The following is a 243,793-nucleotide window of genomic DNA, read 5'->3' as shown; positions in this document are numbered from 1 at the left end:
TTTTGCTCAAAAATTCAAAATGACCTTTTGTTTTGAATTTTACTTCAATTTCATTTTAAAAGTTTGAACTAAAAATGGAACAAAAAGTTTAGTTTAATCCAAAAGAAAAAAAATTCAGTTTGCCAAAAACCAAAAATTTGTTTCAGGTCATCTGAAAGTGAATTTCTCTTCCCGTTTTTCAGTTTGGTCAGTCAACTGAAAAGTCTGTTATTTGCACAGCTCTGGCATCTATGCCGCAATCGAAGACAGACATTGAAAAAGGGCCTGGATCCAAACTTAAGTCATGGGGGACTCCCCTGGGCTTCAGCGAGCTTTCTTCAAGCCCTAAATCACAACACGGAACCACCTTACAGCTCAATCTATGCATTAGCAGAACTTCATAAGATGACCAAGTTTTAGTTACCCAGAATGACTGAAGTGAGCTGTAAATTCAGGATAACCGAGACCAAATAATTCTGATGTTTTATTTCTTTATATATTATACAACACACACACTTTTAATATTTGGTAAAAAAGTTAACAAAAGTATCTCAGAAGTGACAAAATCCTTTCCCTGTTTAGATTTCAGAAGCTCAAACACTATCTTATTAGACAACTGTTGTTTTATAGCTTTTATGGAGTTTAAAGTGCAAACTACTCACAGATACAACTGGGCAAGAGTACTGTATTCTGATGCGAAAGGTGCAGCATCTAAAATATGTAACATAAAAGCTTCATTGGGTGGCTACAACGACCCTGGGAAGAAGGGGAGCTTCGGAAACTACTTTCTGACTCCTCTGTGCAGAAATATGCTCCAGCCGCTCTGTGTAGAATCCATTAAAATCCAGCCTAGGGGAAAGCAAACACATGTTCAATAGTCTTCCCACAAATGGCCCAGAAGTGTGAAAACAGAGAGAAGTGGTAACAGGCTTCAAATGCTATTCAGGGGTTTCAAAATTCCATAGTAAAAATGAGATTCCTGGGAATACACCTAAAATTCACCAGTTACTATAATTACCATTATTTATGATTTACAGTGTACTTATGGGAGACCTTATAGAGGTAAATTTCAGTTATCTAAATGGCTCAGGGGTGGGAGCATATTGGAATTTCAGAAAATCAGAGTTTGCCAAAACTGGATTTTTTGTTAAGGAAAATGTTGATTCTGAGAGACTGTGTTTAAAACAGAATCATCACAAATATGCCATAAAAGCAAGTTGTAAGGCTTTTTGTCTGGAACTTTCAAAGTACTTTACAAAGGAAGATAGGCAGCATTAGCCCCATTTTACGAATGGAGAAACTGAGGCACAGAAGGCTGGCATGACTTGCACCAGTCCAAATAGCAAATCAGTGGCAGAACTGGGAAAAGATCCCAGATCTCCCAACCTCCACTCTCGACTATGCTATAAAACTGAATGTTACTAATCCAAGTCTCAACTATTATTAGGGAAAAATGATTCTGAAACATCAAGCAAAGCTCTGTGTTTTAGGAAGGGTCTCTGGGTAACAAACGGGTATTATATATTTTGGTTACAAACTACTACTAGCCATTTAAAATTACTTCTATGCGCAATAAACACACTGTCTCCTCAAGGGAAAAAACAAGACTATACACTTTAAAATAAGGATTCTTGCTTTGTGAACCAAAGCTACAGCCTATGGCCCACTGGGGCTGTGCATCTCACACCTGCCCATCAATTCTGTAACTGCAGGTATTTCAACTTAGAAATGTTAATACAAGGAACATTTCCATGCTTTTAAATCCAAGCTGGTAAGTATCCTAGACTGTAACTCCACTGATTTTCCTCCTGTGGCACACCAAATTAGGAATGCCAAGTCTCTCTGCCCCACTCCATCCTCACTCATCCCCTTAACCCTACAGTTGTTTGGTGCCTTAGCTGTGCATTTCCAGATATTAACATATTTGGATTTAATTTTAATTTTCTCTCATAAAAAATAACCCCAGTCCAGTACTGTAAATGGCTTGCCACCAGTGGACATCAATAGCAACAACAGTTTCAGTTCCTCTGGGAAAAAAAATATACTGGCAGGAGTGCATAGAGCGAGAGGCACTTCTGTTTGATGCACTTCACCCAAGCCTCAACTGAGAAGGATTTTCCCAGTGCATACTCTGCGGGGATGAGAAACTGGCAGTGCCTCAGCAGGCCCTACATATTTCACGCAACATAGCTGCGGAGAGATCTTAAAGACCCAGTGTTACTAATAAATAATACCTGGCACTTTTATAGCAGCTGTTCATCTGTAGATCTCAAAGCATTTCAAAGGCAGCACTATTATCCCCATCTTGGAGATGGAGAAACTGAGACGTGGAGTGGGTAGGTCAGTTTCCCAAGAAGTATAGTCATTTCAGTGACACAGGACAAGGCTATGACCAAATACAGTGAGGCTAGCATCATTTACAAAGTCAGATTTTCAATAGCTTAAAAAAGAACCCCCCATTTCCCCAACTTTATGTCTTTTAAAAGTACATTTAAAAAAGCTATTTGCTGAACTACTGACTAAAGCTTCTTGCTATTTCAGTGTTACACTGATAGAACAGCTGGCTGCCATGATACAACAAAAAAGGAATAAAGAACAAACTTCAGCCTGGTCTAGAGTTGGACTTTCCTTCCTGTGCTACTAGGAGACCGTTCCACTCTGCTCACCTGTAGATGATGTTGATCATGCTGTGCTCACAGTCATTGGTGCTGTACACACTCAGCTTATCCAGAAGGTCCAGGAGATGTGTTGAGAAATTGCTGTCAAACTTGTTGATAGTTGCCTCAAAGCCAGATGTTAGTTGGAAGGCGTCTGCATGCTCTGCTAAAAGCTATCAAGAGGAGGCCACAGTAAGTGAGAGTGCTTAGTAAAGCTTTGCGAACTTGCTCCAAGCAACCTTGTTCTCTGGAATTTAGCCATGGAACTTCCAGGCTGTTAAATGAAGGGAACACGGGTTCGGGGGGGAGGGGGGAAGAGCTGACTGTGGTATTACATAAGAGCAGCCATACTGGTTCAGACCAAAGGTCTATCTAGCCCAGTATCCTGTCTTCTGACAGTGGCCAATGCCAGGTGCCCCAGAGGGAATGAACAGACAGATTATCATCAAGTGATCCCTCCCCTGTCGCCCAATCCCAGCTTCTGGCACACAGAGGCTAAGGACACCATCCCTGCCCATCCTGGCTAATAGCCATTGATTGACCTATCCTGCATGAACTTATCTAGTTCTTTTCTGAACCCTATTTTAGTCTTGGCTTTCACAACATCCTCTGGCAAAGAGTTCCGCAGACTGACTGTGCATTGTGTGAAAAAAATACTTCCTTTTGTTTGTTTTAAACCTGCTGCCTATTAATTTCATTTGGTGACCCCCTGTTTCTTGTGTTATGAGGAGTAAATAACACTTCCTTATTTACTTTCTCCACATCAGTCATGATTTTATAGACCTCTATTATATCTCCCCTTAGTCGTCTCTTTTCCAAGATGAAAAGTCCCAGTCGTATTAATCTCTCCTCATACGGAAACTGTTCCATACCCCTAGTCATCTGCCCTTTTCTGAACCTTTTCCAATTCCAATATATCCTTTTTGAGGTGGGGCGACCAAATCTGCACGCAGTATTCAAGATGTGGGCGTACCATGGTTTTATATAGAAGCAATATGATATTTTCTGTCTTATTATCTATCCCTTTCTTAATTATGTCCAACATTGTTTGCTTTTTTGACTGCTGCTGCACATTGAGAGGATGTATTCAGAGAACTATTCACAATGACACCAAGATCTCTTTCTTGAGTGGTAACAGCTAATTTAGACCCCATCATTTTATATGTATAATTGGGATTGTGTTTTCCAATATGCATTACTTTGCATTTATCAACATTGAATTTCATCTGCCATTTTGTTGCCCACTCACCCAGTTTTGAGAGATCCTTTGGTAGCTCTTCACAGTCTGCCTGGGACTTAAATGTCTTGAGTAGTTTTGTATCATCTGCAAATTTTGTCACTTCACTGTTTACCCCTTTTTCCAGATCATTTATGAATATGTTGAATAGGACCGGTCCCAGTACAGACCCCTAGGGGACAACACTATTTGCCTCTCTCCATTCTGAAAACTGACCATTTATTCCTACCCTTTGTTTCCTATCTTTTAACCAGTTACCAATCCACGAGAGGACCTTCCCTCTTATCCTATGACAGCTTACTTTGCTTAAGAGCCTTTGGCAAGGGACCTTGTCAAAAGCTTTCTGAAAATCTAAGTACACTATAGCCACTGGATCCCCTTTGTCCACATACTTGCTGACCTCCTCAAAGAATTCTAGTAGATGGGAGATCATGCCTCACCATTTACAAAAACCATGTTGACTCTTCCCCAATAAATTATGTTCATCTATGTGTATGACAATTTTATTCTTTATTATAGCTTCAACCAGTTTGCCCGGTACCGAAGTCAGGCTTACCAGCCTGTAATTGCCAGGCTCACCTCTGGAGCACTTTTTAAAAGTTGGCATCACATTAGCTATCCTCTGGTCATTTGGTACGGAAGTGGATTTAAATGATAGGTTACGGACTACAGTTAGTAGTTCTGCAATTTCACATTTGAGTTCCTTCAGAACTCTTGGGTGAATATCATCTGGTCCTGGTGACTCATTACTGTTTAGTTTATCAATTTGTCCCAAAATCTCTAATGACTCCTCAATCTGGGACAGTTCCTCAGATATGTCACCTAAAAAGAAGGGCTCAGGTTTGGGAATCTCCCTCACATCCTCTGCCGTGAAGACTGATGCAAAGAATTTATTTAGTTTCTCTGCAATGGCCTTCTCGTCCTTGAGTACTCCTTTAGCATGTTGATTGTCCTGTGGCCCCACTGGTTGTTTAGCAGGCTTTCTGCTTCTGATGTACTTAAATTTTTTTTTTTTTTTTTGCTATTTTTTCTTAAGTCTTTGGCTAGGTGTTCTTCAAATTCTTTTTTTGGCCTTCCTAATTATATTTTTACACTTCATTTGCCAGAATTTATGCTCCTTTCTATTTTCCTCACTAGGATATTAGTTGGGGATTGGTCCTGCTTTGAGCAGGGGGTCGGACTAGATGACCTCCTGAGGACCCTTCCAACCCTGATATTCTATGATATAACTTCCATTTTTTAAAGGATGCCTTTTTGCCTTGCACTACTTCTTTTACTTAATTGTTTAGCCACAGTGGCACTTTTTTGGTTCTCTTACGTTTTTTTAATTTGGTGTATACTTTTAAGTTGAGCCTCTATTAAGGTGTCTAAAAAGTTTCTATGCAGCTTTCAGGGATTTCATTTTTGGTGCTGTACCTTTTAATTTCTGTTTAACTTCCTCTTTTTTGTGTGGTCCTCCTTTCTGAAATTAAATGCTACAATGTTGGGCTGCAGTGGTGTTTTCCCCACCATCGGGATGTTAAATTTAATTATATTATGGTCACTATTACCAAGCAGGTCCAGCTATATTCACCTCTTGGACCAGTTCTTGTGCTCCACTTAGGACTAAATCAAGACTTGCCTCTCCTCTTGTGGGTTCCAGGACTAGCTGCTCTAAGAAGCAGTCATTTAAGATGTCAAGAAACTTTATCTCTCCATCCCGTCCTGAGGTGACATGTACCCAGTCAATATGGGGATAGTTGAAATCCCCCAGTTATTATTGAGCTTTTTATTTTAACAGCCTCTCTAATCTCCCTGAGCATTTCACAGTCACTATCACCATCCTGGTCAGGTGGTTGGTAATATATACCTACTGTTATATTCTTATTATTAGAGCATGGAATTACTATCCATAGAGCATCTATGGTACAGTTTGGTTCATCTAAGATTCTTTCTTCATTTGATTCTATGCTTTCTTTCACATATAGTGCCACTCCCCCACCAGCATGACCTGTTCTGTCCTTTGGATATATTTTGTACCCTGATATTACTGTGTCCCATTGATTATCCTCATTCCACCAAGTTTCTGTGATGCCTATTATATCAATATCCTCATTTAATATGAGGCACTCTAGTTCACTCATCTTATTATTTAGACTTCTAGCATTTATATATAAGCATTTTAAAAACTTGTCACTTTTTAGCGGTCTTCCATTATATAATGTAATTGGATGGGACTTTTTTCATTTGACTGTTTCTCATCAGATCCTATCTGTATTATATCATCTTCCATCCTCTCCTCCTTACTAGGACAGAGAATCTCCATTAATAGATCCTTCCCTAAAGGATGTCTCTGTCCGAACCACGTGCTCCTCCGCACCTGTCGGCTTTCCTCCAGCCCTTAGTTTAAAAACTGCTCTACGATCTTTTTAATTTTAAGTGCCAGCAGTCTGGTTCCACTTTGCTTTAGGTGGAGTCCATCCTTCCTGTATAGGCTCCCCCTTTCCCAAAAGTTTCCCCAGTTCCCAATAAACCTAAACTACTCCTCCCTATACTATTGTCTCATCCATGCATTGAGGCCCTACAGTTCTGTCTAACTGGACCGGCACGTGGAACTGGAAGCATTTCAGAGAATGCTATCATGGAGATCCTGGACGTCAATCTCTTACCTAGCAGCCTAAATTTGGCCTCCAGGACCTCTCTCATATCATTCCCTATGTCATTGGTACCTACATGTACCACGACTACCGGCTTCTCCCCAGCACTACACCTAAGACTATCTAGCTGTCTCAAGAGATCCGCAACCTTTGCGCCAGGCAGGCAAGTCTCACCATGCGGTTCTCCCGGTCATCGCAAACCCAGCTATCTATGTTTCTAATGATCGAATCGCCCAATACGTGTCTCTTCCTAATAACTGGAATTCCTTCCCCCAGAGAGGTATCCTCAGTGCAAGAGGATACCACATCATCATCTGGAAGGAGGGTCCCAACTATGGGATCACTTCCCCCTGCTCCAGTTGGATGTTCTCCTTCCCTGAGACTTTCATCCTCTTCAACAGCACAGAGGCTGTCAGACTGGGGGTGGGACTGTTCTACTATGTCCCGGAAAGTCTCATCTATGTACCTCTCTGTCTCCCTTAGCTCCTCCAGTTCATCCACTCTGGTCTCCAAAGCCCATACACTGTTTCTGAGGGCCAGGAGCTCCTTGCTCATAGGGCAGGTAACCATACATGCTGCATTGGGTGCAATAAACTGGATAGCCCCCAGTCTGTTGCTGGATTTCTGCCTGCATTATCTTTTTATCTATTATCTATTTGAGAGATCAAATCCAGGTGCAATGGAAGTAAAACTGGAGTCACCACTAAGAGATGTGGAGAACCAGTATTGGCGTGGCCATGCCAAGTGGAATTGGGGGTAAAGCATAATAAAGCTTTACCATCCAGGGTAGCAGGAAGGCGTCTGGAATGGAACCCAGACGGCAGCCTTGAAAGGAGAAGAATTGGTGACATTTTCTGTCGTACTTGTTCACATATAGGTCTGTCTGGGAAGTCCCCCACTGCTTGAAAATGCCTCTGGCTACATCTGGGCAAACAGACCACTCGTGCTGACTAAAGAAAGACCTGCTCAGGTGATCTGCTAACTCATTCTGCACCCCTGGAAGATAAGAGGCATCAAGGTAGACTGAATGGGCTATACAAAATTCCTATAGATGAACTGCTTCCTGAAAAAGGAGGGATGAGCAAGCGCCTCCCTTCCTGTGGAGGTAAAACATGGCTGCGGCGTTGTCTGTCAGAACAAATAGGTTTCTCCTTCTGATATGAGGCAGGAATGACTGACAGGCAAGACTAACCACTCTGAGCTCTCTAATGTTGATATGAAGAAAAATCTTTGTCAATGACCAAAGACCTTGAGTTCTGAGGGGCCCCAAGTGAGCTCACTATCCTAGCACTGACGCGTCTGAGACCAGAGTCATTGACGGTCAAGGGTGGATGAAGACCACCAATTCAGAGAAACAAGAAGGAACTGTGAATACAACGTCCAGAGAAAGATGGCTTGGCAAGTACACTGAGACCAGCCAAGTCTGGAAAGGTCTGAGATACAGTCTCACATGTTGTACCACTTATGGGCACGAGACCATGATGTTCAGGAACCTTATACAGTTTCGGGCTGTTGTGATGGGATGACATTTGAGGTGGGTAACTAGAGATTGGACCGACTGGAATTGTAACTTGGGGGGCGGGGGGGACACCCTGGCCTGGATAGAGTACAACACACACCAATAAACACTATCCTCTGTACCAGAGAGAAGGGTAGATTTGGCCTTGAATGTTGATTGGATGAGTCAAACACTGGACACAACCAGAGTCCTGGACCGACCCTTGACTAGTCAGTCATTCAGATAAGGGTAGGCCTGCACTCCTAATCTCCTCAGGAACACTGCCACTATGGCCATACATATTGGGAATACCCGAGGAACTGCAGACAGGCCAAATGGAAGCACAGTGAACTGGTAATGTGACTGCTTCACTACAAACCTGAGGAACCTTCTGTGCCCTCAGTACATTGAGGCATAGAAGGAGGCATCTCTTAAATCAAGGGTGGCGAACTAGTCCCTGGGATGCAATGGTGACCATGCAGAACTTTCTCTTTTTGAAATAGTTGTTAAATTGATGCAGGTCTAAAATAGATCTGAGACTCCCCTTGGCTGTCAGGATTAGGAAATAACAGGAGTAGAAACCCTTCCAGCCTGTGGGAGGATTCTTTTACTACCTCCATCTGTATGCTCAGATTTAAGACTACACTCATTAATAACTCTTGGTGAGCTTTATAGTCATCTGGGGGAGGCAAAATGCCCTCGACTGAGACTGCCTTGTCAGGAGAGGAGGACAGGGAGGCCAGCACTGGTTGTGGATGCTCTTCCTTCCCTTCTTTATCTAGGAGGTCCTGCTGAACCTATTTTTGGAGTCTGGTACTGGGTTCAGTACCAGAGTCGGGAAGAGGTGCTGCCCAGTGGGAAGGTGCAGGGCACCTTTCCGAGGCCACCAAATAGAAGTGCCTGGAATGCGTCCTGGAAACTAGAGGAAAATCCCACAGGTTCCAAAAGGGCCTTTAGACTGGCGTAGGACCCCAGTGACCTCCTGGCCAACCACTTGATGGTGCTCCTGTGACTGGAACCATCGAAGGGTAGAAATGTCTGGAGAATAACAAAAGCAGCTTTGAAACTGGGAAGAGTATGACCCAATCTCTGACTCAGAAGAGGTCAACTCTCATTCCAGTTGCCATGGGAGCGCAGCTCCTGACTGTGCTGGCTATCAGTGCAAAGGTGGAGAGATCTGCAGCGAGGCCAGCATCATGGGTTTCCCCTTTGATGATATCGAAGGGCAAGCTGTCATGGGTATGTGAGACTGGTCCAGTACCACGCGTTGTAATGATCCAGCCAGTTCACCCGTGTCCGCCAGCACTGAACGCGACAACTCTTGTACTGCCAGTGACACCGGTACTGACAGCAAGAGATCACTAGCAGCTACAAACACCTCTGTCACGGTCGGTACTGAGAGTGTCGGTATGGTGCTGTGCTGCAGATATGGGAGCCTCTTCTGGCTCCGGACTCAACAGTACCTGCATAGGTGCTGGCTTCGGTGGTACCAAGGCAGAGGAGTGCTTGGGTTTAGAGTGCAATTTACTCTGATCCCCATGCCTGGCAGACTTCATTGCTGTGAACTGCCCCCTTTCGGCAGTCTGCTTTTTATGCCTCTTCCTAGGCACTAGGATTGGTGCCAGGACTCTGACATGGTAGGATGCCCAAGCACTCGGTGCTGATTCTGACTGGCTGGCTCAGATGGAGGTCTCGGTGCCTCCTCCATGAGCAGAAACTTTAGCCGGGCTTCCTGATCTTTTTTTGTTTGAGACTTAAAGTCCTTGCAAATTTTGCAAAGGTCCCCATATGAGCTTCCCCAAGGCACTTCAAGCAACTTGACTGTGGGTTGCTCAAGAGCATAGACTTATTATAGGAAACACAGGGCTTGAAGCACAGTGACCAAGGCATCTCTTGGCACCAAGGATTGATGGAAAAGCAGATAAACACAGAAAATCTAACTGACTGACTAAACACTAGTAATTTTACTACTAGTGACTAATTATTTACAATATATAAAGAACAAAATCAACTGTGAGAACTTGCAAATGCAAGAAGAATAGTTCCAGAGACCATCGTGGTTGGCAAAAAGAAGCTGAGAGGGCACGGGTTGGCTAGGTGCTTTTTACCAATGCTAGTGGTATGTGGCAGCAGAGGGTGCTCAAGCTTCCCCAGCGGGTACCACTGAGGGAAAAAATTCTGGCGATTTTGCACTGGGCACACACACACCAAGAGTGGAATATATGTGTGCAAGCGCTCAAAGAAGAACACTTGCGGTGAAATGAGAAGGTAAGCATTAGTGGAAATGTGTTGTTCTGAAGTATGCGTAGATTTGTAATTCTGAGTCTGTAAGGATTCTGTATCTCAGCAAGGATCTGCACTAAACAGCTGCTGTGTGGAAGTGGCCCTTACCCAGCAGACCCACTCCATGTGTGTATGTAGAAGCAGATCTGCTGACTTTAGTGACCAAAATAAGCATTCAGTGCTTTTTTATCTGTTGACTGGGCTGGCTCTGTAGGGGTAAGGTTGACAGAAAGCTGGATTCTCTTCCTTTCCTCTAGCATCAGAATTGTGTATTAAGTTCCAGTCAGTTACAGCAATGCAAACCCACTGAAGACAACAGAGCTGCATGGCTATCACTGGAAGCTTGCAGAACCTCTATGAATGATAACCATCCCTGAGAAGAAAAAAGCTCAGCCTGACTGTCAGAGCCTTGGCTGAACTTGTAGTGCTAGCAGTTAGAAAAATATTTTCTTTTTCTCTTGTAACCTGAGCACATTTGTTCTGAATTCACTAAAGGCATGTGTAAGGACATAATAGACATGGAACACTGAGGGGCCATTTCTCAGAACGAAGCCGCTCTTTGAGGAATGATTTGAGTGTATTTATTTACACAAACTTCTAAGTTCACACTTAAAAGGAGCCTGGCTGGTTAGTTTAAAGAACACTTATTCCCTCCTTGTTACCAAACGGGAACAGCACACGCTGCTGGCTGGATGATTGTGAAGTACCTCTATGGCTTTTTCAGTGCAATGGAAGAAAGGTAGAAAGAAAGAGAAACCAGACTTCCAAGGTGCTGTCTGGAAGGAAGAATTAGCCAGTTAAGAACAAGTATATAAATATTCTGAAAAGTGGGTGCCTTACTTTATTAGTTAGCTGCTTCTTCACAACTTCCTCGGCACGCTCCTGCTCTGTTGGTGGGCCCAACATCGTGCCGTGCTCTAATGTAAGCCGGCCCATTTCATTATTCAGCTTCATGCTTTGGGTAAATCTCTGTGAGAAGAGTAGATGATAAAACATTGTAAATGTTAAGCCACTTTTCTATAGTTAAAATGAAGCATAAGAACTGGTTTTAAATTCGGGCAGGACTTTAGAGCTTCAATAGTTCACAAAAGCCTTCTTCCATAGCAGTGGGGTACATACGATCAAACCTTGGTTAAGGCAGCGATGAAGCTGGTGTCTCCCATCAGACTGCCCATACATCACTAAAACAAAACATCATTTTGCATGAGACACCAGTGCTGGGTCATGACAGGCAGACACAACTGTATTACAGGTCAGGATTAAGGTGCATTAGGGGTGCCCACGACTGAACAGTAAAGGGTGCTACAGATCAGTACAGTGGTGCTCTGGCAGAGTTTGGGGAAAGAGGACAGAAAGGAAGAGCCTGGGGTGCTGAGGGTTAGAGCAGAGATGCAATGACAGAGATATACAGGGACCTTGCACAATGCACACCTGAATATTCCTGACTACCAACTCCTCTTCTAACTACTAGGTTAGAAGGCTGGGTTCAAGGAGGAATGGGTCTAGAACAAGGCTGGGAACAAACAGGTGCAGGAACTATTGCAGCTGTGGGTGAATGCTTTGAGCAGTCATTGAATGCTACTGCTGCCGCTGCTGGGCTTAACAGCCAGTCTGCTGACTCTTCCAACCAATCAGGCATAGATGACAAATCTGAGGAACTGTCCCAGACTGAGGTGTTAACAGAGAAGACTGTGGAACAAACTGATAAAATTAAACAGTAAAAAGTCACAAGGACCAGATGGAATTCACCCAAGGGTTCTAAAAGGATTCAAATATGAAATGGCAGAAATACTAATGGGTATGTAACCCATCATTTAAGTCCGGTTATGTACCAGATAACTGGAGGATAGCTAATGTAACGCCAATTTTTTAAAAAGGCTCTAGCAGCAATTCTGGCAACAATAGGCTAGTAAGCCTAACTGCAGTACAAGGCAAACTGGTTGAAACTATAGAAAAGAATAAAATTATCAGGCACACAGATGAACTCGATATGCTGGGGAAGAGTCAACACAGCCTTTGTAAAGGGAAATCACGCCTCACCAATCTATTAGAATTCTATGAGGATGCCAACAAATGTGGACAAGGATGATCCAGTGGACATAGTGTACTTGGCCTTTCAGAAAACCTTTGACAAGGTCCCTCAACAAAGGATCTTAAGCAAAATAAGCAGTCATGGGATAAGAAGGAAGGACTTCTCATTGATCAGTAACTGGTTAAAAGACAGGAGACAAAAGATGGGAATAAATGGTCAGTTTTCAGAAAGGAAAGAAGTAAATAGCAGGTTCCCCAATGATCTTTACTGGGACCAGTGCTGTTCAACATATTCATAAAATGATCTGAAAAAAAGGGTAAACAGCGAGGTGGCAAGTTTGCAGATGATACTAAATTAGTCAAGATAATTAAGTCCAAAGCAGACTGCGAAGAGTTTACAAAGGGGTCTCACAAAACTGGGTAACTAGGCAACAAAATAGCAGATGAAATTCAGTGTTGATAAATGTAAAGTAATGCGCATTGGGAAATATAATCTCATCTATACATACCAAATGATGGGGTCTAAATCAGCTGTTACCACTCCAGAGAGAGATCCTGGAGTCATTGTGGTTAGTCAATGTGCATCAGCAGTCAAAAAAGCCAACAGAATGTTATGAACCATTAGAAAGGGATAGGAACAAAACAGTAAATAGCACAATGCCACTATATAAATCCATGGTACGACCATGCCTTGAATACTGCATGCAGTTCTGGCTGCCCCATCTCAAAAAAGATCTATTAGAATTGGAAAAGGTACAGAGAAAGGCAACAAAAAAGGATTGGTGATATTGAACAGCTTCCATATTAGGAGAGGTTAAAAAGACTATTCAGCTTAGAAGAGAGACAACTAAAGGGAGTATTATAGAGGACAATAAAATCATGAATGATGTGAAGAAAATGAATAAGAAAGTGTTATTTACCCCTTCACAGAACACAAACAAGAGGGTCATCCAATTAAATTAATAGGCATCAGGTTTCAAACAAACAAAAGGAAGTATTTGTTCACATAATATACAGTACACCAGTGGAACTCGTAGTCATGGGACGATGTGAAGGTCAAAAATAGAAGTGGGTTCAAAAAATAATTAGGTCAGTTCATGAAGGATAGGTCCATCGATGGCTAGTAGCCAAGATGGTCAGGGATGCAACCTCCTGCTCCAGATGTCCCTGGGTATCTGACTGCCAGAAGATGGGACTAGATGACAGGGGATGGTTCACTCAGTAATTGCCCTATGCTGTTCATTTCCTCTGAAGCATCTGGTAGTGGCCACTGGCGGAAGACAGGATATTGGACTAAATGGACCATTTATCTGACTAAGTATGCCCATTTTTATATTCTTAACAAGCACTACGAGTCAATTCTCATCAGTACTAAACTCCATCAGTATTCTTGGAAGAAGAACATAAAATCAAACTTTCCCTAGGATGTTTCAGTCATCTTCTTGCCAAAGCAGCTGTCAGAATAGTAAAAAGAAAGCTAAAGAGGCTGCTCACAAGAACAGGAGAGGCCAGTGAAAGAAGCAAAGTATTTCAGAGGGAGGAGAGAGGGGCAAGTCAAAAGAAATGGCACTGTGAGAAGAGGGAAGTGGCATTTTGAGCAGCTGCAAACACTGTGGTGAGTGCTGGGAGGCCCCATACCTGCATACAGTTTGTGAACATGACACAAACAGACATCAGCTTGGAAAAGATCTTCAGCAGCTCAGGATTTGTTAGCATGCAGTCCTTTAGACAGTTATCCAGAAAGCTGGTATGGTGGCTCAGGACATCATCAATATTGGAAGCCTGTTATAAGAAAACACAACAATAAACAACACATCAACCAGTTCCTTACACTAACCTGCTACCAGAGATTTAAAATATCGTTAGTGATGTGAAATAAATTAATGGAAAAAGAAAAAGTAAAATTGCTATGAGATATTGAGAAGATCATAGTGCTTAAAATATAAGGTTAAACTCAGACAGGAAATACATTATGAGAACAAAATGAGATTGAGATACTGTTTCTGTAGGGTTTTACAAGTTTTTAGTTATCTCAACTGATATGACTTCAAGTTTTAACAAGTTTACATTCAGATAAAACTCTGCGCTGACTCAAGATGTGCAGAGATTAAGAACACAAACTGAGTCATGAGAAGGTATTATAGCAAACACATCCAAGACATCTGCTTACACTTCTCAGAGCCAACAAGGGTCAAAAGCACAACCTTTCCCAGAACTAGAATGGAATAGGGATAAACCCCATTCCCCGATGAGTCAGATATGTTGACTATCTTTCCTTATGCCAAGGGGTTCCTTTTCCATTTCAGAGCTCTTTTTTACGACAGTCAACTTGGTGAAAACGGGGGTAGATTGGCACAACGCAGAACATCAGCCTGAAAGGGGCTGCCGTTTCCCGTAATTTCTAAATCTCAGTGATCCTAATTCATGGAATACCAGGTAGGGAAAAACTGGCCCAAACAGTCCCAAAGTGTGATTAAGAGCCAGTTCTGTGCTCCAAACATGTAGTGCAATATATGCCTTATTGAAATCAATGGAAGTTTTTCCCAGATGCTTGGGGAGGTCTAAACCCTTGCTGACAATTCCCTTACAAGACTGTATCATGCCTTTAATAGCAAATTAGTGATTATGATGATTCTGTTTCATAACTGACTGTCATAACAAAAGCAATGTATATGTCACCCAACCTTCCTGACCAAAAGTCTAGTCCTCTGGATCCTCAGGGAGGGTGGAGTGAACATACAAAAGAATTCAGAGAGATCATTAGTCATAGTCACAGTCAGAGAGTCAGCCAAAACTCTGCATCAGTGATTCCTGGGTATGTCTAAAATCTTTGCATCCCAGTACTCTGGGACCATTCTCCCCTTATGCAAAGGAATTGAAATCTTTCTTCTGTTCCTGTTATTTTCTTCTCTCTTGGTAGATGGGATCCAGCCACTGCTGGCACCATGTCACATGGTGGTGTAAGCAGGAGCTGGAGCACAGAGAAAAGTGTGTTTCTAAGAGAGGAAAAGCCTTTCTTAATAATAAAGCTGGAAAGTGAAGAAGAAGAGTCAGCACTACTGTGGTGTGGTCAGACCAACAATTTTAGCCCTGTGTCTGCCTGCACAGCAACAGCCTCTGGAGGAATAAATTTTGGAAAGAAAAAGAGCTACTTTTGTGCGTCTCCCACACCCAAAATTGTGTGTTGCAAACTCTTCTGCAGGAGTTAACTATTCTCCTAGCAGGTTCTGGTGCACAAACACATACAAAAATCAAACTAGCATTGTAAACGTCAATCACTGGAACAGCCAAATGCCAAGGGACAACATTGCTAGGGAAAGTCACTCCAATCTAGACTTCTAAGAAGGCAATAAAATAATGGGGAGTAAGACAAGTGTCCTTCTGGAAAACTCTTGTCTGGAACCAGTATCTTCCCTTAGCTGCCCCTCCTTAAGTCTCTTTCCTTTCTAGGCAGAAGCACTGTCAGGCTTCTGATGTTATCACCACAGGAACAGCACTTAAAGAATTCCCAACAATCTCTTCTGGTGCAGTAAGTTTGGGGAATACAGTAACTGTTTTCCGGAGAACAGTACATTTAAATATTTACTTTAAGTAACTGAAAACTGATTTTTTCTTAAACAAAAGGGATAAGAGTAACAGTTCGGTGACTTGGGACTCTTGTCCAACTGGCCACCGGTCAAATCACTAAACTCACCGATTTCAAGTTTTTCTCAAGGATATGCCATGTAGGTTCCATCACCTCAAACATCATATAATACTGGATATTCTGTACAAAATTCAACATCCGCTGTCGTAGTGTGAAAGCACCAGCAAACCTGAAAGAGGCAACAAGCAGCAAGCTCAGATATGGCAACATCACTGGGAATTGACTTTAGAGAGGCAGGTGAAGCAAAACAGAAGACAACCACCCAGAAGACAGAAAATAAAATGTTTACTCACCTTCTCATAATTTGTTCTTCGAGATGTGTTGCTCACATTCATTCCAATTATGTGTGTGCATGCCGCGTGCACAGTTCGCCAGAAGGTTTTTCCCTTAGCAGCATCCATTGGATTGGCTCTGGAGCCCCCTGGAGTCGCGCCTTCATGGCACCACATGTAGGACCCTGCCAACCCGCTGCCTCTCCAGTTCCTTCTTGCAGGATACTCCGACAGAGGGGAAGGCAGGTGGGACTGGAATGGATATGAGCAACACATCTCAAAGAACAACAATTATGAGAAGGTGAGTAACCATTTTTTCTTCTTCGAGTGCTTGCTCGTATCGATTACAATTAGGTGACTCCCAAGCCTTACGTAGGAGGGGAGGTTGGAGTTTATGGAATCGCTGATTAAATCACAGCCCGGTTGAACACTGCATCGTCCCTGGTGTGCTGGGTGATTGAGTAATGTCAAATGAAGGTGTGGACTGAAGACCACGTAGCCGCTCTACATATCTCCTGGATTGGTCCCCGGGCCAGGAAGGCCAACAAAGATGCCGGAGCTCTGGTGGAGCGTGCAGTCAGAGTGGGGGCAGGGACCTTTGCGAGATTGTAGCAAACCTGGATACGGGATGTGATCCACGACGATATCCTTTGTGTGGACACTGGGAGGCTTTTCACCCTGTCCGCTACCGCAACAAATAGCTGGTTTGACTTGCGGAACTGCTTATTTGTTCAACATAAAAGGCCAATGCATGCCGCACATTCAAGGAATGGAGCTCTGCTCGCGAATACTGGCATGGGGTTTTGGGAAAAAGACCGGAAGGACTATGTCTTGATTGGCATGGAAATTCGAGACCACCTTCAAGAGGAACACCGGATGAGGTCGCAGTTGCACCTTATCTTTGTAAGAAATGGTATATGGGGGGTGGGATGTGAGAGCCTTGAGCTCGGACACCCTTCTGGCTGATGTTATTGCAACCAAAAAGGCCACCTTGTAGGAAAGGTAGAGAAGGGAACAGGTCGCTAGGGGCTCGAATGTGGGCCCCATCAGCCTCGAGAGTACCTAGTTAAGGTCCCACGTGGGAGGTGGGCTGCTGAATATGAGGATATAATCTGTCCAACCCCTTGAGGAACCGCTGCACCATTTGATTAGTGAAGATGGTGCGTCCATGCTCTCCTGGGTGAAAAGCTGAGATGGCAGCCAGGTGAACCTTTATTGAGGAGTGAGACAAGCCCTGCTGTTTCAGCTTTAGGAGGTAGTCCAAGATAAAGGTGACCGATGAGTCTGTTGGAGGGATACAACTCTGCGAGCACCAAATCGCAAATCTCTTCCACTTGGCTAGGTAAGTCACTCTAGTTGAAGGTGTTCTGCTACCCAGAAGAACCTCTCTAATGGGGTCTAAGTATGTGAGCTGTAGCAGGTTCAACCACGACAGACCACTTGTGATTGTGAAATGACCTGCTGAGGTGGTCTGCTAGGTCATTCTGCGACCCTGGAAGACAGGACGCTTCCAAAAGCATGGAGTGTGCTATGCAGAACTCCCAGAGCTTGAGGGCTTCCTGACACAGGGGAGAGGAGTGTGCTCCCCCCATCTGTTGATCTAAAACAGGGGTCGGCAACGTTTGGCATGCGGCTCGCCAGGGTAAGCACCCTGGTGGGCCGGGCCAGTTTATTTACCTGCTGACGCAGCAGGTTCGGCCGATCGCGGCCTCCACTGGCCGCGGTTTGCCGTACTGGGCCAATGGAGGCGGCAGGAAGCCATGGCCAGCACATCCCTCACCCGCGCCGCTTCCCACCGCCCCCATTGGCCTGGGACGGCGAACCGCGGCCAGTGGAGGCCGTGATCGGCCGAACCTGCCGCGTCAGCAGGTAAATAAACTGGTCTGGCAGGCCAGGATGCCAAACGTTGCTGACCCCTGATCTAAAACATCACTGTTGTAGTGTCTGTCGGGGCCAACGTGCATTTGCCCTCCAGGAGAGGCTGAAAGGACTGACATGCCAGTCAGACTGCCTGAGCTTCCTTACATTGATGTGAAGCATCAGTTCCTCCTGAGACCAGAGGCCCTGAGTTCTGTGCTCCCCAAGGTGTTCCCCCTACCCCAGGGTAGAGGCGGTTGTGGTCAGACATAGGGATGGACAAGGTTTGGAAAACACAACCCCTGCACACACCAAGTGCAGGTCGAACCACCAGTGAAGAGACTTGAGAACCTCCGGTGGAAGGGTAACCACCATGTCTAGACTGTGCCTGCTTGGCTGATACACCAATGCTAGCCAAGCTTGGCGAGGTCTGAGTCTGAGCCTCGCATGTTGCACTACATATGTGCAAGATGCAGAGTTTTAAGCAACTCCTTACTGTGGTTATAGGGAATCATTTGAGGTCCTGTATGATGTCGTGAATGGCCTGGAAGCGGGATTGAGACAAGAATGCTCTGGCCTGTGTTGAGTCTAGCACTGCCCCTATGAACTCTATTCTCTGAGGAGGGGTGAGCGATGACTTTTGAGTGTTTAGGAGGAGGCCCAATGCATTGAAGGTGGATCTTATGAGGGAGACATGCTGATCCACTTGTGTTCTGGACTGGCCCTTGACTAGCCAGTCATCTACGTAAGGAAATACATGAACCTGCCTTTTCCGCAGAAAAGCGGCCACGATGGACATACATTTGGTGAACACTCAAGGTGCTGATGATAGGCCGAAAGGTAGTACTGTGAATTGGTAGTGGGAACTCCTGACTGTAAACCTTAAGAAGCACCTGTGGGGCAGGATTACGGAAAGGTGGAAGTATGCGTCCTTCAAAGTCGAGGGCAGCATACCAATCTCCTGGATCCAGGGAGGGGATGATAGTGGCCAAAGAGACCGTTTGAAACTTTAGTTTCTTCATGAACTTGTTGAGACTGTACGGGTCCAAGATGGGTCTGAGGCCCCCTTTTGCTTTCGGTATTAGGAAATACCAGGAGTAAAACCCCTTTCCCCTGAGCTTCAGTGGAACCTCCTCCACAGCCCCCACCGATAGGAGGGTTTGTACCTCCTGGATGAGAAGTTGCTTGTAAGAAGGGTCCCTGAAGAGGGACGGGAAAGGGGGTCAGGAAGGAGGGGGGCGAAGGAAATTTGAGACAATATCCCACTTCTACCATGCAGAGGACCCAATGGTCTGAGGTGATTTGGGACCATACTCGGTAAAAATGGGACAGACGTTCCAAAAACGGGAAAGTGGGATCCAGTTGAGTGGTTGGTATAACGCCCTTGAGCGCATCCTCAAAAGGTCTGCCCAGAGCCTGGGGGCTGCCTGGACAACCCAAATCCCATTATTCGGGAGTTGGGAATGGTGGTTCTGATTTCTGGGATGCCTACGGTTCTGGTCCTGCCTAGACTGCCCCTGGTATGGTCGTGTCGGGGGTTGAAGCCTAAATTGTCTATAATGGGTGGCAGGGGCGTGCAGTCCCAGCGATCTCAGAGTGACTTGGGAATCTTTCAAACTATGGAGTCTCGAGTCCATTTTCTCTGAAAATAATGTGGCCCCCTCAAACAGTAGGTCCTGAATTATCTGTTGGACCTCCCCGGAGAGGCCCAAGACCTGCAGCCATAAGCAAGGACGCATTGCAATGCCCGAAGACGTCGTCTGCGTAGCGGAGTCTATTGAGTCTAATGCCACTCACAGCGACATCCTGGCGACTATCTTGCACTCATCAACGACAGCTGAGAATTCCGGCTTAGAATCCGGACTGAAAATTTGGACATTGCATCCCTTGTCTTAGAGTTATAATGGCTAAGGATCGCTTGTTGGTTTGCGATATGAAGCTGGAACCCTCCGGTGGAATACATCTTCCTCCCGAAGAGGTCCAGCTTCTTTGCGTCCTTAGCTCGAGGGGTAGGCTCTTGCCTCTCCCTCACGTTAATGGCCGCCACTACCAATGAGTCTGGCAGGACGTGGGTAAACAAAGATTCATAGCAAATTACTTTCTCTCAAATGCCTTAGCTGTGGGAGCCAGAGAGGATGGTGTTTGACAAAGTTTTTTTGTTCTCCTGAATGGTCTTTATTAGGGGAAGGGCAACCCTGGTGGGTCCTGCTGGGGATAAAACATCCACCATTGGATCGGACACCTCGGTGACTTCCTCCATCTGTATCCCGAGGTTGAGCGACCCGCCTCAGAAGTTCAAGGTGGGCTCTGCTTTCAGGAAGAGGAGGGCCCGAGGATGTTCTTGCCACTGCCTCATCTGGAGACGATGATGAGGAGTCCTGAACATGGGAGAGGCCCTCCTGTCCACCCGGCTGCTCAAAACACTGTGGCTCCAAGTCAGTGTCCGCCTCGGTGCCAGCGCCAGTACTAGTCGCGGCGGCGGTCACGGTACTGTCCGTGGTACTGAGTGTAGCTGTGGTGCCAGGTACAGTGCAGGCTCTGCTGTCAGTGCCAGGCGCAGTACCAATTGTGGCGCTGGTGGTGGTAGCAGAGGCTGATGCCTGGGAGAAATCCCTGGCCCTAGATTTAGTCCTTCTCTCAGACGCGACCGAAAAGGTGCGTACCGAGGCGGACCCCTGGGAGGGGTGGTAAGTCCATGGGGTCCAGAAGGGCCACTGAGTCAGCATCTGAGCCAGCATCTGAGCCGGTACTTGCCATTGTGTTAGCCACGGTACTGGGGGGGAATGTCTGGGTCATCCCCGCTGTCTGCGAGTGCCGGCAGCTACAGTGTCGACCTCTCCGGGACACATATGAGTAAGTGTCTGATTCGGACTCTGCATGCAGGGACCATGGCAACACTATGCCCGTCGGTGCCAGGGCAATGTGGATCATTGCTGAGTCATAGCCTGCTTGCCTCTGGACTGTGCCAGTGGCCTCTGAGTCTTTTGGGGCCTTGGAACCAGTGCAGTGGCACCGTGGTCGGGGGAGTGTGGACCTGTCAGTGTTCCAGGGCGTGGAAGGGAGGTCCAAACCCTCCACCTGGGTCTCCTCCGGTGGCATCGGACTCAACAATCCCTCCCATGGGCCCAGAGTCAACGGTGCTGGCTGTTGAGCTGGAGGGGAGGTGCGGTCTTGCACCGGTCTCCGTCCCGTGGGTGGTTCACGTTCCTGTGCGTGGGACTTGAATACAAAGAAAACGCTTCAAAACATTTATTTGGTGTCACTATCTTCTAATCTTGGTGGGATAAATCCAGCATGAATTATTGTGCATTTGTTATTAGGATAGAATTTAATAAGATAAGGGAGTAATGTCGGTATGGTAGACTACAAGCATATTACTGGTTCAATGAAGACTTTAAAATATTGTTTTTCGCACCAAAGTAAAACCCTGAGAAATTCAAATACTCGAACAAGTCACTTATGGTGCAGTTATACGCTAAACAAACTAAACCAAAAATAGAACGGTGGGGGTCCATATTCATCCATTTAGAGTAAGTTTGCTCAGGTTGTCTGGAGAAAGGTGGCTTATCTAGCTGTCAGCCCTGCAAACTCCACTTGGGCTCTGAGACTGAAGCTGGGATTTTGCTTGTATTTCATTACCAGTAATAAGTAATCTACAAAGAGAATGTAGTTTACAATTCTGCTGAGGTATAAGCAAGCTTCCTCTACCATAGATATACAGTACTGGCTCTGAAGAACTAACATGAGAAGAGTGGAAATGGTAAAAAATATTTTAGTCAATAGTCAGCAGCTATAATCCTGACTCTGGAAGACAGTATTCACAGGCAAAACAACCACCAGGCATGTCTTTGGACCAGATAAAGGACAAATGCTGTTACCTGGTGTATTTATTTAAGCCTGTCTTTTTGGGAGGACATGTCCATAGGCTCCCAGATAAACAACCAGTGGAGCCATTGGACAATTGAGATGCTAAAGGAGCACTCAAGGACAAGAAGGCCATTGCGGAGAAACTAAATGAATTATTTGCATCGGTTTTCACAGCTGAGGATGTAAGGGATATTGCCAAACCTGAACCATTCTTTTTAGGTGACAAATCTGAAGAACTGTCCCAGATTGAGGTGTCATTAGAAGAGGTTTTGGAACAAATTGATAAACTAAACAGTAATAAATCACCAGGACCAGATGGTATTCATCCAAGAGTTCTGAAGGAACTCAAATGTGAAATTGCAGAACTACTAACTGAAGTCTGTAACCTATCATTTAAATCAGCTTCTGTACTAAATGACTGGAGGATAGCTAATGTGACTCCAATTTTTAAAAAGGGCTCCAGAGGTGATCCCGGCAATTACGGGCCGGTAAACCTGACTCCAGTACCCGGCAAAGCGGTTGAAACTATAGTAAAGAACAAAATTGTCAGACACATAGATAAACATAATTTATTGGGGAAGAGTCAACATGGTCTTTGTAAAGGGAAATCATGCCTCATCAATCTACTAGAATTTTAGTTTTTAGAATGGAGAGAGGTAAATAGTGTTGTCCCCCAGGGGTCTGTATTGAGACCAGTCCTATTCAACTTAGTCATAAATGATCTGGAAAAAGGGGTAAAAGGTGTGGTGGAAATATTTGCAGATGATACAAAACTATTCAAGATAGTTAAGTCCCAGGCAGACTGCAAAGAGCTACAAAAGGGTCTCTCAAAACTGGGTGACTGGGCAACAAAATTGCATTTCTCAACATTGAATTTCATCTGCAAAGTGATGCACATTGGAAAACATAATCCCAACTACACATATAAAATGATGGGGTCTAAATTAGCTGTTACCACTCAAGAAAGAGATCTTGGAGTCTTTGTGGATAGTTCTCTGAAAACATCCACTCAAAAAAGCAGTCAAAAAGCAAACAGAATGTTCAGAATCATTAAGAAAGGGGATAGATAAAAAGACAAATATCATATTGCCTCTATATAAATCCATGGTACGCCCACATCTTGAATACTGCGTGCAGATGTGGTTACCCTGTCTCAAAAAGGATATACTGGAATTGGAAAAGCTTCAGTAAAGGGCAACACAAATAATTAGGTTTAAGGAATGGCATCGGTATGAGGAGAGATTAATAAGGTTGGGACTTTTCAGTTTGGAAAAGAGATGACTAAGGGAGGATGAGATAGAGGTCTATAAAATCATGACTGGTGTGGAGAAAGTAAATAAGGAAGTGTTATTTACTCCTTCTCATAACATAAGAGCCAAGGGTCACCAAATGAAATTAGTAGGCAGCAGGTTTAAAACAAACAAAAGGAAGTATTTCTTCACACAACGCACAGTCAACCTGTGGAACTCTTTGCTAGAGGATGTTGTGAAGGCCAAGACTATAATAGGGTTCAAAAAAGAACTAGATAAATTTATGGAGTATAGGTCCATCAATGGTAATTAGCCAGGATGGGCAGGGATGGCGTCCCTAGCCTCTGTTTGCCAAAAGCTGGGAATGGATGACAGGGAATGGATCACTTGATGATTACCTGTTCTATTCATTCTCTCTGGGGCACCTGGCATTGGCCACTATCAGAAGACAGGATACTGGGCTAGATGGACCTTTGGTCTGACCCAGTATGTTCTTATGTTAATTCAAAAACTCTTCAGAGGTGTATGCTTCAATATAATTGTTAAAGAAGTCTTTACAAAATTATGAATAAGACAGGGCTGGGACTACAGCATGGTTGCCCAGACAGCCTACATTTCCCAGCCTGCTTTGCTCGCCTGCTTCCAAGAGAGAGAAACTGGCTAGAATCACCAGGGGCTACCATGATTTTCCTCACACTGAAGATGAAGGGAGGTTCTAGTCCACCCCGTTCATGGAACTCCAACCATGGAACCAACTGCATGTGCTCCTTCATGATCTCAGGGAGGCACTCTGAAATTCATTTCTGTCCCCTGAGAAAGATCACTAACCATTACACCTGCAAACCTAAGATAAGGCAGTACAGCCAAGGAGAGATCTCATTCGTTTTAAGGCCTAGAGACCATTACAAGGGTACTTTCAGAGAAGCAGAATTACAAGGTACTTTAATTAAATTTCCCTTCTCTAAAGATTCTGAGTTGTCCATGAACTGTGTTTGGTGCAAATCAGAAAGGGGCGTGTTAAGAACCTTAAGCTATCTTAGTACCTTCAGGGTATTCTGAGCTGACCCAGTCTCTGGTGTAAAGTAGGGTAGCCTTATTGCTACCAGCTATCCACGGACCTCAAAGGGCCATTGAAGCAACAGGGAATCACCAAAAGGTTTGTTATTAACTGTAATGGAGGGATAAAGCACCTCCCAAAATCAAAATCCTTAATTGCGACCAGCTCAAATAAGGGACATTGCAAAAGAAATCTTTTTTTAGCAGTGAAAGAGTTTGAGTTCATGTCTTGGAAACAGTTTCTGCAGGACTGACAGACCAAAGCAACAGTTGCTTTGTACATGTATAGAGGAGAGACTATATGTCTGGCTTTCATACGTCTGGAAAAGAAACATTCCTGGGAAAGGCAGACGTGGCCCTTCCTCAGATCAAATGGGCTCTGACATAGGTATCTATGCTTTAGGCCAGCTAGGTCATAGCAATGCAAAATGCATGAGACAACCTTCTAAGATCTGGTCCTCTTAGTGACAAGAAGGAAACCGGATCAAATGAAAGAAGTAGTCATGTGGCCTGTGAAACATTGCAGCCAGGACCGGTAAACCCACCAAGCACGTTAATTCCAGCACGGAGTGCTAGGATGCAGTACCAGAGACTTGGCTGGTTTCCCCTAAACCCTGGCTATCTCCACTACCAAACTCTTGGGTGATGGTGGGAGAGGTAGCCAGAGGAAGAAGGTGTTACTAACTTTGTGGTTCTTTGAGATGAGAGTCCCTAGGCATGTTCCATTGTAGGGGTATCTGCATCCCTGCACTTCTGATCAGAGATTTTAGGTAGCAGTCTCCATTTGGCTCACACTTGCGCTCTCCGTCTTGTGCCTTGTCTTGAGGCTATCTAGTACTGTGCAGGCAAACTGCCCTCAGTTCCTTCTCTCCCCACAGAGCCCTTTATTGAGAACTCCAAAGTAGAGGGGAGAAGGGAGGGTCGTGGAGCACCCATGGGGACACACATCTCGAAGAACCACAGTTACTGTACAAGGTGAGTAACCCATTCTTTCTTCTTTGAGTAGTGTCATTATGGGTGCTCCACTGTGGGTGACTCTACAGCCGTATCCCTGATGGAGGGGTGGGGCTTCAGAGTCGAGTCTATTACTGATGCTAATAATGTGGAGGCAAACATGGCATCACATGCTGAGTCATGGGTAACATTCATAACATTCTGAAAATGTATGAGCGGATGCCCAAGTTGCTGCTCTGCTTATTTCTGTAATGGGAACATTTTCGATGAAGGCTACAGAAGTGGAAACGGATCTCATGGAACGAGTTTGGATTCCAAATGGAGGTTGCAGATTGCGGGCATGACAGCAATAGTTAATGCAGTTCAATATTCATCTGGAGTCTCTGATCTGATATTGCAGATCCCTTTAATCTGTCTGCAATTGAGAGGAATAGATTAGGAGATTTCCTAAAGTCTTTTGTTCTATCCAAATAGAATGCCACAAAGCTTTCCTGACATCAAGTGTATGCAATATTGCTTCTCTGTTGTTAGGGTCAGGCTTTTGGAAGAAGGTGGGAAGGTGAATGAACTGTTTTATATGGAAGGACGAGGCTACTTTGGAGAGGAACTTTGGGTGTGGTCTCAGTGTGACCTTTGCCTTAAAGAAAATTGTGAAGGGAGGGTGTACCATTAGAGCCCCTATTTCCTCGATCCTCTGAGCTGCCATGATGGACACTAGGAATGCTGTTTTCATAGACAGATGCATAAGTGAGTATGTGGCTAGGAGTTCAAAAGGGGGTTTTGTTAGCCCCCTGAAGACCAGATTAATGTCCCATGCTGGTAAAGGACATCTGATTTGTTGGAAGAGGTTACACATACCCTTGAGGAATCTCTTTGCTGTTGAATGAGCGAATACTGAATATCCGCCTATCTTCTGACAAAAACCTGTTATGGCTGCAAGAAGCCGGAGGCAATTTTGCACTGTCACGGTGGGATAAACCTTCAGATCTAAAGCAATGGCCAGCATTGTCTAGAATGGTGTCCCTAGCCTCTGTTTGCCAGAAGCTGGGAATGAGCGACAGGGGATGGATCACTTGATGATTACCTGTTCTGTTCATTCCCGCTGGGGCACCTGGCACTGGCCACTGTCGGAAGACAGGATACTGGGCTAGATGGACCTTTGGTCTGACCCAGTAGGGTCATTCTTATGTTCTTATGTACCTGGGGAAGGAAGGCTTTGCTTTTGGAGAGTCCAAGACTGCTCCTATGAACTCTATTTTTGTACAGGAGATAGGACTGACTTCTATGTGTTGATGCCAAGCGTGTCAAAGGTGGATTGGATCACAATCATGCTGGACAGCACCTGAGCGTTGGACCACCCTCTCACCAACCAGTCATCCAGGTAGGGAACCACTTGAATTCCTGATTTTCTGAGGAAAGGAGCCACTGCTACCATACACTTTTGTATTGCCATATGGAAATGCGCATCTTTTAAGTTGAGTGCAGAATTCCAGTCTCCAGGTACCAAGGGAGGGGATAATGGAAGCCAGCATGGCTGTGCAAAACTTTATCCTTTTTAAATGTTTGTTGAGGTGTCACAGGTCTAGTATGGGTCTGAGGCCTCATTTTGCTTTTGGGATCAGGAAATAGAGGGAATAAGACCCCTTCCCTCTGTGCAACTGCGGATCCTCCTCTATGGCTCTCAACTGTAGGAGACACTGCACCTCCCAAAGGAGAACTTCCTCATGAGAGTGGTCCCCGAAGATGTATAGGGAAGGTAGTGGGAAGGGGGGATAGAAGTGAACTAAAGAGTTTATCCCAATTCCACTGTGCTTCAGACCCACTGGTCTGTGGTGAGTAGGGTGACCAGATGAGATGAAGAAAAGATCAGCAAGCCTCTGAGTGCAACCCCCCCTTATACATTAAAAACACTTTTTTTATAAATTTAACACCATTATAAACGTCGGAGGCAAAGCTGGGTTTGGGTGGAGGCTGACAGCTCGTGACCCCCCCCATGTAATAACCTTGCGACCCCCCGAGGGGTCCTGACCCCCAGTTTGAGAACCCCTGTCCTAGTGGCAAGGTGTGAAAGCAAAATAGCAGTGTGGCTGCTGAGGACAAAACTGCTTTTTCTTTGGGGCGAGATGCTATTCGAGGAAGGACTGCTAGGCAGAGTTGGCGTTCACCTTTCGAGGAGGGAAAAGACCCTATTTGGACACAGACCGGCTAACCTAGTGAGGAGGGCTTTAAACTAGGTTCGACGGGGACAGGTGAGCAAAGCCCACAGGTAAGTGGGGAACATGGAGACCTGGGAGATGGGTCGGAAACGAGAGGGAGTGTGGGCTATATTGGCAGAGAGAAAGGAGGGTCAGGACAAAACTGGGAGGAAAGATCAAACCAGTATCTTAGATGCCTATATACAAATGCGAGAAGTATGGGTTATTACCCATAGCAGGAAGAACTGGAAGTGCTAATAAATAAATACAACTATGACATTGTTGGCATCACTGAAACTTGGTGGGATAATACACATGATTGGAATGTTGGTGTGGATGGGTACAGTTTGCTCAGGAAGGATAGACAGGGGGAAAAGGGAGGAGGTGTTGCCTTATATATTAAAAATTTACACACTTGGACTGAGGTAGAGATGGACATAGGAGATGGAAGTGTTGAGAGTCTCTGGGTTAGGCTAAAAGGGGTAAAAAACAAGTGTGATGTCATGCTAGGAGTCTACTACAGGCCACCTAACCAGGTGGAAGAGGCGGATGAGGCTTTTTTTAAACAACTAACAAAATCATCCAAAGCCATAGATTTGGTGGTGATAGGGGACTTCAACTATATGTTGGGAAAATAACACGGCGGGGCACAGACTATCCAACAAATTCTTGGACTGCATTGCAGACAACTTTTTATTTCAGAAGGTTGAAAAAACTACTAGGGAGGAAGCTGTTCTAGACTTGACTTTAACAAATAGGGAGGAACTTGTTGAGAATTTGAAAGTAGAAGGCAGCTTGGGTGAAAGTGATCATGAAATCAGAGTTTGAAATTCTAAGGAAGGGTAGAAGGGAGAACAGCAAAATAGAGACAATGGATTTCAGGAAGGCGGATTTTGGTAAGCTCAGAGAGCTGATAGATAAGGTCCCATGGGAATCAAGACTGACGGGAAAAACAACTGAGGAGAGTTGGCAGTTTTTCAAAGGGACACTATTAAGGGCCCAAAAGCAAGCTATTCCGCTGGTTAGGAAGGATAGAAAATGTGGCAAAAGACCACCTTGGCTTAACCACGAGATCTTGCATGATCTAAAAAATAAAAAGGAGTCATATAAAAAATGGAAACTAGGACAGATTACAAAGGATGAATACAGGCAAACAACACAGGAATGCAGGGGCAAGATTAGAAAGGCAAAGACACAAAATGAGCTCAAACTAGCTACGGGAACAAAGGGAAACAATACATTAGAAGCAAGAGGAAGACCAAAGACAGGGTAGGCCAACTACTTAGTGAAGAGGGAGAAACAGTAACAGGAAACTTGGAAATGGCAGAGATGCTTAATGACTTCTTTGTTTCTGTCTTCACCGAGAAGTCTGAAGGAATGCCTAACATAGTGAATGCTAATGGCAAGGGGGTAGGTTTAGCAGATAAAATAAAAAAAGAACAAGTTAAAAATCACTTAGAAAAGTTAGATGCCTGCAAGTCACCAGGGCGTGATGAAATGCATCCTAGAATACTCAAGGAGCTAATAGAGGAGGTATCTGAGCCTCTAGCTATTATCTTTGGAAAATCATGGGAGACGAGAGAGATTCCAGAAGACTGGAAAAGGGCAAATATAGTGCCCATCTATAAAAAGGGAAATAAAAACAACCCAGGAAACTACAGACCAGTTAGTTTAACTTCTGTGCCAGGGAAGATAATGGAGCAAGTAATTAAGGAAATCATCTGCAAACACCTGGAAGGTGGTAAGGTGATAGGGAACAGCCAGCATGGATTTGTAAAGAACAAATCATGTCAAACCAATCTGATAGCTTTCTTCGACAGGATAACGAGTCTTGTGGATAAGGGAGAAGCTGTGGATGTGGTATACCTAGACTTTAGTAAGGCATTTGATACGGTCTCGCATGATATTCTTATCGATAAACTAGGCAAATACAATTTAGATGGTGGGTGTATAACTGGCTGGATAACTGTACTCAGAGAGTTGTTATTAATGGTTCCCAATCCTGCTGGAAAGGCATAACGAGTGGGGTTCCGCAGGGGTCTGTTTTGAGACCGGCTCTGTTCAAGATCTTCATTAATGACTTAGATATTGGCATAGAAAATACGCTTATTAAGTTTGTGGATGATACCAAACTGGGAGTGATTGCAACTGCTTTGGAGGACAGGGTCTTAATCCAAAATGAGCTGGACAAATTGGAGAAATGGTCTGAGGTAAACAGGATGAAGTTTAACAAAGACAAATGCAAAGTGCTCCACTTAGGAAGAAAAAATCAGTTTCACACATACAGAATGGCAAGAGACTGTCTAGGAAGGAGTACGGCAGAAAGGGATCTAGGGGTTATAGTGGACCACAAGCTAAATATGAATCAACAGTGTGATGCTGTTGCAAAAAAAGCAAACATGATTCTGGGATGTATTAACAGGTGTGTTGTGAGCAAGACACGAGAAGTCATTCTTCCGCTCTACTCTGCTCTGGTTAGGCCTCAGCTGGAGTATTGTGTCCAGTTCTGGGCACCACATTTCAAGAAAAAGATGTGGAGAAATTGGAAAGGGTCCAGAGAAGAGCAACAAGAATGATTAAAGGTCTTGAAAACATGACCTATGAAGAAAGGCTGAAGGAATTGGGTTTGTTTAGTTTGGAAAAGAGAAGACTGAGAGGGGACATGATAGCAGTTTTCAGGTATCTAAAAGGGTGTCATAAGGAGGAGGGAGAAAACTTGTTCACCTTAGCCTGTAAGGATAGAACAAGAAGCAATGGGCTTAAACTGCAGCAAGGGAGGTCTAGGTTGGACATTAGGAAAAAGTTCCTAACTGTCAGGGTGGTTAAACACTGGAATAAATTGCCTAGGGAGGTTGTGGAATCTCCATCTCTGGAGATATTTAAGAGTAGGTTAGATAAATGTCTATCAGGGATGGTCTAGACAGTATTTGGTCCTGCCATGCGGGCAGGGGACTGGACTCTATGACCTCTCGAGGTCCCTTCCAGTCCTAGAATCTATGCCCAAAGATCTGAGTGTTGACCTGGAGTCTTTCAGAATACGTGGCTTGTCATGTAGTCTGCTTGGAGAAAAACGGATGACCCTTCAAAGGGAAAGTCTGTTGGACCTCTTGAGGGAGACCTAATGACTGGAGCCATGAACACCTGTGCATTGAAATGGCCAATGCCATGCCCTAGCAGCAGAGTCAGCAGCATCCAACCCCACCTGAAATGAGGTTCTAGCCAATAACTTTCCCTCATCTAGCAACCAAGAAATTCTTGTCTTGCATCCTTTGGCAATGTGTCTATAAATTTTAATATATTGTCCCAGAAGTTAAAGTCATAGTGCCCCAGCAATGCCAGCTGGTTAGTGATCTTGAACTGCAGGCCAGCTTTCTGCCAAACAGGTTGAGTGTTTTAGCATACTTTGATTTCGGGGTAGACACCTATTTCCCCGTCATCTTTCTTACTGGGGGCTAAGACCACCAGAGACCTCACCGGGGATGGGTACACTTCACTAATACTTTACTAGCACTAAATTATCTTTAAAGAATAATAACCATTAAGTACAAGGTCTGAATTAATCAGCAGGCTTTCTATCAGATGCTGAAATGCTGCTTAAAACAACTGCAGTTGGCTCTTCGCCTGGCAAAAGCACGTACAATGACTTAGCGAAGGGACCAGAACAAGGGACATTTAAAATGTGTAACCACTAAGAAGAAAAAAAACTTCACAATACTCCAGTGGGAGAAAAAAAGCCATACCACTTAGCTGAATGTAGTGAGTACTCCTTAGCAGCCTTATTGCTGATCCAAACATTGCACAACTGTCTCTCCACGTGCTTGCAATAGAACATGTGTCTGAAAAGCATCTGGTATCTGGTTAAAGCTTTCCTGGAAATAGAACACAGGAAGAACAAAGATAATAAAGATTAAACCCCATTCTAATTAGCAGACAAGATAAGGTTGCTCTATATACCACACATAAGACAAAACCACCAAAGCAAGAAAATAAAAAGCTATGGCGTCTAACATGACATACATTTTACTCCTCCACCCAGAGATGCACTACTCATCACTAAAGCAACCACAATCATAATTGCCCGAGTAGTGATGCCAGCCTTCCAGCACCCCCTCCTCAAACTCTCCAACACCATGAACAGCCAGTCAGACAGCCCCCCCTCCCCCCTCACCTGACTGTTCTGCACAGTTCTGAAAAAGAAACACACTCATGTCTGTCTGGGGAAGGAGTGCTGGAAGGCTGGCAGATGCCAAAGCATGCAGCAGTGCACCAACTACACTAAAAACTAGTGTTAATGCTTCTACTTTTCACCAAGATTTTTAAGAGAAAAAGGAGAAAGACATGGCCAAGGACCAGGCTCTGGACACAGTGACAGTTTCCTCTACTTGCTGTCAATGCACTAAAAGGGGGAACAGAGGTGGGTGGGGCTGGCACTTCTGTTAATATCTTTGGACACCAAACGTTCAGTGTCACAAAAAGGCCCTTGTGCCCCACCCAACAGATGCAGCTTTCTGCAAAGTTCTAAAGCTCTGCAGCAGAGACCTGCATCCCAAAAGCAGAAACATGAGGGGACCATCTCACAGAACATTTGCTTTTTAAGTATAGCCCTCGTAACAGAACAGACTTTAGTCTAGAGCCTCTCCAACGATAAAAGAAAAGGGTCAGACACCTGGAGGCTATGATACTTTTGCTGACAGTACTTCTCCCAAGTACTCAACTCAATGAACTTGTTAGCTAGTATCTAGCTCTCACTTAAGCCTAACCCCCAGAGTATGGACCACACTCACCTTTAGAGAGCAGAAATATTTTCTTATAAGCATGACTTTTTTTTTTTTAAAGTCTCACAAGCCTGTTGATTTTTAAAAGGTGAGGCCCAGATTAAAGAATATACCATTTTGGTCATTTATTAACAGCTAATTGTGGGATCCCAGGTGAACTCATTTTGTTCCTTCCTGTTGAAAGAGCAACCTCCTGTCTGTTTGTGTGTCACAAGCAGGACTGCCAATGTAACACTGACAGACCCCAGTTATCAGGATCGAACCGGGGACCTCTGGAGCTAAATACATGAGCTCTACTGCATGAGCTAAAATCCATATGGCCCTTAGCTAAAGCTGTAGAGCAGACTCAATCTCTCTTTTAGTGGTCTTGGTGCCACTAGCTGGGACAGAGCACCACACCCAGGAGGTGTGGGGGTTACACCAGCACTTGCTAATGAAGGCAGGAGATTGTGCCGCAGCTTAAGTGGAATTTTCAAACTATCGTAAAAGACGGTTACTCACCTTTGTAACTGTTGTTCTTTGAGATGTGTTGCGCTGCGTGCACGATCTTCGGAAGATTTTTACCCTAGCAACACTGAGTGGGTTGGCTGAGGTGCCCCTGGAGTGGCACCCTTATGGAGCCGGATATATGCCCCTGCCAACCCAGCGCCCCCTCAGTTCCTTCTTGCTGGCTACTCCGACAGAGGGGAAGGAGGGTGGGTTTGGAATGGATATGAGCAACACATCTCGAAGAACAACAGTTACAAAGGTGAGTAACCGTCTTTTCTTCTTCGAGTGCTTGCTCATATCGATTCCAATTAGATGACTCCCAAGCCTTACCTAGGCAGATGTCGCAGAGTGAAGGACCGCTGAACAAAATGCGGCATCACCCCTGGACTGCTGCACTATCGCATAGTGGGAAGCAAAGTATGACCAAGCTGCTGCCCTACAGATCTGCTATATGGGTACATGAGCCAGGAAAGCGGAGGACGAAACTTGAGCCCAAGTGGAATGGGCGGTAAGATGCGTAGTTGGGACACCAGCCAAGTCATAGCATGCATAGATGCATGATGTAATCCAGGACGAGATGCGCTGGGTGGAAACCGGAAGGCCCTTCATCCAGTCTGCCACAGCTACGAACAGCTGGGTCATTCTCCTAAAAGGGAGTGCAGCTGTTGTTCTCGTCGAGAAGCGTGAGGCTTCAGATAGAAGACTGGAAGGAAGACTGCCTTCCATGTCTTGGTTGACATGGAAGGCAGACACCACCTTAGGAAGGAAGGCGGGGTATGGTCGTAGCTGTACCTTGTCCTTATGGAACACTGTATACATTGGGTCCGACGTGAGGGCTCGAAGCTCCGACACACGTCTCGCCGAAGTGATGGCGACGAGGAAAGCTGTACAGCAGCGAGCAAGTGGCCATCGGCTTGAACGGGGCACCCATGAGTCTGGATAGGACCAGGCTGAGGTCCCACGTAGGTGCCGGATGCCGAATTTGTGGGTACAGACATTCCAATCCCTTGATGAACCTGCTGATCATGGGATTGGAGAAAACCGAGCGCCCATTTTCGCCTGGCTGGAAGGCCGAAATCGCTGCTAGGTGTACTCTGATGGATGAAACTGCCAGGCCTTGCTGTTTCAAGGACAAGAGATAGCTTAAGATAGTAGGTACTGGTACCTCCAGAGGGGCAGTATTGCTTAGGGCACATCAGCGGGAGAAACGCTTCCACTTGGCCAAATACGTGGACCTAGTAGAGGGCTTTCTGCTACCCAAAAGTACGTGCTGCAACGAGCGGGAGCAACGTAGCTCAGATTGAGTCATGCAGCATCCATGCTGTGAGATGGAGGGATTGCGGGTCCGGATGACATAGTCGGCCGTGTTCCTGAGTGATCAGGTCCGGCCACAACGGGAGTGGAAGTGGGGTGGTCACCAACAGATTGAGGAGAGTGGTATACCAATGTTGCCTGGGCCACGCCAAGGCGATCAAGATTAAGCGGGCCATGTCTCTGCGCAACTTGAGAAGGATTTTGTGGACTAACGGGAATGGAGGAAAGGCGTAGAACAGGTGGTCTTTCCATGGTATCAGGAAGGCCTCCGATAGGGAGCCCGGGGAGTGCCCCTGGAGAGAGCAGAACACCTGGCACTTCCAATTCTCGCGAGAGGCAAAAAGGTCTATTTGGGAAAACCCCCACTTCCGGAAAACAGAATGGATAACGTCCAGGCGAAACGACCACTCATGAGCCAGAAAGGATCTGCTGAGGCGATCTGCCAAGGTGTTTTGGATTCCTGGGAGAAACGACACCACCAGGTCAATCGAGTGGGCTATGCAGAATTCCCACAGGAAAATGGCTTCCCGACAGAGGGGGGGACGATCGCGCTCCCCTTTGTTTGTTGATGTAAAACATGGCCGTTGTGTTGTCTGTGAAAACTGCGACACAATGACCCTGAAGGTGTTTGCGGAACACCTGACACGCCAGGAGTACTGCTCTCAGTTCCTGTACACTGATGTGCAGGGATATCTCTTGTGTGGACCAAAGGCCCTGTGTGCGAAGGTCCGCAAGGTAAGCGCCCCAGCCCAGAGATGATGCGTCTGGGGTTACGACCAGGGAGGACTGTGGGGCATAGAATGGCATCCCCCCGCATACGGAGTTGGGGTTCAGCCACCAGACCAGGGAGGTTAAGATTTCCGTCAGTACTGTGAGCAGGCATGCCCGGGCGAGATTTGAATCCAGGACTGCTCCGATGAAGTCTATTCTTTGGGTCGGCTCCAAAGTGAACTTTTCGACATTGAGCAGCAGGCCCAGCTGTCTGAACAAGCTCATGGTGAACTGAACATGAGATTGCACCTGGAGCTTGGAGCGACCCTGAATGAGCCAGTTGTCGAGGTACGGAAACACTTGGATCCGATGTCGATGGAGTGAGGCAGGTACGAGGGCCGTACACTTTGTAAAGACCTTTGGTGCAGTGGATAGGCCGAAGGGAAGGACAGTAAATTGGAAGTGCTGTTGGTTGACCACAAAGCGAAGGAAGCGCCTGTACAGCGGGTAAATCGCTATGTGGAAGTACGCATCCTTCATGTCAAGAGCGGAGTACCAGGCTCCAGGGAAGGAATAATGGTCCCCAGGGAAACCATGCGGAACTTCAACTTTACCATATATTTGTTGAGTCCACGCAGGTCCAGAATGGGCCGCAGCCCCCACTTCGCCTTGGGGATTAGGAATTAGCAGGAGTAAAACCTACTGCCCCGCAGTTCCTTTGGAACCTCCTCTATAGCTCCGATAGTTAGGAGCATTTGGACCTCCTGTAGGAGGAGTTGCTCGTGAGAAGGGTCCCTGAAGAGGGATGGGGAGGGAGGGTGGGAAGGGGGGGGACGGACAAAACAAATTGAAGGCGGTATCCACTCTCCATCGTGCGTAGGACCCAGCGGTCTGACGTTATGCGGGACCACACAGGGAAGAAATAGGAGAGGCAGTTGGTGAAAGGTAGGGAAGGATCCTGTAAGGAGACTGGTGCTCCGCCCTCGGGCGCACCTTCAAAGGTTTTTTTGGGCCCCGCCGATGGTTTAGGGGGGTCCTGGGTCTGGCCCGTCTGAGGACCAGATTGTCTCCTCCTACCACCCCGGCTACGTCTTCTAGAGAAGTCCTGTCTCGGCCGGGGGTTAGGTTAGGTGCGCTGTGATTGGGGTCGTAAGGGCCTACGTTGCGTCACCAGGGTATGCATGCCCAATGAACGCATGATGGCCCGGTTATCCTTAAGACTCTGGAGTCCGTTCTGTCTGAAAATAGAACATGGCCATCAAAGGGCAGGTCCTGGATAGTTTGCTGCAGTTCCCGGGAAGACCGGACACCTGCAGCCATGAAATGCGGCACATAGCTATGCCCGAGGCTAGAGTCCTAGCTGCCGAGTCTGCCGCATCTATCGAGGCCTGCAAAGATGTCCTGGCTACTTTCTTGCCCTCCTCTAGCAAGGCCCTGAACTCCTCCCTGGACTCCTGAGGAACAAGCTCTTTGAACTTTCCCATCGAGTTCCAGGTATTATAATTATAATGACTCAAGAAGGCCTGCTGGTTAGCCACTCTGAGTTGTAGGCCGCCAGTAGAATAGATCTTGTGGCCGAATAAATCCAGGCGTCTACCATCCTTGGATTTAGAAGCGGGAGCTTGTTGGCTCTTTCCCTCTCATTAATGTACTGTACAACGAGGGAGCACGGTTGGGGGTGAATGTACAAGTACTCATAGTCTTTGGAGGGGACTTCCTCTCCACTCCCTTGGCAGTGGGAGGAATAGACGCCGAAGATTGCCAGATTGTATTGGCATTAGCCTGGATGGTCCGAATAAACGGCAAGGCTATACGTGTCGGGGTATAGGCAGATAAAATGTCCACTACCGGGTCCTCGACCTCCACCACCACCTCCACCTGGAGGTTTATGTTTTGTGCCACCCTGCGAAGTAAGTCTTGGTGTGCATGGAGGTCTACAGGTGGGGGGCCAGAGGAGGATGTACCCGCCACCGCCTTGTCAGGCGAAAACGAGGAGGATACGCCCAGGACTAATGGGTCCTGGGGCAAATCTTGCTGGGGGAGGGGAGTCCGGCTGCTCTAGGTCCACCATGCTAGAGGCATGGGCATGAGCAGAAGGTAGGGCCGTTGCCTCCAAGCCCCCCAGGGGGTGTGTGGAGCAACTGACAGTGGCCTCTGGGACCCGGGGTTCCGAGTGGGCACACCGAGAAGCCCCGAGGGGACACCTTGGGCCTGATGGCATGCTCATGGGGTCCAAAAGGACCATTGTGGGGGTCCCTAAGCAGGATCCTGCCTCTCGTCGTGCCATTGGCTAGCACCGTCCGTGTCTTGGTCATGGACGTGGTAGCCACTTTCTGCGTGGGACGACCTCGAGTTGGGGTGGGACGGCCAAGGTGGAGTTGACCGCTCATGCTGGGTCGCACTGTCCTGCGTTGTTGCCCTGCGCTGCGGAGATGAAGATCAGCGCCGCGGTCTTGAGTGGTACTGCGATCTGGATCGGGACCGACGGTCGTATCGGTGCCGGGAGGCAGATCTGGATCTCGATGAAGATCTACGGGCGGAGCGGTGCCGGGTTCGACTCCGAGTAGATCGGAACTGGGATTGGTGCCGGGAAATGGACTGGTACTGGCTGTAGCAGGACGAAGATCTTCGTGAGGCGGAGCGGTGCCGTGGACGAGACCAACGGCTGGATCGGGACCGTGACCTGGATTGGGACCAAGATCGGTGCTGACACGTCTCGCTCTGCGACGGAGGGCGCATCATGGAGGGCTTCCCTTTCAAGGGAACAGCCTGCACTGGCGGTACTGAAGGTTGCGACAATCCCAGCTCGGTGAGCGCAATCAGATCACGTGCCGTGGAGAAAGTAAAGTCTCCGGGGTGGAAGGTAGACCGAGCTCGACCACGGTATGCACTGGGGAGCTTATGTGCACCGGACTCCACAGCGCTTGTGGCGCCGGAATCGACAGTACTGGAGTTGGAGCCTTCGAGAGGTGGTCCGGCACAGAACGCTGCTCCCAGGGGGGCACAGGCGGTGCCGGCAACTGCATCGGAGCAGCAGGTTGCTTGCGCTGCTTCTTAGATCCCAGAGATAGCGAACAGTGCAGTGCTGGAAGCGGTGCTGGAGACGTCCAGTGCCAGGAGTCTTTGCCGGTGCCGGATCACGAAGCTCTTGTTTCCGGTGCCGGAGGCGCGCTTTGGACCAACGGCCCCAGGTCTCGGCGCGGGGCCGAGGACATTGGGCTAAGTGCCACTTCCATCAGGAGCTGCTTCAAGAGAAAGTCCCGCTCCTTTTTAGTCCAAGGCTTAAATGCCTTACAAATGCTGCACTTATCTGATTGATGGGATTCCTCCAGGGACTTCAAACAGGAGTCGTGGGGGTCTCCCGTAGGCATCGGCTTAAGGCAGGCCGAGCACGGTTTGAAACCCGGAGACCTAGGCATGAGCCCGGGTACCAGGAGGGACGGAAGGGGAGACACCCCTTACCTCCAATTACCATGTACACTAACAACAATAACTACAACTAGAAACTACTAACAACTACTCTACAAATATAAACGAGCTAAGAGCTAGGGAAGTGGAAATCAGCTAAGCCGCGCTCCACAGTTCCAACTACCATCACGGGCGGTCAGAAGGAACTGAGGGGGCGCTGGGTCGGCAGGGGCATATATCCGGCGCCATAAGGGCGCCACTCCAGAGGGTGCCTCAGCTGACCCACCGAGTGTTGCTAGGGTAAAAATCTTCCGACGATTGTGCACGCGGCGCGCATGCATCTAATTGGAATCAATATGAGCAATCACTCGAAGAAGAACTTGGTCAAATAAAAATCAAATTTTCATCACAACACTAAAGGTATTTCTCAATGACAATGGTTTGCTTCATTTTGTTTCAAGAGCTACTACAGAAGTGCCTTTTTTTAAAATAATGATGGAAATGTATTTCCCTAACTCTTTTCTCATTCAAAGAATGGCTGATCCATTTGCTCAAACTTTAAAATAAGAATTCACCTTCAAGCAGAGACTTAACTTGGAATATTTCTGCCTGAAAGGCAACCATTTCAGAAAGCTATGAGTGACTACAATAGGGGACGGTGAGGGTTAGACTGGAAATACATAGGCAATCTTAAGTTATAAAATATGTTGCTAGAATTTCCAGCTAAGTTTTATGTTTTTATATAGTTTAAAACAGAAGCCTGAAATTCTAAAGACGCCTCAGGTATTTTGGTCATATAACCAATAATTTGCCAGTGTTTTAATGCACATAAAGTCATGGTCTAAGGATCTAACAGGCATAGCAATGGAAGTAAATTACCTCAGTACTGCCCTTTTACGTATCACTAACCTAGGTAGTTTACATCTTCCAAGAAAGAGACATTCTGTTGTTTTGTCTTGTTTTTTTAAACTACTGTATGAGTTCTGTGCAGAAGTAGGTTTGCGTTTTTCCTTTGTGGCCTAATACTTTACCTGTTTATAATGAGTGACAGAGGCCATTTGACAATGTAATCAAAAGAAAATGCTTCTAGGCCACTGAGAGTGAGCTCTGTAGGATCAGCATTGATAATAGCCTTTTCCTGTTTCGTTTCAATGGCCAGAACTCTCAAGAGCTGTGTAATGAGATCATGGGGCATCAGGTCAATCTGTAAAGAAACAAAGAGCAGGAAAAAGATGTTGCTGGACATTTTCTATTATTGTTTAGCTGCAGGCATGTGTGGCAAGAGGACTGGTCTGAATGCATTGTACAAAGTGTTGTTAGATTCATTCTCAAGTCTTGAAAACAATACCCAATTAAGTAATAGCGACTTGTACAGTATCCATCATGCTGTTGATGGGCTAATCAGCAGTGTCAGTTCTGGTGACATTAGCGCATGAACAGATAGAAGAATGGTCAATTTGATGTTTTGTGGAGAGATCATTAACCTCAAGACAGCTAAACAAGGGGCAGCAAAGATCCATCTCTGCTGAATGTCAGTTACTACTGGACAGCTAGACCTGAATAAAGCTTCAAGAAGCTCTTGGGACTTTCATGCAAAAGTTTCTGAACATAATAGGTAGACAGACGCTACTAATTGACTCAAACACTTCATTTTATTATTTTGGGCTATGGGGTTCAGAGCTAGAAATAAAAGCGGAAGTACCCACTCAGCAGTACTGCGTCCACCACATCCTTTCAGCACAGGAGTCAATAACGAAGCAGGAATAGAAGTGGAAAGGAGAGTATCCTGAGACAGCTGAAGAGGGCTTTTACTTCCATCTATATTTTCTAGGATTCTTTGCTTTGCTTTTACAATTTTCTTTAAAGCATATGGATTTTTCTAGGACATGGATGGGCCATACTACTCTATTTCAGATTATTTTCTGCTTATATAGACACTTACCTTTAAATCATCTTTAAATGGGTCTGTGTTGGCAGTGCTCATTCTCAAGGCTAATTCAAGCAAAGCTTCTAATCTAGTAGGTATAATGTCATCTACCGGCTTTTTCAGTTCCTCTTCTGTTAGATCCATGAAGTGAACAAAGAAATCTCCTTGGTCCATTAGGAAGTAGTGCTTTATAGACCTGCTTGACAAAATGCAAATACAAAAAAGAAAGGAGTTAGAAAGTAAGTTAAGTTTCAGAGTGTTAGTCTGTATCAGCAAAAAGAACGAGGAGTACTTGTGGAACCTTAGAGACTAGCAAATTTATTTGGGCATAAGCTTTCTTGGGTTAAAACCCACTTCATCAGATGCATGCAGTGGAAAATACAGTAGGAAGAGAACATGAAAAAATGGGGGTTGCCATACCAACTCTAACTGGACTAATTAATTAAGGTTAGTCTATTATCAGCAGGAGAAAAAAAACTTTTGTAGGGATAATCAGGATGGCCCATTTCAAACAGTTGACAAGAAGGTGTGAGTAACAGTAGGGGGAAAAATAGCACGGTGAAACAGTTTTTTGTTTGTGAAATGACCCATCCACTCCCAGTCTTTATTCAAGCCTAATTTAATGGTGTCCAGTTTGCAAATTAATTCCAATTCTGCAGTTTCTCGTTGGAGTCTGTTGTTGAAGAATTGCGACTTTCAGGTCTGTAATTGAGTGTTCAGGGAGGTTGAAGTGTTCTCCGACTGGTTTTTGAATGTTATAATTCTTGATGTCTGATTTGTGTCCATTTATTCTTTTGCGTAGAGACTGTCCGGTTTGGCCAATGTACATGGCAGAGGGGCATTGCTGGCACATGATGGCATTTATCACATTGGTAGATGTGCAGGTGAACAAGCCCCTGATGGTGTGGCTGATGTGATTAAGTCCTAGGATGGTGTCCCTTGAATAGATATATGGACAGAGCTGGCAACGTGCTTTGTTGCAAGGAAAGGTTCCTGGGTTAGTGTTTTTGTTGTGTGGTTGCTGGTGAGTATTTGCTTCAGGTTGGGGGGCTGTCTGTAAGCGAGGACTGGCCTGTCTCCCAAGATCTGTGAGAGTGATGGATTGTCCTTCAGGATAGGTTGTAGTTCCTTGATGATGTGCTGGAGAGGTTTTAGTTGGGGGCTGAAGGTGATGGCTAGTGGCATTCTGTTACTTTCTTTTTTGGGCCTGTCCTGTAGTAGGTGACTTCTGGGTACTCTTCTGGCTCTGTCAATCTGTTTCTTCACTTCAGCAGGTGGGTATTGTAGTTTTAAGAATGCTTGATAGAGATCTTGTAGGTGCTTGTCTCTGTCTGAGGGATTGGAGCAAATGCGGTTGTATCTTAGAGCTTGGCTGTAGACAATGGATCGTGTGATGTGGTCTGGATGAAAGCTGGAGGCATGTAGGTAAGTATAGCGGTCAGTAGGTTTCCGGTATAGGGTGGTGTTTATGTGACCATTGCTTATTAGCACTGTAGTGTCTAGGGAGTGTATCTCGTGTGGACTGGTTCAGGCAGAGATTGATGGGAGGGAAATTGTTGAAATCATGATGGAATTCCTCAAGGGCTTCTTTTCCATGGGTCCAGATTATGAAGATGTCATCAATGTAGCGCAAGTAGAGTAGGGGCATTAGGGGATGAGAGCTGAGGAAGCATTGTTCTAAGTCAGCCATAAAAAAGTTGGCATACTGTGGGGCCATGGGGTACCCATAGCAGTGCCGCTGACCTGAAGGTATATATTGTCCCCAAATGTGAAATAGTTGTGGGTGAAGACAAAGTCATAAAGTTCAGCCACCAGGTTTGCCGTGACATTATCGGGGATACTGTTCCTGACGGCTAAGTAAGTTAACTATCCGTAATGCTAAATGTAGAAAAAAAAAAAAAAAGGAGCAAAAGCCATCAGCTCTCAGTCAGTATGCAGACTCCCATGTAGAGGATGGATTTTCCTGTGACTGGACATACAACTAGAACTATGATGTCTTCCTTTTTCCCCACCCTCAGATCCAGGTGTTTGTGTGTTCAGATTTTTATTAAACATGTGCCCCATTCCTGTGCAAAAATTCTCTTGAAAACATGCATCTTACCTTTGGATCAGAACAATCAGGTAGGGCTCAGCCTAGAGAAGGTTCTGTCCCCAGTGCCTGACAACCTAACCTTGGTCTATCCAACCGCATCACTCCTGTGCAGCATAGCTGTCCTGGAGGATGAGGAGATCTCTAAAGTAGCCAGGACCCAATCCATTCAGAGCTGTCAATTAGGTGCAGTATCTTGAACACTCTAATGTGAAGATGCGAAGTTCACAAAACATGTGTGTGTGATATGTTTGCATAGGCTTTTGCTGCTAATGAGGTGAGCTGCCATGTGGAGTGTCAATTTCAGCCTTCTTGTGATGGCTGTGTTAAGCCCAAGGCACAGTGAACTGCAGTAGTCTAACCTGGGGATAATGAAAATGTAGTTCTTATCTAAACAAGAGGAGGAAGAGGGCCAGAGATGGATGAGGGCATTCCTTGTCCTTTTGGCAATTTTTATGTCCAGGAGCAAAGGTGAGTCCGGCATGACCCTGAAACTGTGTGTCACCTGGACAATCTGATGCCCTTGATCACTGGCAAGTTTAGTGTATGAAGTCACTCAAAATGTGCCCCTTCCTGCTGTCATCATTTTTGTCTCTCTTATATTGAGCTTGAACCAACTACTCTCATCCATCTGCTGCTATCTTCCAGGGGCTGAGACATCTTGATGATGGCAGGAGTCGAATCAGTGAAGGAGACATACAGTTGTGACATCTGCATGTTGCTGACGCACGAGTCTATGGTGTCTCATGATCACTCAGCAAGAACTCAAAATAGGTGTTAAAGAGGGAAAGAGTGGGGGACTCTGCCTGAGACAGGATGGGTGATGGGGAGTAGTTCCCTACAACAATTCTCTGGGATCTCAACCATAGTTAGTCCCCAAAGCTTGGGTGTTCACCAAAAGCACAGTAGGGCTCATACTAGTAGATCTCTCAGCAGCCTTCAGTGTATCAGCAAAGACATTTATTTCCTGTCTAAAATAAGAAGTTCATATATCAACCCCAGCAGAGTTGTTTCTGAGCAGTGTTCTGGCCTGAAATCTGACTGTGGTACCCAGGACACTGACAGAGGACATACTCTACTGGAGCTTGAAAGCCAGCAACTTTTCAATGTCTTGGCCAAAAAAGGGGAGATTGGAAACATGGCAATGGTTGGTGAGCTATTAGCACTAAGTGGAAGCTTCTGAAAGATGGCTTCAGATGATCTTCAGAGGGATTCTGCCTGTTCCTAGACAAGGGCAACAAAGGTGTGACAAGACTATGGTGATCAACAGATGGCTCAGGCAGTGGTGCTATAAGGAGGGCTTTGGGATGTATGGCCACTGGGATGCATTCATGGACAGAGGATTGTTCTCTTGGGATGGACTTCACCTGAGTAGGGACGGAAATAGACTTCTAGGATGGAGGCTGGCACAACTGATTAAGAGAGCTTTAAACTAGGAATTGGGGGGAGATGTCCTAGTAATCTCCACGCCGGATTTTAACATTGAGAGGGAAGAAAACGAAGTAAGAAAGGATACAGCCGTGGGTAGGAGAATGGACATAAGGAGGAAGGGTAATGTAGATACCAGTCTAACAGGTGATACTGGCAGTAGAATGTCTGGGCATAATCGGGTAAAGAATGTGAGCGAAGCCAAACAGCAAAAATTAAGATGTTGGACACCAATGCGAGGAGCCTAGGTAACAAAATGGAGGAACTAGAGTTACTAGTGCAGGAAATGAAACCACATATTATAGGGATAACAGAAACATGGTGGAATAGTAGTCATGACTGGAGTACAAGTATTGAAGGGTATGTGCTGTTTAGGAAAGACAGAAATAAAGGCAAAGGTGGTGGAGTAGCACTGTATATCAATGATGAGGTAGACTGTAAAGAAATAAGAAGGGATGGAATGGATAAGACAGAGTCTGTCTGGGCAAAAACCACAACGGGGAAGAAAGCTACTGGAGCCACCCCTGGGATAGTGCTTGGGGTGTGGTATAGACCACTGGGATCTGATTAGGATATGGATAGAGACCTCTTTAATGTTTTTAATGAAGTAAATCCTAATGAGAATTATGTAATCATGGGAGACTGACTTCCCATAGACTGGAGGACAAGTGCTAGTAATAATGATAGGGCTCAGATTTTCCTGGATGCGATAGTTGATGGATTCTTTCACCAAGTAGTTGCTGAACCAACAAGAGGGGATGCCATTTTAGATTTGGTTATGGTGAGTAGTGAGGACCTCATAGAAGAAATGGTTGTAGGGGACAACCGTGGTTCGAATGATCATGAGCTAATTCAGTTTAAACTAAATTGAAGGATAAACAAAAATAGATCTGTGACTAGGGTTTTTGATTTCAAAAGGGCTAACTTAAAAAAATTAAGGAAATGAGTTAGGGAAGTGGATTGGACTGAAGAACTTGTGGATTTGAAGGCGGAGGAGGCCTGGAATTACTTCAAGTTAAAGTTGCAGAAACTATCAGAAGTCTGCATCCCAAGAAAGGGGAAAAAATTCATAGGCAGGAGTTATAGACCAAGCAAGCATCTCAGAGAGGTGATTAAGAAAAAGCAGAAAACCTACAAGGAGTGGAAGATGGGAGGGATCAGCAAGGAAAGCTACTTTATTGAGGTCAGAACATGTAGGGATAAAGTGAGAAGGCCAAAAGCCATGTAGAGTTGGACCTTGCAAAGGGAATTAAAACCAATAGTAAAAGGTTCTATAGCCATATAAATAAGAAAAAAAAAAAAAAAGAAAGAAAGAAGTGGGACTGCTAAACACTGAGGATGGAGTGGAGGTTAAGGATAATCTAGGCATGGCCCAACATCTAAACAAATATTTTGCCTAAGTCTTTAATGAGGCTAATGAGGAGCTTAGGGTAGGATGACAAATGGGAATGAGGATATGGAGGTAGATATTACCACATCTGAGGTAGAAGCCAAACTCGAACAGCTTAATGGGACTAAATCGGGGAGCCCAGATAATCTTCATCCAAGAATATTAAAGGAACTGGCACATTAAATTGCAAGCCCATTAGCAAGAATTTTTAATGAATCTGTAAACTCAGGGGTTGTACTGTATGACTGGAGAATTGCTAACATAGTTCCTATTTTTAAGAAAGGAAAAAGTGATCTGGGTAACTACAGGCCTGTTAGTTGGACATCTGTAGTATGCAAGGTCATGGGGAAAAATTTGAAGGAGAAAGTAGTTAAGGACATTGAGGTCAATAGTAATTGAGACAAAATACAACATGGTTTTACAAAAGGTAGATTGTGCCAAACCAACCTGATCTCCTTCTTTGAGAAGGTAACAGATTTTTTAGACAAAGGAAACGCAGTGGATCTAATTTACCTGGATTTCAGTAAGGCATTTGATATGATTCCACCTGGGGAATTATTAGCTAAATTGGAAAAGATGGGGATCAATATGAAAATTGAAAGGTGGATAAGGAATTGGTTAAAGGGGAGACTACAACGGGTCTTACTGAAAGGTGAACTGTCAGGCTGGAGGGAGGTTACTAGTGGAGTTCCTCAGGGATCGGTTTTGGGACCAATCTTATTTAATCTTTTTATAAGTGACCTTGGCACAAAAAGTGGGAATGTGCTAATAAAGTTTGCGGATGACACAAAGCTGGAAAGTATTGCCAATACAGAGAAGGACTGGGATATCATACAGGAAGATCTGGATGACCTTGTAAACTGGAGTAATAGTAATAGGATGAAATTTAATAGCAAAAAATGCAAGGTCATGCATTTAGGGATTAATAACAAGAATTTTTGTTATAAGCTGGGGATGCATCAGTTGGAAGTAACAGAGGAGGAGAAGGACCTCGGAGTATTGGTTGATCACAGGATGACTATGAATTGCCAATGTGATATGTCTGTGAAAAAAGCTAATGCGGTCTTGGGATGCATCAGGTGAGGTATTTCCAGTAGAGATAAGGAGGTGTTAGTACCGTTATACAACGCACTGATGAGACTTCATCTGGAATACTGTGTGCCGTTCTGGTCTCCGATGTATAAGAAGGATGAATTCAAACTGGAACGGGTACAGAGAAGAGCTACTAGGATGATCCTAGGAATGGAAAACCTGTCTTATGAAAGGAGACTCAAAGAGCTTGGCTTGTTTAGCCTAACCAAAAGAAGGCTGAGGGGAGATACGATTGCTCTCTATAAATGTATCAGAGGAATAAATACCAGGGAGGGAGAGGAATTATTTAAGCTCAGTACCAATGTGGACACAAGAACAAATGGATATAAACTGGCCATCAGGAAGTTTAGACTTTAAATTAGACGAAGGATTCTAACCATCAGAGGAGTGAAGTGAAGTTCCCCTTCCAAGGGGAGCAGTGGGGGAAAAAGACATATCTGACTTCAAGACTAAACTTGATAAGTTTATGGAGGAGATGGTATGATGGGATAGCCTAATTTTGGCAATTAATTGATCTTTGACTATTAGCAGTAAATATGCCCAATGGCCTGTGATGGGATGTTAGGTGGGGTGGGATCTGAGTTACTATAGAGAATTCTTTCCTGGGTGTCTGGCTGGTGAGTCTTGCCCACATGCTCAGAGCTTAGCTGAGTGCCATATTTGGGGTTGGGAAGGAATTTTCCTCCAGGGCAGATTGGCAGAGGCCCTGGGGTTTTTTTTGCCTTCCTCTGCAGCGTGGGACATGGGTCACTCGCTGGAGGATTCTCTGCACCTTGAAGTCTTTAAACCACAATTTGAGGACTTCAATAGCTCAGACATAGGTTAGAGGTTTGATACAGGAGTGGGTGGGTGAGATTCTCTGGCCTGCGCTGTGCAGGAGGTCAGACTAGACGATCATAGTGGTCCCTTCTGACCTTAAAGTCTATGAGTCTATCTGCAAGCGCTCTTCCAAAGAAGCGTTTATGGTCTGATATAAAGTATTCGTTGGTGGTCTTGACCAGGCATGAATGACAGGTAGCAGTTCCAGAAGCCAGATACACCTCAGAGCTTCCAGAACCTCTATCCAGGGGATTGGTCTAAATTCCACCAGAGGAGGCGGGACAGGAGGCAACCTTGGCTCTGGAGAAGTTACCTTTGTTGCAGTGAGGTCCTCTGATTCTAGCAATTTTGTTTGTGAAATAGGCAGAGAGCTCTCTACAGAGATAGGGGCTCTGGTTTGCAAGGATTCTGGGTCTGTTAGGTATCTTACTGCATGGACCAGCTTTGGGAGTCATGATTTGACAAATGCAATTGTATAAGGTTCTTTCAGTTGCCTTCAAGGCTGTAGCAGATGTCCACAGGTAGGTACTCACCTTTTCAGGGACTGACCATGAGGAATTTGCACCACAGGTGCTCCAGCCTTCTGCTTTCACACTTTATTTGATGTGGTCTTTTGAGAACCACAGTGACCTATGCGGGAAATATGGGCGAAGGAGCTATTTTAAGGCTTGCTTGTTGAGGTTTCTGGCCAGCAGCTAATTGCATCGTTCTACTAGGTTGTTTTTGCACTGGTCTTTTGGCTGGGTGGTTTCCCCCACTTAGTTCTGAAGGTTTTGAGGGACCAAGAACTTGGGTCATACAGGGATCTACAAATATGCTTGACAACTGAAAGTTTCAGATAGAATACATCTGCTGCTGGCTGAACGGATTACATACAACATAGAAGTGGACGATAATTAAAACCAGACTGGACAAATCACTACGAAGCATCCTATTAAGAATGATCCTGCACTGGCCCTAAGGAATACATTGGATGATTTAATATGTCTATGATTCTGTGAATTCCAACTGAGATACATTTTTGACCTAATATTTGACAGAGCCATTTGTTTTTCACATTAAACTCACAAATCTAGTTTGCTTTATTTTTACAGATCAGAATTTCTATTGGAACTGCAATGATGTAATGGTAACATGGCATGGAAAAAACCCAAAAAGGTGAAAAGATCATTACTTCACTATTAAATACAAACATTAATATATATTTAGGAAATAACTCAAACCTCAAATGAGCCACAAGTTCTTTTTCCTCCATTAGGAAATCCAGAAGAACCTTGCTAGCATAGTTATAAGCTTTTTCTATTTGCTCCACATATGCTCGCTCTTTCAATGTGTAAATGACCTCTTTAGCCTCAGGGCAGGTAACATCACAACCACATTCTCGAACAACATTTAAATATTTCCCTAAAAGAAAAAAAAGTGGCAGCTGCTGTTTAGTCTGACTAATATTAATGCAATTAATTTGCACTCTCTCAAACAGGTAGACATTTAGGCCAAAACTTTCAAATATAAGGGTATAATTTTCAAAAATGTCTATGTGGTTAAGAAGTCAAGAGGACGCAAGCACTTTTAAAAATTTTACCCTAGGTATCTAAAATTAGACTCCTAAATCCACATATAGGCACTCAGAACTGGCCTGATATCCAGAAATGCTGAGCAACCTTAGCTCTGAATGAAGTCAATGGGAGTTGCAGATACTCAAAACCTTTGAAAATCAGGGATTATATCTCAGAAACGTGGAGCACCTAGCACTTCTCACTGAGAACAATGGGAACTGATGGGATGTTGGAGATTTGTGAAAAACTGGATTACTTCATTTATGTGCCTAAATCAAAGCAAAGACCTTTTGAAACTCAGGCTTGTTGTAGGTGCTGCGCCCTTCTGAAAGTCAGGCTCCAGGCTACATGTGAGGATTTCAAAGCAGTTTACAAAGACTCACAACCCACTTTTGTGAGATAAGTATGGATTACAGGGCTGTCAATTAATCGCAGTTAACTCACGTGATTAACTAAAAAAAATTAATTGCAATTTAAAAATTAATCTCGATTAATCACAGTTTTAATCACACTGTTAAACAATAGAATACCAATTTAAATTTATTAAATATTTTGGATGTTTTCTACATTTTCAAATATTTTGTTTCAATTTACACCACAGAATACAAAGTATATAGTGTTCACTTAATATTATTTTTATTACAAATATTTGCACTCTAAAAATGATAAAAGAATAGTATTTTTCAATCACCTCATACAAGTACTGTAGCGCAATCTCTTTATCGTGAAAGTGCAATTTACAAATGTAGATTTTGTTGTTGTTACATAACTGCACTCAAAAACAAAACAATGTAAAACTTTAGAGCCTACAAATCCACCCAGTCCTACCTCTTGTTCAGCCAATCACTAAGACAAACAAATTTGTTTACATTTACGGGAGATAATGCTGCCCACTTCTTATTTACATCACCTGAAAATAAGAACAGGTGTTCTCATGGCACTGTTGTAGCCAGCATTGCTAGGTATTTACATGCCAGGTATGCTAAACATTTGTATGCCCCTTCATGCTTTAACCACCATTCCAGAGGACATGTTTCCATGCCGATGAGGCTCGTTAAAAAAATAATGCATTAATTAAATTTGTGACTGAACTCCTTGGAGGAGAACTGTATGTCTTCTGCTCAGTTTTACCTGCATTCTGCCACATATTTTGTGTTATGACAATCTCAGATGATGACCCAGCATATGTTCGTTTTAAGAACCCTTTCACTGCAGATTTGACAAAACGCAAAGAAGGTACCAATGTGAGATTTCTAAAAGTAGCTACAGCACTCGACCTAAGGTTTAAAAAACTGAAGTGCCTTCCAAAATCTGAGAGCATGTTTTCAGAAGTCGCAAAAGAGCAACAGTCCAATGCAGAAACTACAGAACCGGAACCACCAAAAAAGAAAATCAATTTTTTGATGGGGGCATCTGATTCAGATGATGAAAATGAACGTGTGTCAGTCCGCACTGCTTTGGATCGTTATCGAGCAGAGCCTATCATCAGCATGGACGCATGTCCTCTGGAATGGTGGCTGAAGCATGAAGGGACATATGAATCTTTAACGCATCTGGCACATAAATATCTTGCGATGCTGGCTTCAATAATGCCATGCAAATGGAGATATCCCATCTCCTAGAACTGGAAGGGACCTTGAAAGGTCATCGAGTCCAGCCCCCTGCTTTCACTAGCAGGACCAAGTACAATGCCTGTTCTCACTTTCAGGGGACATTGTAAACAAGCAGCGGGCAGCATTATCTCCTGCAAATATAAACAAATTTGTTTGTCTGAATGACTGGCTGAACAAGAAGTAGGACTCAGTGGACTTATAGGCTCTAAAGTTTTACATTGTTTTATTTTTTGAGTGCAGTTATTTTCTTGTACATAATTCTACATTTCTAAGTTCAACTTTCATGATACAGAGATTGTATTTGTTTTAGGTGAACTGAAAAATACTATTTCTTTTTTACAGTGAAGATATTTGTAATAAAAATAAATATAAAGTGAGCACTGTACACTTTGTATTCTGTACTGTAATTGAAATCAATACAGTTGAAAATGTAGAAAACATCCAAAAATATTTAAATAAATGGCATTCTATTATTGAGCGCAATTAATTGTGTGATTAATTTTTTTTAATTGCTTGACAGCCCTAATAGATTATCATCACCGTTTTACCTGACAAGGAAACTGAGGCACAGTGAAGGGAAATGACATACCCAAGAATAGAACTCAACACTCCCAGGTTCCAATCCTGTGTCTTAACCATTAGTTGATCCTTCTTCTCTGGAAGGAGTATGCCAAGGCATACTGTAGTCTTCCCATAATAAAAAAATGCTGATTAATAGCCCCAAATCATACACTGACAATGTGAAACAGAAAAGTTGATGTGATTACTAACTTTCATTATTGTGGCAAATTGCCGGCACTATTATGATGGGTCCTGAACTTTCTCCTCTTGTGGGGGGTTTCAGGGCGCTGTTTCTCGCCCCTGATCTGGGGTATCAACTGTCCCATTAGTGTCCCAGAGAAGGGGAGTGGAGAGGGAGGGGCCCGGGCCTGCCCTCTACTCCGGGTCCCAGCCCAGGGGCCCTAGGGATAGCGGCAGACCACTTGAACTAGCGATACTTTCCCCTGGGCCACTTTCCTCTTTGGCCCTCTAGCTTGTGGGGGCTTCCTGCCCTCTCTCCGCTTGGGCCAAGTTTCTCTCAACCCCTTGTCTCTGTGGAGTCTCTCTGCTCTGCACAAGCCGGGTTTTCCTTTACCTAGGGTCTTGGTCTTCTGGCCCGCCACAGCACTTCTCCAAACTGCTCTCCACTCCAACCCCAAACCACTCTGCTTCAATTCCTCCAAACCGCTCTCTGTTCCAACACCAAACCACTCTGCTTCAACTCCTTCAAACTGCTCTCTGCTCCAACACTAAACCACTCTGCTTCAACTCTTTTCTCCCTGTCGATTGAAACAGAGGGTTTTTATCAGGTGACTGGCTTCAGGTGCTCTAATTAATCTATAGCAACCTCTCTCCCCTCTACAGGGAATAAGGCTCTCATCATCCTGGAGCTTACATATCTCCCCTCGATCACTCTCCTGTTGCCCTCTGGCCATGCTGTATCACATTATGCACGTCTGTGCATCTCAAGTGCAATTTAAAATGTTAATGTCGTTTAGTGCAACTATGAGCTGAATAGTAGAAGAATTTACAGCAACCAATCACTTCCATCCTGTGTTGTCACTGTACATCTTAGACACTTCTATACATTCAGTCACAGTCACTTACTTACCTGTGCTAAGTATCTTGTCAGCCATTTTCTGTAGGAATGATGGAATTTGTTGCTGAACAACAGTATATCTTTGATCCCAATATTTGTCATTATAATCCTCTTGTATCTTCTCCTTCTGCAACTCGTGTTCTTCCACCATGAACTCACTGTGCAATTAAAGCAGGTTTTTTAGATACAACAACAAGTACAAACAAGATTACTATTTAACTTGACCTCAAACTAGTAATGTGATCCATCAGAAATGGGAATCCATAAGAATTCTGGCTCCTGGAATAATTCCTAATAAATGTTTCATGAGCACTGGTGTCTTGATGATTGGTATTCAGTTGTGGCAAAAGAAATGGCAATATGCTAAGTCTCAGTATTGACCTGTAGCCTTCACCACTGGGGAATGTAAATAAGTGAAGCCATATATAAAGCACCATTTGTAATTATGGAATTTTAGAAGACGTCTACCAGGGCTAAGCACAATTCAATTACAGTGGAATAAACTAAGAAATTAGCATAATTTTAGTGAAATATGTACATTCCCACCACAAGAAAACATGTTTCTCTCTTGAAAATAAAATATCTAAACAATCAATATGAACTATAATTTTTCTAGTATTCTAAAAATGTTATCCAATCATTAAACACACAATGAAAATATTCCATAATCTGTTAAATTACAAAAAATGCATCAATAAAAAACTTAATTCCACAAAAAACGGGATATTTCAGTTCCCAGAGTAACTGTAACTCAAACTGTTGATAACCTGTCCTGTTAAATAATCCTGTTAATGGATGTAGTGAGGTGGAGTGGCCTCCCTCCAAACTTGAGAGAAAGGGACCACTACACTCCCCATGGTGTGAAGAGACAAACCTGCCCCGCTCCCCTTGCCGGAAGTACCAGCGCGAGGCAGGACATATAAAGGGAGGGCACTGCAGCTCAGTTGAGCGGGAGACATGGAAGGAGGCAGATGTCTCCAGTCCACTGCAGAACTCTGGAGCTGAAACTGCACTGTGCAGCGCCCTGCCCCCAGAGGAGACCAACCCTGGACAGGCGTTGCCAGGACCCCAGGACTGGGGTAGGAAATAACCCAAGGAAACCAGATTTTGTCTGGTTTTGTCGCTGGAGCACGCGTCAGCAGGTTTTGGTGGGATCCCCAGTGACAGAACCATCTGCCACTGTTATGGCCCTGGGCTGAGACCTGGTAGAGTAGGGTGCGGCCTATTCACCCCTAGGCTAGAAGGCCTGTTCATTCTTTGTGGCTTGCCCCAGCCAGGAGACTGGGGGTCCAGACTGTATTTGCTGGCTGCCCTAGCCAGGAGGCTTAGGCAAAAGTCTGCTCCATGTTCTATCCCATCCAGAGGACCAGAGTCCAGACTGTATGTTTGCTGGTTGCCCTAGCCAGGAGGCTTAGGCTAAAGTCTGCCCCCTTTCTCTGCCCCAAGAGTCCTAGACTGTTGAGTGCTGTCTGCCTTAGTCCTGGGAGCATAAGCTTTCGTGGGTAAGAACCTCACTTCTTCAGATGCAAGTAATGGAAATCTCCAGAGGCAGGTATATATCAGTGTGGAGATAACGAGGTTAGTTCAATCAGGGAGGGTGAGGTGTTCTGCTAGCAGTTGAGGTGTGAACACCAAGGGAGGAGAAACTGTTTCTGTAGTTGGATAGCCATTCACAGTCTTTGTTTAATCCTAATCTGATGGTGTCAAATTTGCAAATGAACTGGAGCTCAGCAGTTTCTCTTTGGAGTCTGGTCCTGAAGTTTTTTTGCTGTAAAATGGCTACCTTTACATCTGCTATTGTGTGGCCAGGGAGGTTGAAGTGTTCTCCTACAGGTTTTTGTATATTGCCATTCCTGATATCTGACTTGTGTCCATTTATCCTCTTGCGTAGTGACTGTCCAGTCTGGCCAATGTACATAGCAGAGGGGCATTGCTGGCATATGATGGCATATATAACATTGGTGGACGTGCAGGTGAATGAGCCGGTGATGTTGTAGCTGATCTGGTTAGGTCCAGTGATGGTGTTGCTGGTGTAGATATGTGGGCAGAGTTGGCATCGAGGTTTGTTGCATGGGTTGGTTCCTGAGTTAGAGTTGTTATGGTGCGGTGCGTGGTTGCTGGTGAGAATATGCTTAAGGTTGGCAGGTTGTCTGTGGGCGAGGACTGGCCTGCCTCCCAAGGTCTGTGAAAGTGAGGGATCATTGTCCAGGATGGGTTGTAGATCACTGATGATGCGTTGGAGAGGTTTAAGCTGAGGACTGTAGGTGATGGCCAGTGGAGTTCTGTTGGTTTCTCTTCTGGGCCTGACTTGTAGCAGGAGGCTTCTGGGTACACGTCTGGCTCTGTTAATTTGTTTCTTTATTTCCTTGTGTGGGTATCGTAGTTTTGAGAATGCTTGGTGAAGATCTTGTAGGTGTTGGTCTCTGTCTGAGGGGTTGGAGCAGATGCGATTGTACCTCAGTGCTTGGCTGTAGACGATGGATCGTGTGGTGTGACCGGGGTGGAAGCTGGAGGCATGAAGGTAGGCGTAGCGGTAGGTGGGTTTTCGGTATAGGGTGGTGTTAATGTGGCCATCGCTTATTTGTACAGTGGTGTCCAGGAAGTGGACCTCCCGTGTAGATTGGTCCAAGGACCTCCCGTGTAGATTGGTCCAACCTCAGCCTGGACCAATCTACACGGGAGGTCCACTTCCTGGACACCACCATACAAATAAGCGATGGCCACATTAACACCACCCTATACCGAAAACCCACCTACCGCTACGCCTACCTTCATGCCTCCAGCTTCCACCCCGGTCACACCACACGATCCATCGTCTACAGCCAAGCACTGAGGTACAATCGCATCTGCTCCAACCCCTCAGACAGAGACCAACACCTACAAGATCTTCACCAAGCATTCTCAAAACTACGATACCCACACAAGGAAATAAAGAAACAAATTAACAGAGCCAGACGTGTACCCAGAAGCCTCCTGCTACAAGACAGGCCCAGAAGAGAAACCAACAGAACTCCACTGGCCATCACCTACAGTCCTCAGCTTAAACCTCTCCAACGCATCATCAGTGATCTACAACCCATCCTGGACAATGATCCCTCACTTTCACAGACCTTGGGAGGCAGGCCAGTCCTCGCCCACAGACAACCTGCCAACCTTAAGCATATTCTCACCAGCAACCACGCACCGCACCATAACAACTCTAACTCAGGAACCAACCCATGCAACAAACCTCGATGCCAACTCTGCCCACATATCTACACCAGCAACACCATCACTGGACCTAACCAGATCAGCTACAACATCACCGGCTCATTCACCTGCACGTCCACCAATGTTATATATGCCATCATATGCCAGCAATGCCCCTCTGCTATGTACATTGGCCAAACTGGACAGTCACTACGCAAGAGGATAAATGGACACAAGTCAGATATCAGGAATGGCAATATACAAAAACCTGTAGGAGAACACTTCAACCTCCCTGGCCACACAATAGCAGATGTAAAGGTAGCCATTTTACAGCAAAAAAACTTCAGGACCAGACTCCAAAGAGAAACTGCTGAGCTCCAGTTCATTTGCAAATTTGACACCATCAGATTAGGATTAAACAAAGACTGTGAATGGCTATCCAACTACAGAAACAGTTTCTCCTCCCTTGGTGTTCACACCTCAACTGCTAGCAGAACACCTCACCCTCCCTGATTGAACTAACCTCGTTATCTCCACACTGATATATACCTGCCTCTGGAGATTTCCATTACTTGCATCTGAAGAAGTGAGGTTCTTACCCACGAAAGCTTATGCTCCCAGTACTTCTGTTAGTCTCAAAGGTGCCACAGGACCCTCTGTTGATTTTTACAGATTCAGACTAACACGGCTACCCCTCTGATACTTGCCTTAGTCCGGAGACTTAGGCTAAAGACTGCTCCCTGTTCTGCCCTGCCCAGAGGATAGGAGTTTCCCTTATAGACTGTTAATGCTGTCTGCTTCAGCAAGGAGGCTGTGGGCTCTGCCTGCCTAGAGGCCCAGAGCCCTAGACTCTTGATTGGTGTCAGCCCTAGCCAGAAGATTCTGGGCCAAAGACTGCTTACTGCTCTACTTTGCCCCTCCCAAAGGGGCTAGAGCTCCAGACTGTTAATGATTGTGTCCCCCATTAGGAGGCTATGAGCTACAGACTGGTTGCAGCTCAGCCCCACCAGCGGGGCCTGAGCCCAACTGCTGCTGCAGTGAGGCAGAGTGGCCTCCCTCCCTGCTTGAGAGCGAGGGAGCACTAAAACTGACTATAGCTAATGCTACACAAACTGAGCAGAAATAAGGTGGTTTTCAATCTGACCTGAGTGTGTGTAAAATCTTAACTATAACTATACGTTAATAGTTTTTTGCAATAGTTAATTTCCTTGAATTTTAAAAACAAAAAAAAGAGACAAAGAAGGTTCCAGTGCATTTGACTATATGGCCACAGACTAAAAGCATGTGCATTTAAACATGTGATCTAACAACCCCACATTCCAGTCAAAGTTTGCTGAGTCTAGGGCCGTGCATCCCTGTGAAAACTAGGGACTGACAGAACAGGGGACTCAGCAGGAAGTCTCCCTGACCAGCTGGGCCACCTATTTTTATAGTTTGGTTTTTTTTAAACATAGCCCTGGAGAGTACAAAAGCACATTTAATTACCACATTTTCAAATATGGCAGGATGATGAAAAGGAAGGCTAGCTGACAGGAAGCTGAAGCAGTCATGGTTAAGATGATCCAAAGCTCAAACGGTCTGTCATAATCAGTTTACACTGCATTTTGTGTGCAGAGTTCCACAGACATGAATTCATATAATCGGTATTGTTCAAAATGAGATGACAGCAGCATGCAGTATGACATTTTAAAATATTTTTAGTTTTATTAAATTATCACTTTAGTTATTGCTAAATGAAATTCCTTAACCTATGTCTAAGCCACCAATCCTCAGGAAGAATGTTATCTATACTACAGCTAGAATCATACAACTGGGTCAGTGTTTACTTATAGCAACAAGGTCCAGTACAACCAAACAGCAGCATTCTTCTGGCATAATCATGTTGGCTTGACAACATCTACCACGATGTACAATAACTCTTGCATCAGTGCATTCTAAGGAAAAAAATAAGCAGCTGTCCTTCTGCCGCAAACACTCATGTCAGGGACAGAGGACTGCAAGTATTTTACACCATGGATTTTGGGATGTTCTTCAGTACAGACACCTGGGATGTAGGAAGATTGACTAGCCTGGTTACACAGACCTGAGAAGTGAGGTTTTTACCCACGAAAGCTTATGCCCAAATAAATCTGTTCGTCTTTAAGGTGCCACCAGACTCCTTGTTGTTTTTGTAGATACAGACTAACACGGCTACCCCCTGATACCAGATAGGTGTGTGATGGAATACTCCCATGTATTCACATCCTACATACTACCGTAATAATCATTGTGCAAGGTATGCCTTGTAAGGTATCATTTGAAAACTCAAAATTGGCTGGTCAGTATAGTATTGATAAAATATGTGTGGCAACATTGTATATGAAGTTATCATACAGAGGAATCTTTTATTAACGTATGTTCCAAACCCAACAGCCCTGTCCTGAAGAGTCTGGTCAGTAGTCTTGTTGGAAGCATGTGGTGAGATATTTTGCTTGAATCTGATACAGTTTGTTAAGTTAGGCCCTAGAAAGCGTCCTATTTTTATCAAAAACATTTCTGACTTTTATGCCGCATTACTTGTATTCACTTAAAATCTCTCTCTTTGTGGTTAATAAACATGTTTTATTGTTTTGTCTAATCCAGCGTGTCTGGGTAACTCTATTTAGGATAATAGGCTAGTGTATATTATTCCTTTCAGGAATAAGGGGCTTAATATATTTGGACTATCCAGGAGAGGGCTGGGCAGTACAGAATACACATTTCTGGGGGGAAATCCGGAACTGGGAGTGTGTTGGAGTCACCCTGCAGTATAACCAAGGCTGGTGAAAGCCAGGCTGTGACTGACAGGCTGCAGTTACACAAACACATCTGGGAGTGATGTGCATGCTGGTGGCATTTGGTGAGCAGTCCAGGTTGGAGGCTACAGCAGCAAGGTATTGCACAGCACCCCAGGTCACAGGGCAAGGTGACACAGCTCCCGACTGGTCTGGATTGTACTTTGGTATGTCACAAGTTGGTTCCATCTCCAGTGCAGGTTGTCACAAATTGTGTTACAGCTTTGTTATTGAGCAGTACTGGTACCACTCACAGTGAGGAACCATGTTTTAACCATGGCAAGAGAAGTAAACCTTGTGTGGAGTCAGATATTGTATAGCATGGCTACAAATTTACCAAATCTCTACAGTATAGATTGGCCTTCAAATTAAAAGCCAAGCCATTGAAGAAAATTCTGGTTTGAGTTATACAAGGATGAAAAGTAAATCTAAAAAGTGTGCATTCTGGAAAATGCCATTTCCCCATATTACGATAAAATCCCTTTATGCCATTTTTAAGTTATCAAACTTTGTAAAAAGAAAAGAAATTCTGTTGGACTGTGAACAAGCATGATCTGCACTGGTTTCTTACTGCTTTCCATGTGGAACATGAGGCATTGGTTTCCATTTATAAAGCCCTACATGGCTTGGGACCAGTGCAGTTGAAAGAAGCCCCTCTCCCTGTGACATACCTCCACAGCTGCGGTCAGGGGAGGCACTTAAGCTGGACTTCCCTCAAGAAAAAAAAAGAAGAAACTGAGCACTGTTGGCAGGACATTCTTCCCAAGAGCTCCTGACTTTGGAATCTGCTTCTCCATCCCTGGAAATGGCTTGAATCTGATTACCTATATTCCCAGGTTTTGGGGAATGCAGGGCTGCCCTGAGGGCACATCGGGGAGAGGACTGGACTTCATTTTCAGGGTTTCTTCCTCACACCCCCAGGATCGGGGGCAAAGACAGGCTACTAGTTTTATTCTTCGTTGTACAATTGTGTTTTTAATATATGTAAAATTGGCACTTTATTTTGGTGCTACCATCATTTACTCAAAAGCAAATCAATATTACAGTGTACTAGAAAATGTAAAACTAAAAATCAGGATTTATTAATTTTGTTTCAATGTTTCTGTACCTGTATGGATCATTGATGATGCCTCTATAGATCCACTTCTCCAGAATTTCAAAATAAGGCACGCTGGCTGCCTTGGTTAAGTATAGACACAGCTCTTGTGCTTGGCTGTCTCCTGTATAGTTGAAAGTCCTGTCGTGAAGTAAGCTAAGGGTTGACCCTCCCATACACTCACCTTTATCCACAGAAGTGGCTATAATTAAAAAAAGGAAAAACTCTTAAGGCAAAAGGCATTTAATTTAAATCTACACATTTACAGAATGAGTCATTTTGTTAAAGGCTATCAAGGCTCAAAGTAACAGACTGAGAATTCTGAAACACGGGCTTAACTATTGGCAATTCACACAAACATCTGGTTACGGAAAGAGTTATCAGCTAATTAGTTGGCTAGATTTCAGCATAAGAATTGTGGTTTATTAACTCAGCTGCTACATAAAATGCAGCATGCTCCTCACTTTTGAAGTGCACACGTGCTATTATTTAGCGGATTCTCAGCACCCATTCTGCTATGCAGTCAACATTTAAAGGTGACCTGAAAACATTTTTTTAATAAAACAAGAACAGATGTTAAAAAATCCTCCAAGTCACCAGGGTTAAAGTCAAGCACATGCACAAATGTTTGCAGGATCAGGGTCCAAAAAGCTCCCTAGACCCAGGGGACACAGGAACAGGTCCATTCTCCAGATGGGTAATTGAGGAATCCTAACGTATGTCTACGTTGCAGCTCAGAGTGAGCCTCCTAGCCTGGGAAGACAAGACTCATACTAGCTCAAGCTAGTGTACTAAAAATAGCAGTGTGGACGTTGTGCCTCAAGCAGCAGCTCGGGCTTTCAAGTCCACCTGACTATTTGGGACTGAGCTCAGGTAGCTAGCCTGAGTCTCCACTAGAGCCACAACATCCACATTGTTATTTTTAGCACGCTAGCTCAAGTCAAGCTACATCGTCTGTCTACCTGGGCTGAGAGACTCACTCCTAGCATGAGTGCAGACGTACCTAAAGTGACTTGCTAAAGGTTACATAGGACATTAGTGACACAGCTGGGAAGAGAAGCCTGGTCTCTAAGGGTACATCTACACAGGAAGTGGCAGGAAGTCTGAGCCCAGGTTGACAGACTTGGGCGTGCGGGGCTCACGCTCCCACACTAAAATAGGTATGTAGATGTTGCGGCTCAGGCTCTGAAGCCTCGGGGAATGGGGGGTGCTTCAGAACCCAAGCTCCAACTTGAGCCGCAATGTCTACGTAGCTATTTTTAGTGCGTAGCACAAGCCTGAGCCTGTCAACCTGGGCTCAGACTTGCTGCCGCTCACTATGTAGATGTATCCACTGGTGGTAGATGTTTAATTTTCTCCACTAACACACACAGTTCTCATGCAAATTGCTTCAACCTCTGAATTCAGTTAGGATAACAGTAAAATTTGGGTAAAGGGGATGCTTTGCTAAAGCAATGGGGCAAGTGCAAAGTACTACTAGCCATAACTGAGAGGAATTTGTTGAATTCCATGGGAGACAAAGTATGTGGTCATGCCAAGGAAATACACTCCCAAACTTGGCACAGCATTCTGCAGTTATGCCAGAATGGCTTTCTTCTTCAAAAGTACTATACTAAAGCAATACTGTACTTGGGGCAAATGAATGGATTAGTATTACAGTGTGGGGCAGGAGATGAGAACTGCAGGACACCTGCATGTTTCAGAGCAAGGGGAACCTTAACTTAGCTTGTTAGCTATAGCATTCCAGGAAAGGGAAATTTAAGGAAGTGGTACTTGTAAGACAGTTCATCTGGTCTCCCTGAAGCAGTACACACCCTCCCCTTCACTTCAAAATTCAGAGAATCTTTAAAGAACAGATTTTTATTTTGATCAAAAACCTCCGGTTAGGCTACAGAGGGGTTTTAAGGTCCCATCAAACTGAAGAGGACTGATTCAACCTTAACTATGATTGCCACTAACAAACAGTGTTATGGAGGCACATTAATGTCAGTAACAAATCAGTAAACCTGTTAATACAGCACTAATTAAACCATTGCTACTTGGTCCTCTTCTGGAATCTCATAACAGTTTTGATAATTAAAATCCTCTTTAGAGTTCACTTTGAACACTGTACAGAAGCAGATTACTGCATGTAATGTGGGCATCATTTATAGTTCTATGCAGCTTTTGGAACCTTGTGACAAAGGCATGAAAAATTTAACAATCATTAGAAAGTATGGACACCTACCAAGTGAAGCAAGAATCTCCATGGTCCTCATTGTGGGCTGGATATAAAACCACAGTTTCTGTAGGGACAAAAGCCCTTGTCTCTGAAGATGCTCCAGCTGGGTGATAAGAATCATGTATTCTTTGATAAGGGTCCTCATTGCTGCTGCCAAAGCATGATTTACCTGTCCGTACTCGAACGAAGATTTTTCCTCAATGAACCTGCAAAAAAGCGTACCAAAAACTGTTTGTCAAGGCAGTGTTTATATTTTCAGGAGCTGTATTTACATGTCATTGTAGAAGCATGAAGGGCAGAGTGCAACCTAGTTAGAAGCTGCACTGTCATCTTGAAATCTATGCAGTTTTTAAAAAAATAAATATAAAGTAGCTTTAAGGGCTATACTTGCCTTGACTCCCTCGTCAATTTTTGTTGTTTAACCATCACATTTTTCTATTTTTAAAAGCATTCCCTCCCCCTGGTGCTGTGTGAAATGTAGGGTAATAAGCTATTGCTGACTTCATATGTGCTTCTGATTCTAGCCACTGGGGGACTTTAACAACAACATTTTTTATTAAAGTAGCACTCAAGGGCAAACATAGATGAAGAACATTCCTTGCTCCAGGGAGCTTACAAAAAATACACACAGATGAAATCAGGGAATAACATATATGCAAATAAGCATGGTGCTGATCAGCACACATTAGTTAGTTACGGGCTTCACGTTGGGTTTTTAATCTGGGAACACAGGTCAGGGGAGAGGAATGGCAGGTATGGGGGAGTTAGCGAGAGTAGGAACAGGAAGGAAAGAACAGGCAGTCCCAGCTCACTACCTGCCTAGTCATGGTCACAGCAGGGCTCAGCAACTAACTGCTAGGTGGTAAGGGATGGGCAAGTTGGCAAAGTGAAAGTGAGCTTGACATTGCAGTAAACTAAGAAAGCAACTCCGTAGGATGGAGTTAAATTGTCAAGGGCCTTAAAGGTGAAGGTAAAGCCAGTGGAAGGACAGAGAAGGGAGTGATGTGATCAATAACAAGCCAGGAAGATGATCTGAGCAGCAGCAATGTGAATGGACTAAAGAAAGGCAAGGTTGCAGTGAAGAGGTGATTACTGTAGGACCTGGCTGAGATTTTTAGCTGTGTAGACAGAAAGAGAATACTGAATCTTCGAAATATTACATAGGAAGAAGTAGCAAAAATTAGACATGGTCTGGGTTTTTATACAAGTTTTTTCCAAATTAATTAGTATCCCACTAGAATCAGTCATCATAGCAGATTTTAGCGAGGTGTTGGACTCTTTTTTTGGACAAGTCAAGCTGGCCCAAGCATACATAGTCACATGCTAGAAGCATTATAAAAGATCACATGTAAAAAATAGGGTGAAAAGATGTCTAGAGGTTGGAAAACCCTACAATGAAGGATTTTATTTTTTTTCTCCTCTCCACATTCCACATATTCACAAGTAGATTTCTTCCTGATTTCTACAAATTTGATGGACTCAGTGCTTCATAACGAAATCAAGTCTATCACGATCTCTGATCATGCACCAGCAATACTACAATTTCCCCCTCCCAAGACAAACTGGATTTGTAAAGGATGGAGACTGAACTCCTCTCTTTTGAAAGATAAACATTCTTATTACTCTGTCACAGAAGAAATTGGGTTTTTCTTCAAAACAAATGATATGCCAGAGATATCCTGATCTACCCTATAGGATGAACTTTTATTAGGGGAAGGATCATTTCATACTCAGTGGTTAGAAAGAGGGCTTACCAGGCTCAGCTCCTGGAATTAACCAAACAATTTAAATGTCTACATTTAGAATGTGCAAACTACCCCTCCCAAGGAATCTTAAAAAATTAATCTTCAGTATGAAGTAAATAGATCGACTTCAGCACAAGCCAAATTCGCTCTTTTTATACTCAAACACACTGGGAGTTGGGAAAAAGAGGATAAAATTATTGCATGAAGATTAAAAGTGAGAGGCCAAACATCCCGAATAGTATTCCTCAAATCAGAACAAGGATAGGTTATTACTAATTAAAAAGAGCTCAATAATCAATTTTTGAAATTCTACCAGTTCAATAATTTTTTATGATAGTAATTCACCACCTGACCCAAAAGAGACGAATAAAGTTGTTCAAACTCAACCTCCCACAAATCTCAGAAGAGCAACATGCAAGACTGGCATCTCCCTTGCAATCCGAGGAAATAATCAAGTTCATAACAGAAATAAGCCTGAGCAAGACTTTCCCCACCAGGAGGATGCTTACTGATAGAATTCTATCAAAGTCTCAAAGAAATTCTGGTTCCTAAGCTATTATACATTTCCAAAAATGCCTTAAATAAAGATATGTTATGTCCTACTATGAGGAAAGCCCTAACTATTGTACTATTTAAACTGGGTAAGAATGTGCGAAAGTGTAATAACTATAGACCCATCTCTTTAATCAATAATGATATAAAATACTTTCAAAAATACTGTCTGAGAGGCTTGAAAAAGTAATGAGTGATAGGGTTCATCCCAATCAAGTGAGATTTATTTAAAAAAAAAGAAGCATGATTCAGATCACACACAGGTGATTAATGTTATTGCATTCCACCAACGTTCTAGAAATTCCCATGCAATCATTTAATCATCTTGACACACAGAAAGTCTTTGACAGAGTGAAAAGGCAATATCAGTTTCTTACCCTAGATAAATTTGGGTGGGGAAATTCTTTATTTCATGGATAAAACTGTTATATTATCATTTCAACTCTCACATCTTAAAAAATAGCACAATATCCCTCCTTTGATTTTTTGGGGGGAATTAACCAGGGATGCCTGCTCTCCCCTCTCCTGTTCAATCTAGCATTAGAACCACTTGCAATATTATATTAGGGAACACAGGTATTTAAGGGATCAAATCAGGGACTCAGGAGACAAAATCCTTCCATATGCACGCATCATCTTATTTATTAAAGATCTGGATCAATCTATTCCAGATATCCTACATACAATAGATAACGGACAAATTCTCTGACTTACAAGACACATTGGGATAAGTCAGAAGCAATGATGATCTCATTGGATCTATTTGGAAGTAGCTCTCCTGTAGGGACATTTAGATGGCAACAGAGACTTCAGAGATCATGGCATCCTGTTCCCAAAGGAAATTAAGAACATAGGCAAGGTTAACCTAGCCTCAACTATGCAATTAGCAACAATTTAAATCGATGACAGGCACTACCTCTCTTCCTTTGGGAAAAATAAACAATTAAAATGAATACCTTTTCCAGGATCCTTTTTATTCTGAATTCCCTCCCTATCTATATTCCTCCCTTTTATTTTACCAAAATTAACAACATGTTCAGTCCTTCTTGTGAGGTGCCGGTAACAAACCCAGATTCTCCTTACAAAGATTACAGCTCCCTGCCAAAAGAGGTGGGTTTAGATTTTCCAACTTCAAACTTTATCATCAGGGAATAATTCTTAGCCAAGCTGCACAGCAGCTCATTCCCTCCTGCTGTAGAGCCCCAGATCAGCTCCAGCTGGAAGAAGAATTGATTACTCCTTTACCCCTTTCCAATGTGCTGCACTTGGATTACTATCGATTCCCTAAAGAACAATTACCATTATTGTGGCAGTCAGAAATACTTGGCATACGTCTACTAAATTTAAAAATCACCCTTTTCTACATAGCAAGGCCTCTATCTGGGGTAACTTGAAACTCTCTCTAGCAGGCAACCCCATCATGTGGCCAGACTGCATTAGGAAAGGGATTTTGACTATCAGTCAATTTATTGAAAATTGTACCTTCCTCTCCTTTACAATATTAAAAAAGATGTTCAATCTACAGACCAAGGAGGAGTGGGAATGTATCTAACTTAAAAATGCCATCTCCTATCTGTTTGGTTCCAATGCCTGAGCTACCCCGACCCACCTGAACTGCTTTCATTTCTCCAATTATTATCCAGATTGCCAAGAGCTATGGTAACACTATATACAAACTTGGACGGCAAATTTGACTTAAACACAGATTCCCTAAAAAAGAAATGGGAGGAGGAACTAGGCCAATTATTCTCTGCTAACCAACAGAAACATATTTTAGCCAGTGCTCTGAGCTGTTCCTTGGACCTCCGTTTATGATTAATCCATCAGAAAATCATAAGGAACATGCATCAGACCCCTCTCCGACCGTTCAAAACAGGTGCCGCTAAGTCAGACAAACGTTGACACTGTGATTCAGCAGGTGCTAACTTCACCCCTATGCTCTGCGAATGCTCCTATACCTGTAGGTTTTGAGCAGAACTTAACTGCAGAGTTAATTTTTTCCTATAAAATAAAATTGTCTTACAAGCTAAACATATCATTTTAAACCTAATGGATGTTAACTGGAAGCTGAATAAATCTGAAAAATTTTGGCTAAGCAGACCACTAATAATTGCTAAAATTACTACAAAAATGGAAATACAAAAAGTGACCAACAATTGAAGACTGGCACATAGATTTCATAGGCTTGACACTCTTTCCGTGATGGCCAAGAAAAATTCTCAGAGACATGGGATGCTTTCCTGGAAGTATCTGAATGATCCTATTAAATGCTTCCTTCCTGCTCTCTACCCACTGCCTTTCCCTGCCCCCCCTACCTACACCTCCCTTGCTTCTATTTTTTATCTTAATAATTTTTCTTTAATTAGTTGGATATTTATAAACAAATTTTGTTTATACAAAATACAAATTACTGATTTATATTTTAACCTTTCCTATTTTATTTATTTATTGATAAAATTAAATATATCAAATATAGCTATAAGAAGTTTATGTATAGTTTGTCATGGTTTTTTTTTTCTGTATATATATTTAAAACACTAATAAGTTAACAGAAAAAGAAACATGGTCTGGATGTGAGTCTAGAGAGAGGGTGGAGACTGTTACTAGCCTGAGTGACAGGAGTACGGTGATGTGGTCCACAGTGATAGAGAGGTGGGAGGTTTGGAGCGGGGTTCAGCTTTGGCCATGCTGAGTTTAAGTTGTTGGCTGGACACCCTGGAGGAGATGTTCAGACAGACAGGCAGAGATGCAACTTTGGATGGAGGGAGTGGAGTCTGAGTGGAAAGGTAGATTAGAGAGTCATCAGTGTAAATATGGTAGGCATCCGGATAAGATTACCCAGCAATAGGATAAAAAAAGAGAATAGGATGGATCCAAGGCTGAAGTCCTGTGGGATACCTATTGAAAGTGTGCACGGGTAGGGGAAGATGAAAGGGAGGCATTGGAGCAAATTATTAGAGAGGTAAGAGAACCACAAAAAGACAGTCACAAAAGCCAAAGGAGGACAAGACTTCAAGAGGAAGAGCATGGTTGATAGTGTCAAAGGCAGAAGTCTGGAGTACAGGACCTGAGATCTGGCCAGAAGAGTTAATCTGAGGCTCTGGCGAGAACAATTTTTGGGAGCATAGAGGGTGGGAGCTACATGGAGCAGCCCTAGGAAGAAGATGGAGGAAAAGAACTCCAGAGAGCAAGTAGTGAGGGCATGACTGAGGAGTTTGGAAAGGAAAGGAGATGAGAGATTGGTTAATACTTAGAAAGGAGCTCACTTCACCTTCAAAGAACTATCATTAATACTTATAGGAAAGGTTTGGCCCTGACACGGGCCATTATCACCATTGTTTTTCTGATCGGGTGATCCTTTAAGGACGTTCAGTTGCTGATTTGATTACATTTGTTGTGCTTTGGCACGTAACAGGGGAGACTGCATGAAAATTGTCATCTCCTCCCCCAGAAGTTCCAGGATTCTGTCTTCCCCATAGGCAGTGGACTGCACATAACCAACTTCAGACAACATACAGGTGTGGATATCTCCTCCACAAATGGGAAAAAAAAAAAAATCACCAAATTGTGTTGCCTGGTTTGTACCTCATCACAATCACATCACAGACAACTGTCCCATTCACACTTACAGTGGTGACACAAAGGGATCCACCTAGCTACTGCAGAAGCATTAGAAGGGTTTTCAAATCTCAAGATTCAGCTATAATCTCAGCCCATGGCTTTTTAAATGCCATATGAAAGAAGAATACTTATAGGAGATGTATAAGTAAAGTGGAGTAAACCATTTACTTCACTAGTATGCGCTGAGTGCTCCCAGTGAGCAGTCACTCCAACCTCACTAGCCACAGTTCAGAGATGCATTCAGCATGCAAACACCACAAACTGCTCTTCCTGCCCCCATTTAAGACCCCAAAAGTCCTGAACCACACAAACAGCTGTGATGCTAGGATATCACAACTACTGCTCCACTCTGCTGAAGCTAAGGTGCTGACCCAATAGAGACTCAGGTAGGGGCTGGCTTGTAAGCCAGCCGCACAACTTTGAGGAGGTTTTTTATTTTATTTTATGTCCCAATGGGTATAAATTAAACTAAGGTGGTTTCTAAACCAGGCAGCATACTTGCAAATAAAACATTGCATAAAACATCACAAACTGAGATTCTGTAATTCAATTCTGGGTGTCAGATAAAACCAGACAGACACATCCTGACATGGGAACAACAAAGGCCACATCGGATACCTGGTCACAGTGGAGTAACTCGCAGCTACAGGAAGAATCCTGGTCACTAGCTCTTTGACTGACATGTCCAAATTGGGATCCACTAAGAAAGCTCGGTTCTGCCTGCCTATGAGAGGCTGTGCTGTGATGTATCTTCCATCCACTCCAATCAAGACATACAGCAAGTCTTCCACAATTGTGGACTCTTGAGAAGCTAAGGGTAAGGTACCTATTTGAAAACAGAGGACAAAAAGTACAAAATCTGAACACACGACAGAACTATTCTCAGCCCTTTTTCATTCCTCCGTGGCTTTTTGATTGGTATGCTCAGGCTGGATTAAGACAGTGAAACATGGAGAGGAGGTGCTGTTAAAAGGGACAGCATGCATCATTCTCCTCAATGGCAATGCTGTCTTCCCACCTTTTAGTACAAGCAGAGTGAAACTAGGCCTTGTAGTAAGGATAAACCAAAGCAATCTTCAGGGAAGATGGACTACAGTGCACCGAGACTTTTTAAGTGAAAATTGCAGAGTTTTGATCTAGTACTTGGACCTCAACAGAAAATATTATGACTCAAGGAGAAGATGACTAAGTTACCTCATCTTTGTGTGTGTAAGGGATGGAAAATAATTCATCTGTGGTAAAATCCATAAAATGTCCACCTAGATTTCTAAACCAGAGAACAGAATCCTTTACTTTGTTTGTGTGCCAAAATATAAGTTATACAGATATACATACATACCCAACGTATATGACCATGATAGCTATGGAACAAATTACATTCACTTTGCACCTCTGATCTTCCCAACTGTACTCTGCTCACTAATCTAATTGTACTGGAACTGGGGAAGTACCATTCTTGTCAGGAGTTTTCCTAGAGTTGAAATTTTTCAGTAAAAATAAATGAAGGTTACTTACTTGTAACTGGAGTTCTTCAAGATGACTGAATATTCACACTTATAGACTCTGCACTGCCTGAGGGCACCCAATGGTAGAACTGTCTCCCACTCCAGGCAGTGCCTATTGGAGCACCTGTGTACCACCCCCTCCTACTCCTTCTCTGGGTGTCTCTGAACATTCCGAGGGTGAGGCTATAAAAGGGAAGGCTGCTCCCTCTACCACCTCAGTTCCTTCCGCTGCCAACCCAGAAGACCTGGATAGGGAAAGTGTGACTATGCAGAGTAAACGCAAAGAAATCTGATTACAAATAAGTAACCTTCATTTCTTTTTAGAGTGGCTCTACATATTCCTATTTACAGGTAGATTGACAAGTGGTGCTGAAAAACCCTGAAGACGAGAACAGAGTCCTAATTAAATCATCATCGAACCATAGAAATGTAGGACTGGAAAGGACCTTGAGAGATCATCTAGTCCAGACCCCTGTGGTAAGGCAGGACCAAATAAACCGGGACCACCCAACAGTTGTTTGTCCAACTTGTTCTTAAAAACCTCCAATGATGTGGATTCCACAACCTCCCTCAGTAATAACGATTGAACCACCTCTCTGCCAAATTTGGCATCTGCTCTAGACACTAGATCCAGTGCCTAATGTTTAGTGAATGTGTATACTGACTTCCAAGTAGCAGCTTTACAAATCTCTCTGATAGGAACACATTTAAAACAAGCAAAAGATGCAGCTACAGCTCTAATAGAATGAGACCGCAAAGCAGGCAGCTCAGGAATTTCCATAACTCTCAACACTGAGCAATGCATTGTTTAACCCATCGGGAAGTAGTCTGAGCAGATGCAGCATGACTCATGATTCTTAGTATAATAAACAGTCTAGATGACTTCCTAAAACTCTTAATGCCATCTGAGTAGTATGCAAGAGCTCACCTAGCACCGAAAGTATGTAAGGCAGACACTCCTTTAACAACATGAGGTTTTGGAAAGAAAACTGGTAAATTAATTGTCCAATTGATATGAAACTCAGACAATATTTTTGATAAAAACCTGGGATCAGGTGTAGGAACCACCTCATCTTTGTCAAAATTCATAAATGGCAGGTTAGCAATCAGGCCATGCAATGCACTCACCCTTCTGGCTGATGTAATAGCAGTAACGAAGACTGCTTTAATAGATTAATAAAACAAAAGAACAATACACAAAGCATTCAAGTAACGATCAAAACATGGTAAAATGAAACAACAGCCAGATGAACTTTTAAAGACAAATTAGACAATCTTTCAGACGCTAAGTACATTAAATATTGTAAAATACAGGGTATGGAAGCTGTCACTAGAAAGTCAAATTTATCCCTCAACTAAGCAACAAATCTGGTCCATTTTAACAGGTAACACTATCTTGTAGACAGCCTTCTAGAACTAAGCAGAACATTTTGTACCAACGAAGAACATGATGGCTCAAGACTAGTCAAGTCCAATAGCCTAACCTGTCAGATGAAGCAACTGTAGATTTGAACAAAGAATCCTGTCTTGTTATTGTGACAAGATATTTCGAGACAGAAACTCATGTTTTATCTGTCTGACAGCTGATGCAGATCCATGTATCACTGCTGTTTTGGCCAAGCTGGGGCAATCAATATAATTTTTGCTGTCCTGACAAATCTTCACCACTTTCTAAATTAAAATGGAAAGGAGTGAAAGCATACAGAAGGCCTGTGATCCAGGGAGGCCTTGGTGCCAACTGGCAGCAGGAATAAGAGGTGCATAGGGGTTTACAGGAAACCCCTAGATCTGATGTTTACATAATAGTATGCCAAAGGGTGGCATGTGAGGTCTCTACCAACAGCCAGTAATGCACTGGTCATCCTAATCGCTGCAAGATATATGTACAGATATTTAAGGAGCTGTTTTCAGTATAGATACACTATGTTCTTAAGGTATGTGAATTAAGACAGGTCGCCATAGATGATAAATTCTGTTCAAGCAGGGATTGGTGAATGCTTCTCTCACTGGCTGGTCATTGCATACCATCTGAGAACAATCTGAGAACCAAGCCAATGGCTGATTCTATAAATAATATGCAAAGCTCTGGAGGAACGATCTGAGAACCAAGCCAATGGCTGATTCCATGATTAATGTGCAAAGCTCTTTCCCTGAAAAGCCCAGTGACTTTGGATTGTAAATTGAGCTAAATGGGATCCCCATTCAGTGTTGGAAGTATCTGACATTATAATTGATGAAGGTCGATTGAACAGAACATTCCTGAGAATGCTTGATCTGTTTGTTCACTACCTCAGCAAATTCAGAACATCCTGAGACATGGTGACAAACATATGAAGACAGTCCTGACTGGGTATATAAACTCAAAACACCCTGAACATTCTGAGAGGGTTACAGGGGGCCACATAAGCGGTAGCTGCCATCAATCCCATGAGACTCAGGAAGAGGATCACGTTCTGGTATTAGAAAAACAAAGTGGGTAGGGGGTAATATCTTTTATTGGACCGACTTCTCTTGGTGAGAGACACAAACGTTTGAGTTTACATAGAGCTGGCTCTTCTTCAGATCTGGGAAACATACTCGGAGTGTCACAGCTAAATACAAGATGAAACAGATTGTTTAGCATAAGTAGTTAATACATATTTCAAGGAACTATTCAAGGTGAAGTGGGCCCATTAACCCCCCTTGATAATTCCCTGATAAGGAGGAAAGACCTTGGGAAAGAAGATGTCGCACATCTTATTTGAATTAAAATTCCAAACTAGGGTAATCCTGTCTCAAATTAGTTAGCTAAAGTGATAATTGGTTATCACATTATTTGTTTTTCAAGGGTATAAAAAGAGTTATGAATCTAAGAATTGTCAGACACCACCTAATCATGTTGGAGCATGACAGGATGAGATGGCTTTCCCTAGGTCTGGCCTATTTGTAAGTATACTGATCACATGCTTATGAATACTTTGTTACTATATTGGGTGAAGTGACTGCTTATTTTTAGTCTGTTAGACATGTTTAGAGCAACTGTATAAAATACCATTTGGCCTTGGACTTAATAAAGGAATTTATAGTTAAATTGATGTTTGGTGGTTTGCCCTATTAATAATAATGATTTCAAATATTATTAATAATTCCAGCACTTAACAGGAAGCTAGAGTTGACCAAATAGCCATAGCAAGTTGCAAAAAAACATCCAAGATAGGAAGTAACAACCTATTCATGGAAGTAGCTCCAACATTATCAAATACCAGATGGGAGGTTTCCTCTACAGCTACTGAAGGTAAGTTCAACATGGCTACCATACAATCCACAAGGTCATGGAACTGCACAGCATCCTCAGAAGGGGAGGATGCTGAAACCACCCGCATGTGCTAGTCAGGCAACAAATCTGGATCGAGGTCACAAGGTGGGATCCAGGAACATACCCATGGGAAGAGCAAAAGGACAAGGAGGTTTTGCAACCAAGAAACCCCACTTCCATACAGAGATGGAGTATGGAACAAGACGCAAGAGATTCAGAGGGTGGTCCCATTAATTTGTTAGCACCAGGTTGAGATCCCGTGGGGGAACAAGTTCTTATATCTTTGAGTATAACCTGTCTAACCCTTTTAGAAATCTGATAGTTATGGAGTTAAAAAAAAAAAAAAAAAGCAATCTATTACCCACTGAACGGCAATAAACAAATAGCTGCTCAATGTATTCTAACAGAACTAACTGTCATATCTTAGTATTTTAGTTGCAATACATAGTCCAAAACATGGTTAATGGAAGCTTGCTCTGGAGAGACACATTTCTATTAAGACCAGATAAAAACATTTCCATTTAGCCAGGTAAGTGTGCCTGGTTGAAGGCTTTTTGCTATTTAGAAATACTTCCTTAGGCTTGGTCCACACTAACCCCCCACTTCGGACTAAGGTACGCAAATTCAGCTACGTTATTAACGTAGCTGAATTCGAAGTACCTTAGTCCAAACTTACCGTGGGTCCAGATGCAGCAGGAAGGCTCCCCCGTCGATGCCGCGTACTCCTCTCACTGAGCTGGAGTACCGGTGTCGAAGGCAAGCACTTCCGGGACCGATCCGGGATCGATTTATCGCTTCTAGACAAGACGCGATAAATCGATCCCGGAAGATCGATCGCTTACATCCGGACCAGGAAGTAAGTATAGACGTACCCTTAACGTGTTTCGAGCAAGCATTTTCTAATGGTGTTAACCATGAAGCATCCATGCTGTTAAGCAGAGGGCTTGCAAGTGCTGGTAGAGCAGACAGCTGAAGTCCTGAGAAATCACATTTGGATCCAACAGGAGAGACTGAAAAGGTCTCATCGACAATACTGGTAGGGTTGAGATCTAGTATTGCCGAGGCCACGCTGGTGCTATTAGTATAAGGCAAGCATGGTCCTGTTTGGTCTTGCATGAGACTCTGGACAGGAATGTATCAGAAAAGACATACAGCAGGGAGTTCTTCCATAGTAGCAGGAAAGCGTTTGTTAATGAACCTGTCTGTGACCCTGTGATAAGTGAAGGGGGGAGGGGGCGGAAGTTCCCTGTTATGGACACCCAGCCAGTCAATTAGCTATAAAATCCCTCTTGGCAGCTGTTCTCTACTTGCTTTACCTGTTAAAGGTTAAAAAGTCTGACAGCATGCATATTCTAATTTTTAGAATCCTTGTGGGCCCCCACTTTCTGCACTCTAAGTGCCAGAGTGGAGAATCAGCCTTGACAGAACCCTGGGGAGCAGAACTGATAGCATTTTCTGTTGGCCTTTGTGGCAAACATACCCACTTAGGGAGCCCCCACAGCTGACAGGTGGATCACTGTGCTTAGGACCCACCAGTTCAATGTGACATGAATCCAGGAACAGAGGAAGCGGCATAGAGGATTGGCAAACATATGGGAAGGAACAGATGGGCCTGTAGGAACTGTAATATTGCCATCAACAAACCTGTCAAAATGCATGCTTAGACTGAACTGCTAGTCGAGAGGAACCTGCTGTCACAAAGGAAGAGGGGGCGGAGGTGGTCAATGCCTGTAATTCCTGCCCCTTTTTCTTGGAAGGTCTTGGGCCCATGGGATAAAGCTCTGATAACTGTGAGCTTGCTGGGGCTGGAACTGCTTCCTCCTTGTCACAGTGTGTTGACTCCAAGCAACTTCAGAGTTGTCCTGGAATCTTTTAGGCTACATGGCCTATTGTCCATTTTTTCCACAAAGAGGGAGGCCCTTCAAAGGGCAGAACTTGAATGTTCTGCTGTACTTCAGGAGGAAGATCGGATGACTGCAGCCAAGATGCTGAGTCTGCTGTATCAAAGCTGTCCTGGCCACCAGCTTGCCCTCTTCCAACACCACATTAAATTCCTGCCTGAAGTCCTCTGGTAGCCTGTCTTTAAACTTCATGTTTTCCCACAGAGTGAAATCAACGCGACTTAGAAGAGCTTGCTGGTTAGCAAGTCTAAGTTACAGCCCTATCATCTAATAAAGTTTGCAACCAAACTAGTCCAGTCTCTCTGATTCCTTCCCCTTTTGCGTCAATGCTTGGTGCCCCTGCCTCATTCACTCTTATCTGCTGCCACCATCAAGAGCCTGAGGGAGGGTGAATGTAGACGCATTCAAAATGCTTAGAAAGGGCACATTTTGCTGTAGGAGCTAGGGAAGAAAGGGTGTACCACAGTGTTCTGAGTGGCTCCAGAATTGCTTCATTAATCAGGAGCACCACTTGGAGGAACCTGTCGAAGCTAATATGTCCACTAGTGTATAAGATTTCTTGCAGACCAATTCCACCCGAATGTCTTACACGAAGGTCACTCTTTTAAGCAGTTCTTTGTGAGCCTGGTAATCTTCCTGTGTCAGTGAATTGCTCAGCATCTCTATAGCCTCATCTGGTGATGAGGAAGACTGTACCAGGAGCTGAAGCAATGTCTGGTCTCTCTTGTGGTGGAGGAGCTGTCTGAGCAACTTCCAGCTGCTTGGTACCTGCACTGGGTGTCAGAGAATGTTCTCTGTGGTGCCAATGATCTCAGTACACCCTCAAAGAAGTCAACTGAGGTGGGTGAGGTAAGGTCCTAGCAGGGGAGAGACACCCCAGAGTCCAGAAAGGCCACTGACATGGTGGTGAGGCCTGTGCTTGCACAGGCCATTGTGCCTTAAGATGTGCTTACTGCTGTGAGACCCATGGACCCCAAGGCTCTCATGGAGGGGTATGCATCCCGTTTTGAATGGGACACGGGCCCAAACTCTGAGTCTGAAGGAGATGACTCTGAGTCCTGCGATAAGAGTGAAGCAGATCCTGTGTGTACAGGAAATAGATAAGCTGAGCCTGGGGATGGTGGTACTGAGGATTTTAATGGTGGGTTTCCTCTGGAATGTACTGGCTCTTAGGTACTAGAAGTGTAGAGGGCATCAAGTTGCATGCTCTAACAGAGCTAGTGTAGGAACTGCAGTCACCAGTACTGGCTGAAATTCTTCCTGTACCACCAGGGACACTGGTACAGAAAGATTGAGTAGTTCTCTGGCAGCTGTGTATGCCTCTGGCATCATCGGGACCTGAACTGGGTCTTGAGCTTGCTGTCTTTGCATAGGAACTTCAGGGGTCAGCCGCAATGGAAGTTGCAAAAGTTCCAAAATTGACAAAACCCCCTTTCTAGATGAGGAGCACTCTGGGGAACACTCCCCCTCAGAGTGTCCCCCAGAGTCTTTGCCTCTAGGTGGCCTTGGCAGCAATGATCTTGCTGAATGGGGTTCTGGGTCTTTGGAAGATCTCTCTTCTCTGACAGATCAAGATGCTGTAGACATCTCAGGTGGTGTACTCCATACTTAAAGTGCAGCACTCAGAGCATGCTCTGAATCAGACGGCTTGCTGCCTCCATAGGAAGACACTTAAGTCTCGCTGTTCTATCTTTTTTTAGAGAGGCAAAAATCCTTTACAAATGTGATACATATCACTGACCAACACTGGCCTGGCACAGGACCAGCAGGACTTAATCCCTGGAGAACTACGCATGGCTCCAATACTGGTCCCAAGATTCAAATTTAGTCCAAAAAGGACCTAAAACTAAAACCTATCACTAATTATACTCTATACCTAATTAATTACTAAAGAAAACAAACTATATACAAAGTGTGAGGGGAAAAAAATTGCAATATCAAGACTGTTGGAGCGCTTCAACAACTGTCACTGGTGGTAAGAAGGAACAGAAGGGTCAGGGGTGGTTCCATCCTCTTATACCTGCACCCAATGGTGCTTGATGGCAGAGGGTGCTCGAGCTGCCCTGATTGGTGCTTCAGAGGGAAAAGTTCTTTGATATCTGTACACGAGGCGCGCACACATACCAACAGTGGCACAGACACGTGCAATCACTCAAAGAAGAACCATCATTTTCATCTCCACAATGCTGGGGGAAGGTGGCTCCAGAGAAAATCTTGTATGAACGGATCTGACAGAGTATACAGTCAGGACTAGCACTATGACATTTCCAAGTCATCCTACATCCCATCCTTCAGAGCCATCAGATGACATTGATTCCTGATGCTTTGGCCAGATGTTTCTGACATGCACCCAGGTGGGGATGAGTTATCTGAATGACCATGATCTCAGGAGGCCCCATCTTTCTGAGGAGCTACAGGATCTGAAGAAACCTGTCACACTGGAGTCTGACTGGAGCAAACAGATGTGTTATCATCTGGTTTCACACATGGCATCCAATGAAATTTTGGGGCTTGGATTCAGTATTGACAAATACTGTAAACAAAGCCTTAAAGCTGTTCTCTCAGCCCATTTTTGCCTTAGCAGAATTAACTGGAGCTAAACTTTCTCCTCATCTTGCATATTTGGTGAAATCTGAATGAGACCAGAGAGCAAATACACTGAATAAAACACTCGTCATTTTTGTCTGTGTGATACGTACCTATAGGCACTGTTGTGTCTGTGCTTAAACTGGAGCCAGTTAAGAAATCCCCATTAAGTGCAGATCTCTCATACACCCAGGCTGGAAATACTGGAATAGGCTGGCCAGAATTCTTCTTGTTTTGCTTGTCTCGGAGTATCTTTCGTATAAGCTCAAGAGGCTGTCAGAAAGGAGAGAGGGGCTTCTTTAAAAACACTGACCTGGAAAAGCATAATTTCAAACTACACATCTATTACTAGTCAATCTGAGGACAACAGTGGAGAGAACAGGATGCAGGACCTGGCTATTGAGTACAACACTGCAGGGCTTTTTTCTTTGTATGTTATTGAAATAAATAAAGCTTCTAAGTAAAGACAAAACAGTCTGGCTTTTCCATTCCCAACTCTAGTGCTCAGTCACTATAATAAGACAGAAAGACAGGTTAACTTTTGTGCCTACAAGGGAGTGGCCAGTACCATGGAAGACATCATTTTTGCATTTTCAGGTAGAGTTTACCATTGTCCACAGAATAAATGGTGATTTTAGAGTTTTATTTCTCAACTGTGACAATTTACTATGGGTTGAAATCTGGGTCACAACCTAGAATTAAATCCCATCTTCCAAATTATGCAGAGAATAACATGTTGGCTAACAAATCACAGAACAGCTCTAGGAATAGTGAGCATCTGAGGAAATGCATGGCACTTTCCCACCCCAATGCACCATTCTCCCCTGGAATCCCTGGCACACATTGACCCAGTGCTCCCCAGAATATGCAGATGCTCATAAAATATCCCAAGTCCTCCCTGATGTAGGAACTGGCTTTGCTGGACTCTGTGCTTCTCGTCTAACCAACCCCAAATATCATCTGAGGTGGGATGAATTCTCTATGTTCTGGTCTTTTCCACTTCTTTCTCCTCCAACAATACCATTACCCCCACCTTGGCCAGTTCCATCTCCAAACACTTCTGGCATTAGTAGGGCTAGCCTTAAGCACAAGCAAAGCAACCAGATGCTTGGGGCCCTCTATTGCATGCAATCTCCCTTTCTAAAATTAGGACCAGATGAGGAGGCAGCTCATGGTCTGATCCCCTTCTCCTTTCAACAGTTTGGGCTTCTGAGCCCAACAGTCACAAGGCTAATCCTGAGGACTAGACACTGGCAGGAGTTCTAATGAGAGAACCAAGGACTTAAGTCAGATGAACAGGCACTGCCACTAGTTACTCCAATAGGACAGCACATTACACTGTCCCAGTGATAAATGTCATGAAGACACCGGAAGAGGAGTGTGCATTCAAGGTGCAACCCCATAGCCAGAAAAGAACCCTATATTCTTGGTGGTGAATGGGGGTTTAGGACAGCTCTTATACTGGATTTCTGTACTTCTAGACTATATTACTATCACTGTGTCATGCTCTAGGTGCAATCCACACCAGTGAGAGGTTGTCATCACTTGCCCTGTAACCCTGAGTGCCTTAAAATGCTCTGCTGCTGTAGCTGGATGCTCCCAGCCAGCATACAAGCATGATCTGAGTGTGTAATAAGCTGCCCCAGATCAGTTCTGACTCCAGCAGTCTGCTTGTTACAACACAATCACATTCTAGACTCCACCTGCTCAGGGTCATCTTGCCAAGTGTAACCAAATACCGCTCAGTCACGAATTTTCCCAAAACTGTGTACTTTCCAACCCCTTTCCTGAACCATTCAGAGGAATACGATTTGTTTGCTCCTCTAAAGAGACAAAGTGCACAGCTTATAACTATAACTGGAGTTAACTATCACTTCAATTCCAACACAGCATTAGGTTGGTTTAGATTAAAGGCAAAACAAGTTTATTATCAAAAGGAGATAGGATTTTAAGTGAGTTCAAGTATAAAGGACAGCGTTAGAAATAGTTACAAGCAAATAAAAGTGAAAAATGCTTTCTAGAGACCAAGACTTAACAAAACTACAGTCCTGGTTCAAAGTAAGATTCTTACCACAGTACCTTCCAGCAACATGGCTGACCACCCACTTGGTCAGGCTCTGTCACCAAGTCCAAAGTGCTCCGTTCTTTGTCTTCTTAGATGAAAGATAACCTGAGGTTCTTTGCCTCTCTCTTTTATAGTACAGTGAACCTTTGAAATGGATTCTCCTGACAGTTACCCCCAAATAAAGTTCATTCACGCTGTGAGGAAGGAGATATGGAGTCTTGTGGGGAAGGAAGTTCCATGCTGGCTTCTTTCCCCGCTGGTTTGTTAAAATATAAATTGATCTGTTCCTGCAATCTCCCCGCTGACATGATGCTAAGTGGTTATCTCCTCCCCTTGTTAGCTTGATGGTTCTGTTTACCTTCTATGTAAATGCATTCCCACTGTCTCTTAATGTACTTTGGAAGTACCTTTGTCTAGGTTGGGGTAACTTCAACCATGCCTTGCAAACACACTTCAAGATCATAATTCCCAATACGTTTGCAATTTTGAATGTATCCTCTGTATATACGCGGCAGAATAATATTAATGATCAGTATGTTATTAGCTTTCTATTGATAACTTACACGACACCTTTTATATACAGGTTATGATATTAGTGAATGAAGGAACTCTGAACTGGTCAGGCCAGATGAAACTCTCGACCAGATACCTGTCAGTTCCTTGCCTTCCTGCACTGGGATTCTGTTACAGTCATACACAAATCCACAGAATCTGTGCTATGCCCCAGCTTTTAAACAATCTTTTGGAGGAATCTTTTCAGTGTGCTAGACCACCAAAGGGTCGGTCTCTTCCTTCAGAGTAGGCCATCTGGCCTCACTGCTGCCAAGACTGAACCTCTTGACTCCAGAATTTCAGCTTCACACTGTGAGCTCTGCTCAATGTGTCCAACTGAAATAGACTGCTGGTTAGAGACTTGTACATTCTTCAAGGAATGATGCAGCCCAGCAAGTATTCGCAGTGACACCAAACAGCATTTTCACAACAGAGCAGGATTTATAAGTCAATTGGAATACAGCATTGGAAGTCCTTGAGTTAGCATAGAGAAACAAATGTTAAAACATAGTCCATGTTGGTCTAGCTAGAGCAATCCACCACCCAAGCTGTAGTGGACTCCTTCTTAGGCTGTCTCTCTGACTTCTTTTTCAGTCCCAGATGAGAGCAGCCGGCTTTTTCCAGAAGCCCACTCTTTATGCCCTCCCAGTCCTCTGCCTCCAGGCAGGGCCATGCTGAGTTTGCAACTCCATCTACCTAGTATTGAGTGTCAATTGTTCAGTTGTTGGGGCTTTCATTGTCCCTTTGGACCCTATGTTGATCTTCATCAGTTTTGACCAGTTCCTTAATTATCCTTATTTACTGCAGACCAGATAGCAAGGTGATACCCACACCATGTCCTGAGTCTCTTCCCCTACCCAAGAGAAGACTTACCCTTTTTCCTTCCACTGGGAAGCAATGCAAAGTACAGAGGGATAGTGAGGCACACATAGGATTTATAAAAATATTACAGAAAATTCCCACTTTGCCACAATTACACCACAAGATAAAAGATAATGATTAAAGCCCTACACTCTCAAGGCAGTCTTGTATCTCCAGACTGTGGAAGAGACAGTACCTGCTGTACACTGGAGCTGGTTGTTACACTGCCAAGTTGCTTGCGTAACTCCTCAAGTTCCTGCATGGATATCTTGGAAGTTGTTGAGGGAATGGCAAAACTGATGCTGCCACTTGTTGTGGCATTCACTGCAAGTTCTGCCCTTTCCTTAGCATTCTGCTGTAAATACTGAAGTGTCTACAAATACACAACAACAAAAAACTTATTCACAAACGCAGCAGAACAAGGACAAGATGCTCTAGAAATATCAAAAAATGATAAATAAAAGAGACCTTCACTGAAATGGACACAGTTATTGCACATCTCACCCCTCTTTCAACTCCTTGATTCAAGTATTTTATAAGTTGTCTTTGTGCAAGATAAGGGATGTAAAATGTTAACCGGTAAGCATTAGTCTTACCTTTTAACCCGCCTTAACCGTTAACCCCCGCCTGCCCCAGCCGGTTAACTGTTTAAACAAAATATATTTTAATCGTTTAAACGGTTAACTTTTAAAACAGTATTCATATCCCTATGCAAGATCCTCTTTTTAATGTTGCCATGGCAAACAAAAACATACATCTGTGTGACATTAAGGTCACTAAGTTAAACATTCCAAAACAGTTTCCTGTCTGTTAAATGTATGCCATAAAACAACAAGCAGTAATATATTAAGATATATGTTTTAAAAGAAACTGGACTATAACGAACAGTATATACAATGTGATTGAGTTAAATTTAGTGAGAATTTTTTTCATTTCTTGACTTCTGGGCATTAAATGTGCAGTGTGAATGCTACATTAACATACATTTTTCTACTCCTCCCCTCTTTTTTAAATTAGGAAATCACAAAGGAAAAAGGGAGAAAAAAGCTCCAAAGGGGTGCACTTTACAAGCTCTGTAGATGTGGCACTTACAAGGACACACCAATTTAAAAAAATCACAATTTTGTTTGCATTTTTACACCTTCTATTTTTCAGATAACCTCCCAGACAATTGTAACAGAAAACAGAGGGGAAAATGTCTCTTTCTGTATGTTTACTTAATGCATTTGACAGCCCTTCCTGTATTCATCTTTACTCTTTCCCTGATGTAGCCAGTTAGAAACAATAGATGAAACTGTGGATTTCTCACAAAGGAATAGAGAGATTAATTTTTTTAAAACAAGAACAAAGAAAACAGAAGATCAGATTCTGAAACTAAGAAATTGTCAGGAGTATTAGCGGCAGGGAGAGTAGCTGTAACTCCTTTTAATTCATTTAAAAAAAAATGAGATGATTTCAGCTACACTGTGTTCCTTTACTTGTTCACATTGCAAATACCAAGAGTGCAGGGCTTGTAATGTGCAGTGAGACATGCTTGAAGAGTGGGTTTGAAAAAAACAAATACAATTTATAGCATAAAACATTAAACACTGATGTCTCTGTGTTGAAAGTTTTTTTATGTTTTAGTTTTTCTTCATAAAAAACAAACGTGTTAGGGCATGAGGTTATCTCCCCATGAAACTAACTGCTGAAGTCCTGTAGGTCAGAATTCTCAAAAGTGACCTCTGATTTTGGGTACTCAACTTTGAAGCACTTAAGATGAATCAATGGGACCTGCAGATGCTTAAAGCTTCTGTAAATCAGGGCCAACATGTGTCAAGCTGGCCACCTAAAAATGGAGACATCTAATGTAAGAAGCCACTTTTGAAAATTTTCAGACATTAAGTTTACTTTGTTGAAGGTTTCCAGATAAGTTTTAAGAAGAAAGATTTTGAATGCAGAAATTCTATCTGCAGATCAAGTTTTGTACACTGAGTACTTTCTCCACAGATATTAGCTCAGACTCTAACTAAGGCCCCAAATCCTGCAATATAATCTGTGTGCTTACATCCACATGGAACGGAAATGAAATCAACGGGGCTCTGCATGGGCATAGGAGTTAGCCTGTGCAGAACAGATTGCAGGATACGGGCCTTAGCAGTGTAGTGATGAGCATAAGAGAAGACCTATTCTGGTGAAATGTCCAATTTTTAAATGCTTAGAACTGTTATTTTTCCAATTTTATACATATTATGCACAAAGACATCTTAACATCTTCTCAGAGCTGTAAAATGTATGGGTTTTACCCCTAATATAATTCAAAATAGCTTGAATGGATTTTTCTCAAAGTCAAAATTTAAATTCATGTCTAGGCCTAAAAGAAAACTTGCTGGGAAATTCATGAGTAACCAAAACCAGGGAGTTAAAATGAATGCCCTCACATACCCTATTGTAATCTTAATTAGTTGGTTCAGATATGTTTGTCTAAACAGCTTAATTGTTGTTACTTCCAAATATTATGCATCAGACTGACAGAAATGCAGAAACAAATATGCTACCTCTTTGTCTTCTGTGAGCTTTGACAGCAAATACACCAAAGGATCTAAATTTCTTGTATTTTTAGATTTCAGCTCATCATACTTCTTTAAAAAATCTTCTGGAGTTCGAGAAAATTCTGCTATTTTAACCTGTAAAACATTATATAATACAAGTTAAGTATTTAAACATAAATGTTAGCATTTTAGGAGAAAGTTTCAAATGCACTATTTAGAACAGGGGTAGGCATCCTATGGCACGCGTGCCGAAGGCGGCACGTGAGCTGATTTTCAGTGGCACTCACACTGCCCGGGTCCTGGCCACCGGTCTGGGGGGCTCTGCATTTTAATTTAATTTTAAATGAATCTTCTTAAACATTTTAAAAACTTTATTTACTTTACATACAACAATAGTTTAGTTATATATTATAGACTTATAGAAAGAGACCTTCTAAAAATGTTAAAATGTATTACTGGCATGCGAAACCTTAAATTAGAGTGAATAAATGAAAACTCGGCACACCATTTCCGAAAGGTTGCCGACCCCTGATTTAGAAGAACAAAAAAAATGTCAAATCTTGGCTATGTTGTTTGTAAAATGGGGCTACCTTTGCATACCCAACTTTACAAAGAGCCACTGAGGTGCTGTGCAAAAACCAGTATGTGATCATATAACTAAAGACTGTATCAAAATGCATATGCACAAATAGCAAGGAGTAAACTTACATGTGTATGACAGAATATACCCCTGTGTCCAAACTACACACTACTGTAATAATGTTTGTATAAGGTATGCCTTGTGAGGTATCATTTAAAAGTTCATAATTTACGATCAATAATGTCATGGCAAAATGCACATAGCAACATTATATGTAAATTTATAAACATAAGCTGAAATCATGACTGAAGTATTTTTCCCAGATAAGTCTGGGGAGTGGCTAAACCACTTTCTCGGAGACAAAGGGCAAGCTGATGCTTCAGCCAGGTGTCAACAAGGCTGATGGACCATTACCTCCTGAGTAGCCATTCTTTGGCAAGGAAGAGAGCAGGGACAAAAATCTACATCTTAGCAAAGACACAGCATGGAGTTTCCTTTCTTCACTAGACTGACTGTCATCTTGCTCCCTGCTGGAAATGCTCCTCAAAGCGGTGACAGAACTATATAAAAAAGGGGTATACACCCAAGACATCCTCCTCTCTCTCTCTCTCTGGCATTGCACCTAAGATGACAAAGGAAAACGGCCATTGAACTCGGTGGGGGAGGAGGGTCCTGACATAAGAGTTTGATCAGTAATCTGCTGGAGCATGAGGTAAGAAACTTTGCTTGAATCTCAGGTCAGGTCTACACTGTGGACCTTACAGTGGCACAGCTGCGCTGCTATAAGGTCTCCCGTTTAATCGCTCTATGCTGGCAGGAGAGAGCTCTCCCACCAGGATAATTAAACCACCCCCAACAAGTGGCGGTAGCTATGTTGGTGGGACAGCATCTCCCACCGACATAGCGCTGTCCTCATTGGGGCTTTTGTCGGTGAAACTTATGTTGGTCAGGGGTGTGTTTTTTTCAGATCCCTGACCAACAAAAGTGCTAGTGTAGACAAAGCCTAATATAGTTTCTTAAATTAGACACTATTAAGTGTTTTATCTTTATTTTTCTTGTAACCATTTGTAACTTTTATGCCTGTACTTGTACTCACTTAAAATCTCTGTCTTTGTAGTTAATAAACTAGTTTTACTGTTTTATTTAATCCAGTATGTTTAAATTGGAGTGTCTGGGTACTCTATTTAAAATAATAAGATGGCATATTATTGACTTAAAGAAATCACAGACTTAATGTATTTGTACTGTCCAGGAGAGGACCAGGCAGTACAGGACATGCATTTCTGGGGGATGATCCCGGATGGAGGGTGTGTTGGAGTCACCCTGCAGTATAACCAAGACTGGTGAGAACCAGGATGTAGCTGACTGGCTGCAGTTACACACAGACATTCAGGGTGTCCTGTATGCTGGAAGGCTGTTTGTGAGCAGCCCAGGTGGGAGCTACTAAAGCAAGGCACCCAACATTGCAGGGCAGGGGTGACACAGCTCCCCACTAGTCCGGAAAGTGCCCTTGTATGTCACAATGTGCTACCTTAATTCTATCATTTCCTAATTTCTAAGTGATTCTCCTTTACACTCTTTACTCCTGGGGGAATTCTACACCACTGCACACATGCAGAATGAATGTTCCCCGCCGATTTTTGTTCTCTGCAGAAAATACATTCTGCTGGAAAGATTCTGAAGTTACCCCTTTCACCCACCATTGGTGCTGTGTCACCAGAACAGAGGGCAGCTGGCTCACCTACCATAGCAGCCAGCAGCTGATAGGGAGGAGGGGAGGCTGTATTCCTCACAGTGCCCTGCCCGTGGGGCCAGATGAGGAGGCACGGGATATGGGGGCAGACAGAGTGGGGCATACAGGGCTTCTGGGGGTCACACACACTGGGGTTCAGAAGGGCTAGTGAGGGGAGGACAGACTGGGGTGGGGGCTGAATGGGAGCGGGGATGCAGGGCCACATGGGGACAGGGGCAAAGCCACATGGAGATCAGGGATGGCGGGGCTGAGTGGGGTTGAAGGGACACATGGGGACTGACTGAATGGGAGAGGATAGGTGTCAGCCAGGGCTCCATGGGGGAGGCTCCCCAGCTCCCTAACAATCTCTCCCTCCTCTCCAAAAAAACTGTTAAATACTTCTCCCACCCACACCCAACAACCCTCCAAGTTTACTTCCAGGTTCCTTCCCAGCAATTACTTCCCTTTCCCTCAGCTCCTCCATTATCCCTGACTCCCCTAAGCCTTGCAACTATTTCTGAGGGATGTGGGAAATACGTTTCTGTATTGTAGTTTAAATGAATTACACCTCTGCCCTGATATAACGCGACCCAATATAACACGGTAAAGCAGCGCTCCGGGGGAGAGGAAGGGGCCAGGACTGCGCACTCTGGCGGATCAAAGCAAGTTCAATATAAAGTGGTTTCACCTATAATGCGGTAAGATTTTTTGGCTCCCGACAGCATTATATAGGGGTAGAGGTGTATTACTCAAAGTTCTGTATTACTATACCTAGTTAGGACTCTATTTGTCAAAAAACATTTCCTGAAGCTTTTCTGTTGTCTGTATTGTTACAGACATACCTGCTAACAAAGGTATTTTGAAATAAAATTACCAAAATAATTGAAACTGGCATGATATGATGTTATTTTGACAAAAAATATGCAGAATTTTAAATTATTACGCACAGAATTTTTATTTTTTTGGCACAGAATTCCCCCACGAGTAACTCTTCATGCAGTTATTTAACTATATGGAATTGCATGGAATTTCCAGGATTTAAAAATAAAGAGAGAAAATAAATATATACAGTCATCTGCAACTATCTGCTAGACAGAAATAGAATACTGGGTTCTCTTACTGACCCTGGGCAAGAAGTATGATCCAGTTGTTAAAGCAATAGACTTCAAGTTAGGGTTCTACTTGATCATTTAATATTGTTTATATTTACACAATTCTCATTCATGTAGGTCTCAAAGTTCTTTGCAAAGGCAGGTATACAGGAATATCCCCATTGTACAGACACCAAGGCCAAGATCTGGCATATTCTTTCTGAAAGACAGTGTGGCTAAATGAATGAGTTACAGATCTAGGTTCTGTTCCGGGTTCCTTCAGAGAGTGCCTGTACACACTCTAAACTCCAGATTCCCTCCCCACTTTACAAACAGGATAGGATACCCATACTCTAGGCCAGGGGTCGGCAACCTTTCAGAAGTGGTGTGCCGAGTCTTCATTTATTCACTCTAAATTAAGGTTTTGCGTGCCAGTAATACATTTTAACGTTTTTAGAAGGTCTCTTTCTAGAAGCCTATAATATATAACTAAACTATTGTTGTATGTAAAGTAAATAAGGTTTTTAAAATGTTTAAGAAGCTTCATTTAAAATTAAATTAAAATGCAGAGCCCCTCGGACCGGTGGCCAGGACCCAGGCAGTGTGAGTGCCACTGAAAATCAGCTCAAGTGCCGCCTTTGGCACGCGTGCCATAGGTTGCCTACCCCTGCTCTAGGCAGTAGGAAAGCATGACGTCATGCTCAACAACAGGGATGGGAATTGCCACAAAACTATTAATGATCATAAGTAGAAGAAGTGAGGCAAGAACTCATGGACTCCTGGCCTTCTTCAAGGCCAAATGATACTCTGTTGGGGGGGGGGGGGGAGGAGGGTTAAAAGGGGGAAAGCAGCATCTCTATACGCCTACTCATTTACGGATCCAAGGATAGCATTAGCCCTTTTGGCCACAGCATTGTACTGAAAGCTGATGTTCAGCTAATTATCCACCACCAACCCCAAGTCTTTCTCAAGAGTCACTGCTTCCCAGGATAGAGTCCCCCATCATATCAGCATGGCCTTTATTCTTTATTCCTAGATGCATACGTTACATGTCCTTATTAAATAGCGTATCATTTGCTTGTGCCCATCTTACGAAGCAATCCAGATTGCTCTGCATCAGTGACCTGACCTCTTCATTATTTACCACTCCCCCAATTTGTGTGTCATCTGCACACTTTATCAGTGATGATATTATATTTTCTTCCAGGTCCTTGATAAAAATGTTAAATAGCATAGGGCCAATAATGATCCCTGTGAGCCCGCACAAGACACACTCCTGTTCAATGACAATTCCCTGTTTATGGTTATATTTTGAGACCTGACAGCTAATCACACTCCAATTAAAAAAAAAAAAAAGGCATTTCAACCATCACTGCATCCTAGCAGTGAGTAAATCCAAACTAGCTCACCTTAGCACTGTGTGCAGACACAGTTGTGGTAACATAAGGCGTTCGGTTCTTTTGCAGGAGATCTATGTACACTTCAGCTCCTTCCCCTCCATGAACACGCAGCAGGCTTAACAGCTCATTGACATCATGGTGAATGCGGAATTCACTCATGCTTCCACCTAGGGTTACAGATTTCACAGCACATTGAATGCAAAGCACAACAGATGATCCTTACCACTAAAACTCAAAGCTAATCAACAAGGGTAAAAAAATTCAAAATTGCCTTAGTGGCCTAGGAGCTCAAGTCTCATTTTCAAAAATGAGACAAGCTTAAATTTCACTGAAAGTCAACGTAATTTAGACTCTTCAGTACCTAAATCATTTTTGAAATTGGGACTTCTGGCTTGTTTATACATGGTTATGACTACACTAGGGCAGAGGCTCGTAGCTATGTTGGCGGGAGAAGCTCTCCCGCTGACCTAGCACTGTCCACACCGGCGTTTAAGTTGGTTTAATTTACGTCGCTCAATGGGGCGGCTTAGTCATACTCCTGAGCGACATAACTTATACCAACTTGAGCTGCATTGTGTACATAGCCATGGAGTTATGCAGGAATAACGGTTCCTGCATAACTCCATGTGTGGACACTTTTATTCTGGAATAAGAGTGCTTTATTCCTCTTTAGTTCAATCCACTTTTAAATTATATTAAACTAACCAGGAACAAGGCACACACATTCTTGAATAAGTGTGTCCACACATAGCTGTCCCTGAATAGTTCCATGTATAAAATAGTTCCATGTATAAACAAGCCGCTAGATTCCTAAGCCCCTTAGGCAATTTTGAAAATTTTACCCCACAGCTTTGCAATATGCAGAGTACAGGCTCTCTTCAGCAGAGGTTAAATTTAAAGGTGTTGCTGCAGGTTTCTGAAGGCTGGATTGCTCTCATACTTGCACCAAAATAAAAAAATTCTTTGTAATTCATACTTGCACCAAAAATCACAAAAGATGTGACTTAAAACTGAGTTAGGCCTTGTCTACATGGGAGAAATTGACCAGGATAGCTATTTCAAAAAAATTATTCCAGCATAATTTAGCTATACTGGAATAACTTCTGAAATAGTTACTGTAGCCAACTTCCACATGTAGATTAGCTGTTAGTGATTACAGTGGAAAAGCTAGAGAAAAAAAGTATTTCCTTTCCTTTGCCTCTCAGCCTCTGCCTACTTTGTCTCTTCATCTGATGACCAGATCTTAAGCTCCCCATTAGTTACACTGTCTCAACCATAAAGTATGCTTGGGGAGACGTCTCCCACTGAAGGGGGAGGAAGCCCTCTAGAGGTTAAATGGCAGGAAGGCAGCTAACCATCAGTTTACACTAACAAGTCTGCACATCAAATAGGAAACATCTTGACCAAAGGCACAAAACTGAAAAGCCCCATTAGTAGGAGAAAAGCAGGAAAATGGTTTTTAAATAATGGCCAAATACTGAATAGCTGAATACTGGCAACAAGATACAAAGGTGATGGGCATAGTATAGAGACACAGACTAGATTACAAAGAGCAAAATGCTCTAAAATCTGCAGGGCCTTTCCCTAAACCAATATTCTGCTCTACATATATGCCTGGATCGCACAATGAGGTCTTGTCTAGACTAGGATTTGGAAGTTTTTAGCTAACACATGTTAATAACCCAAACACTTTCCAAATCCGAGTCTAGAAAAAGCCCTGGGAGAGAAGAGTAGCACAGCAAATCTTTTCATCTTTAGAGATTAAAGGATAAAAATGTGTCCAGTTTCTACTTATTACAGTTCCACACATTTTCTTGCAACATCAAATAGAGTAACAACTAATGGGAAAAAGATAACTGAATCCTCACACAGTTATTCTGAATTTAGCATTGTTTTTCAATATACTTAGCTAACCTTACTGTGTTAATCAAATCCACACTTAAGAAAGTAAAAGACCAACATAGATCTGGGGGGAAATAAAACTGAGTGGAATCTGGTGGCTTTATTTCACAACAGGGTTTGAAATGTAAAGGAAACAGAAATATATTTGGAGTTTTAGCGAGGAGGAAACAGCAACTGATTCTGACTTCTTGTCAGTAGATATCCTTACATACCAACATAAATTAGATATAGTACAGGGCCAAGCAAAGAGAAGATGAAAGGAGCAGGCAGAGAGTCTGCATAAAAACAAAAGATGCTACTTCAGCTAATAATTTTAAAAGATCCAAATCAAATACAGACAGAGAACGAACTCTAAGAATAATGGGATGAAGGGTCCTGTCACATTAATTCAGATTAAGGTCAGTGATGTAATAATGTGCACTGCTTTGGTAGGAAAGATATTCCCACAGGACTAGAGCTAATTTTAATCCCTGAAGACAGTAGTGGGGCATCTCCATAAACAAGAGCAGTGACACAACAAAAATGCTATAGCCAGGGGCTAGAAATCACGTGGTATGCAAACTAAGCAGGGAGCTTCTCTCTCTATTAGGTGAGCCCAGTGCCTGAACCTCTATAGCAAACTGCAGAAACCTCTCTTCCAGAAAGCCTTTGTACACCTCTGCACTGACACTACTGACGCACATTCATCTGCCTGTCCCACAACAAGTGAGATACGGTAATAAATAAACCAGAGACCAAGAACCCAAGTGCCAGAGAACCCCGAGTCCCGGCGTTGCTATTGGTTTCGGCGAGAGGGCAGATCCCCTTGTGGGTCAGTACCACCCCGCAGAGCCAGCTCCCCCTGCCCGTCGCGTTGCCACCACGGGAACCGCTGTCCCAGGCCCGGGGTTGCTGTGCGGGCCCCACTCGAGGCCCAGGTTCTCGGTCACTCCCTGGCGCCGGCGATAATCGCTCTCCAGCCAGCCCCGCACAAGCCTTGCGCTGAGGGGGTAACAGGGCCGAGCGGCAGCCCCCAACCCCGCTATCCTCGTGCGTCCCTCCGCCCCGGCGCCCGCCCGGCTGGGCAGCGGGTACCTTGTGCCGGGGCAGAGCAGCTCTCGCCGCCGCCGCGCGTTGGGGGGAGGGGAAGCGGCGCGCGCGGAGCGGACCCCACGTCGATGGGCAGGAAGGTGGCGCTCCGGGGCGCGCGCCCAGGACGAGAGAATAGGGGAGGACCGGGGGCTATTCAGGAATTCACACCGCAGCCGTTAGCTGGAGCAGGCAGCGCGCGGGGAAGAGGTGCGCAGACTCCGATTGGCTGACGCAGAAGCGGCAGCATCTCTAGAGCCAATCAGAGAACAGGGTGGGGACCTGTCATTTCAGGGCACGCCCGCCCGTGTTTCCTCGCGCTGCCCAGCTCGCTAGTGAACCCCGGGAGCGGGGTGGTGCTGATGTCTCCTCACTAACCGCAGCCCCGGATCGCTCCCAGACCTCACGGTACCCGACCCACTCCGATGTGACCTGGAAGTACCCGCCGACCCGGAAGTGATCTTCCCGTTCCCCTGGCCCCCAAAAGATGGCGGTTCGCTGAGCGCGCCCTGTTCGCGGGGACTTCGACAGGATGCTGCTGCCGCCGGAGCTCAGCGTCTCGCTGCGGGTGGAGCGGCCCCTGTTGCCCGTCCGGCCCCGCACCCCGCCGCGGGCCCCGTTCTGCTTCTCCCCCAGCCGCCTCCGCTTCCATCGCCAGCACGAGTTCTTTGAGGTAAGGGCCCCGGCTGCGACTACATCTCCCGGCAGCCCTCGCGTGGCCTCTGGCCTGCTACCCGCGGGGCAGGATGGGAAATGCAGTCCCAGCGGAGGGGGTACCTGTGCGCTCGACGGCGCCAGCTGGGCCGAACAGCAGCGAGCTCTGTTGTCAGCGCTTCCCCCAACCCCCCGGGTTCCTCCGACCCAGTGCCAAAATCCCATTGCCCCCAAATCAGGAGATTTAACACTATGCTCCTGTTGAACGAAGGGAGCGTTTCATGTAGTCATGTGACTCAGGACCTCTGGTTACAGGAAAATTGCCCAAAATTGTGAGACTCGCTGCAAGCTTGTCCTACTGGTGAAAGGAGCAAGTCCAGCCCAGCAACCTCCAGGGATGAGTCCCTCATGTGGTCTAGCTGGAGAATGCCGTGGGTTAAATCTTCCTGATCCCCGATGGGCTGGGCACTGTGATGGCCAGGGTCTTCAGGCTCCTGGACATGGGTCCTATGTGTCCGCTCTGCTAGACTCCATGACGTAGATTTATGTAGATACTCATGTCTCTAGCCCAGGGGTTCTCAAACGGGGGGGTTGGGACCCCTCAGGGGGTCGTGAGGTTATTACAGGGGGGATCACGAGCTGTCAGCTTCCAGCCCAAATCCTGCTTTGTCTCCAGCATTTATAATGGTGTTAAATATATTTAAAAAGTGTTTTTAATTCATAAGGGGGGGTTGCACTCAGAGGCTTGCTATGTGAAAGGGGTCACCAGTACAAAAGTTTGAGAATCACTGCTCTAGCCCTTTTGGTTGCAAAAAATGTCTTTTAGTGCAAAGCAAACTGAGGTGAGACTAAGTCTGCAAACAGGTGGCTGCAGTACCTCTGCTGCTGTTCAGAGCTGTGTAAGTAGCAATGACGGTCAGGAATCCTGTCTCTGTTGTGCAGCTCTCAGGAAATGTCCGAGCAGCAGCAGTAGAGACAAGCGCTAGAGTTCGTCACAGAGGTTGAGGACAAACTTCCAAACCAGTTAGGACCAGGAGCAGAACTGTGCAGATTCATCGTCCACCATCACCACCACTCTTCATCACAGCAGCTAAAAGGCCCTACATTGTGAGGGTGGAACAGAGAGTTCTTTTCAGCGGCCAGGTTGGGGTGAGAAGCACACAAGTGGGCATCAAATATATAAGACTTCTGTTAGCAGATACAAAAACTAGAGCCCCCTAGCAGGGCCAAGGACAACACATTGGAAGGAGGTACAACCCTCCCCTTTCCCACCATCTAGGGTGGGTTTGTTGTCTTTCACCTGGATAGTGAGGCCTCTGCCTTTGGTTATAGACTCTTCACTGTTATCTGAGTTTGTAACTAGTTAATGGCATGACTGGCAGCTTAATGTGTTGCCTAGGCTGGAACATGGCAGTCTCGCTGTAACTAATTCAGCAGTTTTGTCAGTCTTCCGTCCTCCCAGCTTTCTATGATATGATGTCTGAAGTGTAGTGTTCTGTTTTAGTGGTGTCTGTCAGGGCACTCTATCATCTGGTGAGGCACTGTGGGAAGAAATGCTGAGTCTATTCCAGAATGCTCTGGTATGCAGCTAGGGCAACATGATGCATGCAGATGTATAAACGTGATTATAATGGCAGAAAAGAAGCTGTATGGAAACAGATTTACAAGAAAATGGTTCAAAGTGACTGTGCTTCTTTGAAAGCTGCAGTGGACTGTGCCCCCCCCCCCCTTTTTTAAATTTTATTTATAAAGAAAAATTCTGAAAGCAGTCCATGGTAGCAGCATATTTGTTGCTGTGCTGCCTGATATAGCCACTTAGAACTTCTCAGCCATGGCACAGAGAGAACTCTTGATTCCTGCTCCAAAAGCACAGCCCCTTTCCACTTGAGCTAGAGAAGAATCCCCTTTTGATGTGTGATCCTTTTCAAACATTATGCCCATGAGTTAGTCTCGGTGACCTTGAGTGTGTCTAGAATTATGTTCTTGGTTGTTAGCAACAAAGCAGGTGATAGTAACAGTAAAGGACACTGGTACATGTGTGTACACAGGCCCAGGGTCTCTGTTGAGTATGCCAAGTTGCACTTTTAATCGTGGTCTATAAGCTGGGTTTAGCAAAGTTAGATCAATATATTATCCTTGAGCCAGAGTCGAGTTCACAATAACATGTATTCTCATTCTTAACTCTTTTTTTTAACAGAGTTACTTGTTGGGAATAAAAGTAATTTCCAATTTGCTTTTTGAACACACATTGCTGTAACATGCCTATAATCACGATTTCCTGTTCCAGGATGGAGACATACATAGACACTTGTATCTCCAAGATATCCTGACAAATGTTACCGAAGTGACCGAAAGATCCAAGTAAGTGGTGTCGTTCATACAAATTCAGTTGTGGGTCCTGTTAACAAAAATGCATTTGATTGAATTTTGACCCTCTCTCTAACTACCAGTTTGTGGTCCATACTGTCTGTCAGTGTTGTATACATCTGTCTCGGAGTGGATTCATTAAGGCTAAACAAATGTTGAATAGTTGTGGAGTACTTTCAATCATTCCTAGTACCAGCTCAAAGTAAACTGATTCCCCTTTGTTATTTCATGACAAAGAGAGGTCTCTTGATGGATGGTACAGTTTTTTTGTTTGTTTGTTGCATCTTCAGATAAACTTTGGCTCTTCTTTCCTTAAGAGGAATAGTTCTCTTTACACCAGTCCAAAAACATCAGCATAAGTCATTGGAGTTGAGTCTTATCTGTCTGAGTTATACAAACACTAGACAGGGATGTTTTCAATCTCCTTTATTTTTTGCACTAATCATGGAAACGGAGAAGAAGGAAGGAAGACATCACAAAGTGCCTTATAGGTGGATGACGTGCTAGTTATTGAACCTGAAGCTTTCCTATAGTTATTGAAAAAAATTCAGGTTTTGAGGAAGCATTTGGCTTTAAAATGATGTTAAATCTGAAATGTTGGTTATCTCTTTGCCAGATCTGGAGAAATCATCCCTTCAGAAAACATGGGTGTAAATGGACAATGCATTCCCAAAGGTACCTGGGAATTTAAATCTCAGCTAACCTAGAAGATCCGAGTAAATTACATGATAGATCATTACTTCAGTCAGTTTAAAAAGATTTGGAGTTCAGGGGAAAATATGCAGATGTTTGGTCAGGGAGAATAACCTGGTCAAAATGAATACATTGCCCAAGATCTCCATCTAGTTTCAAAATATTCAGTAGTCATCCCAGAAAAAACTCAAAGTTACCTAGAGAACAAACTGAAAGTGAGCTATTTCATAGAGATCTACTGGGATTTTGAAATATAGTAGCTCATACCTCATACTGCTGCTCAGTATTAATTCATTCCATAATTAATCGTAAGTTCAGCTCTGTATGCATGACCCAGAGGTTCTAGCTATGAGTTAGGTAAAAGGAGTTTGAGCCACAAATAGGATCACAAATCTGAGCCACAAATAATTACAGAATCCTCACAAACTAATTCTACTGTGTCTCCAGTTTAATAGTGCTCATCTTCTCCTGTGTCGAGTAGATATTAATGAAAACTACCATAATGTAAAGATTTTTATTTAGATGTATGCAGAAGAACTGATCCACATGCTCTGGGTGGCCTTGACATAAACTAAAAATACAAATGTTTTCATCGCTTCCTTCTAGGGTGTCAGAATTCTGTTGTCATATTGTTGGGTGCTGCCAGGTCTTTGATACCTTAGAAGGTTATGAACATCACTACAACACACTGCACAGGAACATGTGCTCTTTCTGCAAACGCTCTTTCCCCTCTGTGCATCTGTTGGATACTCACATCCTGGAGTGGCATGACTCTCTCTTCCAGATAATGGCAGAGAAGCAAAATATGGTGAGTTGCAAGCAAAGATTTCATTGTGTCTCCAGCACGTGAGAACATTCTAGTAACACCCCCCTGCACAGTAACCTTGCTACCCCCTCTCCCCCAACTCATTTTTGGGTCAGGACCCCTACAATTACAACACTGTAAAATTTCAGATTTAAATAGCTGAAATCATAAAATGTACTATTTTTAAAAATCTATGACTGTGAAATTGACCAAAATGGACTGTGTATTTGGTACAGTCCTAGTTATAGACCAAGCACAAGACACAAGTTGATTCATACAAAAGGAAAACAATAACATTCTTTGCAGTCTCTAGTGCCTTCTATCCAAGGATCTCTAAGCACTACATGTGCTTTATGCCTCAATGTCCAGTGATTTAAGAATGTATTAGTCTTGTTTTTCTAATGGAGAAACTGTGGCTCTCGGAGAGGAAGAGACTTTCCCATGGTCACACACAGTGCCAGGAGTAGAACCCAGATCTCCTGCATGTAGGACTAGCCATCCTCTCTCCTTTGCTTATTGTAAAAACGAGAATAAGTGGATAAACACAAGTGTGTAAGTCTGACTTGAGCTAACTTCTCCCTAGGATAATAGTACCTAAAGGAAAGAAACAAGGGAGATGGGTCTCTTGTCAAACAGGCTCTGTCCTGCATGTGCAGTGCTGGAGTAGTCGGTTTGCCCATCTGTGGAGCTGGAATAGTTAACTGGTTTAATCAAACTAAGAACATAAGAACGGCCATACTGGGTCAGACCAAAAGTCCATCCAGCCCAGTATCCTGTCTACCGACAGTTGCCAATGCCAGGTGCCCTAGAGGGAGTGAACCTAACAGGTAATGATAAAGTGATCTCTCTCCTGCCATCCATCTCCACCCTCTGACAGACAGAGGCTAGGGACACCATTCCTTACCCATCCTGGCTAATAGCCATTAATGGACTTAACCTCCATGAATTTATCTAGTTCTCTTTTAAACTCTGGTATAATCCTAGCCTTCACAACCTCCTCAGGCAAGGAATTCCGCAGGTTGCCTGTGCGCTGTGTGAAGAAGAACTTCCTTTTATTTGTTTTAAACCTGCTGCCCATTAATTTCATTTGGTGGCCCCTAGTTCTTATATTATGGGAACAAGTAAATAACTTTTCTGACAAAGTAGGCATTCACCCACAAAAGCTTATGCTCCAATACATCTGTTAGTCTTAAAGGTGCCACAGGACCCTCTGTAACTTTTCCTTATTCACTTTCTCCACACCACTCATGATTTTATATACCTCTATCATATCCCCCCTTAATCTCCTCTTTTCCAAGCTGAAAGTCCTAGCCACTTTAATCTCTCCTCATATGGGACGCGTTCCAAACCGCTAATCGTTTTTAGTTGCCCTTTTCTGAACTTTTTCTAATGCCAGTATATCTTTTTTGAGATAAGGAGACCGCATCTGTATGCAGTATTCAAGATGTGGGTGTACCATGGATTTATATAAGGGCAATAAAATATTCTCCGTCTTATTCTCTATCCCTTTTTTAATGATTCCTAACATCCTGTTTGCTTTTTTGACTGCCGCTGCACACTGCGTGGATGTCTTCACAGAACTATCCACGATGACTCCAAGATCTCTTTCCTGATTAGTTGTAGCTAAATTAGCCTCCATCATATTGTATGTATAGTTGGGGTTATTTTTTCCAATATGCATTACTTTACATTTATCCACTAGCTTCCAATTTTGCTAATATCTAAGCATCCTGAGTTCAGTCAGCAGATACTTCTCTCTTCTGTCCTCTGTAAACTACACATTTTTGATCAAGGAGGTTTCCTGCTGCCACCATGTGCAGGTACTTGGGGAGCCAGTATTGCACTCTCCAGGATTTTGCCTGATGGGCCTTAGCAGTTTGGACTTTGCCTCATACACATGCAGTCAAGAAACCATGTGCAAGGGATGGCAGAAAACGAACAATGTATTCCTAATACCAGAGATGGAAGTAGTTTCCCAACAAATTGAACTAGTTCCAAATTTTGTGAAACAATCTCAGCGCACCCATGTAACTTGGAGATTGTAATGTGTGAATTATATTGGCTTTCGTAGGTTTTTAAGGCTAAACGGAACCATACAATCATATGATCTTAATAACACAGGCCATAAAATATACTGTGGTTCCTGAGGTAGGGGGAATGACTTTTCTCTCATGCATAAACAAAAGTTGTAGAGCCCAATAGTTTGATTGGACTAAATCACTTTTCAGAGAGGATCCAGTACATGATGATGATACATCTTTAGTACTGTGTATCAATGTGGAAGTGCCAGGTAGACATCTTGTCTTGCCTTGGAGAAATGCTGTATGAATAACTCCCATCTTGCTTATACTGCATACGTTTTAGAATTACCTTTCCCTCTTCTTGCTTTTTAGTATCAGTGTTTGGTAGAAGGCTGTGCGGAGAAGTTCAAGAGCAGCAAAGACAGAAAAGATCACTTAGTCAAAGTACATCTTTATCCTTCTGATTTTCGATTTGATAAACCAAAAAAAGCTAAAAGGTAAGTGCCAAATACACTGACAAAGCAAGCATTTATCCTTCTGTGTGCTGGGGACTGGTCCTCAGAAGCAGAGAACACCTGAAAATCCAGCAATCTCATGCTTCTCTGGGCTTAGTCAGTAGCACTTCATATTTACACAAGCTAGTGTCAGATTCCAGAGCTCCTGCATTCCCTTCCCGTAATTGCACTAGTTTATTTCTGGCCTCTGGAATATAAAGAGGCTATTTACTGAATGCAAAAATGTTAGAGCCTAGCATGTGAATTCATGAGCCAAGGAATACTGGCCTTCAGGCCCTTCCAATAGGGATGACTCACCCACATTACGTGAGTGAAAGGGGTGCTAAAAAGACATCTGCTCACTCCTCATCAGTGAACCAATGAGTCCTCCCCGTTCTGCCCAGCCCCCTGCTTCCCTTGCACTCTCCCTGAAATACAGAGAGCTGAGCTGCAATCCCAGCAGCACCTGCTCTGCTCTTCTCTGAAGGGTGCACTCTGTTCCCTTCTCTGCCTGTGTACTTCAGGGAGGTGAGTGAGTGCAGGGCTGAAGGGCAAACAGTCTCCATTGTGGTGGCGGTGGCAGGAAAAGGCCTGCCAAGCTGTGTCAAGTGCAGGAATCCATCCCCAGAGTGGGTGCATGGGCCTGGAGAGCCCAACACGTGCTCAGGAATCCTATCCCAGGTGCAGGAGGCTGGCAAGTCAACCAGAGGGTACCAGTGACCCTGCACAAGCAAGGTCCCTTCCAGTTCACGCTATCTGTGGGTTAGGGTGCTGCCCACGGCCAGATGACACCTATCCCTCACCTCTTCTGCAGCACTCTCTATTCTGGTTGAAAAACATGACCAGAACAGAGGCATGCTCCTTTGTTTGGTGCTTGGCTCTCTGTCCTGGCCATGGAGCAATGGAAGCATTAAGGGAGAGGAGCCAGCCATGAGTGTGCAGCTGAGTCTGGAGGAAGAGGAGAGAGAGAGACACTGTTATAGATACTTACATAGGATTCCTTTCAGTGCTACATGAACAGCTGGAGAAGCAAAGTCCTGATTGGCCCCATGCATAGGCATGCCCATTTCTCAGGCAGCTGTAAGAAGTTATGTAGTAGTGGTATGGATACAGACACACTTACATGAAGCAATGATGTCACTAATCAACTTTTTCGTCTCTCCCCTAATGTTGCCATTCCTATTCCAAGGCTGGGGAACCATGGAGACTTATTTAGCAATGAAGGGTGATCTCTATCCTTAACAGTTTAGTAAGCACACAGTGGGGCAGAGCCATTGGCTCTTACAGACTGATCTGAGCAGTGACACTGGCAATGGCCAGTGATCTCTCAGGCAATCAAACCCACTCTGTTATCACTAGTTTTCAGTTGAATGGCTTAGAACGTAGAAAGGAAGTGAACTGCTGATTGTAGAAAGTGTCTTTCTTAGCCATGGATCAGGCACCAACATTCATCTCTTTGGAGCATGACGCCCTAAGCTATGGAAGGAAGGAAACTCATTGGTCCTGCTCAGCCAGATGAATCCAGGTATGCTTTATGGGCATAAGAAAGAAGCTTGTAGTGAAGCCCATGTACTGTAATGCAGTAGTTCTGACTCTCCACTCTGCAGACCCCCTTGTAAGAGAGCGCCTCCTGTGAGCCAGCTTCCCTCTAGCACTGCAGGGCTCTCTGCTTGCTTGAACATTTTACAGGCCACCCAGAGTGACCAAGGACACTTGCTGCCTTCTGCTAGCCCCCCTCTGACTCTCCTGAGCCTGTTTTACTTAATTTGTTTTGTAGCCTCCTGATCAAATGACCTTGGGCCCTTGAGCCTAAGCTGACTTGGAGGCAGTTGGCAGCTCCTGAAAGGAGGGTTTTGTTTCTGCAGCAGCACCAAGCACAATAAGCCTCCCTCTAAGCTGGACGTGAGCATGCCAATGGATGTGAATGTGGAGACTTACGAGCAGTCGCAAGCAGATTCCATGGAAATTTGTCCAAGTGAGAGCGTGGAGAATCCCACCCAGCCTATGAGTGGCCCAATTTCATCACTGCAGGAGAAAAAGCTCTATAAATCCAGGTCTGTTTTTCCTTTATGTAAACTCCTTCTGCAGGGATCAGGTCTTCATATGTGCTGGAGCAGTACCTAACGCAATAGGGCCGTGACCTTAACTGGGGCCTTTGGATGCTCTTGTGATGTATTGCGAAGTAATACCTTTTAGTGCTCATCCCAAGTGATGGCTGAGCCTTCTAAATACACATTTATGCACAAAGCTTAGCACTTCTGAAAAGTTAACATGATTTTTAATTGATGTTTGCAAAGAGTTTGAAGAAAAAAAGCAAATTCTTCGTGTTTATTTGCAGTTTACTAGGATTAAACTGCTGTTTCTGTACTTAACAGGTGGCAGCAGCAAATGAATGCTTTGTGCATTGATAGTGATTCATTTCTTTGATTCTTGCAGTCACAACTGAGAATCTTTGCAGTAACAGAGAAGTGTAATGAATGAGAAGCACACACTCACCCAAGGAAATGCCCTCAAATTCACCTTTTTAAAATAATCAGCCAGCCTGGGGGACCCGGAAGGGGTGCAGTCTTCTCTTGAGTCTTAATTTGGATCCAGTTAAAGCAAGTGGATTTGATTGTGTGCTGCACCTCCAGCAGGTTAGGTGAGGTTGTGCAAAGGTGGCTCCAAATTCTGGGCTGCTCTGTGGATTGAAACTGCCATCAGTATAGTTAGAGCAGCCTCTGGTGTAACTAGGACTTGCAAGGGGCAGTGTAGAGCCAGTTGTGGTTCCTGTACAGTCCTTGTATGCTAATGCAGCAATGCACAGAGGCCAGGATGGGGGTCAAAACTATCCCTATATATGTATTCTTTTCATTTAAATCTGAAGTTCATTATGTGTATTGTTAGTAGGGCTGTCAAACTATTTAAAAAATTAATCAAGATTAATTGTCGTTTTAATCACACTGTTAAACAATAATAGAGTACCAATTTAAATTTATTATGAGTATTTTTGGATGTTTTTCTACATTTTCAAATATATTGATTTCAGTTACAATGCAGAATACAATGCTCACTTTATATAATTATTTTTTATTACAAATATTTGCAAGTCGAAGCATGACGGGGCATAAGAATGTTTAACATATTTGGCAGATAAATACCTTGCAACGCTGGCTGCAACAGTGCCATGCAAATGCCTGTTCTCACTTTCAAGTGACATTGTAAATAAGTAGCAGGCAGCATTATCTCCTGTAAATGTAAACAAACTTGTTTGTCTTAGTGATTGGCTGAACAAGAAGTAGGACTGAGTGGACTTGTAGGAGCTAAAGTTTTACATTGTTTTGTTTTTTTGAATGCAGTTATGTAACAAAAAAAATCTAATTTGTAAGTTGTACTTTCATGATAAAGAGATTGTACTACAGTACTTGTATGAGGTGAATTGAAAAATACTATTTTTCTTTTTTACAGTGCAAATATTTGTAATAAAGATATAAAGTGAGCACTGTACATTTTGTATTCTGTGCAATTGAAATTAATATATTTGAAAATGCAGAAAAACATCCAAACTATTTATAATACATTTAAATTGGTATTCTATTATTGTTTAACCGTGTGATTAAAACTGCAGTTAATCACAATTAATTTTTTAATCGAGTTAATTTGTTTTGAGGTAATCACTTGAATTAACAGTGATTAATTGACAGCCCTGATTAATTTCTGCTATTTTATTATTTGCATTTTCTCTCAAACCTAATCTAGGTTTAACAAAATTTCCCCACCAGTTCTCCTGAGCTGGTGTTAGCACTGGTGGGAGCCCTAGTATAGGGTATGTCTACACTACGAAATTAGGTCGAATTTATAGAAGCCGGTTTTATAGAAATCGGTTGTATACAGCCGATTGTGTGTGTCCCCACATAAAATGCTCTAAGTGCTCTAGTCGGCGGACCGCGTCCACAGTACCGAGGCTAGCGTCGACTTCCGGAGCATTGCACTATGGGTAGCTATCCCACAGTTCCCGCAATCTCCACCGCCCATTGGAATTCTGGGTTGAGATCCCAATGCCTGAATGATGCAAAACAGTGTCGAAGGGGGTTCTGGGTACATGTCGTCAGGCCCCTCGCCCTCCGTCAGAGCACCGGCAGACAATAGATTCGCGCCTTTTTACCTGGGTTACCTGTGCAGACAACATACCATGGCAAGCATGGAGCCCGCTCAGCTCAGCTCACCGTCACCATATGTCATCTGGGTGCTGGCAGACATGGTACTGCATTGCTACACAGCAGCAGCAGCTAACTGCCTTTTGGCGGTAGACGGTGCAGCATGACTGGTAACCGTGGGGCTGGCAGCCGTAGGGCTGCATTGCACCATCCCCTTGTCTTTTGGTAGAAGATGGTATATTACGACTGGTAACCATCGTTGTCGTACTGCAGTGGCTGTCAATCATGGGCACCTGGGCAGACATGCAACTGTCTCGATTATGATGGCTATCAGTTGTAGTATGCTATTTTCTGCCAATCGCCCAGTATTGTCTGCTAAGCACCCAGAAGAGGTCGAGGGCGATCTGGGGGCTGGCAGACGTGGGGCTGGCAGACGTGGGGCTGCATTGCTACACAGCAGCAGCACCTTGCCTTTTGGTAGAAGATGGCATATTACGATTGATATCCGTTGTTGTCGTACTGCAGTGGCTATCAGTCATGCTGCACCGTCGGCTGCCAGATTAAGATGTAAAAAATAGATTTGTTCTGTATTCATTTGCTTCCCCTCCCTCCATGAAATCAACGGCCTGCTAAACCCAGGGTTTTCAGTTTAATCTTTGGGGGGACCATTCTGTGTGACAGTTGCTTGTGTTTCTCCCTGATGCACAGCCACCTTTCTTGATTTTAATTCCCTGTACCTGTACGCCATGTCGTCACTTGGCCCTCCCTCCCCTGGTCCGTCAGATACTAGTTTTGCACCTTTTTTCAGACCAGGCGCCATAGCTAGCACTGGGATCATGGAGCCCGCTCAGATCATCGCGGCAATTATGAGCACTATGAACACCACACGCATTGTCCTGTAGTATATGCAGAGCCAGGACATGCCAAAGCGAAACCCGGACCAGCCGAGGAGGCGATTGCAGCACGGCGACGAGAGTGATGAGGAAATTGACATGGACATAGACCTCTCACAAGGCACAGGCCCCAGCAATGTGGAAATCATGGTGTTACTGGGGCAGGTTCATGCCATGGAACGCTGATTCTGGGCACGGGAAACAAGCACAGACTGGTGGGACTGCATCGTGCTGCAGGTGTGGGACAATTCCCAGTGGCTGCGAAACTTTTGCATGCGTAAGGGCACTTTCATTGAACTTTGTGACTTGCTTTCCCCTGCCCTGAAGCGCCAGAATACCAGGATGAGAGCAGCCCTCACAGTTGAGAAGCGAGTGGCGATAGCCCTGTGGAAGCTTGCAACACCAGACAGCTACCGGTCAGTCGGGAATCAATTTGGAGTGGGCAAGTCTACTGTGGGGGCTGCTGTGATCCAAGTTGCCAGGGCAATGAAAGACCTGGTGATATAAAGGGTAGTGACTCTGGGGAACGTGCAGGCCATAGTGGATGGTTTTGCTGAATTGGGATTCCCAAACTGTGGTGGGGGCCATAGACGGAACCCATATCCCTATCTTGGCACTGGAGCACCAAGCCACCGAGTACATAAACCGCAAGGGCTACTTTTCAATGCTGCTGCAAGCCCTGGTGGATCACAAGGGATGTTTCACCAACATCAACGTGGGATGGCCAGGAAAGGTACATGATGCTCGCGTCTTCAGGCACTCTGCTCTGTTTCGAAAGCTTAGAGGAAGGGACTTTCTTCCCGGACCAGAAAGTAACCGTTGGGGATGTTGAAATGCCTATCGTGATCCTTGGGGACCCAGCCTACCCCTTAATGCCATGGCTCATGAAGCCGTACACAGGCAGCCTGGACAGGAGTCAGGACCTGTTCAACTACAGGCTGAGCAAGTGCCGAATGGTGGTGGAATGTGCATTTGGACGTTTAAAAGCGCGCTGGCGCAGCTTACTGACTCGCTCAGGCTCAGCGAAAAGAATATCCCCATTGTTATTGCTGCTTGCTGTGCACTCCACAATATCTGTGAGAGTAAGGGGGAGACATTTATGGCGGGGTGGGAGGTTGAGGCAAATCGCCTGGCCCCTGATTACGTGCAGCCAGACATCAGGGCGGTTAGAGGAGCACAGCAGGGTGCGGTGCGCATCAGAGAAGCTTTGAAAACGAGTTTTGTGACTGGCCAGGCTACGGTGTGAAACTTCTGTTTTGTTTCTCCTTGATGAACCCTCTGCCCCGCCCCCCCCCCCAGTTCACTCTACTTCCCTGTAAACCAACCACCCCACTCTCCCCTCCCCACTTCGAGCACCGCTTGCAGAGGCAATAAAGTCATTGTTATTTCACATTCATGCATTCTTTATTAATTCATCACACAACTAGGGGGATAATTGCCAAGGTAGCCCGGGATGGGTGGGGAAGGAGGAAGGAAAAGGACACACTGCATTTTAAAACTTTAACTCTTATTGAAGGCGAGCCTTCTGATGCTCGCGCAATCATCTGGGGTGGAGTGACTGGGTGGCCGGAGGCCCCCCCCACTGTGTTCTTGGGCGTCTGGGTGAGGAGGCTATGGAACTTGGGGAGGAGGGCTGTTGGTTACACAGGGGCTGTAGCGGCGGTCTCTGCTCCTGCTGCCTTTCCTGCAGCTCAACCATATCAGTTTGATGCTCCAGCAGCCAGAGCATCGACTCTTGCCTTCTGTCTGCAAGCTGACGCTACCTATCATCTTCAGCCTGCAACTTGCTCTGTTCATCCCCCGATTCAGCCTGCCACCTCTCCTCTCGTTCATTTTGTGCTTTCCTGATGTCTGACATTGACTGCCTCCACGCATTCTGCTGTGCTCTATCAGCGTGGGAGGACATCTGGAGCTCCGTGAACATATCGTCCTGCGTCCTCCGTTTTCTCTTTCTAATGTTCACTAGCCTCCGTGAAGGAGAAACATTTGCAGCTGGTGGAGGAGAAGGGAGAGGTGGTTAAAAAAGACACATTTTAGAGAACAATGGGTACACTCTTTCGTTACAAGGTCGCATTTTTCCTCTTATAGTGAGGGCCTGCCGGTTTCGTATGAGAGATCACTCACGCAGTGCCAGGCAACAGATTTCGGCTTGCAGGCAGCCATGGTAAGCCACAGTCTTTTGGCTTTTTTAACCTTATTAACATGTGGGAATGGTTTCAAACAGCAGCGCCCTCATTTCCTATATCAAGGATGAATTAGGTTGGCCATTTAAAATGGGTTTGCAATGTAAAAGGAGGGGCTGCGGTATCCAGGTTAACATGCAGCACAAACCCAACAAATCCCCTCCCCCCTCACACCCAATTCTCTGGGATGATCACTTCACCCCTCCCCCCCACCGCGTGGCTAACAGCGGGGAACATTTCTGTTCAGCAGAGCAGGAACGGGCACCTCTGAATGTCCCCTTAATAAAATCACCCCATTTCAACCAGGTGACCGTGAATGATATCACTCTCCTGAGGATAACAAAGAGCGATAAGGAATGGATGTTGTCTGCATGCCAGCAAACACCGGGACCATACGCTACAATGCTTTGTTATGCAATGATTCCAGACTACATACTACTGGCCTGGCGTGGTAAAGTGTCCTACCATGGCGGACGGGATAAGGCAGCCCTCCCCAGAAACCTTTTGCAAAGGCTTTGGGAGTACATGAAGGAGAACTTTCTGGAGATGTCCCTGGAGGATTTCCGCTCCATCCCCATACACGTTAACAGACTTTTCCAGTAGCTGTACTGGCCGCGATTGCCAGGGCAAATTAATCATTAAACACGCTTGCTTTTAAACCATGTGTAATATTTACAAAGGTACACTCACCAGAGATCCCCTGTGTGCCCTCAGGGTCTTGGGTGAGTTCGGGGGTTACTGGTTCCAGGTCCAGGGTGACACACATATCCTGGCTGTTGGGGAAACCGGTTTCTCCGCTTCCTTGCTGCTGTGAGCTACCTACTTTACCTCCATCCTCATCTTCCTCGTTCCCCGAACCCTCTTCCCTGTGTGTTTCTCCAGTGAGGGAGTCATAGCACACGGTTGGGGTAGTGGTGGCTGCACCCACTAGAATGGCATGCAGCTCTGCGTAGAAGCGGCAAGTTTGCGGCTCTGCCCCGGACCTTCCGTTTGCTTCTCTGGCTTTGTGGTAGGCTTGCCGTAGCTCCTTAATTTTCATGCGGCACTGCTGTGCGTCCCTGTTATGGCCTCTGTCCTTCATGGCCTTGGAGACCTTTTCTAATACTTTGCCATTTCTTTTACTGCTACGAAGTTCGGCTAGCACTGATTCATCTCCCCATATGGCGAGCAGATCCCGTACCTCCCGTTCTGTCCATGCTGGAGCTCTTTTGCGATCCTGAGACTCCATCACGGTTACCTGTGCTGATGAGCTCTGCGTGGTCACCTGTGCTCTCCACGCTGGGCAAACAGGAAATGAAATTCAAACGTTCGCGGGGCTTTTCCTGTCTACCTGGTCAGTGCATCTGAGTTGAGAGTGCTGTCCAGAGCGGTCACAATGAAGCACTGTGGGATACCTCCCGGAGGCCAATAACATCGAATTCCGTCCACACTACCCCAATTCCGACCCGCAAAGGCCGATTTTAGCGCTAATCCCCTCGTCGGAGGTGGTGTAAAGAAACCGGTTTAAAGAGCTGTCATAACTATAAAGGGAAGGGTAACAGCTGTCCAGTGTACAGTACTATAAAATCCCTCCTGGCCAGAGACTCCAAAATCCTTTTCCCTGTAAAGGGTTAAGAAGCTCAGGTAACCTGGCTGGCATCTGACCCAAAGGACCAATAAGGGGACAAGATACTTTCAAATCTTTGGGGGGGGGGGGGGGAGGAAGGCTTTTGTTTGTGCTCTTTGTTTGGGAGTTCGTTCGCTCTTGGGACTGAGAGGGACCAGACATCAATCCAGGTTCTCCACATCTTTCTAAACAAGTCTCTCCTATTTCAAACTTGTAAGTAAATAGCCAGGCAAGGCATCTTAGTTTTACTTTGTTTTCTCAACTTGTAAATGTACCTTTTACTAAAGTGTTTATCTTTGTTTGCTATGCTTTGAACCTGAGGCTAGAGGGAGGTCCTCTGAGCTCTTTAAGTTTGATTACCCTGTAAAGTTATTTTCCATCCTGATTTTACAGAGATGATTTTTACCTTTTTCTTTAATTAAAAGCCTTCTTTTTAAGAACCTAATTGATTTTTCCTTGTTTTTAGATCCAAGGGGGTTGGATCTGTATTCACCAGGGAATTGGTGAAAGGTTTCTCAAGGCTACCCAGGGAAGGGAATTAGCTTTGAGATGGTGGCAGCGGACCAGAGCTAAGCTGGTAGTTAAGCTTAGAAGTTTTCATGCAGGCCCCCACATTTGTACCCTAAAGTTCAAAGTGGGGATACAGCCTTGACATGGGCCCTTTAAGTCCAAAGAAAGGGCTTCGTCGTGTGAACGTGTCCAGGCTTAATTCAATTTAACGCTGCTAAAGTCGACTTAAACTCGTAGTGTAGACCAGGCCATAGATGAGGCTCTACTGGCCAGGCACATTTTTACCATATTGTCCGTTAATATGGTGAAAAAAGTTCAAATGAGATGGTGGGAAAATGGCTCTAGCTGCAGGAGACTTGCTTACACAAGGGCTAACACTGATCCAGAAAAACAGGGTGAATATTTTTGTAAAATTACCTAACTTGGCTCAGGCCTCAGTCCCAGACTTCAAGCCTTGCCTACCCATAATAATAGTAAAAATTTCAAAGCCCACAAAAGGATATTGCACTCATTTAGCTATATTGCTTTCTAAACCAATGAAGTTAAATCAGTGCAACTTTGTTGTATAGACAGGGCCTAGCCCCAGACTTTTCAGTCTCCTTTAAGATACAAATGTATAACTTAAACTTCACTTTACCAAAAAGTTGAATTGGGGGCGAGTAGTGGTTTTCCAAGTTCTGCCCACAAAATAAGGTCCTTCTGCTTCAGATGCTAAAATAAGACACTGCTCACATTAAACTGTGCAGATGTTCAAAAAATGATCATGTGTGTTCTGCTGGGCTTGACTCCCCTTGGTCAGGCTTGCCTTGCTAGCCTCTTGGGGCTTGGCTCCTTGATTTAGGAGGAGGAAGGAATAAGAGGAAGTATCTTCCAGGTGTAACATACATGGGGCCAAAATGAGCTGTTACTCATAGTGGCTTGTTCAGATCTTCATAATGTGATATTCCCCTCCCCCCTCCCCCTTTGGGCAGTGAAATAGTTAAGTGTTGACATGTCAACTCAGATCCCTAACAATAACTCACCGACTGGATGAGATGAACAGGGAAATTCAAACCTCACAGATGCTGTTTCAGGTTTTCTGCAGGCAGACACCGCTGCATCAGTTAAAAACCCTTCAAAATGTGAACAGAATGTATCATTTATAAATTCCAAAGCCAGAAGGGACCATTGTGATCATCTAGCATGACCTCCTATATGTCACAGGCCAGAGAACTTCCCCAAAATACCATAATTCCTAGAGCAGATCTTTTAGAAAAACATCTAATCTTGCTTTAAAAGTTGTCAGTGATGGAGAATTTATTGTGACCCTTGGTAAATTGTTCTAATGATTCATTACTCTCACCATTGAAAATGTATGCCTTTATTTCCAGTCTGAATTTGTCTAGCTTCAAATTCCAGCCTTTGGATCATATTATATCTTTAGCTGCTACATTGAAGAGCCCATAATTAAATATTTGCTCCCCATGTAGATACTTGTAGACAGTAATCAAGTCACCCCTTAACCTTCTTTTTGTTACACTCAAGAAGCTCAATCTATTTAGCTTATCATTATAAGGAGACATAACAGTTTTCAAGTACATAAAAAGTTGTTACAAGGAGGAGAGAGAAAAATTGTTCTTAACCACTGAGGATAGGACAAGAAGCAATGGGCGTAAATAGCAGCAAGGGAGGTTTAGGTTGGACATTAGGAAAAACATCCTAACTGTCTGGGTAGTTAAGCACTGAAATAAATTGCCTGGGGAGGTTGTGGAATCTCCATCAGTGGAGATTTTAAGAGCAAGTTAAACAAATACCTGTTGGGGATGGTCTAGATAATACGTAGTCCTGCCATGAGTGCAGGGGACTGGACTAGATGACCTCTTGAGGTCCTTTCCAGTCCTATGATTCTAGAAGGCATGTTTTGTAATTCTTTAATCATTCTATGGACCCTCTTCAATCTATCAACATCCTTCTTGAATCATGAGCACCAGAACTGGACACAGTATTACAGCAGCAGTTGCACCAGTGGCAAATACTGAGATAAAATAACCTCTCTACTCTTACTTGAAATTCCCCTGTTTATGCATCTCAGGATCACATTAGCTTTTTGACCACAGTGTCACACTGGGAACTCATGTTCAGTTGATTATCTGCCATGACCTCCAAATCTCTTTCAATGTCACTGCTTCCCAGGATAGGGTCCCCCATCCTGTAAGTATGGCCTACATTCTTTATTCCCAAATGTATACATTTACATTTAACTGTATTAAAATGCACATTATTTGCTTGTGGCCAGTTTACCAAGTGATCCATATTGCTCTGAATCAGTGACCTTATTTACCACTCTCCCAATCTTTGTATCATCTGCAAACGTTATCAGTCATGATTTTATGTTTTCTTCCAAGTCATTGATGAAGATGTTAAATAGCGTTCATAAGGGCTAGGGGGATTTTTAAAGAGTTTAGGGTGTGGAGAACTAAAGGGTTGCCAAGGAGAGGTGGAAGCATGCTGTCTCCTCACAGACCAATCCTTCCCTGTTCAGGTCCTGCCTTTACATTGCTGACTGTGTCCCTATGAAGCAGAACTTTTGCTAATGCGCTCTCTGTTAAACAGCAGTCATTGTCATTTCCTATCAGAATAAGTTGGTTTCTTGTTAGGCATCTCAGCAAAGTGACCATTCCGGTTAAGTGTGCTATGAGTGGCACATGCATAAGTACAAAAAAACAAGACATCAAGATTTTTGTATTAACATGGTATATTTATGTTGCAGAATCCCATCAACCGTTTGCTTCGGGCAGGGTGCCAGCCGAGGATTTAAAAGCATGAAGAAGAAAGTATGAAGGTCACTGGAGCAGATTCACAAGGAATGACAAGTAAAGACAAGCAGAAAAGGCCTTGTCCCCTGAGGTTAATAAAAGATACAACTAATCATTCATGGGTTTGCTTGCTCCTCCTGGTTGAGCACAACAATGGATGTGTTGAATTTACTGTACACTGAGGGCAGGGAAGGCTTGGGTCTGTCCATTGTGATCATGGATGATCCAATGCCAGCAATTTCTGCAGCAAAGGAAAAGCAAGAGAGAAGGAAGGAGGAGGGGATCTTGTGTTTGTAGATGTTTGAGTTCCATAAATGCATGGAGAAGGGGCACTTAACCAAAGGGTTGTATTTGTTTCCCTTCCCCGCTCCACCAGGAGCTTCTGTACTCCACTCACTCCTTTGTCTGGGGACGAGGTGGACAATGTGGTAAAGGTGGTGGTATGCCGGCATTCCATCACCATCAAAGTAAGGGTAAACTCCCCTGCCCAAAAGGCTGTGGAGATGTTGGTGGGGGCCAGCTGGAGGATGACTGGGAGTCCATGGGCTCAGTCAAGTCTGGAGACCTCTCGGCTCCTGCCATGCTACAGGAAAAGCTTACCAATTCCTGGAAGACTCACGAGGCTCCAGGAGGAAGGCACTCTCCAGAAGTGGGGGGGATTTCAATCTCCTCTTCCAGGGTGAAAGGGCCGTATCAGGAGGGTCAAGGGATCAAGGAGTGGCACTCGGCAGCCTACCAGTGAACTCACAGATTCCACAATTCCCTGACACCTTTGGGATCAAGCACAGGTTGCAGGTGCAGGTGGTGCCGCTGCCCCCAATTAAACCAACTACCATTGCATCTCTGAATACAAATACAAGAGGCTGTAGGGTGTCTCTCTGCTGATGCTAGGTGCTCTCCTCGCTTTGGGGGGTGTGGGGGTGGTACTCTGTGATCTTCCTGCAGGAGACTCACATAGATTCAGCCAGCTGGCGGCTGGGGTGGGAGGGAAGAGGGTATACTTCAGCCACCTCACTGCACTCTTGGGCTGGATGGCCACCCTGTTTTCCCCGGACCTATGGCCCAAGGTCCTGGGGGTTGCCGAGGTCATGCCAGGGTGCCATCTGCACCTCTGGGTATGCATGGAGGGGCTGATCCTCAATCTTGTCAACTTGATCTGTGCCCCGATCACCAATCCCGAAGCAGGTGCAGTTGTATCAGTGGGCTCTGCCTTCCTTGGCACTTTGGATTCTCGTAAGTGCCTGGTCCTGGGTGGGAATTTTAACAGCACTCTGGATGTGCGTGAGAGAAGTGCTAGGCCACAGTGGATGTCCTCAGGGAGATTGTTACGGCCTCATAGATGTTTGGAGCAACCACCACCTGGATGACTCCACCTCCTTTTCCTGTGTCTGTGTGGAGGATACACAGTCATGCCACTCGTGGCTGGACCGCATTTACGTTTCCTTTTTAACTCTTTGTGGGCCCACTCCTCCAGCATCAGGTTGGTCCCCTTCTTGGACCACCATCTGGTATCCGTGATGGTTTATTTGATGCCTGGGCAGCTGGGGCTGGCCTACCGGCATTTTAACAGCCTCCTGGAAGTTCTGGCTGGCCTGGCGGGAGGAGAGGTGGTGGCATGTCTCTTCCCCACATCCCTAGTTCTTCTGTCATGACTACATCAGGGGGCCAGTCAGAGGAGGGATGTGGCGATTGAGCAGTTGGAGTGGAAGGTTTTGGAGCCGGAGAGGTGCCTGGACACTCACCCTGCAGATCCATCCTGCTGCAGGTAGTGTCAGGAGAAGCAGGATGAGCTCTGGGTCCTTGATGACCATTGGATGCAGGATGATTTTGTCTGATCATGTATCCAGCTTCTTCAGGAGGTGGATTGCGGCTCCTGCTTCTATGCCATGAAGAAAAAGCATGCCACCTGCCCTCTGGAAGAAGACAGCACCCCTCTTACGGATCCAGTGGAGAGCAGGAAAGGATGGGAGCTTTCTATGCAGACTTCTCCATGGTCCAACTAATGCTGATGCTTGTGGGATCCCGTGGGGGATCACACTCACAGTCAGTGTGAATGACCGGGTTTGGCTGGAGCTTCCTCTCACTCTGGCTGAGTTCTTGGAAACCCTCCATATGATGCCTAACATAAAATCTCTAGGCAATAATGGGCTGAACTTGAGAGTTATACTGTGCATTCTGGAACGTTCTTGGGCTAGACATTGCCGTTGTCCGGACCAAGGCCCCGGGGAGTGGGGCATGTCTCATGTTGTGCAGGGCAGGCCATGCTTGCCCTGCTGTCCAAAAAGTGGGGCCTCCATGACATGAGGAATCGGTGCCTAGTATCAATACTCAGCCTGGACTGTAAGGTCATAGCTGTGAAGAAGTAGGAATTTTTTGTAATATTTTTTATGAAGCCAATTTGCCTTGGTTTCCCCTCTGCTTTACGTGGCTACACAGTGGGGGAATAAGTTTGCTCTTGGGGCAGGCTGAGACACATAGGTGTGTGTGTTGCCTAGCTGTTTGAGCCGGCAGAATGTGTCATTAAAAGGACTGAACGAGACAGACCCATATCAGTGGAAAATCTGAGAGGACAATAGAAAGCCCAGTCACCAGGACATTGACACCTAACAACCAATGACCCAGAGAGAGGAGGATTTCCCCAATTCTCAGCAGGGAAGCTGAGCAGAGACTACAGTTTAAGAACAAAGGACTGGGAGGTGTAAGGTGAGGGAATAAGAGCTGGTTTGTGGCAAAACCTTGGAGTTTTCTCACCTGGGAGCTGACTAAGGCCATATCAACATTGCACTTTCGTCGCTCAGGGGTGTGAAAGAAACACCCCTTGAATGCAATACCAGATTTACAATGGCGCCATGGCACCAGGCCCACGATCGAAAGGGGCCCCGGCACATTCTTCTCTGCCCCCCCTGCTCTCTCCTCTGGGGTCAGAGAAGCTTGACACTGGGAGATGCTGCAGCTCCGTGGCGACTCTGCCGTCAGCCTGGCTCCTGCCCCGCCCCTTTCCCCAGCGTGCTACGTTCCCCCCCCCCCCGCCGCCGCTGCCAATCAGCTGGATCAGCCTTGCTAGGGGGAGGAGGGAGCCGCAGCACGCCGGTCCGGGGAGGAGCTGGATGGGGCTGCTCCTGGTGCCTTTCCTTTTGAGGCAGGGCACTTGTGATCAACCAGCTGTTCCTGTCCATGCTCTAGCACCAGTTCAATACCCTGAGCCTGCTCTTGAGAAGCCTGGTCAGCCTCCAGAAGAAGATCCTGGAGTTTGTTTGGGGGTGCACTGGATCTCTGCGGGGGTCCCGACTGGTTCATGAGCAATGTTAATTCTGGCATTTTCTAACTTGAGAGTGCTTGACTTTGCACTCTTTTCATCCTCTAATTTTGTATTTTCTAATTTTTGTGGATTAGTTTATTGATGAGAGCAACCTTAACTAATGTTAAACACAGTTTTTTGTTTGAGCATTGTACAAAGTCTTGTTTGAGGGGGGGAACAAGTGCGAGTCTTTCTTGTGATGATAGGAGACAACAGGTAAATATTCAGAAAGCCATATATAGCGTCCAATGGGTAAGAAGCAAATAAACAATATACACGAAAGGAGCTGTAATTCTCTATCTTCGTTTCAAGTAACCCCCTTTTCAGCAAGTACCTTTGAAAAGCAGTGTAGAGTACCCCAGTACAAGCCCAAAGGAACCGAGTAGCAGCTGATCCAAGCCCAGCTTTGACTGCAGCTCCTCTGAAATAATGTTATGGGAATCAGCAAAGGCAGCTGTTGCCATGACAGCCAGGGCCCTGGTGACTTTCCCAGTGTGCAAATGACCTGGAGGGAAAGAGTGCTAAGTGGCTGATTATCTCTGATGTCACAATGTTACTGCTCAGGCAGCTGCAGGGGGCAGCAAATGTGCAGGGTGTAAAAAAATCAGGCTTTTCTCGTGCTTTGGTTTTCCCAAACTTCCTAAAAAACCCAGCAACAGCCAACCCCAAAATACACATTGAAAATCATTTCACACACATAGTCATTAGTGGCTGAAATGTGGTTCAAGTCTCTGTTACCAGATGTGCCCATTACTTTGGGGTATCCTCATTTATTAGGATTACTCTTCGGGGGGGTGTGGTTCTGTAATTCTATTAATGTATTGCTTGTGTCACTTGTGTGTTCATATGGAGCTCTACTTCTCCCTTCTGCAAGTCCCCTCCTAATGGAGCCACCCTGCAGGATCTAGGTTCCCCAGGGCTGGGTTCCTCCAGCTCCAGAATCAGATGAACATACACACAGGCACTAACAGCAAGTCTGAGTGGACCTGGTCAATCCGCACTCTCAAGCTGCCACCCTTATATGCCACAGGTTCAGCATGTCCCTATCCCCACTTTCACATTACAATTGTACTGGTAGTAACCCACTTGATGAGCAAACCCCACACTATTTTGGGGCGCTACGGGGATCTTTAGCTTAGGTAAAAGAAGCGTTGCTGCAGAGTAAATGGAGAAGCTAAAAACACAAAAAAGTAAAGTCAGAGAGAGGGAGAGAGAAGCAACCAGCTTAACCATAAAAGTTATTTATTGAATAATAGTGATAACTACACAAGGAGGGCTAAACAAACATAAGTTACATTATTAAAGGTTAATACCTGAGGCAGAAAAGAAAACAGAGAGAGAGAGGGATGGAGGGATCTCACCTACTCCATGAGGCTTGAACTGGTCAGGGTTCCCAGGTGATGGTGTTAGCTCAGGGTCCTGAGTGCTGGAGACAGGCAGAGCCCCCAGCACGATCAGTCAGGAGACTGAGTCCCAGTGGAACTGATGCAGAGTTTGGGTCCATGCATCAGAACACTTACTTGGGCATAGGTAGAGGGTTTTGTAGAGAAACAACAATGGTTCAAGGGAGAACACTAGATTTATTTATGGGTAAACTGATGACTCAAGGGTTTTCTTTAGGCTAGACAATAGGAGCTGATCACTCTTGGCTATGGGTGGTGTTTTCTTCCAGGGAGCTCACAATGCAATGCCTTCTGGTTGGAGGGGTTCTTGGGGCTGTTTGTTCACAGATGACAGTGATTGTTTGCTGATAAAGCAGTTGGAGTGGTTTCTGAATCAATTCCTGCTGCCACAACAGCTGTAGGAGGGGTCTCCACCCCATGGGGAGTGGTGGGAGTTTGGAATGACCGAGAGTATCACACACCACAAAGTGCTGTGCAGTATAGTCCAGGAGCCCCAGACCCCTAAAGCCAGTTTCAGACCCATAGACCAAGCAGCATACCACTTTTACTTTCTAGGGGTTAGGAATAAAGTAGTATCCCTTTAAATAATTTGTGAGCCCTCTAGTGGTACTCACTGGTCTATATTTTAGAAGTTGCCAGAATCCAACCAGAGTGACAATGTGTGTATGTAGCTAGGTCTGGCATATTGTGTCCATTGAATAAACACTGCTAGTTGGATTCCACTGTGCCTGTATGGTTCCTTCGTACCCTGTTTGTGGCATAAAGAGCAAGAGACACAACACTTCAGCAGCAAGGCAAGGATTCTAATCTGGGAATACAGTCAGAATAGGGAGCAGCCTAGGGGCAGTGCAACTAAAAAGGGAACTGCACCTTGCAACACTAGGACTATAAGTGATCTGCTCACTTAGAGAAAAATTGTGTTAAAAATGTCTGGCACTTTGGGGGAAATGGACTTGTTTGGTAGTTCAGTAGCAGACTGGCCCACCTCTTGAAAGAGATTGGAACAGGATAGACGAGCAAAGGGTATAACTGATGAGAAGAGAGTCAGTTTTACTGAGCATAATGAGCTAAAATGTGCATCTTACTAAGCAGCCTAACAGCTTTTTAAACTTGCAGCCGAAACATTTGCTGATTATGTGGAAATTCTACAAACTCATCTATCCCCAAAAGCCATGGTGATCACAGTCATTCCTACTTTTATAAATGGAGTCAAAAAGGCAATGAAAGAATTTCTGAGTATGTGATTGAATTATGGAAAGTAACAGGGCATTGCCAGTTTGGAAAGAGTTTAAATGGTGCAGAAAGGGGCTAGTTAGTGTGTGATATGCAAAATGAAGCACCTAAAAACAATTATTGACTGAGGCTGATTTGGCCCTAAAACAAGCACTATAAATTGCTGTTTCAATGGAGACGGCCTAATGAGACTGTCGCTTCCCAATTAGGACAGTTAACATCATCTTTAATATCCTGCCAAGGACTGTCATGTCTTTAAAAGAGTCTAGACAGCTAAAAGGCTGGGTCAGAATACGGGGAAATGTTGAAATTAAAATGTGTGTAACCTTTTATGGTTGGAATGTTTTCATTGTTTTCCTTTTTTATACAAGCTTAATAAAAGGGATTTTAAAGGCGGTTCTTCACAGTGGTAGCTGCTGCTAACAGACCAGAGCCCCCGGTAGGCATTTAACATTGTAACAGTAAACAAGGGCTTTAAATACCATACCTCAGTTGCTCCCTAGACCCCCACTCTTTAGCTATCAGGCTGTTGTGTATATACCCTTTATTGGGAGGGATAGAACACACCCTTTGCCAGTGCGTTAAATCACTATTTCGTAGACATTTGTAGAATGCTGGGAATGTATGTTCATGTTCTTTCCTGGCTCTGGTGGGGGAGTGTGGTCTAATGAGTAGAGAAGGGATCTGCAAATTAGCACTCCTGAGTGGTCTTTGCTTTTAAATGCTGCTTTGCATTTACAATGTGCTCATTAATCTGTGGGTTACAAACCTATTTGTGAAGAGGGGTATGTCAGAGTAGCCCCGTTTTGAAGACATGGAGCATGATTCATCAGTGCTTTGTGGCCCCTTTGTGTTGGCTGAACTGCACCTCCATAAAGGGACGTACAAGCTGTCTCCCCTTGTCCCCTGTGGCAAATACCTCACTGGTGCAGGAATGAATTGAGCCACCCTAGCCAAGCACACAGATTTAGCACAGACTTTCCAAAACACAGTATGGCTAAGTGACTGAAAGGTAGGTCTGCCACTTCAGAGACCTGGGTTCTCTTCCTAGCTCTACCAGAAGTGATCTTGTGCAACTTTACTGATCTCCAGTTATCTGTGAAGGGGGGGGATACTTGCCTCTGTCTTAAAGCAGGTGTATGAAGCCCTACCCGATATTAAGTGTTAATGATTAAGAGTTCACAGGCTTGTGTCTCCTAGCCTAGCTACTTTCCCAGTGGCCAAACGACAGCTGTAGGACTGGCATGCTCCTGCCACCACCACCTCGCTTACACTATTAGTCTATGCAGTTATTTGGAAACAATGAAGAAGGCTCAGTGGGGCTTGGAAGCAAACTCAGTGCAGTAGGACTGATCAAGAAATAACAAGCGTGTGCCAAGGGAGATTTCCTATGGCTTACAAATCTGAAGAGATTTTTATGGAGGTGGTGAAAGGCACTGCCCTGACCCCACAACTATCCCTTTGCCAAATGTCCAGTTCCTGCTGCACAGCCCTAGGGATGTTCAAACTAGCTTTGGAAATGTTTTTAGCGTCGGTGAAAGTATCTCTTTTTTATTGATCTGGATCTAAAAATGGCTAACCTAATTTGCTGAAACTTTCAAAAGAAAAGTTTGTCAACGTTATAAGCAGCGAGTCTAGGGAATTACAATGGAAAGGATTAGGCAGCTTGAAATATTGGCATCACTACCACTTTGCCAAAAACATTATTGTAATGGGGAGACTTTGTCAAAGGAGTGAGTCTCACATTTTGTCTTGAAGGCAATGAGATCTGGTTAATCTCTTCCTGGAAGGGATTCCACAGTTGGGGGCTGTTAAGCAAAAATCTATCTCCATCTCTCATACCTGTCACTCCTACAGTGGAAAGTGTCATGGTTCCCGAGGAGCACAGTTGCTGCAGGATGTTATGTCCCCAGAGTCTTGAAGGCAACCCTTGCAGATGTGGCCCAACAGCACTCCCTTAGAGGCTGCAGTAAAGCAGAGGCAGTTCAGACCCCATCTACTGTCTCTGATAAGATAATGAAAACTCATTCAGGTGGTACATTGGCAGAGCAGCAGGCCAAAGGGAGCCAGGCTAGGAGAGGGCAGGTATGGGGAGAAGCGGTTGAAGGACTGGGCATTGGAGGGTAGTTGCTAGAACCATTCCCACAGAGGCTTGAGTAGTGCTGTAGCAGTAGCTTCTTCAAGGGATGGATTCTAGCCCAGTCGGTGCAGAGTGTCTGGCACCCAGCAGGTGGCGATCGTGCCTAAAGGAAGAGCAAAGGCAGGTCTGGAGCCGGAGCCACAGCCCCAGCCCCTTACTCCTCACAGCCAGCCACAGTTTGAAACTTGACAGGTCTCCAAGAAATACCAGTAATTTCCTGTTCCGAGGACTGACGCTGCCTAGTGCAAACACACACTGTTTGCTACACGTTTAGAATCATGACAAAGTCTGAGACATGGGCTTCCAGTTCAGAATGGCTGCTAGGCACCAAGCCTTCCCTGGCTGGGAGCAGGGCAAGTTCCTGGGACCCAGAGGGCTGCCTAACAGGCAGTAAACTGTAGGACCCCTCCCCACCCCAGCTTTCCTGGGAGCAGAAAGGGACCCCAGGTTTCCCAAAGCCTCCTCCAAAGGGGAAGGGCAGTGTGACGGGTCACCTAGAGAGGTGCATTCCCCTGACAGAGTGCTGGGACCTTCTCTGGCAGCACCTCAGGAAGCTTCTTAAGAGCGGTGGCTGCAAAGACACGCTTAAAGCCCTGGCCAGTGCCTGGGCTTGCCCCACTTCCTGCCACTGGTAAGTAGCCCCAGGCTGCGCCCTTCCTGGCCTGAGCCAGGAAGATGGGCAGTGAGCTGGGGAAGCACCACAAGAGCAGCAGCCCCTATACTGTGTGGTGCGTGGGGGGAGGAAGGGGCAGGTGAAGTGGGGCTGCAAAGTGCTAGGGAGTGGACAGAGCCACTGCCTGGGGGCTTGGAGCGAGACCCTTGGCACCTGGGAGGCCTCCAACACCTGGAGAAGTGGCTCTGCTCTCTGGCAGGGCAGCCACCTCAATTCCGTTCACTCCTCTGAGATGGCTGGGGGTTGCCTCTAGCAGTGGCAGTGCACAGTAGCTGGCTAGACGCCGGGGCAATGACAGAGGTAGCTTTTTGCAGTACATCCAAAGAGCCCCAAGTATTATCGCACTGGCAGGGGAGGAAGCAGTGCTGTGTGTGCGGCCCAAGCCTGACACCTGCCGGGCAGGCAGGCCTCGCTAATCTGTGCGGTATTTTACAGGAACCCCTCTTGGCTCTCCCCAGCAGCCAGGCCTCATTGTGCAGGCTGAATACACTGGCTCTGGTTAGGAGACAGTTTGTTATGTTTTGGGGAAAGCAACAATATTGTTTACAAAGAACAAAGCTGTGAGCGGCACCGCTGCCTTGATTAACTTAGAGGCTTTATTGACTGACTGCTTTGTACAAAACAGGGAGATTTCTGTCCCAGCCCATTCAGGGCTCTGTACAAAACCCAAACTATGTACATGGAATTAGCTCTGCGCCTTTCACATGGGCTGAAATGCACACAGCGTAGACACACCTGTGAGTCCTAGCGAGAACTCACCTATAAACAGCTTAGCATCCTCAAATACAGCCCCCTAGTGACCCATACAAAAATCAGACTGTCACCTATTTACAGCAAGAGAGCACTAAGGGACCTGGCCTTGAGTCACTGCCAGCCCCAGGGAGGGCAGCATGGGCCCGGCAGAGCTCCATCCCACAATGGGGTGACTCCGTGAGGCCAGCTGCTTATGGATAATGGCAGCAGAGTCAGGCCCAGTAGTCCCCAGGGCCGATGGGGGGTAGGGGGGGAAGAGAGCCGGTACAAATTACCATGGCTCAGCGGTCCGGAAGGGAGCCCGGCTTCCCCTCCCTGCCCCCATTGGCCCTGTTTAGCTGGTCCGCCCTTGCTGGAAGGCCCGAAAAATTTTTTTTACAGAGGACCAAACCCGCTCTCGGCAGCCCTGTTGGTCCCATACCTTGAAGTCATGACTGGGCGAAACTCATTCATGCCAGGAGGCTCCTTGCGGAGCGGTAGTCGGGAGTGGGGGGAGGAGGTCACTGAGGAGGGCTGATTAATCAAACCCAAGCTGGTTCTGGAAGAATGTGTGTGTGTTAGGGGTGCAGGGGGGAGCAGTCTCTGCTTTGTGCTGTTTTATTCTCGTTGTCCTTCAACACCTTGTGCTCTGCCATGCAGCATCAGGAGCAGGGGAAGCACCAGGCTTCTCATGCAGTGCTGCAGTGTCAGTATCAAGCACAATCGCATCCATGGGTGTTCAAGCCACACAGTATCATCACGCTGAATCAGTCAGACCAGCACAGGCCAGAGACCTGCTCTCTGCAACCCCAGCATCGAGACCAGTGACTTGTAGTTGTTGTAAACACTCAGGGACAAGCTCCCCTAGACTAGGATATGCTTGGGAGAGGGAGATGCTAACAGAAAAGGCCATTGGGGACCAATACAGGGAGATGGGAACTTCCTGTTGTACTGTGATTGGGTCTCCCCTGTTCAGAGGCTGGAAGACAAGATCAGATTCACACCAGGATCAAGAGGAACCTGACACAGTTCAGAGCTAAAGTCAGCCCTGTGCCAGCTGGGCTGGGAAGCAAGTGCATTGCATTGGGGTGCTGCAGTGAGGGAGCCCATGGGGAAGGAACTTTTTCTTGCCTACAATCTGAGAGGCAGCGATCCTTAGTGTTGAAGCCCAAACACTATTCCCAGTGGATTTTCGCCTGCTGTTCCTCAGCCAGGGACTGACCCTCGGCAGCCGTAAGCCACTCAGTGCATGCTGGTCAGAAGGGGGCTAGTCCACAATCAGCAGCCAGTGAAGAAGTGGGTTTGCCGGCTCGCATATTGTGCTGCTCGCCCCGTGTGCAGTAGTGCAGGCCGGGGGCACTTTGACCCAAGCGCTGTACACAGAGCCTAGTCCCTGCACCAGGTTGTTAGGATAGGTAGTACATGCCATAGGTGACTGGCGCTGTGAAGAGACCTGGGACAGGCTGCAGGGCTGCTCTGCTGGGGAAAGTGCTGGTGGCTCCGTACAGGGAGGGGGAGCCCAGGTGTGCCCCCAGCGGGAAGGGCAGGGCAAAAGAGGGCAGCAAGGGCTTGGTGGCCAGTTTGAGCTTCTCCAGCTCTGCTTCCTGTAACCTCTTGGCCTTAGCCCTGCGGTTCTGGAACCAGATCTTGACCTGGGTCTCTGTGAGATTGAGGGAGCTGGAGAACTCAGCCCGCTCAGCGATGGACAGATACTGCTTCTGCCGGAACTTCCTCTCAAGCGCCAGCAGCTGCGAGGTGGTGAAGGGCGTGCGGGGCTTGCGATTGTTCTTGTGCTTCCTCAGAGTGCAGGGTGGAGGGCTGGGCTGCCCTGCAAGGTGACACAAACAAACAGCCCAGCTACTTAGTGTGGAGTGGCCCTGGGCTGGCTGCCAGGCCAAAGAAGCGATCTCTAGGACCCTCTAGCCCTGTATTCCTACCCACATCAGACATGGAGCCCATCCTGGGCTCCAGCCCTGCCATGAATGCATGTTTCCCCAGTGGGGCTAGCTTTGGTGCAGGGCCTGGTCCCTCGGGGCTAGGAAGCCAGCATGGCACAGAGCAGGCCTTCCCCTCAGCGACTGCACAACAGGTACTCACAAAGCCCCTATTTGGGGCCCGGAGACTCACTCAGGCATGGGGCTGGCATGCTGAGCTGGGATGCGGATGGGGCACTGGCTGTCAGGGAGCAGGGTGCTGTGGCACAAAGGCTCCACACATTAGTCCCCAGGAGCTCCTGTCTCAGCTGGAGAAAGCAGGCAGATCCCTCCCCTGCCCGTGGGGTTCCCAGTGCCTGGCTCCACAGAGTGGCCAGTGTGCCATTCAGCTCACAGGGGAAGAGCTGCCTGGGGTCAGAGCCGCCTGGGGTCAGAGCAATGGGTTTCACCGTGCACCTGGCCTGGGTGTGGGCAGAGGAGCTGAGCTCATAGGCAGGCACCAAGTGGTCTGTGCTGTGGCCCTGGGCCCAGATGGGACCCCTGAGGGAGGAGTGCAGGCCAGGTCCAGGCGCCCTGCGCACCATTAGCAATGTTCAGTGCTATCGGCAGGAGAGCACACTGGGCCTTTCCCCCACTGTTCAGAAGTGAGCGGCTGGCGAGGGCTGCTGGGGGCACGGAGTGATAGCAGGGCTAATGGCCTGGCAGACTCTACCACAAGGCTGTAGGTCCCAGCAGGAGCCCAGGTCAGCAGGCTGTGCTGCTCACACAGGGCTCGTAGGTGCAGAGCATGGGAAGCTGCAGCCGTCTCAGGGTTGGCTCGGGGTTGAAGCGATGGCATCTCAGCCTGGCTAGAGCTTCACAGCGCAAGCAAGGGGCTGGGGTGAGTTAGGGCCCACTGAATGGCTATTGTCTCCCCATCCACTATCCCTGCGGTCAACATGCCCTTCCCACTGGTGGGGCCAGGTCCTGACTGTTCTGCTGCTCAGAGGAGGCCACAGGTGAGCCTGGCCTGGGCTCTCAGATGGGGAGAGGGTCACATACGAGCAAGGGAGGGAGCCTGCACCCCATGAGTTTAGTGCTCCCCCTGCTGCTCTGGCAGGCAGGGGGAAGGGTCCCAGGGGTCCCGCTAGCTGGACTGACAGTTGCCCAGGCTGGCTCTGTGCTCTGACACGCAGAGGTGTGGGGTCACTTTAGGTACTTACTTGGTGGAGAACAGGCAGATTTTGCAAACCAGGAGTTGGGCTCCTTGTCACCCGGACTCTCCACTGCTGGTAGCTGCTGCTTAGCCCGCTGCTCAGCCCGCTGCTCCGGGAAATCTTGGCCTGACTCCGCTGTGTACAAGCTGCTCCGGGCCCAGGCGGGTGGCGCTTCGGCAGTGGCAGCAGGGGGTGGCTGGTGCGGGCGACTGCTCCGGGGACACAGCTTGCGCTCCGTGATCAGCAGGGACTCCACACTGAAAGGCAGCAGAGGGCTGGAGGTGGTTTGGACCCTGCATCCCACTGCCTTGGAGCCCATCCTGGGCAGCTGCTCCTCAGCAATGGGGCTCTCCTTGGCTAGGGCGGCCACTCCTTTGCTGGTCTCCGCCTGGGCTGTCTCCGGGCTCAGCAACCTCTGGCCAGGATTCATCCTCAGGGAGGAGGGAGCCATAAAACTGCTGCGGGGGTAAGGGGAAGTCAGCCCTGCATACGCACCCCCAGAGGCTCCAGACACCGCCCCAGAGCTCAGGCCCAAGCAACAGCCTCAGGGGTGGGGTCCAGGCTCCAGGGTCCCAACTCCAGTCTCAGCGGTGGGGTCCAGACTCCAGAGACGCAGTTCCAGCCTCAGGGGTGGGGTCCACCCACTCCAGAGTCCCAGCTCCAGCCTCAGGGACCAGTCTCCAGGGTCCCAGCTCCAGCCTCAGGGTCCAGGCTCCCAGCTTCAGGGGCAGGGGGCCAGACTCCAGGGACCCAGTTCCAGCCTCAGGGGTGGGGTCCACCCGCTCCAGGGTCCCAGCACCAGCCTCAGGGTCCCGGCTCCAGGGTCCCAACTCCAGCTTCAGGGGTGGGGTCCAGGCTCCAAGCTCCCAGCCCCAGGCTCAGGCACCAGCAGTGCGAAGTGCAGGGTGGGAGATGGGGTCCCGGGCTCCATGCTTGGGGCAGGGCAGCAAGCTCGCGATGGGACTCGGGGACCCTGCAGGCTTCTCCTGCACTTTAACAGCTATAAAAGTTCTGCCGCTCCTCTTTCATGTGGCCGCCCTCCAATCTCCCCCCTGCAGCCCGTGACGTGCCGGGCGAGGGGCTGCCATTGGCCGCCTACACTCTCAGGCCGGAGCCGCCTGGCTGGGGAGGGAGGCGGCCGCGGGGGGGCGGCTGGTGGCCCCTGGGCTGCAATATCTGGGAGCACAGTTCAATGCAGTTAACAAATAGGGCAGCAGCCCCTCTTCTCCCCATTGCTGGGCGCTTGTTGGCACCAGGGCGAGTGGCTCCCCCAAACTCACCACTAACATTTCCCTGCTGATTTCACCTTTCCCCAAAATCCTGCCTTTGCACCCCAATGAACCCATAACATTTATTTCATCAGTCCCCACTAGCCACAAACCTGGCAGCTCCCCAGTCTGCCAGCAGCGAAGGCTGGGAGCCCAGCCTGCTCCAGGGGCTGCTTTGCTCTGTTCTTTAACTCCCCCCGCACTGTTTTCTTGAACTTTGCTGCGACTTTCAGTCTGCTGTTTTACTTACAAGGGTAATTGCTAATTTATTACATTGGTCCTAGTCTTTCTGCCATGCAACTCGTCTTGATCCTTTCTGATTGTTGTTGCTTCATTTGAAAAGCACCGGGAAATCCTTCACCATAAGTTGGAGCATTTTAATAAGGCAGACAAGTTATGCTTTGGAAGGCGCCAGGCGCAGCAGGATCAAAAGGGAAGCTACCTCAGGGAGAATAGGCAACAGTTAACTCTACTTAATTGTCCTCCCAAAATTTAATGTCCAGTGTATGGCTGAAAAGACTAGATTCGCACACAGGCGGGCTTTTTATTGGCTGTTAACTGTTGAACTGCCGGAATTATTTGAAAAGCAATGAAGTTTGGCATTACCACCACTAATAATGTTTTCGCTGAGGGACAACATTAAATACAGCTAAAAGTAGACTCTAGTGCATAGGATGAAAAGGTCTTTTTTCTTTTCTTTTCTTTTCTTTTCTTTTCTTTTCTTTTCTTTTCTTTTCTTTTCAGATTTACAAGAGCTTTTGGATTGAATGTTTGTTGTATTTATTCCAGAACATTTGCTATTGTAAATGGTACTGCTGTAAAAAATTCCAAATGTGCTACAGTATGTTTCAGTCCATTAATCTGAAGGTAGATTTATGTTTGTTTGTATTTTTTTTAATTTAGCATGTGTCAGAATTTATTCACTAAAGTGACACAACTCACAAAATAACGGTATATTGTTTTGAGAGAAAAATCCTGGTTTATCACTCTGGTCCGTAATGTTTTCTAAATAAGAAAATATTCTTCATTCTTTATTTTAAGATCTTTCAGTGGTTGCTTAATACAAAGTGGGCTATATTCACTTCAAACGTTTGCACGCATGGCTCTGTCTGCTCATATACCCAGTAAACAGTTCCATTTGGTTAAATAGTGTAGCAAGAGTTAATGGGAATCTGCACATCCCAAGGAGGAGTGGGTCTGTGATACTGCAGAGCCCGGCAGTCCACCAGCTCCAGGACAAGGCTCATACCTCTCCCTAGACTTAAATAAACATGTATTCCGTGTGATTTTGTGCTCACCTAGGAGCACACGATGTGCTTGAAAATCTACTTGGTATCTGTAAAAATAAATGAATGTCAGGATCTTCAGATATTCTGATTTTGATCAAATAAGGTCTCAGAAATTGTAAAACTTTATTCCACTTAATGTCCATATGTAAACAAATGTCTACAAAGGAATAAAGTCTGATCTACCTTTGTTGTACCATGGGCACCCTCATCTTTACAGAAACAGCCCATGCATTATCCGATTGCTGGCCAACCCCGCTAATGTTATAATTGAGATTAGACTAACTACCTCTTTGACAATGTTTGACACTGCTGTAACTCCTGGGATAGCAAGCGCGGACTGCAACCCCATGTGCTGCAGATCAGAAATGATTCAGAGTCTAACAAACACTCCGGATGGAGAGAGAGGACCCCAGGGGCCTTCAGGAATCCTGGGATGGACATTACACAGAAAACAAAATGTTGACTTTCAAACCCAGAGTTGGCTGTGAAGGGAAATCCCTGTCTAGAAATCGCCGACACCTTTGTATTGAGAAAATTACGGCGGCCTTGTTCGGGCAAACTCTGGGAAACACTCAGCACAGCCTGCAAGATTGGGCATTTGTGAGCTGAAGGGCTGCACAGCCCAGACGGCGAGCTGCACAGGCAGAGCCAATGTCTGGAGGAGGCTGCCTCTGAAGCTGCTGAGAAAGACTACAAAGATACATTAGTCCATATTCTGGGCCAGCCCTGCAACTCGTGGACACTTCCATGGGAGTCTGACCTGGCCAAGGACTGCGGGATTAGGCCCCTCGCCGCAGTCTGTGTTCTTATATCCCTGCCTATTTCCTCTTGAGACAGCAGACTTCAACTCCAAGGACACCAAGAACTCCCCAAAGAGACGCACAGACTCCCTGTTCATTTGGAATTGTTCTCTATGCATTCAGTCCCTCTAAACTCCTGACACTATGCAATATGGCTTAGCAGGACTGCTGTCAGACAGGTAAGAAACGCAGTGATATGTCGCTGAGTCCTAACGAGCAAACAGCAACTGGGACTAGGTTTTATTCTTAGACAAAAAGTTCACTGGCTTGACATTTTTAACATGTGCATTATTAACTGCTCTGCTGCCAGAGTTCATTGACTGCTGTCAGTGTGCATATACTGTGTCTGTCCACAGTTGGCACCCAATATTACAAATTATTCGGGAGGGGAGGGAGTATTCAAACGTGCTTTATTTTGGTTTTGCATGTAAGCAGTTGGATCTAATGATCAGAGCACAGGACAATCCAGCTAGTATGTAAAATATATATAGATATACAAATGCAACAGTAACATCATTTTGAGCAATTTGTACCATTTAAGGAAAGATCTGCAAACATATTGTTTTGATATTAATAGATGGCTCATGGTGAGAAGAAAGGACAGTTAGGAACATGAACATCTGTTGAGCCATGTTATCTAGTTACAAAAAATAAGGTCAAGGTATAGGTAAGAATCATGGCTTCATGTTCAGGAAACCTACAAAATATTTCTATTATTTCAAAAAAACTGTTCATTTAATTAAATCCAGATTTGTTTTCAGTTTATTGCAATTGCTCAGCAATGCTAAGGAAATTCAATTAAAACAAAGTTCTCCCCAGTGCAAATATAGAAGCGTTGGCTGAAAAGCCCACGACACAGGCAAATTCCCTGCTTCCGAAGGGTTCTCATGCCATATTGTAAGAACTCCTTTAAGGTTATAAAGAGGGACTAAAGTGATTGTAGATAATTGTGTTGTTAACATTGTTTCTTTAAAGATGGAGATTATGATAATCTGTTTTAGGAGTAGTAAACTTCGGTGTGCTTTAGGGTAAAGAAATTTTTAATGAATATCGTTTCACTGCAGGGATAGAGTCTTTATTGACATGTTAATTTAAATATGTGCAATTATATATATCTATATATACACACACAGAGACTCAAGGAGGACACACATATAAACTTGAATACTCTGGAATTTGTGAATTGTTTTTCTCTAACAAAGTGCAGTGGATAAATAAACTGACAAGCAGAAAAATCGCTATGAAATAACTTCCCATAAATGCTGGGTTTTCATCTGTATGCATGTTGTGGAGGGTTATATACATGTTACCATGCACAAGGCCTGGATTCATGGAAAAAATAGTGCAGAATGACTTTCTAGCCACTGTACTTAACATTGAACTGAATGCTTTCCTGACAAAGCACTAGAATCAAACACAACTGGGCATTTGTCTTCTCGGTAAATTTTATCATCGTCGTCGTCGTCGTCATCGTTTTGTGGTTATGTTTATGCCACTCTTGATGCTTAGTGCTTTGGACGTATGGACTGGAAGGACTTCTCCTTTTCTGTTCCCTACAGCAGGACACACCATCTGTTTTCAGGTTGGTTCTGGTCCCTATGTGCCTAGACTTTTTTTCTGTTTGCCCGCATTGCTATGTCTAGTGCTTATATCACACAGCAATACTGTTTACAACACACCATTATATTCTGGCGCAGTCTCTTTAGCAGCCTCAGACTCTTCGTCTGCCAGTTTAAAACTGGTAGCATCTTTCATTCTGTTTCACCCTGTTGCCATCCGTTCATATTGCAATGATGCAATGATATTTTCAAAAGGAAGGTTGATGAATGAAGGGTTTATAATCTTAGAATGCATGATTGACACACCTTAGGGTAGCTTCTTTCTACATTGAATTGAATGAAATAAATCTAGTTAGATTTGACATTGTGAAACAAAGACACACTCGATGTAATAACACAGAAAGGAAGCTGGAAGCTGGGCTGGCTTCAGACCAAGATGTAGAATACTTGCACTTTCAAGGCATTTTTAATATTCAGAGCTATTGGACTGTGAATTGCTCAAAAGTGTGTGTGTTTGATCATTTGTTAGTTACATATATTGGGCCAAGATAAAATGTCTGATCATTAACCTTGGCTACTAACTTTAAATTTCATTTTTAAAAGGGTGCTTGTAAACAGAGAGAAATGGAGCCTATTTGCTCTGTATGCCCAAGTGCAGCAAGCGGTTGGAACAAAAACCATTCAAAAAAAGGGGACCATAAACAAGGGAGAGTAAGACTGTGATGAAACTACAGCTCCCGGCTACTTTCCCCTCTTTGTCTAAGGGTCCTAGAAACCCTGCTCTCACCACACTGGTTGGAATGCAAGTTCCATCTCATGGCAATCACAGTGCAATGTAGCTTGACTTCTATATTTGGGGGGTCTGGGGGCCAGTACTCATGGGGTGCATCTTTCTGTTCCCTTCCCAACCCTGGCCCTTCAGCCCAGCTCCAGGGCACACAGCTCAGTTGACTTGCCCTACCTGATGGAGCCTGCGCAGGGAAAGCAGACGGGTCCGTGCTCAAGGGCTGGAGTCAGCAGTGGGCTGTCCAGTAGGGGGCCGTTGCTCATGGGGTGCATCTTTCCATTCCCCTCCCAACCCTGGCCCTTCCATGCTGCAGCCTAAGGTCCCATCCCCCAAATCGAGACAAAGCTCCATGCCCGCCCTTTGCCATATGCAAGGTCCCCTTGGCCTCTGCCCCCAGGGGCACTAGTGGGGGCATGGCTGAGGTCTCTTGGTGTTGCCCATCACCGGTGGCAGGCATGGCACATTCCGCTCAGCCCTGGGACTGTGACAGCACCAGCTCAGCCTGCATGGTCCAGTTCTCCTGCAAGCAGACGGAAGAGTGCCCTCTCCCACTGGAGACCTTGATGGAGGGGTGAGGCAGCAGGGGCCGGGGAGGATGGATCGGGGAGTGGGGGGGGAGGCAGTAGTAGCCAGGGGCGATGGATGAGTGGCCCTGCCATCATGTGGTCAGAGGTGTGGGTTGGCACCTGGGGTTGGCAGTTGGTGCATTCGGCCAGCACCCACTGGAGTTCAGGGTCGGTGCCTGCAGTTGCGTGGACAGGGCTGGGGATCGGCACCCAGTGCTATGCAACTGGGGGTTGGCACCCAGAGATGGCACCTGCTGCTGTGTGACGGGGGACAGAAGTTGGTGCTTGGGATCCGCACCCGCTTCTGCACAGCCAGGGCTAGGAGTCAGTGTCACTGTCCTGGGCCTGCACTCTCCAGAGCCAGTTGCTGTGTGGAGATTGGCATCCAGGCCAGCACCTGCTGGAGCCTGGGGTCGACATCCAGGAGCAGTGCCTGGGGTCAGCAGCCAGGGCAGGGGGTCGGAGTGCGCAGCTGGGGTTTGACTACCGCCGGTATTTGGGGCTGGTGCTTGGGTCTGCGCCTGCTGCCGCATGGTCAGGGCTAGGGGATGGCATTCAGAGCCAGCATCCGCCGGAGCCCAAGATCTGCACTCAGGACCGGCAGCCACTATAGCTCAGGGTTGGTGCCTGGGGCCGGCACCCGGGGTCAGTTACTAGGGCTGGGGGTCAGAGCTCACGGATGGGGGTCAGCACCTGGGGCCAGCGGCTGCCGGCCAGATTGGGGGTTGGCATCATGTGGCCAGACCCAGGGATTGGAGCCCGCTGTTGCACAGCCAGGGGTTGGAGTCTGAAGCCCCATGGCTGGAGCACTAGTCTGCAGCCAGACTCCCTAAGTCCCCACGGCCCAACCAACCCCAGGGCTGAAGTCTGAGTTTCACTAAGCCCCGCAGTTCCCTTCCCTCACCCCCGCAGGTAGGGAACTCACTTTGCTCCTTCAGCGTTGTGCCCCACCTGTCTCCGGAGACATGCAGATTGGCTCATCCAGGTCCAGGAGCATCAGGGAGGGTGGGGGAAGGGCTGACGCTTTGCCATCTTGTTCTCCCCCCACCCCATCACTGCCCAGGAAGCTGTCGTGGCTGCAAGGAAACCCCCTGGTGGCCGCATTTTAGAAACGGTGCTATAAGGTGTGTTTTCTAATCCTTTCATCATTCCCAAGGTTCTTATCTGAACCTTCTCCAATTTATCAACATCCTCCTTGAATTGTGAATACTAGAACTGGACACAGTATACCAGCACCGGTCACACCTGTGCCAAATCCAGAGGTAAAAACCTCTCTACTTCTACTCGAGATTCCCATGTTTATGCATCCTCGGACTACATTAGCTCTTTTGGCTGCAGCACCACACTGGGAGCTCACATTCAGCTGATTATCCACCATGACCCCTAAATCTCTTTCAGAGTCACTGCTTCCCAGGATAGAACCACCCCATCCTGTAAATATGGTCTACATTCTTTGTTCCCATACATATACTTTTGGCTGTATTAAAACACATTATTTGCTTGTACTCAGTTTACCAAGCAATCCAGAATCAGTGACCTGTCTTTATTATTCACCACTCTCACAATTTTTGTGTAATCTGCACATTTTTTCTGGGATTTATTGTTTTCTTCCAGTCATTGATAAAAATGTTAAATAGCGAAGGGCCAAGAACAGCTTCCTAAGGGACACCACTAGAAACACACCTGGTTAATGATGGTTCCCTGTTTAGAGTTACATTTTGAGACTATTAGTTAGCTGAGCTTTTAATCCATTTAATGTGTGCCATGTTAATTTTATATTCTAGCTTTTTAATCAAAATGCCACATGGTACCAAACCTGTGTATATTACATCAACACAATTACCTTTATCAACTGAATTTGTAACCTCACTTAAAAAAAATCAAATTAGTTGGACAGGATCTATTTTCCATAAACCCATGTTGCTTGGCATTAATTATATTACCCTCCTTTAATTCTTTATTAATCGAGTCCCATATCAGCCACTCCATTATCTTGCCCGGGATTGAAGTCAGACTAATAGACAGCCCTATAATACCCAAGTCATCCTATTTACCCTCTTAAAATATTGGCACAACAGTGGCTTTCTTCTTGAACTTCTCCAGTATTCCAGGACTTACTGAAAAACAACATTAATAGTCTAGTGAGTTCCTCAGCCAGCTCTTTTAAGGCTCTTGAATGCATGTTATCTGGACCTGCTGATTTTTAACATGTCTAACTTTAATAGCTGCTGTTTAACATCCTCCTGAGATACTAGTGAAATGGAAAGAGGGTTGTCATCATCAGGATGGTTACTATAGCATCTGTTTATTCCCAAATGCAGAACAGAAATACTTATTCAATAAGCATTTGAACACTTCTGTCTTTTCTGCATTATTATTCCATCTAATAACGGACCAACACCATTGTTAGGATTCTTTTTATTCCTAATATACTTTAAAAAACCCTTCCTCTTATTCTTCTTAACTCTGCTTTCCATAGATTTCTCCTTATGTCCCTTTGCCTCCCTCATCAACTTTCCATAATTCCTAGCTTCTGATTATATACATTATCAACTTCCCCTTTCTTCCATTTTCTATATATATTTTTTTGTTATAGCTGCCTTCACTCCCCCCGCCCCATCAGTTTTTTTTTTAAAACCAGTATGGCCTTCTTCCTCAATTGAGGCTTTTGGGGCAATTGTGGCTTTTTTAACCTCTTAGTTGTGTTATCAGATCCTCTTTATCTGTCAAGAAAAGGTCTAATGCAGAATTCTCCACCTATGTGTGGATGTTCTTCTCCCTGCACCACACACACACACTCACTACCCTCCTTGGTCAGGCGATGTCGGGACCACAGTGAGCTGCGTCAGGGTGACCTGGGAGGCTACATACCCTCTTGGGGCCTCGCTCCTGGATGCTGCCCCGGATTATTTCACTCTGTGAGAGCCAAGGCCTAACACTACTCTGACGGGGCGCCCAGCCCATTCCTCCCCAGGGCTTGCTCTCCAGTGATCTGCTCAGACACACCAGGTCAGAGCCTGGGTACCAGCAGGGGGCAGGTTGTCCGCCTCCTCCCCCCTCACACACACATACGCACTCTGCAGGCAGTGGGCACAGTAGTGTAGTGAGAGGCACGCTGATGTTCCCATGTGGATTGTCCATGCACCTAGCTGGAGTGGGCGATGTAGGGCAATATAGGCTGAGTCCCACCCTGCTGGCCATGGGGCCACTGCAGATAGCATGGGGAATGGAGCAGAGCTGAGCGTGCTGCTCCAAGTGCCAACAAGTCTGCCCAGTGCCAGCACAGCTGGGCTTGGCCTGGGAAAAGCAGCCAGGACTGGCATCCTAGTCACAGGCGCCAACTTTTTTCTGTGCCGGTGGGTGCTCGCGCCTCTGCCTCGACTCCACCCCTGCCCCAAAGTCCTTGCCCTAACTCTGCCCCTCCCTGCCCCTATTGGATCACTCCCCAAATCCCCGCCCCAGCCCCGCCTCCTCCCCCAAGCGCACCGTGTTCCCCCTCCTCCCCCCTCCCTCCTAGGCTTGCCACACGAAACAGCTTTTTCGTGGCACAAGTGCTGGGAGGGAGGGAGGAGAAGCAGGAAATGGCGCTGCGCTCAGGGGAGGAGGCGGAGTGGAGGCGGAGGTGAGCTGGGGCGGGGAGCTGCCAGTGGGTGCAGAGCACCCACCAATTTTTCCCCGTGGGTGCTCCAGCCCTAGAGCACCCACGGAGTCGGCGCCTATGATCCTGGTGGCAGCAGGGCAAAGTCATGGGCTGAGATCCCAGTGCAAGTGCTGCCTGCCAGCTTCAGGGATAGACACCTAAATGTACATGCCAGTGTGCCCCATGCACAAACCTCTCAGGTGGCATAGAGTTGGGATATTTCACCTCCTCCCACTTGTTCTAATGTTCTTGGTAACTGGGCAGTAAAAGCTCATGCCAGAATATTCCCTTCAGTCCCTGTCTTGCACAGGAAGTGTTCATGGAGCTGGCCGCGGTAATGCAGTGCAAGCTACAGCATGTGTCCCAAGCAGAGGTGTGATGCACTGAGGCTGGAGACACCGTAATCAGTAGATATAAAACCTGAGGGTGACATGTCCTTCTGCAGCGCAGCCTTGACACCGTCTTTATCTCAAACTGTGGAGATGTGTGGTTTGGTGCTGCAGGGTAGGTAACGGGTTCCCTCCTTGATGATGGCCATTGTCACAGTGGTCCCTGCAGAAGTGTTCTGACCTATCTGTCTGTAGCCATGGGTCATTCCACGGGTCCTCTGTTCAGTTAACATAGACCTCACCTGATGAAGACTTTCAAGACGCTTGGGCCATGGGTATCTTTAGGCACCAACTGAGAATGGAAGCTTAAATAACAAATGGTGTGTTAGAGAGCACTCAGGATATAAGCAGAGCCCACCCAGCCCTGAGCAGATGCCACTGGTGTCCTTGTGAAGACATGCAAATTGTTAAATTTTGTCTGTGTTCCTAGGAGAATGCCAGTCCTTTCCATTATTGACTATTAGCAGCACCGCCCCCTATGGTTCGTGACAGTTCAGTTTGCATCAGCACACGCCTCACCTACCAGATCCTTGAAAGCATCGAAATCAAAAGTGAAGGGAAAACTCTCCTTTCTTGGAACACTGCCAACAACCTCCTCCAAAGCTTCACAGGGCATTCGCTGCCACTCGCAACAGACACCAAAAGGCAATGCATATCCACCTTTGTCAAATTAACTGTTGTGCAAAGCCTTGAGAGTGATTTCATCCTTGTTTGTATCACTGCTTTGGCACGTCTGGGACAGTCTGTCCCACGCTGCACTAATTTGGAAAATTATTCTGGTTTAACATTGTTGAGGTCATCAATAACATGTCTCATGACAGAGCAGTTGTATGAAGCTGGGATGTGTCCTCACCTCTGGGCGTCTCCCCCCATGACTTGATGCGGCTTTTAGGGGAGATTACCTCCTGCAATGGCCAGTCCAAGCCAGTGTCTTCTCCCAACTCCCTCTTTGGGTCTTCTGTGGCTTGGCCCTGTGACCAAGTCATATAACAGTCCACTCCCTTTTTGGGGTAACTAAAGATCCAAATTTAAAGTTCACAAACAACATCCAGACTTATAGTTTTTCTGTCCCTCTCAGGCTCAACTGAAATCCTCTGCTTCCTGGGCCCCATAGAGACTCTTTGCACTGTTTCTTCCCCAGCAGGAGTCCCCCACTGCTTCCCTTCACCAGGGACTCCAGCAGTTTACCTCTAAGGATCTCTCCACTCCTTGTAGGCGTTAGCTCAGGGTTCCCCCACAGGAGCCTACTCCACTGCCTTTGGGTGACTTGGCCTGACTTCTTCATGCTTTTCCCAGAGGAGCTTCATGCTCTTCCCTTGTTTCTCCCTCCAGGGTATCCCTCTCTACTGAGTTCCCAGCTCGATTTAAGCAATGCTTGCCCTGCTTCTCCCCCACAGGTTGAGTCAGTCTTTCTAATTAAGTGCCATTACACACCGCTGGGGTCATCAGTTAGCTCTTATGATTCCAGCTCATCAGTATCATAGAATCATAGAATATCAGGGTTGGAAGGGACCTCAGGAGGTGATCTAGTCCAATCCCCTGCTCAAAGCAGGACCAATTCCCAACTAAATCATCCCAGCCAGGGCTTTGTCAAGCCTGACCTTAAAAACCTCTAAGGAAGGAGATTCCACCACCTCCCTAGGTAACTCATTCCAGTGCTTCACCACCCTTCTAGTGAAAAAGTTTTTCCTAATATCCAACCTAAACCTCCCCAACTGCAACTTGAGACCATTACTCCTTGTTCTGTCATCTGGTACCACTGAGAACAGTCTAGATCCATCCTCTTTGGAACCCCCTTTCAGGTAGTTGAAAGCAGCTATCAAATCCCCCCTCGTTCTTCTCTTCTGCAGACTAAACAATCCCAGTTCCCTCAGCCTCCCCTCATAAGTCATGTGCTCCAGCCCCCTAATCATTTTTGTTGCCCTCCGCTGGACTCTTTCCAATTTTTCCACATCCTTCTTGTAGTGTGGGGCCCAAAACTGGACACAGTACTCCACATGAGGCCAAACCAATGTCGAATAGAGGGGAATGATCACGTCGCTTGATCTGCTGGCAATGCCCCTACTTATACAGCCCTAAATGCCGTTAGTCTTCTTCGCAACAAGGGCACACTGTTGACTCATATCCAGCTTCTCGTCCACTGTAACCCCTAGGTCCTTTTCTGCAGAACTGCTGCCTAGCCATTCGGTCCCTAGTCTGTAACAGTGAATGGGATTCTTCCGTCCTAAGTGCAGGACTCTGCACTTGTCCTTGTTGAACCTCATCAGGTTTCTCTTGGCCCAATCCTCTAATTTGTCTAGGTCCCTCTGTATCCTATCCCTACCCTCCAGCGTATCTACCACTCCTCCCAGTTTAGTGTCATCTGCAAACTTGCTGAGAGTGCAGTCCACGCCATCCTCCAGATCATTAATGAAGATATTGAACAAAACCGGCCCCAGGACCGACCCTTGGAGCACTCTGCTTGAAACCAGCTGGCCACTAGACATGGAGCCATTGATCACTACCCATTGAGCCCGATGATCTAGCCAGCTTTCTATCCACCTTATAGTCCATTCATCCAGCCCATACTTCTTTAACTTGCCGGCAAGAATACTGTGGGAGACTGTATCAAAAGCTTTGTTAAAGTCAAGGAATAACACTTCTACTGCTTTTCCCTCATCTACAGAGCCAGTTAGCTCCTCATAGAAGGCAATTAGGTTAGTCAGGCATGACTTGGCCTTGGTGAATCCATGCTGACTGTTCCTGATCACTTTCCTCTTCTGGGTGGGTGGAGTGGGCTCAGCTGGAACCTGAACTGTCACTAAACACAGCTTTGGTTTAATTTCCTGTGGTTTTTATACAGGGTTGTTGCACCTATACCTTATTGGATTGTTCTCCAGGGTTAGGGAGGGGAGAGGAGGCTCAGGAAACCAGATACAGTTCCACATGGGAAATTATGAGTTAAATTGGAGAAGATGGGGATTAATGAATTGAAAGATGGCTAAGGAACTGGTTAAAGAGTTCATACTGAAAAGTGAACTGTCAGGCTGGAGGGAAGCTACTAGTGGAGTTCCTCAGGGATTGGTCTTGGGACCAATCTTACTTAACATTTTCATTCGTGACTTTAGCACAAAAAGCGAGAGTGTGCTAATAAAATTGACAGATGACCCAAAGTTGGGAGGTATTGCCAATATGGAGGAGGAGCAGACTATCATACAAGATCTGGAGGACCTTGAAAACTGGAATAATAGAAATGGGATGAAATTTAATTAGGGACAAACAATAAGGAATTTTGCTTTAAACTGGGGATGTATCAGTTGGAAATGACAGAGGAGGAGAAAGACCTAGATGTATTGGTTGATCACAGGATGACTATGAGCTACCAATGTGATGCAGCCATGAAAAAGGCTAATGCAGTCCTAGGATGCATCAGGTGAGGTATTTCCATTAGTGATAGGGAGGTGTTAGTACCATTATACAAGGCACTGGTAAGACCTAATCTGTAAATACTGTGTGTAATTCTGATCTCCCATGTTTAAGAAAAATGAATTCAAACTGGAACAGGTGCAGAGAAGGGCTACTAGGATGATAAGAGGCATGGAAAAGCTATGTTACAAGAGGAGACTCAAGGAGCTTGGCTTGTTTAGCCTACCCAAACAAAGGCTAAGGGAAGATATGATTGCTCTCTATAAATACATCAGAGGAATAACTTCTGTCCCTCACTGTTATTTAAGTGCCAACGTGGACACAATAACAAATGGATATAAACTGACCATCAACAAGTTTAGGTTCAAAATTAGATGAAGGTTACTAACCATCAGAGGAGTGAAGTTCTGGAGTAGCCTTCCAAGGGGAGAAGTGAGGGCAAAAAAACCTAACTCGCTTCAAGACTGAGATTGATAAGTTTATGGAGGGGATGGTATGATGGGACTACCTACAATGGCATGTGGCCCATCTGTGACTGCTACAGCCAAAAGTCCCCTATGGCTAGAGATGAGGCACCAGATGGGGAGGGCTCTGAGTTATTACAGATAATTCTTTCCCAGGAGTCTGGCTGAGGGGGGAGGGTCTTGCCCACATGGTGAGGGTCTAACTGGTCACCATATTTGGAATCAGGAAGGAATTCCCCCCCCAGATCACATTGATAGAGACTTGGGGGGGGGGTTCGCCTTCCTGTGCAACGTGGGCACAGGTCATAGCAGATTTAAACTAGAGTAAATGGTGGATTCTCTGTAACTTGAAGTATTTAAACCATGATTTGAGGAGTTCAGTAACTCAGTCAGTGGTATTACGGGGTGGGTGGGTAAGGTGCTGTGGCCTGTGACGTACAGGAGGTCAGACTAGATTGTCACGATGGTCCCTTCTGGCCTCTAAATCTGAGTCTATGAAAGAGAAACCGATACAGCTAGGAGCAGGGGAAACCTACTGAAGGGTGTAAGAGGCTGTAACCATTGAAAAGTTACTGTAGGTAACTATATCAAGAGCAAGCTGTTGCACAGCAGTGAGGATGTCACCTGTCAATTGAAGGCTGCAAGAGCTGGCATCATTGCTCCCTTCCTGAAACACACCACCTATGCTTCTGGAAATGGATCCAACCAGGAGCGGCGGCAGCAGCAGGGGGCAGCAGGTCTGCCTAACGCTCTCCCCCTTCCTTTGGCTTCCCGGTCTGTAATCCAGGACCTTCTTAGTACCAACTGGCAAGGGGCACACGGCATTACAGGAATCTCCGGAGATTGATATGTGCACTCTAGTTCATGTGAAGTCTCAAAAGCTGCAATGGCATCAACTTGGTCATCAATATCCTTGTGAAACACATGTACGGATGGCTGTAAGGTGGAAAAAAGGTTTTTGTCTGACGAGATGTTTATTCATCTCTTTACAAGCAAACTAAGTACTGGCTTGTTCACAAAGGGTCTCCTATTACCAGTCTGAACTGAATGCAAATGGAGCGTTGCAAACTTTGCAAAGAAACAGGAAGAGGAAAAAACAATGGAGAGGGGAAACCCTGCTTGGAGGTACCCTTCACAGGCTTGCTCTGCTATATTTTGGGTCCAAGAATACACCCAACCATCTCTCACCTAGGAAGTAAATGGACAGCAAACTTGCTTCACGAAAAAGGGGTCTCAACCAGCCTTGGTTGAAAATGGTGGTGAGAACTTTGGATTAGATCAGCTTCTTTAGAGGGGCGGTTAACCTCTTATGTTTACTTCCTAGAAAGCATGTTATGATTTTGTTCTACAAGTAACCATTTGTTTCCAGTATTCTTATTCACTGTCCATTGAATTTGTTCTTTGATAATAAACTTGTCCTTTGTTTTCACTATAAATAGATCGAACTGGTGTGTGTTAAGCCAAGTGGTGATGCTGAGTTGAATCTTACAAGCTGGTTTGTTCTGTTCCTTTGGGAATAGCAGGCCTGGTAATTCTGAGAGTTCAGTGGCTAAGGGCCTTAACACTGGGGGACACTCTGAGGACACAGGGGTTGATGTGTGCCTCTGACTACCTGTCCAGAGAGCGAGGTCTGCAGATACCTGGAGGGCTGTGCTTGTGTGGCCAGAGGCTGGTGGTGCCAGGGCACTGAGCCACGGCAGGCACAGACAAAAGTGCTTCATGCAAAGAGCCGGTGGTGGTGAGGTGCCTCACAACCCTGAGTATCCCTGGGCACGTTACACCCTCCTCACCAGCATGGAGACCCTTGCTTCTTGCACACATGCCAGTGTGCCACAGCTGTGCTCCGTGGTGCACCAAATAGCTGACATGTTTTTTTGTGGGGGGAGGTTTTCCTTCTGCCTCTCTGTTATATAAAGAACATCTGTCCCTGTGGAAGCCCTCACTGATGTATGTGCGCATACCCTTCCTCCCCCACCTCCTATTCCTGCTGGCATCCGCCCGCAGAACCCCAGTGCCTCATGAGAGATTCTGAGGATTGTCAATCTGCCAGAGGAGGCAGGGGGTCAAGGTGAATCAGGATTTTGGGGAGCGGGGAGTTGTCTGAGGGCCACAGTGGAGTATGGGTCCTTTGCCAGCCAGGGCCAGCAGTGACTGACAACAATGACCTTTGGTAACACAGGCCAAAGTGGTGTCAGTGTTTAATACACTGTCCCCCATGGGATGAGAGAGAGCCACACTTGGGGAATGATGGCTCTCTGTGCCCCTGTAGGGGTTAGGCCAGGTAGTGAGGTTTATCTGCTGCTTTTGAGATAAAGAGTACAAACATCTATTGCTTAAGTGTCCCCAAGCTGATCCTGGCAAAGAATCAAACACAATTAATTTCATACCCCCCTCTCTTCTCCAGGGAATTTTAAAACTATGGGACACTGGGGAAATGATGATTTTATGGTTCTTTTTAAAAATAACTAACCTCATATTTCTGCCCCCTCTCCTCCTCCCCCCCAGTCAGCCTGCTCTAGAAAATTCAACCCGTTCCTAAATTACAATAGATGTTTGAAACTGACCACCTGACTCAAAACAGATTGACTAGAACGCTTCCATCCCTGTTAAGGTCATCTCCAGATTAACATTTTAACTATGGCGGTGTTACTATCAGAGAGAAAGGTCACAGTAAGATGGCAAAGCTGTACATATGTGGGCCTCCACATTTACCTCTGTGTCAGAGCTGGAGCAATGTGGAGGGTCAGGTCACATCCCAAGGACTGTAGGATGGCACTGAAGGCTGCTCACCAGTATGGATATAGCACAGTCACACATTTGTACCAACTGTAAGAAGTCACAGGTCTTTACTCACTCTCAAGATATAAAGGTGAATACAACTTATGGGGTCACTTAAACCAGTGGCTCTACATATAGAGCAAGCAGCTGGCTCTAGCTCTGTTGCTGCCTAGCTGTGGGCAAGTCCTCACTGCACTTGAGTCTCCAGATGTGAAAAATGGGGAGAAAGCCACTGTCTCCCCACACAGCCCTGTTCTCCAGTGATGGTTCTAATTCTGAACTGCTCTGAAAATGTAAAATGCCCTCTGTGTGGTTACCATTACATCTATAATTACATGTGTCAGACCAATCCTTTGATAATACCAACCTACAATTTAATGTACAGCTCCCCGTCCCCCACGCACATTAGAGCCTTTCCAGCACCAAGGAGCTAGGCTCCCTGCCCCTGCCTGGTGCATAACCCAGAGTCCCCCAACACAGACCCCACTGCACATAACTCTCTCCCCAACCTATTATCTGCCTGCCAGTTATAATTTGATTAGAGGTTTTTATACTTTATTAGGTCTTTCCATAGCCTGAAAATGCCCATTCTGGTCCCATGTCAGCAGCTGACTATCACGCTCTGATTCAGTGTTAGCATACCCAATTGATCATTATTGCTTTCAAAGTCCCTAATACACACACACTTTCATCTTAGAGAAAATCCTTTCATTTTATTGTGTGTTCTTTTTACATAATGTGTTGTGAATAGAAATAGCTGGCTGGGCTGAAGAGTTTTAATTTACTGGCAGAATTAGACAATCTATCTATTCATTATAAAAGGTCCTGTTATTTCATTCTCCTGCTGCATCCATCTGGCTGGCCTGTTTTTTTTTTTTTTTTTTTTTTTAAAGAACTAAACTTTCTTTTGATTTATCATTTCTCCTCATTTGTAATCACACCTTGGCTCTGCTCAGACAGCATCTCTGCAATCTGCTTATCTAGAGTGGCCATCCCTCAGGGTGCTGAAAATCAGATTCTGATGGGGGTGGTAATTGCAAAATGCTGGTAGCATCTCTGCTGTTTTACCAGCTTACAGAGCCCATTGTTGACACCATGTGGAGGTTACAGAGACTCAGGACACCATGGTGGAAGTGATTACCAGACTGACTTTATTTTCTGCTTACACCTCCCTGCTATATGCCCCCCAGTGGCTTTATCTTTCCACACATAATACTATACCATGTTCCCAGCTAATACTCCAGCTTCCCTGTCTCTGGGTATGTCTACATTGCTATTAGACACCTGCAGTTGGCCTGTGGCTTGGGCTGCAGGGCTGTTTGATTGCAGTGTTGACTTCTGGGTTCTGACTGGAGCCCAGGCTCTAGGACCCTGCAAGGTGGGAGGGTCCAGCCTGAGCCCAAATGTTCCTCCATAGAGAGCAGCAGTTGCAGCAGTAGAGTTGTCCTTATCCTTTTACCATGTATGACCTTGGTGCTGCTCTTTGTCTATGTGTCCCCACCCTCCATCATTTGTGTCTAAGTGCTGCTGGTATCTGGCTGGCTGCGATATCTGGCATCCAAGTGCATCTGGCACTGTAGTATTTTGCTTGCCATTGTTTTGGATTTGCTGTAGACAATAGAGGAACCATATAGATTAGATCCAGAGCACACTGGATCAGTCCATTGTATCCTGTGTCCAACAGGACACTGCACCAGAAGCTTTGGAGGAAGGTGTAAGAACCTCGCAGCAAGGAGGCAATGGGATAATCTTCCTAGCTGCTAATAGAGCTGGGCAAAATTTTTCAGCTGAAATGTCTTTGGTGAAATATGCAGATTCAGCAACACCAGATTGTTTTGTGAAATCATGTCAGTTTTGTCACATTGTTCCTGTAAGAAAAAAGACCATAATAAATTTCTGAAACAGTCTAAACACTTTGATTTTTTCAGGTCAGAATGACTTTTCATTTGGAAATTTCCTTTGTTTTGTTTGTTTGTTTGTTTTTTATTTGTTTTTTAATCAAACGTTTCATTTACAGAAAATCAAAATGAAAAATATAGTTTTGGGTTGAATGAAAGTTTTCTTTAGACAAAATCTATTTTTTTCTTTTTTACTTTCCTATTCACCATAAATTAAAAAAAAAAAAGTTTTCAGTTCAACCCCCAAAAAATTTTCTTGTAATTTTTCAGAATTGCCAGCAAACTCAAAAATCTGTTATTCACCCAGCTCTAGTTGCTAGTAGTTAAAGATTGGCTTAAGCTGGGAATCATGAGGTCTTCCAAAATTAACAAAAATATCCAGATTTATAGTAGCCAATCCTATCCATGTAAATGCCAATTCCTTTTTGAATCTTGCTAAGTTCTTGGCCTCAACTGTATCCAGTGGCAATGAGTTCCATAGGCTAATCAGCTATTGTTTGTAAAAGTATTTCCTTTTACTGGTTTTGAATTTGCCACCTTTCAGTTGCTTTTTTTTGTGTGACAGGGAAAACCGAAGTTCCTGATCTACCTTCTCGAGACCATTCAGTATTATAAATGTTTATTGTGTCCCCTCTTACTCATCTCCTTCCCAAGGTAACAATCCCAGTCTTAAGCAGTATTGAATACTAAGGTTATGACTACACTACGAAATTAGGTCGAATTTATAGAAGTCGATTTTTTAGAAATTGATTTTATACAGTCGATTGTGTGTGTCCCCACTTAAGACCATTAAGACCATTAACTCAGCGGAGTGCGTCCACAGTACCAAGGCTAGCATCAACTTTCGGAGCATGGCACTGTGGGTAGCTATCCCACAGTTCCTGCAGTCTCCACTGCCCATTGGAATTCTGGGTTGAGTTCCCAATGCCTGATGGGGCAAAAAGTTTGTCGCGGGTGGTTCTGGGTACATGTCGTCAGCCCCCCGCCCCCGCCCCTGCGTGAAAGCAACGGCAGACAATCATTTCATGCCTTTTTTCCGGGGTCTCGTCCACCAGACCCGCTGAGCCTGCTGCCTGCCTGGATTATCAGAACCCCGCCAACTCCTGCCAGCCAGGGTCCCGCTCAGCCCCGTTCAGCTGGCAGACCTTGGTGAGGTCGATCAGGGGTGCCTGGACAGACATGGCTATCCTCCTCTTAGAGCAGTGGTCTCCAAAGTGGGTTGCGCGCACACCAGGGGGTGCGCAAGAGGATCCTTCTGGGTGCGCGGCAAGAGGAGCGCCGCCGGAGCAGTGCCGCTTTTTTTTTTTCCCCCTCCCTCAGCAGTTCGGCCGGAAGTCCGAGCGGCTTTTTTTTTTCTCCCCCCCACTCCCTCGGCAGTTTGGCTGGGAGCCTGAGTGGCTTTTTTTTTTCCCCTCCGTTGGCAGTTTGGCCAGGAATAGGGGGTGCGTGCTCAAAAAGTTTTTACTGATGGGGTGCGCGATCAAAAAAGTTTGGAGACCACTGTCTTAGAGCACCGAATGGGAGTGACTCCAGGTCATTCTCTTCTTTAAGTTTCATCTCATGGAGATTCAGTCCTGCCTGGAATATCATGCAAGCTGGAGGCTTTTGCCTCAGGCTGCTCTCCCAGCCGGCAGCACCGCGCAGTCGCACCTACCCCAGCCTGCCCCTTGCTCCCATGGCTCATGAAGCCTGGAGCAGTTCAACTTGTGGAATGACAAATCCAGAACGAAGGATTGCACTCTATGGGCCATATTAAGATTATTTCAGAGTCCTTGATAGCATTAGCCCCTATAAAAGGCTTCATGAAAATTTTCCCCCGCCCCTAACAAAAATGTTAATTTATCAGAGCAGCTGAAAGGGTAAGGAACCCGGGACTATAATTGAGAGAGAGCTTCCATATTATTTAACTCATAATTGATATAATTCAAAGTAAAATTTCACAGCACGGTCTGTTCTAAGACTAAAAATGCAGGAGGGGAATCAGAAAAAGGAACAGTGACCTGTTTCCACCCGGTTTTGAATCGGTGACGTTTCGTGTGTTAGGTGAGCGTGATCACCACTACACTTCAGGGCTTTTGTGTGTTAGGTGAACGTGATAACCATTACACTACGGGGCTTCTCTTTTTTTGCCACAGACTTTGAAGAATGCACAGGAACGTTTTCTCTAGCTACAGAAGCTACCTAATGCAATATCTATATCTATGGCCTTCCTGCTCACAAAGCGGTCATGCCCCCGCCCAAGGCTGACACAGCGACCTGGCTCGGGCAGGATCGCTAGCGAGGCATGATACTTTTGCCGTTAAGCAAACACAGCAATTCTTTCCTGCCCTCTGCCACTGAATGCCTCCATGCATTATGCTGTGCCCCATCAGTGCGGGAGGACTGCATGAGCTCAGAAAACATGTCATCCCAAGTGCATTTTTTTCGCCTTCTAATCTGCGATAACCTCAGGGATGGAGATGATAGGGGGAGCATAGACACATTCTGGGCGGACTGCATGGTCACCTGTGCTGCTGAGTGCTGCTGAGTTCGCCATGCTGGCCAAACAGGAAATGAAATTCAAAAGTTCCTGGGGCTTTTCCTGTGTACCGGTCTAGTGCATCTGAGTTCAAAGTGCTATCCAGAGCAGTCACAATGGAGCACTCTGGGATAGCTCCTGGAGGCCAATACTGTCGAATTGCATCCACACTACCCCAAATTTGACCTGGTGATGTCAATTTCAGCGCTAATCCCTTCATCAGGGGAGGAGTACAGAAATCGATTTTAAGAGCCCTTAAAGTAGAAAAAAATGGCTTTGTCGTGTGGAGGGGTGCAGGGTTAAATTGATGTAACGCTGCTAAATTCGACCTAAACTCATAGTGTAGACCAGGGCTATGTCTGGGTGTGGTGTGGTGTGAGACACTGTATGGACCTGTGCCCATCCCTCTGTTGGTGTCCCGTAACACTGATCATGGGTCCTTATTATTTAGTAGTTTAGCCTTTTTTTAGTAGTTTTTTATACACCTCTCAGGACAGCTACTCCTACTCTACCATTAGACTGGCTGTGAGGCAGGGAGAATGCGATGTATTCAAATTCTGCTGACGCTGCAAACTGTGCAAATTCCCAGCAGGCAAACTGCAGTCCTTTATCTGTAATAATGGCCTCTGGAATTCTATGCCAGGCAAAGTGAGCTTTGCCACATTCTCGGAAAGAGGATGAGGATTTTGTGCATAGAGGATGTATTTCCCAATAATCTGAATAGCAATCACCCATCACAAGGCAGCCTGGATTTCCCACTGGACATAAATCCACGCCATGCTCGCTCCAGGGTTAATCAGATATTTCATTCATCAGTTGATTTGTTTGTTTTGCTACACACTCATTTCATATATTTTCTTGGCTTATGAAGTCTTGGACATAACTGCTCACATTTAGCTAATAGCCTGAGCCCTGGATGATGCCCGACGTTCTGGCTGGCTGGGTCAAATTTTCAAGAGAGTTCAGCATATTGGGTGTATGGCGCTATGGCTAACAGGGGCACAGTGGAAGCTGCAGGAAGCTCAGCAGCTTTTGAAACCTGGCCTTTGTTTACATGTGTGAATGGGAGCTGAGCTCATTTGGAAAACTGGTCCCAGTTCCAGGTGCTGAGTTTTGAAAATCTGGTCCTACATTATAGAATTGTTTCTGTTGCTTTTTTCCATATGGCAATAAGCACATATATTACTGTATGTTGCCCATTTACCTTGCTCATGTTTTCTCCCACAATATATTCATTGCCTGTCTTCCTTTGCAGCCCACTGCTAGCCAAATGTTTTGTTTTCTGTGCTGCTTCTATTTGTGTGTGATGCAGATCTTCCACTATTTCAGATGCTTTTAGGTTTTGGAGCTGTTTGCTTCTTTGCTGCTACAGTTTTTATCAATAGAAAGACTGAGTGCAAACCCTGATTGGTGCAACATATGTTCTTTGGCTTCATTGTCTTTGGTACCTAAAACTATACAAGCAAGCACTGTTGGCATGAGTATGCTAACTGGCAGAGCCTGACTGCTTAACAGTCTGTGGTTTCAATTTCATTTTGATTAGATATATTGATAGGGCCCTACCAAATTAACGGCCCTGAAAAATGTGTCACAGACCGTGAAATCTGGTCTCCCCCAGTGAAATCTGCTCTTTTGTGTGCTTTTACCCTATACTATACAGATTTCATGAGGGAGACCAGCATTTCTCAAATTGGGGGTCCTGACCCAAAAGGGCATTGCAGGGGGGTTGCAAGGTTATTTTAGGGGGGTTAGAGCTGTGCGACCGGAGAGTGTTGGCTGGAGAATGGTGACTGCTGACTGAGGGCCCAGCTCTGCACACAGCAGCGCAGAAGTAAGGGTGGCAATACCATACCATGCCATCCTTACTTCTGTGCTGCTGCTGGCGGTGGCGCTGCCTTCAGAGCTGGGCTCCCGTCCTGCAGCCACCGTTCTCCAGCTGCCCAACTCTGAAGGCAGCGCCGCCGCCAGCAGGAGCACAGAAGTAAGGGTAGCAGTACCGCAACAACCCCGTACCCCAGTAATCTTGCAGCCCCCCCAAACTCATTTTTGGGTCAGAACCCCTATAATTAGAACACTGTGACATTTCAGATTTAAATAGCTAAAATTATGAAACTTAAGATTTTTAAAATCTTATGACTGTGAAATTGACTAAAATGGACCATGAATTTGGTAGGGCCTGCCTATATAATGAAAATCTTTCATATGTGGTACATTTCTTTAAGGTACAAAATTGTTTGCTAAAGCATCTATGGTTTTAATTTTACCTTTCTTTTCTCATCTGCTAGCTGTAAACACTGAGAAGTTAGCAACAGTGCAGGCTGTATTCAGCATGGCCATTCTGATTACGAGGTCTTATTCTATCAAGTCTTGCAGCCAGACTGTATTGCTTATCTGTGTAGCTCTGAAGAAGCTCTGGTTTTCACAGAAATCCAGTTGCATTGCAGCAGGGAGTGAAATGTTGCTCACAACGATTGCCAAAATGACTCAGTGATTCTGCTTGGCGTCAGCAAAGTATTAAAACAGTATAAACTGATTTATGTCAGGTTAAGAGCTCAGTCAGGAAATGGATTACAGTGCATAGCACCAATAACTTTGTTGCTCCAACAATAAACTTGTGTATGCCAGTAGCTAGTTAATGTGAAGAGTGCCATCTCTATGCACAAAACATAGGCACTACTTTTTACATAGGATTTTTCCGAACACAAAAGAAGAGGTGGAAACTCCATTGCATAAATTATTTAAAACTGGATAGGACATGGAATGATTCTCCCCTGGTTCCCCGGGGCTGTGTGGAGGTGGTGGTGCTGGGGGAATGGATCTTTTCCCCCAGTCAAACAGATCTCACTGTTAGGAAGTTTCACACAACATTTTCTCTTCCTTACTTTCCTCCCACTTCCCCTAGTTATGCACCCTTGCACCACATTCCCTATTTGATATTTCTCTCTTTCGAGTACTTCTGCAGGGTTATCATGGTCCCCACTTTTATCACTTTTGGGGCCAAGTTTTACATTTTCACCTCTTTTAATCTTTTCTCACCTGACATCCCCTCCAGGCCCTAGTCATTTTTGTTACTCTCCCTGAACTCACTCCCATTTGTTCATATCACATGTTACTGGGCAGCTCATCTGTCAGTGTCCTCTTCTCGTCTCTCTTTCCATTCTATACATAGGGCCTAAACATTACTGTAATAAACATCTCTATAACATAGGCCCCAAACAGTCTGTCACTCTGTGGTAACTTCTGAATGATATAATATTCTGTGTACTTGTTCACAGTTTCCAATAATTATAGATGTCCCTTTTGTATCCTTTTAAAGTATAAACTAAGGACATTTTTGAAGAAATGCCAAGAACTATGTCTGATCATGGCTTTAGATATGGAGAACAGATAACAATTCACATCAGCTTGTAATCTGCCAAGTAACCCATCTCTTTTCAACTATTGTCTCCTGGTTGGCTACAGATAAATAACAGATAAATAACAACAGTATGAGGAGATCCAGTCAGGCAAGATGTCATCCAGGACATTTGGCCAGAAAGTGTTTGAATTTCAGCATCATTTAAGCCATCTACGTATTGCAGCTTTGCTGTTAAAAGTTAAATAAAGCTCTATTCATGGAAGAACTTGTGCACATTTATGATAATGAAACTCCTGCTTTAAAAATAAAATGGGCATGTGATTAAAGCTGAGAAACCTCACCCAGCATGCAAGGATTAAAGAGCCTATGGGCCCAACTATCCCCATCCTATTATACTGCAGCCAATGCCAGGTCTGCAAGGAGGAGAAAAGGGGGGAACCTGGCTCAGTTCAGGGCTGACTGGCAAACAGGGAGGAGCTAGCTGCCTTCCTATCTGAGGGAAGCGTCATTAGGAACCTGACAGCCACTGGGCAAGAAGCACTGCATCCTTGTCCAAGGGAGACTGCAGAGGAGACCAAGGAGTGAGCAAGTGAATGACTGAACAATGGACACACTGTAGGGTTAGGCCTTGCCAAACTGACAACTGTTTGCCCGGAGGCACCTGAGGGCACGCCAGGACACCAACCAGAGTCCATGAGGGAGCACTGCTTAAGTCAAGCCACTACAAACTGTCGGACTGTAGGGTCACGCCCCAAACGTAAAGGCCAGTAGTAGGAAGTAGTCCAGGGCAGTGGACTTAGACCCTCTGCAAAAAGCGTCCGTGTTTGGGGGTTGCTTTGCTCACAGCCCTGCACTAGGATAGTGTGATAGGGAGGGCCCAGGTGCCCTACAGCACTGCCTTCAAGACTGAGGCCTCACTGCCAAGGAATCAACAGCTATAAGGCTGGCATGCCAACCGCTAGGCTGCTCAGCCCTCCAAACACCCTGTTACAAGGCAAAAGAAAACTAAAATGAGATGTTCCTCCTCATAGTTAACTTGCTTTCTCAGTCTTCATATGCAATAGCTGCCCTCATTCACTTTGGCATTTTGAAGTGGCGGTCACCACCCTTACCAGAAATCACCAGGAAGCTGTGAACTCTCATTCACATCATTCCCACTAAGAAGCATGATGTAGTTTCAGATCTCACATAGCTCTGGTCACAGCTGATGTTGACAGCAAGCCTCAGAAATGACACTGTTAAACTAGGAGCCCTTCTAAGGGCTTGTTTACACAGGGAAGGTTACTTCCATAGGCGTGCGCATGGGGTGTGCCGGGTGTGCCCAGACACAGCCTAATGCCCGAGGGACGAATCCAGCCCTGCCACACCCCGCACCCCTCCTGCACCCCACTCCCCTACCCTAAGCCCCCCGCCTGCACTTTGCACCCCAACCCTCTGCCCTGAGCCCCCTGCTGCACTCTGCACCCCCATGCACTCCAACTCCCTGCCCTAAGCCCCCTGCCTGCACCTCAACCCCCTGCCCTGAGCCCCCTGCGGCACCCTACACCCCCATGCACTCCAACTCTCAGCCCTGAGCCCCCTGTCATATCCCGCACCCCTCCTGAACCCCAACCCCCTTCCCTGAGCCCCCTCATACACCCCTCACCCCTCCTCTGCCCCAATCCCTTGCCCTGAGCCCCTTCCTGCACACCGCACCCCCTCTCACACCCCTCCGACACCCTGCACTCCCTCCCGCACCCCAACCTTTATGATGTTCCCCGTTAAAAAAAATTCCCTGGGTGCACACTCTAATTAAATGTGCTGTGCACACCTATGGTTACTTCAAAATACATTTTAGTGCTTGAGCTAATCAAGTAAAACTATTTGGTCTGGGAGCATAATGTAGTAAAATCTCATTCCATGAGCAAGTTCATGATAGATCAGGGATGTGTCCTATGATTCTGTAGATTTTGATGAATCGAAAGTTCAGTGGTGTCACTCTCTGCAGGCTGGCAATGGGACTTGCTACTCTCTCCCAGGGCCGGGTCCTCCAGTTGGTGGAAATGTTGATAATACAATGTCATTGGAAACGGGTCCATCTGGGTATCATTTGAAAGCCCTTTCTCCCATGAATACAGTGGTACCAAACATGGCATCCTAGAACAATTATGTAGATATGCCTTCGAGAAAATGTTTAAAAATCAACATTTATTTAATCATGCTTTAACATGGATGCATTGCTTCATAAAAAGAGACACTGCTCTTTGGTAATCCTTGGGTAATTAGCCTTGACATGTAGGACTGAAAATGTGTGTTCATCAAAGTCATCATCAGTGTTGTGTTGTCTCTGTCTAGGGCACCACTGCTAGACACTCACACTAGTCCTCATCTGTGCTGCACTCGCACATATGTGTGCAAGGCAGGCTGATGGTCAAACATTTGTAGGGTGATGAGCATCTGGTCTTTGGACATGAGCATTTGATTAGCTGAAGGATTGATTTGGAAGCCACCATATTTCACACACAACTGATGTGATCAGTCCATCCTCCAAGCCCCATCCATGCCCAGTAGGGGAGCGTAGTTTTGGTTGCACTCAGTCATCCCAGAGCCATTCCATTGCTTGATAATTCTCTCTCTTGAGAATAGGTATAAATGCACCCCTTGTTGGTGGCAATTTTTCTTCATTTGCTTCTTGGAAAACATCCACTGGTGTAGCTCTGCAAATGTCATAATGTTGGTCTTCACATGGTAACCTCAGCATATGAATGACTCCAGTGCATTTATGATCTCATCAGTGACTATCTCAGCCATTCCAAGCACCTTCAGAGCGAGGAGAGAGACTTTGGACGGTGAATCAAATGCCTTTCAATTAGATTATCTGGTCTTTCCAGCCAGCCTTCCAGTAGTGTTACATCCTGAAAGGGTGTGGGAACCTGGCAGTGCGGCGGCTTTTAATGTTCCAAGTGATAGGAACACCTCTTGGAGGGATCTACAGTAATTCTGTTCCCCAACAGTAGGCACAAAAAGAGAGTCTTGCAGAAGTCTTGGGTAGCATCTCACACAGAGCACTAGAATATGTTTCGTGCAAAAATCCAGAGGTTAGAAGTACCTCTCTGTGTGCACTGATGGCATGCAAATAATTTTAGTGTCTGCCTCCGCATGGGAACTATGAAGACACTCTACTGAACAGTGCAAGGCAGTCGCTTCATTATGCCATGTGATGATAAAATTCTTTGACCAATTCTTTGCATGTAGTAGCATTTTTCCTGCAAGGTATACCACTAACTCATCCTTTGTGAGAATATGAGACAGTAACTTCTTCATTGTGACACTGGAGATGTTTGTGGAATTTTGTGTTGGACAGGTGCAATACCGTGGAGTCTCTTCTTTCTGGTAATATGCAGAGGAATCAATTCAAAAAATATCAGACATGAGGTGGACTTAGTCATAGGTCCAGTATTTTCTCTGTAGTCTCATAATGAAGTGTGCAGCCAAATCTCGGCAGGTATTAACAGTTTCTAGTTTGTCGAATTCTTTTACCTCAGACCTACCATCTATGATTGCTACACTGAAAGGCCTCTGCTGGCAAAGGTACTGGACATATTTTCAGTAGGTGCTGGCTTAGGAAGACCATGCAAGATGTGCATTAATTTGCTCTTCACCTGGCACAGATGCACTGTTGCATCACCTTTGAATATTGATTGTGGTACCACAGAGAACTTGTACTTTCTTATAGTATCACATAGATCAACATCACTATGAGATCTGGACGTGAGCAGGAGATGACTAAACAATGTCCTATCTGCGGTTAGTTCTGTAATAGTCCCTGCCATCTTCACTCTGACTTTCTTCGAGCTTTAGTCTGTTCTTCTTGATTGGAGCTCATAGACTGATGGAACCTTGGATAATTCTTTAGGTTTTGAAGGCTTCATACAAGTCATGACCCAAAGTATCCACTCAACTTGACATCTTAAGCTACCTCATCACTGAAGATTACTCTCATCCTGATATTAATGATCTTTGGTCTATACGTGAGTGGGTTGTCAGTATGAATAAGCTAATTCTGTAGCTTCAAAATTATCCCTTCTTGGCATTTAACAGTCTAAATGGTGGCTGGTTACTTCTGATAAAGTCATAAACTATACCCATATCCCACAGTTCATCTTCAATAAGTGCTTTAAGAGCCTTTCTGGTAAAATGTTTGTTCCTCTTCAGTCCTGTTCAAAGCACCTATTTCTTTGACTGTCGCCTCTACATCAGCCATCACCATATGTTTTGCTCTGTGAGGCAATTTATGAACTCCAGCTGAGTTGCACAGTTTGCAGTAGTAAAATTAGTATTTGTTTCTGTTGCTTTTACCTTTTAACACAACACATTACATACATTCTTGGTGTAGTGTAGTGACCCGGATAGGCTAGACTATGCTAACTGTAAGGTGAGGCAGAGGTAATCCAATGGGATCGTTCTAATTTTTTTAGAACTTTATAAGGGAAAACCTCAAAACTGTACCAGGAGCAGAAATAATATAGAACATTACCAAAGACTTACTATTTCTGCTAATAAACTGTAGGTTACCAACTCATTAACATTTGTGAGTGTAAACACACTGTGCAGTTAGTACCAAATGCATTGTTAACAAGAACAAAAGAGATTACTTAACAATATACTGTCGTGTCAGAGAAGAATAAACATTTCTTCTCCTTGGCTGTAAGTCCAGCTCCACTCTTGCTGTCCTGTTCTTTGCTTCTCTTCAGCTTGAAGTGCTCCTTAGTTTTGATGTTCCTGTGCCTGTATCTCTTTTCACTGAGTTATCCACAAGCAGGGTTTCTTCACCTAGTGGGTCCTCACTTGTCCATTAGACAATTTTTAAACTGTATTCCATCAATAGATGTTCAGCAGTCATTATCTGTTCATACATGTTAGGTCCTTTTGTGGGCGGGCTTCTCATTTACTGTTTTCAGGATCTGTTTTAATCTAAGACAGGTTTTTGATCAATTCCCTTTTTCACCACTTATTTTTCCTGTCAGTTTCTTTTCCCCTTGTTACTGTCTGTGGTAAGTCTGTAGATTTTATTTCTCTCTACTTCCTTTCTCTCATTCCCATGTCTATGGTTCTCCCCACCTCCCCGCTTCTCCTGACCTGAAACCTTTCTTTCCGCCTACTCACTTCCCAGTCCCCTACTTTTATTCTCCTGTTCTCCTTTTATTTTATCACCTCACCCCCTAACCAGGCTCCAGTTCATTCACTGGCTCAGCATCTCGATTCTTCTCCTTTTCTAACAGTTTTTTCCAGCTGCCCCTTTGGGCGGATTCCGAGCCTCTCCCCAGCTCAAGCTGCCCTCTCCTTGGCAGCATTCTGTGCTGCTGCCTCGCTGCTGCTGCAGGTGGTAGAGCCAGGGTGAGTAGCACTTGATGTGATGTGTAGGATCGTATGCATGGGTGTCTTTTGGGTCAATGCGCCTGTCAAGCTGTCCTGCAGTGACTCAAGAGCATGAGCACCAACCTCATGGCAGACTGTTAGGAAGCAGGGCACACCCCCAAACTGGTTGCGTTCTATACTTAGATTTCACCAACCAAGTATCAAGTGTAAACTCCTTAAGCGCTATACCAGCCTTAACATATAGTCACAGACAGTCTCTTGGGTACTCCAGTCTGTCTCGCCACCCGGGTGAGCCTATCTTTGTGATAGATGGTCCCTTACACCAAGAATCACAGCAATATTCAGGTTACTCCCAGTCCCAAGGGACCAGCCACTTTCCACAGGTCATCAACACCTTAGATCTCACACCAAAGATAATGCTTGTAGCCAGTCCGATAATAAATTATATAGAGATTTATTAACTAGGAAAAGGAAATAAGAGTTAATTACAAAGTTAAAACAGGCATACATATGCACAAATGAATTACAATTTTAAGTTTCAAAAGGTAATAGCTCCATAATAAGCAAGTTTTATGTGGCTTTTAGGGCTAACCCAGGCAAAGCAGCTGGAGATTCCTTGCTTATGCCTAGAAATCTTGTTTCTAAAGAGTCCAAGCAGAAATGAGATAAAGTTCCTTCTTGTTAGGAGTTTTTGTTCCCCTCCTCCTATGTGCTTTGAGCTGTGAATTCAGTTGACTGGAGGAATTCACTTGTATGACTTGTCTTTGGGGCAAGGGAAGAGCAGAGCAGCAAAGTCTTTTGTCCTCTTTAACATCCCACAATAGTCCGTCCGATGATGATGGGCCTTCCCTGTTGGCCAGGATGTAACACCTTCTGTTGGAGACCAGCACTTTTACACTAGTTAATGTGTCTCTCCCGTCTGATGATTTACACAATCACTGAGGCTTACAATACAAATAATATGCGATACAGATATTATAAGTCAGATCAATACATGCAGCAACTCACAAGCATTCAATAAAGTGTAAGCACATTCTTATAAACCTAACACCTACTTTAACAATACTAACACACGCATCAGACAGGCTGATGCTAGCTATGTATTTGTCAGTGTTCAGTTGAGACATGGGGACCGTGGCATGAACTGGCGCCGGTCTGCCAGCATCACAGCACCCACTTGTTTACTTTCCATGCAACATTCTCACTAAGAGTGACTGCTCCATACAGTTTCTCACCTGGCTCATGTGTGGAAACTGTGCTTAAGGGATGCCTTTGGGCTTCAGGTTTACCACAGAAGAAGCGAGTGTTCTTCTTGAAACGCATGCCATGAGACCTAGAATACGGAAAGTCTTGCCCAGAGCTGGCACTTCTGCCAGCATCTCCAACTTCTTCCTGAAGCTCAATGTACTTCCTCTCCAGCTTTGCAAAATTCAGTTTATGGGTGCACTTGTTATAGCATATAAGGTGCTGTGTTTAACCAGGTTCTCCGTGGTGGTATTCTCCAACGATTCACCTACTAGTCAGTACTCTTCATCTCTCCATTGATGCCTTAAAAATGATCAAGACCAAAGTAAAAACAAAGATTTTGTAATAAATTATTGTTGGACTGTAATTAATTTTGTTATGCAATGTATGTCATGGAACTATGTGCATACTGTTTGTGGATGGATTCCAGTCATTTGCCTCATCACAACTCTTTTGGCACAATAAACAAAGCCAATAATCAATATCACTGAACCGCTTCTTTTTTTTGCCAATAATGGCAAGTCAACTTGAAGAGCTCCTTCCTTCCATTTATGGTAATCTGTAACTTTTAAAAAAATTAATCAGGTCTCATGTTCTGGGCATCAAACAACAACACAGTGCTCAGTCAAGGGCCACCATTTAACTTGGTGAGGGCTGCATGTTTGACATGCCCGTGTTAAAGTATAATTAAAAGAGATTTTTAAAGCATTTTTTTGAAATAAATATCTATTGTCCTAGGTTTGTCATGTTTGGAACCACTGTGCTCATGGGAGAAAGGGCTTTTGAATGATACCCAGCTCAACCCATTGCTGTTGACATTGTATTATCCAATTTTCCGGAGGAGGTGGAGCTGGGAGTGGGGGTGGGGGGGAAATAGCAATTCACACCAGCCACACTGCAGAGGGTGACACCAATGAAATTATGATTCTGTGGATTTTTATGAATCAAATGACACCTCCCTGACCTTTCTATCACTAGCTTGCCCACAGAATTACACCTCCTCCAGATGAATTCTGAAAGCTGTGCATTGCAAGTGCTTTTTTTTAATGCTGTCTTAAGCTACTTCCCTTGTGAATCATTGAGTCCACACAGCACTGCGCTTTTTTGAAATTAGCGCACAGCATTATGGGCAGACATCCCCTGGTGTAAAATTCTGCCACTAAGCTCTATGCATTCTGGGATTTTTCTGATTGTGGGATACCTGTATTGTGTTCATGCACAGTTAGCTAACTGGCACACGGTCCATTTGAGAGGCATAGGAAATTACTCTGAAGTACTGGCTCTGGGTATCTGGTTCTCCACAGGGCCGGCTCCAGGCACCAGCCCACCAGGCTTGTGCTTGGGGCGGCACCTGGGGTGGGGCGGCGCGGCACGGCGCTCCGGCCGCCAGGGAGAGCGGAGCCGCAGTGGACTCGCCGCCCTCCCCCGGCGCTCTGGCCGCCGGGGAGAGCGGAGCCCCAGCCGGGCTCGCCGCCCTCCCCCCAGGGCTCCAGCTGGTTGGGGAGAGCGGCCTGCGGCCGGGCTCGCCGCCCTCCCCTGCCATGCTGGGGGGGCGGGGGGGGCGGCGGGAGGCTTTTTTGCCTTGGGCGACAAAAAAGCCAGAGCCGGCCCTGGTTCTCCATTCCTATGAGCAATCTAACCAAAGATAATACATGATGTAAGCAGTGGGATAAAGTACAAAAAATTACAAATTTTAAAAAAATGCTTAAAAATATTGGTACAGTAACCTTCTGCAGATAACTCTGCTTATTGGTTAATGCTTCTAGGCTTTTTAAAAAATTGATTTGTCTTAACTGGGGGAGAAAAGGGGAGTCGTACCAGAATAGTAATCTGGACATGACCTTCCAAAACATGAAACGAAACTAAAATACTGCAATGAAAAAACAGTACAAATAGATGCTTCGCAGGCAGCAGTTGGAGCAGGAAGGCACTCCAATTGTGTATGGATCAAGAGCACTGATGCCAACACAGCAAAATGATGCTCACATAAAAAGGAATTATTTGCTATTGTCACTGGATGTCAGAAATTTAATCACTACCTATATGGATGCAAAATAAGAGTTGAAACTGATCACAAACCTCTGGAGAACATTCTTGAGAAACCTCTAGCTTCTGCACCACTAAGACTTCAGCACATGATCTTAAAGTTACAAAGGTATGATTTGAAACTGAAATACAACCCAGGAAGAGAAATTCCTGTATAGCAGATTTTCTCTCTCACAATTTTGTAGAGGGACAAGATAACAAAAAAAAAAAAAAAAAAAAAGGGTGGGGGGGCGAAGGAAAACTTGGAGGAACAGGTGCACATGGTATTACACCAGTGTCTACAAGAAAGCTATCGGAAATAGTGAGAGAGACAGAGGAAACAATGCAATGAATCTTTTATAAGCAAGAATAAAGTCAGGATGCCCTGGTCAAAAACAAGTTCCCATAGCTATCAGCAATGTGTGGAATAAAAACACAGTGTTGAATGTGAAGAATGGACTAATGCTGAAAGGGAAGGAAATAGTGATTGCAAAGAAAATGCATCCAGAGATCCTGAAAAAGATCCAGGAGGGACTCCTCAGTATGGTAGTATGCAAAAGACGGGCAAGAGACATGCACAAATAGAAGAAATGGCCAGAGATTGGTACTTTGCACACATGCAACAGACACAGAACTGCAAAGAACTTATGACAACTCATGAAACACCTAGCACAGCCTGGCTCTCTGCGGATAGTTGATTATTACAGTTGGTTTTTCGAAGTCACTCAATGGTGCTACATGCTAGTCAGCACTGTAATCAATCCCACAAACGCAATATTTGCCAGGCATGGTATTTGTGATGCACTCATTTCAGATAACAGACCACAATAGATACCTGGAGAATTTTGAAGATTTATAAAAGATTGGTATCAGAGGGGTAGCCGTGTTAGTCTGAATCTGTAAAAAGCAACAGAGGGTCCTGTGGCACCTTTAAGACTAACAGAAGTATTGGAGCATAAGCTTTCGTGGGTGAATGCCCACTTCATCAGACGCATGATTATCTCCATACTGATTTATACCTGCCTCTGGAAATTTCCATTACTTGCGTCTGATGAAGTGGGCATTCACCCACGGAAGCTTATGCTCCAATACTTCTGTTAGTCTTAAAGGTGCCACAGGACCCTCTGTTGCTTTTTATAAAAGATTGGGGTTACATACCCACAGATGGGCAGTTCCTGAGTGGATCTCCATTCCTGTGAGCAGTCTAACCAAAGAGAATACAATATTGGAAGACACTGGAATTCTGGGACAAATTTCAATGATTCCCCTCCTGTCACCCCATCATTAATCTGGCTTTTGGGAGCCAGCTCCATTTCCAAACTGCTGTCAGGCTTCCACACTGCTGAGGGCTGAAATCCTGCCTGTTAATACAAACAGGCCGATGCACATGTGGGACTGGTGGGATAGGACAGTGCTGCAGACTTGGGATGACCACCAGTGGGAACAAAACTTCAGGATGCGGAAGACTCCTTTCCTAGAGAACTGTGTGGAGCTCACCTCAGAGTTGCAGTGATGGCACACCAGCATGAAAAGAAGCATGGTGATAATCAAGAAAGATGTTGATGAATTGGAGAGGGTTCAGAGAAGAGCCACAAGAATGACTAAAGGATTAGAAAACATGCCCTACAGTGATAGACTTCCAAAGAGCTCAATCTATTTAATTTAACAACCAGAAGATTAAGGGGTGACTTGATCACAGTCTATAAGTACCTGCAAAGGCAACAAATATTTAATAATGGCCTCTTCAGTCTAGCAGAGAAAGGTGTAACGTGATCCAATTGCTGGAAGTTGAAGCTAGATGATTTTTTTGCCTTATTTCCAGTCTGAATTTAACAGTGAGGGCAATTAGCCACTGGAACAATTTACCAAGGTTCATGGTGGATTCTCCATCATTGACCATTTTAAAATCAAGATTGGATGTGTTTCTAAAATCTCTGCTCTAGGAATAATTCTGGGGAAGTTCTCTGGTCTGTTCTATACTGGAGTTCAGACTAGGTGATCACAATGGTACCTTCTGGCCTGAGAGTTCCCCTCAGGGTTGAAAAAAGTGTGGCCATCACCATCTGGAAGCCCGCCACCCCCAGTTACCACTGGTCAGTAGCTAACCAGTTTGGTGACGGTATGTAGTGTCAGGGCTGCTGTCATGGAGGCGTGTGTTGTAGGTGGAGAAGGAAAAGGGGGCTCCCAATGTTCTCAAAGCATTGCAGGATATGGCTAGGTTGGGGTGCTGACTATAAACATCGATAGCATCCCAACATTCTCCAGCAGGACTCTCTGCCTCTGCATTGTCTCTAGCAGCTGTACCTGCATGTCCTGTTCTTTGTCTATGTTCCCTAGTACCAAGGTGAAAGAAACTTTCCCTCCACTCCTCAGACTTCTGCTCTCTCTGATGAGATAGAGGCACAAGGTCAATGAATAAGTTGGCCCTCATCCTCTTTCTCTTCCCTTGGAGTTTGCCAGGCATTCAGCGACTATCTATGAGGGCCACGGCATGACAGGTGCTGGGGGGCAGAGAAACAGCACATATAGTTCTTGTCCCAGTTCTCATCTCCTCGCAAACAATGATCAAATGTTACTTTCCCCTCAATTTTGGAATGCCATTGCCATCTGTTCTTCCCAGTCTGGGATGCACTTGCAGAAGAAAAGATGCTTTCCACCATACTTCTCCCTTGCATATGACTCCTGTTCCAATGCTGGGTGGGTGATGGATTGGGGTCAGGTTAGTGATTGCACATGCATGCTGCAGGCTGATCTGCCGTTAGGGACAAACCTCAGAGTAACAACCTCCAAGAGGCAAATAAGGGTCTTGTTCAAAGATTAGTCTACACTTGGAGTTGGGGCTTGTAGCGGGGTTGTTACCCGCTCCTGCCCTGAGGGGTTTAAAACAGCCCTGGAGGAGGGCTGTGGAAGGGCAAGAGGCCTGGGCTGATTGGGAGGAAACAGGCTCAGCTGGGGCCATGCCTCAATCAGGGCCCAGCTGGCCCTATAAAGGCTTGAGCCAGGAGCCTATGATGAGTGGCTTATACTGCAGTCTGCCCCAGTGAACAGGGGGCTAGATGGAGAATGGGCAGTAGCCAAGACTGAGGCAAGGTGGGGATAGTAGGTGGGGGAGGGGGAGACCCAGAACTGTGGGGGTACTGCCAGGAGGCAGCACCCAGAGAAAGCGGAGTCCTGGGAGGGACATGGGGCCAGTGGCAAGGCGGATCACTGGCCTGCAGAGGGTGCTCCAAGGCTGGGAGAGTTAATTCCCGAGATGACCAGCAGGAGACGCCGGAGGGGTGAGTCCCGCACTGCTACAGGGCAGAACCATGTAGTGTATATATACCTCACAGAATTCCTATGTCATTACTTCAAAAAGTGGAAACTGAGTTAGAGAATGGAGCACATTGGCATAATTGAGGAAAATTTGTGAGCCAACACCATGGTGTGCTGCAATGGTACTGGTGTGACGGTGCTGCCTGTGGGATCCAGCTGAGGTCACTCAATCAGGGTGAACTGTAAACAAAACGGGGCAGACAAACCCCAAATGCTGGTGGATAGTCCAATATTTAGATTTACCAAACAGCTTCTATAGTACCTCACTGGTTACTTAGAAGTCCAAACAACACAGTTCCCTTAAAGTACCCAGCCTCAGGCCTCTGTCCAGACACACCTGTCAAACATATGTTGATGATTACTGAAAATCTTATCTCATCATATAAAAGAAAAGGTTCTTCCAATCCCAAAGGATCAGCCACATACCCAGGTTCAATTACAACTTAGATCTTACCCCAAATACGCACTAATAGCCAATTCTTATTAACTAAGCTAAAATTTATTAAAAAAGAAAAGAGAAGGAGTTGGTTAAAAGATCAATATACATACAGACTCGAATTCAATTCTTGAGGTCCAGATACATAGCAGAGGTGAGCTTGTAGTTGCCAAAAGTCCTTTTAGAAATAGTCCATAGGCTATAGTCCAATGTCCATATTCAGGGTGGCTCCAGTCAATGACTGAGGATCTCAATCCTTGTGGCTTAAGGTTTCCCCCTCTTGAAACCCAAAGCAGATCTGAGATCAAGAAGGATTGCGTCCCAGGGTTCTTATACATTTCCAGCAGCCTTTTGGCCTGACAAAACAATAGGCTTAATTCTCCTTCCAAACATCCTGGCAATTAGCACAGGGTAATTTATCCATTAAACAGTTCAGATACAGGTTACTACAACCTTCAAAGAGACATATAGACAATAATACTATTTCATTCAAGTATCATCATAAATGTTAATATTCCTCTTTTGATCTTTGAATTAAAGTTATAGCAATAGACAAGACTTGTTTGCTTACATCACAAGACCTGAGCAAACATCTACCCTTGAGATCTCGAACAATGGAGACTTGCATTTCAAAGCTCTATTCATTTACATATCTTCCTAACCAGTCCTTAAGGTTCACCCATGGATCAGGTCAGTCTGTGAGTTAATTAACTCTTTCTGGTCCTGTCACTTTCCAACAAAATATTATATTACACTCATAACGTCACAACTGGTTATAAAGAAAGATGGAAAAATGCAAATCTGTGTGGAACTTAAAAGACTTAATGAAGCAGTTGTGAGAGAAAAATATATCCTTCCAACACTGGATGGCTTCCTCCCCAAAGTGAAAGAAGCTACAGTATTCTTCAAGTTGGATGCCTTGAGAGGATTCTGGCAAACTCCTTTAGCCAAAGAAAGTTCTAAACTGACTTCATTTATCACACCTTTTGGGAGATTTTGCTTTTGGAGATTACTTTTTGGGATTACCAGTGCACCTGAAATTTTCCAAACAAAGATAGCAGAACTGTTTTTGAATACAAACGGAGTTGTAGTTTTCATGGATGATCTGATATATGGCTTTCTGATGGAAGAACACAAAAAAACCCTCAATGAAGTTCTAAGCATAATCAGTCAGTATAGACTGAAGCTAGGCAAAAAACGAATTTTTTCTTATTTTTCTCAAATCGAGTTTCTAGGACAGACAATAAACAAAATCAGTTCTAGCCCTGAGTGAATAAAAGCAATTCAAGAATTGAATGCACAAACTAGTGTACTAGAACTGAGACATATACTGGGAATGATAATTACCTTAGTCAAAACCTACAAGACATTTCTACAGTGACAAAACCAGTGAAGGAATTGTTAAAGTCTTGGCTATGGAGGCCAAGTCAAGAAATTACCTTCAATAAGGTAATTATCTCAACAGCTCCAGTTCTCAAGGACCACGTTGTGTAGAAACCCACAATTGTCAGTGTGGATGCAAACAGCTCTAGCCTAGGTGACATTTGGTGGAATAACATAGCTCTGAGTGGAAGCCAGTTCTGCCATTTTTCTTTGGAAAATTCCAGGTGCACTGGTAAAGGTAATCTTCGAAAGCAAAATCTTCCACACTTACAGAGGCAGACAAACCATATGCACTGATTGAAAAGGAATGCCTGACAAGTGTATGGGCATGTCAGAACTTTTACAGCTATATGCATGGACTGGATTCATTTACATTGATAACAGACCATAAACCACTTGTAACTCTCATCAATGGAAAAGGATTGGATCAAGCACCACTGAGATGCCAACGTCTATTGCTAAGGTTAATGTGATTTAACTCAATTACTAAATATGTTTCTGGGAAAAATCTGGTAGTAGCAGACACTCTGCCACAGAGCCAAGCATTGCATTCAACTTCCCATGAGCTCAAAGATGATGTAAAGGCATACGTGGATGCTGTGGACACATATATACCAGTGTCAGAAAACAGACTACTCCAGCTACAGAAAGCAAACTCGACAGACATGCAACTTGAGGAAGTTCTAAGTTATATTTGGGGCAGCTGGCCCAAGTATCTAAAGGATACTAAGGAAGTGAAAAGAGACTACTTTGTGGCGCATGAACAATTAAATGAGTCAAATGGAATCATGAATAAAGGCAACTGCATTGTAATTCCAAACGAAATGAGAGATGAAATCCTAAACCTCATCCATGAAGGACATCAAGGATTAACTAAATGCCATGAATGGCCCAACTAGTCAGTGTGGTGGCTGGGCATCAGCAAGAACATAAAGAATAAAATAGTTTTGTAATGTTCACATGCAGATAACAGACCAACACAAAGAACCTTTAATAACACCTCTCCCAGGTAGACATTGGAAAAGACTAGTTGTAGATTTATGCAAATTCAGAAGACATCATAGGTGCTGGAACTAGGAATGCTAGGGGTGCTGCCACACTCCCTGGCTTGAAGTAGTTTCCATTATATCCAGGGTTTACAGTTTGGTTCAATGGCTCTCAGCACCCCCACTATAAACATTGTTCTAGCACCCCTGGACATCATCACTATTTTCCTAGGTATACAGAAATAAGGTATTTGAAAGACATAATATGCTGCAGTGTTACTGAGATACTGAAGTGCACTCTTGCTCACTTTCGTATTCCAGAACAACTAGTGACGGACAATGAAGCAATAATTCACTGCAGCAGAATTTAAGTAATTCCAAACAGTACTATGATCACAATCATATTTTAACATCCCATATTACCCACAAGCAAATGGAGTGGCTGAGGGAGCTGTACAGACAGCCAAGAAAATGCTACAGCAGGAAGATCCATTCTTTGTTCTTCAGAGTTACACAACACCAATAGTAGCTACTGGATATAGTCCACCACAACTCCTCATGGGAAGAGAACTCAGAACTACTGTTCCGACTTTGGAAAAGAATCTATCTCCAAAGTGGCCAGACATGGAGAGAGTAGCCAAAGTGGATAATAAGGCTAAAAGAGCTTACCAACACTTTTACAACAGACGTGACTCAGTTAGAGAACTGCCAAGTCTAGAACCTGGTGACTGTGTTCATGTGAAATTGGATAGAGAAAAAAGGTGGCCAGCTCCAGCTGTGGTAAAGTAAAAGAATTCAGCACCCAGATCATATGTGATTGAGACCAACAGTGGAGAGTTCAACAGAACAAACTCTGCAGATGGCAGAACAAGAAGAAGACAACTCTAGGATTCCAAACTGACCAAACCAGTTGTTGCGACTAATGAGCAGTCAGATGACCAAGTTGTTCTGTATTCAGGTTATGTAATTAGAAAATCAGTACGATTCAGAGACACTTAACAGACTGATCCATATTGAACTTGAAAGACATTGTGATAGTGTAAATATTATAAATGGAAGGAATGTAGAACTTAAAGGGGGAGAAGTAATGGAATGCTAAACGGTATTATACCATTCAGCCACTAGGTGGCACTGTGTGAAAAATACCTTATTTAAACATACCTCAGCTGTACCTGGCAGATCATTAAAGGATCCAGTGATGGGGTGTGTGTGTGTGTGTGTGTGTGTACAGCTGGTGTGTGTATAAGCGAGCTCTGTACCTAGGCTACATCTGGTTCAGAAGTACACGACAGAGGTGTGCAGCAAAGCCATGTCAGGGAATGCCTCCCTGGATTCAGCAGCTGGAAACAAAGGAGAGATGCAGCTGTATGTGTCCAATCTGACCTCTGGCGGTCACCAGTGACTGCTCCATGTCTCTCCAGTGCTGAATGAACACACCATGCTATGGACCTAGGAGCCATCATGCCTAGTCTGCTTGACCAACCAGAGGCCAAGAGGATCGTGTTGTTTTCTGACCCATCCTTGACTGTTCCCACAAACCTTAGCTGCTGCAGCTTCCTGCCCTGGGTTGGTGCAGCTGTGGCTGCATGTCCTTCTCCTGCTGTCTGCCACCCCCTGCTGCACTGTGTGTGTGCTGTAGAGTGAGAGACACTCCTCGGCGGGTACATTCACTCCGTATGCGGCACATATACAGCAGTGAGGTGGCGGCGACTGGTAGGTGCAGGACATGCAGCTGCCTCTACGCTGACCCCATGGGCAGGAGGAGGAGACCTTACCTGACCCCAAGAGGGTCTGGTTCTTTTCCCACCTGACCCAACCCAGATCTGACACTTGTCGGATTCTACCTTATAGTTTGGTGGGCACAAACAAAATGAAAGTGTATGTCATGGAGAAGAAAGGAACATGCGTTGTGATTCCTTTGGGGCATCTTTTCTGGGTAAGTGAAGGTACTTTGCATGCATTGTTTGAGAAGTGCAACCTCAACTCTGCTGTTTTTGGGGTTCTAGCATTGGAGGGTTATTTTGTTTTTAACGTTAACATTTCTTGAAGGTGATATGCACTCTGACACTCAGGCTGACAAGTGCCTGCAAAACTAGCTTCACCTTGGTGAGGTCTTGTGTGTGAGAATGGAAGCATGAGCTAGACTAGGCTATTCTCTATTGACTGAGGAAAGGGGCAACTATGGGATGAAATAAAGACATGCCCAAACTGTAAAATTTGAATCTGAGTTCAAAATCTGGGATGTTTGACTTGGGCAGCTTGTTTAGCTCCTTCAGGAGATGGAAACTTACCTCCAAGTCCCAAGCCAGGTCAGAACTTTCTGAAATTATGGGAAGGCTGATGTTTGCATGGAGGATTTAGGGTTAGGACCCTCTCTGGTGTGAATGACAATGGATGATGCATTTGAAAGCTCTTATTGGATGAAGTAATTGATGAGAGAGGCTCTTCTTTCCCTTAGTCATAGAGCAGTTTTGGGTTTCATCACTGAGTCTCATGACTGTCATCATGAATACCACTCCTTACTGTTACTGTGGGGTGGCAGGTTTCATTCTAAATCTCTGATTTAGGCAATGTCCATTTACCCTTGTTTTGGTCTGGCCCCAACTGCTGTCACATTGGGTCTGTGTCTGTAATATTTAGGATGTGCAGCCTTTGTATGTTCAAATGAACAGAGCAACACACTAACTCTGAAAGATAAGCTAATCATTTGCAGATAGGCTAATCAGCAGCAGCTGTCTGTGATGTTGGATTCTGAATTTAATGGTTGGACCAGGGAATAAAAATCTTACAGAGGCGGGTGAGTAGAATTGGCTTAGAACCAGACAGACTCTTAGCCAGAAACTCAAACTGAACACAAGTTGTGTCTTTTCTGTGGGGCTGGACACAGGCCATTTCTCTTCCTGTCACGGTTGTTGGTGTCATTCACCTTTTGGTGCCTCTGACCTTCCTGGTGGTAGCTAGTTCTGGAAACGGAGGCGCTGGAATAACATGACATCATGTGACACTAGTATTTCTGAGCTAGCCGGAAGCAGAGAGTAGGGAATTCTCACCAGAAAGTCAGTTCAGGCTGATTTCAGCACCAGATGATTTCTGTGCAGGTTGGCTCAGATCATTGTGTCTGGATATTTTTTTGAACTGACCCTCTGATCATTTTAGGTTCACCCAAAGTCTCTCACATCTGTCAGCACTTGGTAGATGCAATATCAGTTACCCAACTGAACTGCAGATCCAGTAGTGAGCAATGGGCAACTCTCCTGGATGTTCTAGGATTGAATGAAACCTGCTCTGCTAGCAGTAGGAGACCCTACTGAGCAGGAAGGATGGTGGAATGGCTACTGTAGCTCAGCCAGACTCCCTGTGTGACCCCTCATGGTGTCTGTGCCCACTTGGGATCTTCCAGTCCTTACCAGACCAGATTACTTCAAACAAATACCCCTGTTCATGGGCCTGGTTTATTAACTCTCTTTTACATTTAGAAACCACTCCTTTAGTATCTCAAGTTCACACCCCTTTGAGGGCAGCACCTTGTCATACTCTGATCATCCATCCATCAACCCTGTACAGACCAGATTTGAACAGTAGAGGTTCCGACCTGATGGCAAGGATGAACTGACCTTTGAACCCTGCAGTGAACCCTGAACCCCAGCATGAGGAAGTTTAAAAATGCTCCGCTTGCTTTTGGGTTCCATCTCCTGCCTGAGGAAGAGCTGACATTTCCCATCCCGATGTTCTTTATTGAATGTATACACCCTGATGTGATATCCCTGAGTGAATGGCTGCAGGCTGCCCAGTGCGGTTCAAGAGGCCCAGAAGGGAGATCGTCCCTGCCTCAGAGTGTTCATGAGCAAAAAAGGCAGGCACAGAATATATATACAGGAAACCCTGTGAGGGGAAGAACTTGGAGCTGTTTTTTCATATTGTTATTGCTGTTGATGTTGGCTCAAAAATTCATAGATGCCAAGGCCAGACGGGACCATTGTGATCATCTAGTCTGACCACACAACCCATAGCGCTGCCCTTTCAGTGCTACAAGGCTCACTGCTTGGGGGCATTGTGGAAGGAAGTGGGTCTTTGGGGTGGACTTCATGTGGCTTAGCAGAAAGGGCCTGGGAGTGAGCATAGGAGTAGCGTGCTAGGAAGCGGAGAAGGGGGATTGGGAGAAGGAAACGAAGCGGCACAAGACATCAGCGGCTAATTGAAGGCACTGGGGGAAATGCAGTGAGAGCTGAGAGCAGAGAAGGAAGCTGGAGTGCAGTTGTGCAGGTGTTGAATGTGCAGTGGAATACATGCAGTGCATAAAGGGGTGCGGATTGCAGTCTCCTCTTTGGGACCCTGTTCAAAAGAGCGGGGAGCTAGGCCAGGCTGACCTGCCCAGGGGTCTGCACCAGGACAGAATACGGACAGATATGAATGTAGTATGGGCAAATGCTAGTCTCTCCATAGCTGAGATTGAAATCAGGGCTCCATTATAAATCCTACTTTCCCTGCACCTATAACTGTGGATGGAAAACTTCTTCTAACCTAAACTGTCATGTGGCTACTCTCGAGCATTAGTAGCATTTCTCTGGAAAGTTTGGAGTAAATTGATGAATGGATTTGCGTTACAGAATATTGAGAATGACCCTTTTAGAAAATTTGAATCATAATGTATGATTTTGGGGGGTCCCTGTAACTTAAAACTGACTTTCTTTTTACACAGCAAATGTTCAACACCTCTGTACCATTCCATGCACAGGCTACTTTAAAAGGGAAGTATCAGAAACAAAGTTATCAGCATCCCTTGTCATTTGGCAGGTTCCCCACGTGGATGCTGGCATGGGAAGTGTCAGTGTCAGAGCTCTGCACTTGAAGACCTGGGAAATGAGACTGAATGATGGATGAGGAGTGTGGCAACTGGGAGAGAGAGAGAGGAGTGGGTAGTTTTCTGCTCAGGAAGCTTTCGGCATATATGTTGTTGTGGGCAGAAGTCTTCTCATACTGTGCGGAGTTGTGTGCATTCATCTCTCTGCCCTGAAGATAACTTAGGCTATATCTGCAGTTGGAGCTGGGAGTGTGAGTCCCAGTTTGCATAGATGTACCCACGCTAGCTCTGCTCCAGCGAGTGCACTAAAAATAAAAGTAGACAGTGTAGCACAGGCAGCAGCCCAGGCTAGCCACCCGAGTACGCACCCAGGTGAGTATGTACTCAAGTGGCTAGCCCGAGCCACATCTTGGGCTACACTGCTAATTTTAGTGCACTAGCTGGAGCAGAGCTAGCGTGGATACATCTATGCAAGCTGGGGATTGCACCTCCAGCTCCAAGTGTAGATGTAGCCTTAGTGTACATAGTTTTATGCACATGGCACTTTTTCTTTCATAGAAATTTCTGCTTTTCTTTTCCTAAAGAGGCAGTGAGATAGAAATGAAAAAATCCTGGTGCGGAAGGGCTCTTACAGAATTCTTCACGTACAGGTGCTCATGAACTGAACGCTTGGCTTTCCCTCGCCTGCCTTTGGCTTCCCCAGAGGATATCAAATTGGAGAGCCAGGCTCTAGTGCTCCTGCCAGGGAGTTGTAAGCTGCTGTAGTTGTTGTTGGAATCTTATCCTGTTTGTTTTAAGACAAAACAAGATAAACACAAACAAAGGGAGAAAGAACAGACAGCCAAAAAATACCAACCACAGCTTCTGTCTCTGATGTTCACTCTGTCTGGCTTGAAGCCTCGCTGCTGGGAAACACAGGCCTAGCACATGATTTGATCAGGCACGCCGAGACCTGGCAAACTACTTGTACCAGGGTGAGCAGTTTAAGGCCTTGCTTTGAGCTCCCTCTCTACTCACAGGCAGCAATGTTGCAAAAGATGCAGCTGGCTTGGAGGATCAAGAGACTACTCATGTTAGACAGAGGCAAAAGGAGAGACAAGGACAAGCTGGGGAAAGAAAATAACAGATGGGGAGTGGTGACAGCAGGAGCCCAAGTCTCCCACCCCAGGTGATGTTCTGGTGCAGGGGGTGATGTGATCAGTTCGCCCTGTCTGGCCAGGACATCTCTCAGGATCAGGACAATGAAAGCCCAGAAGTGTCATGCTGGATCCTGGGTCCTAGAAGCGGGTGGGAGTGGCATCTTTGACAACAAAGCTCACTTCTTTTGACCCATTCCCACTGCCCCTAGCTCTCGCAGTGACCCCCCCCCAGGTAAACTATGTCCAGGGCCGGCTCTAGGATTTTTGCCGCCCAAAGCAAAAACAATTTTGGCTGCCCCCCCCCCATTCTTTAATTACCCCACCCTCGGCCCCGCCTCAACTCCGCCCCTTCCCCAAATCCCCAGCCCTGCCTCCTCCTGCCAGGCTCTCAAGCCTAGAAGGGAAGGAGGGAGGGGGAGAAGCGGCGGGAGAAGCGGCGCCCGCGCCGCGGCCACTTGGAGTCTCCCCCTCCCCCCCAGACTTGAGAGCCTGGGAGGGAGGGGGAGAAGCGGCACACGAAATGGCTGTTTCGCGCGCCGCGGCCGCTCAGGATCTCCCCCTCCCTCCCAGTTTTGAGAGCCTGGGAGGGAGGGGGAGACCCCGAGCCGCCGCGGAGCGCAAAACAGCTGATTCGCGCGCCGCTGCTCCCCCTCCCTCCCAGACTTGAGAGCCTGGGAGGGAGGGCAAGTAGCGGCGCGTGAATCAGCTGTTTCGCGCGCCGTGGCAGCAGCAGCGGAGGTGAGCTAGGGCGGCCGGGGCACATTTTTAGGGGTGGCATTCTGGCGCCGGCCGTGCCGCCCCTAAAAATGTGCCGCCCCAAGCACCAGCTTGTTTTGCTGGTGCCTAGAGCCGGCCCTGACTATGTCCAAGAAGAGGTGGCTGCCTCATGGCAGTGACATTCACCAACCAGAACCCAGTACAGCGATTTCCCCCACTGACATTTCCTCCTGTTTCTAAAAGCTTTCGGCTCACTGCCATGCCAACTGCAGACCCCTTTGCACTGCTCCATGAGCTCAAACCATCCTATCTGGGCCAGCCCCTCTGCTGCCAGTCCCGCTGCCTTCTCTAGTCAGTTTTATGTAACAGGGTGAGTCAGGCTGTTGTTACTTTGCGACTTGGAGTCCAGGCCCCTGCACAACACGGGGAAGGAGAGGGGAGTGGAGCAAGTGACCTAAACTCCCTGTTAGGGTGTAGGGAAATTAACAAACAATACACATGGTTAACTTTCAGTTCAGGTTCTTACTTACTCTGAAAATTAAAGGTAATGTTCAAAGGGGGGAAAAGCTATAAGGAAGGTCTGAGCAGCCTGGGGCTTGTATGGGAGTGGGGGTTGGATGGTGAAATCCTTTTTTGCCCCCTGCTGAGTTGGCCCTTGAGCCAGTAATACAGGGTATGTCCATGTAGCAGAGTTAACTCAGGCTCTTACTTGGGTTTTAGCCCTAATCCCCCATCTACCTAGACTGAAAAACCTCTGAGCCAGCTTTGGAGGTGTTAGCCCAGCTTAGTGGGCCTGGCTGGGAGGGTGGGTGAGAGCCTGGGTTCTGCTTTAACTTGGGCTGGAACCTACCTACCCACCCACTTTGCAGTGAGGATGCTGGCAAATCCATCAAGTACTCGTAGTCCTCCAAAGCCTTCCCACAATTCCCCTCAAAGGGCAGTCAAGTTCTCTTGCAATTGAATGGGCAAGAAAGCTAGAGCTTCTCAAACCAAAGAATCATGGGACACGCCCTCCCAGACATACACAGGCGTGTGCAGTAACAGTGAGGGAACCATCAGGCAGCCAGGACCAGCTCCAGGGTTTTTGCCGCCCCAAGCGGCGGGGAAAAAAAAAAAAAAAAGCTGCGATCGCAATTGCGATCGGCGGCACTCTGGCGGCAGCTCCACTGCGCCGCTTTCTTCTTCGGCAGGAATTTGGTGGCAGGTGCTTCCGTCCGAGAGGGACCCGCCGCTGAATTGCCGCCGAACAGCCCGACGTGCTGCCCCTTCCCCTTGGCCGCCTCAGCCACCTACTTTCTGAGCTGGTGCCTGGAGCCGGCCTGCAGGCAGCAAAGCTTTACAGTGGGCACATGCATAACTGGGCTAGGCTAACCTGGTCGCTCAGACCTGGGGCCAATCACCTGGGTTAACTGTGCCATGTAGACATAGCTATAGTGTAAAAACTTCTGACAATCACAGAATGGAATTAGACCCAGCTTTGGATGTAGCCTGTCATCCTGCCTTGTTACCCATTCTTCAGCCACAGCTGCCCAGTTTAATGTAAATCAGGCCACATTCACACCACAAAAGGGAATTTTGTTTATAGCAGGGCAGATTAGGAGCCATCTTAGCCGTTCATGTCGGGGCCTTTGTGGAGATAGGAGAAGACATGGAGATAGATAGAAGCTTGAGGAGGGAGGGAGAGAAGAGAGAGAAATCCTTGGAGGGAAGGCTTTGGGAGGGAACGAGGATGCAAGGCTGGGCACAGAAGGACAGGACTGTGACTGGGGGGGCTGGCTCTGTGCAGGTTGAGTTTGCAAATGTTTGGGAGAGGCGGGCAAGACAAGATGCCCCATAGAACATGGACGTGTCCACATGGAGGGCTCAACATGGGCTGGATGTAGGGAGGGTGGGTGGGTGGGTGGGAAGGCCAGCTCCTTAGGGCAGGCATGGCCATTCCCAGGCATGGATATGACATGAACTCAACTCTGTAAAATCATCAGATTGGCCTGAAGAAAACCTCATGATTTTTAAGATTCACTTTATTTTGTCTGTCTAGTTGCTGAGCCTTTATGAGGTAGCCACTGGCCCCCAAAGCGGGTGAGGTATTTCAGATTCAAAGTTCAACCTCCAGTGCACACATAAATGCAGTCTCTGCACTGGCTTCTTGGAGGGGGCTTCCCTGGTCCCCTCCCAGGTATTCTGCATCTCTCCAACCCCCTCCCTCATCACAAGCCTACATCCTTCCCAAACTCACCCAGTCTCCTGCCCTCCTCACCTTCGTCCCCTGTGCTCCTTTTCATAAAGTTAAAACCCACTCAGATCTTGCCCCCTGTTAACATTTTTGAAAATGGCCACCACTACCCAATGGGTCGACTATGAGTGAAGCCAAGCTGCCCTCAGGGAAGTGTGTGGCTCTGTGGTGTCGGGAAGCAAAGAGGAGCCTTGTGAGGACTACATGCATGGAGACAGTGGCCATTTTTGCTAGGGACAGAAGGTGATTCCAGGCCTATGAAGAACAACAGGAGATGGCAGCCCTCAGTTCCTTGTGAAATTCCCTGAAGTAGAACATTATTCTTCAGCCTCTGCTGATAGAAAAACTTTCTGTTATAAAGAATAACAGCAACAAATGTCCATTAAACCTAAAGAAATCTTTACATGTAGCCCATGTACAAGACTGGTGAGAGTTTTAACTATAGAGGATGTTTGAAGAGTATGTCTTATTCCATTATTAAACAGGAACAAAAGGTCTGATTCTGGGAGCTAAATCTCTTGAAGATCCTATTTTTAATTTCATTTGAACTCAAACTGATTATCAGATTTACTTGTAAATTCTCAAATCCTTTCTACACTCAAGGAGTCAGTGGTGTAATTTTGGGGAGGAGACACTTTTTTTTTTTGCCAGGTGGAGTCAGTAGTGACAAGAACCAGGTTCGATATCTAGGGGTTCCTTTTTAACAATACAGCACAGAATCTGCTCAAGTCCCCACCCAGGAACCAGTGAAAATTATATACCATCCCTTGACAACTCTAAGAGGCAATACTTCCCCTTTCGCAAGCACTGAGTCTGTGTGTAGAAAATAAACTTTTTATACAAAGGGGAAAGAAATCTGGCATTAACTTGGGGAAACACTGCAAGCAGGATTCAGAAGCATATGACCATGAGCAAAACAACCACGCCATAGTAGGTTGGGCAGTGTCCTTTGCCTCTGGTTCTCAGCTTGCAGAGAGAAAGTCCAACAAACAAAAGTTCCTTTAACATGCCCATCCCCTCTCCCTCCATCCCCTCCCTTCACCCCACAGGTGGTATCCTTGGTCAGTGAAGACCCCGAGTTCAGAGCTGCATTCATGTGAATTCACCTCTCACTCTGGATAATTTTGGAATATTCTGTAGCTGTTCATCTTCACAAGCATTTCATGTCCCTGTAACAGCTCTATTGCTCCTCTTCTGGCTGCAGTAGGCAATGGAAGTGCCCAAAGACCATGAGAAGCTGTGCTTGTGCTACTTCTGGCCCTGGCTGAAAAAGAAAGTGAAGGAACAATCTAATTTCCAGCCCATGTTTCCAGACCCAAGAGATCTGGACAGGTCACATATATGTCCCTAAATTTCAGAAGTGCTCAGCATTACCAGGGGGTCCTCAACCCCTCTGAAAATCAAGCAAAATCTTATCTTTGGGGCTGAGGAAACATCCAGTTATATTTGGGAGGCAATCAGATACTGCAGCTCCGAGTGGCACATAGGAGCCTTTCCATAAATAAATAGTAGAGAAGTTTGCAAACCACTTTGTGCATTGTGCTGATTTCCTTTCAAACATCCACATTCACACTGTAGGAGTCTCTATAAAAAGGTCATAAAACCCTTTCTACATTGGCACTGTGACAGATGTTTGTGTGGTTAGAGGTCCCCTTTAATTACTAAAGAGAGAGACCAGAACAAATATGTGGGCCCAATTGTCTTGAAATTGCAGTTTAGAATTCCTCCCATGTGTGCTGAACAATAGGTGGGAGGAATGTTAAAAGTGCCTTGAATAAACAAGCACTACATTTTCTTTTAATAATGGGTGGCTTTGGTTTCAGAAGTTGGGAGGGATTTGTGAAATATACAAAGTAAAGAGGCAGAGAGATTTTCAGGAGGGGACAAAAATGTGTTCTTTCTCTCTAAGCCCTGTTCTGTTACTCTTAAGCAAGCTGAGATTTGCAGTAGCTTTGTTGTGCTGCTGATTAATGGGCTGGAAAATACAATTGCACTTCTCTGACTGTGAAAATTGCTCTACAGGCATCATAACTTAACTGCTGGGAGATACTTACATTGATGTTCTTTTGGAGTGTTTATGCAAGCTTTGTGTTGAGGCACACCCTTCCATAGTACCCACTGGGCAAACTGAGATCAAAAGCGGAGGCATTTAAATGCATTTGGCTGTATTTGAGAAAAAGTTATTCCTCTCTGTGACTGGCAGAATTTTACTAATATACTTTTTAAAGATGTTTCTTTGATTTTCCAGTTTTCCACTTTTTAAACTAACTTTAATATATGTCTTTAGTTGCCAAAATACAGTAGTTTCTGACTTTAAAAAAACATCCAAACGTAGAAGATGAGACCAGAATGATAATTCATTGGGCCACTAGCTGCAGAACTGCTTTCAGTTGCTATGAATTCTAGTTTCTAGAAGCCAGCAATTTCAGCCTGTAATTTCCAGTTAGATTTCACAGTGGAACCCATCTGTATTATATTTGTGCTACACGTGGGGCTAGTCTCCTCTTCATAATGACCGTTCCTCACAGTTTGTGCCAGACTTAAACTGTTGATTCATTTGCTTGGGTAGAGAGCAAATTCTGCGGGAATCTGCAGACAGCGTATTGACTTCCAGAGGGTGTCAGCACTAAACAGCTATGTCTCAGAGTCTCTTATTGGTGATTCAGAAAAGACAGACTGAAGATTCTGAGAAGTGGGAATGAGAGAGAGGCTGTTTTTCTATGGGAAAACATACTTTGTTTCATGTTTGTGATATTTCCAAATAGAATGAATCCAGCTGAATAAGCTCAGTTATTAGTTCAGATCCTATTTGTTCAGACGCTCACACGGGAACAGCTCAATGATGAGGGTGTTCCTTAGTGACACAGCTTTAGAATGAGAAATATTACAGTTGTTCGTGTGCATGAGTGTGCTAGTTGTTTGATGTCACATCTATGTGCAGAATATCTGATGCCAGACCTATACGCTGGGGGATGTGGGTGGACCTGGAGCTGTGTGGGAGCAGAAGTATGCCAGGGGTAGACAGGTAGAGGAGGGCAAGGCAAGGGGGTGGACTGGTGCTAGGATGGTAGTGTGCCCCTGGAGTTGTGCCTGTGAGGGATTGAAGAGATGTGATGTCATGACTCTGTGGGGTCCCATTACACATCCCAGCACAGGATTATACCCCCCCCCTTGCCCCACCCCCTAGTTCCTCATTGAGCAGCTCTGAGCGGGGAAAGCCTGAAAATTGGGTACAGCTTCTCCTCCAGCAGGGTGAAGTTTAAATGCAGCAAATAATGTTGTTGTTTCAGTGGGTCCCCAGTTTCCTGGCCCAGCTCCCTGCATAGGTCCACTCCTGGGACCCTCAGTTGATCCTTTTCCTCAAGCAGGCCTCTTCTGCCCCCACCCACTGTCCTTCCTCCATGTCCCATCCTGTTTTCTTCCTGCAGACTAACTCCTAGGCCCGATAGCTCAAGCTCAAGCTGCTTTCTCAGTTCACTGATGGGTTAGTGCTTATTAACACTCTCAGTTCGAGCTACTTCTGCCTATGTGGGAAGGAACATCATAGAATAGTTTCACCATCAAATATTTGCAATGAATATGTGTCATGGTGAATGGTTCCTCCAGAATCCCAGCCCTCTTTTAAAATAATGCTTCTAGTTCACTAGCTCGTGAAGACATCTTAGTGCAGTTTAGGGTGACCAGACAGCAAGTGTGAAAAATCGGGACAGGGGGTGGGGGTAATAGGAGCCCATATAAGAAAAAGCCCCAAATATCGGGACTGTCCCTATAAAATCAGGACATCTGGTCACCCTAGCAGTGGTTCTCAACCTGCAGCCCGCGGGCCGCATGCAGCTCAATTAGCACACAGCTGCGGCCTAGCTCAGCTGTGTGCTAAAGGCCATGGGTGTGCCTGGGGTCCCAGGTTCCCATCTGCCTGGGGGGGGAAAGGGTCTGGGCTAGATGTGCCAACTAACCTAATAGATGGAATGCTGAGGGGGAAGAGCCCTAATTAGAGGAACAGGCATACCTGTGCCAGAACAGGCGGGGCCTGCACAAATCCAGGTAGCCAGCTGCACACAGGGGGGTGCAGTGGCTGGGAAAAGGCAAACACTGTCAGGAGAAGAGGAGGACTTGATGTAGACTTCAGGCTGAAGTCACTTCCTGAGAAGAGGGAGCAAACTTTGGGAACTGGTAGGCCCAGGAAGTAAAGGGTAACCAGTAGTAGGAAGCAGCCCAGGGATAGAGCAGTGAGGCCAGAGAGAGAAGGCCCAGACTGCTGAGCTGAGGGTCCCTGGGCTGGAACCTGGAGAAGAGGGCTGGCCTGGGTTCCCCTGCCAGCCACTGGGCAATTGGCACTCAGGCAGTGAGCAGGAAGACTGCCTAGGACTATTGACGAGCTAACTTCTCCCTCCTTCTCCCCACAGAAGGGGGCATTTCAAGTGACCTTGCTGGGGGGCTGAGTCACAGCGAGGACAATGCGGTTGCTGAGGTGGAGAAAGGGGCTGCAGACTGGTCAGGGAGGTGGAGTGACGGTGTGGGAACCATGGAAAAGGGCATCACCTGAAAGAGCTACTCCCCAGAGCAACCAGCAGGAGGCACCTCAAGCAATGAGCGATACACCCCATGATAGTATGGGTATGTCTACACTACGGGATTAATCCGAATTTATATAATTCGAATTTGGGAAACAGATTGTATAAAGTCGAATGTATGTGGCCACACTAAGCACATTAATTCGGCGGTGTGCGTCTATGTTCCGGGGCTAGCGTCGATTTCTGGAGCGTTGCACTGTGGGTAGCTATCCCATAGCTATCCCATAGTTCCCGCAGTCTCCCCCACCCATTGGAATTCTGGGTTGAGATCCCAGTGCCTGATGGGACAAAAAACATTATCGCAGGTGGTTCTGGGTACAGCCTCACCCCTCCCTCCCTCCCTGCATGAAAGCAACGGACGGCAGACAACCATTTCGCGCTTTTTTTCCTGGGTGAACACTGCAGACTCCATACCACGACAACCATGGAGCCCGCTCAGCTAAAGACAGCAGTCATGAACATTGTAAACACCTCGCGCGTTCTCAAGGAGTTTATGCTGAGCCAGGACCAGAAAAACGAGGCGACGAGACAGTGGTGGCGGCAGCGCAGCGACAAGCGTGATGAGGACATGGACATGGACATGAACATGGACACAGAATTCTGTCAAACCGCGGGCCCCGGTGCTTTGGAGATCATGTTGTTAATGGGGCAGGTTCTATCCATGGAACGCCGATTCTGGGCAAGGGAAACAAGCACAGACTGGTGGGACCGCATAGTGTTGCAGGTGTGGGATGATTCCCAGTGGCTGCGGAACTTTCGCATGCGTAAGGGCACTTTCATGGAACTTTGTGACTTGCTGTCCCCTGCCCTGAAACGCCAGAATACCAAGATGAGAGCAGCCCTCACAGTTGAGAAGCGAGTGGCGATAGCCCTGTGGAAGCTTGCAACGCCAGACAGCTACCGGTCAGTCGGGAATCAATTTGGAGTGGGCAAATCTACTGTGGGGGCTGCTGTGATGCAAGTAGCCAAAGCAATCACTGAGCTGCTGCTACGAAAGGTAGTGACTCTGGGAAATGTGCAGGTCATAGTGGATGGCTTTGCTGCAATGGGATTCCTTAACTGTGGTGGGGTGATAGATAGAACCCATATCCCTATCTTGGCACCGGAGCACCAGGGTACCCAGTACATAAACCGCAAGGGGTACTTTTCAGTGGTGCTGCAAGCACTTGTGGATCACAAGGGACGTTTCACCAACATCAACGCGGGCTGGCCAGGAAGGGTTCATGACGCTCACGTCTTCAGGAACACTACTCTGTTTAAAGGGCTGCAGCAAGGGACTTACTTTCCGGACCAGAAAATAACCGTTGGAGATGTTGAAATGCCAATAGTTATTCTTGGGGACCCAGCCTACCCCTTAATGCCATGGCTCATGAAGCCATACACAGGCAGCCTGGACAGGAGTCAGGAGCTGTTCAACTACAGGCTGAGCAAGTGCAGAATGGTGGTAGAATGTGCATTTGGCCGTTCAAAAGGTTGCTGGCGATCGTTACTGACTCGCTTAGACCTCAGCCAAACCAATCTCCCCATTGTTATTTCTGCTTGCTGTGTGCTCCACAATCTCTGTGAAAGTAAGGGCGAGACCTTTATGGCGGGGTGGGAGGCTGAGGCAAATCGCCTGGCTGCTGAATACGCGCAGCCAGACACCAGGGCGATTAGAAGAGCATACCAGGAAGCGCTGTGCATCAGAGAAGCTTTGAAAACCAGTTGCATGACTGGCCAGGCTACAGTGTGAAATATTTGTTTGTTTCTCCTTCATGAAAACCTGCCCCCTTTATTGACTCATTCTCTGTAAGGAATCCACCCTCCCCCTTCCCCCAGCTTGCTTTCAAACCTAATAAAGTCACTATCGTTTAAAAATCATTTATTCTTTATTAATAGATTATAAAAAGAGGGAGGGAACCCGGGTGGGGTTTGGGAGGAGGATCGGCGGGAAGGAAAAGGCCACTAAAAAAAGGTTAAAAAATGACAGCCTTTTGCTTGGGCTGTCCACTGGGGTGGAATGGGAAGGTGTACGGAGCCTCCCCCCCGGCGTTCTTACACATCTGGGTGAGGAGGCTATGAAACATGGTGAGGGGGGGTTATACAGGAGCTGTAGCGGCACTCTGTTATCCTGCTGCTGTTCCTGAAGCTCCACCAGACGCCGGAGCATGTCTGTTTGCTCACGCAGCAGCCCCAGCGTTGCATCCTGCCTCCTCTGATCTTCCTGCCGCTACCTCTCATCTCGAGCATTCCTCCTGTCCTCACGTTGGTCCCTCCTGTCCTCACGTTGGTCCCTCCTGTCCTCACGTTCACTGGCTTCTTTCCTATACTTTGAAACCATGTCCTTTCACTCATTTAGATGAGCTCTGTCACTGCGGGTGGATTCCATGATTTCTGCGAACATCTCGTCTCGCGTCTTCTTTTTCCGACGCCTTATCTGTGATAACCTTCGGGAAGGAGGAGGGAGGCTTGAAGAATTTGCAGCTGCTGGAGGGAGGGAAAAAAGGAGAGAATTTTTTAAAAAGATACATTTTGGAGAACAATGCTTATACTCTTTCACGGTGACCAACACTATTCACATTACATAGCACATGTGATTTCTGTGCAAGGTCGCATTTTGCCTCTTAATATTGAGTACCTGTGGCTTTGCTGCTAGAGAACACAGACGCAGGTCCAGGCAACAGAATTCGGCTTGCATGCGGCCATGGTAAGCCATTGTCTTTCGGCTTCTGCGCCCTCCTTTCCCACATACCAAGCAAAGCCTGTTGAGTGCTGCGGTTTTCCTGTTAACATTCAGCAGCAGAAAACAAACTAACCACCCCCCCCCATCCAATTCTCTGGACGATCGCTTTATCCCTCCCCCCACCGCGTGGCTGGTATCAAGGAAGATCCCTGCAGGAACCAAACTAACACCTCCTACCCCGCCATGAATTCTCTGGGATGATTGCTTTATCCCTCCCCCCACCACGTGGCTGGTATCAGGGAAGATCCCTGCTAGCCAAACGTGAAAAGCTCTGGGCCAATTCCCCCCCTGCGCTTGGCTAACTGCAGGGAAGGATTTCTTTTCAGCCACAGGCAAACAGCCCAGTAGGAACTGCCACCTCTGTCCCCTTAATTAAATTCCCATATTTTAACCAGGTTACCATGAGCGATATCACTCTCCTGAGGATTACACAGCAAGATAAAGAACGGATGTTGCTTGAATGCCAGCAAACACTGGGACCATACGCTGTCAGGCTTTGTCATGCAATGATACCAGATTACTTGCTGCAAGCATGGCACGGTCAAGTGTCCTACCATGGAGGACGGAATAAGGCTGCACTGCCCAGAAACCTTGTGGCAAGGCTTTTGGAGTACCTCCAGGAGAGCTTCATGGAGATGTCCCTGGAGGATTTCCGCTCCATCCCCAGACACGTTAAGAGACTTTTCCAGTAGCTGTACTGGCTGCGAATGCATCCCAAGTCCTCAGGGCAAAGTAATCATTAAAAACCCTTGCTTTTAAAACAAGTTTTGTATTTTAAAAGGTAAACTCACCTGAGGTCCCTTCCATGGGGTCGTGGTCTTGGATACTGGGTTGGGAGGTTTCAGAATAGCAGCCGTGTTAGTCTGTATCCGCAAAAAGAAGAACAGGAGTACTTGTGGCACCTTAGAGACTAACAAATTTATTAGAGCATAAGCTTTCGTGGACTACAGCCCACTTCTTCGGATGCATATAGAATGGAACATATATTGAGGAGATATATATACACACATACAGAGAGCATAAACAGGTGGGAGTTGTCTTACCAACTCTGAGAGGCCAATTAATTAAGAGAAAAAAAACTTTTGAAGTGATAATCAAGCTAGCTCAGTACAGACAGTTTGATAAGAAGTGTGAGAATACTTACAAGGGGAGATAGATTCAATGTTTGTAATGGCTCAGCCATTCCCAGTCCTTATTCAAACCGGAGTTGATTGTGTCTAGTTTGCATATCAATTCTAGCTCAGCAGTCTCTCGTTGGAGTCTGTTTTTGAAGTTTTTCTGTTGTAGTATAGCCACCCGCAGGTCTGTCACTGAATGACCAGACAGGTTAAAGTGTTCTCCCACTGGTTTTTGAGTATTTTGATTCCGGATGTCAGATTTGTGTCCATTAATTCTTTTGCGTAGAGACTGTCCGGTTTGGCCAATGTACATGGCAGAGGGGCATTGCTGGCACATGATGGCATATATCACATTGGTAGATGTGCAGGTGAACGAGCCCCTGATGGTATGGCTGATGTGATTAGGTCCTATGATGATGTCACTTGAATAGATATGTGGACAGAGTTGGCATCGGGGTTTGTTACAAGGATAGGTTCCTGGGTTAGTGGTTTTGTTCAGTGATGTGTGGTTGCTGGTGAGTATTTGCTTTAGGTTGGGGGGTTGTCTGTAAGCGAGGACAGGTCTGTCTCCCAAGATCTGTGAGAGTAAAGGATCATCTTTCAGGATAGGTTGTAGATCTCTGATGATGCGCTGGAGAGGTTTTAGTTGGGGGCTGAAGGTGACAGCTAGTGGTGTTCTGTTATTTTCTTTGTTGGGCCTGTCTTGTAGGAGGTGACTTCTGGGTACTCGTCTGGCTCTGTCAATCTGTTTTTTCACTTCAGCAGGTGGGTATTGTAGTTTTAAGAATGCTTGATAGAGATCTTGCAGGTGCTTGTCTCTATCCGAGGGATTGGAGCAAATGCGGTTATATCTTAGAGCTTGGCTGTAGACAATGGATCGTGTGGTGTGTCCTGGATGGAAGCTGGAGGCATGTAGGTAAGTGTAGCGGTCAGTAGGTTTCCGGTATAGGGTGGTATTTATGTGACCATCGCTTATTAGCACAGTAGTGTCCAGGAAATGGACCGCTTGTGTGGATTGATCTAGGCTGAGAAAAACAGACTCCAACGAGAGACTGCTGAGCTAGAATTGATATGCAAACTAGACACAATCAACTCCGGTTTGAATAAGGACTGGGAATGGCTGAGCCATTACAAACATTGAATCTATCTCCCCTTGTAAGTATTCTCACACTTCTTATCAAACTGTCTGTACTGAGCTAGCTTGATTATCACTTCAAAAGTTTTTTTTCTCTTAATTAATTGGCCTCTCAGAGTTGGCAAGACAACTCCCACCTGTTTATGCTCTCTGTATGTGTGTATATATATCTCCTCAATATATGTTCCATTCTATATGCATCCGAAGAAGTGGGCTGTAGTCCACGAAAGCTTATGCTCTAATAAATTTGTTAGTCTCTAAGGTGCCACAAGTACTCCTGTTCTTCTTTTTTTGGGTTGGGAGGGTACTTCAGTCAGGCTGAGGAAAAGATCCTGGCTGTTGGGGAGAACGGAGTGCTGGGTGATCTCTGCAAGCTCGTCCTCCTCCTCTTCCCCGTCCGCAGAATCCTCAGGTGTAGCTGATGAGATTATCCCCGCCTCGGAATCCACAGTCAAAGGTGGGGTAGTGGTGGTGGCCCCCCCTAGAACTGCATGCAGCTCGTCGTAGAAGCGGCATGTCCGCGGCTCTGACCCGGAGCAACCGTTTGCCTCCTTTGTTTTTTGATAGGCTTGTCTGAGCTCCTTGACTTTCACGCTACACTGATCTGAGTTCCTATTGTGGCGTCTCTCCATCATGCCCTTGGAGATTTTTTCAAAAGTTTTTGCATTTCGTCTTTTTGAACGAAGTTCTGCTAGCACTGAATCCTCTCCCCATATAGCGATCAGATCCAGTACCTCCCATATGGTCCATGCTGGTGCTCTTTTTCAATTATCGGCCTGCATAGTTACCTGTGCTGATGAGCTATCTGTGGTCACCTGTGCTCTCCACGCTGGGCAAACAGGAAATGAAATTCAAATGTTTGCGGGGCTTTTCCTGACTACCTGGCCAGTGCATCCGAGTTCAGATTGCTGTCCAGAGTGGTTACAATGGTGCACTGTGGGATAGCTCCCGGAGGCCAATACCATCGAATTGCGGCCACACTAACCCTAATTCGAAATGATAAAATCGATTTTGGCGCTATTCCGCTCGTCGGGGTGGAGTACAGAAATCAATTTAAATGGCTTCGTTGTGTGGACGGGTGCAGGGTTAATTCGATTTAACGCTGCTAAATCCGAATTAAAGTCGTAGTATAGACCAGGCCTATGTCTCCCTTAATCGTTTCCCTGACATTGCAGGGACCTTAAGCACATCTCTCCATTTTCTAGAAAAAGTGTTTTGTACAGGAAGCTAATTTTAATAGAAGTGATGACTTCTGGGCTAATAGGAGACCAAGAAATGCAATTAATTTATATCTATCTATGCTGGCAACTTTTCTAATAAAGAACTATCTGTATACTATATGATGGGAATGCCTCTGAAAATATATCCCAGAGGAACGGGCTTTGAATTGGAAAAAGAGGATCAGCAACCTCAATTCTTAGTATACAAGGAAATTCCTGTTTCATTGGAACCAGAAATGTTAAAAATTATACAGACTGGGGGTGGGATGAATGTTGAAGAAATTACAGGGAAAGAGTGAATTTTATGCTATTAAAGTGTATTGAGATCTGATTCATTATCAGATATTACAAACTGCTGGACATTTATTATGGGGTAATCTGTTGATAATCCTTCTGGGGCATCTCAGCAGAAATGGTCACACACAAGGAAATGAAGAATTAATCTATAGTACCGGACTATTGGTAGCTTCTTGTTACTAAAGAGAATCATTGCCCTAAATTAGCAGAATGGTGTCAAAAAAATGGCATGTTATTGTTATGGAGAAGTTAGTGCATCAAGTACATATCCAGCAAAAAGACAAAGGACAGCTACTTAGGTAGCAGGTTACCATTTGTTTGTAACTAGGGGATGAACCCAGATGTTACAGTGGTGGGTATATTAATGTAACCCGTCTGCCAGTCATAGTTGGCAGCAACAAGGGCTGGGTTCAACAATACAACACAAAACTGACTCGAGCCCCCACCCAGTGACCTGGGACAATTACACACCACCCGCTCGGTGCCTCTAAAAGGCAATACTTCCCCTTTCGCAAGCACAGAGTCTGAGTGTAGCAAAAAAACTTCTAATAAAAGGAGGGAAATAATGTGGCATTAATTTGGGGAAACACCGCAAACAGGGTTTATAAACATAAACCGTGATCAAAAGACCCAACACCAAGTAAGTTGGGCAATGTTCTTTTCCCCTAAGGTTCTTAAGTCCAGCAACCCAAAAGTCCCTTTAACGTGCCCATCCCTTATCTGCACCCCACTCATAGTTGCTGTCCTTGGACAGTGGAGACCCAGAGTTCAGAGGTGCACCTGCAGAGTTCACCTCCCATCCTGGGGGGAGGGGGGTTAAGGAGGCACCTTACTCACTCCGCTGCTCAGGCACTCACTCACCACCCCTCTCTGCAGGGTTCTGCTCTGGCACTCTCCACCAGCCGCCCTGCTGGCCGCTTGCCACACCTTCCCACCAGCCACCCTGCTGGTCACACCAAGACGTCTTCAGGGCCCCCCACTTAACACAGCTCTCAGTGATTTCAGTTGTAAGTGGGGGGAGCCTCACTGCTGGTGCACACTGGGGAGTCTCTTGCATCAGTGACACTGTCCCAAAGCAGGTGGGTGTGCCCATGCAAACATGATCCGCTCCTGAAGTCCTTTTCCACAGTTCACCCCTAGATGTCAGGGGAGAGCTCATTCAGACTCTGCTTACATTAAAATCAACCCATAGAAACAACCAATTTTGGGCTCATCAAGGAGCAGCTCTAACACAACTCTGGGACAGCTTCTTTTTTCCTTTCAGATCTTTGGACATGTCTTGAGCCTTGAATTTTTGTTTTTCGGTTGCATCTTAATCCCAGCCATGTACCTGTTTTTGGAGTTTGCTGAGTACTGTATGTTTGCTCTGTGGGTTAGAATAACATCATTTTACTATGTCACAAAGTCTGGTCTTAACCCATTTACCTGCCCATATGTTTTCTCAGCAACAGATTCCCCTCCGCTTGTGAGTGTGTGCACATATCCATTTCGCATTTGGGAAACAGGAGTAGGTTTAAATAACCTGAAAATAGAGACCCTTCCCCTCCCACACAACCCTTGTAGGGGCCAAATCTCTTTTGAGCGGTACTAAGCACTCTCAGCCCCCACTGAAGTCAGGATTTGGCCTTAAATTAGTTTTGCTCTGATTCTGACACACACTGCACATAACAGTGTTAGGAAGGATTTTCTAACTTGGAATTAGGAGCTCACCATTTACTTCCCAGCCTGCCCTGCTCAGAAGAATGCTAAGGCTTGTTTTGCTTGGAATTACTGTAGAACCTAGCCTTGGTTTCCACTGCCTTCGTACAATTTGTAAACTACAAAGCTGAGGTAAACAATAGCTTTTGGTAGAACTGTGATAACCAGAGAGTATTAATCATTAGTTGCCATGTCCTGACTTGACCAAATTGTTTCTCAGGACAATAACGTTCACAACAATAGAGAACTCTTTCCAGACACGTAGGTGTTTGTTGCGGAGTTGCCAGGAGTGTTGCTTTAGAGTGAAATGGCAGAGCTAGTACACACTGTTTTGAGAACTTATTTAAATGTCCAGTGGATCCTAAAATGTGCAAATGCAAATAGCTTGCATAAATGAAAACAAGGAATGTTCAAAGCATATTATTGGGAGGAAAAAAAAATCTATTCTGAGGGCAGATTCAAAGCAGCTTTATGCCACTGACTGCAAAAACCATGTTGGACTTGATGACACAGGATTTCAGGCAGGGTGAAAGTAAATGTGAAATTTATTTTAGAGAAATGTTTCAAACTGAGAAGTACTTATCAATATACTGAGCACATGTACAACAGGGTCCCCAGTTGAGACAGAAAATGAAGTGCTAGTCTACATGTTAAGTAAACTCACAATCTCTGTTGCACCAAACCAAACATAGTGTTCTCTCGGGGGAGCTCTGGAGTTACTGCAACTTGAACTGGAATAATAGGAAGCTGCAGGGGAAGGAGTGGAGAACTCATGAGAGTTGTGTGGGAAACCTTGCAATCATGGGCAATGTTTACACAAATTGACGGAAGCCAATTAAGTCACATAATAGAGATCTGTTCAATTCTTCTTCTTGATCAAAGATAATTGAAAGATGAGTCTCAGGTGTCTGAGTCTGTGTACAAGCTCTCATGGCTAACCCAGAGACTCGGTACATTTGAAATCTCTAAGAAGGAAGTTAATTAAAACCTATGAACTCAATAGAATTTCATTATGAAACGTCACCCTGACAAAGCATGTACAAGCAAGTGAGTGAGCCAGAACCCTCAGCCACCAAAATACCACATCTGTTGCCCCATCTCCTCATTAAACTCTGATTCTCTGCTTGCTGGCTTGAAGGCTCTGTACATTAGGCATTTGTCAATTCCTGCATCATTAAAGGTAAAAATGGCCAAGTCTGATTCCAAAAGCATCTTTAAAAGATCCCAGGGTAGGGGTTCAGGGACTAATCTCCTCGCACGGGGCCTCCTCCTCACAGACTGGGGGCTCAGGGCCTACCTCCTCACAGACCGGGGGCGTGTAACAGGGTGTATTACCCTTTTAAGGGCTAGTGGTGTGTACAGTCAGGCAGTCTGGGGGCAGTCAAGGAGCCCCCTGCCCTGCCCTTGTGGCTGGGCTATATAAGCAGGAAAAGGAAGCTGAGGAGGGCAGAGCAGCCATGGTGCCTGCTCTAGGTTGCAGGCCCCAGGTCATTAGCTTGACCTGGGCCCTAGAGATGTTGCTGTTTTTCTGACTATAACTTAGGTGGCTCAGAGGCAAGGGATTTATGAGCTGGGTTAAGCAAGTCCTCCCCTGACCTGATGCAGAAGGGACGGGGAAAGCCAGCCTGCCTCCTAGGACCAGGAAGGAATTAGGAGCTCTGCTGGCTAGCGGGGTTGGTTTGGAGCCCTTCCTAAAGTGGACATGGGGTTTTTTGTTTGTTAGTTTTGGCCTCCTCCTTCTTGAATCCTGTACAGGGAGCATTGGGGGAGGGGAGGAGTCAGCCCAGGGCCCTAGGTCCCCAGGGAATGTGTGTGACCCCCTAGGGACAAGCTCCCCAGGAACTGTGTGAGTGTCTGGAGGGGAGATGTCTATACATAAATGGAAGGAGTAAGGGGAATAAATGGAAAGAACTGGAAGTATTAGTACATGAGATAAATTATGCCAACTGGTGTCACAGAGACTTGGTGGGATAAGTCTCATGACTAGAATATTGGTATGCAGGGGAGTAGCTTGATACAGCTTGTTCAGAAGGACAGGCAGGATAGAAAGGCAGGAGGTGTTGCATTATATATTAAGAATAGATACACAAGTTCTGAGGTTCAGAAGGAGGTGAGAGACAGATGAGCTGAAAGACTCTAGGTGAAGATAAAAGGAGAAAAAACCGACGTGGTCATGGTAAGGATCTGTTATAGACAAGCAAATCAGGAAGAGGAGGGGGATGAGGCATTTATAGAACAAATTACAGAAATATCAAAAACACAAGACCAGGTAGTAATGAGGGACTTCAGTGACCCAGACATCTGTTGGAAAAGTAATAAGGCAAAACAAATTTTTCAGAAAGTTCTTGGAATGTACTGGGGACTATTTTTTTGTTCCAGAAAGTAGATGAAGTTACCAGGAGGACAGCCATTTTCCACTTGATTTTGTTCAACAGGGAGGAATTGGTTGTGAATCTGAAGGTGGAAGGCAGATTGGGTGAAAGTGATCATGAAATCAGGAAAGAAAGGAGGAAGAGCAGTGGAATAAGGACAATGGACTTCAAAAAAGCAGACTAACTCAGAGAACTGGTAGGTAAGGTCCCATGGAAAGAAAATCTAAAAGGAAAAAAAAAGGAAGTCAGAAGAGCTGCCAAATTGCACAAGCACAACTGTAAACTACCCCACGCAAAGGAAAGATAGGAAGAAGCCATTATAGCTTCTTCAAGAGGTCTTTAATGAAAATAAAAAAGGAATCCTATACAAAGTGGAAACATGGACAAATTGCTAAGAATGGAGTACACAAGAATAGCACAAGCATGTAGGGAGAAAATCAAAGGCTGAGGTCTGGTCTATACTACCCGCCTGAATCAGCGGGTAGAAATCGACCTCTCGGGGATCGATTTATCGCATCCCGTTGGGACGCGACAATCGATCCCCAAATCGGCGCTCTAACTCCACCAGTGGAGGTGGTAGTAAGCGCCGCTGACAAAAAGCGGCAGAAGTCGATTTTGCCGCCGTCCTCACAACGGGGTAAGTCGGCTGCAATACGTCGAATTCAGCTACGCTATTCACGTAGCTGAATTTGCGTATCTTAAATCGACTCCCCGCTGTAGTGTAGATGTACAAAATGAGCTACACCCAGCAAGGGACATGAAAGGCAATAAGAAGAGTTTCTTTAAATACATTAGGAGCAAGAGAAAGAAGAAGGAAAGTGCAGGTCCTCTACTTAGTGGGGAAGGAGAGCTAATGACTGATGACATTCAAGAAGGCGCAGGTGTTTAATGTCTATTTTGCTTCAGTCTTCACTAAAATGGGTGATGACCAGGTACTCAATACAATTAATACTAACAAGGGGGAAGGAATGCAAGCCAAAAAAGGGGCAGGAACAGGTAATGATTATTTAGATAAATTAGATGTATTCAGCTCAGCAGGGTCTGATGAAATTCATCCTTGGCTACTTGAGGAACTAGTTAAAGCAATCTTGGAACCATTAGTAATTATCTTTGAGATCTCCTGGAGGATGGGTGAGGTCCCAGAGGATGGGAGAAGGGCAAACATAGTATCTATTTTTAAAAGGGGAATAAAGAGGACCTAGGGGATTATAGACCAGTCAGCTTAACTTGATACCTGGAAAAGCACTGGAACAAATGATTGAATAATTAGTTTGTAAGCACCTAGAGGATATTAAGGTTATAAGGCATAGCTAAAATGGATTTGTCAAGAACAAGTTATGCCAAACCAACCTAATTTCTGTCTTTGACAGGGTTACTGGCCTAGTGGATGGGGGGCAGCAGTAGATGTGATATATCTTGATTTTATCAAGGCTTTTGACAAAATCACACATGACAAACTAAAGAAATTTGGTCTAGATGAAATTATTATAAGGTGGGTGTCATGTACATCTTGTACGCAGTAGGTTGCAGGTCAGGCACTTGTACCAGATGTGGAATGGCTACAGGGCTTCCATCCCGGAGAGAGAGACACACACCAGAGATTTGTTTGCTATAAGAGTCTTTAAGGTATTGCCAGGAATGGCTATTATGAAATATGTTACATACATCACCACCTACTGGCTGAATGGTATAACACAGTTTAGCATTCCATCACATCTCCCCCTTTATGTTTTACATTCCTACCATTTACAAAATGTACACTATCATGCTATCTTTAAGTTCAGTATGGATCAGTCTGTTAAGTGTCTCTGAATCATACTGTTTCTTCTAATCATGCGACCCAAATGCATAATAACTTGGTTATCTGATTGTCCATTAGTTGCAATGAGTGGCTGTAGTCAGTTTGGAATCTGAGTCTTCTTTTTGTTTTGTGTCTGCCATTTGCTATGCAAATTGTTCTTTCTGAGGAACAAACCATAGAAGTCAACAGTTTCTGTTGAACCCTTCACTTTCAGTCTCAATCCTATTTGATCTGGGTGGTGAGTTCCTTTTTCTTGTCCAATTTGACATGAACATGGTCACCAGGTTCTAGACTGGGCAGTTCTGTAACTGAGTCATGTCTGTTATAAAAGTGTTTGTAAGCTCTTTTTGTCTGATTTGGCTACTCTCTTCATGTCTGACCACTTCGGAGATGGATTCTGTTCCAACTTTGGAACAATAGTTCTGATTTGTCTTCTTATCAGGAGTTGTACTGTACTATATCCAGCTATTCGTGTTGATCTGTAACTCTGAAGAGCAAGGAATGGATCTCCTGGCTATAGGATTTTCTTGGCTGTCTGTATAGCTCTCTCAGCCTCTTCACTAGCCTGTGGGTAATGTGGCCTGCTAGTAATATAATCAAAATCATATTTTGTCTGAAATAATTTAAATGCTGCTGCAGTGAATTGTGGTCTATTGTCCATCACTAGTTGTTCTGTAATACCAAAGAAAGCAAAAGGGTGCTTCAGTTTCTCACCAACACTGCAACATGTTATGTCTTTCAAGTAGAGTAGAACCTCAGAGTTACCAACTGACTACTCAACCACACACCTCATTTGGAACTGGAAGTATGGAATCAGGCAGAAGCAGCAGAGGGAAAAAAAAGCAAATACAGTACAGTACTGTGTTAAATGTTAACTACTTTAAAAAAGGGAAAGTTTAAGAAAAAAGATTTGACAAGGTAAGGAAACTATTTTTGCACTTGTTTCATTTAAATTAAGATGGTTAAAAGCAGCATTTTTCTTCTACATAGTAAAGTTTCAAACCTGTATTAAGTCAATGTTCAGTTGTAAACTTTTGAAAGAACAACTATAACATTTTATTCAGAGTTACAAACATCTTAGAGTTATGAACAGCGTCCATTCCTGAGGGGTTCATAACTCTGAGGTTCTACTGTACATTGTTTCTATTTATATGGAAAAATAGTCCACTATGACCAGGTAATGATATCCTCTGAATCTGCATAAATCTGCAGCTAGTCTCTTCCAAGTCTCTTCCAACCTGTAGAGATGTTGTTGTTCTATATTTAGAGCATTGTCTCTTAAAGTTATTTATACTGGATCTCCTTTCTAAAGTCCTCTATCATCAAATCCTCTGAGTTCTGCCACTTTTCTCATTAGGCCCATAATGGCTGCCATACTGTGGAGAAGGTTGTTGGTCTTTGATCAAAGGCACTCTGCAGTCAAAGCTTTTGTCTTTGTTAAGTTATTTCTGTGGTGAACTAGTCCGTGCAGTTCAGAATATGTCCAGGTCTAGTCAGAACTGTGTCAGGTGACTTCAGCACTGGGAGAAGTTGAAGGTGATTGTAAGTCCCTTCAGAGATGACTGTGATGTCTGCTTCTAAGTCAATTTTCAGTTCAATAGTCTTTCACTCTCCAGGCAGGTTCTATGTCATCACACAGGATAGATCCCAGAAACAATGGTCTTGTGTGTCTGTAATATTAGACAACTCCCTGACTACCTTGATATGGCAAACAGCATCAAAATGTCCATATTTTATACATTTATTTATGTCCATATCTTGCACCTTTGGCTGAATATGCATAATTTCTTGACTTAGGCTATGATTTTTTCCACATCTCGTGCATTTAGGCTGAAAGGTTTTGGTGTTTGCCTGGAATTTCCTCATTGCTTTTTTGGTAATAGCCTTCAGAACTCATGTGTCTGTTTACAGCTTCTAAGCTGGTTTCAGGTTTTTCCAAGTTTGACAAGTTGCTCTAGGGTTTTGCTGTTTTACTAGCTCAGACTTCTTTGCTATTTCAATAGCTATATATAGGTTTAAGTCTGTCTTTAACTGTAGCTCTGTGAAAGGTTCTTTTTGTTAACCATATAACCAGTCTGTCTAATATTTTCATGTTTTGCAGTCCCCAAATCACAGTTTCCAACCAATGCATGCAAAGCTGTTACAGGTCTGTCGCATCTTATGCGCATTTCACATGCGCGATTTCAACTTTACGCGGTCGGCAAAAACAAAACAAAAAAAAAAGAGAAAAACAACAATTTTAATACTATACCTTTAGTGCGGGCGATTTTGTCTGCCATTGAACTCAATGGGGTGTTGGCTCTACGCGGTTTTCGCTTTATGCGCTAACCACGGAACGGAACCCCCGTGTAAGATGAGACAGACCTGTATAAAAGATTCAACATTTTCTCTTGGTTCCTGAATTGTCTGGTGAAAAAATGCTCTTTCATAAACCACATTTCTCAAAGGTATAAAGTACGCATCAAGCATAGCTAGAATCCTTGCATAATCATCTGTGTGACTATCTTCAATAAAGTAAAAAGATTTAAAGATTTGCTCTGCCTGCTTCCCCATAGCATAAATTTAAGAGCACACCTGAATGTCTGCAGTTTTCTTGTGGAATTTGTTTGCAATGCAAAATCTTGCAAAATATTGTTTCCAGTCTGTCCATTCTGTGGGTCTACCAAAACTGAAGTTCTCAGTGGCACTGAAGAGTGGTATGTTGCTGAGATTGATCCTGGAGCCTTTGCTGCTTTGACACCCATTTGCAATCTTTGTTGCTGATTTTCTTCTGTTTCTGTTCTCCTCTGATACTAGTTTACTTCTGACACCATGTCATGTACATGGTAGGTTGCAGGTCAGGCTCTTGTACCAGATATGGAGTGGCTACAAAGCTTCCTTCCCAGACAAATACACCAGAGATTTGTTAATGATAAGATACTTCAATGTACTGTCAAGAATGGGTATTGTGAGCTCAAGTTAAATATGTTACATGTGGCTCCACCTAGTGGCTGAACAGTATGATACAATTTAGCAGTTCATCACAGTTGGTGTACAACTGGTTGAAAGATGGTACTCAAAAAGTTGTTATCAATGGTTCCCTGTCCAACTGGGAGGGCATATCTAGTGGGGTCCCACTGGGGTCAGTCCTAGGTTTGGTACTATTCAATATTTTTATTAATTACTTGGATAATAGAGTGGAGAGTAAGCTTATAAAATTTGCAGATGGGAGGCATTGGAAGAACTTTGGAGGACAGGGTTAGAATTCAAACAACTTAGTCAAATTGGAGAATTGGTCTGAAATCAACAAGATGAAATTCAATAAAGACAAGTGCAAAGTACTTCACTTATGAAGGAAAAAATCAAATGCACTACTACAAAATGGGGAATAACTAGCTAGGTGGTCATACTACTGAAAAGGATCTGGGGGTTATAGTGGATCACAAATTGAACGAGTCAGTGTGATGCAGTTGCAAAAAAGACTCTGATAATTCTGGGATGTATTAACAAGAGTGTTGTATATAGGACATGGGAGGTAACTGTCCTGCTGTACTCAGTAGTGGTGAGGACTCAGCTGGAGTACGGTGTCCAATTCAGGGCATCACACTTTAGAAAAGATCTGGATAAACTGGAACAAGAGGAGAGCAACAAAAATGAATGAAGGTTTAGAAAATCTGACCTCTGATGAAAGGTTAAAGAACGGGGCATGTTTAGAGCTAACATTCACCGGGGCAGACTGCAGTGTAAATGCCACTCATCATAGGCAAGAGGGGTTTGGACCTGCTGCCCTTGCCTAACCCCTGGACTGCACCTCTGCCTTAAGGCCTGCAGCCTGGGGATTTGCCCAGCTGGAGCTTCCCAGCTCTGCTCCACCCAGGCACCCTATTGCTCTCAGGCAACCAGGCCCTTCTCTCTCACAAGCTAAAGAGAGACTGACTTAGCTCCTGCCTAGCAGCCCTTTTATAGGGCCAGCTGAGGCCCAATTGTGGCATGACCCCACCTGTGGCTACTTCCCCCGATCAGCCTATTCTTACTGGTTCCCTGCCACAGCCTGCTCCCAGGGCTGTTTTAAGCCCTTCAGGGCAGGAGCTGGGTTGCTGCCCTGCTACACACAAGTTGTCATAATTTCAAATTTAATTTTAAATAGGTTTTATTTAAAAAAACCCAACCCTGTATTTAATTTAAATAAAAAATCAAGAAATCTGTTTTTTTAAACATCAATTTTTATTCACCCTGTTTAAAGGTAGTATCTAGGGTTGGTCAGAAAATTTTCACCAAAATGATTTTTCAATGGAATATGCAGTTTCTGCCAAAACAATTTTCCATGGAAAAATTTAGATGTCAAAATGTTTTGATTTTATGTCAGGAAAACGGAACTGAAATATTTCATTTCAGGTCAGTTTGACCCAAACTGGCATATTTCAGTTTGTTGAACTGACAGTTTGTTGCACTTTGAAATCAGTGGAGATGTTTCCCAGAGCCATTTAGATATGGGTCCTGGCCAGACTGGAGTAAGTCAGGGCACTGACAAGTTGAGTGTGGCACATGCATGAGCCGTACTGTCAACCGCTGCTCCCAGTGATGCTTAAAATTGCCCTAGTGGCACTGTAAACACGTGCAATATGATTTTCAACTGATAATAGCTTGAGTTCAATTGGAGTAAGATGCTCAGCTGCTTTTGTAAACCCACTAAATGCCTAATTGCACCTTTTGAAATTTTTAAATTACATCTATATTGATAAAGAAAAAAACATTTTCACCTGCTTTTTTACTCTCCCCATCTCTTCACTCTTTCCCCCACTGGTGGACTGAAACAGAGTGCTCTTTAATACAGCCAAATATGAAATCACATGGCTAGGAACAAAGGGTAAGATTCTGTCTTGCACCTCTTAAGAGATACAATAGAGACCTCAGAGCCAAAGGGGAGGGAGGGCTAATGCAGCTGTAAGACACATTTGCACCCTCCTGATCCTGGGCTGGCTTGGGGGCTGGAGAGGTTCCTTGTGTAATTTACATACCCTTAGGGGGCAGAGCCTGACTAATTTATGCCTGCAGCCCTGCTCATAATCTCTACAGCACTTTGTGCTGTGACTTTGTCCCCAGTGCACCCTTTCCACCTCCAGTCCTGCCCCACACACCTTCTACACAAGGCCTTCTGAGGGGGGAAGACCCACTTTTCCCTTTGTTTTCCAGTGGGGAAAAGGGGGATTTTTCAGTAATAGAAAATGGAGAGAAAAAACTATTTCTGTCACTTTTTTCAATCCCCCCCCCCACTGGAGAAATAGGCTATGACTACACTACTGCAATAAATCGATCTACGCTACGCAACTCCAGCTATGCAAATTATGTGGCTGGAGTTGATGTACCTTAGGTTGAGTTACCGTGGTGTCTACACTGAGCGTGGTTGATGGGAGGAACTCTCCTGTCAACTTACCTTACTCTTCTCATCAGGGGTAGAGTACAGGGGTTGACTGGAGAGCGATCTGCTGTCGATTTGGTGGGTCTTCACTAGACCTGCTAAATCGACCTCCGGTAGATCGATCTCAGAGCATGGATCCTGGCTGTAATGTAGATGTAGCCATAGGCAAAATGTTCCTTCTTGTGTGTCTTACTTTCATACAAAGAGAAAGTTAAAAAGTGGCAAGTGTTACTTTCTCTCCTTTTTTTAACTTCTTTTCCCCTCAATTTTCTAGTGGGAAAAGTTGAATGTGGATATGGGAAATAGAACAACTAGAGAAAGTGGGCACAATTTTGAACAGAAAATTTTCCAAAATATCAAAAGATTTGGAGGTTTTCCTGAAATTACTCTTACTTTTTTTTTCAAAAATGAAAAATTTAATCAAATGAAATTTTTCTTGACAAGTTTGGTTTTCAATTAAATCCATTTTTTCTACCCCCAAAATAAAAAAAAACTTCAGCAAATTGTTTTTGACCAGCTCTAGATTCAGGCTCTGGAAAACCTGCCTTTCAGTGAGAGATTTAAGATGGTAAATCTATTTAGTTTATGGGAGAAAAGGTAAAGAAGTGAATTGATCACTGTCTATATGTACCTGCCTAGGGAGAAGGTTTCTGATAGTAGAAGGCAGTTTAATCTATTATATTGAGGCAGAACAAGATTCAGTGGCTGGAAACTAGAGCTTGATAAATTTAGGATATGTCTACACTTAAACCACTACAGTGGCAAAACTGCAGCGTTTCAGTGTAGACACTTACTACAACAATAGGTGTTGTCCCATCACTGTAAGAAGTGGTAGCTAGGTAGATGAAAGATTGGCAGAGCTGCATCTCTCAGGGGTGTGGATTTTTCACACCCCTGAGAGACACAGTAATGCTGATGTAAGTTTTCAGTGTAGACCAACCCTTAAACTAGAAATAAGATGAAAATTGTGAACACTGAGGTCTGGTCTATACTACCCGCCTGAATCGGCGGGTAGAAATCGACCTCTCGGGGATCGATTTATTGCGTCCCGTCGGGACGCGACAATCGATCCCCGAATCGGCGCTCTAACTCCACCAGCAGAGGTGGTAGTAAGCGCCGCCGACAAAAAGCGGCAGAAGTCGATTTTGCCGCCGTCCTCACAACGGGGTAAGTCGGCTGCAATACGTCGAATTCAGCTACGCTATTCACGTAGCTGAATTTGCGTATCTTAAATCGACTCCCCGCTGTAGTGTAGATGTACCCTGAGGGTAATTAATCCTTGGAACAACTGACCTAAGGAGGAGGTGGTTTCTCCAGCACTTTTATATTGAGACTGGCTAGCTTTCTAAGGCTATGTCTACACTAACACAGTAAGTTGACCTATGCTACGCAACTCCAACTACATGAATAACATAGCTGGAGTCAACATACCTTATGTTGAGTTGCCGCGGGGTCTACTCTGCGGGCGGTCGACTGGAGAAACTCTCCCGTCAACTTACCTTACTCTTCTCCGGGGGTAGAGTACAGGGGTTGACTGGAGAGCGATCTGCTGTTGATTTGGCAGGTCTTCACTAGACCCACTAAATCGACTGCCAGTGGATCGATCTCAGAGCATGGATCCCAGCTGTACTGAGCTGTGGCGCAAACGTAGTATATGTTCTTATCAGTTTAATAGCCTAAGAGAGACGCTCCTGTTCAACCAGAAGTTCTAGGCTTGATGCAGAATTTACTAGGTGTTAAGCAGGAGGTCAGATGGGATGGTCATAAGGGTCCCTTCTGGCCTTAGCATCTTTGAATCTATGAATCAAGTGTCATTACCAGCTCCCTATTGTACACATACTGTTGATGTATAGATTTTTCTGATGTGATAGTCTGGTGATATTACCAAGCGTCTCCACTGCTCACAAAGGAAAGACCTAATTAAGGCTGCCTCTGAATTTGTTCAGATGTTAAACAAGTCAAAAATAAAAGATTGAAATAGGCCAGACATTAAGAAACAATTATTTACTCTCTGCAGCACTTTAGTCGGCAGCAGCCATTCCAGCTATCAACAGGGAATGAATCAATTTGCAACAGCTGTGTGGACAGCATTTGATTTACAGTAAATAGCTGTCTGCTGCTGCTGCACGTTGATTTATAGTCCTGTGATGATCAGAGCTGTGGACTGAGCTGTCAGAGGGAGACAGGATTCTTCAGTTAGTTGGTGACTAATTTGAACTTTTAAAAAAATCTTGCTTGTAATGAATATAAACATCTGCAAATGTTTTAGAGGTGATCTGCATGCTTCCTATTGCACAGTACAGAGCGCGCACTCTTTACCAACGACACTTCTGTGCACCATTGTTTCCTGGTACTAGAGGTGAACAAATAATTTATTTGAGGAATTTAGCCTCTTTTTTCATTTCCAAAATGTTGGTGAGCCCAGTTTTCAGACAGACTTAACTCTGCTCAGCATGCTGTTCCTGCAGCAACCCCTCCATCCATTCTCCCCCCTCCTCTTCTATAACTTTCCAGTCTGTCACAAGTGTAGAGGCACAGATATCTTTCCGAATACTAGTGGATCAAAATCCAATTCTAGCGGCTTCTGTTCACTAATGCTATGAGATAAGGTTGCAGAATAGTTTCTCTAATAACCCCCTATTTTTATAAATTGACAACTTTCTAAAACTCACATTTTGGGCTGAAAATTTCCGTACATGGCCACTCTCCAAGGCTAACTCCCCGCCCCCCCCCCTCCCCCCGAACATTTAAGCGAAATCAGATGTTTTTGAGTTATGGGGAAAGTTGGAGGAAAACACTTCCCTGGCTGGAAAAAGAAAAATTGTAACCACACTTGTTAGAAAAGGACTTCAGCAAGCTTTTGGGCTATATGGAGCCCTTACTATGAGGGATGTAATCAGGTGACCAGGCTGTGATAGGTTTGGGGAGCCATGATATATGAAATGTTTAAGTGATTGAGAAATCACTTCTGAGTAAGCTCAGTGCCATCTGCAAAAATGTAAACACAGCTTCATGATGTGCTTCCCCTTGTGCCATCACTACAAACTCTTTGCTCAGCCTGACAAAACTTGGCCAGGACGGTACATGGTTCAGTGGCACACAGTCCTGTGAGTTTGGGAAGAGGTCTTGCTGTCTCTTCAGAAAACTGCCCTATCCAACTTCCTTTCCTCTGAGACCTCTTCTCTGACAAATCTAGCCTTCTAATCCCAAATCCTCCCCTCCATCCAGCCACCTAATCCCAATCCTCTCCTCCTAATCCAAATCCTAGCCAGTTGTCTATCTTCCTAATCCCATTTCTCTGCTCCATCCAGCCTCCTAATCCCAATCCTCCTCTTCCATTTGGTCTCCTAATCCCATTCATTCCCTCCATCCAGCCTCCTACTCCCAATCCTCCTTTTCCACCTAGACATCTAATATCAATCCTTCCCCTCTCCCTGTCTTCCTAATCCCAATTCTCCCCTCTGCTTGGCCTCCTAATCCAAATCCCAGCCATCTGCCTAGCTTTCTAATCTCAATATTTCCATCCACCTAATTCCAATACTCCTCCTTCATCCAGACACCTAATCTCAGGCTAATGGTACTATGGAGCTGGTGGATTGGCCAGGGCTCAAATTACTCTGGAGATATGGGATTAACCAGGGCCCATGACAATCTTGAGGTGTGGGATTAGCCAGGGCCCATGTCATGCTGGAGGTGTGAGATTATCCGGGAGCTATGTCATTATGGAGGCATGGGATTAAATATCACATATCACAGTGGAGGAGAGAGATTAGCCAGGATCCACATCACTATGGAGGCGTTTGATTAGACAGAACTATATTTTACTTGAATGAGGGGTTAGCCAGGTCGCACTGAATCTGTGGGATTAGCCTGGGCTCATGTCCCACTGGAGTTGTGGGGTTAGTCAGTGTCATAAACATACAGCTAAGGGTAGCATAAAATCCCTCCTTTACCTGTAAAGGGTTAAGAAGCTCAAGTAAGCTGGTTGGCACCTGACCAAAAGGACCAGTGAGGGGAGAAGATACTTTCAAATCGGTGGGGGAAGGTTTTGTTTTGTGTTCCTTTGTTCTTTCCGGGTCAGCGAGAAACCAGGGCCGGGAAAATACATCTCCCTAAACCATATCTGAACTAAGCATCTAATATTACAGAAATAGTAAGTAATAGCAAGGAAATGCATTAGATTACACTGCTCTACAGCCAAAATGCTTCTGAAATAAATGTAGTCAAACTTTACTAATTCTGGGTCACTGAGAACGAAAATGATGCTTAAAATTGTTGATTGGCTCTAGTTTTCAAGATATGCTATTGGGTCAGTATATACGACCCTTGACTTGGGAATGGCGGAGGATAAGTGAGTTATAAAAGGAAGGGATCTCAATTTAAACCAGAAATGACTAAAATACATCTTTGACTGGATCTATGAATAAATCTATGACTGGGTTTGGACAGTACTTGCTTTTTAGGCAAAACGATGAATGATGCAATCTGAAGCTGGTATTGTGTCATACAGGATATGAATTGCATCATGTTATTCCTAGAAGTCATGGATGATGCAATCATAACGAAGCTTACATCACTCTGCTGAACAAATTGCCCTATATCAGCTCTAGAAATCATACAGTGTTGTGCTCTCTTATTTGTCAGTGTTTGATTTTGCAAAGGGACACATTTCTGTTTAGCCAAAGTGAACAGAGATGCCTCGTACTTGTGTGAACAGTGCAGATAACTTCTGCTATGTTTGTGGTGAAGTGACTTTTGCATGACAAAAGCGCAGTATAACCACTATGGTTAAGAAAGCCTATCACCTTTATTTTGGCTGCAAAATTGGAGATCAGGGCAAGAGGTGGGCCCCACGCATATGCTGCAACACTTGTGCAACAAATCTTCGCCAGTGGTTGAACAGGAAAAGGAAATCTATGCCTTTTGCAGTGCCAATGATTTGGAGAGAGCCAACAGATCATACCAGCAATTGTTACTTCTGCATGGTGCCTCCAGTTGGGAAAGGTGTGTCAAAGAAGAAAAAGTGGACTGTGCATTATCCAAACATTCCATCAGCTCTACGCCCAGTACCCCACGGAGAAGGACTGCCGGTTCTTGATGCACCAGAATCATTCTCACTTGAGTCAGATGAGGAAGAGGATGAAACTTCTGGTCCTGAACCATCAATGTCACATTTTCTCCCATCCTCCTCCTCTGAACTACACCTCATAACACAAGGTGAACTGAATGACCTTGTCAGGGATTTGGAACTACCCAAGAGTAAGACAGAGCTGTTGGGCTCCAGACTACAGCAGTGGAATCTCCTGGCAGGTGATGTTAGGGTTTCCATGTTCCGTGACCGTCAAAAGGATCTTGTGCCATTCTTCTTCATGGAAGGTGATCTTGTAGCCTGCAACAACATCGATGGTGTGATGGCAGCCCTCAACATCATTCACGATCCAGATGAGTGGAGACTATTCATTGATTCATCGAAGATGAGTCTTAAAGCTGTTTTACTGCATAATGGCAATGTTTTGCCATCAATTCCAGTTGGTCATGCAGTCCATATGAAGGAAACCTATGACAATATGAAACAACTTTTGAGGTGCATAAACTATGACCAACATCAGTAGCAGCTTTGTGGCGATTTGAAGGTTGTTGCTCTCTTGCTTGGTCTGCAGACTGGATACACAAAGTACTGCTGTTTTCTCTGCGAATGGGATAGTCGTGCAAGAGATTCCCACTACATCAAGAAAGATTGGCCACTCCGACAGTCATTGGAGCCTGGGAGGAAAAGTGTTCAGCATCCACCACTTGTTGAATCAAGGAAGATTTTGTTACCACCCTTACACATCAAGCTGGGTCTGATGAAGAACTTTGTCAAGGCCATTGACAAAACACAAGCAGCTTTCAAGTACCTCCGTGGAAAATTTCCAAGGTTAAGTGAAGCTAAGATAAAGGAAGGTGTCTTTGTTGGTCCTCAGATTCGTGAACTTCTTCAAGATGATGCATTTGACCATGCACTGGTCAAATCCATGGTCAGAGGTGGGGTAGTGGTGGCGGCCCTCCCTAGAATTGCATGCAGCTCAGCGTAGAAGCGGCATGTCTGTGGCTCTGACCCGGAGCGACTGTTTGCCTCCTTTGTTTTTTGATAGGCTTGTCTAGGCTCCTTAACTTTCACGCGGCACTGTAGTGAGTCCCTATTGTGGCCTCTCTCCATCATGCCCTTGGAGATTTTTTCAAATGTTTTGGCATTTCGTCTTTTGGAACGTAGTTCTGCTAGCACTGAATCCTCTCCCCATATAGCGATCAGATCCAGTATGTCCCGTACGGTCCATGCTGGTGCTCTTTTTCAATTCTCGGACTGCATGGTTACCTGTGCTGATGAGCTCTGCATGGTCACCTGTGCTCTGCACACTGGGCAAACAGGAAATGTAATTCAAAAGTTCATGGGGCTTTTCCTGTCTACCTGGCCAGTGCATCCGAGTTCAGATTGCTGTCCAGAGAGGTCACAATGGTGCGCTGTGGGATAGCTCCCGGAGGCCAATACCATCGAATTGCGACCACACTAACTCTAATCCAAAATGGCAATACCGATTTCAGCGCTACTCCCCTCGTCGGGGAGGAGTTTAGGCTAGGTCTACACTACCCGCCTGAATTGGCGGGTAGAAATCAACCTCTCCGGGATCGATTTATCGCGTCCCGTCAGGACGCGACAATCGATCCCCGAATCGACATTCTTACTCCACCAGCGGAGGTGGGAGTAAGCGCCATCGACAGGAAGCCGCAGAGGTTGATTTTGCCGCCGTCCCTACAGTGGGGTAAGTCGGCTGCGATACGTCGAATTCAGCTAAGCTATTCGCGTAGCTGAATTTGCGTATCTTAAATTGACCCCCCCCCCGTAGTGAAGACCTGCCCACAGATATCGATATTAAGAGCCCTTTATATCGAAGTAAAGGGCTTTGTTGTGTGGACGGGTGCAGGGTTAATTCGGTTTAACGCTGCTAAATTCAAGATAAACTCCTAGTGTAGACCAGGCCATAGAGAAGGTTCAGGGGTGACTTGATCACAGTCTGTAAATACCTACACAGTTGGGTGACCAGATGTCCCGATTTTATAGGGACAGTCCCGATTTTGGGGTCTTTTTCTTATATAGGATCTTATTACCCCCCACCCCCTTTCCCGATTTTTCACACTTGCTGTCTGGTCACCCTACTACACAGGGAACAAATATTTACTACTGGGCTCTTCAATCTAACAGAGAAAGGTGTAACACAATCCAGTGGCTGGAAGTTGAAGCTAGACAAATTCAGACACTAATTAACCATTGGAACAATTTGCCAAGAGTCGTGGTGGATTCTCCATCACTGACAATTTTAAAATCAAGATTGGATGTTTTTCTACAAGATCTGCTCTAGGCATTATTTTGGGGAAGTTTTACCCTGAGTTACACACAGATGATCACAATGGTCCCTTCTGGCATTGGAATCTAGGAATCTATGAGTTGGCAGAGGCTTTTTGCTGCAGATCACTTTTGGAGGGTGTGGTTTTGAAGAGTTATAGGCTTTCTTCCTCCCAGTGCAAACAAAATACAGTTGAGGCCTCTTACTATGGCCAGTGCTGTATATTTTAGCAGGGGGCTGTGTATGCTTTTCACACACTCTTTATGTCTGCAGCTGGTTTTCTCATCCATTATGATTATTAATCGTGTTTATTATAGTTGTACCCAGGACCCCATTGTGCTAGGTGCTGCACAGATACACCCTGCCTCAAAGAGCTCACAAGCTAAATAGACCAGGCAAGCCCAGGGTGGGGGCAGGAGTCCAACACACCACAGAGGAAACAATGTGATGGCAGCAAATGTCATGTAAGTGTCACAATTTTTTTTCTTGTGTGGGTTGAGTTAGGAAGGTATCAGCCAAAGAGAAGGGAGGGGAAGGGATGAGGGGGACAGGGCAGGGGAAAGCAGGTGTGCAGTGAAGCCGAGATGAGGAGGCTGTGAGGGAGAGGGTTGGAACAAACAACCAGTCAGCGCAGGGCAGAGCAACTGCTAGGTTTCTGCACTGGAGAGGGCTGGTTTTGGTCCGGGTTCCCCACAGCTCTCCAGGGACGTATACCTGGGATGAGGGAGAAGAATTATCCCCTCAGTGGTTCCTGCACCTCCCACTGCATCGCAGAACCAGGAGATGAGCTAGATGGACCATGTGTCTGATCTGGCCTGGCAGTGCCACTGCTCCTGTGTTTTTGGAGTGTGTATACAGGGTTCTCCATGGGGAAGTGGAGGTGGCTGCATAAATCCTCTGCACAGACATGCAGGGTTGGCTGAATACTCTGAATGGAGCTGCTCTCCTTAATAGCCCAGGCAAATACTCAGTTGCTCTCCTGAACATCCTTAATGCTCTCTGATGCCTCACGTTGGCAGGGTACCGTAGTTTGCTGTTATGCTTGCTTTGGAGAGAATTTTAGGAAACAAAATTAGCTAAGCACATTTTTAAAAGTCTCCTTTTTATTGGTCCATTACTTGCTTGAAATGGTAGAATTATAACTAATAATGCAGAAGTGTTCAATAAATACTTCTGTTCTGTATTTGGCCCACTGTCATGGTCTTTCTGCTGTTCCTGTCTTCCACTCCCCCCACCCCCATACTGTCTTCTGGCCTGCCCACCCTACCTGCTTCTCTATCTGCTCAGCACAGACAGTATATGACCCCATCCAGAGATGGGCCTGAACTCCTCCATTAAACTTTCTCTCCAGGAGCAAAGCACTCCAAACTGTGAGGAAGCTTGGATCTGGCTCTGGGTGTGAACTCCATGGTTGACTTTGCTCCCTGCAATGGAAAAACTGAAAATCCCAGATCTGACCCAATCACTGAGACAGTTCAGCTGTGGTGCTGTCACTTCTTCCCTCTATATCCCCTTCCCCATCTCTCTCCTGGCTCCACTCCCCCCAGCCCTCCCCATATCCCTCCCAGACCCACCAGTCTCCTGCCTCGTTCATTTTATCTATCCATGCTCCCAAATCTCCTCTCTCTCATGTGCAGCTCATATTGTCTCATTTTCTATTCAGTCTCCTATCACACAAGGTCTCTCTCCTGCTCCCCATGCCTCCCTGAGCAGATTTTTAAAACTCATATAGATATTGTGAGATAACATGAGAGCAGGTGATGCTGCTCTTGGCGGATGGTCCCTGCTCAGTGCCCACCATAAAAATAGTCATTTGCCATTATTTACTCTGGGGAAGTTGCTCCCCATCCCAAATCTTGGTGATCACTTTACCATGGTGCCACCAGCAAGAATCACCAAGGCATTGTCAAGCTCTCGGTGGCAATAGCTTAGTAAAGTCCCCCACTGTGTGCTTCGGAAACCTACTTCATAGTGTTTTTCATTCTAAAATATCACTCAGCCACGGCTAATTCTCTTATTATTCAATCAGAACTCTGTGAGAAAAGAGTTGATCCTTGGAGATATGGCAGGCTTTCCTTTGGGTGGCATTTCTCATCAAGAATGCCATTGAATGGACCCGTCTCAGGACTTGCATTTTAGGTCAGTGTACGTTGTAACCACTGTATTCTTGCTCCAGAGCAAAAGTGACACACACAGAGCCCTTCAGTGACTTGCTGGGAGGAGTAGATAGCCCAAGGAGCCCCCAACAGAGCACAGCTAGTTCCTACTCCTCAAGCGATGCCCAGGGCTCTTCTGGCAGTGAGTAGCAGTAAGCTGAAAATGGAAACAACCCAAGAAGGATGAGTGAAGAGAGGAGGGGATGTTGTTAAGGATGCCATTTCTCTTGAGCAGACAGTGTATCTCTAGAGACTTCATGCCCTCTGCCTCAGCCACTTAGGGGCTGGACTCTCTCTCTGTTCCATTCATTTCATATTCCAGGCCTGGAGGGAGCTGCCCTGGACTCTGAGCAGCTGCTCGATGGCATTCTCACCTGTACCCAGATTCGCTTTATGAAAATGTTCCTCCGGTGCGTTTTCTCCTCCTCACTGAACTAACTAATTGGGTTAGTTTTCGGTTGCTGGGTGGTGTTTGGTGACCTGTGCTATGCAGGAGGTCAGACTAGATGATCCGGTGATCCCTTCTGGCCTTAAACTCTATGATGGTGTTTGCCTTTCCAGGTGGCTCTTGTTGACATGCCAGTTGAGACCTGACATCCTCCATTGTGTGCTCTGACTCCTTGAGGCCCTGGCAAATGTGAACCTGGACTTCAGTGAGGGTGGCCACCTCAGTGCTAAGACCTAAAGGAGCATTGTACAGCTGTGCTCACCTTAGGAGACACCAAACTGTCTGAGGATATAGTGCATGCAGTAGGGCCTGGTCAGTTCACTTTCCAGGCTAACAAGGACACACTTGGGATTCTGTGGATATTTCAAAATTCCAAAGGAGCAACAGAATATTTAGCTTGACAGTGCAGATTTTTCTGTTTAAAACGGGACTGACTTCACTACTGTGGGATCACTGAAGGAAGTAGCTGCAAGAATTTCTCTTTGAGGCATTAATTTGGAAACCTAGCTGTTGAGAAGCAATAGATTTAAATATCTTTTTGTGCCTTAGTCATAACCTTTGGATATCTCCCAAATAACTTTCCCGCCCCTAAAAAGTAATATTCCGAATGAAATTGGATTATTTAATATCGCTTACATCTGCAAACTGAAGAGACTTTAAGGAGGCAGCATATACACTACTTGCTGTGCCATAAATATTTCAAAATTAGCACTCTGCCTTAAACAAAAATATATCCCATGCGAAGCCATGATCTCTCATCAACAGAATTCTTAGGCACTCTTGACTGTCCCCGACATCATGCAGGTGCAGTGGCAGATTAATGCTCAAGCCCAGGAGCTCTGGCCAATTTGGGGGCCCCAGGAGCACCAGAGCCGGGGGTAGAAGGGGATAGAGCCACCAGCCCCTGCTCCTCCTCTTCCTTCCCAAGACCCTGCCCCCTGGCCAGGCCGGAAGCCGGAGCCAGACTGAGGTAAGAGCTGCCCAGGGAGCCCAGACCACTGTGGGGAGCCCTGGACCCTCCACCTGCCCTGGGCGGGGATCCAGGGGACCCGAGAGCAGCCCTGGGCCCATGTTCCCACCCCCTGGGGTGCGCCACCCAGAGCAGGTGGAGGTCCTGAGGCTCCCCACAGTGGCCCAGGCTCTCTGGGCGGCTATTAGGGATATTGGGAGGGAGAGGAGGAGCAGGGGGCATTGCCCCATGGTGGGGGGGTGGGCTACGGCTCACCTTGGCCCCCCCACTGGGAAGAAGCTGGCATCCCTACCAGGGGCTGCACTTTAGGGTGAGGGGAGCTGATCACCTTATCAGCTATGGTGCTGAGAAGTGCAGCCCCTGCCGCCCCCACTCTGCACCTGTCCAAGGCTTTCATGTTAAAAAGAGGGCAGGCATAGCTCCCACCCCCCTTCTCCGGTGCCTCTTTGCCCCCGAGGTGTGGGGGGCCCAAATGTTATTTGTGCCCAGAGCCCCAATAAATTTTAATCTGCCTCTGTGCAGGCACAACACTTCCGGTGTGGTTGACGGCTTTGATCTTAACTTCTTTTGCAACTGTTTGAATCAGATAATGGCAGATGTTCAGGATGGCCAGAGCTGGTTCCTTCCCTGCAGTACAATTTCTAGATCTCTAGTCCTGTCACCTTTTAATAAATAACCCAAGAGATGGGGACTCCTTTGCGTTTCTTCAGAGATGATTCCATGGCCAATAACTCAGGCCATCTCCTTGACATTTGGCTTACCTTGTCCTTTGCTTAATTTCATCCCCTTAATCTTATTTCACCTCCTCAAGCTACCCTCATAATTCCTGGCACTCCTGGATGTTTACTTCTACAAATACATGCAGGCAGTGATCCCTGCAGCACCCTTCTGGACAATTCCCACCCCTCGAGTCTGCTACTTGAGTCCATTTTCTATTTGCTTGGTTCTCCAGCCAGTTATGATATCCATGCATGGCTGGAACAATAGAGAATTCCCTATTTACTGCTGCATAGGCCTTTGCCTATCCACATGCATGCACACTAGAGAGATGTCCAAATCATCCACGCTGGGGTTGTAGGTCTGGCTGACTTTGCACCTATCAAGGTTACAAGTTTTCCTGGCAGACTACAAATTTTCAGACACTTGTACAGGTCTGCGGGGAAATCTCCTCTGATTGGCTGCCCTTTGCCATTCCCCCTGCCTCTTGGGTAAGGACAGCCAATCACAGCTGCTGCATTTGCCAAGGGTCAGCCTGGTCTCTCAGCATGGGGAGAAAGGACGCTGACTCCTCTCTCCCTGTCTCCTAGCTGTTGGGCTGAGAGCTTCTCAGGGCAGTAGCCAGCCCTTGTAGCTCCTTGTGCTGTCGCCTCCCAGGCCTAGAGGTGGGAGAGAAAATCCTCCTTGTGCTGTACTCCCCTGCGCTTGTGAAGTTCATGGGCCCAAGGGTTAGAAGGCAATGGTTGGTATGGGTGAGGGGAGGTTAAATCCATTTGGTGGACTTTTTGGGGGAGCTTTTGGTAAAGGAACTTGTTCTGAGGATGAATTTACACTCCTTAAGCAATGACTTGGGTCTGTGGAAGGGGAAATGACTTCTCATGTCAGTTTTTGGGGCAGGGAGTGTTTGAAAAAGGAAGAAATGTGTTTGAAAAATGGGGTGGGCGATCTTGCAGTGGGGACTAAGGGCTGGTCCCCACTTAGTCCGGACTTCGGACTAAGGTACGCAAATTCAGCTACGTTAATAACGTAGCTGAATTCGAAGTACCTTAGTCTGAACTTACCGCGGTCCAGACGCGGCCGGAAGTCTCCCCCCGTCGACGCCGCATACTCCTCTCGGCGAGCTGGAGTACCGGCGCCGACTGTGAGCACTTCCAGGATCGATCCCAGAACATCGATGGCGTGCCGCCGGACCAGCCGGTAAGTGAAGACTAGGCCTAAGTGAAGTTGTTTTTTTGGAAGTAAGAGGAGGGTGCTTTTAAATCCACTTGCTTTTGGAGGGAACCATTGAAAAGCTTTGGTGGAGAGGGAAGGGGAGAATGAATGCTGATGCAGAGGGAGAGAATGAAATGCCGAGATCTCAGTACCCCCATCTCTCCAGTTCCTCTCCTTGTTTTCTCAGTATCTGAGCACAGATCATTGTGAACATATGCAAATTATTTAAATATATGTAAATGGTGCATATTTATGCAAACCTGCAATTTATTGATTTTTATATAGAGCTTATTGGCAGGAAGATGTGTGACTTACCAAATCTAAAAATTTGGGCTGTCCCCCGGAGCACAGAGCTGGGGGGGTGGGGAGGGAGCATGGCTGAGGGTTAGAACATGGGGGAGGTAGCAGGGAAGGCTTAAGAGTACTGGGAAGCTGGTTCATTTAGGCTGGCTGTGGAGCTACAGAACTCTATAAGGTGCCTTGATACCTGAATGCCCATGGTTCCAGTGTCCTGCTGAGCTCCCTGGCACACCTGACCCCACTGTGCTGCAGAATTTAGGGCTCCCTTGCTCCCAGGACATGCCATAAATGTTGCACCCTTTTAAAGTCCCTAAGGGAATCCCCAGACCAAATCTTTGTTATGCTAGAGCTCAGGCTGAGAGCACATACCACAATCCAGACCAAACCAAACAGCAAACTATTAAGGAGAAGGAGAAAGTGTCTGTGGAAGCAACCCTGGTTGGAGTCATACTAATTTCCCCCTACTGTTACTCACACCTTCTTGTCAACTGTTTGAAATGGGCTACTCTCATTACCGCTATAAAAGTTATTTTTCCTCCCTTGGTATCCTGCTGTTAATTGAACTGTCTCGTTAGACGGACCTCACACTTGGTAAGGCAACTCCCATCTTTTCATGTATTTATACCTGCTCCTGTATTTTCCACTCCATGCATCTGATGAATTGGGTTCTAGCCCGCAAAAGCTTATGCCCAAATAAATTTGTTAGTCTCTAAGGTGCCACAAGGACTCCTTGTTGTTTTTCCAGTCTGTAATGATTCCTTCAACAAGAGTTTTCTTAGCTGTTAAAATGAAAAGAAAAATAGAAATCAAATGTCTGTGTTAAACATTATGTCCCCAATTCAGGAAAACACTTAAGCACATGCTTAAAGTTAGGTGTATGCTAACTGCTTTCCTGAATAGGGAGGCTGTTTCAAGCATGTTCTTAAGTGCTTATTGAATCACGATGGTGAAAAATATTGCACAAGAATTAATTTAAAGAAATTGCTGGAAACATCTCACAGTTCCTGGAACACTTTAGATCAATAGTTTTCAACCTTTTTTCATTTGCGGACCTCTAAAAAATTTCGAACGGAGGTGTGGACCCCTTTGGAAATCTTAGACATAGTCCGTGGACCCAGTTAAAAACCACTGTTTTAGATTAATCACATTAGATTCAGAAAGTATTTTCAAAATTGATATTTTTACACATGTAAATATTGATGTTGAAAGATAACTATCAGCTTTTGTAGGAAAAATTAATATTAAATGTTTTGTTTTCCAAATCAGCATACTTTAAAATTAAATCTTAAAGTTTAACTTGATGTCTACATTGTTAGTTATATCCATGATTCTATGGTGTACGACTTCCAAAAAACAAGGAGATTAAAATACAAAACCACTACCCAAAGTTTCAGTGAAGGTTGCTCAAGTACAATAACCACCAACCCAAATATTAACAACAACTAAATAAACTAGGAATCCTCAGCAACAACTAGAAAGTGCAGTCTTCCTCCAGCCCCATTGACACATGTCACTCATCACATGCATTAGCAAACTACCCATCTAAGCAACCTTAACTCTACTCTGGAGCAGTGCAAGCATAAAATCTGAGTAAATCTGAGACAGCCATCTCCATCCATGACAAAGAGGTTTAAAATCCTCAGCAACCACAAGTGCTAGAATAATTTATTCTTGGTTGTTCGGTTATTCTGCAAACTTTGGCCTCCTTTAAGTCCACAGAGTAAGATGTACTTAGGGAATTAATGAACAGACAAATTGCCTGCTGAAAGCCAGCTGTTACAAAGCTGTTCTGTTGGGATGATTGCTCTTTCAGGTTACTTTTGAAATGTTCTGTGATGAATCAGCTCGGGACAGAGTTAGAAAGAGCTCTAAGGAAAATATAAAGCTTTGCTGAAGGTGGCTGAGAAACAACTCAAAACACAAACACAAAACTGATTTGCTTCCTTTTTGGGGTCAGATGCTGGATGAGTCCATTTCCTCTGCCAAGCTTCTGGAGATGCTTATTTCCAACTTGTGCCAAAGAAATCATGTAAGATTACAAGCAGTGTCCTTACTGTATGGGCTCTCATTTAATTGAGATAACCAAACTCATTTTTCTTAGGACAGCAACCTAAACTTAAAACCACAGTTCTTCCTCCATGAAGATACTAGAGCTCTGTCTACACTTGGGAAATTTTCTGCGAATTTCCCAGTTGCTAACACCAGTTTAGTAAATTTCCCTTCAGACACTGGATAAGAAGAAACCTGACAGACTAATGAAAGTAAAACCTGTTTGACACTTGGCTTTAGAAAGTTTTCACTGAGCTGAAATGTGAAATTGTGTTTGCAAGAGGAAATACATCAGGCAAGATTTTCAAGAAGTTAAGCACATGCTTTTAAATGTTTTGCTGAACTGGGGTCTGGGAGCTGTTGTGTGCTTAGTTCTTCTGGTCACTTATTTAGAAGTCTAAATATGGATTTAGAAGCCTAATTTTAGACCATCGTAAAAAACCTTGACTTTAACATATATCATCTGAATGACTGATGCCTAATATGATTTCTTCTTTTTGAACATGGTAATTTAATTTTTGATGACCAGGCTCTTGTAAGAAAATACAATATTAACAGTATCATGTTGAATCTATTGATGCTAACATAGATAAGCAGGGGAAAAAGCATGGAGAGCTGAATGAGAAATATAAAATGCAACAACTCCTACTTGCAGATGTGAAATGCACATTACTTTGCTATTGCACTGCAAGTAATTAATTATAGAAACACATTGATGGGGCATCTGCTCACTGTGCCTACATAACTCTGCATTAGAATGTGCATTTCCTGCTGGGTTTTTAGCTTTTGCTCTCTTTAATTGATGGCTTCCACACTTCAGTTAACTCTTCACCCTTTTCATTGGCTGATTGTTTGTATATTTCTGCAGTGCAGTGACTTTGTTGCTTGCATTGTTATTCACATGAGGGGGACAGAATAGCTGAGAAAAAAGTCTCCTTCAAATATTTAGTAAACTCTGAAGAGCAGTTTTCTTTCTGACTTTGCAAGCTTGGCACATGCCTTCTGTTACTAAGTGGCCTCTCATTCAAAGGCTCCCCATCTTCTATTCTTCTTCCCACTAGGTGCCCAGACTTACAGCCCTGGCAGCTGCTGTGCGTTCAAAAGGACTATAGACTCCTCTCTGCAGGTGAGCCCCCCTGCCAAAGCAATTTCCAATCAAAGGCTCTTTGAGAACGTCACTAGGAAGCTGACTTTGTATGTGCCACTGCTCAAAGTGCCTTCACAATGGCTGTCCTCACTAAATATGCAGCTCATACTGAGTGCAGCCATTGGACTCTTTTTGTGTCAAATAGGAGCCATTGGCTAACATGCGCTGTCTCCCTTGGTTCAGGGGCAGGACACTCTTACAATTATCATATGTGTTACCCCGCATTAGTCAAAGGTGTGGTGCTCCTTCAAAGAGCTTTTCTGTTTTCAAAGCTGCTGGCAAGCTGTAATATCTATTCATTGCTTTACTTAAGTATAATTGCTTTCTTTGAAGCCTGACAGAGGCAAATAATTTGCACTGCCCTCAGGCAGCAATGGCAACACATCACCCCCTTCCTGGAAGCTGCCAGCACCTCCGAGAGGGCAGCTCCCATACTGAGAAGCAATAATACAGCTTGGGCTGCTCAATTTCATCTTCTTTTCATCCCTTCCTTTTTAACTTTATTAAAAACAGCTTTTGTATCCAGTGACAACTTTGCACAGCGAGACAGAGGGCTCGGAAAAAGTGCGTTTTTTAGGGGCACGCTAGTGCCGGAGCCACTTCAGAGGAGGGTTGAGGGAAAGTGAGGAGAGGTTATACTGCAGAGGGCAGCCACTTTTAGATCAAAAAGAGACTCTGGAATGCATGCGGGCCCTGCCCCTCAGCCAGGGAATTAAGGACATAAACACCATTCCGCCTCTCTGTGCTAGGGACCTGCAAAAGGCTCACAGAGCTAGAGCTCAGCCTCTGTCTTTAACTTACTGCTCTGTAACAAACAAACCAATCAAAGTACACAAGGGCCTGGGCTGGGGCCTGCACTTTGCGGTGCCAGCTTGCTGTGGTTTGTTTCACACAACTATGATGTTCCACGGTGCTGGCTTGGTGCCTGATCCAAAGCCCCTGGCAGTTGCTGGGTCCTATGCATATTGGTGACGGTAGTTGGGCCATCCCTGCTGAGTGAAAGTGCCATGGCAAACATTGACACATGTTGGCATTATCTCCTACTGTGTGTTGCCTTCAAAATGTTAAGGCAGGTTGAAACACACTAGAATTATGTGAGCTGTGAGGGATCACTGTGGGACCCAATTGAATGCAATCCGCCCAGATAGTTATACTGTGCTCACCCCTGTAACAGCTCAGTGCCTGACTCTGGCTGTTTTCAGTGACTAAGGAGCAGGGTTCTCTCTCTGGGCAGAGTCAATTTTTTGAAAGTGGGTGGGGCTCTGTGATTGGCTGGTGGGTGGATCTTCTGTGGTTTGGGGAGTTTTTGGTTGATTGGTGCTGGTGGGCAGAGTTAATGACCTTTTCTGTCACTGATGAGCTGTTAAGAAAGAATGTACTTTTAGAAGTATTTATTTATTTTTCACTCAGTAGGTGATTAATTATTATTATTTGTCAGGTGCTAACAATGTCTTTGTCGGTGAAGAAAAATAAAGATAGCCTGTGCCCCAAAGAGTAACAATATAATATCTGCAATTAGACCAAATTAAATCTCGATTCTTTTATTGAAACTTGGGTTATCAATTGTTCAGGGCAGGGATCATTTTTCTTAAATGCTTGTACAGCTCCCAGCATAGCGGGAACCCAAACTTGATATGAGTCTTTGAGTGTTACTTTAGTGTAAATATTAAATTACATACAAAAGCTACATTATTAAAGTTATATAGGTTGCAAAGTCAAGCACCTAGTAATCAGGAAATGACAGATTTAAGGTTGCCTCATGTTGTGTATATATTTTCATATACGGTCTTCAATTACATGGTCACGTGCTATTTTTTTCCACAGTATCCCTGCCTCAGACAGTGCACAGGATGGATGGTGCTCAGGAAAATGAGAGAACTGTTCAATATTTTTTTCCTCATCATATTTTAGCACATACCCCCTGCTTTGTGTACTGCATCCCATTCAAACCCTGTTTGGAAGATGGGATTAGTAATGGCCTAGTAGTGGCTGTGCCACTGTAAGCCAAAGTGTAGACATGTCCTACATCAAGAGAAGGGATCTTTTTCTGTCAATGTAGTTAATCCACCTCTCGGAGAGATGGTAGCTAGGTTGATGGAAAAATTCTTCCATTCACCTAGTTGCATCTACAGTGGAGGTTATGTTGACCCTAACTATGGCACATTGGTTGTGAAATTTAGGTGTAGTAATTTTTAGGTGTAGCCTGGGCCTAAGAAATGATGCACTACGCATGCATGGGGATTACTAACTTCACTGGAAAATGACTCCAAACACCTGTGACAACATACCATGCGAAGAACTCCTCGGCTACTCCCAGAACAAAATTTCTCCTCCCTCCTAGGGCTGTGTTCTAATCCCCCATTTCTCACTAACTGCCCTCAGTAATTGTTTATACTGTACAGCCCTTGTTCAGTCAGACCAGAACAGGGCTACTGTAAGGCCCAGAAGGTCTAGAACCCAGGCCTGCCACGAAGCAGACATCTTCATGCTGCTAACCAGTAAAGGTTGTAACCAGATTGTGCTGACTCGCTGTGAACACAGACCATGGGAAGTCCTATCTCAAGGGGTCTGAGAGGCAGCAGTCTCATGGCTCGTGATTGGCTCCCTGCTGTATATAAACCCAAGGGGCATTCCAGGAAGTGTCCATGCAACAGTGCAGATCTCCTGCTCTGCACTTCTGGCATTGGCCTTGACTTGATTTGGAATTCACTCCTGACCTGGACCCTGAAACCTGACTCCGACTCTAACAATTGGCGTCAACCCTGGCTTGGAACCTGACTACGAACCCTTCTGCTACTCCCAGCTTCAGGTTTGACCCTGCTCTGACCCTTGGTCCTGACTGCCCTTGTTAGGATCCTGACAGTTTGCCTGGACCACCCTAGACTGTGGGAAGGCCTACCCTGGGGGAACACGGTGGCAGCAGACCATTCCCTGCCTGGCATTCCCCTGCCAGTACTGGAGATGCCTGAATGAACTGACCATTCCCAGGAGGAGCAACCCATGCTTCAAGCCCAAGCATCACAGCTTGCAACAGAGAGCCACACTGTGCAGGCAATCCACCCAGCTCCACGATGAAAACGTGGCACTGCGGGTCGAACTGGCACAGCCGACTGCAGACCACCATATGCTATGAGAGCAGGAGGCCCGGCTGCAGGATAAGAACATTGCACTTATGGGCAAGCACTGCGCCTGTGTACCCGGACCCAGTCCCCCTCCCAGAACATTTTAATGAGCACTGCCAAACATTCATGGGGTTTATCAACCAATGCCACCTGCTGTTTCTGCCCCAGCCCTGGTCCTACCCCACTGACCAAGCAAAAGTAGAGCTTATTGTTAAACCTTCTGATGGGCGATGCATTGGACTGGGCCTTCCCCCTACTCGAATGAGTGAGCCCGATGCTATCAAACTGGGATGCCTTCCTCCATGGGTCCCAACATATTTGATGATCTCCACCATGCCTGCTTGGCAGAGGTGGCCCTGTGCAAACTCTAGTAGGGGCAGGAACTGGCCTTCTCCTACACCACCCACTTCTGGCAACTAGTGTCCAACACTGAGTGGAATGAAGCAGCCCATCCCTACCAGTTCTGGTGGGGACTACGCAAGTAGATTAAGGATGAGCTAGCTCATGAGGAGGCCCTGACCAACCTAGATGCCTTTGTCAACTTTGTCATACACGTTGACAATAGGCTTAATGAGCAACGTGAGGAAGAGAAGAGGTCTGTGCTACTACTTGACCGGTGCCCATTGATACCTGTTTCCAATCTGGACCCTGGACCCATGCAGCTGGATAGCACCCACTGCCATGTGACCCCTGAGGAAAAAGCAACATTGCCACCATAGGCTGTGTTTCTCCTGTGTAGGATCTGGCCCTACTATTGCCCACTGCCTATCCTGAGGGCTAGCATGACACAGTTCAGGAAATGACCACGCCCAGGCCTGATAAAGGGGGTTGGCCTGGGCAAGCCCTGAGATAATGCCCCCTTACTTCTCACCAAGGCATGCCCCTGGCATGGTGAGCATTCCCCACACCTTAAAGTCCAGGTCTGCCTCTGTGTTCCAGGGGAGCCTTACCGAATCCCACTAGAGTGGACATGGTGCAACGAACGGGGCCTAATGGTCAGAGCCAAGGGTCAAAACTGAAGGCAGCGTCAGATGCCAAGCCAGGGGTCAGAGATGGAGACAACGTCAGAGGTAAAGCGAAGAAGCGGGGTCTGGAGTGAGGCAAGACAGCAGGAACTGGGAGTAGACTGAAGTCTGGTGTCAGAGGACTGGAACCAGGAGCAAGCAGGAACTGGGAGCAGGCAGGAATGCAGGACTCAGGAGTCTGGTAAGCAGGAAGGATCCATAGTAGCAGTAAGCCAGAGATTCCTCTAGTTGCTCAGACAACTTCCTGTTGTTACTTCCTGGTTTATATAGCTCTCCTCAGCCAACCAGGGTGCTGCATTTTTTCTCCCAATTGAGAACTTTGGGGGTGGAGCCCTCTGCGAGCCAACCCTTCACTGGTTTCTCAGGTGAGCTGCTGGTTGATGGTTATGGCCTGAGCACTGTCTGGGGCCCTATGGGCCCAGGTTCGAGGCCTGTGATCCCTCACAACTGGTGGATTCTGGGACAGGGGACAGCTTCATAGATGCTGACATGGCTCAAGCCCTGGGTATTTCAGTTCAACCAAAAACTGTCCCTGACCTAATGGAAACTATAGATGGCGCACTCCTATCATCGGGGCCAGTGACACAGGAGATGGTGCCTCTGGAAATTGCCATTTGGGACCATCAGAAAGTCCTTCAGTTTGGAATGATCCACACTTCCCCATAATCCTTGGCATTTTGTGGCTGGTAGCTCATGATCCACATGTTCTTTGGTATGAGCACCAGGTTAACTGCTTCTCCCAGGTCTGCCTATGCATCTGACAAACCCCAGAACCAAGACAGGCCCGCTTTGGCCCTGACTGTAGGTTGACTCCAGCATTGCCCCCCAAGTACAGCAACTATGGTGGTGTCTTTGAGGAGAAGAATGCTGACACCCTACCACCACACCGGGATTAAGACTGCCTGATCGAGCTGCAACGGTGGGCCAAAGTGCTTTTCTATGCGGTGTTGGAACCTGAGCTGGCTGCCCTGTGTTCCTGTCTCCAGGAGAATCTGGCCAAGTGTTTTACATAGCCATCTACTTCTCCTGACAGAACCCCTGTTCTGTTCATTAAAAAGAAAGTTAGAAACCTGCACCTGTATTCCATGCATGGATTACTGGGCCCTCAAACAGGTTACCATCAGAAACCGATACCCCTTCCACTCATCCCAAAACTACTGGCCATGTACGATCAGCCCAGGTATTCACAAAATTTGACTTACAGAGAGCCTACAACCTGGTTTGGATCCAAGCCAAGGATGAATGGAAGACAGGTTTTCAAACCCAGTATGGCCACTATGGTAACGCCATTTGGCCTCATAAATGCCCCTGCAACATTCCATCACTTTGTAAATGAGGTCTTCCATGACCTCCTAGACCAGTACATGGTAGTCTACCTTGATGGTATCCTCATCTTTTCTGAGGATTCTGAGCAACACACCCAGCATGTCCAGTTGGTGCTGAAATGGCTCTGCCAACATGGCCTATATGCAAGGCTGGAAAAGTGCATCTTTGACCAGCACTCAGTGGAGTTCCTGTGCTACATCTTGTCCCCTGATGGCCTCCAAAGAAGGTGGAGACTGTATGGACTTTGGCATCCCCCAAAACATCAGGGAGAAACAATGCTTCCTGGAGTTTGCTAAATTTTATAGGCACTTCATCTCTGGGTTTTCAGGCCAAATTGCCCCATTGACAGTACTTTTCTGCAAAAACAGCACCTCCACCCTTACACCTACTATTCACAGAAGCTCACTCCAGTCAAACAGAATAACAAAATTCTAGATAAGTAGCTTCTAGCTGTCAAAGTGGCCTTCGAAGAGTAGTGCCAACATCTGAAGGGTGCATGGTAGCCAATACAGATATACATGGATCATAAAAACTTAGTGTATCTCCACTGAGCCAAAGTGCTGAATGAGAGATAGCTTTGGGATTCAGTTTCACCATGCTTCAATTTCACCATCACGTACCACCCAGGGGCCCAGAACAAGATTGCTGGTGTATAGAATCTGGGTGCCTGGAAGAGGGCTGGCTAGGAGAAAGAAGGTATTGGGGAAAGTGTTTTTTGAGTGGCCTGAAGTGGTGTTAGCCTCAGGCCATATTTAGGCTAAATTCACCTGTGGTCAGGAAGGGACACAGGCAACATGGCTAAAGGATGGGGGCAGTAGCAGCTATGACTGGGGGCAGGCTCAGATCAAAGATAAGTTTGGAAGAGAGGGAGCCAGGTTCTGCTCTCAGTTCCATTGGCACAAGTCCAATGGCTGCAGTGCAGTCAGTGGAGTTACTCTTGGTTTACACCCGTTTAACTGAGATCAGCAGATCACCTGCGAAGCATTAGGTGAGTGCTAAGTAGATATGAGACTAGGCAACAAAGTTCTGGTCTGAGAAAGATCGGAACTCCTCTTAATCTTGGGGTTGTTTGTATCTGGAGTTTGTTTGGGCCCAACTCTTATGCTAAGTATTACTCATGTATCTTCATGGGTGGAGCATGAACCCCCCATTTGGGGAGACTAGCCCCTTACCCCATCCCACCGCTTCTGCCACCCAGGGCCTTGCTCCTTCAGCCACCCCGAGCCCTGGCCCGGCGGCCTAACCTAGCCTTGCAGTTCCAAGGAGGAAATGACTGTACCTGTGGGTCCAAGAGGATAAAGTGCTAGTAAGTTTGGAGCCATGACTATGAAGGACTTGAACTCACCATCATCAGATATGGGATCACAGAAAGCAGCTCTTTAGGGGCAACTGATTTCAAGAAAACAATTTGTGGGGCCGGGAGCAGTTTTTGTGGAGAAACTCTGTAATTTCTGCATGTGGAAGGAAGCTGGAAGCACTGACGTTCCTGTGTGAGGAAACAAGGAGGAATCACTGGCGTTCAGACGTAGGGAAGGCGCCTGTGACTGGGATGGGAAAATTGTGGTGATAAAGGCTTTGCCAACTTCCCAGCCTAGTTTGAATTTACCAACCTTTTAATTTTCTGTCATTTGAAACCAAGTTTTCTTTTGCCAGGATGATTCATTTAAAAAACAAATGTGTTTGTAGGGAAAGTTTTTCCTTTAGAAGGATGAATGGTCTGCTGCAGTCTTGGCTGGCTCAGTGAGGTCAGGGAGGAGGAAGAGATGGTCAGTTCATACTGGCGCTATATTCAGTCTTCATATTTATTTTATTTAGAGGAAGGCCGAGTTTAGGAATTGTGCTTCTGTGAAAAGCAACAGAGAGTCCTGTGGCACCTTTAAGACTAACAGATGTATTGGAGCATAAGCTTTCGTGGATGAATGCCCACTTCGTCGGACCCCTCTGATGCTTCTGTGAGAGGATCTCTCTGGCATTTCTAACTTAGACAATGGTTTGCTAGAAAGGAGCTTTCTTACTGAGCAAGTGTCCAAATTAGGAATGGTTCTAGAGAAGGTAGATTGGGGCTTCTCTCCTCCCTCCTTCCCTTCCGTTCCCTTCCCCAGCACAAGAATTAGAGCACATGTAATGATCTTAAAATGTGTCAAATTCAGAATCGATAAAAGGAAATACTTTCTCATGGAACACAGAATTAGAGTGTTGAAGTCACTGAGGTCAAGAACTGAGGCCAGGTTCACAAAGGGATCAGACATTTATATGGGTAACAGAACCATCCAGAGTTATAACTGCTATTAGTATTAACACTTTTGGAAGGGTATTTGGATATTAAACCTTCTGCTTCAGGGCTTAAACCACTCTGTAACTACTAGATCTCATCCTGATCCCACTGTGGGAGGCAGATGATCCCCCCTTCCCCCATGTGCTACTACAGGGTTCTTACACCTTCTTCTGCAGTGCCTGGCTCTGGGCACCATCAGACAGGATAGGGGACTAGACATACTGTGGGCCTGACCCCATCTGGCAATGCCTCTATTCCTGTATTCCTATCATGCAGCTCTCCTGGTCTTCTCAGCCAGGAGTGCATAGACTGCAGGAGCTGCAGAGTCCGAAGGAATATAATTGTGGGTAAGGTGCATTGCTGTGTCACAATGTCCAGGACATCTGAATTACAGCTGTCCGTCTGGTACCTGTTATTGGCACAACTGGGACTCCATCCTCCAGGGTGGCAAATCCTCCCCCACACCAGCAGTAAACTCATAGCTAAATAAACTTAGAAAGATGTTCTATGATGGGGGTTTAAAACCCAGCTGAAAACAATTCACCTTTTTCTGTACCTGAGCACTCAGTGGCTCTGAGAGTTATGCCATGGCAATCGATGCAAGGGAGCTGGTGTCTAACACAAATTCCCTTTCCATTTTGTAATATTATGCCTCAGGGCCTTACAGAATTCCTCAGGCTGTGGCAGTGAAGATCAGCTGTGGGATCCTTTAACTGCACCTTTCACTGATGTCTCATATATGGGAAAGCTCTTGCATGACTCGTTTTTAAGCTGCTTTTTCTGGGCCTGCCCCTAGATGCAGGACTCCTCTTGCCTTCAGCAGGGGCTCCTTATGAGAGGGTCTGTAGGGTCAGATGCCATGATTAAACTATCTATTTATGTGAAATATAAAGAGACTACACAAAAATGGCCCTAATTATAGCATATTATTGGAGGAGGTTTGGGCAGACATGCAATTACACATGCCATGGAGCCAGGCTACACTGAAGATTGTACAAAAGCGATTCATTACGGCCTTAATTATTTCTCAGTTATAAAATCTGAATAAACAGCCCTGTCCCTGTGTGACTGATACAGTCACTTGACTCATATTGTACATGGGCTGTGCACTACTGTCCTGCTGCAAGAGCTGTCATTACCTAGGAAACAGGCAGGCTGAAATCAAGAAGCCAGCTGAAAATCAACCCGCCTTCATTGATTTTGCAACTGGTAATAAAACTCTCTTCCTTTCTGGACAATTATGGATGTTTTTACTGCTTGAAAAGCAGCTCTCAGTTTATACTGTCAGCAAGATTTACTGTAGTAGTTTGACTTCACAGACTTAATATTTACTTACAGCTTTATATCAGGCAGTCTGCCGGGAGTATTTCTTTCAGTATCTTTCTCTGCCAAAGATCGCCTCAGTGATTTCTTCCACCTTTTTCATTGAGGTAACTGCCCAGGTCACTCCCATGAGAAATGCTAAATCTCCCCTTCAGATGGCTCTTCTAGATATCACACAGCAAAATCAGTCATTGCTGGGAGTGGACAACGGGGGATGGATCACTCAATAAATTGCTCACTGTAAGATCCTGCAATATTCAACACAACCATTCTTCCCTTCAGTACACCTCCATGCAAGAGGCAGCCTTGTGGTTTGGATGGGGAGTCTGGCTGGTAGCATTTAATTTGAAAAATGTAGTTCTGATCACTTCCTTCTTCAGACGTATCTCTGATGTAACCAGGGGGGGGCAGGTTTATAGAATTTTTAGTGGTGCCCAGAATGGGTCCAAGTCCCAACCCACACATGAGGGGGGTTTGGGTTGTGAGAGGGGCTCAGAGCTAGGGCAGAGGGTTGAGGTGCGGGGGTGAGGGCTGTGGGGTGGGGGTGGGGATGAGGGATTCACAGAGCAAAAGGGGACTCAGGGCTGGGGCAGAGGGTTGGGGTGCTGGGGGGTCAGAGCTCTGGCTGGGGATGTGAGCTCTGGGGTGGACTGAGGAGTTGGGGTGCAGACAGGCTGCCCCTGGCTGGGGCCAGAAAGGAAGACTCCCCCCAGCCCTCTCCCCACCGGCAGCAGCAAGCTCCAGGGGAGGGGGCCCCCTCTTCCCCACAGTAGCACACTTACCTTGCACCACTGTCATTGCATGTGCTCCTAGGGACCCTCTGAGGTCCAGGAAGCCCCCTTGCCTCCCCTGTGGTGGGTGCGGGGGGAGAAGGTTACCATCACATGTGTGCCTCCTCCCCTGCTGCTGCCCTTCACTGTAGCCTCACTGGGGGTGGGGGATGGGGCTGCCCCTTGCCCAGCGTGTGGCAGGAGCGGTGACAGCGGGCGGGGGGGGCCCCCTGTGCTGGTGGAGGGTCCTGCCGGAAAAGGGAAGGCAGAAGGGCAGAGTCAGGGTCAGCTTGGGTCAGCCTGTCCTGGCACTAGTGGTTGGGGGGTGCTAGGACCCTCTGGTGGCAGTTGATGCTGGGAGCCAGCGGAGTACAGTGCGAAAGTGCAGGGGACAGCCGCCTGCTGCCCAGGGTCCAGGCAGGGACACTGGGGCGGTGGCCAGGGCTGGGGGAGAGACCCGGCCCTGAATATTGGTGGAGCTGGGCCCCCGGGCCCTGAATATTGCCAGAGCATGAGTACCATGGGCCCATATAACTCACTGCCCCTGGATGCAATCTCCATAACGAAGGTGACCTTTGCAGGAGAAAACCATGGGACTTTTGTAGACTCCATTAGTCAAATATTTTTGTTTGATAGGGTTTTGTCTCGTTATCAAAAAAACACCAAAATAACATAAGTTAAACTGGCTTCTAAAATGGAATTCAAATATATAATGAATTTTAGCAATTAATATCTTTAACACATCAGTTTTGGTCACCTTGGCACAGAAAGGATGTAGAGAAATATTCTTCAGAAAAATCATCCACAGACAGGTGACAAAAATGACTTGGGGCATGGGAAAACTCTCATCTGAAGAGGGACAGAAGGGCTTGCGACTGCTTACCTTCAAAAGAAAATGAACAAGATGGGAGATGAAGATTGAGACAATGGCTGCCCTATAGAGGGGCATCAGGAGCTTCTAGTCACCCTGTCTCATTGCACAAGGACATTCAGTGACACTGAAAGATGTTGAGCCTGTTATCAGTTTAAAATTTGCCAATTTCCTATGAGTTTCTACTCTGTGGAGACAGCAATAGCCCTGCTATGTTTTCTTTCCGGGGATGTGACTCTACCCAAATCAACTGGGATAAATGTCTGTTTGAAGCAGCCAAGTGTCTTTCTGATGCAGTGTCATTATTGTGGTGAAACTATGTGATGTACCTTGTTTTACAAGTGTGGTGCTGTGTGCCCAAAATCTCTACGTAGGTGAAGCTGTAGTTCCAGGCACAGATCAGAGAGCACGTGTCACCCTCCCAGGACATCAGAGTTCCCCAAAGCACCAAGGTTAGGGTCCCAGCATGTTCAGAATTGAGGCTGTACTGCCACAGCAAACCACACAGTCAAGTTCATTTAACCAGAACAGCCTTAACTTTGCTCCAGCAGAGCAGTGACAAGTTAGTGTTCTTGGAGTGACGGGAAAGGTCCTGCATAATGTTCTTGTCGGGTTGAGCTGGAGGAAGGCTGGGTTCAGCTGGTTGCCTTTATGGGAGGGAAGTCAGGAGAGTGACCATGAAATTGTTGAAGTGACTTATGTACCAACTGTTGATGAATGCCTAGCCAAGAAGGTTATTGTCCCTTATTTTCTCCTGGTCCCTGATTCAGCAAGGCCCTATCACGTGCAGGCCCTCTCATAGGTCCAGAAAGGCCCAGGCCATTTCCAGCTTTTGAGACCCATAGCCATAATAAACATTAAAAATGATGACGCATGAAGACAAAATAAGGCATCAAAAAAAGAGTGAGACATAATTTGAATATTGTTTTATTTAACAAATGCTTTTCTAGCCTTTTTCTGTGCAAATGGGATGCACATAAAAACAAGTTGTGAAACTTATCAAATACCAAAAAATTAACAAGTGTCTAAATTTGAGGCCCCCTTTGAGCTTGATGCCCAGGCCAAATGGCCCTGCTGGCCCCCCCTCTGATTGGCCCTGATCACGTGCCTGACTAAGCATAGGAGACACCCATTGCAGAATCTGGCTCCTGGTGAAAACCAGAATATTCAAATGTAACGAGAGATTTGGCTTTTTCTGTCTCCGGGGGTAGAGTTAAGGCTGTACTAGTTATGTGAATGAATGTGGCACTGTGAAAATGCTACCTTAACCCTGCATCTGCTGGGATGCTAATGTTCTGGGAAAGTGGCAGGCACTCACCCAGCTCATATGCCTAGAACTGCAACTTCATCAGCACAAAGGTGTTTTTATTCTTGAGAAGGTCATTGGTGTGCAGGGAGAGGAGTGCGGCTGGGAGAAGGAATGGGTCTGCAATGGGGCTCAGGGAGTGACAGCTCTCTCCTCCAACACAAGCTACACTAGGCTTTGCAGAACCAGAGAGCTCCGCACCCTGGCCCTGTCTAGGCTGAGCCACAGGGCCTGCCTGGCTGTCTCCTCCCAGTCGCCAGATCTGGCAATGCTTTTGCACAGATGGGATGGGATTTTGGCTGGGGCTGGCGCCAGTCTGGCCATGGCACAAGAAACTTCATCCCTCTAGCATATTTCAGCCACCTGATTGGGTGTCTGTTCCACAAGCCTGCCTCCTGGAGCAGAATAGCCAATCACAGCTGCTGCAGGTGGGGCTCTCTTCCCCTGCCCCTCCCCTCAGCAACCCAAAGCTGTTCTCACAGGATGGGCTGTGCTGATGGGACAGGCAGATGTGGGGCAACAGCTCTTGCTGCAGGAGTCAGGCAGTCTTGTACTTGGGTGGCTAGCCAGTGCCGCTGTCCATGCCAGTGTCCACACTGCTATTTTTAACATGGTGGCTCAAGCAGCACAGTGTGAATCTGTCGGCTTGGGTCCAAACTGCGGTGTAGACATACCCTAAGAGCCAGGTTCTCCAAGGTTAGGTGCCCAAGGCCCACTAACGTCACTTGGAGTTGGGCATTGTAGGACCGTGGCCACTTACTGCCCTCCAAGAGCCCCTTTGCATCTAGGGTTGCCTCAGTGGCTGTCCTGCCTCTATTTATTCTTCATCCAGGCCCCTCTAAGAAGTCAGTCTCCAGTGACCAGCTGAGCTCAAATCCTTTAATTCACTCTTCACTAGTTTGCCTCAGGCTGGCAATAGTTGGTCAAAAATGCGGAACTCAAAAGTCCAAAATGAACAAAGATTTTCAGCCCCTCTTCCCAGCTTTAACTCATAGTCCCAGGCTTTATCTGGCCAGGGCTCTGCAGGAACCAGCCTTTCTCCTTTCATTAGCCTCAGCTCCATACAGTCTCCTGTTCCCAAGCCTCTTTTGCCTCTGACGGTCCGGCTGCTTCTCTCTCTCAACCACACCCATCCCTGCAGCTTCCTGCTGCCCTTTATATGGGAATCCCCTGATTCTGCTCATGTTGGGCTCATCTTGTAATCAGGGCTGGCTTAGCCCCAGGCTCTCCAGCCCATGGACAAGCTGTCCTATTACAGGCCCCTAACTAATTTTGGTACCTTGGACAATCCCACTTGGTGACTAACTGCACTGTTAAGCACCTAGGGCTAGATTTTCACAAGTATTTAAGACTTAAGTGATTGTGAGTTTCCCACCTTTTAATGTCATGGAATGCTCCCCTTTTCCTCTTATGAAGCAGGGGAACAGAGGCTCCCCATCTGCCCTCCCTAGACCATTCACCATTTTATAGAGCTGTATCATGTGGCCTCTTCTCCACCCCTTTTCTAAGGTAACAATCCCCCTCTCTTCAATTTCTTGCCTTAATCTCTTGTCATGCCTTAAACTGGCAGAACTTGGAGCATTGTGGAGGCGGCAGAGTCGGTCCCTGGTGAGGGTTTTTAAGGCATTTACTGGGGACCACGTGAAGGTGAAAGTGCAAGTGCAGGAGGGAAAGCAGAGTGAAGGATGCAGTGAGACCCCCTGCCCAGGACCCTTCTCAGATTCATGCTTTAATGCGGAGGTTCCACTCACCAGGGTGGCCCAAATATTGTGACATCCCCTCCCCTCCCCTCCCCCCCCCAGGCCCAGTACTTTAAAATATATTTAAAAACAAAGGGCAAAAAGGAGAAAATCAGCCCAGGAAGGTTGAAAGGCGAGCCAGGCCCCTGTGGCAGAGGAGAGTCCCCCTTCCATAGGGAGCTTCTCCACAAGGGTCCTAGCCCTTTTGCCTGAGTTCGCTATTGCCCAGGAGCAATGCCAGTTGTTTGATCAAAGTATGTGTGGCACCGTCAACCAAAACCCTGGGTCCAAACATCCCAAGATGGTGGAGATGTTTGAATCCAGACAGATTTTGCAGCTCAGTCTCCTGTCTAGTTTCTGGAGGAAAAAAAAAATAAATGTGGGACACTCACAGTGGTGGGACTGCACAGGTGGAAATCAGGACTTCTCGATTGTATTCCCAGCACTGCCATTGTCCGACCCTTAGGGAAATGGAGGCACAGAGCCCCTTTCCCCATGTGTAAAATGGGCTCACGCTTACTGAGCTCACAGGGTGCTGGGACAACGAGGGTATGTAAAGCACAGTGATGTCCTCAGCTGAGAGCCTCCCAGTGTCATGAAAACTTTTCATTTTTAGAAGGTCACTGGGAGCAGGTGGGGGGTGACAGGGAGATCAGTGGAACTCATGCAGCAGAGCATTCTTTCTTGACTCCACAGGCTGAAAGGACTCTTTTTCCTCTAGAAACATTTAGATCTTTGCTTGACGGTCTCCAGGCAGCCAGGGTTCTGAGCAGTATTCTAGATAGGAAACCTGTCATGAGGAGTTCAAGCAAGCTTGAGCCAGACACTGGCTCTGATGGCCTGATATACTCAAACCACCTTAGCTGGCATGCTCTTCCTGATGAGAGAGCAAGGATCAGACTCACGCTCAGCACTTTATATAGCTTAGTTGGTTGCAGCCAAAATTCTCCACCTGCTTTGCTGAAACAGAAGCCAGTGTGGGAGAGTGGACGGGAAGAAATGGGTTGTGTTTCTAGGAGTGTTCTGAGAGCCCAAAGCAATGCCAAGGGAGCATGGAAAAGCAAGACGCTGAAAGACACTCTTCGGGCGGGGACACGTTTTCACTAGGGCCTGGATTTTATGGGACAAAGCTGAGCTATTTGGGAAATGGCATTGTAAGGTATTGATCAGCTGTTTTTTTCTCTTGATGAAGCTTTCATTCCATGTCCCATCCTTGGCTGCTGAGTGGGGGTGGTGAACATTCTGTTCACAAAATGGGGAGCTGCTGGCCAAGCAGCTGAGAGCTCCACTTCCAAATGGAATTTAGAGTCAATAAGTGGACTCTTCCTGGTTCTGATTCTCTCTCTTTCTTAGGGCACAGGAGCGCTGAAGTCCCCTACTAGTCCATCTCTGCTATATAGCACTGGTGGCTGGTTCCTTGCCTATCTGGCTATGTCAGATGGGTACTGGTTAACAGAGAGAGCATTATATCCTTTGGGAGGAGCTGCACCTGGATCCAGTTTCCAATATCAGGGGTCCCCTCGACAATGGAAGCTTGTCCTCTCTGCATGTGAAGAGAAGGATGAAACACAGAATATTCTGTATTTGTTGGCTCTCCAGCATGCTTTTTATTTAGAGGTCTTAGCTGAAGGCAAAGAGTTCACATTTGAAGTTTGGAGAAACTCACCTAGCTGCAGAACTGCTCTGCTTTGCATTAGGGAGACTGGTTGCCTCTTTCTTAGAATGGCATTCTTGTTTCCTGAATTTACTTAGTTTTTGTCATGGTCTTCAAGGCTCCTTTTTTTTTTTTGGTGTGGCAGGTTGCTTCAATTAGCCTGATAGAACACATGTGACATCAATCAAGGCTGGCATCTCCCATCAGTGAGTGCTCCCACTGATTGGCTTGCTATGCTAATTAAAAAATGCAGGAGGAAAGAGTAGAGTCCCCCTGATTGCCTTTTATGTTCTTGTCCACACAGGTTTTTCTCTTTGTGTAGAAGCATTTAATACTCTGGAGGCCTGCAGCTGACCGTTGGCAAGAGGCTTGACTTTTCAGCTCCCTCGTGATCAGTTTGGGAGGTAAGGTTTGCTTTAGAAATGCTGCTGTGCTGGTGGCTGACTCTGTTTTTTAAGGAAAGACACAAATTCTTTATACAGCAAGGTTACAAATAACTTTCCTGCCCTTCTTGTAAAATATGAATGTAGCTGTTCCTTGCCATAGATGTTACCCTTTAACAAGCATTAGACAGATACATATGACAGACAAAAAATATGGCTTTCCTTGGCATGTTTCCTTAAAGCAATGAACACAGTGGTTTTCAGCATGCTGCATATTGTATGTATTCATTAAGCCTACAGCTGCACTGATTTCCAAACCTGGGTCTCAGGTATAAACTGATATTAAGGCAACACACAATCAGTGGCCTGGCTTGCACAAGTACTGAGCCCCCAGCTGCTGCCATTGATGTGAGACAGCCAACATTTTCAAACTTGGGTAACTTTTCACCTAGATTTGGAGAATCCTACACGATGAGCAAACTAGCGCTTAGCTTTGAACTTAGCTGAGCTGAAAACCAGTCTTCTGTAGCTTGAGCTTCCTTTCAAAGAATGGGTCCTTTAACTTTGAGACCACATTACAGACACAAAGAGACGTAGCAAAGTTAGTTGCGATGCAGCGTCGGATTGAGGAGGAAAGCAAAGGAGAAAGCGGGGAACTGGAGAACCAAGAGGCAATGGTGTCAGTGGGGAGTGGAGGGATTCACTAGCTGTAGCAACCATGGAAGAAGCTGCTGATGACAGGAGCTGGGAGAAGTGCCAAAGAATCAGCAAGAAGTGGCGGATAGTAGCATGAAGCCTGGGTCCTGGAGATGCTGCTGCTTTTGCTGTTTCTTAGATCAGCTGAAGCCCAAGTTCCAAGGACAACTTTCCTGCAGAGCAGCTGGGTGTCCTCCATAGGGGGCTTGTGGAACATATCCCTCTGGTGGTTTGCCAGAGCTCTGGGCTCCCTTAAGCATTTGTTTGACTGCAAAAGGTGTCAGATTCCCAGATACCAAAACAGTGGTTGCAGTACACTTAAACAGAACTTTGTTCAACAAATATAAAGTATATTCCCAGATAAAAGTCACCTCAAGCTGGAGTTAAGCTGGAGAGCACTTGTCAGTATTCTAGGGTTAAAAACATTGGGGGGGCTGGTGAAATTATCCCCCGAACAAATGTTATAAACACAAGAAATTCAGGGTAAGAAATCAAGACATGGTAAGGTATGGAAGTGTACAATTAATGCACCCAAACAGCCTTAACTCTGCCCTGTAGTGATATCATGAAATGACCCGATGGTTATGATTAGTGTATAACAGGGGTCGGCAACCTTTCAGAAGTGGTGTGCTGAGTCTTCATTTATTCACTCTGATTTAAGGTTTTGTGTGCCAGTCGTACATTTTAATGTTTTTAGAAGGTTTCTGTCTATAAGTCTATAATATATAACTAAACTATTGTTGTAAGTAAAGTAAATAAGGTTTTTAAAATGTTTAAGAAGCTTCATTTAAAATTAAATTAAAATGCAGAGCCCCCCTGGACCGATGACCAGGGCAGCGTGAGCACCACTGAAAATCAGCTCGTGTGCCGCCTTCGGCATGTGTGCCATAGGTTGCCTACCCCTGGTGTATAACATTGTTTGTAGAGGTAACTGATCTTTTTTTAAAGACACACTGCTCCTAGTGTCACAACAGGGTAGATTTGGACATCCAGGGGAAGCAACCAACAGCCACCTCCAAAGCTGCAGCACCCAGCAATGTATTCAAGAGAAGTGCAACCTGCAGCTCTGTCTCCCAAGTGAGAGGGTTTGAGATGCCATATAATGGTTTATTTTAAAAAGTATATCCTGTATGCAGCAGCTAGGCACCTAAGAATGATTCTAGTCATAGAAATTCAGGCGGTGACAAAAACTGTACCATGTGTGATGGTTTCCTAAGGGAATAGCATCATATGTTCCAACACATAGATCTAACTGCCAATACACCCAGCTAAGCAGAACATATAGGCCTGTGTGCAGAAGCATAACCTACTGACTGACAATTACTAGAGACAACCTAGGTGAGGTAATCTCTTACTGCGAGACATGCATTTGAGCTTAGACAGAACTCTTGGGTCTGACTTGTGTGGATTTGTGCAGGTGTCAAATGAGGGGTGTAAGTGTTAATTTGTGTCTGGGTGTGGGCTGTGCTGGGAAACTTATGGTGCTATGAGAGGGTGGCAGTTGGGCCAGGTAATCCACCATCTGTGCAACCTTCCTCGTACAACCTTTGCATGCAAATTAGCTGTAGGGTAGAGGTGGTGATTGGTTGAGTTACCTCTGATAGCATGATGAACTAGGACTTTGGCGAGGCATAGAGACAGGCCTCACTGAAGCTGTAGGCTGCATTGGTCTAACTTGTAAAGTCAAAATGACTGAGAACTTAAATTGTATGGTGTCGTGGGATATACACACCCCGTCACCCCTTTGGCGCGGGGTAGGGTTGTGATACCGCTGCCGTCACGGTCTCCCTGACAATCCTTAGGTTGCAAGCGGCACGGCCCAGAGGCTGGAGACGGTATAGCGGCCCTTGGGGTCAGGGCAGTGTAGCCAATGGCCAGAGTGTAGTGCCCATGGTGTTCAGGACAGCTCAGCCTAGCAGCCAGAGTCAACTACGGCAGCTCTCGCATTCAGAGCAGTGCAGTCTAATGGCCAGGATCAATTCCAGCAGCTCTTGTGGTCAGGGCAGCGTGGCCTAGTGGCCAGAGTCAATTTCAGCAGCCCTTGTGTTCAGGGCAGCACGGCCTAGCAGTTAGGGTCAACTACAGCAGCCCTTGCATTCAGGCAGTGTGGCCTAGTGGCCAGAGTCAATATTGTGGCTCCTATGCATGGGGCTGTGAGGCCCAAGGGCCAGTGTTAATATAACAGCCTTTGGGTACAGGGCAGTGCAACCCAATGGCTAGTGTCAATATAGTAGCCCATAGGCATAGGGCAGTGTGGGCCAATGGCCAGTACTCAGGGAGAAGAAAGGGGCTGCCACCAGTGGGATGGCAGCCCAGGTAGGGAGGTCAGGGCCCACTCGACTCCACTGGGCCTCAACCCAGAGCCCTAATGGTGGTGGAGTGGTCTGCTACTGGGTCAGCAGGGACTCCTACCGAAACACACTGACCTCACTCAGGTGGGAGCTACCACTCACGCACCCACCCTAGGTGACTTCCTACCGCACTTCCAGACACTGTAGTAGTCCATTGAGCATCAGGGTTTCTGGGCTCCTCAGCACGGGTGATTCCCTGTGGCTCCGTCGCTGCAGCCCTCCAGTCTGGCTCTCGGGGTCTTCAGTTCCTGCAGGCAAAGGCTATGATGGCTCTTCAGCTGGAGCCTCTCCCTAAGGTCCTTCCTCTCCAGTGGTCCACCCAGAATGGGTTGGGCTGCTCCTTTTTGTACTGAGGCAGTAGTTGGAGCATGGAGCATGCCCAGCACGGTCTGAGGGGCGGGACTTCTGCTGCCCAAAGTGTGGAGTTAACTCTCTCTTGTCCAGTGCGGGGTATACACACCCCATCACAGGGGGTTACAGACCACGAAGCCCAGTGATGATTGAACCTGGGGATATTCTGAACAAAAGAGCTCTCGGCCATGCTTGTAGCTGCTTCCATTACTTTACGCTGGCTCACCAGACATTTTAGGCTTCAGAGTGACATTCCTGGAATTCAGAGTAGCAGCCGTGTTAGTCTGTATCTGCAAAAAGAACAGGAGTACTTGTGGCACCTTAGAGACTAACAAATTTGTTAGTCTCTAAGGTGCCACAAGTACTCCTGTTCTTTTTCCTGGAATTGTATCCTATAGATAATAACGGGGATGAGGGAGCAGGGACAAAGGGGATGAGGGAGCAGGGACAATGGGGATGAGGGGAAGCTGGGGATGTGGTTCTAAGGGCTATTTGGTGCAATGGAGGAGTAGGGGACCCTGGACCCAAAATTGCTAATAATTCCTTTTGCAGTTGCACCATCCTCAAAACTGTGCAGGCCCTTGCATTAAGTGATCCCTTCAGGGCATGGGGCTTCTCTCTGAGACTTTTAGTAACGACTTTTCCTCCATTCCATACACCTGATTAAACAGTCAGTTTCTAGCAGCATGTGCACAAAGGACCAGTATAGGCAGGAGGATAAACTTGGTGGGATTAAAAAAACAGTTTCAGCTCACCCCAGGGACAAGCCTAGCCTGAAACCAACCAGTGGAGATTTGGGAAATTCAGCTTGTTCTCTGGAGCTTAATTTCTGTTCACTTACTTTCCAAGTCTCAGCTCTTTGTGGTTCCAAATAAGACTGAATGTGGATGACTCTGAAATTTGGGGAGGAAGGTTGCTCCATTGAGTCTTCTGGTCTGACCTCAACTGGGAGGTACCAGGAATTCCTGGCAAAAGTTCTCATTAGATTTCCATCCTGTATCCAGGCCCAGATGGCTCAAAGGTCTGGGTAGTTCTGCATGAGTGCCTCTCTTTTCCCTTCCCTGGTCAATCCCAGAGCATCTGCATTTGTCTTACTGGAATGTTGCCTCCTGGACACATGTAGTGGGAAATGGAGTTACTGTTGGCCCTTGTGGCTGAATTTTGGGACAAGTGGCAAAAATCTGCCCCCTCAGCTATGGAGAGAGGCATGATGGAAATTCTCGTGCCCTGTAGGTGATGGTGCTGTCACTTATTGCTGGAGGAATTCTGGTGGTTGGTTTGCCATGGATTTCTTTTTGGCGGCTGTGTCCTTCACCACTAAAGTCCATTTCAGTGCCTGACACCGTCATTCCTATGAGCAGAGCTGCAGTCTAGTGTTTGTGCTAGGCAAGGAAAGGAGGACAAGATGTTGCAAGGCCTGTGAGTGCAGACACAGGTGAGGACTGTACACTCCCTAGGGCAGAGATTGTCTCTGCTTTATATTTGTACAGCACTTAGCACCATGGGGCCCTGGCCTCTCAGCACTACAGTCAAACCAGCAATAGGGTAGAACGGCATGTGACCATGCAGATAGAGGCTGTGTCATAATGTACGACACACACTGAGTTAGCGTTGGAAGGACATTTTCTAATCTTCAAACTGGGGATTTTCAGAAGTGCTCCTTCTTAGTCTGACCCTGCTCTCACTGAAGCCAGAAGTAAAGCTCCCACCTTAATTTCAGTGAGAACAAAGTTCAGCCAGTACTGAGCACTTTGAAATCTCCTTAATGCTTCATTTTGCAACCCTAACTTTCAAATGTGGCTTTCAGAGATGGAAATAAATGATAAATACACAACGGCTCGGCGAAGGAGAGTGGTCTAGGGTCAGAGCAGGTGGTCATGACTACTGGGTTCTGTTTCTGGCTCAGTCACTAGTGACTTTGGATATTTAACATCTCATTTTGCAGAGCTCCTACCTGAAAAATAAGTACAATTACTACTGTGCCTGCTTGCGGGAACATTGTGAGGTTCATGTCATGTTACTGATAAGATTTTTTTTTTTCTTTTTCTTTAAATAAGCTGGGCTTTTTGTTTTGTTTTTGTTTTTTGGTGGCCTGAGTGGTGTTTTTGGGGGGAACTTTGGGGTTGGCGACACTGCACGCTGAATGCCAGTCTGAAACAAACTCTGTTAACACCTTTCTGGGAGAACAAACTTGTTTGGGGGAGGTCTGTCACTTCTCCAATACAATACAAACCTGGTGCAGGTATCCTGAGCCTATGATGGCTCCTACCTATCTCTCCAGCCATGGCCCATCCCCTTCTCTCTTCCCTCCAGACCAGAGAATGCACCAGTTTACAGGCATTGCCATAAATCTCATCCTCTAGCTCCATCCGGGTTCCCTCCAGCCCAACTCATTCCTTCACTCTCGCCAAGGCCTTCTTGGCTAAATCTCCTCCATCCTCACCCTTGTTGGCCTCCCTATTGCTTTTGACTCTATTGGTCCATGTTCTCCCCCCTCGACTTTCGTGGCTCCCCCTCAACTTTCGTGGCTCCCCCTCCCCTCCCCCTCCCCTTATTCACCTCTATTTCTGCTTGTGCCCTTGTCCCTCTCCCCACCTTCCTAAGGGCTCTGCACTTGGCTCCTCCTCCCCTTGCACCCTCGGGGGCGATTTCCTATGGGAATTATGTGACCTCACCTTCATGCTGCTAACTCACAGATGGGCTCATCCAATCCCGCATCTCTGCCTTCTCCCCGACCGCTCCCACAATGCAATCCTCTCCGTGCCTCCCATTCACTGTAGCTGGCAACAACAGCATCCTCCTTCCTGTCAATCAATTCTGTAAAACTAGGGGATCCATACTGGCTCCTGTCTCTTCTCTATGCACCCAGACTGTCCTCAAGCCCCATCTTGTCTTTTCCCTCTATCACGTTTCTAACCCTGCTGCTCGTCCTTGTGTACAGGCAGCCAAGCTCTCCCGCAGGCCCTTTCCATCTCCCGCCTGGGTTACAGCAGCTTCCTCCTCACTGGTCACCCATATTGCATGTTGCTCTGACCTCACCCCTCCCCTAGAATCCCTTTCCTGACCCTCCCCACACTGCACCAGGTGCAAGCTTCTTGTCCTCACCTTGAGACTTTTTGCAAATCAACCCCTTGTCTTGTCCATCCCTGCCCTCTCCACTCCCCTCCCCACACAATGCCAGCTATGGCCTCCCGCTTTCTCCACTGCTCCCCTAGGCATGGAACTGACCCACCACCAGCCACCAATCACTCCCTCAAACACCTTCTCCAAAGCCACTTCTGGCTCAGCACCTCTGTGGAACCAGCCACAGGCTCAGAGGCAGGGGGACAACCAGTATTTATCCATTCACTAACTGGTTACGTACATACAAAATATTGAAGTATTGCAATGTCCGTATCCCAGTGTCTCTTTATGCGCCACGCTTTGTGTCCCTCATCTTCTTAGATGTCAGCTGTCTACAGCTGGGGCCATGCCTAATGTTCTCATAGTACAGTACCTAGCATACTGGGGCCCTGAGCCTGGCTGGGGATTCTTGGTCCTAATGTCATACAAACAAAGCAGCAGAAGGAAAAACGCTTCAAAACCATCATTCCTCCTCGCTACACTTTTAAGTATCTAATTATCATTAAACTTGCTTTGGACACCTACCACGCCTCGTTTGCTCTACTCTGTTGGAGTCCATTGCTGATTTGGGATACTCCTCTGGGTCTGTGTTGTAGAAATGTGGGCATGTCACTGCTGGTTAGCTTTTACTTAGCACAAGAAGCTTCTGCACGTTTTGCAAATGCAAATTATGAAAATTATGTGTAAATTCTCTGACTGTTTTACTAATCAGACCCAGTGTTAATGTCCATGTCACATTACACCCAGCTGTAATTATGCAGGATGAGAAAGTTTGTGGTTGTTTTCTTTAGACATTAAAACTTAATTCAGGGGCTGTTCTCAAAGGCCTAACAGGAAAGCTGAGAGGTAAATCTCTCCCAATCAGACTAGCCCATAGAATGAAATGCTTTCTTCTACAGCTAATCACCATATATCTCAGCTGGATAGAGGCTAGCTATGTCATTTCCTTAGGCATTTGGTACATATTTGAATTTATAATTTGAAACATAAGTGGATCTTTGCATTTAAGAGAGAAAATCTGTGATGCATAGGAATATGAGAAACCTTGCTCCATCCTGCACTCCTCAGCTTAGAACGGAGAGAGGGAAGTCTTGTTTTATTTCTGCTGTCACCGTTTGTAGCTGTGTAACTGGAACTCTAAAGCTCTTTCTTGTCTTGTCCTTTTCTTTCATCTAAAACAAAAAGTTGCTCTTTGTGTTTGGAAAATATATTAAAAAAATCTTAATATCCCAGATAACTCTTCAGAGTATTCTCCACTGACTCTCCTGTTGCCTAGTGGCGGCTGCATTCATTTTCCTGGTGGAGGAAGAGGTCTTTATTACATCTGAACATGGCTGACAGCTTTGCAGAGCACTTTGAGGCTTGGGACGTGCTATATAAACCAATCACTAATACTTGCTCTCAGTGCAGTGAGTCCGAAGACTGTGCTTCAATGAATGAGGGGAGCGAAGTGTCATGAATCGTTGGGTGGGTCATTAGAGCACTGGTGCTTGTGAAGTCTTGTAAGGAATATTATTCCATGCTGTATGTTCACATGCACCTGATGTCTGGGCTGTACTGTTGAGTTTCCACCATGGGGATCGGGTCAGGCTGTTTCCTGTCTGCCTTCCCTGCATAAGGGAAGCGGGTTTGAGGGTGGGCCGACGTTTACTAGAGGATGCTGACCGTAGTCCATTTCCAGCCATTAGACACGAGCTAATTCACACAAAGCCCAAAGCTTGCCTTCTCCTTCTGGGTATGGCAGTTCCTCACTGTGGGCTTTCCAAGCACATTGTACTGTTGTTTGGAGAAAGGAAGGCTGTGCTATGTGCATGGAAAACACAGAATGTATACTGACCAACACGGGAGTGTAGAGTACACAGGAATGGCATGATCTGCCCCACCTGTTGTAGTTCATCACTGTGGTTGGCTGGGACTTGCAAAGGAGCCTAATCAAACGTCAGTCACTGGGTTTTGGGTGCCTAACCCCCTTTGGCAATCCCAGCCATCAGGATTAGCTTCATAGTGCTGACAAAGGTCATGGTCAGGATCTGGGCTCTGTGGTGCTAGGTGCTGTACAAACACAAAGGGAGGTGTGCTCCCGGTGCCATTCCTGTGGAAGTCCATGGGAAGACTTCAGTGGGGTCAGACTGGATCCTAATCTAAGAGGATTCAAGTATAACAGACAGTAAGAGGGAGGGGTGAGAGAGTAAGAGATGGAAGAGCCACATGTTCCCTGCCATTGATCTGTTCCATGGCTCCCCATCATTTGCATGTCACTGTGCAGGACTATACATGCTAGTGTGTGGTGTCTTGTGCAGAGATGCATATTTATCATCATACACACACAAACCAGCTGCCTCTCAAACCCATACCCTATCGCTGCAAACTCCCCCATGGACTACATAGCGAGGCCCAGTATTTTCTCCACTAGGCACTGAAGGATGCTCCTCATCTGGCATGCACCTTGTTCCTGAACAATTCAAACATGCCAGCAGCCAGTGTGTCAGTCAGGAGAAGAGGGATGACCACTGGCTAGGGCTGTAGCTTGGGGCTTAGATGTGAGTTTAAGTGACTGCTCTGCTACAGACTCTCTGCGTGACCTTGGGGAAGTCCCTTAGTTTTTCTGGGTCTGTGTTCCCCATTTGCACAGTGGGGATAATAGCGCTGCCCTATCTCCCAGGGGTGTTGAGGATAAATAGTGACATGATCAGATCCTACAGTGATGGACATCACTTTTTCCCATGTAAAACATACACATATATAATATAGGACTTTCCATGTGTTTGTTATATGTATTGATTGCATTGTATTGCATAATCCTTTAAAATATATTTGCTGATATAACATATTAGCAGTTATAGAATTGGCTGGTTTTATTACATTGAAAATATGGTCTGACACTTTTTTTCAATAGCTTTAAAATACGTTGTATTATCCCACATTTTACCCTATATATATACACATACTACATGTGTATCCAGATGTAAATATATTCCAACTTTGAGACATTTGATCAGCTATATGGGGCATGTTTGACATATTGGAAGTACATTATATATTGCGGGGTGTGATATATTGTGTAGTGGGCAACACATTTAGCAAATGCTATATTAAACAAAATCCCCCCTCCCCCCCCCCCTCCAACCAAATGGCAATTTGTTTGCTTTGGTGCATCTAGACATTGACCCAGTCTTCATTTCCTTTTCCATTTAACTCTTCACTGGAAGGACAACTGTGGAGGTAAACTTGCTATTGCTGGGAAAGTAGCATACATTTAGGTCTAGGGAAGAGTGGCTAAAGAGTCCTTTCCTTCCACTGGGACTGGTGGGGTATGATTGTTAGTACTCCTAAGACATAAGCAGCCTTGTCCTTTGCCTCATCTTCCAAACTGCTCTGAACTCTGCCAAAGCAAATCTCCTATTGCCTTCTCTCTGGAAAGCAGTCTTTATAGCCAAGTCCATTTCAAAACACATTTTACAGAATAAACGAGAAAGGGGAATAAATTAACATCAAACATCTGCAGTGAATTTGCAAATTATAAAACAGATCAAATTAACAAATGTTGCCTTTTACAAGCTCTACTGTGCAATTTCACATTTGACACAGATTAAAGTTGACACAAAATTTCTCATAATGCTTGATCAACTCAAACCACAAGAATGTGCAAAACAAGCTTAACATTACAGAATTGTTGTTTTCTATGTGAACTATTGTTCATGGTTTGGATGTGATTCAAAAGAAATGTTTTGAAGAGCAACAAGCATATGTGAAGTATTTCCTCCTAACACCCAGCCCAGAGAGGAGAGCAGATGAGAATGAAATCAGATCATCACTCCATCTTGGGATGGAGGCATTTCTAGAGCCGTTATAAGCCTGCCCCTTCTATTGACTTAAACTCTGCTCTGAATGGCATTTTAACTATGGGTGAACAAAATGGTCATCTCCACTTTGAAGGGAAGCAATTTTGAAGCCTTAGTGTTTTGTTTCTCCTAATATTTGACTAAGGAAGTGCTTGGGATCTCCAATTTATGCCTTTCCAGGAGAGAGCTGAGTTATTAGCCAGAACAAGGTTTAGTATTTCACTGTGATTGAGAAAAGATAATGTCATTTAAAAATGTACATATAGCGGAAGGGAGTGGGGCTATCAGACCTTGCTTCTAGGGGAACAAGGATCCAGGAAGCGCTTTCTATCACAAGGATACAATAAGCAACACATATGCAACATAGGTGAAGCTGTCTGGAAACAAATGGTGGTCTGAAAAATCATAATACACGTTCTAGAGGCTAGACTTAATTAACAAAATACTCCTGCCTCTGTAGAGTGTGGCTCACCCCAAATCCTTGCAGTGCTTTACAGCTAGGTTGGCTGTGAACCCTCCTTGCATGACAGAAGCCTGCTGTTATCTTGCCTCCTAGGTGAAGGATTCAATATATTTCTTCCTCTCCCTCAAGATACACCAGTCCCATCCTTTGTCTGTATTCATAAACAGGACCCCACCCCTGCTGTTCTTTTTCATCTTGCAGATCTCCTTTCATAGATTTCACAGTCTCTTGTTTTGCCTGTGGCTCAGCAAATAGGCCGACACTGCGAGGCATAGAATACACACTAACCTCCTGACCAGACCGGGAGATAGGGGTCTGTTACCCGCTGCCTGAAAGGAACGTATATAAGGAATGTAATCTTCTGATGACCTGCCTTAACTCCAAGACCTTGAGAACATATTTTTGGTATAGATACATAACTCCTTAACTATTATCTGCACATGCAATGATTATATCAACCAGTGGGCTCCCGGCTCTTGCTAGAGACCTCATGCTGTCCCTCAGTGAACTATTATGCATATATCTAACCCAAGGTATCCCTGCAAATCTCTATGCACCCCTTGCACCCTCTTCCAGTTATCCCCAAGGGGTCCTTGGGTCACACCACATCACTGTCTAAGAGCAGGACCTCTAGGAGGAGCATCTAAATCCTAGAGCTGTCAGGGAGTGCAAATTGGGGGATAGCAGGTATTTGTCCCTGCACTGCCCAGATTGGCACACTTGGCCTTGGAGTACTGCAGTGATGAGTGTGGTACAAAAACCTACAGAGAAGAGAAGAGGGAACCTGGGAGTGACCTCTCACCTAGCCCAGGGTAGGACCCCTGTGGAGCAGACATCTCACTTCCTTGCTGCTGAGGTTGCCATGAGTCAGTGAGTCTTCCCCTGGGCAGCTGTGCCACATCAGTGCTATGCGGCCCTTACAGCTGCACCAGAGTGCTCACACCTTGTACCTTTGCCCCCAGTACACAGGCAGTGTTAAAAAGGAGCAAAGCTTCCTGCTCAGTTTTTGCTGCCCTCTCCCACCGTCCCTTTGAGGGCCAGGGAATTGTGCCCAAGGTCACAGAGGCCTGAGCCAACATGCATGGAGTTCAGTGGGAAGACTTGCATTGATTTAAATCGGCTTTGGATCTAGGGTGACCAGACGGAAAGTAATCCGATGAAGTGGGCTGTAGCCCATGAAAGCTTATGCTCAAATAAATTTGTTAGTCTCTAACGTGCCACAAATACTCCTGTTCTTTTTGCAGATACAGACAAACACGGCTGCTACTTTGAAACCAGACAGCAAGTGTGAAAAATCGGGACTGGGGGTGGGAGGGTTATAGGAGCCTATATAAGAAAAAGACCCAAAAATCGGGACTGTCCCTATAGAATCAGGACATCTGGTCGCCCTCTTTGGATCAGGCCAAAGGGAGTTATTGGGAGAAGTAGGAACAGAACTCAGAGTCCCCCACTCAACTCACAAGCCCTCCTGCCACAGGCACCGAAGACCATCCCTCTTCTTCACGCAGCTGTTGAATTGATGCAGCAGGAGTTGGGTAAAGAATGTGAGCCTTGTGAACTAGGGGCCAGCAGAGAGCTTAGCCAGCTCTGGTGGCCTGGCTACCTGGTGAGGAGTGCATTATCCAAACACACAGCTGGCAAAGTACTCATGGTCCTGCAAAAATAACACAGCCATGCATCCCCCTTTGCACAGAGACCTTCCTCAGTTGGCAGGAAATCCACGGAGAGCACTGAACTGAAAAGGGACCTCTTTCCAGGCTGGACTGCAGAGCTTGCTGTGCCCCTGCGCAGCCTGAGGGAAGCCCCTGGCATCACTGTGGCCTGCAGCAGCCCTGACCCAGCACTATGGACTAGACTAGGGTTACCATACGTCCTCTTTTTCCTGGACATGTCCGGCTTTTCGGCAGTCAAACCCCTGTCCGGGGGGAATTGCCAAAAAGCCGAACATGTCCAGGAAAATGGCGGCTCTGCTCCTCCCCGACTCTTCGGCTCTGTTTAAGAGCCCGGCTGCCCGAGCGCTACCGGCTTCGGGCAGCCCCTGTGCCTCCGGACCCTGCGCCGCCGGAGTCCGGGAGGGGAAGTGCCCAGCTGGGGGCGCAGGGTCCAGAGGCACGGGGGCTGCCCAAAGCCGGTAGCGCTCGGGCAGCTCGGCTCTGTTGAAGAGCCAGGCTGCCCGAGCGCTACCGGCTTCGGGCAGCCCCCGTGCCTCCGGACCCTGCGCCGCCAGAGTCCGGGAGGGGAAGTGCCCGGCTGGGGGCGCAGGGTCCGGAGGCATAGGGGCTGCCCAAAGCCCCTGCGCTACCGGCTTCACGGTTTGCCGGACAGGCTCCAGACCCTGCGCCCCCGGCTGGGCGCTTCCCCTCCTGGGCTCCAGCTGCGCTGGGGAAGTGCTGGCCAGGGGCGCAGGGTCTGGGGGCTGCCCGGCAAACCCTGAAGCCGGTAGCGCTGGGGCAGCCCTTTCCCAGTGGCTGGGAGTGGGAGGGAGGAGGGGGCGGAGTTAGGGCGGGGGGTGGGGTTGGGGCGGGGCTAGGGGGAAATGGGTGGGGCCAGGGCCTGTGGAGGGTCCTCTTTTTTTATTTATTAGATATGGTAACCTTAGACTAGACACACCCAACTTTCTGCTCTTTCTTTGCTAGGCACTGGCCAAACTAGTTGTTTTTTTGGAGAGGGGCCAGGTGCAATGTCTCATGGAGCTAGCGAGGCAGTGGTAGCTGTGCACTGGCATTGAATGTGCAACCACTCACTGCAGGCTCTGAACTGGCAGCAGGGACAGGACTCAGGAGGTGGCGGCCATGAGATCCCCATACAAAAGCCAGGGTTGCTATTTGCAAGGAGTGCGCCTTGCTATGACCTTCTGCTGATACATGCTGCACACGGTGTCTGTGCCGCAGGAGATGCTGTCATTGGGCATATCCGTCCCTGATCACTTGCGCTGGTCACTAGAGAACCCATGGCCTTTCTGTAGCAGCCAGGACCATTGCATTCTCTACCATTGTCCTGCAATTCCGCAGTGGGGAAAACTCACTGCCCTGCTCTGCTTGCATTACTCAGGCAGTGCAAAGGAGAGGAAACTACCGGCCTTTGCAGAGCAGCTGGGGCGTAGACATGCCTCGACCCACTGCCTGGCCTAGAGAAGTATAATATAATATATGGAGATATACCCATCTCCTAGAACTGGAAGGGACCCCCAGAAGGTCATTGAGTCCAGCCCCCTGCCTTCACTAGCAGGACCAAGTACTGATTTTGCCCTAGATCCCTAAGCAGCTCCCTCAAGGATTGAGCTCACAACCCTGGGTTTAGCAGGCCAATGCTCAAACCACTGAGCTATTCCTCCTCCACTACACCTCCTGCACTGGTGGCCCTGCAAAGGTGAGTGTGTGTGCAGGGATGGTTCCGTATAATAGGTGGGGTGTCATTCCCAAGCGGGCCTGTGACCAACTCCCATGTCACCTCTCCTCTCCTGCTTGGGGCTTCAGATTCCTTGCCACTGGCTGATGGCAACGGGAGCGGGCACCTCTGTCCATGCCCTTGGCTGAGATAGGGCAGGAGGGCTCCCCTGTGTCTGTGTTGGCACAGAGGTGTTTTCTTACATACTGTAGGCATGGCATCACCACAGTCTCTGAGCAGCTCCCAGACTGAAACTACCGTAGCCTCTCTCTACCCCCACAAGGTAATGGGTATTATTCTCCCCAGTGTATACATGGGGAACTGAGGCACTGAGAGACTGAGTATCTAACCCAAGTCACGCTGAGAGTGTGTGCTAGAGACAGTATCACAGAAACCACAAACCTGTGCTAATTTATTTCCTTTCTGGCATTGCAGTGAGAGGAAGTGGACCGCACATGATGCTATTGTTGCATAGTTATGGCCCAAGGCATGGTACTGACTCTAGTGCAGTGCTAGGGCCTGGGCGGTGCACTGTGGAACTCTGGGGTCTACTTGGTGGGGGGGTGTGATAGCCATGGCTGTGTTTGTGAATAGTGAAGCTGGGCAAATCCCATCAATCAGGTTCAGCAGGTAGAGTCACGGTTGTTAAAACGAGCTTTGCACATGTCCTTAGTGTGATTTGCCTGTGCTGATTTTAGCAGCATTGCGCACAAGAGCCTCCTAATGGGCTGATGTGACCATGTAGGTCATACGTGCTCTCTGATTGTGCAATGGGCGCAGGATGCCTGGCGCTGGCTCTCAGCCCTGCCCACACACAGTTCCAGTGACCATTGAGCTTGGCTTGTTGAGGACACACACAAGAATTGGCTTCTGAAACACTTCCTTGGCTCCTGCACATCCCAGGGCCCAGCTCTGTAGGTGACAGTCCATATGTTGTGTATGTCAAATAGCCCCTTGTTGTCACCATAAACTGAAGTGCTCAATTTAAACTCTTCCTCAACTTCAAAGCCCACCTCCTAGCAATGTGTTCTTTAATCAAAGCAGAACCTGCAACTGTAGAGCATTTGAGATCTCTAGGATGATACATTTCTGCATCTTGGTCCCTTCCTGCTGGAGCTGATGTGTTTGGGTAACAGAGATTGGAGTAGCATGGCAGGCAGAGAAGGGCTTTTGATGCTGGAAAAACAAAAAGCAGAACGAGCTGAGTAATTTTTGACGTTCCCACCCAGCTTAACGCTCCTGTCAAGAGGAGGCTGCCAGCTAAAAGCCGAAATATCAAAACTGCAGGAACTGCCCATCTCAAAGCCATTGACCCATGTATCTCTCCAGCTTCAGAGAGCGAGCTATCCCTTGATCCACACCCACCTCTTTTTTCTAAGCGTCTCTATGGCTAATGGGTAATTTGAAGCACATGTGTTTCTGTATTTTATTAACCAACTTTGAAAGGTAACATTTGCTCACCAAAATGCAGCACACCCATTGCAGCCAGCCTTCCTCCACAGGGCAGTGACTCCACTAGTACATTGCAAAGGTCAGCTTTATTCAGCTCATCTTCTGCAGCCGTTTATCCCAAGGTTGCTATAGAAAGACAGGAGTAACACTGGACTCTGAGCAATTATTTAGTGCCCTATACAGTGGCATCTCAGGGAGTTTTGATTGATTCCTTCCTGAGACTGGCTGGTCATCATCATGCAGGTTTTAGCTGCTGAAACAAAGGGTATGTCTACACTACGAGAGTAGTTCAATTTTACTTAAAGCGAATTTGTGGAACCGATATTACAAAGTCGAACGTGTGTATCCACACTAAGGACAGTAATTCGACTTTGAGTCCACGCTAACGGGGCAAGCGTTGACATTGAAAGCGGTGCACTGTGGGCAGCTATCCCACAGTCCCCGCTGCCCATTGGAATTCTGGGTCGAGCCCCCAATGTCTGCTGGGGCAAAAAATGTGTCAAGGGTGGTTTTTGGTAACTGTCGTCATTCAACCGTCACTCCCGCCCTCCCTCCCTCCCTGAAAGCACCGGCGGGAAATCACTTTGCGCACTTTTCTGGTGATTGACAGCACGGACGCCACAGCACTGCAAGCATGGAGCCCGCTGTAATTATCGCTGCAGTTATGGCCGTTGTCAACACCTCGCACCTTATCATCCACCTTTTTCAGAGGCAGATGCTGAGAAATCGGGTGAGGAGGCTACGGCAGCGCGGTGAGGACATTAAGTCTGAGAGGGACACAGACCTCTCGCAAAGCACGGGACCCCGCGCCATGGACATCATGGTGGCAACAGGTCATGTTGATGATGTGGAATGGTGATTCTGGGCCCAGGAAACAAGCAAGGACTGGTGGGACCGCATAGTGCTGCAGGTCTGGGATGAATCACAGTGGCTGTGAAACTTTCGGATGCGTAAGGGAACTTTCCTGGAACTTTGTGAGTTGCTGTCCCCTGCCCTGAAGCGCAAGGACACCCGGATGCGAGCAGCCCTGACTGTCCAGAAGTGAGTGGCCACAGCCCTCTGGAAGCTTGCAACGCCAGACAGCTACCGGTCAGTCGCGAATCACTTTGGAGTGGGCAAATCTACCGTGGGGGTTGCTGTGATGCAAGTAAGCCAACGCAATCGTTGAGCTACTGCTCTCAAAGGTAGTGACCCTGGGAAACGTGCAGGTGATCATAGATGGCTTCGCTGTGATGGGATTCCGAAACTGCGGTGGGGCTATAGATGGAACTCGCATCCCTATCCTGGGACCGGCCCACCAGGCCAGCCAGTACTTTAACCGAAAGGGCTACTTTTCAATGGTGCTGCAAGCACTGGTGGACTATAGGGGACGTTTTACCAACATCAACGTTGGATGGCCGGGCAAGGTTCATGATGCTCGCGTTTTCAGGAACTCCGGTCTGTTTAGATGGCTGCAGGAAGGTATTTACTTCCCGGACCACAAAATAACTGTTGGGGATGTGGAGATGCCTATAGTGATCCTCGGGGACCCAGCCTACCCACTAATGCCCTGGCTCATGAAGCCCTATACAGGCGCCCTGGACAGTGAAAAGGAACTCTTCAACTACCGGCTGAGCAAGTGCAGAATGGTGGTGGAGTGTGCTTTTGGACGTCTGAAGGGGAGATGGAGAAGCTTACTGACTTGCTCTGATCTCAGCGAAACCAATATCCCCATTGTTATTGCAGCTTGCTGTGTGCTCCACAATCTCTGTGAGAGCAAGGGGGAGACGTTTATGGCGGGGTGGGAGGTTGAAGCAAATTGCCTGGCTGCTGATTATGCCCAGCCAGACAGCCGGGCAATTAGAAGAGCCCAGCGGGACACGCTGTGCATCTGGGAAGCTTTGAAAGCTAGGTTCCTGAGTGAGCAGGGTAACCTGTGACTATTAAGTTTGTTTAAACAGAAGCTGAACCTGCCCCCGTTTCTTTACTCAGTTAATGTTGACTATCCTCTCCAGTTACCAACCCCCTTTCCCCTCTTCCAACACACCTTTAAAAATAAAATAAATGAAACTTTGTTCATTAACACCATTTTCTTTATTAAGGATTTTGTGGTAAAGTGTTGAAACTGGGACACAGACTGGTGGGGAGCAGGTGTACTGATGGAAAGGACGCTTCTAAACTGGAGGAATGACAGGCTCCTGCTCCTAGAGCGGTCCGCAGTGATGGACTGGTTGTTTCAATGGAGCCTGCCACCCCTCCTTTTCGGGACTCTGTGTGCTGGGGGTATGTGCCTTTGTGGTGGGGAAGGGCGGTTACAGATCCCCTGCTGCGTGGCTCTGTCATCCAGGCTAAGGACTGCTGCATAAGATCTGTAACCGCCCTCCCCCCGCCACAAACTCACATAGCTCCCCCCTCCCCCCCAAACATGAAAACCACCTCCCAGACTGACCAGGGTGCCTAGTGACTGCTATGTGTGTGTGTGACCTTCTGCTGAACCTGCCCCCGTGTCTGTACCCTGGTAAAGGTGACTGTCCTCTCCAATTGCCAACCCCCTTCCTCCCCCTTCAAACACACTCTCCTCTAAAAGAACATGACGGAAACAGTAACTAACAGAAATGTATTTTTTATTAACAACTACACAGTTAAGGGATGAAACTGGGACGGGGGCTTGGGTGAGGTGCTTTTGGAGTGAAGGAAAGGACTTATCGTATCTTTGGGAATGAGAGCCTTCTGTTACTTGAGCAGTCTGCAGGGGTGGAGTGACTGTTTTCATGGCCCCTGCCGCCCCTCCTTCTTGGGACTTTGGGTGACGGGGGGGGATGGGACTTTGTGGCGGGGGAGGGCGGTTAGAGAGAGAATGCAGCGGGGCTCTGTCCTCCTGCCTCCGGTCCTGCAGAATATCTACAAGGCGCTGGAGTGTGTCTGTTTGCTCCCTCATAAGTCCAAGCAGCGTTTGAGTCACCTGCTGGTCTTCCTGCCGCCACCTGTACTCCCGTTCGCTGTGTGATCGCTGGTATTGCGACATGTTCTCCCTCCACTGGGTCTGCTGTGCCGCCTCGGCTCGGGAGCAGCCCATAAGTTCTGAGAACATCTCGTCCCATGTCCTTCTCTTTCATCGCCTGATCTGCGCTAGCCTCTGGGAGGGGGATGCCGGGGTAGCTCGGGAGACACTCGCAGCTATGGGATGGGAAAAAGGGAGTAAATTCCTCACAAAGATACAGTTTTGCGAACAATGAATATAGTCTTTCTCTGTGAACAAGACCATGCACAACACCTATCACATGCACACTCAGTACAAGGTCGAATTTTCGGCCTTCTCATTGAGTGCCTGGGGTCTTGCTGTACAGATCACACAAGTGGGGCCGGACAACGGAATTCGGCTAGCAGACGGACATGGTAAGCCGTAGAGTTTTGGCTGCTTAAAGCCTAATTTATAGCAGTGTCCTCCTTTCACATTCAAAGCAACACTCCTAGCGTTGGCCAGTTCCTGCTGCTGGCAATCCAGCCAGCATGAACTCTGCCCCTATCCCACCCCCCTCGTG

General features: G+C 45.8%; 3 protein-coding genes across 6 annotated transcripts; 1 reads left to right on the top strand and 2 right to left on the bottom strand.

Annotated features, from left to right (window-relative positions):
- Positions 1–450: 450 nt before the first annotated feature.
- On the bottom strand, positions 451–90,413 carry TUBGCP2 (tubulin gamma complex associated protein 2). 4 transcript variants are annotated; one of them, XR_008445661.1, is made up of 19 exons: positions 89,981–90,182; positions 87,014–87,171; positions 82,208–82,336; positions 79,867–80,043; positions 76,306–76,465; positions 67,524–67,731; positions 60,994–61,193; positions 58,779–58,968; positions 51,681–51,826; positions 48,084–48,264; positions 40,058–40,238; positions 39,147–39,319; positions 31,159–31,287; positions 16,016–16,136; positions 13,960–14,103; positions 11,131–11,259; positions 2,646–2,809; positions 2,214–2,365; positions 741–828 (listed from the first exon to the last, which is right to left on the bottom strand). XR_008445661.1 is itself a non-coding variant. In XM_054034580.1 (18 exons), the coding sequence occupies exons 2-18, from the start codon at positions 87,161–87,163 to the stop codon at positions 714–716; spliced, it is 2,697 nt and encodes an 898-aa protein (XP_053890555.1). In that variant the 5' UTR covers positions 87,164–87,171; positions 90,353–90,413; the 3' UTR covers positions 451–713. The 4 variants fall into 4 exon arrangements, 3 of the variants coding, with proteins under 3 accessions (XP_053890555.1, XP_053890554.1, XP_053890556.1); XM_054034580.1 differs by lacking the exons at positions 2,214–2,365; positions 89,981–90,182 and adding an exon at positions 90,353–90,413 and having other exon boundaries at positions 451–828; XM_054034579.1 differs by lacking the exon at positions 2,214–2,365 and having other exon boundaries at positions 451–828.
- On the top strand, positions 90,365–109,248 carry ZNF511 (zinc finger protein 511). Its single transcript, XM_054034582.1, has 6 exons — positions 90,365–90,647; positions 92,916–92,989; positions 94,295–94,496; positions 96,887–97,011; positions 98,874–99,062; positions 109,086–109,248. The coding sequence occupies exons 1-6, from the start codon at positions 90,507–90,509 to the stop codon at positions 109,153–109,155; spliced, it is 801 nt and encodes a 266-aa protein (XP_053890557.1). The 5' UTR covers positions 90,365–90,506; the 3' UTR covers positions 109,156–109,248.
- A 9,222-nt stretch (positions 109,249–118,470) lies between these two features.
- LOC128840640 (homeobox protein MSX-3-like) lies at positions 118,471–122,713 on the bottom strand. The gene is made up of 2 exons (XM_054034907.1): positions 121,747–122,713; positions 118,471–120,438 (listed from the first exon to the last, which is right to left on the bottom strand). Exons 1-2 carry the CDS (start codon positions 122,189–122,191, stop codon positions 120,017–120,019), a joined length of 867 nt encoding a protein of 288 aa, XP_053890882.1. The 5' UTR covers positions 122,192–122,713; the 3' UTR covers positions 118,471–120,016.
- Positions 122,714–243,793: the final 121,080 nt, after the last annotated feature.

The sequence above is a fragment of the Malaclemys terrapin genome, chromosome 7 (genome assembly GCF_027887155.1).
Source record: "Malaclemys terrapin pileata isolate rMalTer1 chromosome 7, rMalTer1.hap1, whole genome shotgun sequence".
In the NCBI taxonomy this organism is placed as follows: domain Eukaryota; kingdom Metazoa; phylum Chordata; order Testudines; family Emydidae; genus Malaclemys; species Malaclemys terrapin.
Note: the sequence above shows the minus strand (reverse complement) of the source record. Positions and strands in the feature narration are given on the sequence as shown.

What these genes read in the sequence shown, in the direction of transcription:
- TUBGCP2 (XM_054034580.1), bottom strand. Translation starts at nt 87,163, where the DNA reads ATGAGTGAATTCCGCATTCACCATGATGTCAATGAGCTGTTAAGCCTG. An exon ending in TGACAAGATACTTAGCACAG is followed by an intron (nt 48,265 to 51,680) that starts GTAAGTAAGTGA and finishes TTTTTCTTTTAG; the next exon opens with GGAAATATTTAAATGTTGTT. An exon ending in TTGAGAAAAACTTGAAATCG is followed by an intron (nt 14,104 to 16,015) that starts GTGAGTTTAGTG and finishes TTCTTATAACAG; the next exon opens with GCTTCCAATATTGATGATGT.
- ZNF511 (XM_054034582.1), top strand. Translation starts at nt 90,507, where the DNA reads ATGCTGCTGCCGCCGGAGCTCAGCGTCTCGCTGCGGGTGGAGCGGCCC. An exon ending in GCCAGCACGAGTTCTTTGAG is followed by an intron (nt 90,648 to 92,915) that starts GTAAGGGCCCCG and finishes TTCCTGTTCCAG; the next exon opens with GATGGAGACATACATAGACA. An exon ending in AAAAAGCTCTATAAATCCAG is followed by an intron (nt 99,063 to 109,085) that starts GTCTGTTTTTCC and finishes TTTATGTTGCAG; the next exon opens with AATCCCATCAACCGTTTGCT.
- LOC128840640 (XM_054034907.1), bottom strand. Translation starts at nt 122,191, where the DNA reads ATGGCTCCCTCCTCCCTGAGGATGAATCCTGGCCAGAGGTTGCTGAGC. An exon ending in ATCTGCCTGTTCTCCACCAA is followed by an intron (nt 120,439 to 121,746) that starts GTAAGTACCTAA and finishes GTCACCTTGCAG; the next exon opens with GGCAGCCCAGCCCTCCACCC.